This window comes from Natator depressus, chromosome 4 (assembly GCF_965152275.1).
Source record: "Natator depressus isolate rNatDep1 chromosome 4, rNatDep2.hap1, whole genome shotgun sequence".
In the NCBI taxonomy this organism is placed as follows: Eukaryota; Metazoa; Chordata; order Testudines; family Cheloniidae; genus Natator; species Natator depressus.
This window is the reverse complement of record NC_134237.1, coordinates 124,231,772-124,520,129: the sequence shown is the minus strand read 5'-3', so window position 1 is coordinate 124,520,129 and position 288,358 is coordinate 124,231,772. Positions and strand designations below refer to the sequence as shown.

General features: G+C 43.0%; 1 protein-coding gene and 1 long non-coding RNA gene across 6 annotated transcripts; both read right to left on the bottom strand.

Annotated features, from left to right (window-relative positions):
- Positions 1–90,180: 90,180 nt before the first annotated feature.
- Positions 90,181–149,967, bottom strand: LOC141985995 (uncharacterized). Its single transcript, XR_012639093.1, has 5 exons — positions 149,932–149,967; positions 137,037–137,183; positions 104,272–104,421; positions 91,735–91,880; positions 90,181–90,309 (listed from the first exon to the last, which is right to left on the bottom strand). It is a non-coding gene; the product is annotated as an uncharacterized LOC141985995 (long non-coding RNA).
- Positions 149,968–156,173: 6,206 nt separating this feature from the next.
- FAM53A (family with sequence similarity 53 member A) lies at positions 156,174–255,497 on the bottom strand. Of its 5 annotated transcripts, none has more exons than XM_074950161.1 (7): positions 255,363–255,456; positions 251,425–251,477; positions 221,938–222,186; positions 210,966–211,020; positions 207,273–208,075; positions 179,450–179,557; positions 156,174–157,335 (listed from the first exon to the last, which is right to left on the bottom strand). In XM_074950161.1, exons 3-7 carry the CDS (start codon positions 222,013–222,015, stop codon positions 156,997–156,999), a joined length of 1,383 nt encoding a protein of 460 aa, XP_074806262.1. In that variant the 5' UTR covers positions 222,016–222,186; positions 251,425–251,477; positions 255,363–255,456; the 3' UTR covers positions 156,174–156,996. The 5 variants fall into 5 exon arrangements, with proteins under 5 accessions (XP_074806262.1, XP_074806263.1, XP_074806261.1 ...); XM_074950162.1 differs by lacking the exon at positions 255,363–255,456 and adding an exon at positions 255,292–255,320; XM_074950160.1 differs by lacking the exon at positions 251,425–251,477 and having other exon boundaries at positions 255,363–255,497.
- Positions 255,498–288,358: the final 32,861 nt, after the last annotated feature.

The window sequence follows — 288,358 nt, the reverse complement described above, 5'->3', positions numbered from 1 at the left end:
TTCTTCCCTCTTTTTTTTAAATTTCAAACAGCTGTTTGAAACTGTTTGGAATTTCAGTTTAATAAAAGGGTGAGGGAGTTGCCAAATTTTTCACAAAAAATGTTTCACCAGCTATCCAGGCAGGTTTGTGGGCAGCTTGTATTTCACACTGGACATCACCAGCATGGTGACTGGAGTCTCTTTTCAAAGGGCAGAACATTTATCCATAGTAGGATTTAGATAAGACCATTTCAACTCTCCTCTGGGTAAAGCACTGGCTGCATGTTGACTCCAGTTGGGTGACAATCATTGCCCAGCTGAGAGCCTGATCCTAAGAGATGGTTAGCATTTGCAACTCCCATTTGGCTTCAGTGGAAGTTGCACATACTCCTTACCTTTCAGGATCAGGCCCTGCCTAACTAAAGCAAATGAAGACGTGATTCCTCTTTGTTTAGAGACCAAATCTTGCAGCTCTGACTCCATCTGTTGTCAGATAAAACTCTCTCAATGAAACCCATGGAAATGTTACCCGTATAGGGAATGTGAGGTGGAGCTCTGTGTTTGCCAGTGATTTGTGAAACTGCATCTGCGTTATTTTGCTAATGAATCATTCTAGCTATTGGGGTGGGGAGAGGGGGAAATCCCTTGGCTTCTCTATCGACCTATCTTCTTTTTAAGAGAGACATATTTGTCAATAAAATGTACTGTGCAGATCTGGCTCATGGCCTCTTGCTACTGCCAGCTGTCACTCTGATAATGTATGATCAATGAGAGCACATCAACAAGGCAAGTCTGGAAGGGAATGTTGTGTCATTGTATTGTGTTCTCAAAGTGACAACCAGAAGGAACAGGAGGCCTGCCTGTGGATTTGATTCATAAGTGTTATTTTAAAATATTTGTGTATAAATAGGGGCTTTAAAAAAATCCCAGATGAGCGAGGGAATTTTAGAGGAAGTGATGGGAGAAAAGGGACACTGTTATTCCTCCATTAGGATGATGAATGCAGTAAAAACAAACAAAATAATTAACCTTAATGGGCCAGATCTGGGTAAGCACCTGCAATTCCCCATAGGCCAGATCCTGAGGGGCCAGATTCTCAGTGGGTGTAAATTGGCATAGCTCCACTGATGTTGATTTGATGAATTTGGGTCTACAGCACCATGGATGCAGGGGGACGTACAAGGATGAACACCCTAAGGCTTTCTGCATGTCAGCTGTAATGAAGCGGCCTTTGGCAGGACACTACTGAGAGTATCAATTCAGGACAAATTGCTAAGAACAGGGCAGTCACAGCCCAAGGCTGGGGTTCCTTTACTACTAAGGTCCACCAAACCAGCCAAACAGAGAGGACTTTGGTTTTACCCCACTGGCTAACCAGAAGTCATATAAGCTATTCCCTCAGACACTCCAGTTTCCTAGTATCACCACCAGCACCACTCCTTATGGGGATGAATGGTAATGAAAACCAATACCCCAGTAAAAGAAAAAAGGTTCTCCCGATCCCAAAGGACTAAGCCCCAGACCCAGGTCAATATACAAGTCAGATCTTATGCACAAATTACGCTGTTGCCAGTCCTTTAGAATCTAAAATCTAAAGGTTTATTCATAAGAAGAAAGAAACACAGATGAGAGCTAAAATTGGTCAAAGTAATCAATTACATACAGCAATGGCAAAATTTAAGTTAATTATGTGGGTTACTCTATTTAAGGTGGCAAGTTGTTGTGGAAAACATAGTCCCAATTATACATACAAAATGATTGGATCTAAACTAGCTTTCCCACTCAAGAACGAGATCTTGGAGTCACTGTGGATAGTTCCCGGAAAACATCTGCTTAATGTGCAGTGGCAGTCAAAAAATATAACAATGTTCGGAACCATTAGGAAAGGGATAGATAATAAAACAGTAAAGATCATAATGCCACTATATAAATCCATGGTAGCTCATTCCTGGAATGCTGTGTGCAGTTCTGGTCATCCCAGCTCAAAAAAGATCATTAGAATCGGAAAAGGCACAGAGAAGGGCAACAAAAAAATGATTAAGGGTATGGAACAGTTTCCATATGAGGAGAGATTCAAAAGGCTGGGATTCTTAAGCTTGGAAAACAGATGACTAAGGGTGATATGAGAGAGGTCTATAAAATCATGAATGGTGTTGAGAAAGTGAATAAGGAAGTGTTGTTTACCCCTTCACATAACATGAGAACCAGGGGCACGCAATGAAATTAATAGGCAGCAGGTTTAAAACAAACAAAAGGAAGTACTACTTCACACAACAGACAGTTAACCTGTGGAACTCATTGCCAAGGGATGCTGTGAGGGGCAAAACTATAACTGGGTTTAAAAAGAGATAAATTCATGAATAGGTCCCTCAATGGCTATTAGTCTAAATGGTCAGGAATGCAACCCCATGCTGTGGGTATCCCTAGCCTCTGACTGCTAGAAGCTGGGAGTAGATGACAAGGGATGGATCATTTGAAATTGCCCTGTTCTGTTCATTCCCTCTGAAGTGCTCCGCTGTCAGAAGACAGGATACTAGGCTAGACTGACCAAAGGTCTGACCCATTATGGCCATTCTTATGTGTATATTATTCCCTTGAAGGAACAATGGACCAAATAGCTCTGGGCTTTCCAGAAGATGGCTGGACAGTACAGAACATACATTTGGAGGGGGGAGAAATCCAGGAGTGGGAGTGTGTTGGGGTCACTCTGCAGAAGTAATCAAAACTGGTAAAAGCCAGAGTGTGGCTGGCATGCTGCAGTTGCACACAGACACTCAAGGTGTGATTTGCATGCTGGAAGGCAGTTTGTGGGCTGCCCATCTGGGAGCTACTGAAGCAAGGCATCGTAAAGCACCCAAGGTTGCAGGGCAGGGCTAAGACAGCCCCTCATTGGTCTGCACTGCACCCTGGACTGCCAGAGGGGGGCCTGCATTCCCTTCTTCTCCCATGTCCAGTCCAATGTAATGGGGCCTTCCACTGGACATATATGGCCAGAATAGGAGGGCCTGGAGGCTGATGTATCTGGCAGACAGCCCAGCCTTCATGTGCATGTGTCAGTCACCGTGGACATGGAGAGGATGCTTCCTGTAGCTGCTGCTTCCTGCACTCGGCAACCAGAGGGAATCTCAGCTGCTTCTATGACCGTACAGTCATACATCCTAATGGAGGAGTGGAGGAAGGAAGGACCTATGGGTTTGGAGTTGGGGCAGAGGAAGAACCCTCAGGGCTTGGGCAAGAGGCGGAGAAGAAGAGGAAATGCACTCATGGGGAAATAGGCTCTGTTAAAAAAATAGAAACTAAGCTGAGGTAACACTTAAAATTAAAAACTAACCAATTAACTTTAGCTTGGCATTATCAGCAATTTCACTTCTGATCATTTTTAAGAGAAACAGCCAACGAATGTGCTTAGCCAGATTGCCTCCCACCCCTCTTCAGAGGCCAGATGCCCCAACAGCTCCCTATTCAGCTGCTAAAACCACCATCTTCCCCTCACCTACAATAACTTCTGCAATGTAGTTTTGCCTTATCAGTAAGGCTACTGTTTTGTCATGGAGGTTGCGGAAGTCACGGAATCCATGACTTCCAGAGACCTCCATGATTCCAGCCTGTGGCTTCTGGGAGCTGCAGGGTCCCCGCACTGTGGGCAGTGGCTGGGAGCTGCAGGGTACCCCTGGTGCCCAAGGCAGCGGGGAACCCCACAGGAGCTCCAAGCTGCTGCGGGCAGTGGGGGGCCCCATGGGCAGCGGGGGGACCCTGGAGCTCCAAGCTCCCATGGGCGGTGGGGAACCCTGCAGCTCCAAGCCTCCACTGGCAGAGGCTTATAAACTGGAGAAGGTTCCGAGATGAGCCATGAGAATGATTAAAGGCTTAGAAAATATGCCTTTGAGTCTATCTCTATAAGAGCTCAATCTCTTTAGCTCAACGGGTCTCAAACTTCATTGCTCCATGACCACCCCCCCCCCTACTGAAAATAAAATTTACTACACGACCACAGGAGCGGAGACCAAAGCCCCACCACCGCACACGGGGTAGCGAAAGCCCAAGCCCAAGCCCCACTACCCTGGAAGTGTGGGGTGGGGCAAAGCCAAAGCCCTAGGGCTTCAGCCCCGGGTTGGAGTGGGGAAGATACTGTAACCAGAGCCCCGCAGCCCAGGGCTGAAGCTCTTGTGTATCGGCTTCAGCCCCAGGCCCCAGGAAGTCTAACGCCAGCCCTGGTGACCCCCATTAAAATGGGGTCCCGACCCACAGTTTGAGAACCACTGAAAGAAGGTTAAGGGGTGACTTGATTACAGTCTGCAAGTACCTACATGGGGAACATATATGTAATAATGGGCACCTGAATCTAGCAGAGAAAGGTATAACGTGCACCAAGGGCTGGAAGTTGAAAGTAGTCAAATTCAGACTGGAAATAAGGTGTACATTTTTAACAATGAGGGCAATTAACCACTGGAACAATTTAATAAGGGTCATGGTGGATTCTCCATCACTGACCATTTTTAAATAAAGATGGGCTGTTTTTTCTAAAACATAGACTCTAGGCATTGTTTAGAGGAAGTTCTGTGGCCTGGGTTATGCAGAAGATCAGACTAGAATGATCATAATGGGCCCTTCTGGGCTTGGAATCTATGCATGCCATTGATCAACACGCACCTTGCACTTAGACGCCCGGATGCTGCATCCTCAATAGACACTATTGAATGAATGCTAATTACAGAATCGTAGGTCTGGAAGGGACCTCGAGAGGTTTTTTTCCATAGTCGACTCCCCTGCACTCAAAGCAGGACTAAGTATTATCTAGACCGTCCATGACAGGTGTTTACAAAGGCAGATATAGATTTATTGGGGCCCTGAGCACAAAGAACATTTGGGCCCCCCAACAGCCCTCCCACCATCGGGCCCCACCCCCTGCTTCTCCTCTTCCCCCAAGGCCCTGCCCACTGGCCTGATCGGAGCCAAGCCATGGTAAGAACTGCCCGCGTAGCCTGGGCTGCTGGGGGGAGTCCTGGACCCTCCACCTGCCCTGGGTGGCATGCCCTGTGGGGCAGGGACATGGGCTTCTCTCAGGCCCCCCAAGCCCACCGCTCAGGGCAGATGGAGGGTCCGGGGCACCCCACAGCTGCCCAGGCTCCCTGGGCGGCTCTTACCACAGCTTAGGGTGACCATATGTCCTGTTTTAGTACCAGACATCCTGATATTTTTTTTTTTTTTGGCAAAACTTGGCATTTGTCCCATTTGCTCTTGCCAACTGATGATCAGGTGGGACAAATGCCCTGTTTTGCTGAAAAAGTGGATTGGAGGCAAGAGGGGGTGAGCGACAGGGTTTGGGCCAGCCACACAAGGGATGGGGGGAGGGGCTTGGGGCAGCTCCATATGGGAGGGCGAGGGAATATGCTCCCCCTACCACAGCCAGGCTCCAACTTCCAGCCCCGGCAGGGTGGCGGAGCCTCAGGGGAAGAGGAGGAGCAGGGGGCAGGGCCAGAGTTCTGACGTTCCTGCGGTGGGCCCCCAAATTGGCCGGGGCCCCTGGGCATGGGCCCCAGCTTCAACCTTGCACTCTAACACAAATCCTTAACAGTGAGCTCATATGCTTTTATAGCAATAGATCAGCGCCAGCGACTGTCACCCATTCCATGGATTTGGGAAGTTAGTCTCCCTTAACACTACCGAGGGCACTATTAAGGTTTTGCTTTGGAGTACAAGTTTGACATTAGGGAATGCACCAAAGCGACTTGGCCAAAGGTTACACAGTGTGCTAGTAGAAGAACTGGGAATAGGACTCAGAGTTCTGACACCCTGTTCCATCATTAGGGCCCTACCAAATTCACGACCATGAAAAACGCATCACGGACCGTGCAATCTGGTCGCCACAGAGAAATCTGGCCTTTTAGGTACTTTTACAGATTTCACAGGGGAGACAGGCGTTTTTCAAACTGAGGGTCCCGACCCAGAAGGGGGTTGCTGAGGGGGTTGCAAGGTTATTGCAGGCGGGTTGTCGTATTGCCAGCCTTCGTGCAGCACTGCCTTCAGAGCTGGGTGGCCAGAGCGTGGTGGTTACTTGTCAAGGGCCCAGGTCTGAAGGCCGCAGCGCAGAAGTAAGGGTGGCCAGATCATACCAGGTCAGCCTTATTTCTGCGCTGCTGCTGGCGGTGGAGCTGCCTTCTGAGCTGCGCTCCCGGCCAGCAGCTGCTGCTCTCTGGCTGCCCAGCTCTGAAGGCAGCGCCACCGACAACAGCAGTGCAGAAGGGTGACAATCCCATGACCCCCCCTACAATAATCTTTCCAGCCCCTCCCACTACTCTCTTTTGGGTAGGACCCCTATAGTTACAACGCCATGAAATTTCAGATTTAAATACCTGAACTCGTGAAATGTATTATTCTTAAAATCCTATGACCGTGAAATTGACCGAAACGCACCGTGAATTTGGTAGGTCCCTACCCATTATTTAGTTGCCAGGCTCCAGTGTTCGCATACCATATCCACATGCACAAACAGGAGGGACGCTCCAGTGGCAGGAAATAACATGAAAGACGCCTGCTACCTACCTCGTTAACTGTCTCCCTCCTTCATTGCAATCCCAGGTTTGTGCAAAGGATGTCAGCTTCCCACCTACGTTCGTTCGGTAAGATCCATTATGAAATTATTATTACACTGGCGCTACTCTTAGCTGACGTCAAGGACACAGAGCACAGGCCAAATAACATTAAAATCCTGGGTTTCACCCAAGTCATCACTAAGCAGATTTTATCTGTATCAGGAAAGGCGCCCCTCCCAATGGTGGTATGGAGTTAAAAGCACTGATGATTAAGGCAGAGGACATTTCTTAGGGATTAATAACTGGGTAGAAGGAATGTATGTGGCCAGAGGCAAAGTCAAAGCCATTAGCCCCAGCAAGGCACTAAGGAAACATCCTGTGCTGAACTGGTTATCACTATATTATAATCTGACAAAAGGAAATAAATCTATAGGTGTATGGTAGTCGCTCTTTTTTTTTAAAATGAGCCATACCGGCTCAATTAGTATGTACAGGCTAGTTCAAGAGGATTAATGCCCTGTACATTAGCCAACCAGATTGCTTGAATTATCTCTCAAAATTCAATTTGTTTCATAATAATTTATCAATAATGAGGCATTATAATGCCGTAGCCAGACAACATCATAAATACCAAGGAGCACAGCTCAGAAACGCAAATGAATTTTAGGTCTGCTTTAGAAGTGTGCTCAACATGCCTAGGGAGGCCCTTAAACGTCAATAAACCCTGGCAATCTCCTCTGCTCGGGCACCGCTCGTGGCCTAATATTTTCTTTCTTGGCTTTATATATCAACCACATTAATCCTACACCAAAATGGGCAAACCTACAGTTAGGCAGCCAAATAGAAGCAGGACAATTTTCAGCGTGGCTGAGCATGTGCAGCTCCAGTTGACTTGATTGTGTGCTGGGGTTTGCTCAGCACTTTGGAAGAAGTTGCTGCCTTTATTTAGATGCCTAAATAAGTAGAGCTTTCTGGTAAAGCCCTAGGCTGCTAACTGGCTTGGGGGCTTTTCCAAAATTTAGCCGAGGCCAAGGCCTGGCTTCCCAAAGGTATTTAGGTATTTTGATGTTAATGGGGGTTAGGTGCCTATATATCGTTGAGGCTCTGGACCAAGATTGCCTAAGTTTACTCACCTGGTTTGAAAATCTTGGCCTTAGAGCTCATCTAGACTTACCAATTAGCTGCTTGTTTGACAAAAAGTCAACATTTCCCATGGAAAGCAGAGATTTCTTTTTCTTCAAAACCCAATGTTCCATCAAAAAAACAATTTCAGTGGCACGTTCACAAGCCCTACTCTTTAGTAAAAGGTAATAAACACTGAGAAACATGCACCCATATGCTCTACTCGTGGCTAGGTGCCCAAATTCACCTGCCTGGCTTCAGTTCCTTTTCTAGCTTAGCCTTTCATCGTTCATTTTCTTTGCTGCAGATTAACACCTCAGAATTGTTGGACAAATAAATAAAGGGTGCTTGCTTTTCTGTGGAGTACATTGATTTTGTGCCATAACCTCTTGATGGTCAGATGCAAACATCACAATTTTTCCTTTCTATTGTTTCATGAAGGTTAGGCGCTTTTCCTCATTCTTTGGTAGAGATGATGAATCATGAATAGTGGATAAGGTGAGAAGTGTTGAGGGTTGTTAGGCTTGGCTAAATTCCAAGGGCCAAGCTCAGCCCTCAGATACACAGTAACAGCTGTGAATGGGAGTGTACATGGCGCTCATTCTAAAAACGACACAGAAGTGAAGGGCTTGAAGCAGAAATTACTGGGTGCGGCTCTATGGCCTTTGTAATGCAGGAAGTCAAACTAGATGATCATTATGGCGGCCTTCTCGCTTTAAAATCTGTTCATCTGAAGGCACAAGCAGGCCTCAGGTTAGATAAGTACAGTCTTCGTGTGCACTTGGCACAGCTCAGGAAGGGGCTGGGGGGACAAAGAGGACTTTACACCACCTTTGCTCTCCCTCAGCCCTGGGGGCCACCGGTCCCAAGGCTGCTATAAACTACTAGCTGGTTCTGGCAACCAAAGATTACCACGGTACATGAACGAGGCCAGCCATACCACGTTTCCACAGCAACATCCTCTGCAATGGTGACGTAGGAGCCACTATTGCACCTCAGCTCCACCCGGGGAGCTCCCGACACCTGGAGAATCGTCAAATGGCTGAAGTGCCAGCTTTGGGGCAGTTTTGTGCTCTCGGATGCGGGGCTGCGGGGTAGGGACATTGCAAAGCTGCCCTAGTGCAGTGCCAGATGTGGCCCATTGTCTGTGAAGAGCCAGTAGTATGCTCAGTCTTGACCAAACACTAACCTTGGAGAGTCCCCGCCCACAAGGAGTTTACAGGAACGCTAGCCGTTCACTGCGGCTTGTGGTGACTAAGGCATTCTCCTCACCCTTTGTGTCTTGTTATGCAGTGGTGCAGTGCACTGTTTAAACATTAGTTATGGCCTGGAACCCACCTGCCTAAGTGACTGCCTCACTCCTTGTGAGCCACTGCCATTACTGGGGTCAGCAGCACCACCTGGACAGCCGCTCCATTAGGAAAAAAGAGAGGGCTGCCTGCAGGGTGTTTTCCATTAGGGCCTCGTGCTTTTTGAATGTCCTTCCCCTGTGAGTCCATAACCGCCTGTGTCTGCTAACCTGCAGGTCGCACGTCAAGCCCCGGTTTTCTCCCTGGCTCTTAGGGAGTTGGGGAATGGACAAGACTGGGGTGCGTGGTGGTTGGGGCTGATAAAACTTTTGTTATAGTTAGCTAGCCACTGGAGCCCGTTTATTTCCAGAGAAGTAATTGTGAGGAGTTTGTCGAGGGTGCCCAGCAGCAGGCCACGAAACATTCTTTCACTGAGCATGGTAAAAGTTTGAATAAATAACAATAAATAAAGGCTGTTAGCTTATACCCCAGGGTGGGCTGCCCTGCGCTAAGAGGTGGGGATCCCCAACCGCGCAGTTGCTGATAATTTTGTAAAGTCTGTCAGGCGCTTTGGGATCTTTGAGTGAAAGTTGCTGTTTAAAGTGTCCCTTTTTATTATTCTTTTTCAGGGTAATTGGAACTAGCACCAAGACCACATTTCCCTCTGTCACTAGAGGCCGCACTTCCAGTCCCTGGGATGCTCTTGCTTTTCGCTGGAATGCAGCAGCTGTGTATTTTCAGTGACGACCCCGTGCCTCTGGGAGCCAGTTCCACCAGCATTCCCTCCACTGCCCGAGCCGGGTGCACTGCAGGGCCCAGCACACAATTTACTGTCTCTGGTCTTTTATTGGGTCTTTGCTCACTGGGGAATTTCAGCAGCAGAGCAAAGGTGACTTTACAGACTCATTTAGAGAGTCATTTAGTAAATATTTAGATCGAGGTGGCCAACCTGTGGCTCCGGAGCTACATGCGGCTCTTCAGAAGTTAAGATGGGGCTCCTTGTATAGGCACCGACTCTGGGGCTGGAGCTACAGACGCCAACTTTCCAATGTGCCGGGGGGTGCTCACTGCTCAACCCCTGGCTCTGCCACAGGCCCTGCCCCCACTCCCCCCTCTCCCTGAGCCTGCCATGCCCTTGCTCCTCCCCCTTCTCCCCCCCTCCGAGCCTCCTGCACGCCACGAAACAGCTGATCAGGAGGTGCAGGGAGGGAGGGAGAGGCCCTGATAGGTGGGGCTGCCAGTGGACGGGAGGTGCTGGGAGCAGGGGCGGGGGGAGCTGATGGGAGGCTGCTGACATATTACTGTGGCTCTTTGGCAATGTACATTGGTAAATTCTGGCTCCTTCTCAGGCTCACGTTGACCACCCCTGATTTAGATGGTTTTAATTAGTGTAAGAGTCTCAGTGATAGGTACTGTACCTGTATAGCTACGAGGCTCCGATGCAGCAAAGCACTTAAGCACATGCTTAAATCCCATTGGCTTCACTTAAGCACATGTGCAAGTGTTTGCTCAATTGGGCCCTGAATAGATAGAGGCTGAACTTCTGGCCCTTTTGTGGTACAAATAAAACTCCCACGGCTTTCAATGGGAGCAGCATGCATGGAAGGACTCCATAAAGAGCCCCTGTAGCCACTCTCCTTTTCTTGCCAAGTCTGATTAGTGGTGATGGGCTGGGCCCCAAATCATTTTATGTGGCTGCTAGAACTTGCTTGGTTCTTGTATGCCTGGACCTACCCCTTCCACCTTCTCCTCTCGTGCATCTCCTCCTCCCACGCATACTCAAGCTATAACATGCTCAAAATGTTCTCCTCAGCTGCTCATGCAGCATCCGCGAGCCCCTGCTGATTCTAACATAAGCTAGCTAAGCCTGACCTAAAATTGACCTTATTTCTGGTGTAGATGCAGGGTAACGCTTTAAGCACCATTTTAGTTCATCATTTCTAGACTTGCAGGCGCCTACAACTTGACCAGTAAAATTGCACCCAGCTTTTACCCTTCATCTGCATGAGGGGAAGTCATGGTCAAGTTTAGATGTGGTTTAGCTAGCTCACATTAGTTAAGACCAACCTAACCTCAATCACTCTTCCTAGGCAAGACACAGCATGATGTGACCTTGGCCATGTCATTTAACAACTTTGTGCCTCAGTTTCCTCCCCATAAAATGTGGTTAATAATCCCTAGGCACTCAGATGCCAAGGTGAGGAGCACTGTATAAGATGCATTTCAGCTGGGATTTTTCATTCTTTGCCCCCAGCTCTAGCATCTGCCTCGGGCAGATTAAAACTTTGCCTTGCTTTAAAGGAGCGTTTCTGGTCTTGCAAAAACATAAGAGCAAGTGGTGCTAAATATTCATGCAATAAAGACAAGCCACGCACACAACACACTACGCTTGCCAAGAACTGAGGAATTCATGGAAACAGTCAATGCTTTTACAGTATTACTGGCGTGGAGTGAGGTACGGCTAAAAATTAAATGGAGAGAACAGTCGTAACTTCTAGGCAAACACGATGAATGAACAATGAGGGGCTAAACACGTATTAAAGGACATAAATCTTTCATTCTCAGGCAGTCGAAGGACTTTGTTACCACAGGATTAGCTTTATTGTTTTGGTTGGAATGGCATGCAGATGGGGAGGTTACCGATGCGGATCCAGCTGCTGCAGGTGGTGAAAAACAGAGTGAACAGGATCCTACGCAGTGCAGCCGTGAAGGCTTTCTGATAATTAGGGATGACAACAACACTGGATAATGGAGCTACTGGCATGATACCATGTGGGTGAAAATGAAAAGAGACACAAACATTACAGTTTTTACAAAAATGAAATAACAACAAATGTACATCTTCATCCATCTGTCTCTCTCGAGCCCTTCTCTCTCTGTATTCTTCACCCATCTTTTTCAACTGTGTGTGTGTGTGTGTGTGCTGATCAGTGTTTTTTCACTCACTTAAACCAGATCTGAACTTGGCCCACAAGGGCTAGATCCTCAGGTCCACCTGAGCTGTGAGCCACACAGGACACAAGGGGGTGAGGGAAGCCAATGTGGTTTACATTGACTTTTGGACGCCCAGGCTTCTGGGGGCCAGCCAGGGACTGGTGCAGCCTGAGTTACAGTCATCTGAGGGCTGCTCTGACTTACATTAGTAGTCATCTTCACAAGGTCAAAACTCAGACTTATTGTAGTGCAGATATTTCTGTCTACGGGAAATTAGGGGCAGTCATTGTCCCAACACTACTGTCCCTCAACACCACCCTCCACCCTTGCACTGGTGATGTATTCAGGATATTCCATTTATTCCACGTGTCTAGGAAGCATGAAAAGAAATGAGCTGCTCTGATCTTTCTGATGCTCACAGTCACGTAACTGGTTCCATTTTACAGTCTCACAAATCATACAGGAGCCAGAAATCTTTCTTCATGCCTTTTGGAACATTGAAAGATTGCAGGACTTGGATTTCCAGTACTCCCAAGCCTAGGTAAGCTATGTAGGTCTATCAGTTATTGGTAGGGACTCCAGATTCACCAAGTGAAGGCTGTAAAACTTCAAGACGACAAATTTTTAAAAAATAACCTTTCTGGTTGGCGATGGTTGGCTTTATACGCTCTGTCTCAGCATGGACTAGTAAGCTGACTAATAAAACAAATCTTTTGCCCTTTGTGCCTCTTTTATCAGTTCTGTCTACTGTTAGTTCCCCAACTAGTGTGAGAAGACTCAGCCAACGAGTGGCTGCCCTCAACTGGGCATGTGCAATCCCTGCATACGCATTCTGCACATTATCACAGTCAAGGTCTAAGCAAGACCATCATGACCATAGGCAGACGTTCTGGCGGGTGAATCAATAAAGCGCCTATTTTGGCCAAGGCAGTACGAAGAGTACTAAGCTAATTTTAGCTAGCAGTGACAATATTTACTTATCTTATGCATCCTTTTGAGTCTCTGAGTAGTTTGGGAGGGTGGGACGACCGATTTGTGATCTGACTCATGGATGTTTAGAGCTCTTTCTTTGAGGGAAACAAACACAATGTAGAAAGTGATCAGTTTACCTGAGCTGGAACATTGTTTTTTTCTTCAAATATCACAGCAACAGTTGGGTGCTTTTTCACTTTACCAATAGACTGAGAAGCAGTTAGAAAACATTTTCCCTCTGAGTTTATGGAGAGACAGGGCTGTTAGCTCTGCAAAAGCAGCACTGTTTACAATCATATCCTAGGGCTACGAGCTCTTCATATTACCCTAATCTTCCTGTCTGGTTCATCACCACCAAAGTCTTGGTACCACATCCCACAAGCAGCTCTCACAAGGCTTTGATGTGCGATATTTCAGTGTGCGCACCTAAAGAGAAATGACAGAATCGATTAATTCCCCAAACTCTCCTAATGCTGAAAATCCAGCGCATTATATTTGCCAGTTGCACACGAGGCAGTAGCACATATCGTAACTGGAGGTCTTTATTAACTGCATGGCTCTCAAACAAACAGCGGGGGAAACGAGCTGAATCCTGCCCTCCCTTCTGAGCAGCAATGGCATGACCTCCAGTACCAGGCTTTAGACCCTAGTTATTTTTACTGATGCTACTGAAGGGCCAGCAAGGGCCGTTTTATTCCCACATCTAGGAGCTGATGCAAAGGGTCTTTTCATTCTCCTCTGGGACTGAGATTTGACCCTGTTCTTTGTTTATTCTTCTTTTGGGTTTGGTCAAAGGCTGTAAGATAGTGTTGATTTAAACTGGAAACACATGGATCACTTGGGCCTGATATTCTGTTTCCCAGAGTTTGGCTGGCTTTTGAGCTCCATCCCTCCAAAAGGGGACAGTCAAACGTCAGGTTAGGAATTACCTAGACTCCCTGGAGCCACAGCTGCGCTGATTCAGCCTTTTATCCTTCTGACCTAACTACAGTGAATACCTCAGTGAAGGGCCTCAGCCTGCCATTCAGACAATGGCCTACACAGCCAGTGATGTTGTAACGTTAACAAAACATCAGTGTTGGCATTTACCCCCAGAGGTCCAGGTCCTAGAGGGTTTGTGTTTCCGGAGGCACACTCTCTCCCCCAGCACAGAGTGAGTGGGTTCCCAGTACCACCCCTTTATACACGCTCCCCTGGCTCTGTGGACTATCTCCTCCTCACCCCTCCCTTTGGGTGACTGTCTTCCAAGGGGAGCTAGACCAGATCAGTCGCCGTGCTCCCCCACAAGTGCAGGGACTTCTGTTGTGCCAAGTCCCTGAGGTGGGGGTGGAGTGGGGGTACCAGCTCAGGAAGAAGAGTAATTTCCTCTTCTCTTCCACTATCATGGTTCTTATACCATTCCCTACCACAGAAACCTTCTGTTAGGGCTAGGCAAAATCTGGCCATGGGGGAAGGATGGGTCTTTCAGCTAAGGCCTTAAAAAGAGATGTCGTGTTTGCTCTGCATGCACACTAAAGATGCACTGGGGCTTTCCCTGTGGTCTGTAACTAACATTGCCCTTCTCCTGTCTGTGGTTCGGCTTGCAAGGTGCTGTATTGCTTCTTCTCTTCCACCCCACATGGCTCTGTATTTCAGAGATCTGTCAGATATGTTGTCTGTGAAGCACTTTGCGAACCTCCCAACAGTCCCAACTTTTGCAGCTTGTCCTTCTTTGACCCCCTCTCCCAGCTCAAAGAGACTATTTCCTGCACCGAGGGCCAGCCAGAGGCGTCCGGGATGTGGGGGGCAAAAGGGCAGGTTGGACACTGCAGCGGGGGAGACCAGACAGCAAGCAGCCTGGTGGGCTGCTGCAGGGGGTGGGGCCCTGCAACCACCTTTAAATTATTCCAGCTTCCTTTGGCAAAATCCCTGTTCTCCAAAAGAACGTAGTATCTTCACTGGAGTTCATTCATTTCCTTTTACAAGAGGTACCTGACCAGAATATTCCTGACGACGTGCTCATGTAACATGCCAAATTTCTTCATATCTGATGCATTAAGTTCAGCTATATTTATCTGGCTTGCAAAAACTGTCATGTGATACAACCATCATATTTCCAACAGAAATGGCAGAGCAATTTTACTAGCGCTGTGTTAAGGTGTAGAGCTGTAAAATGAGATTAGTGCAATAGAAAGGTTTACTGTGGCCATGAGAAACCAGAGGGAAGCAGAGCTAGATTAAAAGGCTCTTATCCAAAGGCATTGTGCCAAGGGGGCGTTGGCAGAGTAGTGTGTACCAACACTCCTGAGCCATGTTTTACCAGATTTCTGATCCAATCCTCCCCTCTGCCCAGCCACCTCTCCCCTCACCTGGGTCTTCCCACACACCCCAATGCAGTGATCTGCCTCATTCCATTAGTGCCTGTAAATCCTGTATATAGCACCAGGAAAATCTCAAGCTCAGAAGGTTATGTCTTCCTCTCTTTAGGCACAGCTAATGCTGTATTTATGCACCAAGGTGGAACTAGAGAGATTACTGGTGGCAAACACCAGCTTTGTAGGCAGAGGAATCAGCCATAGGAGGTGCAAGAATGACACTGTCATCTTTGCCAGTACCAGGGTGTGAACCAGGGACCTCCAGAGCTAAAAGCATGACCCTCTACATCCAGGTTGTGTAGCTAAAGGTGTAACAAACTCCGACTCTGTGTGGATTAGTCACCTAGTGAGGGCTATAACACACATTGACTGGTGGCTTACATCTGGATGCTCTGAGATGTTACTATTTCACCAAGCTGGCATGCAGAGAATAAGTTATTCCAAGCAGAGACTTCCAGCTGAAACAGTGTGGCTCCTACTGGCTGATCCTGAGGATAACTGCTCATCAGCTCACTTGCTAGGTCTGCTTCCTATAGACCATGAGAGTCCCAGGTCCTATTTCAGTTGTGGCAATGAGCAGGGTGCATAGCTAGAAGTGTATCTAGCCACCAACTGAGGCACTCCGCTTATTGTCTTATAGTTAGAGGCAGCTGGGTAAGTGAACAGGGCTGTGAACTTTCCAGCTATCTGGAACATGGTTTGAAATCATTCCAGCCATTTCAGATGATCTTTCCATTCTTGGCGGTACATAAACACCTTCAGATAAGTAAATATAGTACAGCGCCTCACTGTGCAGCATACGGATAAAGTCATGCACTGATCATTTTATTGTTGTAATTCCAAGCGGAAGGTGCCTGTATTGAAAAAATTCCATCCAAGGAAGCAAAATGTTTCCTCAGGAGACACCCTCAGACACTATTTTTATTAAGTGGTATCCTGATGCTAAATCAGAATTCCATGACCCCGGGACCATCACTGCAGTCTGATGTGTCCTCTCTTTACTTCAACCACGAGGCCACCGATAAAAGCCAAGGATTTTCCTGCCCTAATGTCTGCAGAGCCCAACTGAGATTGGACGCTATTATACTAGCACTTACATACACATAATACGTTACTGACCCTGCCCCAAAGAGCTTGCAGGCTAAACTAAAGAAGGATTATTATCAGCCCCATTTTACAGATGGGGAACAAGGCACACGGAACTTGCCCAAGGTCATTGGGGAAAGCTATGGTAGAGCTAGGAGTTAAATGCCGATCTCCTGCCTCCCCATTCTCTTCCTTAACCGCAAGACCATCTTTCCTCCCATAGTAAATAGGCCCATTTTAAGGGCAGAAGGGACTATCACCCAGTTACCTCTGCGTTGAGCCCAATAACTTGTGTTTGACTAAAGCATGTACTCTAGAAAGTCTTGAGCTGATGACAGCAAGAGAAGTTCCCTTGGTAGCTTGTTCGAATGGCTAATCGCCCTAATCTGAATGTGTCTGGCATTAACACCCAGCCATTGTTTTTGCTATACCTTTCTCTGCTAAATTAAAGAGCCCTTTAGTACTCCACATTTTCTCCCCTTCCTCTTCAGAGCAACTTTGTTTCTTGTCTCTAGAAGGAGCAATCAAGTTGAAGCATCTATGCCTTACTTGGTGTTACTCTTCTTCCTCCTGAGTCATGGGGATGTTTTTCTTTCACCTGGTGCCAGGTTTGTCAATATTTTATGTTTCCTTTCCCCGGCTGCAGCAGTTAGGAGGCAAAAGAAAATGGGAAAAGAAAGAAGGAAGTTTGTAAGTGTAGCACTTTCTGTAGGCTTTTTCGAGGGGAATGGTAGCCATATGGCTAAAGCTTAAGAGCAGGAGTCAGAACTGCTGAGACTGGCTGGACATCTCTGGAGTGCTGAACAGTTCCTGGCTGCCTGCCCCACCGGGTGACTGCACTGGGAGCTGCACGTCATAGTCTAACTCCACCTCTTCATCAATGAGTTCGTCCTCTGGGTTAGGTCCTCTTTCCACCACCTCCAGCCAGCCGAAGTATCCACGGGGCTGTTGGCAGCAGAGGTGGGGTCACCACTGAGGACAGTGTCCAGCTCCTTATAGAGTGGGCAGGTCTTAGGTGCAGCACCAGAGCAACAGTTTGCCTCCCTCGCCTTATGATACGCCTGCCTCCACTCCTTTATCTTTGCTCTGCACTGCAGCGTGTCCCGATTGTAGCCCTTTTCGCACAAGCCTCAAGAAATGTGCGCAGCTCAAGCGCAGCTGTGACTGCACAGCCTCCTCTCCCCGTATACTGAGCAGATCCGGCAGCTCCGCAGTGGCCCAAGCGGCAGAGTGTTTGCTGCGATAACCTGCCATGGTCACCTGGGAAGATGTGATGAGACCTCTCCAGGCTGAGCAAACAGGAAATGGAATTTCAAAAATTCCCGGGGCTTCTATGGGGGAGGGGCAGATGGTTGTTTACCTGGATGCAGGGCAGTGGAGTTCCTACTGCTGACCAGAGCGGTCAGGATGGGCATTGTGGGACACCTCCTGGAGGTCAATTAAAGTGATAAAATCAAATGTGGTGTCTAAACTGCACTTAGTGGACAAACATTTTGAGGAAAAAGGCTTATGTATCTCATCGGGGTGGATGTATTTTGTCGCCAAAACAGGGCATTTTTTGCCGCCAAAAGTCACATTCCAGTGTGTACACGTTCACCATTTTGTCAACAAAAGCTGCCTTTTGTCAGCAAAACTTTGTGGTGTAGACAAGGCCTAAGAAGTGCGCCGGTATCCAGAGGACTGATAGGCATATTTTCAAATGTTGACATTATCCAGGCTGAGATGATTGTCTGTGGTTTGTGTCTACAGAGTCCAAGCCCCCAAAATTGGCTCTATTCAATTGATTGTATGAAGAAAAGCCTTTTCTGTAACAGCTCTTCAAATCTGTTCAGCTGAATGATTGGACAAGAGCAGGGCGGGTGATGCAGTTCACCAGCCACGCCTAACTTCCTCTTTGAGTCGCTCACAACATTTCCAATGGGTGTTCACTCACAGCCTGTATCAAGTCAGTGTCCACTCTCCGGGGCAAATAACTACACTGGAATGACAGCACCTGAACCTCAGCCAACTGCTGAAAGAAGGGCCGCCAAGGATGCTAAAAAATGGTGGAGGTGTCTTTGGCCAATGCACCTAAAAGTGCCCTACACTCTCTGTGAGAAAACTGTTTTGTTTAGCTAAATCTTTAAGAGATCCATTTCTCACAGTGATGGGTGCTCTCCATCTTGATTAAGGAGCAGAAACATTAGCTAAGGTCAGTCTTTGCTAATGACTAGGGATGTGTAAGCTATGCAGCTAGACATGGTTGGTGCTCCTGGACCAGTCAGCAGTAAGCAGCCATGGCTGGAAGTAGTCTCAGGCTTGGGCACCCGAACAACTGCCGTGGTGCTGTTGGCCGTAACTTCCTCCAGCAGGCAGGCTGAGGCTCATTGGCTTCAATGGAGTAACTCCTCATTTGTACTAGTGTGAGATCAGATTCTACAACACACACTTCAGAGGGAGCCGTAATTGTCTACAAATGTTGGAAGAGTGTAAACTCCACAAAAGAATAATTTAGTGTGGTACAAGGGATCTAACTAGGAATCAGGGACATATTCTTTACCGCGAGCTCTGGTATGTTTTTTCACTCTGTGAAAATCAGATCAGATTTCTCTGGATTTCATATCTCTACTGGGGATAGTAGTGCTTTGTTATCCTCACTATTAACAGTCATTACAATTCAAGGTGACACAAATGATGAACTTATAGGCTTATACAATGCATGGAAACAGCATGAACAGCTTTTTCTGTTTGTTTGTTTACTCAGCACTTTAACAGGTTCATTTATCATTCCGGAGATCTTTCTGAACTCTTTGCTACTTGTAAATTATGGCAAGAGCTGTGTTTCTGTTGCAGTTATGACACTGGGACAAAACTCAAAAGTCTTGGGGACCAATTTCTAAAGAGTCTCCTCCTTTTTGCCTCCATAAAATGGCAGGTGCAAACTGCAAGTCTTGGTTAAGGCAGTCCGAAAAGCAGTTCCTTAGACCTCAGTCCTGTTCCCATTGAAATCAAGAGCAAAAGTCTCAGTGGTGCGGGATCAGGCCTGCCAGACCAGTGATTCTGGTTCAAAAGTCACAGTTGTTTGTCTTCTCATACTAGTCAGCGTGCTTTGAAGAGTCCTTGGTCTGGGTAGCTAGTGAAGTGAAAGTTGGCGGTCTTTCCAGACCAACTGACTTTAAACCAGCTGTGCTCTCAAGCACCGAGAAGATCTGCCACAGCCATGTGTGATTGTTACAAAACATACCCGGATTCAGCCTTGGGTTTTTTTATGCCATATTTACCAGGACAATTATATATAATTAAAGATCATTTCAGTTTTTCCATTTATCCTCTCTGAACAAAACCAATACATGGTTTGGCTGTGTACTGTTGGTATTTAAAATTAGTATGTCATGATGCATGAAATGTGTTTAAAGAAACAAAACAGGAAATCCTCCCTAGCATGCATGTTGCTGGGAAACCCTTCCTTGCATTAAGAGGCATTATAGATGTGGCCTTTTTTTTTTTTTTTTTTTTTGCCCTTTCCTTTCCCAGAACCTTTTAATTCTAAATCAAACCAGAGATACAAGAGTAAGAGGGAAAAGGGCAGATAAGCCAAAGACCCTTGAAACCTGAATGGGAAAACAATGAAAATGTCCACAGATAAAGAATGTTCCCAAAGCCCTGAATATATTGTATTAGCTGGCAATACTATAACCTCTACAATCTTCACTGGATGAAAATAGGAAAGTAATGATTATAGGGTCACTAGGCTGAGTTCAGGAAGCACAATGGCAGCACTCAAAACAAAATTGAAAGGACACAGGAAGCAATTGCCCTAAAAGACGGATTTCGAATCTAATTTCTGCTTCTGTGGCTAGCTTGTTAACAGAATGATGAAAACCCTGTCTGCCGTGAAAATATATTTACTATATGAGGGGAAAGCAGTTCTCTCTTGATTTTTGCCTTAAACATCAAGGGGAAAATTATATCAGATGCATGGTGACTAGGATAGAAAACAGATGCAATTGATAAGGTGCTTTGTGTTTCCAGTATGAGCAGACATGAGGTGAAACCATGAAACACTAAAGGCAGCAACGGTAACATCTTAGCAATGAACAAAATCTCTCTCTCTGTATGTATATCTAAGATACCCACATGCTGTCCAGTGGGGGGGGAGGAGGGAGTGGCTGTAGAAGAACCTAAATAAATAGAATCTAAACAAACAGAAGTGAAAATCAAGACACATAGTGACCTATTACAGTCACAAAACTACGTGTACAATAGATGTCAGTACACAGTTACCTAGAGCGGGTATTTTTTATTTTTACCTCTGTACTGATAATTCTTAATGATAATATAATATACGGCTGGAACTATGACAAATGTTTTGAAAACTAATTTTAACAGTTTAGAACGAATTATTAGAAAGAGTTTTTCCTCCTGTGTACAACTTGCTAAGGACAAATTTTCTCAAAAGCAGCCACTGTTTTGGGGTGCCCAATTCAGGCCATCTATTCCAGTCCAATTAGTTCTCTCAAGTTTAGCACCCCAGAAGTGGAGTCACACAAAATTAGTGGTGACTCTCAGTGCATTATGGGAAGCTTTCAATCTGCTCTGAAGCAACAGATAGTAGCCACTGCTGGAGACAAGATACAGGATCTACTGGTCTCATGTTCTAACCCAAATCTATGGTCCCATGTACATCACAATGATTCCTTTAAAAGTCTAAATCCTTTGAAGATAGGTTCTGCTACTCCCTCTGAAGAGAGCCCAATGAAATGTTCATTAGCCACATGCTCACAAATTATAGGTAGATTTAATTGGTTTTGAAACAAACAATGGACCAAATTCAGAGCTGCTGTATAAGGTGGTGTAAATTCCCTCACACCAACAGACTCCCTTATAGTCAGCTAGCCTAATTTGCATCCACTCAACCAATATGTAATGCGGACTAACAGTGTAACATAACAATGCATAGATACAAATCATAAAAGAGGATGTTAGCTCAGGGGCCACTTTACATTACACCGTCTTTCACTTTCATCCATTGCCTCTGCATATAATTAAGACCAACTTGGGCTCCCTTGCATGTTACTAGGTCTAAGGGAATCTAAACAGATGTAAGGCCAAATTCTGCCCGACTTGTGTCCTCTGCAACTCCACTGAACTCAGTGGTGTTACACAGGGCAAAATGAGACCCTCCGTTAGTACGAGGCACCTAATTTACACCACATCTTATTTAATTCTCTGCATTGTCAGAACTACCAGATAGCAGCTCGTGTCGTACTAGATCACTAAATTGGGCATGCTCTCTTATTAATATGAATGTCTTACACATCTATTAAGGATCACCACCTGATTTTTTACAAAAGGCAATCAATAATTAAGCTTCACAGCACCATATAAGGTGGGAAAGCGCAGAAGGTTAAAAGAGGACACAGATAAACTAAATGACTCACCTGAGGTCACAAGTCAGTGTCAGGTTGAGGAACTCTCTACTACCATTCTCTTGCTCTAACCACTTGACTACACCTCTCTTAGCACATCATTCCCAAATTTATACATTCAGTGCATATTTTTAATTTAAGCAGAGTGCGGATTTTGACAGGCCTGACTATAAAAGTTGCTCTCAATTGCCAGAGATTCAAGCAAGCTGGTGAACATTCAGCCTGAACTTCACTTTACTTTCCCTTGCTATCAATAGGAATCTGATATGACATTTTATTAAAGGAGATGAGGATAATAAAAGGCACAGCATGTCAATAAATTTGCCCAGTATGTAATCAAATATGTACTTTAAACAGGTACAATCTAGTTTTATAGGTCCATGAGAGTTAACTTTCATTTAACAAGGACAAGTATTCAACAAACTGTTTCTTTTACATGCATATGGGAGCCTCTGTTCATCTGCATTCTATAAAGCCTTGTTATTCTCTCTTGGTTATCAGATCTGTGATATCTAACAGAAAAGAAAATGTGTGTGATATCCGCCAGCTGGAATCCATCTGTCTTTTCTCCATGGGGATGCAGTTTCACAGTCTACATCCTATCTCACTGGCACACCCTCCCTACATGAGAAGCTAAGTGTAAAGTTTGGCTATGTTGATGGAAAAACAATATCTCTTTAGTACATCACAACTATTTCCCTACTTACACAACAGTGGCATTCTTCTTGTTCTGGCATGCAAGATGTGTTGTTGCAACATATCACTAAACTTTCATTGAAAAAAGGAGCCTGGCAAAAGTTGTAAAGAGAGAGAGTGCACATTTCTGACCTGGACTTTGTGCATCTGTGGGGGGAAGGGAGGGCAGGGCAGGAGAGGGATGCACAAAAATATCAAAGGCCAGATCCTCAACTGGTGTAAATCACCCATGACTTCAATGGAACCCCACTGATTTATGCCAGCTGAGGATCTGGCCCCATACTCTTGGTGGAAGAAAAAGCCTAAGTCTGCTCCCATTGAAGTCATTCGGAGCTTTTACATTCACTTCAGTCCAAACTGTAAGGGTCTGAGGCATTTCAGAGACTCAGCATCTCAGAGGATGGGACCCAGAATATAGCAACATTATTGCAAATCAGCCTGCCCAGTTTAAGTTTTCTCTACTTGCCAAAGTATGTGTTTCAGGTCCAATAGTTACACCATTTCCATTAGAGAACAAACTGCGTCAGAGGAGAGCAGTAGACAATAGATTTTTGCAGCAGAGCTGGTGAATGGTGCCCATGCTATCCATTCCTTTCCCAGCAAGGCACACAGAAAATCCATAGTTATCTGCCTACATCACTGCACTCCTCAAGCTGTAAACAAGGACTTTTCTGGTTAAACAGGCTAAAGATTAGAGCTGATGCTGAAGACTGAGGCCTGATTCTCCTGGCATAAATCAAGAGTAAGATTACACTGGTGTGACAGACTAAAATGGGGCCTGAGATTTGGCCCTCCCTATGTGAAAGAACAAAGCTGATTACATTATAAGGACATTCAGCTACAGACTTTCCAAGTTTTGTTACAGTTCATAACACAAAGAACACTTGTATAATGTATTTCCTCTAAGGATCTCAGTGAATTTTACAAACATAAAGCTTCACAACACTCCCGTGACTTAGATATGTATTATTTTACATACTTTACAGATAAGGGTACTTGAGATATAGAGAAGATAAGTGAGAAATAGACAAAGTCACATCTCATATCAGTGGCACAGCCAGGGATGGAATCCCATCGTCTCCGTCACTAGTCACACTCAGATTTTCACAGTCCTGGTGCACATTTGTGCACATACATTTGTGCATGCTTAACTTATGCACACAAGCACTGGATTTGAACGTGAACCTGGTATTTGCCTGTGCACATTATCACTTAGGTATCTAGTGAGCCACATACAAGCATAAATATCTGATCTGTGCATAAATATTGAGTCTTTGTCTGTATAAATTAGCCAGGCACCAATGGGTTTCCTAACTTTAAAAAGTTGGTCCTTTGTTGCAAATATAGGAAGTCACACCCATCCAGAAGGCAGGAAGAGGTGTGATTGCTGTGACCAGATCACTTTTTCGCCCTCCACTACAAAGGCCAATGATATTATATATTCATATACATATACACATGCAAGGAGCATGGTGAATAAACAGAAAGAATTGGAAATCTTAGTACACAAGCTAAATTTAGACTTAATTGGCATCACTGTGACTTGGTGGAATAAATCTCATGAAGAAAATATTGGAAGAGAGGGATATAACTTGTTCAGGAAGGGCAGGCATTGAAAAAAGGGAGGAGGTGTTGTACTGTATATCTGGAATGTATACACTTCTTCTGAGGTCCCAAAGGAGGTATGAGCAGGCCAGCTGAAAGTCTCTGGGTGAAGATTAAAGGGAGGAAAAACAGGGAGTAGGGGGTCTACTACAGACCACCAAATCAGAAGGCCCTGGTGGATGAGGCATTTCGAAAACAAATAACAAATATCGAAAACACAAGTTCTGACAGTAATGGGAGACTTTAACTACCCAGATAGTTGTTGGAAAAGTAGTACGTCAAAATCAGGGCTAGATTACCCAATAGGCAGACTAAGCATGTGCTTAGGGCACCAGCAAAGCAGGGGGCACCAAAAAAAATGAAATTTTTTTTGAAAAACTTTGATAGTTGATATTTCAAAAAAAAGCATCAAATTAGTCATCATGGGAAAAATCAGAACTTTGTTAGACTTCCTTACACTACACTCCACACTCTTCCCCCATTTTTCTGTTCTCTTTTTATTACTTATCCCCACCTAAACCAGGGGGGCATCCTACTAATGTAGATCGAAATAATGCAAGGAAATCAGATCCTGTCATGTATTGCAATAAATTTATGTTTTATTATTGATATATTCTTCTGAGTCATACGTACTTGTATCATACTTATCCAAGACAATATGTGATGAACTCATTAGTCTAATGAGTGACAAAGTTCGTTCAGCTATTGTGGATGAAATAAGTACTGCTGGGTACTTCAGTTAATCTGTCGACGCTACACCTGAACTTTTACATATTGATCAATTGAGTATTGTACTAAGATATGCGTCTCCCACAGATGGAAAACCAGTTGAACGATTTATAACATTCCTCAATTTGAAAAGCCACACTGGTGAAGAAATGGCAAATCAAGTACTGCATTATCTGTGCCAAGTTTGCAAAATAGATTTCTCAAAGTGCAAGGTCAATCTTATGACAACGCTGCCAACATGTCAGGGTGTTATCAAGGAATGCAGAAGAAGCTTTTGGAACAGAACAAATATGCCATATTCATACCAGGTGCTGCACACTTTCTCAATCTTGTTGGCCACAGTGCTGTTGATTGTTGTCCGGTGGCAGTAAGTTTTTTCTCAACACTCCAGTTACTTTATACATTTTTCTCTGCCTCAACATACCGATGGGCAGTTCTTAAAACATATTTGGGCAATGATCATATGTTGAAATCTCTTTCTAATACTCGCTGGGAGGCACATGCAGTGGCAACAAGTGCAATTCTGGAGTCCTACTCAAAGATTGTGGATGCATTAGTAAGTATAGCTGAAGACCAATCACAAAAGGGAGAAACTATACGAGAGGCAGAAAACATTGCAAACAAGATGCAAGAACTAGAGTTTGTGTATATGTTGACCGTGTGGAATGAAATTTTACAACACTTTTACCACACAAGTCAAGCTCTTCAAGAAAAATAATTGGATTTGAAAACATGTGCAGATCTCTGTCAATCATTAGCAGACCACTTACACACTTTGAGGAATGATTTCGAAAGATTTGAAGACATATCAAAAGATATCTTGCCTGATACTAACTCCAAAGAATCCCAGTCCCACAAGCGAATCAGGAAAAAACAAGCAAATGATAGCAGTGCAACAGAAACAGCATTGAATCCTAGAGACAAATTTCACATATCTACTTACTATGCTATAATTGATACACTTGAAGCTCATATGAAGAGGAAAGGTGAAGTGTACAAAGAAGTATCAAGTAGATTTTCTTTTCTAAACAATATGGACTTTTCTGAAGAACAATATTTACAAGATTCCCAAAAGCTAGTTGAGCCATACCCTGTTGACTTGAACATGAATCTCTGTGGAGAAGTACGGCAGTTCCACTGTTATATGTGTGCAAAGTTTAATGAAACAGGAAAAATGAAATTCAGTCACATTGATCTTCATGACGCAATATTAAAAGACGGAATACAATGCGTATTTCCAAATGTAGAGATCGCACTACGTATTTTTTTAACATTGATAATTATTAACTGCTCCACAGAACGCTCTTTTTGTCAGCTGAAAAGAATAAAAAACCCTCAGAGAACAACAATGTGTCAGGACAGACTTGATTCACTTTCCTTATTGTATATGGAAGCAACCATACTTCGTTGAGTCAGCTTCGATGAATTTATCCAAAATTTTGCAATCAGAAAATCTAGAAAGAAGCTATTTTAATTTCAGCATACATGTAAGTTTTGTGTCATTTTGAAAAATAAAATTTTATTTTACGGTATAGTATTGTTTTTATTTTGAATTACATATGGGGGGCACCATAGTCTTTTCAGTGCTTAGGGCCTCTAAAGGTCTTAATCCGGCCCTGGTCAAAATATAAAATGTCCAATAAGTGCTTGGGAAATATTGCAGACAACTTCTTGCTACAGAAGGTGGAGGAAGTAACCAGTGGGAAAACCATTTTATACTTGATTCTGACCAACAGGAAGGAATTGGTTGTGAATCTGAATGTGGCAAGGAATCTGAGTGAAAATGATCATGAAATAATAGATTTCATGATTCTAAGGCAACAAGGAGTGAGAACAGCTGAATTAAGGACAATGGACTTCAAAAAATTAGATTTTATCAAACTCAGAAAACTAGTAGATAAGGTCCCATGGGAAGAAAATCTAAGGGGAAAAGATGTTCAGGAGAGCTGGTAGCTTCTCAAAGAGACAATATTAAAGGCACAACAGCAAGCTATCCCAAGATGAAGAAAAGATAGAAAGAACTGTAAGAGGCCAATATAGTTCCATCAGGAGCTTTTTAATGGCCTGAAAATCAAAAAGAAATCCTACAAAAAGTAGAAACATGGACAAATTGCTAAGGATGAATGTAAAGGAAAGCGCAATCATGTAGGGACAAAATCAGAAAGGCTAAGGCACAAAATGAGTTACACCTAGCAAGGGACATGAAGGGCAATTAGAGGAGGAAGAGAAAGATGAAGGAAAGTGCAGGTCCACTGCTCAGTGGGGAAGGAGAACTAACAACTGTTGACTTCAAGAAATCTGAAGTGTTTAGGGCCTATTTTGTTTCAGTCTTCATTTAAAAGGTTAATTGTGACCAAATGCTTAACACAATTAATATTAACAACAAGGGGGTAAGAAAGGTAAGCCAGAATAAAGAAAGAACAGATTAAAGAATATTTAGATTAGCTAGATGTATTCAAGTCAGCAGGGCCTGATGAAGTTCACCCTAAGGTATTTAAGGAACTAGCTGCAGCAATCTTGGAATCATTAGCAATTATCTTCTAGAGCTCATGGAAGAAGGACGCGGTCCCAGACGGACTGGAGAAGGCCAAATATAGTACCTATCATTTAAAAGGGGAACAAAGAGGTTCCAGGGAATTATAGACCAGTCAGACTAACTTTGATACCTGAAAGATACCGGAATAAATGATCAAACAATTTGTAATCACCTAGAGGATAATAGGGTGATAAGTAATAGCCAACATGGATGTGTCAAGAACAAATCTTGCCAAACCCAACCTACTTTCTTTCTTTGACAGGGTTCCTGGTCTAGGAGATAAGGGGAAGCAGTAGATGTGATATATCTTGATTTTAGTAAGGCTTCTGACAGTCCCACATGACATTCTCATAAGCAAAGTTGGGAAATGTGATCTAGATGAAATTACTATAAGGTGGGTGTATAACTGATTGAAAGATTGTTCGTGAAGAGTAGCTATAAATGTTATGCTGTCAGACTGGGAAGGTGTATTTAGTGGGGGGTCCTGTGAATGGTACCAGTCAACATTTTTAATTAATAACTTGCATAATGGAGTAGAGAGTATGCTTATGAAATTGGCAGATAACACCAAGCTGGGAGGGGTTGCAAGCACTTTGGAGCACAGGACTAGAATTCAAAATAATTTTGACAAATTGGAGAATTGATCTGAAATCAACAAGATGAAATTAAATAAAGACAAGTGCAAAGTACTACAATGAGGAAGGAAAAATCAAATGCACAAATACAAAATGGGGAATAACTGGCTAGGCAGCAGTACAGCAGAAATGGAACTGTGGGGCATAGTTAATCCCATATTGAATATGAGCTAACAGATGCGAAAAAGGCTAATATCATTCTGGGTTATATTAACAGGAGTATCATATGTATAACACGGGAGGTAATTGTCCCACTCTGCTCGGTGCTGACGAGGCCATAGCTGGACTGTCCAGATTTGGGCACCACAGTTTAAGAAAGATGTGGACAAATTGGAGAAAGTTCAGAGGAGAGCAAGAAAAATGATAACAGGTTTAGCACACATTACTTAAGCGGAAAAGTTAAAAAAAGTGGGTATACTTAGTCTTTAGAAATGAAGACTGGGTGGCAGGGGAACCTGATAACAGTCTTCAAATATGTCAAGGGCTGTTATAAAGAGAGTGGTGATCAATTGTTCTCCATGTCCACTGAAGTAATGGGTTTAATCTGCTGCAAGGGAGATTTAAATTAGATATTAGGGAAAATATTCTAACTACAAGGGTAGTTACGTTTTGGAATAAGCATCCAAAGGAGGTTGTAGAATTCCCTTCATTGGAGATTTTTAAGAACAGGTTAAAAAAAACCTGTCAGGGATGATCTCTATATACTTGGTCCTACCTCAATGCAGGGATCTGTACTAGATGACCCTGGCAGTCCCTTCCAACCCTATTTTTCTCTGAGTCTATATTTAAAATTAGGTCCATATTTTTTTAGAAATATATATAATATGTATAACTTCATATTTATTTATTTCAGTGGCATCAAAGTAAGTGAGTTTTTTTCTGCCTCTTGCTAATAAATTCTTATGCTTCTGGGGAAAGACGTTTCTAACTTACATTAGTGATACAGTGTGGGTTTGCTATCATTCCTATGGGGCAGAGGATGGAAAATAAGATGTTGTCTTTTGGATAAGAGTCTAGTCTGCTTTCATACTGTTTCACCTACCACACTAAATGTCTTCCTGAAAGTCTCAAAGGATAGTTTGCTTGGTTGTATCAGAAATTTCTATTACCTCTGATCTCTCTCTTTTAACTCTGCTATAATACAATAATATGGTATTTTGTGTGTCTATGGTTTTAACCAGGGAGCCGAGAAGAACCCTGTGACACCAAGATCCATTTCCCTGGAACACTGAGCGGACCTGAGTGATTAGACTTTGTAATTAGAATGAAATCACAACTTGCCCATGATTAATCATCCCTTGGTCACCGAGGGAGAGAGTGCAGCTATGCAGCCATACTACCTTGTACTGCGATCATTTTATATCCTGCAAGCAAAGCACTTTTAGCCTGGGTCAGCGCTTGGATGGGAGACCTTCAAGGTAAGAAAGGAACATTAAGAGGTGGTGCAGGATGTCTGCTAAGTGATGCCCCTTGAATCAGCCCTGAATAATACCCCAGCATGGTATTAGAGAACACTGTGCCATATTTTGCATGAGGCCTAAAGACAAACTCCAGATCACTTGTGGCAGTTAAAGCATCTACAGCATCTCTTCTATGAGTACAGGTGCTAAACACAGCATTGTGGCCAGGTAGTTACATTGGCCCAGATCCTCAAAGACATTTGGGCTCCTAACTTCCATTGATTTAATGGATGATAGGAGCCTATATATCCTTGAGGATCTGGAGCACTCTGCCTGCTTCAATCCCACACACACATTCAGCTGGGTAAAATATTTTTCACTTCCCACCTAAAAACTGTTACATGATGCTGATGTGAACTGTTAGAGAACTGGACCCGATCTTCATAAATGTTGAGCACCTTCCACTCCCACAGATTTCAGTTCAAGTCAGTGGTGGTCAGTATGTTGCAGGAAGCACTCAGCTGGCTTACTGCATACCACCTTACTGCATATCACTCCTGAGGGTATTGTACTTCAGTGGCGGAAGAAGTGATCCTTATGCGTCCTTTATAGTATAAGGATTAATTGGTTAATTCTTGTTAAGAGGTTTTTAAGTCTTCTAAAGAATAAAAGTGCAAAGTACATTTTATTAGTGTTCATTTTAATTGATGAATGTATTTATTGTAGACCCAGTCTTCATTCATCCCTGGAGAAACAATAGCCTTCTTTGAGAAAAACTGTGTATGTGCTGAAGGTGAGGGAGGTCAATGGATAGAGCTCAAAAATGATTCCCACGGGACCTCATTCTCAAATGGGTAAAAATGCATAAATTCCCCCTGAATAAAAGAGGGCTCAGACAAGGATGGAAATCAAACTGACAAGCAGCCCAGATCGCTCATGAGCAGTCTAATCACATGACAGACTGAGCGGCAACTCCAAAGTTGCCAGCAGTGGATTCTGCAATGGAGCCTTATATTCCAGATGGAGGAAACTCTAGCTTGGATTTGGATCCTGTCATGATTACTAGCCCAGGGAGGAAGGTCACACCATATCGAAGGTTATAAACAGCAACCAGCCTGCAGATGAATTTGTTTAACAGATATGTGCTGGCTTGTCGCCCTGGGGTCTGATTTCCAATCTTTATCTACAGAACAACCACAGTCTGGGCAGTGACAGCGCAAGTTTCCCCACATTGCCTCAGCCCTCGCTGTGGGGCAACCTCTTCTAGACTCAGAGAAATGTAGGGTTGGGAGGGACCTGGAGAAGTCATCAAATCCAGCCCCCTGCACTCAGGCAGGGCCAAGTAGACCTAGACCATCCATGACAGGTGTTTGTCTAACCTGTTCTTAGAAACCCCCAGAGACATGGTGGTGGATAAACAGCTAAACATGAGCTCCCAGTGTGAAGCTGTGACCAAAAGAACTGATGTGATCCTCAGATGCATAAACAGGGGGATATGGAGGAGGAGTTGAGAAATTATTTTACCTCTATTTGCCACTAGTTCAACCACTGCTGGAATACTATGTCTAATTCTGGTGCCCAGATTCAAGAGGCATGTTGATAAATTGGAGGTTCAGAGAAGAGCCACATGAATGATTAAAGAATTAGAAACATGCCTTTGAGCCTTTCACTATAAGAGCTCAATTTATTTAGCTTCAGAAAGAGAAAGTTAAGTGGTGACTTGATTGCAGTCTATAAGTATCTACCTGGGAAACAAATATTTAATAATATACTCTTCAGTTTAGCAGAGAAAAGTATAACGTGATCCAATGGCTGGAAGTTGAAAGAAAACAAATTCAGACTGGACAGAAGGTGTAAATGTTTAGCTGTGAAAAGAATTAGCTGTTGGAACAATTTACCAAGGGTCATGGCAGATTCTCCATCACTGATAATTTCTTCGTCAGTATTGGATGTTTTTCTAAAAGCTATGTTCTAGGAATTATTTTTGAGAAGTTCTATGGCTTGTGTTATGCGGGAGGTCAGAGTAGATGATCACAATGGTCCTTTCTGCACTTGAAATCTATGACTCTATGAAAGAGGGCACAAGTAGCCTTCCCCTCACCACCTACCTGGCCACAGAATTCCATCTTGCACTACCCACGCTGGCTTTGCAGAGGGGCGCACACCATACCACAGCAGCCGAAGTCCTCCTAAGATTCAATTGACCCTAACATTGCAACAATGATTTCAAGATCTCACAGTGTAGCAGTGTCCATCTGTACCAACTCCTTCTACCACCTGCATCTTTAAGTCAGTGTTCAGCCCCTCCCTGTTTACATTGGTTGCCTTTCTCTGAAAGGCAAAATCTAGAAACCCTTATTAAGTGCATTTGGTGAGAAATGAAATAACGGACGTTTTTGAAAAGATGTTTTGAGGATGTGGGGATTTATTTGAATTATTTTGTGCCGGGAGTTGGTGCAGCCTAGGGTTGGCTTGATGGCAGTGATGGAGTAGTCTAGAGTTGGCAGATGGGGTTACTCTTACAGAGTATATGATTTACATGGACAAAGGACATGATTTGAAACAGCCCAATGAAATCATTGTTAGAGCACATACTGTACACTAGTGAAAAGATTAAAAGTGCCTTCAACACTTTTGGCTGGGGTATATAAGATGCTCCAGTTGCTGGGATCATAGAGTTTGGCCTTGTTTAAAGTAATGCTTGAACTCTACATTGCTGTGGAAAGTTGCAAAGGCTAGACCAGCAATGACCATGTGGAAGAGGGAAAGTCTTCCAGATATTGCTCTGGTTTATTCCCCCCAAATAGAAAATGGTTGCTTGTCTTGAAAGCTACGTTTTTGTGGGCTCTATGATGGAGAAGGAGGATGGTCTTGGTTGGCCCTGGCTGCGGACTCAAGAGACACATGTTCAGTTCCTGACATTCTGTGTGACTTGGGCAAGCCAATTAGTCTCTCTGTGCCTCAGTTCCCCATCTGTTAAATGGGGATAATAACTCAGATTTTTTTTTAAGAAGGGATCATTAGATGATCTAGTCTGGTCTCCTGGGCCAAAACTAGGATGTTTTAGTTTAGAGATTCTCCAACCTTATCATGGTATGGAACAAATCTTAGTAATGTAGTCACATTACAGTAATATGTGAGCATCTCACAATTTTTGAATGTACTTATCCTCACAACACCCCTGTGAGCTAGGACAGCACCATGTTTTAAGATGGGGAACAGAGACACCCCATAGAGAGACTAAAGGACAGCTCTCAATGGGAGTTGGGTGAGTAGGCGCTTTTGAAAAATCCCACTATTTGCATCTTTAAGTGCATAAATACTTTCAAAAATCTAGCCCTAAGGAACTTGACCAAGGTCACTGAAGCCTGTGGCAGAGCAAGGAACAGAAGCCAGGTGTCCCAAGCTAGCATCCTACTAACTGGGTCATCCTTGCTCACCTACTACTTGTTTAGATTTTAAGCTTTTCAGGACAGGGACTGCTGCTTATGTGTTTCTACAGTGCCCAGTACAGTGGAGCTCCGATCTCACCTAAGGTCTTTGGGCATTACCTCAATACAGATAATAATGATTCCAGGTACCACGGTGCAGCCACTTAAAATGACAATTTCATAGGCCAAAAACCATGTGAAAGGGTGTTGTGTTCCCTATGACATCGTTTTTTTCCAACCTCTTTTTAAACAGTTATAAAACATGCAATAAATAATTAGCTTTAGATCCAAATTCAAACTTTGTATCTCAAGCCCAGCATTAATTAAAACACCCCAAAAACATAACCAGTTAATACTAAAGGTGCAATCCCCAAAACTCATGTTGATAAAAAGTTCATTTCTATTTCACTCAGGTAGCTCCTGATTCTTCAACCTTCACACATGTTGAAGACCATTTACTCACAAGAGTAGTTACTGGGACTGCCCATGTGAGTAAAACTACTCAATATGAGTGAGGGCTGCAGAACTGGGCCCATAGTAAGTGCATATGCAAAGCCAATAATGTTGACCATAACAAAACCACCAGCACACACAGCTCTAAGAGCAGTGAGTGAAATTCACCCCTGGATAGAGGTGAGATCTGCATGAGATCTATGCACCATGTAAGCTCCATTTCAAGGACTTACGTGTTGCATAAGCCTTGCACTCCACCTGTGCTGGGGTGAATTTCACCTAGTAATGCTACCATAGACTGCCCACTTTCAAAGCTGTTCACACTTGTTTAGTGTTTAATCCAGGCTATTACGCCATTACAGTCTTGTTCTTCTGAGCGCTTAAAAAAACCCAAAAAACTGTTCAAACAGGGTTTGAACTGGACTGTAATTCAGGCTCAAGATTCAGATGTTCGAGCGCTGGAGCCGAATGGCAAAACGCCAAGAACGCTTTCATAACTGGGTGGGTACTGAAATGCATGTGGGAAGCATGGCATGTTTAAAAAAGAATAGCAAGCAAATTGTATAGCCCACAAGACACTGTACAGCACAGTGTTCTATACCACTTGCCAGCAGCCCTGATTACATGTTCTCTCAGGTTCTCATACTGTACATAGACCAGTCAAAGGTTCATCCCGCAGGATTGCAGACGTGACAGATCCTGCTTGCAGGTACCAGCGGTATGTTCAGCTTTGGTCGATGCCCGTTCATGTTAGCTTTTTTCTAGGCTGGTTGCCCTTTGACTTGAAACCGTGCAAGCAGGTGGCAGTAATGTTACTACCCTCCTTTCCTTCCTTCCTTCCTTCCTTCCTTGTAATGTTCTCTGTGGCAACAGCCTTCTATGCTTGACAAATAGAAGCGAATTTGCTGAGGGGAGAGCAGGTGGGGAAAAGGTGTTTCGAGAAGAGCAGAGACGGTTGTGAGTCAGCTTTTTATGACTTGGATTATTATATAACCTAAACTTCAGCTGTGAATTATGCACGTGGAGGTGCAAAGAGCCAGGATGCAGAGGTGGGAGGATTTGAACAGCACAATAACAAGCAAATTCCACAGGAAAATATGTCTTTGCATGAGGCCAGTTGAACACAAGAGGCCTGTGGCACATGTCTGTGGTGGTGAATCCAGACTCGACAGAGTATAAGATGGTCCCTGCAGACTTCATTCTTTATTTAGGGTCACGGGGAATCTTCATTAGCAGCACCTACTAGGAATTTGTTGTTTCGGAATGAAAGCACCTGCATTTACAGCATCTTGAGCTCCAAAGAGTAACTAACCCCTCATCATAACAAGACATCACTTGTAAGTACAGATATATTTTAGAACAGGATTTTAAGGCACGTCTTCTTAAGGCCTAAATCTCTCCTAACCTACACTAGTGTAAACCAGGAGTAACACCAATGAAGGTAATGGAGTAATACTGATGTAAAACTGACATAAGGGAGGATGATTTACAGATTTTAAGGCAAGAAGAGACTATTGATCATCTAATTTGACCCCCTGCATAACTCAGGGTGTAGAATACCACCAACTAATTCCTCATCAAGCTCCTAATGGATTGGGCCCTGACTACCATAGAGCCTGCCTTACCGTCCAGGACAGCTATGCTTCCCAGTGACATTACAGCTGAGACACCCAGCTCTAGACCACTAATCACTGAGGGCAGAGTGTTGTCAGCAGCAGGACTGAGGTGCTGGAACACTTTGCTAATAGAGATTGGACTGCACCTAAGCCTGACAGTGTTTAGGACCAAGTGTGAGTCAGATACACCTTTTCCAGGAAGCTTTTCCCCCAGGAACAGTGCCCATAAAAACAAAAGCTCCTCACAACTCAAACAGCAGAATTTTACATGCCTACATCCTTGTTCATGAAGGAAATAGAAAGAAAGGACACAAGATTGCTATGTCCCCTAAGCCTAAAGGCTGCTCTAACTTGCACTGAAAAGTCAGAAATACCCCAAAAGGCCACCCAGGATCAGTGTAAGAACCTGTGTTGGTGAAAATGCCCCCTCATCATCTGCCCACACTCTCAAAAGCCTCTATGCTGAAAGGAGAAATAGTCAGTAGCACGGAGTGCACTAATCTGACTGCACCTCAACCCAAGACTGGTCTGAGTGCTGCTTTAGCCTGTCCATCAGTAAGCTTTTAAGCAAACTAGATGCTCACTTTCCACTATACAGGATGGAATATTCCACTGATCTATGGTGTGACCTTGGGGAAGTCACTTATCTTCTGTATGCCTCAGGACCCTCATTTGCACAATGAGGGAAACACTTCCTTATCACACAGAGATGATGTGAAAATATGTGCATGTTTGTGAGATGCTCAGACAACATCTGGCCATTTATTTGGGTTCTTATATGGCTCCCAACAATTTAGCAGCACAGTAACTTCAAGTATTTCTATCTTTACCCCCAAAACTCCTCTGTGAGGTAGAGGACTATCCCCATTTTACAGATGGGAACTGAGGCCCAGAGAGATTAAGGGACTGGCCCAAAGTTACTCAGGGAGTCTATGACAGAGTTGGGAATTAAACCCAAATCACCTGAGTCACAGTCCAGGGCAGTAAGCGCAAGACAGTCCTTCCACCTTCCATGCTAGTGATTGCTACAGAAAAGCCTGTACACCACTATACACGCCTGTGCAATCTGCTTTAGAGAGAACCTAGCTAACGCGGAGCTCAGTAAGGCAGCTCATCACCCTCCTGCAGGATTTAACTGGCTCCCTTCCTACAGAAACAGTATTTTAATGAGTATTGGGCCTTTGTAGTATTTATTTAAAGAGAAAGATGTCCTCTGTCTTTAATCTATTTAAACCTGATTTCTCATTTAGCCCTCTAATCTGAGAAAAAGGAGTACATCCACTTTAATGCCGTGCCAAATAACTTCACCTAAACCTAGGTATCGCTGAACGTGGGAGACAGGCAGTGTGAGGGCAAGAGAATCCAGCAGCCCTCGAGTTTACATAGCATATAAGAGTTTAACCCTCTCCTCACACTCCACAGACCTGGGGATGTGTCATGAAATGCGAGGCACTATTTGTATTTTGGTTTAAACAACATTGCACTGGTCTTTTGGCTTGATTTTCTAATACTCCCCTCTGTTTGCTTGAGTAAAATACTGTGTTGCTTTGCTTGCACTGATTGTGACTGAGTGGAAAGGGATCGATGTGAGATCCTTATTAATCAGGAGAGCTGGGCAAAAACGTCAAATTTTGAAACTTTTTCCACAAAAAGGACATGCTTTTTGTGAAAAAAATATCCCATTTTTCAATCAGCTGTATTAATGGGCCCGATTCTCCCACTGGGTTACGGCCCCTTTGTGCCTCTCGGGGGGAACGCCCTAATGTACAATCCAACTGCAAATGCCCAACAGAGAATTCCTCTGGTGCAGCACTGCTTCTGGCCCCTGCACCTTTGTTCACACTACTCCTCCCATAAGGACATGTCAAGGGAAAGAAGCAGCATGTTGGGAGGCTAGATTCAGGGATGGCATGGTGGAGCTCTACTCCAAATAGAAGTCCAGCAGTGGCAATAGGCTCCATTAAGGACCCTACATAATGGTGCAAGATAGAGACGCCTGGAAGCTGCTCTAAGTCATGTCAGGGTTGGGGCTGGGCCTGAGAATCTGAGAACCAGAACTAGTTCCTTAAGTCCCTCCCACTCTCTCCAGTGCTGGAGAATCAATCCAGGAATCAGAGTGATCTAGAATTGGAGGTAAAGAAATGCTCAGCTCGTACTAAATCAAGAGATGTGAACATCCAAGGACAGAGAAATAATACAAGGGAGCTGGTTGGAGGTTAAAAACAGAAGAAAATATAACATAGTATGATTCAGTTTGGACAAGTACAGAGTTAATACCCAGGGACACAAAGAGTGGAAGAGGGAACCTCAGAAAGGGATTAATCAGTCCAAAGCCTACCATGCATAGGGGCAGAAAAGAGAAGGCAGGTCAGTTTGGGGTTGGTTAATCAGGGGTCTTATGTCAAGGTGCAATCATAAAATGATATTGTAGCTACTTTCTATTCAGCGCCAGTGTGACCAAGCCTGGACTATCACCCAAAATAATTCCCAAATCAAGATAAAAAAGTATAACCAACTCCACTAATTTCAGCTGCACACATTTGTTCTGCAGTGAGTCCCACAGTTCAATGACACTTTCTATGAATAATATTTCCTTTTAGTGGTTTCAAATTTTCTACTTTTTACATTCAGTGAATGCCCCCTTATTCTTATGCTTCAAGAAGGGGAGAAATGAAGTCCTGGTTGACTTATCTTCTCTAGACCATTCCTTACTGTATATATTTTTTATCCAGTCCCCTCTTATTCATCAACTTTCTACTGGCAGGAATGTTTGTTGAAATAGCAACCAGAATACCCAGTGAAAAAGGGACCCTGGTGGCTCCAGTCAGCACCACTGACCAGGCCATTAGAAGTCCAGTCGGCAGTGCTGGAGGGCTAAGGCAGGCTAGTCCCTACCTGTCCTGGCACCGCACTGCACCCCGGAAGCGACCAGCAGATCCGGCTCCTAGGCAGAGGGGGCTACAGGGCTCTGGGCGCTGCCCCCACCCCAAGCACTGGCTCCACACTTCCACTGTCCGGGAACCAAGCCAATGGGGGCTGGAAGGTGCCTCAGGGCGAGAGCAGCGCATGGAGCCTCCTGGCCCCCCTGCCTAGGAGCCAGATCTCCTGGCCACTTCTGGGGTGCAGCGCAGTGCCAGGACAGGCAGGGAGCCTGCCTTAGCCCCACTGTGCGACTTACCAGGAGCCACCCGAGGTAAGCCCATGCCCCAACCCCAAGCCCCAACCCCCTGCCCCAGCCCTGAATCCCCCCCCAAACCTGCAGCCCCCTGTACCCCAAATGCCTCATCCCCGGCCCCAGCCCAGAGCCTGTAACCCCTCCTGCACCCCAACACCCTGCTTCAACCTGCAGCCCCCTCCTGCACTCCGAATCCCTCAGCCCCACTCCCCAGCCTGGAGCCCCCTCCTGTACCCCAAACGCCTCATCCCTGGCCCCACCCCAGAGCCTGCACCCCCAGCTGGAGCACTCACCCCCTCCCACACCCGAACTCCCTGCCCTAGCCTGGAGCCCCCTCCCACACCCTGAACCCCTCATTTCTGGCCCCACCCCAGAGCCCACACCCCCAGTTAGAGCCTTACACCCTTTCCTGCACCCCAGCCCTCTGCCCCAGTTCAGTGAAAGTGAGCGAGGGTGGAGGAGAGCGAGCCACAGTGGGAGGGCGAATGTAGTGAGCAGGGGCAGGGCCTTGGGGAAGGGGCATTCGGTTTTGTGTGATTAGACAGCTGGCAACCCTAAAAGTAAGTTGGGTGATACTTATAGTACAGGATTCAATTCTGATTGAAGATAAAAGGAGCTTACAATCAACAGGTGATTAGGAAATTACTCGCATTCCAGGTGCACCCATGTTCACAAGTGGAGTGGAGTCAAATAGTCTAACCATGCCTCAGCCAATTATCTGAATTATATAGATACAAGAGCTCATAGAACATATCTTAAGGTTCACAGAGTACTTGATCATAATGCTCATCATATAAACAAAGCTGGTTTCAGCCCGTCGGCAGGAGAGCAGGTAAAAGTAGCACTGTGATCACTAATACTACTAATGCAGGGAAAAATATTTGCCACGTAATGTGGATATTAGGGACTCTGTGGTTATGTGAGTTTACTTAAGCCACGGGGTGTCTTATCTTCTCTTGATAGAATCCAGGACAATACAACAAAGCAAAATGGTGAAGTAAGTTAATAAACCAGCAAGGTCAAACACTTAGCTCACAGGAGTAGGGGCACAGAACAAACCCATTTATCTATTGCTGCTTTTTATTCTGATTAAATTATAATTACAGTGAATGAGCAGAAGACCCCATCCTGATGTGATTACGGTACATGTCATAAATATAAAGGGAAGGGTAACCACCGTTCTGTATACAGTGCTATGAAATCCCTCCTGGCCAGAGGCAAAACCCTTTCACCTGTAAAGGGTTAAGAAGCTAAGGTAACCTCGCTGGCACCTGACTCAAAATGACTTATGAGGGGACAAGATACATTCAAAGCTGGAGGGCGGGGGGGAGAACAAAGGGTTCTGTCTGTGTGTGTGATGCTTTTGCTGGGAACAGATCAGGAATGCAGCCTTCCAACTCCTGTTAAATTAGTAAGTAATCTAGCTAAAAAAATGTGTGAGATTTTCTTTTGGTTAATGGCTGGTAAAATAAGCTGTGCTGGAGGGAATGTATATTCCTGTTTTTGTGTCTTTTTGTGACTTAAGGTTTTGCCTAGAGGGATTCTCTAGGTTTTGAATCTGATTACCCTGTAAGGTATTTACCATCCTGATTTTACAGAGGTGATTCTTTTACCTTTTCTTTAATTAAAATTCTTCTTTTAAGAACCTGATTGATCTTTCATTGTTCTTAAAATCCAAGGGTTTGGGTCTGTGTTCACCTGTACCAATTGGTGAGGATTATTATCAAGCCTTCCCCAGGAAAGGGGGTGTGGGACTTGGCGGAAGACATCTCCAAGTGGTCTCTTTCCCTGTTCTTTATTTAAAACACTTGGTGGTGGCAGTATACTGTTCAAGGACAAGGCAATGTTTGTACCTTGGGGAAGTTTTTAACCTAAGCTGGTAAGAATAAGCTTAGGGGGTCTTTCATGCAGGTCTCCACATCTGTACCCTGGAATTCAGAGTGGGGAAGGAACCTTGACAACTTGTATGAGGTGAATTGAAAAATACTATTTATTTTGTTTATCATTTTTACAGTGGGGGGATATTTTGGGGGAAGATGTCTCCAAGTGGTCTCTTTCCCTGTTCTTTGTTTAAAACGCTTGGTGGTGACAGCATACTGTTCAAGGACAAGGCAAAGTTTGTACCTTGGGGAAGTTTTTAACCTAAGCTGGTAAGAATAAGCTTAGGGGGTCTTTCATGCTGGTCCCCATATCTGTACCCTAGAGTTCAGAGTGGGGAAGGAACCTTGAGAGTACACGAGAAAGAAAAAGAAAGCAAAAAGAGAGACAGGAGGAAAAAAGCCATGAAGTCTATGTTCAAACATCCAGGATTCAGGTATGGTTGGATCTGTGTTTGGGTTCAACCCAAAGGTGAGAGCCATGAAGTTCATACTGGGACTGAATTCAGATTCTGAATGCTCCCCAGAGTTCAGTGGTGTTGTATTCTGGGTTCTGATTTGGGTACATTGCTGGAAATAAATATAAAAGTAAATGCAGAAAGTGTGCAGGTGAAAATAAACAGACCAAATATACGTCACATGAAGACCCAGGTTGAAAAGGAACACTGTCACCAGACTGGAGTGTCAGTTAGGGCAGCTTTTCACTTCTTGTGACTACAGACTGGCAGCCACCCATGGCTGGGATGTATTCAGTGTTTTCCTCTTCAGATAGAATTCTTTTCCTCTGGAAGACAATGGAAAGACTTCTGCTGGCTTCTCTGGGAGCAGAAGCAGGCCCTTACTGGGTGACTTAAATAGCCAAGCAACCTCCAGTTCTCAATCAGTTCCTGCCAAGTCATCCAAGGACAAAAGAACACTTCAGAAATTACAGTGTTTGACTGTATTTCCTGACAATATTCATGAAAGTGGGAAATTTGCTTGACTGAATCAATCAGCTAAAACAAAAACACACCTTTTGGGGTAAGAATGTTTAGGTCTTGTATGACAAAGGTGGCAACTAGACCAGCATGTTCCCCTTGGTGACTTTTCTTTACATTTCAAAGTCCATACAGTTTTAAAATGATTGTCACATAAACAGGCAGTGTGTGGAGGATAAAATCATTGGTACCATCATTTGTCATGCCTTATGTGAAATGCGAAAATGGACTTAACCATTTAGCAAAGTTGTACCAAGTTTAACCCAGGACCCTTTTGGTCCGCAGGCAGCATTATACTCAGGAAGTAGGAATGGGCACACTCCCCTGTGTGTACTGCCTTTTAAGCTGAACAAAAAATTCCCCCACCTACACCGAAATTCAACAGAACCGTGTTGTAACTGGATCCCCTGCCATGACTGTACTTCTAGCATTGACAGACTCACAGGAAACAGCAGAAGTGATACCCCTCCATCTGCCTTTTTGTTACTTGAGTTCATAACTCGGGCACTGTGTTGGCTTCCTCTGGATCTTCACAGAGCAGCAGTGGTTGAGTGCTCACTTTCAGCTGTGCCTGGTGAGGACATTGTGACCTTTCTCTCCTTACAGAGCCCTTACTCTTGTTACCTGTTACCTGCAGAGGGAATTATTACAATATGTCCTACTTGCTAGGGCTATAGCCAAAGGCTGCTCGAACTCCACCCGGTGCGGAATGTGGCAGCCCATCCCTTCCTTGCATGGAGCGTATTATGTCCACATTCCACAGACAGTGCTGGCTTCCAATTCACTTCTCGGTGCCTTTCAAACGGTGGGGTGTGATCCAATCCTTTTCAAATTTAAAGACCTGCCTTTCTCCATATGTTCTACCCCAGTAGCTGAAATCTGCTAACACCCAGGTGGCTTTAATTCTTTCATTTGATGCACCTGATACCTAATAATATGTAGGTAGGTAGCTGAACTTCATCCCCATAATTCCATTCTACAGTCACCCATAGCAGTAAAAACAGCAGTGAAAGTGTAGATGTTTCGGCTAAGACCAGATCCTCAGATGGTGTAAATCAGCATAGCTCCACTAAAGTTTCGTTACACCAGCTGAGGATCTGGCCATTTGTGTGTAGCTAATATCTTCTAAAATGCTTTTTTCTGAAGGAAGACCCAAGAACCATTACCATCCAACCCCACTGTGATGGTACCTAGGGTACTCAGGGTATCTAGCATGAAGGAGTCTTTCTTGTGGTAACTAAGTGTTAGCTCCCTAACACCACCAGCCTATTGGAGCCTGTTAGCCACTCGAGCATCCTCCTCTGGGCTATGCCAGCCCTGTCTTTGCCTTTCAGCGCAACAAAAGTTGCACGTTATGCCCTGAGTCCCTTTGAAGCATTCCCCTGCCCCTAGCTACTGTCAGAAATCCCAGATCCTCTGTCCCAAAAGGAGCAGTGTACCCCAGTTTACTAGTTTTACTTTAAATCACCACTCCTGTGTCACCACACAGACAGCACTTGGGAGCACTTGTAATGAAACAAAAGAAGGTTTGTTTAAGAAAGAACAGAGATTCAACTAAAAACAAGAGAAAGCAGCAGAAAAAAAATGGTTACAATACAAAACCATAAAACGTGAACTAGAGTCTACAGTTATCAATAGTTACCTTTCCTGACTAGTAAAGTAGGTTTACTCTATTGCAGAGCTGGCAGGCTTCACAGGAACTAGGATCCAAATTTCCATGAAAAATACCCCCTCACACACACACTTCATAAGATGTTTCCTTAGAGAATGGATCCAGAGTGCCTCTCCCTGCTCTGTGTTATACTGAAACAGTCTTTTGTCTTTATTCATAAGCAGGGTGAACCTCTGTCTGTTGCAATGTTCCTTTTTTGCCTCCAAGTGGTTTTGATTGTTTGCAGTGGTCTCTAATGGTTCTCCATGGATATTCTTCATAAGGGCTAGACAACTGAGTCTTGCATTGCATTACCAGCTAACCAGAAAGGGGCTACAACTCAATTCTGCCTAAATGGGCCATCACCAAGACTTACTATCTCCCTATGACTAACTTTTACATCCAGACCATAAAACATACTTTCAGCATAGTTACATTATTCCTTAAATATTACCTGTCCATACATCTCATAATGATTATGATTCTTGATAAGTTACGAGCTTTCTGTAGGTACCTTACATGTTACCCCTTATGGATAAATAACATGCAAGACATATGTTTGGTGTAGTGAGTTTGCCAAGGCTGATACAAAATTTATTTGCAAAGAACAGGGGACCCTTTCCCCAGACGTGTCTCTGTGTCATACGTGCCAAGTTGCTGCTTTGTTGAGGGATTTTGCAGGCGCTGACATTCCAATGTGCCAGGGGGGTTCTTGACCCCCCGGCTCTGCCCCAGGCCCCATCCCTGCCCCACCTCTTCCTGTCCTGTTCCACCTCCTCCCCTAGCTCGCCGCGTTCTTGCTCCTCTTCCCTCCCTCACAGAGCCTCCTGCACACCGTGAAACAACTGATCACGGCAGGTGGGAGGCGTGGGGAGGCAGGGCTCACCGGCAGTTGGGAGCTGCTGGGGGGGGAAGGGGAGGAGCTTATGGGGGGCTGCCAGTGGATGCTCAGCACCCACCAATTTTTCCCCGTGGGTGCTCCAGCCCCGGAGCACCCACGGAGTCGGCACCTATGAGGGAATGGCAAGGGGTTTTTCCAGTATTAAAAGTATTAAACACCCAACCTAATAATACACCCATTGAAATCAATAGCAAAACTTCTATTACTTTTAATGGAAGCAAGGTCAGACCCATAAATGGCAGCACTCAGAGTTTCTATGGTACTGGCACAGCTGAACAAGACTCTCCCTTGTTTCCTCCCCCAGGAATTGTTAAACCCAGACAAGATTTTAATAGGTTGAACTCCGAGTGTCCATTCCTGGTTCCCACCCTAGCCTGTTACTCCACTCCCTCCAGCCTGATGCAGATAACTTAAGGCGCTCAAGGGGAGAAGTGCTGCCCAGCGATGCAAGCAGACAGAAGAACTGTCTCACATTAAAATGTTACCAGCTGAGAGGGAACAGGTAACTATCTCCATCCAGAACAGGGGCCAAACTCATCCCTGGCACATGCAGGCCATTGGAACTGTACCTGTCTACAGCAATTTGGGCAGAGATGCCTGAGATTAAATGTGTATAAAAATGCATTTCAAATTGATTGTGCACACATTTTTAAGCTTCTTTTATTTCTATTGCTGCTGAGAGCACAGGAGAGCAGTAACTCTAATTGGATCTGACAGCGCTAAGTGTTTGGCTGAACAGACAGATCATGGCCAGGACAGAGAGCAGGTTTGTTCCTCTGTGTGTGTCACCTTGTAACTATAAGGAACAGGGCTGACCTTATGATTGGCGGGGCCTTAAGTCCCCCAGCCTTGCTCCATACTCAAAGCCAGTGACTGTAAACAACTGTTCCACACTGTAGTCATGGGCCCATTACAGCGGCCAGCATCTCTCTCCCCCCACAGTACATTCAGTTGACTTTTTGGGACAGGGATGCCCTCTTTCCAAATCCTCTACTCTCGGTAACCACTTATGCGACCCACCTCTAACTGCACCCACCCTCTCTCTCTTCTAGGGTGACCAGCAGCAAGTGTGAAAAATCAGGACAGGGGGTAGGGGGGTAGTAGAAGCCTATATAAGAAAAAGGCCCAAAAATCGGGACTGTCCCTATAAAATCGGGACATCTGGTCACCCTACTCTCTCCACTCAGAACAGCAACATTCTGAACCAAACTCATTTACTCATGTTTAAGTTACAGCAATAGGAAGCAAAAGTCACTGTGACACAGGTGGATAAGTAGGAGAGAAGTGACACTCTCTCTCTCCTTCCTCTCCCTTCCCTTTATCTATCTGTCCATTCTCTGATAATAGATGTAGAGCTGTATTATCCATTATCCATTGCCCCAATTAGCACCCCACTGCAAGTTCATAGACTTCATTCTAGCCCATTTAAGTCAAAGTCAGGGCAGCAAATAGCCCTTATATCCGCAGCAAACAGAATGCAGCATGTGTTTAGAGTTGTTGGGTCAGAAGGCTAAAATAAAGCACCCCACTCAACCCTTGAGTTTATAGTCTGAGTGATACTAAGAATAGGTCTGTGAACAACTGACTGGACTTAATTGCCTTGAGAAATACCAACAACTGCCCTTACACCATTACCATATCCAGATGGCCCTTGCAACTTCTCTGCATCAGCAGAAAAGTATCTACCACCTAAAGTGATTAAATGCTCCTCATAAATGTCAAATCCTTTCCTGTGCAAGCCTTCAAATTCCTGCATGAACTAGAGTTTAAAATCAGCCCCCACCCATGTTTTTGTATTCAGCGTGTCCCACATGAAGCCCCTTCCTGACGTACTAAGATTTCATTTGCTGCTTGTGTTATTTGCTAATTGATTCCTGGCACATCTAGTGGTTCCTCTACTCTATTCGCAGTAACTATTCTGACGAAGATGTCCTTTGGTCTCTGCATGCATGGAAAATTCACCTTACATTCAGAGTCTATTGAAAATTGCATGCGGAAATCCTTATCTGAGCTAATCTTAGGTTCGCATTTTCCAGCTTGGTAATAGCTGGTTAGGAAAATATTTCTATTCTCCATTGGACCATTCATGTATATGTACAAAAATATAATTATTTTATAGGAACAACTGTATTCAGTAAATCATTTTGGGGTGAGATCTATGGCCCCAATCTTGAAAACATTCATGTGACCAGTCCCTCACACTTCAGTGTGACTACTCATAGGACTAAAAATAAGCACACATGTACGTACTTACTGGATCAGGGCCTGTCCATGCAAACTATATTAAATCTTTTCAGCCGGTTATTGAGGCAATGGTAAATTAAGAAACAATAAGAAGTCAAACTATTTTCTAAACCTAGTGGGCCAAATTCTGTCTTAACACTCAGTTTATGTAACTGCTCCTGAAGTCAACAAAGTTGAGCCGGCTGTAAACAGGGGAGAATTTTATTCATTATTTATTTTGTGGTATACGTTGTGCATCGCCTCAGGTGCTAGGCACATGCACAATTTAATCACTGAACACTTATCTCCCAACATAATTCACACTGGCTCCATGTCTACACCAGATCACTCCCTGAACTACAAAAACTGATTCTGCCACTCAGCCCACTCACACCCAATTCAACCCTCCACTCAGGAAAAAAACTGGGTAAATAGGTAGGGTTTGTAACGTGCCATGAAGATCAATACACTTGGGCTGTGTCAGACCAATGGCAGAGTAAGTTCCAGTCACAGGCCAGTCCCTGAGGACACCCCCCCCCGCCCTCCCCAGTGCCTGATGTACAAATTTGGGACAGTCAGCTCAAACATCTTAGCAGATTTCAGCTACTGGGGTAGAACATATGGAGAAAGGCAGGTCTTTAAATTTGAAAAAGATTGGATCAAACCCCACCGTTTGAAAGGCACCGAGAAGTGAATTGGAAGCCAGCACTGTCTGTGGAATGTGGACATAATACGCTCCATGCAAGGAAGGGATGGGCTGCCACATTCCGCACCGGGTGGAGTTCGAGCAGCCTTTGGCTATAGCCCTAGCAAGTAGGACATATTGTAATAATTCCCTCTGCAGGTAACAGGTAACAAGAGTAAGGGCTCTGTAAGGAAAGAAAGGTCACAATGTCCTCGCCAGGCAGAGGTGAAAGTGAGCACTCAACCACTGGTGCTCTGTAAAGATCCAGAAGAAGCCAGGAAGCCAACACAGTGCCCGAGTTGTGAACTCAAGTTAACAAAAAGGCAGGCATAACCCCTCAGGGTTATGGAGGGGTATCACTTCCGCCGTTTCCTGCAGGGGTTTCCCATAGCAAGCCAAAGCAGTTCATTCAGTTTAAAAAGTACACACATTTCAGAGCTATCCCCAGTATTTAAAATAGGGAACAGCACTCGAATCAGTCATCTCCCCAGAACCAGAACTCATTTTTAAGGGCGTTCGCAGCATATATGTGTGTGTGGAGACATGCCACTGTCAGATGGACAGTTGTGGCCCTACCTTAGGTATGGGGCAGCTAAAAGCATGAAGAGTATTGAAATACGTCTTTTATAATCAGCAACTTTGTATGTAGTTCTCTCTTTCTCTCTCAGTTTCTATCTGTCTATCTACATAAATAATCAGAAATTTGAAGTGTGTGTCTGACAGACCCCTCAGGCTATAATTTTACATCCAGCCGTTATTCTCATAAGAGTCTCAGTAAATCCAAGGTTAGAGACAGTGAAGGCTGGAATAGACCCAGTGAAGAATGTGCCCATATGGTATACTACTAAGTGATACATAATTGTATTGATTAGACAAGTTGTCTACAGGATATCTTTATTCTGGATAGAAATATAAAGGCAGACAAGGAAACAAAAGAAGAAATGATGTAAAATCAACATGCAGATAACAGAGCCCCTGAATTGGATATTCATTTCCATCTAAGTATATTATTGTCCAAAGCATCACATTGATCACTCGAGAAAACTGGTTAATTCAGTTTAAAACTGTAGCTTGAATGCACTTCCTAAATAAACCTTGAACAAGATAATCATATGTTATCGCTATGACAACCAGAATAGAACATTTACAAACCCAAACAATACTATTCTTCCTATTAGAATATTAACACTAGCAAAAACCTGTTCTGATTTCTGGCATTTTCAATGTAAATTGGAGAAGAAACGATATGACCAAATGTTATAACTCATTACGAAGCAAACCGGCACAAGCTTTTGCAATTTTTCTTTAACTGACTTAAACAATTGTAGAGTGGGATTGGGTATTGTGGTTTACACCCTGTACAAGAGACAGAAACTTCAGCATTCTAATACTGTCTCTGCCACTCCCTCGTTGCATGATCCTGGGCAAATTGCTTAATTTCACTGCACCTCAGTTTCCCCATCTATTAAGATAATACTTATCTTAATTAATTCATTAAAGTTTTTAAAGTGCTCTGGAGAAGAAAGTACTCTGAGGTTCAACATATTTTTGTTAGCAATGCAATATGCTGACCTAATATTCAGCAGTCTAAGTACAATATCTAGCTAGGCATTTAAACTGCATTCATCACTGTGGATCTGAGCCCTAAAGGGATTCGCTGTGAAACACAAGCCGTCAACTGATTCCGAGTTCTCGAAGTGGACTCCTTTAACAGATATACTAAATGGCAGCACATTACTATTAACCTGCAAGCCTTACTTTAGCTTTCTGTAAGGTCTGACATTACTTTTAAAGTTCTTTTACTGACTTCTAAGACCGTCAGCAGGCTTTCCATGTCATCCTCGCCTAATCTAACTCCATTTTATACCCTCACCTGTTCATTACACTGGCTGGCCAGTTCATTTGTCCTGTTTATGAGTTTACAACAACAGAAGCTAGAGCTTTCTCTAAAGATGCCAACTGCAGAATACACTTTCTGTTATTACCAAGATGTGACAGTTTCAGTATTACAGGAGGAGCTGATAGCAACCGCTATATTAAGGATTCTTGCTACCTTTTCTTTAAGAAGCTCTCACACCTCCACTGTTTGCAGCAGACCTTTGATATTCAGCAGAGAGAACATCCGCAAGCTAGGAAAGTGCCTGTTCTTTGTCCCTTGAAATTCTAGTCAGCTTCTGATGGGTGTAAACTGTTAAACATCACCATTTTCCTTCCCTTGTTTGTGTTCCTCAGGAAAATTTTGGCAGCATGCCCCAATAATAACAGGACACACAAACATGCCAAAGCGCCAGGCACACACCATCACCCCAACAGCAGCAACCTGTGGCAACTCTGAACTGGGAACAACTGGGAGTTGCCAGGACAGCTGTGGTGAGGGGAGAGGGAGAGCCAGTTTCTAGTAAAATAAAATAAAATAAGTGCAAAAAGTTGCACTACTATCCTATTTCTCCTTCCCAGAATTAGGCAGAGCAGTCACACAAATATAAAATATTTCAGGGAATCCCCCTCCTTCCCATTGTTCTCTCCCCTTTGGGCTGTCTGGGTAAGGTATCAAGGATGTTTAGAGTGACCATATGTCCCGTTTTGGACAGGACAGTCCCTTTTTTAAGCCCTGGCCATCCCGATCTTTTTGGCAAAACTGGGCATTGGTGCCTTTTGCTTTTGTCAACTGACCATCAGTTGGCAAGAGCAAAGTGGACAAAAGCTGTTTTGCCAAAAAAGTGGGGTGTAACCCCTGGTAGGGTGCAGAGGAACATGTGGGGGAGGGACGGGGGGGAAGCGGAAATGCAAGCCCTGCGCAGGAGGGAGGGCTCGGGAGAGTGGCTTGGGCCAGCCTCATGCGGGCAGGCAGCAAGGAGTCTTGGGCCAGCCCCACATGTGGGGGGGAGGGCTCGGGCTGGTCTCAAGCAGGCAGAGGGTAGAGGGGGACCTCAGGCCAGCCTGAAGCAGGCGAGTGGCAAGGGGGACTCGAGCCAGCCCTGTGCACGGGGGGAGAGGGGGGAAAGGGGAGCCTTGGGCCAGCCCCATGGAGGTGGGAGGCAGAAAGGGCTGGGGTGGCTCCTGGGGGGTGGGCTTGGGCTTTGAGCAGTGTCCCATGTTCGCATTGGGAAAATATGGTCACCCTAGCCAGTTGCTGAATATATACGTTCATTTGTTTATGAGCAGACTAGGCATTTCTTCCTAGAAGCAAAGATATCCTCTCTGTAGGATTATAGCCACACGTCTGAATTCATTAGCATCACAGACAAAATTCTGGAGTAAACTGTCAGCCTGGTGCCCAGGGATTTATTTGCACAACTCCCATTGATGCAAATAGGGTAAACCTCCCTGCATTTTCAATGGGCCTAGATTTTCATTCATGGAGTTTTGGGCTTTCAGCTCTACCACTCCCAGGCAGCAAGCTTCTCAGGGTCAGGTCTAGTCAGTTCTTAACTGGGAGATATCCAAGGAAAACCCCAGGGTATTGCAGAATATGGTATTAGAGATTCAGTAAGGATCTTCCTTCTTAGTCGTTACAGAACCAATGCCCCAGCATGACACGAAAGGGCACGGTAGAGGAAGTGGGACACCAAACTGAGTTTTCAACTGCTTATGGTGCTTATTAAGGATCCTAACTGCACTTTTCACAAAGCAAGGCTGTTAACCTTAGTGTCCTGGCCATCTTCGAATTTGTTTGATTACTGAAGTTGTGTAAAGCGATAAACATCCTGCAGTTTTTCTCTTAGTCCGGAAACATACTGCAACTGTGTCTCATAGCTTTCTCCAACCTCTGATACCCCAAAGCACAGGTCTATGGGTAATCTTGGATTTCGCCCCAAAAATGTAACCCTTCTGCCAGGTGGAGCCGGCAGCAACCAGGCCCAAGTTCAATATCTGGGTGTTCCTTTTCAACAGTACGACACAGAACCAGTTCGAGCCCCCACCCAGTAGCCTGGGAAAATTACACACCACCTCTGGTTTCAGAGTAGCAACCGTGTTAGTCTGTATTCGCAAAAAGAAAAGGAGTCCTTGTGGCACCTTAGAGACTAACCAATTTATTGCATAAGCTTTCGTGAGCTACAGTTCACTTCATCGGATGCATTCAGTGGAAAATACAGCGGGTCCCTCTGAGAGGCAATACTTCCCCACTCGCATGCACAGAGTCTGAGCGTAGAAAAGAAACCTTTAATAAAAGGAGAGAAGTAACTCGGCGTTAATTTGGAAAACACAATTGACTCAATTGTGTGTCCTAGGCCCTACACTGCTAACAATTAATGCATATTCTCCTTAAGTGGAGGCAGTGTGATCATACAAGTAGAATATAGATTGTCAGGAGACCTAGAGTCTATGCCCAACTCTGCTGCTAACTTGCTTTGTGACCTTGGGCCAAGTCACTTTACCTCTCTGTGACTCTCTCTCCTCCCATCCTTTGTCTTTGTCTATTTAGATTGTAAGCTTTTGGGGGCACGGACTGTCTCTCACTGTGTGTTTATACAGCTCCTAGAACAACAGGGTGCCAGTCCCTGCTGGGGCCTCTAGATGCTATCGTAGTAATAATATTTCATGTAGTAGGAGCCCGGACTTTCAGAGAAAGGGGATATGACTTCATTCCCTGGAGTTGTTGTGAAATTCCTTATGTGGCCACATATTACTTACATGTGAGAAATGGTTTGCTGTTATTGGGCACTGTGACAGCTCAAAGTAGGCTGGCACAACTAATACCTCGATGGTGCTATACCTATGGGTGCTGGGGGTGCTGCTGCACCCCCTCGCATGAAGCAGTAATAACAAACCCAAATACATGGTTTTCATCATCGGCACTCCCATCATTAAAATAGTTCCAGCACCCCTGCCCGCACTGCCATTTCCCATGTGTTTTCAGGTACCAGCATTTCTCCTAGGTGATTCGGTTCATTTTTGGTTTATATATTCTCTTTTACACACACTTGTACTCAAGAGCAGAGATGGGTCAAAAACGAACACAGCACGTATTGGTGCCCCTCTCTGAACTCCAGAGTGCCTGCTGCTCTGGGCATTAACATTCAGATAGTTTGCTTATCCAATCTATTTTTGAACAGCTTGACACTCCAGTCTGAACACCAAGATCCTTAGAACCCTTACTCCAGGAAGAGCATCCTAGCCATTGTCCATCACTAATAAGCAGATGGCAGGCTTCATCCCACAAGGGCTCGTTACTATCGTGACATGAAAGCATGGCAGTCATTAGGACACCTGCGTGGAGACTGGATATTTGGAAGACACCTGTGAGCACCTATCAGAATCAGATATTTCCATTCCCAACTCATCACTTCTCGAGGAAGGTCATTACACATTATACTTCAAGCTCAGGTATTTGCTAATGCAGAAAATACCCAGGAAGTTAAACGCTTTGATCTCAAAATACTTGTAAGTGAGGTGTTATGAAAGGATGAAGGAAATGTTTAAAATGGATCTAGGGAAACAGCTGTTTGGCTTCTTCCCTCAGCTATCATTAAATCAGTCACTAGCCTAACTTAGCAGTTAGTACAGGTGATGTTCCAGAAGGCTAATCCTGTTTTTGCATTATTTTTCCTACATAAATTTATTTCGCTTGCACAGCTTTTAGACATTGGTACAAACTTTATATTCTTTACCACTGCATCATGGCCCTCTGTGCAGTATAAGGGGTTCTGCATATCAGTTAACAAGGAATCAGACAGGCTGCTGCCATCCTGGAGAGTTTGTGTCATTAGCGGATTAGAAACTTGAATTTGGGGGACATTTATTCCTGCCCTTTTACAAAAAATTAAAAACCTTTTCTTCATTCATCAGTACTTGATGGAACATTAGCCATGGTTAAAATATAAATTTCTTTTCAAGGACTTTTTTCAATTGTTCAATTTTTATTTTAGTTGTCTTCATACCATTTTCTGATTGTAATACTCGGGCTGTTGTCAGCCAAATCCATTCAGCATACACTGCTGAATGTTGCAAAACGTTACACGCCCAAGCTACTAACCCAATAGCCTGGAGCCAGCTTTCACCTTACATAACAGGGGGAGTAGCCATACCAAAATGACAGGTTTCAGAGTAACAGCCGTGTTAGTCTGTATTCGTAAAAAGAAAAAAGAAAAGGAGTACTTGTGGCACCTTAGAGACTAACCAGTTTATTTGAGCATGAGCTTTTGTGAGCTACAGCTCACTTCATCGGATGCATAGCATATCGTGGAAACTGCAGAAGACATTATATACACACAGAGACCATGAAACAAAACTTCCTCCCACCCCACTGTCCTGCTGCTAACAGCTTATCTAAAGTGATCATCAAGGAAGGCCATTTCCAGCACAAATCCAGGTTTTCTCACCCTTCCCCCCCCCACACACACACACACAGACACACATACAAACTCACTCTCCTGCTGGTAATAGCCCATCCCTCTTTGAAACCTCTCTTTATAATGCGCATGATAATCAAGGTGGGTCATTTCCAGCACTAATCCAGGTTTTCTCACCCCCCCCACCCCCACCCCCCCACACACACCCCTCCAAAAACCACACACACAAACTCACTCTCCTGCTGGCAATAGCTCATCTTACAATGTGCACAGCAATAATCCAAGTTTAACCAGAACGTCTTGGGGGGGGGGGGTTTGTAGGAAAAAAACAAGGGGAGATAGGCTACCTTGCATAATGACTTAGCCACTCCCAGTCTCTATTCAAGCCCAAATTAATAGTATCTAATTTGCAAATGAATTCCAATTCAGCAGTTTCTCGCTGGAGTCTGGATTTGAAGTTTTTTTGCTTTAAGATAGCGACCATCATGTCTGTGATTGCGTGACCAGAGAGATTGAAGTGTTCTCCGACTGGTTTATGAATGTTATAATTCTTAACATCTGATTTGTGTCCATTTATTCTTTTACGTAGAGACTGTCCAGTTTGACCAATGTACATGGCAGAGGGGCATTGCTGGCACATGATGGCATATATCACATTGGTGGATGTGCAGGTGAACGAGCCTCTGATAGTGTGGCTGATGTTGTTAGGCCCTGTGATGGTGTTCCCTGAATAGATATGTGGGCACAGTTGGCAACGGGCTTTGTTGCAAGGATAGGTTCCTGGGTTAGTGGTTCTGTTGTGTGGTATGTGGTTGTTGGTGAGTATTCGCTTCAGATTGGGGGGCTGTCTGTAGGCAAGGACTGGCCTTTCTCCCAAGATTTGTGAGAGTGTTGGGTCATCCTTCAGGATAGGTTGTAGATCCTTAATAATGCGTTGGAGGGGTTTTAGTTGGGGGCTGAAGGTGACGGCTAGTGGCGTTCTGTTATTTTCTTTGTTAGGCCTGTCCTGTAGTAGGTGACTTCTGGGAACTCTTCTGGCTCTATCAATCTGTTTCTTCACTTCCGCAGGTGGGTATTGTAGTTGTAAGAATGCTTGATAGAGATCTTGTAGGTGTTTGTCTCTGTCTGAGGGGTTGGAGCAAATGCGGTTGTATCGCAGAGCTTGGCTGTAGACGATGGATCGTGTGGTGTGGTCAGGGTGAAAGCTGGAGGCATGTAGGTAGGAATAGCGGTCAGTAGGTTTCCGGTATAGGGTGGTGTTGATGTGACCATCGTTTATTAGCACTGTAGTGTCCAGGAAGTGGATCTCATGTGTGGACTGGACCAGGCTGAGGTTGATGGTGGGATGGAAATTGTTGAAATCATGGTGGAATTCCTCAAGGGCTTCTTTTCCATGGGTCCAGATGATGAAGATGTCATCAATATAGCGCAAGTAAAGTAGGGGCGTTAGGGGACGAGAGCTGAGGAAGCGTTGTTCTAAATCAGCCATAAAAATGTTGGCATACTGTGGGGCCATGCGGGTACCCATAGCAGTGCCGCTGATCTGAAGGTATACATTGTCCCCAAATGTAAAATAGTTATGGGTAAGGACAAAGTCACAAAGTTCAGCCACCAGGTTAGCCGTGACATTATCGGGGATAGTGTTCTTGATGGCTTGTAGTCCATCTTTGTGTGGAATGTTGGTGTAGAGGGCTTCTACATCCATAGTGGCCAGGATGGTGTTATCAGGAAGATCACCAATGGATTGTAGTTTCCTCAGGAAGTCAGTGGTGTCTCGAAGGTAGCTGGGAGTGCTGGTAGCGTAGGGCCTGAGGAGTGAGTCTACATAGCCGGACAATCCTGCTGTCAGGGTGCCAATGCCTGAGATGATGGGGCGTCCAGGATTTCCAGGTTTATGGATCTTGGGTAGTAGATAGAATATCCCAGGTCGGGGTTCCAGGGGTGTGTCTGTGTGGATTTGATCTTGTGCTTTTTCAGGAAGTTTCTTGAGCAAATGCTGTAGATGCTTTTGGTAACTCTCAGTGGGATCAGAGGGTAATGGCTTGTAGAAAGTGGTGTTGGAGAGCTGCCGAGCAGCCTCTTGTTCATATTCCGACCTATTCATGATGACAACAGCACCTCCTTTGTCAGCCTTTTTGATTATGATGTCAGAGTTGTTTCTGAGGCTGTGGATGGCATTGTGTTCTGCATGGCTGAGGTTATGGGGCAAGTGATGCTGCTTTTCCACAATTTCAGCCCGTGCACGTCGGCGGAAGCACTCTATGTAGAAGTCCAGTCTGCTGTTTCGACCTTCAGAAGGAGTCCACCTAGAATCCTTCTTTTTGTAATGTTGGTAGGCAGGCCTCTGTGGATCATTATGTTGTTCAGAGGTATTTTGGAAATATTCCTTGAGTCGGAGACGTCGAAAATAGGATTCTAGGTCACCACAGAACTGTATCATGTTCGAGGGGGTGGAGGGGCAGAAGGAGAGACCCCGAGATAGGACAGCTGCTTCTGCTGGGCTGAGAGTATAGTTGGATAGGTTAACAATATTGCTGGGTGGGTTGAGGGGACCATTGCTGTGGCCCCTTGTAGCCTGTAGTAGTTTAGAAAGTTTAGTGTCCTTTTTCTTTTGTAGAGAAGTAAAGTGTGCGTTGTAAATGGCTTGTCTAGTTTTAGTAAAATCCAGCCACGAGGAAGTTTGTGTGGAAGGTTGGTTTTTTATGAGAGTATCCATTTTTGAGAGCTCATTCTTAATCTTTCCCTGTTTGCTGTAGAGGATGTTGATCAGGTGATTCCGCAGTTTCTTTGAGAGCGTGTGGCACAAGCTGTCAGCATAGTCTGTGTGGTATGTAGATTGTAATGGATTTTTTACCTTCAGTCCTTTTGGTACGATGTCCATCTGTTTGCATTTGGAAAGGAAGATGATGTCTGTCTGTATCTGTACAAGTTTTTTCATGCAGTTGATAGATTTCCACTCCATGCGGCTAAATGCAGTGCCTTGCATAATGACAGGTTTCAGAGTAACAGCCGTGTTAGTCTGACCGCTATTCCTACCTACATGCCTCCAGCTTTCACCCTGACCACACCACACGATCCATCGTCTACAGCCAAGCTCTGCGATACAACCGCATTTGCTCCAACCCCTCAGACAGAGACAAACACCTACAAGATCTCTATCAAGCATTCTTACAACTACAATACCCACCTGCGGAAGTGAAGAAACAGATTGATAGAGCCAGAAGAGTTCCCAGAAGTCACCTACTACAGGACAGGCCTAACAAAGAAAATAACAGAACGCCACTAGCCGTCACCTTCAGCCCCCAACTAAAACCCCTCCAACGCATTATTAAGGATCTACAACCTATCCTGAAGGATGACCCAACACTCTCACAAATCTTGGGAGAAAGGCCAGTCCTTGCCTACAGACAGCCCCCCAACCTGAAGCGAATACTCACCAACAACCACATACCACACAACAGAACCACTAACCCAGGAACCTATCCTTGCAACAAAGCCCGTTGCCAACTGTGCCCACATATCTATTCAGGGAACACCATCACAGGGCCTAACAACATCAGCCACACTATCAGAGGCTCGTTCACCTGCACATCCACCAATGTGATATATGCCATCATGTGCCAGCAATGCCCCTCTGCCATGTACATTGGTCAAACTGGACAGTCTCTATGTAAAAGAATAAATGGACACAAATCAGATGTTAAGAATTATAACATTCATAAACCAGTCGGAGAACACTTCAATCTCTCTGGTCACGCAATCACAGACATGAGGGTCGCTATCTTAAAGCAAAAAAACTTCAAATCCAGACTCCAGCGAGAAACTGCTGAATTGGAATTCATTTGCAAATTGGATACTATTAATTTGGGCTTGAATAGAGACTGGGAGTGGCTAAGTCATTATGCAAGGTAGCCTATCTCCCCTTGTTTTTTTCCTACAAACCCCCCCCCCCCCAAGACGTTCTGGTTAAACTTGGATTATTGCTGTGCACATTGTAAGATGAGCTATTGCCAGCAGGAGAGTGAGTTTGTGTGTGTGGTTTTTGGAGGGGGTGTGTGTGTGTGTGGGGGGGGGGTGAGAAAACCTGGATTAGTGCTGGAAATGACCCACCTTGATTATCATGCGCATTATAAAGAGAGGTTTCAAAGAGGGATGGGCTATTACCAGCAGGAGAGTGAGTTTGTATGTGTGTCTGTGTGTGTGGGGGGGGGAAGGGTGAGAAAACCTGGATTTGTGCTGGAAATGGCCTTCCTTGATGATCACTTTAGATAAGCTGTTAGCAGCAGGACAGTGGGGTGGGAGGAAGTTTTGTTTCATGGTCTCTGTGTGTATATAATGTCTTCTGCAGTTTCCACGATATGCTATGCATCCGATGAAGTGAGCTGTAGCTCACGAAAGCTCATGCTCAAATAAACTGGTTAGTCTCTAAGGTGCCACAAGTACTCCTTTTCTTTTTTCTTCATACCAAAATGGCTCGTTATGGCTAATTGACGACAGTTAAAGCAGGATTAGACCAGCTCTGGTTTAAGGGATAATTCAGAATTGGGGCTTGAACAACAATCCAAAATGCAGCTTTTGGAATAATAAAACAACCTAATTTAGGATCTGAAGTCACTGAGACATTCCTTTGTCTTTACATTATGAGCCCCAACATTCATTTGTTCCAGCAAACCCCTACTGCAAGACACCTAATTAGCCAGCCCTCTCTCTCCTAGCTATTACTTCCTACCAAGTAGCAGAAGCAGATGCTTTAAGGGGCCTGTTCACAGGCACAAATGACTGCTTGGAGCCCTGTGCACAGAATAAATTGGAGCTATCCTGATTTCTATCTTATATTGTCATTATCGCGATCATAACTGATCAGCTCACAATCACGAGTGGATTTTACTTTCACAACACCTGTGAGATATGAACGTACCTGCTGCAATATAATTAAGCATACCAACCTCAACATCTGGTTTTACATAACATTCTTGCAAATGAAAGTCAGATGTGAGTCAGTGCCATGTACTTCTGATCATAAAAATGCTTTTGTCATGAGGGCTGAGAATAGAAAGTCTACACACATGAAAAGTAACTTAGCTGTTTAATAACCCTGTGACTCCAAGAGAAGGCAAAACATTTATGCTGCCATGGATCTAATTTGAGGATATTTAGCTTTTGCTACACATTTTGCAGACAAATTGACATTTTACCCAGCACAAACGAGTTGCTAACCTTCAATGTAGGACCTTTGTATTGTACAGTCAACTGATGAATCAAAAGTTTTGCTAAAAGGTAATCGCCGTCTACCTTCATAGCTTGGCTTATATATGTACATAATATTGTGGAAATAGCGCTCTATAATACTTTTGTCAATCTTGTATTCCTACACTAAGCTGCTTGCTATAAAGGTACAGGATAACCTGAGTCATGTAAGTTATATTTCCTATAAAATATTGTGCATAGCATATTAATTAGTTTGTCATTACTTGCACACTATAGCATATAAACCAGATGGGTTAAACCCTCCAAACTGACCCCTTGATCCCTCTAATTTAGGGGTCAGATTTGGGAATCTGGAGCAATTTCTGTTGTGTTAGGATTGCTGCAGAATCTAAACAGCAGGGAGCTAATTTTCATTACAGATTTGTGGGAGGGAAATACTGCAAGGACACTGTGCTCATTACTTGTCCTGCCTACCCAACACAAGGGTAGCAGACTGTGCCACATTATCTTTTTTATCTGTACCATGCACAAAATCCACTATTTCAATCATTGCACATTAGGCAACAGATCTGATTATCTTGTCCAGAATATTTGGTGACATTACATTTGATAGAAGCAAAATTAATTTGAGCCACCATGTAAGTACAGGTTTCCGAGTAGCAGCCGTGTTAGTCTGTATTTGCAAAAAGAAAAGGAGTACTTGTGGCACCTTAGAGACTAACCAATTTATTTGAGCATAAGCTTTCGTGAGCTACAGCTCACTTTGTGCATGGTACAGATAAAAATCCTTAATAAAGTACACACATGCCTCACATATCATTAGTTAACTCGAATTATCGATCTGTCACACTGTCTCAGTACTTTGGTTTCCAGTTTGTATGTTCCACACAGACAACTTCATGGAACTGGGAAAAGTATTGGATATTTATATGAATATCAAGCACATCCAGAGTTATAATTGGGAGGATGAAAAAGAAAACTAGAATTTTGCATGGGATATAAATCCGCAAGATGCAAGGCATAATCCAACCTCTAGCCAGGGGGTATTAGGAAGACTCTTTCCTTGCAAACATGTTGTTTCTTAACTGCCTACTGCAGGGTTACTTACACCTTCTTCTGGCACATCTGTGCTGGCCACTGTCAGAGATAGAATTCTGGACTAGATGGACTTGGGTCTGGTCCAGCCTGGCAACTCCTATGTTCCTACAAGTGTTTCTGTTTAGAGAACAATTTCCCTTTCCTTCTCCCTACCCCCCAAGAAAAAAAATGGAGGGAATCAGAATAAACTTCTTTCAGGGCATGGCTGCCTTGTCGTGCCCCTTCTGGTCAAATGTGGTGTGGCTGGCACTTCCTGCTTCAGTTTCCCTCCCACAGACACTAGTCTGTGGAGAAGAAGGGGCTTAAGCCCTCTGGCCAACTCACAAACAACCCTAACCCCTTCCAGAGTAGCGAAAGTCCAAACTAAAAAGTCCCAAACAAACTAAAGGTGCTTCTGTGCTTGGGGGCTTCTCTTCAGACCGCTCTCTGGGACCTGCTTCCTGCACCTGTCTGGGCTACTTTTGAGATACTTTCTCAATTCTAAGCTAGAGTGCTAGCTAGGGTTGCCACTTTTGAAATGTGTGTAAAAAAAAAAAAAAGCCCATCCCCCCACCACAAGGCAAGCCTGCAGCAACCCCAACCCCCAACCGCAAGGCAACTCTGCCACTCCCCACTCCAATAGCCACTTCTAGTACCTAGAGAGATAACATATACAGCTAACACTGATAACATCGCAGGTCTCCTCACTCTCATGCAGGGGTGAAAGTAAGTTAGAGGACTTACCGGTATGCCGGAGTCCTGAGCAGGGGGCATGGCCTCAACTGGAAGAAGCAGGGCCTTAAATCCCCCGGCCCTTTAAATCTTGATTTAAAGGGCCAGGGCTCCAGCTGCAGTAGTGGCGGTTGGGAGCCCGGGGCCCTTTAAATCACCCCCGAGATACCAGCTGCAGAGGCGGCTGGGAGCCCCGGGGCTCGGGGGCGATTTTAAGGGCTCAGGGCTCCAGCTGCCGCTACTGCAGCGGAGCCCCAGGCCCTTTAAATCACTGAGGAGCCCTGGGGGCTCCCGGCTGCCACCGCTACCCCGGGGCTCTGGGCTCTGGCAGAGATTTAAAGGGCCTTGGGCTCTGCTGTGATAGCAGCTACCGGAGCCCCGAGCCCTTTAAATCCCTGCCTGAGCCCTGCTGCCCAAGCCCTGGGGTAGCGGTGGCCAGGCTCCATCGGGGATTTAAAGGGCCCCGGGGCTCCAGCCACCGCTACCGCCCCGACCCTTTAAATGCCCGCCGGAGCCCCACTGCTGCTACCCCAGGGCTTTGGCAGCAGGGCTCTGGTGGGGATTTAAAGGGCCGGGGCAGTAGGGATGGCTGGAGCTCCAGGGCTCTTTAAATCCCCGCCAGAGCCCCCCCACCCCTACCCCAGGGCTCGGGCAGCAGGGCTCAGGTGGGGATTTAAAGGGCTTGGGGCTCCAGCCGCCGCTACTGCCCTGGCCCTTTAAATCCCCTCCAGAGCCCTGCCACTGCTCCCACCCCAACCCCAGGGCTTCGGCAGCAGGGCTCAGGCCGGGATTTAAAGGGTCCCGGGGCAGTAGCAGCGGTTGGAGCTCTGGGGCCCTTTAAATCCCCGCTGCAGCCCCACCGCCTCTACCCCAGGGCTTTAAATTGCCCTCTCTGAAAGCCGGTCCTGGTTCGGCGCACCGGCTCTTACCGGTACGCCGTACCGGGGCATACCGGCTTACTTTCACCTCTGCCCTCATGTGACTCAAACCCTCTCTCACACATACGGTGCATTTGCATGTTGGTGGACAGACAGTTGCTGTATTTTCAACAGTTTTGATCTGTTATTGCTTCAACTGTGGAACTGGAACCACTGCAGCATCTTTAGCTGGACACAGAAATTTTAACATTAGCTATCCCAGTGTATTGTGATAATAATGCTAATCTTTAGACCCATGTAAAAAAACCCGCAGATTAAATTATTTTTCTGGCAACTGGCAAATCCATAAAAAAAAACAGGCCAGGCAAGTCAAATACCGGTCAGATGGTAACCATAGTGTTAGCCCCAGATTGGTTCCCCTGCCATAGTCTTTCCCCTGTAGACCCTGGCTAAGGCCCTCCACAGGAAAGAGGGAAGGAGCAAGCCAGCTCCCTGTAGCTCCAACTCAACTTATCTCACTCTCAGTCCTTTTATAAGGCCCTGGTGTCCATTAAGCTATCACCTGACCCTCCTTAGTTCTGCCCCATCAGGTCTGGAAAGCATTTAATTAACGGTGGCACAAGTGTGGCTGGCCCCCTTTCCCCTTAAAGGAGCCAGTCACCCTGTGACAATGCTCCTCATACAAGAGCAAAGCAATATGCAAAAGGCCTCTGGGCTTTAACCAGCCTTCAGGAGCAGATGGTGTAAACTACGATCATGATACCATTCCCCAAACTCAAAGGCATTACATCCTGTAATGAGAGGCATTTCAGACCTCATCTTAATATCTAGGCTCTGAATCCCCACCCAAATTTCCCAGGGGTGTCGTCACTGAGTAGCAGGAGCTGAGTCATTGCCTCGTCTATGGAAACCCCCACACCCACTTACTTGTTTATCTCCCCCGAAAACAGGACTTGTGTGAGTAAACAGTCCAACAGGGATACAAATACAAACTTCAGTCCAAAAGCTGAAGTCTGCTCCTCCTTAGTACATGGGCACAGGCACTGGCCATATGACAGGGTTGTCAATCCTCCAGGATTGCCCTGGAGTCTCCAGGAATTAAAGATTATTCTTTAATTAAATATTATGTAATGTGAAGAAACCTCCAGGAATACATCCAACCAAAATTGGCAACCCTAATTGCCCTTGCCACTTCCCACTGTCTCCCTTAGTAGTCAGGAGCCTGATCAGAGGCACCTTCAAAGCATAGTGCAAGACCCAACTCTTTACACAGGCTTTGCCCCATTAATAAGACTATACGAACCATCTAGGTAGCCTCAACTCAGGAAACAGCCCAGAATAAGGAATGTAGAAATTGCCTTAACAAAATCAGACCAGTGCTTCATCTAGTCTCTACAATGGCCAGTACCAGTTGCTTTAGAGGAAGGTACAAGCACCCCCCGATGAGTAGTTATAGAATAGCCCGCCCATAGGGGAACATTCTCCCTAATCCCATCAATAAGAGGTTGGTTTATGCCCTGAAGCAATAGGATTTTATCCCTGCCAAATTATTTGTTTAATAATCCTGTCCAATGTAATTGTGGATGTTCCATATAAATGTCTAATCCTTAACTTAATCCTACTAAGCCTTTAGCCTCAGTGATATCTTGTAGCAACAAGTTCCACAGGGTCATGATGATGCAGTGAGTAAAAATTTCCTTTCATTTGTTTTAATTATGCTTCCTTTCAATTTCACCAAATACCCCCTTGCCCATTGTTTATGAGAAATGGAGAAGGAGCAGCGCTGCAAGTAAGAAGAACCTGGCAGTGGAACAGACTGACAAGCCTAGCAGCTGAAGCACCCTCAAAGCAGACAGACAGTAGGCTAGAAGAAGCATTAAAGGCAGGGCCGGATTAACTCATAGGCTAATAAGGGTATAGCCTTAGGCCCTCCTATTTTTAGGCCCTACTGTAGGCCCTCCATTCCATATTGAAGTAACAGCTGAGTGACAGTAGCGAGGTCATCAGGAAAATTTTTTGTCTCATTGGATATTGCTTTGTACAAATTAATCCATCAAGATTGTGAATTCAATTTATGATGGTTGTGATTTTGTCTTTGTGGGCTAAGTAAGTGTTTGTGGGCCCAAGCAATACTGAACTTTGTACACAGTAAGCCTACACTGGACAATAGAAACCATGTCGAAGAAAGGAAGATGGCAGAAATTGAAAGAGGCCAAAGAAAGATGGCAAAGACAAGATGTAGTGCTGAAAGGTGCTCCTTCTCTCCTAGCTTTTTTTTCTCCTACTAAGTCTGGGGGCGAGGAAGTCCAGGTGAATACCAGCCCAAGTGAACCTGCTGCGTCTGCACCTGATCAAAAGGAGCAGCCTCCTGTGACTTCTCTAACTGCAGTCTCACCCCACTCCTCTGGAGACTTTCCCAGTGGTAGTAATTCAAAAATATCCTTCTCCAGTGATCCAGGCAAGCGGGGCATGACTTCTCAAGATCTCATTGCACACTGGACTGAGAAGGACCCACAGAAATGCCAGAATCTAGATGCTGACTTTTCATTGACAAAGCGAGAGTGCACCACTCAGAATCGTTATCTGACCAAATCAATGTTTGAATATGTGAAGCCTAACAAACAGATTGGCAAGCGAGAATGGCTCATCTATTCACCTTCTAAGAAGAAAGTGCACTGGTTTTATTGCCGCCTGTTTTCTGATACCAAAAGGTGGGGAATGTTCTGCGAAGGCTTAAATAATTGGAAGAATACTGCATATGTTACCAATCATGCAATGAGTGAGCAGAATACATTGTCAGTTAGCAGCTACCATGCCCAAAAGAAAGTTAGCAGCAGAACTGATACGCAAATGGAAAACCAGTTTTTGGAAGCTCGTGCTTATTGGAAAAACGTTCTCAGATGTGTCGTTGAAACCATAGTTTTTCTTGCTAAGCATGGTCTGCCATTCCATGGCTCAGATGAGACTGTTGGATTGAAACACAATGGCAATTACCTTGGCGTTCTAAAGCTAATCGCTAAGTTCAACCCTTTCTTAGCTCAGCACATCAATGAACACACAAATCATGGAAAAGGCCATACAACATATCTATCAAAGACTATTTGTGATTAATTCATTGCACAGCTGGCAAAGAAGACGCTATCAGCCATTGTAGATGAGATCAAAGATGTGGAATATTTTTCAGTGTCCGTTGACTCAGCACCGGATGTGTCATATGCAGATTAGCTGACTGTCATCTTGTGTTATATGGTACCCAGAGGACCAGTTGAGCATTTCATGACCTTCATAAACATCACCAAAAACAAAGGGAAGAAACTTGCCTTGTACCTACTTGATTTCTTCACCGAAAATGGGATTGACATCAGACTTTTCATGGCCAAAGCTATGATTATGCAAGTAATATGAATGGCAAATATTCAGGGACACAGACAAAGATAAAAGAGCACAATGCTTTATTTGATTACATACCATGTGCTGCACACTCACTCAACCACAGTCTGCTGTGGATTGTTGTGTTGAAACAGTTTCTTTTTTTGGATTTGTCCAACAATTGTACAATTTTTTCTCTGCATCAATCAGTTGTTGGATGATTCTTAGAGATTCGCTACCAAAGAGATGTCCAGTGCCCATACCACTATCAGGGACATGGTGGAGTGCCAACACTGAAGCTGTGAATGCAGTTGTTCTGGGATACCCCAACATCCTTGAAGTGCTAGAGAGCATCAAGGATGATGAATCTCAAAAATTAGCAACAAGAAAAGATGCGAAGATCCTGAGTGATGCAATGCTCACTTTGGAAACTGGTATTTTGTATGAAGTCTGAAATGATATACTTCAGCCATTCAGCAGGTGCAGTCTAAGCTTGCAAAGTGCTCAAATTGACCTTTCCACCGGTCTATACCTAATGAGGAGTCTTGGAACTGTTCTTCAATGAATATGGGATAGTTTTGATGAGTATGAAATTCAGGGGGTTGCAAGGACAGCTAACCATGAGTATAAGTCAGCCAAATGCTGCAAAAGTCAGAAGACATGCAACAATGCAACTGCCCACACATTCAGTAACAAGGAGGCCTTCAGCATTAATACCTTCATCACAATCATCAGCAAACTGAAAAGTTCATTAGAACATCGGATCGAGACTTATGAAAATACTGACAAACCCTTTTGTGTACTAACAAATTTTTTGCCTAACATTTCAAATTCTGAAGTCAGCAAAGGTATCAAATGTCTGTTTCAGAAGTACCCAGATGATCTCCCAGTAGATTTTACTAAAGAATTTCTTCAGTTTGTTGAATTCACATCACTCTCAGATGCAAAGAGAAAAGATGACAAAAGCAAATCTATTTGGATGTACCGAGTTATCACTGAATTCAATGTGATAGAATGTTTCCCGAATGTTGAAACTGCATTATGGCTGTATTATGATCACTAACTGTAGTGGAGAAGGTTCCTTCTCTCTTCTAATAAGGATCAAAAATGTCCTCTGATCCACCATGACTCAGAGCATCTCAGTGCTTTGTTCCTCTTGAGCACTGAGAATGAAATTGTCAGGTCTTTGGATTATGATGACATCATTCATGACTTTACCACAGCTAAAGCTCGGGGGCAGGAAATTGTTTGAAGAACTGAGTTTAGTGAGACTAGAATACATGTGTTAATTTTATATAAATAATATGTAAATATGTATGTAGATAAATATTTGACGACTTCATAATTTTTGCAATATGTAATTCATACTTAGGCCCTTCCCTCCCATTAGCCTAGGCCCCCCATAACTGTAATCCGGCCCTGATTAAAAGGAATAGAAAAATAAGTCATCCTGCAGTATGCTGGGGTTTCGGCTGGGTGATCTAAATAATTGTTTTGACCCTACTATCTATGACTAAATCCTGAATGAGCAGAACAAATGCAACTCGTGATGGAAGTCTCTCAGCACCTCTCAAGATCTGGATTGGTAAATCCTGTCCCTCCCCACAAAGAGAACGACAAAATTCCCATTGACTTTGGTTAAGGCAGGATTTCACTTCTGACCAACATGTATGAAAATTCAGAGACTGAGATTCTGGAAAACAACTCTGCCTTGAAAAACATACGAGCCCTCTGATGTTCAATTTGAGTATTCTTTTTGGTCAGTTTAACCAAGAAGAAATTTACTTTCAGTGATCACCAGTAAAAACCAACTGAGTGTTCATTACTCACAGTTCTGCAAGAGTTACCCTCGTTAGGCTGTGAGTACTGTGTTTCCTCATTCAAATCTATCTGCCTTCCAAGCACTGACATATTTACTTATGGACCAAGACCGAGGGTAATATTAGACAAGGAGTAAAGGGATACATGGAAGATGTATTGCTTCCGGTTTTGATTTGATCTCACTCCGTTGTGTGTTTTGTTATGGCCCACTGGATGGCTCTCTAATCTCTGGGAACAAAATAGAGAGGGTGGGGCAATTACTTTCTTTCCTGCCACTAACTAAACCAACACATTTAGTAGAGTTTAGTCCGAGCCATGATTTTAGATCTGGATCTAAACTTCCCCAAAGTCTGAATGTGTTTGGATCTTGGGTTTTCAGGTGCAGCCCTTTGCTACTTTTAGAGTTGGCTGAGGGCAACAAAGGGTTGCAACATCATGGATTTTTATAACCAAAATGGCTGGAGCTGTTAAAAAAAAAAATCTATGGGAAATGATATTGTGTCATTACAAAAAAAATTGTTTTTCCATCCCTTTCTGTTCAACAGATACAATTGTTCAAAATAATAATGAGCTATAAGATTGCATGACAGTATGAGCTTCCTCTTTATTAACAGACAAAATGTTCTTTTTCCAGAGGAAGAAAACAGTTGTGCCCCAAGTGAGATATCACTGCCCCCCACAGGAGGATGTACTCTACTCTGGTGCCACGGAAAGACCTGACAGTGATTTAAATACACACAGAACACTTGCAGGGTGTTTTTGGCTGGTTTGGGTTTTGTCTTTTTTAAAGGAAAAGCAATAATTAGTGACATGAAAGGCAAGTGAGGGCGTGAAATAGAAAATCAAGGGCTGCTGTGGATCTTGAAAGTCACTCGTAGCCCACTGGTCAGTGTATGTTATACATCCTCCTCTGTGCCTGATCCTCAAAGGATGTGATTCTCTCATGGCACCAAGTTACCGAGGCTGGCTCTTTATCTCAGGCTGTAGCATCTCATGTTTAGGCCAGGGAGGGACTTGGTTTGATGCCTTGTGCTCAGGGCCGGCTCTAGGGTTTTTTGCCGCCCCAAGCAAAAAATTTGCTTCCCCAAGCTCCGAGAGCACAACTGCCCAAGCAGCAGTGTGGTGGCAGCAGCTCAGGCTAGCTGCCTGAATATGTGCCCAGGGTTAGGAAGGATTGTACTCACAGATGGCTAGTGTGCCAGCTCATGTAGATCTAACAGCGCGAGGAATCACATCTCCCAGCTGCCATGTAGACATGCCCTCAGAGGCCATGCAAGGACACCCAGGGCCAGACTTTGCCCTCACTTACACTGGTGTCTCTCCATTGACTTTAATGGAGTTACCCCCGCATAAATGAAAGAAGACTTAGAGTACAGCCTCTCTTCCCCCCTGATGTTAGAAAGCATGTTGTGGGACACACTGACCTGAGGAGGGTTCACAGTAAGATCTGTAAAGAACAACAGCTCCTGGAAGCATTTTATTCAAGTAGAGGTTTCACCTGGTGTGTTGCTAACATATGGACCTGAAAGATGCTGTATGGAGTCTCAGCTGCAGTAATGTGCTCCAGAAACACACAGCATGCACACCCTCACACAAGTCCAGATGCCTAACGGGGAAGTCCATTATTAATTATTGTTTGTATTCTTTACATATACAATGCCATAGGTGTGTATGACAGTCAGATACAAAACATGGCCCCTGCCCTAAGTCACCTAGGGCCAGATTTTCAAAGATATTTGGGCACCTTAAGATGCAGATAGATGCTAGTGGGTGAGTTAGGTGCCAAACTCCCATTAACTTTCAATGGGAGTTAGGCACCTAACCTAGGTACGTCTCCAAAGCCCATTTAAGTCTATGAGAGTCTTATCGTGGACTTCAATGAGCTTTAGAGCCAAACTCTGCCCTGGTAAATTTATTGCGACTCCTCTTTTGACTTCAGTGGGCATCACTCCTATATACACTGGGACTGAATCTGGCTCACAGTTAATTTACAATGCAGGGAGAATTGTCTCCACAATTTGAGAGCAGATTTTTCCCCTTTCCTCTGTGGAAGAAGGAGGTCACTCCATAGCACTTGAGAGCTCTCCCTCCTGTCACAATCTACTTTAAGCACTGATTCTTTCCCTCACGTTTGTTCTTTCTTTTAAAGAGATCCATTATTAGAGATCTTCTCCAACTCCTGATACGATTTTTAAGAGCAGGTTAGACAAACACCTTTCAGGGATGGTCAAGATAATACTTAGTCCTGCCATGAGTGAAGAGGACTGGACTAGATGATCTCTCAAGGTCCCTTCCAGTTCTATGATTCTATGAGTCTTGTTATGCTCTGCCTACCAGACCCATAAAAACTCCCTTTGTATAAATAATGTATATTAACAATCCTAACAATAATAACTTAATTACATTCATGTGTGTGTGTATTGTCTTTCAACGGAAGGAACCCAAAGCACTTTACAGACCCATCACTGAAATGCAGCAATTTGTGAAACACAACAGCTAACCGTGCAGAGCAACAATAGTCTAGGATACAAAGTGAAAGTTATCAAAGCCATTTGGCAGGGGAGATTTTAAGTGAGCTAAATTGTGAAAGGTGCTGTGGGTTCTTTAATGACCAAAAGTGCCACAGACTTTTATTTTTAATTTCATCTGAAAAGGTAACTCAACCAGTGAGGTGTCCCGTAGCACCATGCTGGAGGTCATGACTACAGGGGGGGAAAGCACCTAGTGAAGCATCAATACCACTTGCTACAGCCAGTTGGGTTTTCCTGCTAGGTCTCCTGTCCAAGTGTGACCAAGCCTAGCCACCACACTTCCCTTAACTCATGAGATCTGACTGTGCCACATAACCCAAGCTGTATCTGTATCTCTTACAGTGCATGTTATCGAGAACGGTGGACATTTCACTGTCATATACATTGTTTTGGGTTTTTGCCTTTTGCTTCAGTATTCCTGGCTCAAATTTTCAAAGCAGCCTTGAGGATTTAGACACAGACACGCTCAAATTGGAAGATGTGTCTAAATCCTTCCATACCAGATGTACAGTGGTTAATTTGTAATGGCAAGAAGCCCACAATGGCAAGTTCCCGTGTCCTGTCCAAGAGGCGATGGCAATCTCTGATTGCAAACATGAACCTATGAACCTCAAATAACATTTGAGTCTCAGACTAAACTGTATGTTTGGTTTCATAATGATAATATCTTCCTCTGTGTTTTTTCCATTGCTCAATTAACTATTGTTTAGCCCAGCATGACTTTATTCATAAGTAAGTTCATTAATAGATCCAAGCTTTGGACTAATTTGAGACCATATGATACAATGGCATTAATCTTTCTGACGAACATCATTAATATCATTTACCCTTTAAATGCTCCCATTACGTCCCCCAGGCTAGTATAAAACTTTGTAGCATGGTAATGAATGGATTCATCCAGCTAAAGCAACTACAATTCATGTCTGCATAATTTTGCTGTTATTTGCATCTTGTTTATTTACATCACTTGTTGGCCATTACCAGGATTTTTTCTGTGAGCATACATGTCCTCTTTTACAGTAAAATGAGCAGCACAGGCTAAATCCTGCAGTTCTTACCCAGGCTAACCTCCCTCTGAAGTCAAAGGGAGCTTGGCCAGAGCAAGGACCATAGGAACGGGCCCCACAGTAGTAAAATATTAAGTTGTATGCTCTCTACTTAGTTTAAGGATGCTGCATTAATTAACACTTTTTTCTTTTTCTTTTCTTTTTTTAACCAAACAAGAGCTGGATCCAAAGCTCATTGAAGTCAATGGAACTACTCCCAGTGAATTCAGTGGGCTTTGGATCAGGCCCCAATTGAACCCAATTGGAGTATCTTTTGATTGCCTAACACTGATCCTGCCAACCTTATGAAGACAAAATTTCTATCTTCCTCCCATTGAAGATTCTGAACTTTCCAGGGTTGGGGAAATGGTGTTGCTGAGCCTTTAACATTATAAACTGAAAAGAATCGGAAACAGGGCTTTCCAGCCCTGGCATGCTCTCCTTTCTCCATTGACTAATGTGATGGGGCAAGGCCAGATGGCTATGGAAAAGTAATGGGAGATAGATATATTAGCTCCAGGCTAAACAAATCCCTGGTACTAGGATAAGTGAAATGGCAGCTGCTCCAGGTCAATTAAGACACCTGGGGCCAATTAAGAACTTTCCAGAAGGCAGGGAGAAGGCTAGATTGGGACACCTGAAGCCAATCAGGGGCTGGCTGAAACTAGTTAAAAGCCTCCCAGTTAGTCAGGTGGGTGTGCATGTCAGGAGCTGTGGGAGGAAGTTGCGCTGTTGGAGAGACTGAGCAGTACACACCATGTCAGGCACAAGGAAAGAGGCCCTGAGGTAAGGGTGAAGTGGAGCTTGAGGAAGTGAGGGCTGCTGTGGGGAAAGTACCTCAGGGAATTGTACGTTATGTTTCTAAAAGGTCAGCTACCATAGCTGATACTATTAGGGTCCCTGGACTGGAGCCTGGGGTAGAGGGTGGGCCTGGGCTCCCCCTCCTCCCCCCCCCCCCCGACCTTTGCCCTCTGATTAATCACTGAGACTGGGAGACAACAGAGACTGTGCAAGGAAGGATAACTTCTCCTCACCTCCCTTGCTGGCTTATGATGAAAATGGCTCAGTAGACTGTGACCCTTGTCTCTAGAGAGAGAAGGGTTATGTGGAGGGTCACAGTGAGCCTCTGAGGCTAGTGAAATCTGCCGGGAAATGCGGGACCCATGGAGGCAAGGACAGAGCTTTGTCACACTAAGTACACCTGTGGCATTCTAGTGGGGATTATAGACTATTTTGTATTCCCTTAGTGTGGCCCAGTGGAATAGGCATTGGGCTTGGACCCTGAAAACCTGGATTCTGTTCCTTGATTATGTTATGTGATGAGGGGCAAGTCACTCCATCTCACTTTGTGCCCCAGTTTCTCCATCTGTAAGATGGTAACTCAATGACACTTACCTCTGTTGTAAAACACGTTGAAATCTATAGCGAAAAATGCTATGTAGAAGCAAGGTATTTTAAACAAAGATCCCACATACAGTGAAAAATTAGTATGTGCATGGAGCAGAGTAGTAGGGCATTTGGGTTTGATTTCTAACTTGCTCCTGTTTTGTTCATGGAGGTGAGCAGGCACCAGAGTTATGAAGAAGTTAGATAACAACACTGGATTTGGATGAAATTTGGCAAAATATTTCATTTTAGTGCACGAGCACCCACACTGCTCGGACTTTTCAAACCACTGAGACGGCCTTGGTCCTTGTCCAGAAGCCCATAGACTGTATAAGTGTGTCCATTCACAACATAGGGTCAGGTTTTCAAAAGCACGCGGGCAGATTTTCAAATGTTTGGGACCCACAATTGGGCCAGATTTTTGAAAGAGCTCAGCTCCAAATTCTGGCATGGAAATTAGAGCTGTATTTCTGATATTGCTTTGCACTCAGACACTCCCATTGTGACACTTCTGGCCAGATTTTCCAAGGACCCCAACCTGGGCATAATTCTCATATAGTTTACATTAAAAAAAAAATCTCCAAATACCACCTTTTTCTGCATTCTCAGTCCTGGCTATGTAAGTATTTTGGGGCCACATTGTTTTAGTTTTGCTTTAAATGGTTGGTGCATTTTTTTGTGTGGCCCAGAGACCTTTGGGAATGTGAGTTCCCATATTACTAGAGAAAGAGAGAGAGATTATTTCACCTATAGGGATCTTTGCTGACTCTCTTGCAGTGAAAATAATGGGTCAGATTCACTCCTGCAGCCTAAGGAGGGTGCTAATTGCACCCCTTCTGCACCTCCTGAAGCAGCTGTGTCTGATGGAGGATTCATCCCCGTGGAGCTGTTCTGCCAGGAAAGTGCAGCTTTAACATTCAGCTAGGGTATCATAGAAGCCCTCTCTGCAAATGCAACTCAGGAGAGGCACTGAATCAGGGCGTCACCCTTTCTGCTCCTGATTCAGGCCAACCTATGAACCAGCTGGCTCATGGTCCCATGGCAGCGCAGGAGTTGCAGGAAGCTCACGCGCTGTACTCTTATTCCTAGGTGGCTTCTCTCCCAGGACAATCTCACCAGAGAACAGGCCCCCATGCATAGTGGACCCTACCAGGTGAGAACCAGATGACCCAGTGTAAATGTACAACTGTGCTGTATGGGGCATAATTATGTGGGTGAAGGGGCATAGCCTCTTAACCATCTCATCATTAGGGGCAACCCCAGTACCCAAACCCTTTGCTCAGGGTAAGGGAGAGTCTTCTGGTTAAGGCACAAGAATGAACATAAACAAACCTGGTTTCTATTCCCAGCTCTCTCACAAACTTCCTCTGGGACCTTGGGGAAGTCACTTGGGCCCAGCTTCTCAAAGGTATTCATGCTCCTAACTTCTACTGACTTAATCTCTCTGTGCCTCGGTTCCCATCTATACAATGGTGATAACAGTACTTTCTTTCTCCCACCCCTGACTGTCCTGTGTATTTAATCCCTATCCCATAGAATTATCTTTGGCTATGTGTTTGTACAGAACCTAGCCCAGCAGAGACTCTGATTTTGGTTGGGGCCTGTAGGCACAAATGCAGTGCACATAAATAATAACAATACTGAATTGTGCAGGACGTGAATTCTGCATAGTTCATGTGTTCTAGCTCCGGGCACATCAGGACTTCTACCTAGTGATATTTACGTAGCATTCAGTGTTGTGGATGATACTGGCACATCAAAGTGAGAGGAGGACTTGGCAGGTTTTAAGCATGCCGATGAGTACCAGTTAGGAATATTACAAAATTCTTTCCCATTAAAGTTCAGCCACACCTCAGCCCTAGGCCACACTGAACCTCCCACATACTGAAAACACACACTGCCTAGGAAGACGCCCCACAGCTCTCAAACAATGTGACTGGTTTAAATATTCCTTTCCCCAGCTCCTTTCCCCAAATTTTCCTCTAAAGTTTCAAGTCTCTCTGTGTCTCTGACTCCTCTGCCCATCTGTCTCTCTCTCTCTCCCCATCTTCCTTCCCACAGTCGTGGGAACAGACCTCATCACTTGAGAAAAATGCCCTTTTCATACCCCCTGCTGTTGCTTGAAGCAGACAAAAAAAAAAAAACAACAAAAAACGAAGCCTTTGAGCAGAGAATCCTTGTCAGGACAAGAAATAATACTGACCTCAGTGAAGTCTGCAAGTACAGCCAGAGAGGTGCTGCAGGCTCTGTGTGCTTTTTCCAGATACCTGCATGATTACAATACAGTACATGGAATATCATTTCCCCTCCATTTACATTTACAACAATGGCTTTGGACCACACATTATAAAAAATGAAGTTCTGGCACTTGGCTTTCATTACATGGCTCATTACTGCTCTAACGCTATCCACTCAAGACAGAAGAAAGAGCAATTTGTCTCCCTTCTAAATAGCTCCCCAGCCTTCTCCCGCCCCATTACAAATTTACCCTTTTTTAAAAAAACATACCACCACCACTGTATGACATTCAGAACCCTCCACTCATGGGTGGTCTGTGATAATGAAGGTGGAATATCTGGGAACGACATTCGAACATGCTTTGCTCCTGATTGAGTTTTTCCAGCTTTTGGGATAATTGTTGCTACCAATTAGCCCCCTTTATTGTTAGCGGGAGGGAAATGATGCTTCTTCAGTCCTCTGACAGAGGTATACTGTATGCACTACTAGGTGTACTCAAATGTTGTGAGAGAAAAACTACCCCCCGCTTCAAAAATGATGGGCTGGAACCCCATTGTGAGACAAATATTTCCCAAGGAAATGCACTGCAAAGCCTCAAAGGGGTCTACATTTCAAATACAAAGGAAGTAGACAGATTTAAAAAAAATAAAAAATATCAGAAAAGTACCGAGGACAGTGCAGACACGTGGAGGAGTCAGCAAGATTCAAAGAGGGGGTGGTCATTTATCTGGATAACAAGAATACCCATTTATCACAATTAATTATATCAGATTCTGGAAGGGATATTGAACTTCACTTTTTAGGCCGCAAGCCAATCTCCAGCTGTTAGAGAACAGGATAAGACCTAATGTGGGAGGCAGAATATCCCACATCAGCCTATTGTAGGAACTTTACACTGGTCTCTGAAGCAACAGACACGCCCTGGAACAGTGAGTGGGGGAGAAACTCAGCTAGCGGATCCTCAACGATTTTCTTTCCCCATTCCACCTCCAGCATGTTTTTCCCCAGGGAAGGGGGCCATCTAGCCAGGCCATATGTCTAGTTTTAAACCGGACAGTCCTGCTTTTCTAAGGTATGCTCCTCCCCACCCCACCCCTCCACACACACCCCATCCAGGACTGAGACAAAACCAGATGTGGTTTTGTCTGGTATTGGATGGGGGATGCCACTGTGATGAGTGCGCTGCCCTGCCCCCAATGGCATGACCTCACTCGCTCTTCAAAATGGAGTCCCTGTATGGCGCGACGTCATGCACACGTGCTGGCGGGCGCACTCCCACGCCGTTCCCAGAAGTACCGGAATGCCCAGTATTCTGGGAATGCATGCGTGACCACCGTAGGGCCGTCTGGCCCGTGGCATGAAAGGCCCCTTGCAAAGGATAAATCAGTCAGAAACCAGGCCAGATAAGGCAATCTGGGGCCGTAGGCACATCATGAAACAGATCCACCTGCACAGTTCTGTCCCTGGCCTTGCTCTTTACTTAGAGTGGCACTGGTATTGGGACCCCTTCTCCCCACCAGGAGCAGCAGCAAGAGCCCTCTCTTTCCTGCTGGAGAGGCAAAGTGGCAGCGGGGCCAGGGGGAGCAGCATGTACTCTAGCCGCTGGGGCATATCACTTGGGTGGGTAGCCTGGGCCTCTTCTCATGTCACGCACAGAGCACCCTGATGGGATGGTATCTGGGAGCCTCCCAGACCAGAGGTTCTCGGAGTTAACACCGTGTTGAGATATGTGGTGCACTTATATCTACTCAGAGCTGTTGTTTCAGGCTCTCTGCAGACTCAGACATCTCTGCATCAGTTACACGCAGATCATGTTTTCAATCTATTCTTTGCAACCATGATGGCTGAAAACTTACGCTTTTTTTAAATGAAAGCTGAGAATCTGATGTAATCACGTAACACCAGGCACTGAGGTACTAGGCACTGGCCTATATTGCCTTTGCCTTTAATTCAGTCCTGCTACAAAGTTTCTTTCAGTGGTGTGCAAAAAGTTATTACTGCATTAGAGCAAGGGCTAACATGAGTATAGCTCGGAGAGTCTTGCAGCAAAAACATATAATAGACCAAGACTAACGAGAGAGCCGTCCTGTGTAGGGAATTGGGAGCAATCACTCAGGACATTAGGGACATACAGAACTAAGCCCCAAGGGAACAAACACACTAAGCAAAATTAAATTATGTACATTAGGTGAGAAATTCTCTGGACCAGCCTAAATCTGAGACAGAGATGAATTAGGCCCTTGCAAATAATCCACAATACAAAGTGACCTGGTGACACTGAATATATATACAAATTCCTACATGCTTTTGGAGAAGGGCAGCTCCCTCCCACCATGGGTAATGCCTCCATCGTCTGGCTAAAGAAAGCAGACGTAGAACCTCTCATATGCGAGAAAGCTACAGACCAATATCATCAGTAACCCTATGACAAAAAACAGTGGCTGTAAGGTGCTGGCAGAGTTAGTTACCAGTGGGATCCAGGTTAAGTTATCTAGAACATCCACACTAAGGAGACTGTGAAAGGGAAACACCAGAAAAATGCTACAGGCCACATCCTCATCTGGTGAGAGATGCACTGAAGCATATGAAGCTACGTCACTTTTACACCAGCTGAGGATCTGGCCTTAATATTACACGGCAAATAAAGCTGTGTTCAGTTGCTATGGCAAATTCTATGGCTGATGTGGGAAAAGCACTGGATAAAATGAAGCAGGGCCCCCTGGCATAGGAAAGACTTTTCTAAAACGGGCAAAAGTGTTCTTTAATACACTTACAACTGGAACAGAGATAATGATGGTGAGCAGGACACTTCAAAGAGAAACATAACAAAGGTGTCCCTCGGCCACAGTAACTCACAGACCACCCAAGCACAGAGGGGACTCATTTGGGGGAGACAGAGGCCAAAGAAAGGTCAGAGGCTGACGATCAACTGTTAACAACATTAAAAATTCCCAAACAACCCATTTGGCATGCAGTAGAATGTGGGCATGTCAGCACTGATGCCCTTACACTATAAATATGGTAAAATAAAACTGAAAGGGTTAAGATTTATTTGGAGAAATTCACACTTTCGGATAGCTGAGGGTCAGGTTACACCCACCTGTTAATAAAATATATAGCCCTAGTGCAGGCCCCTACGGACCCAGCTCAGAAGGATTGGAAGAGACGTGTCTCTCCTTCCACTGTCAATATGGGGACGAGCAGTGGATTCTCACCTATGGCACATCAATGATCTGCAGAGCAGTCCCTGGTGATACACATTGTGTTGGCTAGTCACATGGTGCTGGCTCATGCTGTTTCCAGATAAAACATAACTGAAAGGGGGAGGAGATCAAGTGAAGACCAAAAGAAGGCAGTGTGATTCACTTGTATTCAATCACACTAAACGGAGCTAAAAATTGGTGATATAACAACCTGCCACTAGCAGTCGCAAGACGGTAGGTGCTGCACATAAATACACTCCCTGTCTCCAAAAGCTTACAAGGTAAGTACTAATATCCTCATTTTATAGCGTGGGAGCAGAGGCAGAGAGAGTTAAAGTGACTTTTGCAGGACCACACAGGCAATCTGTGGTAGCACGGGGAAGGGAACTGAGGTCATCCAAGTTGCAGTCCAGTGTCTTAACCACAAGACCATCTTTCCTTTCAGATATGTAAACACTTTAAAAGATATTTTCCCACTAATGCTTTTCCACATAAGCAATGATCATAGGATATTTTGGGAGGCGAGGTGGCCTATGTAACTGCAGATGGACAGTGATCTGCATGATTGCAAATCAGAGAGGAAGTGTCCACAGGACAATCTCTCCACTGAGATGTGGTCCACACTGTGGAAACTATTGATTACTTCAAGGCAATAAGGGGCATGTTTCCTATAGTGTGGCCAAAAGACGGCAATGAACTCTTGATGCATTTCATCTGACTGTGTAAGAGATCTAGGTTTAGAATTTAAAAGGTGTAGCTAGATACAGACAGGGTTTCCTAAGATGGAACCTTCTTACTTGGCCTTTCACATTCATTACCAGCTACAATGGGTCTTCAAAAAGGATAACCAAAATCCGTTATGGTTCCAGGTAGAAAAAAGGTCTTTTTCAGAGACCACAGTATTGTAAATGGACCAGCATCTGTTACAACAAAGATTTAGTGACCTTAACAAATAAACAGGCTATAAAATCTTGAAGGAAACCTGTAAAAAGTGGGGAGAGAGTGACTCAAATTATCTAAAGACCCTATTATGATTTTCCATAAAGTTCTGGAAAGGAATTGGTAATATGGTCAATCAGACATATTGGATCAGACCAATGGTCCATCTAGTCCAGGGGTTCTCCAACTGGGGGTCAGGACCCCTCAGGGGGTCATGAGGTTATTATATGGGGGGTCGCGAGTGGTCAGCCTCCACCCCAAACCCCGCTTTGCCTCCAGCATTTATAATGGTGTTAAATATATTTAAAAGTGCTTTTAATTTATAAGGGGGGGGTCGCACTCAGAAGCTTGCTATGTGAAAGGGGTCACCAGTACAAAAGTTTGAGAACCACTGGTCTAGTCCATTATTCTGTTTTTAAGAGCAGCCAGCACCAGGCGCTTCGGAGGAAGGGGAAAGTAACCTCACAGTAGGCAGACATAGGATAATATGCCCACCATAACGCTCTCTTTCTAACCACTAATCGTTAGAGACTGTTTTAGCCCCAGGTGAAGGAGGTTTTATATTCCTTCCAAAACTCTCATTTTGATAGCATTAATACAATACCTCTGCATATACTTATCTATATAAAACGTCCAGTCCCAATTTGAATCTGACTAATGTCTTAGCCTCCATCTAACTAAAAGTCATGTGTAAAATATAAGGAGAAATCAGAAATATTTCCAATACCTTCAAAGCAGAACCAGATCCAGGAAAATAGGATCCTCTATGGATATAACTGGGGAGATGACGAGGTGATGCTTCCAAGAAATAAGAGGCAAAAAGCTCTAAATAGCCTATGTAGAGGTAATAATCGCCTGCAGAACATTAAATTCTCCGGGATGAGGAACTGGGGGACAATTTTGAACAGAATATTGGTCTCATATATGCAAAAGCAGCCTTTTTGTTCTCAAATAGCTTAAACTGAAGATCATTAACATAATTTTTCTCTGATTCCAGGGATGTTGGCCAAATTTGCAGAAGAGAGCTCCAGGAAATGTTGGAGATGTAGAAAAGGCCCTGAATTATTAGTATACATATGGTGGAAACACTCTAAAAACCAGGGGGGGGGGATTAGACCAGATTATCAGCTGATGTAAATTGGTATCACTTTATTGTAGTCAATGGAGCTAGGCAAGTTTACACCAGTTGAAGATCTGACCTACTCATTACAGATTTCTGAACTGTTGGAGACGGAGATAGATACGGGCTCAGAGTTAGGATTACTGGTTGTAAAAAATGAGGAGATGGTGGCAAAATGGAGGAAAATGGATAAGAAACCTTTAGACCTGATGCTAACATCCATACAGTATATTTTATAAAGGAATTATCAGCCAAATACAGTTCCTTCACAGCAGAAATAGCTCACATTTCTGCTGGACGTGCTGGAAAAGGGACCTTGGTTTTACACTTCTCCTTATGAGGTAGTATAGGGCACTCATGATGAAGTATGGGAAAATGTATATGAATAAAAAAGTGAACTCAATCCCAGATGTCAAGTTAAAGTAGAAGCTGGTTCGTGATGCTTAAAGCTAAATACCAGGTCATTGGATACTGTTGGATTTGAAATGTATGTAATGAGTCACAAAAAAGTCACTGTATATAATGCAAACAATGTGTAAGTGTTCTCTCTCCTCTCAATAGAAACATATATTAAATACCAAACCATGCTGTGGAATTAAAGCTGCATTTAAAAATCCCATGAAATATTGGGGTTTTTTAATTGAACTTTCTTACTTACACTTTTAATGCCAGAGAGCCAGTATTGCAGTACCATACATTTGGAATTCAGGTCGATATGCTTGGTTCTTTTTCCAATGAACTCAAACACAAAACTCTCATTAGCTTCAATGGGAGCAAGGTTGGACCCTCTTGTTTTTAATTTCATTTGTTGTAACAGTAGAGCCAAATCCTGCTTGCCTTACTTATCCCAGGAGTCCCAAAGAACAATGACCTTAGTAAGGTTATAGGTATGAGTAACACAGCTGGGGCTTAGCCAATAGTTCTCCTAATTTACCTTCTTTAAAAAGATGCAAAATGCTTTGTGATTTGCTGGAAACATAGATGGGCCCCAAACAAAACTCCAGATCCAAACTTCCTCATGTTTTGGAGAAGTTCAGGTACAAAGTTCAGGCTGAACCAAAACCTCAGCTCTGAGCAGCCTTAAACTTTGTGGAAGTTTGGATCCACCCATTTTTGTTAGAAAGCATGCTCCTTCTCACAAAGTGCTAATATCACCAGCAAACCAAGATGAGCTGCAAATAGCCCCACCAAAGATCCCTCCTGCACTACCTGAGCAAATGAATCACCCCTTAACTCATCTGCCTTTAAGATGGAACAAGATATTTATCTTAAAATGAAAAAAGGCCTAACTTGGGAAAATTAAACATTAAAATTAAATTTAACCTTAAAAAATAGCTTGCCCACGGTTTGCCGATTAGTGCGATTGTTGTCAGAGTGAACATTGTAGAGGCTCACTGAGCCATAGCTTCTTCCAGTGTAAACATATCTGCTGGCCAGACATGTCCCACTCTGGGTTCTGTAGCAGGTGACAGGCAGCTCATTACAACATGAGCGTGAGCATGAGCTCCTAGGAAGTCAGCTTCCTGGGTGTAATTGTTGGAAATGGATTAGCCGAGAAAGATACCATGCAGAGGCATAGATTTAACAGTATTTATTCACCACAACAGAAGACTACGGTGGCCCCTGCACCGAGTTCAGTTCATTCTAAACTCGCTTCATTCCCTACTGCATTGTATCTTCGGGTTCCCCTGTGCAGAGTCCTGCTCAATCAGGTGCACCCACACTCACTCTCAGTCATGGAACCCCATCCTGCAAACCCTTACTCATAGGACTACCCCCACTGAAGTCAATGGGATTATTCTGACTAATGTTATTGATTATTTGTATTGCAATAGTGTTTAGGAGCCCCAGGCATAGAGCAGGACCCCCACTGTGCTAGGAGCTGTACACACACAGAACCAGATGACAGCCCCTGACCCAAAGAGCTTGCAGTCTAATTAAGGATTATTCACAAGACTAAGGATTTGCAGGACTGGGGCCATCAGTGCAGTAGACCAAGTTTCTATTGTCCTAGCTCCTTTGGTGGGCCCAATCATTGGAGACTCCGAGTTCCTGGAAGGTATTGAGCACCTTCCTCTCCCAGAGACTTCAGTGGTAGTTGAGGGCACATAGCGTCACCCAGAATATGTTCAAGAACAAGATCTGCAAGGGGCCATATGGTGCCAGGCAGAGGAACCATTCCTTCAGGAGAATCTGCATTCTGAGTAATCACATCAATAATGATAACTAACAATACGTAGAGCTTTTCATGTTCAAAGCACTTTACTAGCATTGGCCACCTGCTCCTGCTCCCTTTGAAGTCAAAGGCTGACTGTGATTGGTGCAGGGTCAGGCCTGTTAACTAATGGATCCCCAGAACAGCCCTATGAAGTGGGTAGGTATAACTGTCCCCAGTTTGCACACAGGGAAAGCTCAGGCACTGAGGTTAAGTGGCTTGCCCAAGACCACAGAGAGAGGGAGGAATGGTCAGAACTGGGATCAGAATGTCTTCCTTATTTATGATTATTATTTCATAATGGACTGTGGACTCCCAACAAGGGGCCTGATCCAAAGCTCAGTAAAGTCAATGGAAACGCCCTCATTGGGCTTTGGATGAGGCCCAAGCTACACAAAACTGGCCTGCCTGATAATGGCTCTTCTTGGTCATGTCAGGTGGCAGCCAGTATCCTTACTCACATGTCTCACTGCCAGATTATTCTCAAGAACTGACACAGGGTGATGGGACTCAAGATTGCCTGTAATTACAGCACATGAATGTGCTACGTAATATCGTTCTTTCTAATACCCAGAGCTCTTGGGACCCCCAATCCCTTTTTTTAGAGGAATCTAACCTTTTGGAAAACAACAGAGCGGTATAATGCATTACGTGAGGTTCATAGGGACAAGAAACAAGTGTGAGTTAATGACCAGTCAATCCACTTAACTCTGTTAAAGCAGTAAACCATGAGAGGAGGTATAAATTGTCAAGCTGAGTTTGCAGTACTAAAATATCATCCAAAAATCAATTACTACCCCAATTAGATCATTAGGTGCCAACAGCTTTGTTAAACAACAGACCAGCAGTTAGCTTCTGATAGGGAACATTGGGGATACCACCTTAATTATTTCCCCGGCTATTTGCATGGAGCAGAATTTTGCATCTGTTACAATTAATATGAGTGCAGGTAGGAAAGAGAAAACTTCATTGGGAATGAAACCAAGGCCACCCTAAAGCACATAAATCCTCCACGTTAACTCTGCCACATGATTGACTTCAATGGGAGTTAGGGATGCACTGAAGGGTCAAGTCCCATGTATCATTGACCTTTCTAAGTGATATTGTGGCCTCCACAGACTGTGCTGGCCAATGTACCTCTGATCATGTTAATATCTATCTATGCGCACTGCCCATGACCTTTGCAGACCCACTCACTTCATCTCTGTGGAGCAGTCAGAGGGGGAGCCATGCTGCTGAAAAAGGCATGAAACCAGGCTCCTGCCCTTAGCCTGTAAGTTCTCCAGCCACTTGGGATTGTTATGGAGAGCTCTCCTACCTGATGGCCCGCTCCTTTCTTTCTTTTAATGGTGTGATATAGATGCATCCCAGGAAAGGAGGGGAGGGGAGAGCATCCTTGAGGGAGGCCAGGGACAGTGAGACATGAATTGAAGATGGGGAGAGGGCAGGAGGAAGATGGAATTTTTAAAATACAACCAGACAAAACAAGAACCACCAGAGGAGGAAGAGGGTGGGAGCTTTCTCATCTCACAGAACAGTAACATGGGCTGGAGCCTCAGCTGATGTAAGCTGGCATCACAATAGACAAATCAATGGGCCAGACCTTCGGCTGGTCTAAATCAGCAGAGCTTTATTGACTTCACTGGAGTCGCTCCTGATCGGCACCAGCAGGAGTCAGAGGAGAATCAGGATCTAACACTTCTGCTTTTATACTGCACCTTTTGCCCCCAACTCTTGTTCATTCTTCAAGGCAGAGATCGGGGGCCTGATTCTCTTCTGCTTTGTGCCTGTATAGCTACGCATAGCTGTTCACAGGATGACCCCAGGTGCTAGGCAGTGGAGAATCCCTTTGCTTTCAGAGATGAGTGCAAAGCACCTAACCCACTTTTCCCAGTATTGAAATAGCAATGATACACAGAGCCCTGCGCAGATACAAAAATGTGTATCCACCTCTGAGCCGCAAAAATTGTCTGCAGCTATCAGTGTATTTGCAGGGCTCTAAACAGCTACACAGGTCACCACGCAGCAGTGATGTAGGCCTGTGCCAAGCCCCGGACCCCCAACCGCCCTCCACTTCTCCCCAGAGACCACCTGCCCCACTGCCTGCTCCACCCCCGCCGTACCTCCTTCCCCACTCTGGGTAGGAAGGCTACAACCCTGGGCACTCGTGTGCAGTGAGGTGGGGGGGCTCGGACACCTCTATGCAGCTGTGGGGGCTGTAATGCAGGCAGACCCGGCCTTGACAGAAAGCAGTGATAACTACTCCCTGTTCATAGCATGGGCTCTTTCCACATGCTAGTGTAAATTACACCACCACACCTCTTTCAAAATGGCACTTGGCTCACTCCCTTCTGGGAGTTGTAGTTTACCTCCTCTGTCCGAGCCAGCTGGGGACTACAACTCCCAGAATGCCCAGAATGCCCAGAGGGCTACCCCCCACCACTGCTGTGTGATTCAGGGAGCTGAGCTGGACCCTGCAGGCTGGGTGACAGCTGCTCTGTTCTGGTGAGTCTGTGCTGCAGAGCCCTGCATGGATACAAAATCTGTATCCACATCCGAGCTGCTAGCTACAAAAATGTTCCACGGATATAAAGCAGATACCCGCAGATTTGCAAGGCTCTAATGGTACAACAATAAAGGCGTGCATGGCATTTTGCAGACATACAAGACAGCGAAAAGGAAGGCCCTGTGTTTAGGGAATAGCATAGGACTTGGGAGATCCACACTTGGGCTGCTGCTTCACCACAGAATTCCTGTGTGATGCTGACCAAATCACTTTGGCCCAGATTTTCAAAAGTATTTAGGCATCCAAAGATGCAGATAGGCAGTAGGATTTCCCCATTGAAAGTCAGTGGGAGTAAGGCACCTACCACACTTAGGGACTTCTGAGAATCCCAACAGGCATCTTGCATGTTTAGGCACCTAAATATTTTTGAAAATCTTCCCCTTATCCTCTCTGTGCCTCAATCCCCTATCTGTAAAATGGGGAGAATAGCACACCCTTACCTCACAGAGGTGTTGTAAGGATGAATACATTAAAGTTTGTCAGGTACTCAGATACTACAGTGACAAGGGGGTGTAAGTACCTTAGAGAGAGAGAACACAAATAAATACCAACACCTAATGCCCCTGCTCTACTTGCGCTACATTGATTACATCTTCATCGTCTGGACCCATGGAAAAGAAGCCCTTGAGGAATTCCACCATGATTTCAACAATTTCCATCCCACCATCAATCTCAGCTTAGACCAATCCACACAAGAAGTCCATTTCCTGGACACTACTGTGCTAATAAGTTATGGTCACATAAACACCACCCTATCCCAGAAACCTACTGACCGCTATACTTACCTACATGCCTGCAGCTTCCATCCAGGACACACCACACGATCCATTATCTACAGCCAAGCTCTACGATACAACCGCATTTGCTCCAATCCCTCAGACAGAGACAAACACCTACAAGATCTCTATCAAGCATTCTTAAAACTACAATACCCACCTGCTGAAGTGAAAAAACAGATTGACAGAGCCAGAAGAGTACCCAGAAGTCACCTACTACAGGACAGGCCCAACAAAGAAAATAACAGAACGCCACTAGCTGTCACCTTCAACCCCCAACTAAAACCTCTCCAGCACATCATCAAAGATCTACAACCTATCCTGAAAAATGATCCCTCACTTTCACAGATCGTGGGAGACAGACCAGTCCTCGCTTACAGACAGCCCCCCAACCTGAAGCAAATACTCTTCAGCAACCACACATCACACAACAAAAACACTAACCCAGAAACCTATCCTTGCAACAAAGCCCAATGCCAACTCTGTCCACATATTTATTCAAGTGACACCATCATAGGACCTAATCACATTAGCCACGCTATCAGGGGCTCGTTCACCTGCACATCTACCAATGTGATATATGCCATCATGTGCCAGCAAAGCACCTCTGCCATGTACATTGGTCAAACCGGACAGTCGCTACGCAAAAGAATAAATGGACACAAATCTGACATCAAGAATGGTAACATTCAAAACCGACAGGAGAACACTGCAACCTCTCTGGCCACTCAGTAACAGATTTAAAGGTGACAATTTTGCAACAGAAAAGCTTCAAAACAGACTCCAGTGAGAAACTGCTGAGCTTGAATTAATATGCAAACTAGATGCCATTGACTTGGGTTTGAATAGAGACTGGGAGTGGCTGGGTCATTACACATATTGAATCTATTTCCTTAAGTTAAGTATCCTCACACCTTCTTGTCAACTGTCTAAATGGGCCATCTTGATTATCACTACAAAAGTTTTTTTCTCCTGCTGATAATAGCTCATCTTAATTAATTAGCCTCTTACTCCACCTTTTCATGTTCTCTGTATGTATCTATCTTCTTACTCTATATTCCATTCTATGCTTTCCATGAAGTGGGCTGTAGCCCATGAAAGCTTATGCTCTAATAAATTTGTTAGTCTCTAAGGTGCCACACGTCCTCCTGTTCTTTTTGAGGATACAGACTAACACAGCTGCTACTCTGAAACACAAATATTGTCACACCTGTTTTTCTAGATGGGTAAATCATAGAATATCAGGGTTGGAAGGGACCTCAGGAGGTCATCTAGTCCAATCCCGTGCTCAAAGCAGGACCAATCCCCACAGTTGCTCCAGATCCCTAAATGGCCCCCTCAAGGATTGAACTCACAACCCTGGGTTTAGCAGGCCAATGCTCAAGCCACTAGCTACCGCTCCCTCCCTCCCTCAAACTGAGGCTTGGAAGGGTAGAGTGACTTGTCCAAGGGTACCCAGACACTCAGTAGCAGGAATATATCCCAGGAATTCTGACTCCTACTTTCTCGTCCTAGCCACCAGGCTATCTGTGTCTGAAAAAGAAAAGTGGATATTCAAAGTGCAGCCAAAAATCCTGTGCTGCTCTGCTTCCTGGGAAGCATTTGCTGTCCTCCTGTTTGTGGTTATTTATATCTGCAGCTCTGTCATTCACTGCAGGTGGTTCTGTTTAACACCTCCATGTAAGGAGAGGGCTAAGGTCCCAGCAGGACCTTTCTGTAGTAATGATCCTCTTAACCTACTAATATAATCTCCATAATTTAGTGCCCCTGTATCCCTACCCCAGCATTAAACATTAATCCCGATCCCGCCACCCACCACTGGAGACATCTGCTGCAATCACATGTGATACGTTTGGTGTTATTTGGCATTTAGGGAGCTCAGTCTATGCAGTGGTCCATGCTATGTTGTTTTGGGAACAGGGAATGGCACAAAAGGTCTGTGCACAGATCAGTTACGAAATCACTTTAAATTTGCCTTTTAGAATGTCTATTATCACAACATAGTTCAATGAAGCACTAAGATTTTTCCATCGCCCGAGGATGCAACTGGCACAGCACTTTCCTTGATGATCAACCTTGTTAGCTCCGACGACCTATTATTTTGGCACCCTCACTGGATGGCGAGAAGAAAGGCAAAGGGAGTTCTTGGAAGTAAAGACCCTGCCGCTGTTCAGGTTTGAATAAAGAGGGTCACAGCTCCCCAAGGCTCCTCTCCCTCTCTTTTCCCTTTCTTAGGCCACATAAATAGAAGAGTAACATCACCCAGAAAGCTGTCTAAATCAAGCAGCAATCAAAACACCAAAGCTTCTGCAACACATGCAGAGACAGACACATTAGTAAATGTACGCTGCTCTATGTACCTTTCTTTAATCCTACTCAACAAGCTATTTCCTTGTCTTCACCAGGCCTGTATCCTCTATTGCATAATACCTGAAACAATAATTTTCCTTTGGAATGAGAAGCTGGGGGATGATTTTTTATCCACACAATAGATCCCCAATGGGAAAATACTTAGAGGCACCAATGAGGGAATGCTTTGGGTTCCATCGGGCCAAGTTCTGAGCTGGTGTAAGGTGATCCAACTCCACTAAAATCAACGGGGCTTCACTTGCTTAGATGAGCTCTGAATTTGGCCCAGTATTCTTAGGGCCTGATTCTGATAGGTTCTACTTGATTTGCAAAAGAGTTTCCCCTCAAGTGGTCACATGGAAATCAGCCATGAGTAGGGGGATCCGAGTCTGGCCCTTCATCTGCAAACAGTCCTAGATTTGTGATGGGAATTCTAAATTCCACCTTCTCATCCTCACTTTCCAAAGCCTTCACAGCTCTGCCTCTCCCTACCTATCTGTGCTTGTTTCTTTTCACATCTCTTGCTCCCCAACTCCACCAACGCTGACAGTCTTGACAAGCCACCAGCCAAGCCCACGCCAGTCTTCACACATTCTCCCACGTTGCATGGAACATCTCCAAGGGCCAAACTGATCCAAAATGGCAACTGCCCACTTAGCCTCCACGTCCCGTCTCTTCCTTTATGCCTACAAGAAAGGAAAGGTTGAAGGGCGACGCCAGGCATATTTGAGGTGTTTGATTCATTGTTTAAAAATGTACAAAATGTGTAGAATTTATTAAAATGTTACATAGTTGATTGTGTTCCACTGTCCCCAGTTCCATAGGCTGCATGTGTTAGTAGATTGTAAATTCTTCAGAGCAAGCAACTTCTCATGAGTTCAGACAGCACACAGAACATTGGGGCTGTAGCTCACGAAAGCTCATGCTCAAATAAATGTGTTAGTCTCTAAGGTGCCACAAGTCCTCCTTTTCTTTTTGCGAATACAGACTAACACGGCTGCTACTCTGAAATTTGTATTACAGTAGCTCCTAGAGACTCCAGCCAAGATTAGGAGCCTCTTATGCTAGGTTCTGTACCTATATATAGTAACGGGCAATCTCTGACCCAATAGCATGCAATCAAAATAGACAAAAGGTGGGAGAAATGATCATCTCCATTTTACACCTGAGACATAGACAGATTGAGTGAGTTGCCCAACGTCACACAGGAGCCCTGTGGTATATCTAGGAATCAAACCCATATCCCCTCATTTCCAGGCCAATCCCTTAACCACAGGGATTTCCCCGTGCTTCACCTGGAGCAAAGGAAGTCAATAGAAAGCACGTTTGTTGCATTGGTGAGCCCCATTTGCAAATTCATTAGTGTCTGTGATTTGCAACCACAAAAAGCCAGAGCCCGGAGTCCTGGGTGATAGTCTGACCATATCCCAGGCCCAGCCATTTTTTCCATTATATTTTTTAACCCAAATATTGTCCAGAAGATTGTTCCCTTCAGTTTGCCCCAAGTAAAGGGCAGTCGGTCACTGCAATGTCCCAGGAGCAGAGCAGGAATTCTAATCCTGCTCACCCTTTGTTCTGGGAAGCAGTACATTGCTTCACACTATGTCATGGAGCGGCATACTCCCCCTGTGCACCCAGTCAACTGCGATGGCCAGAAAAGGGAGAGGGTTGAAGTCAAGGCTCCCTGCTCCTCTCAGACCCCTCCCCACCCACTTGCTCTCAATGAAAAGAGGCGAGTGAGCATCAACAGCTTTCTTCTCGCCTGCCGAAGTCATAACTGAGCAGGGCAGTAAAGGAGGCCTTATTCCCCCGCATAGGCAAGTAAGAACCAGGACGTCCTGACCCCTAACATTTAGCACACCGTGGGGAGCAAAAGTACCTGCTTTTCTTGTCTCCGTCCACAACAGCAACTTGTTGCATTGTCAACCTACTTCAAAAGAAAACGTTGGACCTCATCTTCAAGATTATTTCACATGAAGCGGCTGCTCCCAAACCACAGAAAGGCAATCTCTTTTTTATGTTGGGTCTTTAAATCCTTTTCCTCTGCAGCACACAAGAACAAAAGTATCTCAGATTCACCATTGGGAAGACCAGAACTCATGTGATGTTAGCAAAATAAAACTTGTAAAAATGGGTTTACTGCACACACACACACACACAATTTTTCAGCACGGAAAGTCAGTGACAGCAACCCCAGGGCAGAAACAATTTCTGTGCCAATAAGTTATGTGGGTTTTACCCACCTTTTTGAGTCCGTTCTGCTAATGCCTAAGGACTCCGATTCTGCAACTTTCACTCAGATTGAATAGCATTTTCCTGAGCAAGCAGTGCCATTTACCACTCTGGGAAAATTCACATGAGTAAGTGCTACTCAGCATGAATGAGACTTGCAGGGATCAGATCCTTTAAAAAGTATGTAGTTCCCATGGTAGCAATGTGCAGGGTCTGGGTAATTCATGGTGCTTGTGTTCCATCAGCATTATAGACACACACACACCTAATGATACTCACTGAAATTTATACAGAGCCTTTCTTGCTATAGATCCCAAAGCATTCAGAAAACTTTGCAAACTGATTGCAAATTATATGTACAGGATTCACTTCATCCTCTGCTGAAGTACAGCTGCCATTCACTGGCGTGGAAGAGGGCAACCTTTAAATAGCACATAGCAACACTACCCAACAGTTGAGAATAGAGAGTAAATGATACCTTAGCCAATGGACACCAGAAGAGGGGCTTTTGATAGAATGTAATTATCCTATTTTTATTTAGCAAGGCCATCATAGGATAATATCCTCTAATTTTATTAAAAGACTCCAAGGACGTAAAGTGACCATGAGTGGTCAGGATCTCGCTTTTAGGTCTCATCGAACAGCACCTCACGCAGCGCAGCGGCCCCTAGCACCATGCGGGCGAATTGTTTAATGATGCTAAGGGAAGAATGCTGCCCATTGACTTACCAGTACCACTTCCTGCAACGTTCTGAGTTTTCACCAATGTGTCATGAGTTTAGGGAAATGCCTCACTGCTTCTGAAACCTTGAGGTGGTGGGGGAAAAGATCAGCAAAGAAAATTGTTCTCCTCTTTATATATGTCTCTGAGAACCACACAATGGATGCTGATAGTCTGCTTTCCCATCTTGGACCCTAGATGCAGTACTGCCAACTCCCAAAGTTCACAAATCACGAGTCAGGCTCCACAAGTCATGGGATTCACCCAGAAATTGAGAGGGTTTTTTTAAAGATCAAATTGTGGGGTTTGGTTTGTCTCTTGATTTTTGACTTCTGCTGCCCGCCCCTGAGCCCAGTGTATGAGAGACAGTAAGTGCTGCCCACCCTCCCAGATTTACAGAGCAAGGTGATTTTGGCCCCTGGCTACAAGTGTTTTCGCTGGCTATCCAAGAGTGCAGAGCTTCCAGCTTCTCCCCAAACTTCTGATTGAATCAAATCTGTGTCCTCCCACCCCTCCGCATCTACCACTCCCCCAACCCAGTGATGAATTATGCAGCTATCCCAGCCCCTAGCTCTGTTGCTCCTGCAGCTCCAGGGGTTATGTATCCCCTTCTCTCGTCCAGGGCCTGGTGTTGCAGGGATGAGGATGGGGTTGGGAAGGGGAAGGGGAGAGGAGGAGACAGCAGACTTATCCATTGCGCACAGAAAGGGAGGGGAGAGGAGGAAGCAGAGAAGCTGAGAGCTGCTGGGATCTTTCAATTCTCTCTTCCCCCCTCCAGTGAAAGTGGTTATCCACTGCTCCTTCTCCCTCTTTCCTGCTCAAAAACTACTCTCAGCTGCTGAGGGAAGGGGGGAGAGCTGGGCCAGTCCTGACTGGCTACTCTTCCCCAGGAGGTGGGCAAGTGGGGCTGCCGCACTTCATTTCATCCGGAGGCTAGTCTCCAGCCCTGACCCAAAATCGCAACCCTACTAGCGTGGAAACTGAGAGTGTTGGCAAGGCTGTGAACGCTGCTTTTAACCTGGGATCTCCAAGCTCTGTATACACATAAATGCATTAGGTATTACCATTACGCCAATCACGACTAAAGCTCGATAGAGAGATTGATGACATAATGTCAAAACACATGTGACTCCACCGCCATCTGGATTTGGTTCACCAGGCCACAAAGTCCTTTGCACTGATATCACCCGACTCAAATCAATGTGCAAAATATTTTTCTTCTAATCTATAATTGTTGCCATACAATTTTCAAGCAGTTATTGATCTGGGGTGCTTCAGAGCTGAGCAGGCGGTCTCTCAGAATCAGTCCCCGTTGAGATGTCAGAAACCGGGTACTCATTAACTAAGGAAATGAAAATCAACAGTTACTTTCACAACTTCAGGCCACTGTGTATTAATCCATTTCACAGAGGGGCAGACAGGTCCGAGGAGACGGAGTGATTTCCCAGGTGTGACACAGGAAGTCTGTGACAGAGTTGGGCACAGAATCCAGGAGTCTCACCGCCCCCTACTCTAATGAGTAGATACTACTTCCTAGATGAAAACCTGGTTTTTATAACACTCTCTCACACCTATACGTGTGGATGTGGGTGTGGGTGAGAGACAGGGTAAATTATAAAATTACAAATGTATTTTCATAATGACATATGTGTCTCTGATCGATCTTTCTTAAACTCTTCTTTTTTCTATTTTACAGAGGCCTAGCTTTTTTTTTCAACCTTAACTGTTTGAATTAGTGTAAACTCAGAAGCATTCCCTGAAGTTAGCCTCCTGCCACATGCAATTAGATTGGGTATTGAGATCAGCTGGATTGATTGATTGGTTCAGTCTGTGGCTGATAAAAGCCCTCTTTGCTTGCCCCGTTGCCCTATGTGACCTTGGTTGAACTAGCATGGCCCCAGTGGCTACCGTATCAGGTTGTGTGAATGCAATCTAAATTCAGTAAGCATGCCTAATGAATGCTCCTTGTGTTTATTTGACTCACAGGAGATGCATGTTGACCTAAGTAGTAAATCTCCTCACTACATAGGAATTATGCAGGCCGGTTCTTTACCAAATGGATAAAGCCCAAGATACCTCATACTCCAGGGGAAACATGTCTTGGTGTCAAATTAAAGCAACGACAGCTCTGAAACAAAAGCAAACTTCCTTCTGGAAGAGTCAAGCGCTACTGTTACCTCTGCAGCTTTTAAAAGTACCTTCAGGTTATTGATAGAACTGATTAGTTTAAAATAGCTTGCCCATTCCTTTTCCTGCTTCCGCTCATGCTCAAATGCTAAACAGATGACCACTGTTGCTGCTGTTTCCCTCCCTGACAAACCACAGCCACAAGCAGCTTTCCTTAGGATATTTTTCTATTAGCTTTTTAGTAGTAAAACAATGCAGCCTACTTGCTAACTGCCTTCCAGGTCCTACTGAATTCCCAGTTTTACAGGGGCTTGATTAGAAATACATTTTATTTGTTTAATCCTGTGGCCGTGGGACGTTCCTTGACATCTGAATACCACAGGGATTGGTGCAACATAAACGAGCAGATCCACAGATTAGATACAAACTCCTAAGACTTCAATGAAAGTTTTGCCAACGTTTAAACTACAGACCTGGGTACCCTTTTATCACATAGATGAGTTGTACATTTAAATGATTGCTTTAATATGCTGGCATGTATAGCAATAGTAAGGCTGAAGCTAGATTCCCACTTTAAGCCTCATTTTTAAACAGCCACACGTGAAGGCCCCAGTTCTCCAACAACCTGCATTTTGCTTACCTTCATGAGCCTGAATAGTGTCATTGCCATCAGTGGGACTACTCAGGTGCATAAAATAAAGCAAGGGCTTAAGTCTTTGCAGAATCAAGGCCTAATTCCTCCAAAATTACAGAGCTCTTCTTCACGTCTGGGAAAGGTACTCAGAGCTAAATATAAGATGGAACAGATTGTTTAGCATAAGTAGTTAACATATATTTCAAGGGACCATTCAAGGTGAAGTAGCCTATTTCCCCAACCGGAGAAGAGCTTGAAAGCTGCTCTCTCTTACCAACAGAAGTTGGACCAACAAAAGATATTATCTCATCTACCTTCTCTCTCATATATCCTGGGACAAACATGGCTACAACACTGCATTTAACAGAAACTGACTTCCTCTTCACTTTTTTGGCTTTGCTGCAGTAACTGCTGAGTGGAGCTGGAGGTAGCAGGCCAGGAGTAGAGTGTAGCGAACTGGGGGGAGGGGGGCAAATGAGAAAGGGGTGCTGGGAGGGCATGGGAATAATGAAAGGAGGCATGGACAAGATATTGAGGAGATCAGAGTGGGGCATGGATAGGATCATGGGCCAGAGAGACAGATAGGGGCATGGAAAGGGGTTCAAAGTATTAGGGAGGTCAGAGAGATGCAGGGTTCATGAAGGTATAGGGAGAAGCCAGGAGGTGCAAAGGACGGGAGGAGGAGGAACTCAAGTGTTCGTTTGCAGACTTTGCAACATTTGGTGTTTATTAATTTGTAGAATTTTTGTTTAGAAAGTGTAATATTTGGGTGGGATGCAAATTGGATTCCATTGTAAAACCTACTTTCAGCCTTTAACTCTTCTTAAACTAAGGTTTCTTTTTAAGACTATTAACATTAGATGCATATGTGCGCTTGTAGTCACACACATACTGCAAAGCTTTTTCTACAACAAAGAATCAAATGCACAGAATGTTATCAGAGTCAGACCGACTTTTGGGGAATAAAAGCACCCCAAAATGGATGGGCATTAGAATAGAAACAAAAGGAGAAATTGTACACTGACCCTGAACTTATTTTAGGGGGGGGAGGGAGAGAGAGGGGAAAATGAAAAGAATAAATCCCTCATTTTTCCAGCATAAAAACCTGTGTTGTTTTCTGTAGGCAAAGAGGTCTTAGATCTTTGTCTTTCCCACTGATAGTGAGGCATTCAGCTTTAACAAAACCATAGGAATATGTTTTCCCAGGGTATCCCAGACCTTTTACTATTCAACAGCAGAAAAAAATGAATTAATATTGTTCTGTTAAACTGCTGGTTTCACAAACAGAGAGGACTTAAGGATTTTCTTCTTTTAAAAATGTTTTACTTTGCATGTCTTAACTGTATCAATCCCAGCCCCAAGTCCTGGAAAATAATCGCTGCGGGGGTTCCATGTGCATTTGAAATATACAGACACACCAACTGAAAAACCTCAGTATGAAATTATTTCACTGAGTGAGATAAATCGAGAGAGACTCTTGTATGATCCTTTCTGGCTAGTCGCTGGGACATGCTGTAATGTGTGCATTCTCTCTATTATACATGCCCTTGGTTTCTCAGGCTGCTCTGAAAGACAAAAAGAAAGTTGGTAATCATACACTGACAGATGGCTCGTTGGTGACTTACTCTTTATTTATAGGGAGGCAACTGCAATTCATCAGCATTTTTTTTTTTAGCTACATCATGGTGAACCTCCAAGTCCAAATCTATTTCTAAGAAATATTGTGCAGTAAAGATCTATTAATAGTGAGCCGTGGGATAGCTGGAAACTTATTTTTTCATCAAGCATACTCCACAGTTTGATACACTTTCCTCCAATTTCTTTTCACTCTTACATGGCATATCTTCCTAGAATTTGTCCTCATGGATTTTATATTATAATGTTACATAGGCACTGCTCTACTTAATGCTTTTTCTAATTCCTCCCTCTTTCAGTGGGTTATTTTAACTCCACTTGTTTAATGTAATTTACTTTACAAGTTATCAGCAAGTGACAATTTTCTTTACTATAAATGTAAATATTGCTTTATTTGTTTACACTGGGGCAAATTCTCCTTAGTTATGATTGCATAACCCTACTCAAGCATGTGTTTAAAGGTAAAGTCATATGTAATCATACTGAATGGAACTGAACATCAAACAGGATTGCATACATACTTAAAGTCAAGCATGTGCTTAAGGCCCAGATTTTTAAAGGCATGTGGGCATTGCTGCGCTCAGCATCACAACACCTAACTGATTTAGGAGTCCAAATCTCATTTTCAAAAGGGATCTAGGCACTTAGGAGTCTAAATCCCTTTGGAAAATGAGATTAAGGCTCCTAAATCAGTTAGGCATTGGACGCTGGGTGCAGCAATGCCTAAATACCTTTAAAAAGCTGGGCCTAATTGCTTTACTGGACAGAGGCTTGTATTTCAGCTGCAAGAGTGGTCCTCTACAACAAAAAGAAAAGGAGTACAAGTGGCACCTTAGAGACTAACCAATTTATAACAAAGTAAGTGTGTGCCACAGTCAAGCTTATTCTTAGTGCTCCAGTTCCTTTCACCCCGTCGTATTTATCTGGAGCTCGGGAACAGTAATTTCTCCCAGATTCCCTAATAACATGAAAGGCTGTTATTCACAGTGATGGAAATTCTTTGTTTCTCCTTCATGAGACAGCATTTTACCAAGCTAAGAGCCTTAAAGTGGGTGGCCTAAAACAAAACTGAGGAGCACTAAATCTAAGGACATAGAGTGCGAGCCCTATTCTTCTTTCAGAAACATGGGGGGAGGCATCCATTGACGTTTTTCCTTTAGCACTTGTTCTGCATATCTATCACTAATTTCCTTTTCCTTCTCTCTTTTCTTTGCCAGCACAAGAAGCCCCGAGGTTCTACAGTTACTAGAGTTGGTTGGAGGGGGGAAAGAGGGCAATTTTCATGGGGTTTTTTAAAAAAATGTTCTACTTTTTTTTTTTAAGTTTTCAAAATTTGAAACATTTTTGACCATCTCTCCAGTTGATCAAAAATGGGGAATTTTTTCAAACGTTTAAAATTTCATACCTAACCCCGCTCTTATAGTTACTAAGTTTTAATGCTCTTTAATCTCTCTCTCTCTCTCACACACACACGCACGTGCACACACACACACAAAAATCTGGATCCAAACTCCCGCAAAGTTTTGAGCAGTTTGGGCCTGGGATTTTGGTTTGGTCCATTATGGGTCTGTGAAGTTCAGGTCCAGATCAAAGCTTATCTGAAATTTGAGAGGAAGTGTAAATCTGGGGGCTTGGTTCAGGCCCGTCTCCAGCTCACCCAATATTAAGTGCAGTATGTGACTGTCACTTGTAAACTAATGCGTCTTTCACCAGATTAGCATTACCACAATATCTGTCTTGGAGATCAAGTTACACAGGGGAAAGCTGGAGGAAGAACATCCTCTTCTTACAGATGTTTTGGATGTATTGTATTGTTGTCCTTCTCTCCAGGAGGATTATATTGACTTCCTCAGATGCACACTAGATTTTAGCAAAGAGGATCACTGCTGTCAACAACTGCCTTGCAAAAAGGCCTCTTTCTGACAGCTGAGTCAACGTAGTAGATAAGTTAGTCAGTTCTTGTGAAAGACACTGGATTGACACCAGTGGAAACAAAAGCCCCTCTATTTATTACATTATCATCCAGAGAATGAGCACTGCACAAGGAGAGGCAGAACAAGCTCCCCCACCCAGTCCCATCAAGGTGCTCCAGTAATGCTATTCCAAGCCTTGGCCACCTATGAGGGTGCATGTGAGGTGGACACTGTCAGGGTTCCTTCTCCACTCTGAACTCTGCGGTACTGATGTGGGGACCCGCATGAAAGACCCCATAAGCTTATTCTTACCAGCTTAGGTTAAAACTTTCCCAAAGCACAGATTCCTTTCTTGCCTTGGGATCACTGCCACCGCCAAGTGATTTAACAAACAATCAGGGAAAGGGCCACTTAGAGTCCTATTCCCCCAAAATATTTCCCCAAGCCTACACCCCCTTTCCTGGGGAAGGCTTGAGCATATATCCTCACCAATTGGTTACAAAGGGACTACAGACTCAAACCCCTAGGTCTTAGAACAATGGAAAAATTAGTCAGGTTCTTAAAAGAAGGATTTTTTTAAAGAGAAAAAGGTAAAAGAGTCACCTCTGTAAACTTAGGCTGGTAGTTAACCTTACAGAGTAGCAGAAAATTCAAAGAGCACAGAGGAACCCCCTCTAGCCTTAGTTTCAAAGTTACAACAAAACAGGGATAAACCTCCCTCTAGCAAAGGGAAAATTCACAAGTTGAGAAAACAAAGGTAAACTAATACGCCTTGCCTGGCTGTTACTTACAAGTTTGAAATATGAGGGACTTGTTTTAGAAAGATTTGGAGAACATGGATTGATGTCCGGTCCCTCTTAGTCCCAAGAGCGAATGGCCACAGAAACAAAGAACCCAAAACAAAACCTCTCCCCACCCACCAGATTTGAAAGTATCTTTTGTCCCCATTGGTTCCTTTGGTCAGGTGCCAGCCAGGTTACTTGAGCTTCTTAACCCCTTACAGGTAAGGAGGAATTTAGGCTACCCCTATGGTTATGACAGACACTTATTAGGAACTTATCAGACCACCTACTCATGTCACAGTGGCCTCTGGATAGCCATTAGATGGTAAGAATGTGTAGCTATAGTCAGAAGCATGACTCTGTAAAGATGGCACCTTCTTATTCAACCTAAGGGGCCAGAACTTCACCTACCACCATTGGCATTGGTGCTACCAATTTACTCCAGTTGAGGAGCTGGCCCAATGCATCTGTCCAGTGTGTGGCTTCAAGTCATAACTGTGTCAAACAAGTTATTATTGCTGATAGCACTGTTAAGCAAGAGGGGGGGCACTCTTAGCAGTGCAAACAGACAGCGGATAGGATTGGATTCTGCCTAACACTTGGTCAGCAAAGTTATTAATGATGTTATAGGCTGAGATTGTCAAAGACACTTAAAGGATTTGGACATTTAATTCCCATTAAAATGAATGGAAATTGGGTGTCCAAATCTTTTCAGTGGCTTTGGAAATTTCAGCCCTGATGACAATTCTTTATTAGCGTATGATGGTGTGAGAGGCAGAGAGAACACAGGGCCCAGGCAGAAGCTCCAGTGTGGTGGTGAAAGAAGAAGCAGCACAAGAATCTGAGATCATAATTTTAACTAAGTCTCTTTTCTGACTATGATAGTCTGAATTTTCATTTAGATTAAGGCCCCTTTACACAGCTCTGGCCCTGTAAAGGAGCTTTCTTTACACTGCCAGAGTGGCGTAAATTGACTTTAATATAAATGAGGATCAGGCTGAATCACTCTAAAGCCAGCTGCTCCTTTAGCATAGTATCTGTCTCCATATTAATTGATAGGCAGTCTGTGCCCTGTGATTTATAATAAAAGGGAATGAGGGGCTCTGAACAAATCCAAAGAAGAGCTATTGATTTGCAAATAGTTTAAAAGAACATTCTGGGGTCACAGGATGACCCCTTTTCAGCTCTGACATTTTATATCAGGAAGAATCCTATTGAGTGGGGAGTTTTCACGCTAAACAGTGTTTTGTCTTGTTTCATAAATAAGTTGAATAGCTTAATTGACTGACACTCACCACACTTTCTCAGCTTCCTCAGACTCAGAAGTACACTGCTGTTTCCTGCCATAAATAATCTGAACTTTTAATCAGCTGCCAGGGACAAAAAGGAACTGAAAATTCTTCATACAAGTGCTGCAATCTGGCTGATAAGTAACTGTGGCTTGTTAAAAAATAGCAGGTATTTGATATAACCAGGTATTAATTTTCTTCCTGTGGTAGCAATAGCCATTTCAGATCAGATGATCTCAAAACAACACATACCCAGGGGAGCTCACAGGGATGAAGAGACCAGTTTGGTCCAGCAGATGGTACTCAGATGGATGGTGTTAAAGATGCAGGGTGTGAAGCATGCAAGTAAAATGAATGTTCTGCTGAGCCATCTCACTAACTAACTAGGGAATGACACCACTATAAAGGAGAAGATTTGGGAGTACCACTTCAAGAAGGATTCTGATAAAATCTAATGTAAATTCAGGGTCACTCCATTGGCTTTGTTGGAATCGCTTACAGATGAGCACCAGGGGAGTTGAGCAAGGGTGCTGGAACAATTTGTACAGTGGGGCTGCTGAGAGCCATTGAACCAAACTGTAAACCCTGTAGATGATGGAAATCACTTCAAGCCAGGGAGTGCAGCACCCTTAGTTCCAGGACCTATGGAACTGAGATCAGAATTTAGCTTGTATTTGTAAGCAACGTCCATGGCTAGAGAAAGTGAGCATGTGTGCACTGGCTCCTGAACTTCTTTTTTAATCAGTGAGTAAGAGGAATGATTTTTCTGAGAGAAGAGCAGCTGAGAAACCTCTGTTAACCCCTCAAGTACTACTCTCATGGCATGGCCAAGGTCATGCTTTATGTAGACAATGCCCATGGCAGCTGAAAAGTTAATGAGGTTAAGCACAACTTTCACTTATTCTTGTTCCAGTTTCTGCTTCCCGCTCGCTCAGCAGGAAGAGGTTTGAAGAGACAAACAGATCTCCCATTCATTTATAAATCGAAGCCACAGCTCAGCAGAGTGGTCTAGTGGTTAGAACAGGTGAATGTAAGTCAAAACACCTGGATTATCTTCTCAGCCTTCCACTGACTTGCTATGAGATCTTTTATATATCTATAGTAGAATATGGTTGTTTTCCTTCCACAGCAAGAGAAAGCAGTTAAATTTGGTTTTTGGCTTTGATTCAGTCTCCCTCAAAAGAAATCTCTCCAAAGATGACCACCATATGCATACTCATCTGTAATTAATAAACATTTGGAAGGACACTTTCCCATTCACTATATAACATTATAGATGATCCCTTATTCCCGAGACATTTGCAAGCCTTGTCTTGTCAGAATTGAATTTACTACAGCTGATTACCCTGAGAATGCACTGACCTTCTTAGCTCCTGCTGTGGGATTTTTTTTTCCTCATGGCAGATAATATGGGGAGCAGAAATTGGGGACTCAGTGGTGGGATTATGTGATGCTAATGAGACAAAGCTTATTGTTGATGTTAGCAGTTATTACAAAAAAAAGTACATTATTCGGGACCGACAGACATCAGTTCATTATGCCAGGAAAGAAAGAATACATTTTGACAGCAGTAGCATCTATTTAAAATCTGGATCACATCTGGGGTCTCTCTGATGTAGAGCATATCTGATCAATCAGCATTATGTCTGTTCAGTTCCCAGACAAGTTAGAAGAAATTCATTATACTTTTGAAGTCTGCTCCTCTTACATCTGTTGCAAAATGAATAAGATTTTGTCACTGGATCTATTTTACTAGTGAAAAAAAGTATGATAATTAAAATAACTAGCTGGCTTCATATCTGAAGATATGAATAACTCTGAAATACTGGACATTTGCATACTGCGTTCACGTTATATGCCTCAGCCATTAATTGTTTTCTAGTTGATAAAATACTAAAGCTCCAATCCAGCAAACACCCTAAGCCTGCTTAAAGTCAATGGCAACACATTGCTTAACATTTAATGTGTGCATAAATGCTTGTAGGACTGGGGCCTAAGTAATCTCCTGCAAGATCTGCTCCCAAGTTTATAGCTGAAGCTAAGTTTATAATTTGCCATCAAGATGTAGAAAGAGCTCTTGTAGTTTGAACAAAAATGGTTCCAGTACCTTGGGTGCCAAGACAAGACAGCAAACATGCCCATACATTTGCAATGCTGTTTATTTTCAGCATCTCAACCCCCATTCGTACATCCATGTGGCCTGACTATGCCACCAATAATCAGCCTTACATAAAAATGAGTAAAGGAAATTTAGACTGCAGACCAGGAATTGTTTCCTAATATGGTGAAAGCCACCACAACCTATGGTAAGTTCTTCCAAAGGTTACCCTCACTGTTAAAAATTTGCACCTTATTTCTAGTTCGAAGTTGTCTAGCTTCCACTTCCAGCCATTGGACCTCAGCAGTAGAGCTGGGCAGAGAACGGAAATCCTCTGTGAAACCGAATTACAACTTTTCAAAATCTGGTTTCGTTCTGATTCAGAATGAAAACCAAACATTTCAAGGGTGGTTGTGGAATCCCCATCATTGTAGGTTTTTTAAGAACAGGTTAGACAAACACACATTGGGGTTGATAATTAAATTAATAGGCAGCAGGTTTAAAACAAACCTAAGCAAGTACTTCTTCACACAATGCACAGTCAGCCTGTGGAACTCATTGGCAGGGAATGTTGGGAAAGTCAAAAGTATAGCTGGGTTCAAAAGAGAAGTAGATAAGTTCATGGCTATTAGCCAAGATGATCAGGGATGCAACCCCATGCTCTGGGTGAATCTAAGCCTCTGACTGTCCGAAGCTGGGAATGGACAACAGGGGATGGATCACTCGATAATTGCCCTGTTCTGTTCATTCCCTCTGAGTCACCTGGCATTGGCCACTGTCAGAAGACAGGGTACTTGGCTAGATGTCTTGGTCTGACCCAGTATGGCTATTCTTATGTTCTTACAGCCCTACATTTCTATGATTCTATAAAGAAGAGATTTAAGTAGGCAATATGGGAGGAAAAGAACCAAGAGAAGTCCCCAGAAACAGATAAGTACTTTATATGAATCGGGGAGGGGGGTATAGGCATTGTAGTGGGAACAGGAGAACAAGTTCAGGGACATCCCTAGATCAGTCTTTACCATAACTGCCTCTGGCTTCCCAGGCTTCCTCCTGGCTCAGGACCCATTGGCTCCAGGGCTCTCAGGCTTCTCTTAGCCTTTAGCCCAGGAGAGGAAATACCCAGCTACCTCTCATCTGGGTCTCTACCCTGGCTCTCCTTCTCACTGCCCTGTGCTCCTTCCTTTATGAAGACCCAGCTCCGTCCAATCTGGGAGTGATCACCATTTCTGGCTAATAGCCACCCTCCACCAGTGCCACCCAGTGGCCTAATTGGGCTCAAGCTCCTGTTAACCCGTGGTTGACCATTATGGGGTTCATACGACCCATCACGCTCCCTCACAAGGGTATCAGATGGTGCCCTGGGGAGAGTGCAATCAGTAACTATGAGCTGTATTGAATTCCCTCACCCTGTGCTCTCATCACACACACTAGAGGTTGCAAATCAGACTAGTGTGAAAGAGCTGAGTTCAGTGGGGTAAAACCCCTTCCCCCAAGCTCAGGAGGATAACACATGGAGGCTTCTCACTGGGACTAGTTGCTGCATTGAATCTGGACCGCAGGGTTCACCCTCTGGCAACCGTCCAATGTGTACCTACAGGTTGCGTGTAAGGGGGGGAAGAGGGCATAACTCTTATGCAGGATAGACAGCAGTGCCCAGTCACTCCGTGCAAGCAGCAGGGGAGCAGTCACACTGTGCACTACAAAGGACTTAGTCTTGTGTTGGTCACAACAGTGAGGCAGAACCTTGTGTTTCCAATGGCACCTTGGCTTCAAGTACTCAGGTGGAAAGGAATGAAGGGGGAGAATCCCAGAGATATTTCACCCATGAGAGGGAAATCCATGTGCAAATTCATAAATATCTCCATGCTCCGTCATCCCCCTGGGTTTGTGCCCAGCAACTTTGTGGGAAGGGAACATAGATCTCCTTGATCTTGCAGACCATCCTGGCTTAACCCCCACCTCTGGGAAGGCTGAGGTGGGAAATGCTGAAGCTCTTCAGAATGTCACACATGGGGGCGCTGCCGATTTATCCCATTGCTGAATGCAGTTGCATGGAATAGAAAATGCACTGTCTGAAACATTGCCAGCTCCATGGGTTCGAGCACCAGGCATCAGATCCCCTCCCAATCATGTGTCTGGTGTAGAAATCAACAGATTACAAATCTGTACAAATCAGATTGTTGTTCTTCTACCTTTCAGCTTTTCAGGAGACCAATCAGGGAATTACAGGTTTCTGCCTACACCACGGCTGGGCAGGTGGTGAATTCCCAGGCAGGTTCTATGCCGGCTGAGTTCCCAGATGGCTGGACATGAAAAGTTTCAAAGTCCCAGCAAGCACATTGGAAATCCATGTTGACCTACTGGTCCCCTGTCTTACCCTGTACAGGCAGATTATGAGGGGAAGTGGAGGAAGGGCTCCCCAGGTGACTAGGGACCATTATATTTTCAGGGTGATCTGGCGCAGGTGGAAGCTGGGGCCAGAATCTGCTAGTAATGGAGGGATGGTATGCAAAAGGCAAGACTACTCTGGTTATCCAGAGGTCATTACACCTCCAGGGCACCATGGAGCATATGAAGAACTGGTGTCCACTGGTCCCAGGCAGCTGGTGCGTGAAAGGAAGCACCACTCTGAGCATCTTGTGGCCCTTAACCAATTTCAAAATCTCCAGGGGGGCTATTTGAAGTTCCACACTTATCTAAGGGTCCCCTGGGCAGGCCTGAATAGATAGTTGGAATCTGGTAACACTTCAAAGTGTCCATTCATCTGCGGTACCCCATTTGCTGTCATTTGGGGGTTCCAGAGGCTGCAGGTATCTGAGAAAGTTCCCTAAACCCCCCCAGAAAGAAGTAAAAGTCCTAATGTTTCCATAGAGGAACTGATTCTACAGATGTTTTCAGAGATTATTTGAATGAGGAATGTGGGAAGGGAGATAGGACCACGCAGAGCGTAGAAAAGGGGCCCAGGAGGGGGAACGACTATAGACTGGGGTAAAAGGGGAGACACACATTGGATGAGCCTCGAGGAGGGGGGAACTGGGACTTACTGGGCAAGGAGACTGGGACTAGGATAAGAAGTCTGAGAAGTGGAGATTATGGCTGACTAGGTGAGACATAGCCATGCTCAGACATGCCCTGGCTAGCATATTACCCCTCTGTCCAACCATCGTCTCAATATCTCACCAAAGAGGGGCATGTGCGATCTTTGCCAAAAGCTAAGAACTATCTGATTGCAATAGCTATTGCAAGAGATAAATTTAGAGTTACGTAATGTGGGATATTGTGTTCCAAACCAGACTGGAAGTGAAATTGGTCACCTGAAGTGGGGGAGTTTCAGAGCCAACTCAATGAACACTGAGAACAATCGAAATCCATGGACCCAGCCTAAGCCCCATGTTTACTGTCTGGACCAGTTGTAGGCTTGAGTGCTTACAAAGACAAAAGAGCCCCAAGAGAAGTCTCTGACCAGGGCACTTCTCTCCACCCCAGAGGCTAAGAGACAATAGTTTATAACTGTATAAAAGAAGAACAGGTACAAGACATTATCCATTACGGTGGAAACATTCTGCCAACGGGAGTGTCCCATGAAAGGTGGATCCCAGCTTTCTGGGCTGGACAAGTGCTGTAAGGACTGACCGTTGGTTGAGAAATACCTTCTTAGACACAAAAGTAACTTGTTAATAAGTATAGGTTGTAGATTGCATTGTATGTTTTCCTTTTGCCTGCAACCTTATGTTTCCAAACCCTTATACTTGCTTTCATTTGAATCTCTGCCTCAAGCTCTGTTAAATAAACATCAGTTTAGTTTTGCTACAGACACTTCTAAGTGAGTTGTGCTAAGGAGAGTGCTGAACTGAGGAGAAACTGGTGCAGTGGGGTGCACTGTTTCCATGGAGGCAGTGGACCAGTGTGCACTGGGGTTGTCCAGAAGATAATGGACTGGGCACGTGCGTGTAACAAAGTGGGGTGTATAAATTGCTAGCCTGCAGAGGGAAGACTTGTGGCGCCCAGAGCAGAGCGCTTGTGTTGCCAGCAACTGGTAGTTAGGGAGGGTTCCCTGGTGGCATAGGCAAGTCTCCCTCCTGCTATGAGCAGGTGGTAGCGGTTCACGCCGGACACTTCGGTAAACCCCCAAAAGGGTCACCAGAGGCAAGGAGAAGAAGACTGAGGCAAGGAGCCCAGGGTGGGAAAGAGAAAAGGACGGGGACAGCTTGGAAGGGATAGCGCTAAAGATGTCAAGCTTGGAACGAAGGGTCTCTGACCGCAGGAGAACACTTCCCTCCGGAGTCCGGAATGGAACCCAAGATTCCGGAGTCTCTCCATTGCTCAGCTTTCCACAAATAGCTGTGCGACCAGCTGAGCAGGATTGGAACAGTGGTCAGTAAATAAGACTTTGGGCCTCACACTGAACAACGAGGACAAAATAAAATATTGCATTTCTGCTCATTCAGTGAGGGGCATGGAATGAGGAAAAAGTAGTATGCAAATGTGATTAAAGACTATCATAATGCATACACACCAGGGGAACAAATTAAGGTTGCACAGACAGCCTTAAGTCTGGTTTTCCTAACTTTTCAGAGATCGAAATCAAAAGTATCCACTAATTTTGGGTGCCCAATTTGAGACACCTACGGACGGATTTTTCAAAGTACTTAGCATTGTCTAGCACATTATAAGATCAAAGCACAGCTCCCATTGATTTCAGTTGCAGCTGTGAGCATTCAGCACTTCTGCAAATCAAATCCCAGGATTTAAAGTCAGGCTCCCAGAAAATGGGAAACACAAATTAGTGATCACCTATGAAAAGTTTGATTTAAGTGACTTACCCAGCACCACATAGGAACTTTGTGGCAGAGGCAGGATTAGAATCCAATTCTCCAGGGTATCATTCAACAGCCTTGACCATGAGACCATCCTTTCTCTTCCTGAAATCCCCCTGTATACCTTCCTTCATCTTCAACAAATGAGGCAGGGGTCTTGTGGAAAAAAATGATATGTGATCATCTAATTAAAGACTTTGTCATAATGCATACACACAAGGGGTGGGTGGGTTAAAGTTGCACAGACAGCCTTAATTCTGGCATTTCCTAACTGCTGAGTGCTTCACCTTAATGTTCTTTTAATATAGTTTTTGTGTCTATTCTTATATACATTCTTTTACAGTCTCACCACCGTAGCATCTGGGCATATTCTGGTAGCGTTTTAAATAATGTAATTAACATCTGTCACATGTGATTCATTTTCTTTCTCTCATTTTCTCCCTAAGGGAGAAGTGTGTGTGCAGTGTAGTGTTTTGTTTTTGTAGCATTTGGGGTTTGGGGGTGGGGAGCTGGATATTTTAAATGTATACATTGTGTTCAGATGAGTCCAACAGAGTTCAGCTGGGAGTGGTAGGATAAAAGTGAGTAAAAGAATATGGTCCTTAGCATGCTGGGGAAAAGTGACAAATGGTGATATCTGTCTGACAATTTCTTTAGTCTTCCAAGAGAAGGAACAGAAGCCCTATCATACCTAAAATGCAAACAATTGAACAATAAGTTATTGGGTATGATTAGGGCCCTACCAAATTCACGGCCGTGAAAAACACGTCACGGACCATGAAATCTGATCTCCCCCATTAAATCTGGCTATTTTCAGAGAGGGGTAGGTCTGGAGGCACCCCAGCTGGAGGCTCCTACCATGTGCTGGGCTCCAGCTGCTAGTCCTGGCCCGGCCTGGGGAGGGATAGGACTTCCTCTTCCACTGCAGGGGCTGCTCCTGAAGCCAGGTCAGACCCACCTCTGGAAATCTCCCCCTGCTGCAGGAAGCTCCAGAGCTGCTGGCTGCAAGCCCAGCTCTGAAGGTAGGGCAGAAGGGAGGGTGGCTCTCAGCCCCTGACCCAAGTGGAGAGGCTGCAGCGCCAGCTGTCAGCCCCTGACCTGGGCGGAGAAGCTGCCGGGAAAACATGGACATATAGGAACCCACCCTCCATATCCTGAGACCCTCACTTCTGCGCTGCTGTTGGCGGCGGCACTGGCTTTAGAGCTGGGCACCCGGCCAGCAGCTGCTGCTCTCTGGCTACCAAGCTCTGAAGGCAGTGCCCCTGCCAGCAGCAGCGCAGAAGTAAGGGGGGCAATCCCACAATCCCCCCACAATAGCCTTGCGACTCTCCCATGACTGCCTTTTGGGTCAGGACCCCCACGGTTACAACACTGTGAAATTTCAGATATAAATATCTGAAACCCTGAAATGGACTATTTTTTAAATCCTATGACCGTGAAATTGACCAAAATGGACCGTGAATTTCGTAGGGCCCTAGGTATGATAGTGTTCAATTACAGAGCAAGGAAGAATAATTCCCTCCACTTCAGGCATCATCTGGTGAAATTCTATGGACACATGCAGGAGGACAGACTAGATTATCATAATTGTCCCTTCAGGCTTTAAAATCTATTAATCTATCTTGCAATGTCAGGAAGATGGACTAATGTGTCTTTTAAGTCTCTGATTTTATGGTTCTGTGATGTACTGGTGTCTGGTACTTTCAAGCAGACATTTTCAGAGATAATTTGGCAGTAAATAGGTCATTTGAAGTAAAAAAAACCAACTAAATAAATTTAATAATACTTCTTTGGGAGTATTTAATAATACTTCTCTTTAATAATACTTCTCTAATTCTGAAATTTCTTCTGACCTTCCCCTTCCACTGGCCTTCAGAGGCCAGGTGCAAAATTCTGATCTCAGTTATACCAGTGTAAATCTAGACCAACTCCACTGAACATCAGAGGCAGCAAAGGGAAAGGAAGGAGAATCAATGAGGAGGTGATTCCTTTAGATTTGGAAAGGAACTGATGGTCAAGAATGGCTTTTCCAAGGACAGTCACAGTAGGGTGAAAGGGTCAGTGTCAGTAGAGTTTCTCCAGCTTTATACCAGAGCAACTGAGATATGAGTTATGTCAGCAGAGAATGTGGCCCATTATCTCACAGTTAAATTGCAGCAAATATCCCTGTAACTCTAAGAGCCCCTCAATGCCAACTGGCAGAGAGCCCACCATACTGTAACTCATATCAGGCCTGACTCACTCATTGCCCCCACCCCCAGCACCCTGTTGTCATAATCTGTACCTGAAAGGTGTCGTGTAAGGTATCATATATAAACTGGTGACATACTGGTCCCAAAAATCGTTGCATGAGGTATGTGTAGGTTGTGTACAGAGTTATATGTGTGTGCAGAAAATATGTTCTTAAAATGTATTTGGGAGGCAGCGCTTATACCCAACTTGCTCGATAATGATCTAAAGCAGTGCGAATTGACACAGGTTCATTTTCATCATGTGAGTCAGATGCCACCAGCAGAAGGTTGATTTTCTTTTTTGGTGGTTCGGGTTCTGTAGTTTCTGCATCAAAATGTTGCTCTTTTAAGACTTCTGAAAGCATGCTCCACACCTCGTCCCACTCAGATTTTGAAAGGCACTTCAGATTCTTAAACCTTGGGTTGAGTGCTGTAGCTATTTTTAGAAATCTCACATTGGTACTTTCTGTGCTTTTTGTCAAATCTGCAGTGACGGTGTTCGGAAATCAAACAACATGTGCTGGGTCATCATCCGAGACTGCTATAATATGAAATATATGGCAGAATGCGGGTAAAACAGAACAGGAGACATTACAATTCTCCCCAAAGGAGTTCAGTCACAAACGAACTATTTTTTTAAAGATCATCAGCATAGAAGCATGTCCCCCAGAATGGTGGCGATGCACGAAGGGGCATACGAATGTTTAGCATATCTGGCATGTAAATACCTTGCAACGCCGGCTACAAAAGTGCCATAGGAATGCCTGTTCTCACTTTCAGGTGACATTGTAAATAAGAAGCAGGCAGCATTATCTCCCGTAAATGTAAACAAACTTGTTTGTCTTATAGATTGACTGAACAAGACGTAGGACTGACTGGACTTGTAGGCCCTGAAGTTTTACATTGTTTTGTTTTTGAGTGCAGTTATGTAACAAAAAAAAATTACATTTGTAAGTTACACTTTCACGATAGAGATTGTACTACAGTACTTGTGTCATAAATATAAAGGGAAGGGAAACCACCTTTCTGTATACAGTGCTATAAAATCCCTCCTGGTCAGAGACAAAACCTTTCACCTGTAAAGGGTTAAGAAGCTAAGGTAACCTCGCTGGCACCTGACCCAAAATGACCAATGAGGGGACAAGATACTTTCAAATCTGGAGGTGGTGGGGGGGAACAAAGGGTCTGTCTGTCTATTTGTTGCTTTTGCTGGGAACAGATCAGGAATGCAGCCTTCCAATTCCTGTTAAGTTAGTAAGTAATCTAGCTAGAAAATGCATTAGATTTCCTTTTGTTTAATGGCTGGTAAAATAAGCTGTGCTGGAGGGAATGTATATTCCTGTTTTTGTGTCTTTTTGTAACTTAAGGTTTTGCCTAGAGGGATTCTCTATGTTTTGAATCTGATTACACAGTAAGGTATTTACCATCCTGATTTTACAGAGGTGATTCTTTTACCTTTTCTTTAATTAAAATTCTTCTTTTAAGAACCTGATTGATTTTTCATTGTTCTTAAGATCCGGGTTTGGGTCTGTGTTCACCTCTACCAATTGGTGAGGATTATTATCAAACCTTCCCCAGGAAAGGGGGTGTAGGACTTGGCGGAAGACATCTCCGAATGGTGTCTTTCCCTGTTCTTTATTTAAAACACTTGGTGGTGGCAGTATACTGTTCAAGGACAAGGCAATGTTTGTACCTTGGGGAAGTTTTTAACCTAAGCTGGTAAGAATAAGCTTAGGGGGTCTTTCACCCTAGAGTTCAGAGTGGGGAAGGAACCTTGACAACTTGTATGAGGTGAATTGAAAAATACTATTTCTTTTGTTCATCATTTTTAGAGTGCAAATATTTGTAATAAAAACTAATATAAAGTGAGCACTGTATACTTTGTATTCTGTGTTGTAATAGAAATCAATATATTTGAAAATGCAGAAAAACATCCAAAACTATTTAACAAATTTCAATTGGTATTCTATTGTTTAACAAGGCGATTAATCGCGATTTGAATTAATCTCATGAGTTAACTGTGATTAATCGACAACCCTAGTTTGTGCCCATTACTAGGACAGAGAAAAGCCATTCAGGGGGAGTAGCCCCAAAACAAGATTGACTTGCGGTCTACTAGAAATGATGCATCTCCTGTAATAATGTATGTCACTAAAGTTGAAGGACGTTGATTTCTTAACTCCCTTAAGAAGAGCTACTCGGATCACTTTTAAGGAAGATGCTGGGCTAGCTCCTTGTCTGGTGTAAATCAGTACAGTTCCACTGACTGCACTGTAGTTATGTTGCTTTACATCAGCTGAGGATCTGGTCCACTCTTTCCTCTCCCCATTGTGCAGTGCTCCATGTGCCAAAGCCAGCCAGGCTCATTTGCAAACTGTTTCCAGACACTATTATGTCTGTCTGGTCCATGTTTTTTCCCTGTCTGACAGCCCTTGCATCCCATCACTCCTTCCCCGCCCTCCACGCCCACCCCCCTTGCATATTACAGCAGATTCTGCACATACAAGAATTGCAGTACAAACATCCCTTCAAACACACAACACCTGTTCTAAGGGCAACAGGCAGTGACAAGTATAACTACAATACCTGCTGAAGTTTCAGCATGCCAGTCATCCAGTTATGCTATTATTTGAAAGAGACTTCATTTCACCGCCACCCCTTTACTTTGAAAAGACAGTCACACTTTCTTGTTATGTTAACTTTTGATTAGGGAAAGGGAAACCAAGATAAGGGATATGAAGGCCTTCTTGGCAGCCTCCCTACTGCCACCTGCTCCTCTTTCCTCCATGGAAGGGCATAGATGAATACACAATGAGCTTATTTGTAACTTCTGTGTTTTCAGTTGCAAGCTGAGGATGTTTCTCTGTAGGAGAACATCAGTACTCCAAAACCCAGGAAGTGGCACTGAAATACCCCAGAAACCACAGCCAAGCAAGTATGATCATAAACAAGCAGTGCATGAGGGGACTTCCCTGTATCATATAGCGACATATAACCCAAGCTTCAGTTCATTTTCAATTTCAGTTTCTTTTTTGACATAACAGGGATTCAATGGTCACCAAAGTTGGCACAGTAAAACGAGTCTCCATGGTTTGGTTTCACAGACGTAACGTGGTTTTTCTGCTCTGCGGGGATTTTGTGTCATTGACCATTTTTAATTTGTGGGTGGTTTTCACTTATTGTAAGCAGAGCTGTTAGAATCCTGAGAAACAATATTTGCTGAACGATGTATTTAATGAACGTTGCCAGTCAAATTGCCAATGTGTTTCCAGAAGACTCCAAATCTAGAACAGCACATCAGCTAGCAATTATTTGTAGGGTTCATGGCTGAAAGAGGAATTCCCCCCAGCCAAAAAAAGGCCATAGCTTATATCCAGATCAGCTCTGATAAATTTCCCCAAGTCTTAAAGCCAAAATGATATCATTAGTTTGGAGACTTTATTAATGAAAATTCAAACAGAGCTGGTGGGGAAAAAGACCAATTGCTTTTTGCTGGATTTTTTAAAATTTTATTTTTCCCCTAAGTTGCCTGAGAAAATTAGTTCAGTTTTTCTTTTTAATGAAAAAGTGATTTTCTTTGTTTTTTGGTTAGAATGTTCCATTGTCAATTACAGAAAATGTTTGGTTTTCAGTTTCCAGTTGTGTTAACTAAGAACAGGATAATGCAAAAAAAATTCTGCAAAAAATGTGTGTTTTGATTGAAAAGCCACATTTCACTGAAAAATCTTGCCATGAAACATTTTTGACCCGCTCCAGATTCACATGAGCCTACAGAAGTGGTGTGTAAAATAGCTTGTACACTGCCTAGCACAATGGGTTCCTGGTTCATGACTTGGATTCCTAGATGCTACTACAATACAAATAATAATAAATAATAATAATAGTAATAATAATAAATAACTTGCTGCTTTTGCTGGCTGAACATTGGAATCTAGACTGAAAACTGTGGGCACTCCCATTTGACCCAAACAGCTACAGTGAGACATGGCCCTGCAGTTACGGCAGATCAGAAGAGAAAGCCGGCCCTTAGGAAGAAGAGCCTTGCTAAGCACCTGCGGTGGATCTCATTGGCCCAGCTTCTTGCACAGGTTATGGATCCAGAGGACATCCGATGATGGCCACTGAATTCACTCATTTTTAAAATAGTGGGCCAGAAATTCAGCTGGTATAAATCAATGTAGCTGCCCTGAACTCAAACAACACTGATTTCCACCAGTTGAGGACTCAACGTAGTGTCTTTTACATAACTTTTTTCATGCGGCACATATTTTCCAAGAAAACCAAAGCTGTGTGTCACTCTAGATGCTGCATAATACAGTATGTGCTACAACTTCAGAAACACACTGACATGTACAACAGCCTCTTGAATAACAAGACAGAAGGACTCACGGCCCAACCTTGTTCCCACTGAATACTTTTGTTAAAGTGCCAGTACTCTTCTTGCTAGCTCACCCTCTGCCCCTTTGAGGACTTGCATTGGGGAAAATTTTGTGATTTGCATCAAAAAGTAGGATGAGAGGAAAGGGGTATTTCTTTGTCCTTTCGGTTGCGGGTTTTGTTTCCTTAATTCCTAAAAGGATGGATTTTTTAAAATCTGCTAACGTGTGAAATTTATTTGTGTTTAAATGCAAGAAGTATTTTGAACTACGGAGGCAAAAGTGTTCAGAAAAGTTTATGAGACCTATATTTAGCCTTTTTGTCTAAGATCATAGTAGGTTATATCTGAGTCATGCATTGCCAGAGTGAACATATCAGCTATTTCAAGCAGCTCCAGAAGGTTAATGAACAATAGCCTCCCTGCAGTATAATTTGGGATAAGGTTCAGACTTCTGAGTCAGCAGCTGCTTGTGCTCTAGTCTAGAGGGGATGTGATTTCTGTGAGATAGCCCCAGTGCTTGCACTTACAGTAACATGTCAGCAGTACAGCAGGGAAAGGTGATCATACCAGCCTTGATAGTGCTCTACAACTCTGCTAATCAGAGGTCCCTGTGCAGACAAAAATAGATGGACTTCTGGGCTGTTGCTCAAGCCTACACGCTGCCTTCAGCACCGTGCACGTGTAAGGTGCTGTATAAATAAGGCTGCACATGTTGGGCCCCAGGGAAAATTGTGGAAGGGAGGCAAAACTTAAAACCTCAGAGGGTGTTGGTGTAAAAGCCAGGATTAGAAAGCAGCAGCACCTTGCTTCTCCCACTCTTCTCAGGCCCTGAGAGCATGCCACTCTCTGTGCACTGTATATGGCTGTGAACATTCATGCTGTTAACTCCCACGTGCCATGCAAGATTCCCTGCAGTAGCTATAGAGATCAATTAGAAAGTGCCAGTGTGAGAAGAGATGCCACCAAAGATAAGCCTGCAAGGGGAACTCCCAGGAAAATTCCATCCCACTATAAACTACTGTATCTGCTCAGTGGTGCAGCTTCTGTCCCCACTTAAATGTAACTGAGTGAAGAATCTGTTTCACTCCTAACTCCCCCACTCCACAGATTTCAATACTCTTACAGTAAATAGCACCTTACTCCACCGCCTGCAGGGGGACTACATGTGGAGAAAGATGCTACCAGTCTGAACAACGTGATCAGAACTGGACTCTAATTTTTTTTCTGTGACTAGCGTTTATTGTTATTAGTGTTACAGTAGCACCTAGAAACCCCAACCACGTTTGGGACTCCATTGCACGAGGCTCTGTGCAAACATAGAGAGAGAGGCAGTCCCTGCCCTGAAAAGCTCACAATTTAAATAGAGAAAACAGGTGCGAGGGAACTGGGGCCCAGATTTTACTACCCTTATACACTCTAAATAGTACCTTACTCCTTGAATTCAATGGAACAACTGAAGGAGTAAGGTGCTACCCAGTGAGATAAAGAGTAGTAGAAACTGCCCCTGTATTAAGGCTTACCATTTACCTTAGTCCTCAGCCTTGACCCCTTTTTGCAGTTGGATGTTCTAGGACTGTCACAAGAAATGGCACATAATACCCATCATGCATTCACCACTCAATATATTTTTAAATAATTCCATTCCTTCAGCAATATGCAGCATTTAGCCAATTAGATCGCTCTGCCTGTCTTAAAGAGGATGAAGTCAGCATTTAAGTAGATCCTTGATAAAAACAGAAAATCATAAAATCCCAAGAGCTATTTTGGTCAAACCTCTGACTTTAAATGGAGTGGGTGCTAGAAGAGATCACTGACTCCATTACAAGTAAAAGCCCCATTTAGAGCAGATAGATGAGCTGACTCAAAGAGCTTAGTTTCCGTTTTAACATGGAGCTTTATTAATCTTCTTTTACAGTAAATACTCTCAACAAGGTATAAAACGCCTCATCGTGTGTGAATATCCCAAAGCTGCTTACAAGATAATCAATTAACCCCTGACCTTCTCTGTCTTCTCCCTGTTCTGAGAATATAACCATTAACTGTGTCTATATTTGTGTGCGTCAATCAGAATACAAACACCTGTGTATGAAAACGCAGCCACAGAACACATTTTGTATCACGAAGCTGGTGTCCATTTAGTGGACGTGTGTTAACAGTGAGTTGGGTTACAGAATCGTGCCCCTGAAACCTGTCTGTATCAGTGTGTAGTGTAGCCCCTCCCCCCAGAGTATCTGAGCCACGGGAACGATTTCTTTTTCCTCACAACGCCCTGGGGGAGGTAGGGAAGTATTATCATCCCCCCTTTACAGTCAAGGCATTACACGATCTAGTCAAGGCATTACACGATCTAGTGGCTGGAAGCTGCAAGTAGACAAGTTCAGACTGGAAGTAAGAGGCACATTTTTAAGAGTGAGGCCTAAGTAACATTACGCACCTAGGGATGTGCTAGAGTCTCCAACCCTTGAAGTCTTTAACTCAAGACTGGGTGTCATCCTTAAAGATAAGCTGTAACTTAACCAGACATTACAAGCTTGATTTAGAGTGAAATTCTATGGCCTGTGTTATGCAGAGGTCAAACTAGATGATCATAGTGATTTCTTCTGGCCTTAAAATCTATGCATTTATGACAAATAATTGGCGATCCCCAGAACTTTATATAGATAGTTTGTGCTCTAAGCAGTTTGACTTGTGTCAGCATATAAGTCCTTTTACTTCTGTTGTGGGTCCTGGTAGGCGTCACTGTTCCATACACACCGCCTTGCAGTCTTTTATCTTCAAGAGAATGTCCTGCTTGGTAAGATACTGGCCGGAGCCTCTTTCTCCAATCACCTTCTTACCAGACCACAGCAAGTATTGGATCCATAGTTGGATTGGCAGCCAGTTGGGTATCAGCTGCAAAATCCTTCTTGACAGAGCACCTCCCAAATTACCTACAGGATGCATACAAGGTCACCGCTCTTGGGAGAAATGTTAAAAAAAGAATTTCCTAATGCTGCTGTGCTCATGTCATCCTGACAAGCCAAGTGCACTCAGGTCAGGTCAGTACTTGCACCACACAGTTCCTAGCAGCACCTGGGATGCTGGTCTGGTGATTAAGGCTACGTTTGTGTCACAGAGGTCATGGAAGTCACGGAATTCCTGACTTCCAGAGACCTCCATGACATCCTTTGCTTCAGACCCAGGGGCTGCAGGACCCTGGAGCTGACAGCCAGTGGGGCCCTGGCAGGTTCCAGCAACAGGCAACAGCAGTGACAAGCGACAGGGGGCCCCCTCCAAAGTTCCAGCGACAGGTGACAGATGCCTAAGGGGGCCCTCCTCAGAGTTCCAGTGATGGGCGACAGCTTCGCCTGGGGCCCTGGGGGGAGAGGGACGCCTCGGGTGAGCGGCTCGGGGTGCCCCATTTTCTCATTTTGGGAAATATTGTCACCCTGCAGCTCCCAACCACCGTGGGCGGAGGGGGAACCTCACAGCTCCCAGTTACCCCAGTGGTGGGGAAAACCCTGGAGCCCCAGCAGCAAAAGTTACAGACAGGTCACGGCTTCCATGAATTTTTGTTTATTGCCCGTGACCTGTCCATGACTTTTACTAAAAATAACCATGACAAAAAGCTTAGCCTTACTAGTGATTTAGTTGACGATGCCCTTCTCTGAGAGTCACTAGTCTCACCAATGTCCCATGAGATTAAACCTAAAATTGCAGTCCATGACTTGTAACGGGGTTAACCCAGCTGTCTTGATCGGATTCCTATTCTGCCTACCTCACCTACATTCTCTCTGCCATCTCAGTTAGAATATTACCTTCTTTGCCTATACTGTTGTATGTGATTTAAAACAGTCACTATGTTTCCCCTCCGAAAGGGGTATACTGCAGTGGAAGGGTTAGTGATGCCTGTTTATAATCTGAAAAGCCTCTGGGATCTTTTGAGATACAAGGTACAATATAAGTACCAGAAATGGCCCAGAAGGCACCTTTCAGAGCTAGTACAGAAAAGAGTTTGGGGATGACACCGAGTCAGAGCCAGGGTTTGGATTCAGGCTCAGATTCGACACAGCAGCAGTCTCACGCCCAGTCCTTATGAAATTTCAGCTGTTGAGATGAGATCGCTGTTATTTTGGGCTGAAGTCTCTCTGTTCTCGAGAGAATGTGGCCACGTGTGGACTGAAGCCAGGAAAGAGTTTGGGCTCTGACCCATTTGGACACTTTCATTCGAATTCGTAACTCCCCCTCCAGGAAATTCAGTGGGAGTCACCAGCCCTGGGTCTGCCAAATGGCTGTGAAATTGCCCTCCTGACAGGCTGGAAGTTCTACCTGTCCGATTTCCATGTTTTTGAATGTATGAGTGAATTTTAAAATGCAGTAAAGTGAGGGACTGATTGGTTTAAGCTACACATAGGATGAAGTTCCATTCCCCTGCCTTGTCCATAGCCAGGCCTGGCCTAACGCTCAGTGGGGAATGCTACCACCCCGTGGTGTGGGATGAGAGGCTGTGCACCGTGCAGCATACTCTACTTAGGCTCTAGCTGTGGGCATGTGTTTGGGGGCCTTTGTGGGTGGGAACAGTGGGGGCATGGGCCAGTGGGTCTGTCGACCACATGAATCCACCCAGGTCCCATGTTGGAGTGATGGGAGCCACTTCTGTAGCTGGAATACATCATGGTCTAGATGTGCAGGTGCACCACACCCTTCTTCCAGGTTGGAAGGGGAGATCCCACCTCCCCCAGCCCGAGCATGCAGCCTTTGTACAGGGTGCACAAACGTCACCCACAATGTGAGCAGAGGCCAGTGCACCTCCGGCCCGACCTGCAGCATTTTGTGCTATTCCATTTCTGGTCTAAGATGGCCAAAACACTGTGAAGGTGAGTGCTTTAACCAATGCTAGAAGCACCTAGCCCTCACCCCCTGGTATGCTACAGAGCTAGCAGAGAGCGAGTGCTCTGATTCACAGGCACTGGAGTGCTGGAAGAGTACATGAGAAATTGTTCTGTACAAGCTGTGGCTTCCGCATCAGCGGACCACATAACGGGACTGTAACAAACGAGTGCTCTTTGAGCAGCGTCGGGAACTGCGGGGATCCCAAGTTAATGTAGTTACCATTCAGTTATAAATAGCGTCCGTGGGTGGAAGCTCCTGGTTTAATTTTTGTTCAAGAACAAAACATTCTGAAAATCTGTCGCCTTTATTCCGTGCAATTCTTTCTATTGCTCCCTGAAAAGCCATGCACGTGGGCGGTGCCTGGTTGCCAGCCCTGGAGGATGACGTCCTCTCTTCATCCCGGGGGTGAAGTGGGTTGCACATCCCACTCTGTGGCTGATCTACAGAGCATATTCGGCTGCTACTGCTCTCAAGTTCTGGCTAACGGGTTTAGTCCTGTTGCTCAAGCAATAGGGGGCTCTCTTTTGGAGCTAACGGTCCTGGTTCTGTCCTCACTTGCAGGGCCAGCCTTAGGGAAAATGGCACCCTGGGCACACTTGTATTTTGGCGCCCCTGGCCCCTGTTGCCTCCCCAGGCTCCCCATCATCCCCCCAGGCTCCTGCTGCCTCCCCATCCATCCCCACTCCTGGTCCCCACTGCCTCCTCAGGCTCCCCACGCCTCCCCCTTCATCCCCAGGTCCCACTGCTTCCCTCCCCCATTACCCCAAGCTCCCTTCCATAGTCTCACACCCCAGGCCTGCCCCACTCCTTGCCTCTTGACCACAGCGCCCGCCCGCCCCCCCCGCCCATGACGCCCACCTGCAAGGCAGCCCTGCTCACTTGTAACCACCCAACCAGGAGCCTGTGATAAGTGATAGCTCATCTGGTGATTTGAACTGCTGGGGAGCTCAGATGCTTGGGGCAAGCTTCCCTGGGCACAGAGACCATGGTCTGCAGAAGACATCCTCTCTACTGAGACTGCCAAAAAAGGTGCTAAGTGTGGAGGAGGTTTTGTGATGTGGGCATATGCCCATTGGGATTCAAAACTAGTGAAGTAACTAGTCATCATTTATCGTAGGCCCCAGGATGTGCTAGATTCCAGACATTCAAGAAATGATAGTCCCTGAGCAAGGGGCTCATAGTATGAGTTTCATCTAAGCTGATTTGGACTCCCCTTCCTCACATTTCCAGTGTAATCTCAGAATGATACAATTTGACATGAGTGTCTCAACTCGGATTTTGGTGTTTTCCTGGCTTACAAAGCACTGCTGACTAAACTACATTGCTAGGACCCATAAAACATGCTAACACTGAAGTAATGCTAAAACGCACTGGGTTTATTTTGAGCTTTGACTGTGTGGGATGGGTTTCAGAAGAAATCAAAACTTAACAGAGCAAAACCGTGCAAACTGAAAGCGATGAGAAAAACTTCCCCAAAGCCACATCCACCATTACTGTTGAGCTTTGCACAGCTGTTACTGAAAACACCCACATGGTTCACCCAGGCCACTGAGCCGTTGTTACAGCTTTGAGTATGTAACCACCTAATCCCCATTTGAACAAATGGCCTAGCAATGGTGATCTAAAATATTCATACAGCTGCCATTAGCTGAACGCCTCACAGTCTTTTAATGTATTTAAACTATGTCTGTTCACACCATCCCTGAGAGGTTCCCTGTTATCCTCACTTTACAGATAGGAAGCTGAGGCACAAAGAGACTAAGTGACTTGCTCAAGGTCGCATAAGTTGTCTGTGGCAGATCAGGGAACTGAACTCAGTCTTTCATGTCCCAGACTAGCACCCTAACTACTAGACCATTCTTTCTCTTTAGATGACAATCTCTATATCTCATTACTTATTCCCTGATCCAATTCTTGTTTCTCAGTAGCCTTTTCGATCAATGGAACATACGAAAACATTTAAATCCAAGGAAAGAGCCTTCTGAAGATGGCCAGTCCCTACCCCTTCCACCTAGGAGGGGTGAAATCTCAGCCCCACACGTGGCTCTTAGGGGCATAGTCTGGCCATTCCAGTGCAGTTTGCCATCAGGTCACATGAAGTATTTTTCATGGGGATGCTAATATAAGGGGTTTGAGAACATGGTGGAGAAGACTGCTGGACAGTGCAAATGCAGTAGGCATGGTTCCTCTAAGTGCTGCAGAGACAAGCAGGAGGGAGCATTTGATGAACTGAAAATTCATTCCTCGTCACATCAATTGTCTTTGGCAAGAAAATAAATATTCTAATAAGTAGCAAATAGATGGCAAAGCTACATCCATTAGCTAGTCCCTCCTTCAGTGGGTTCTCAATTCTTCCAAGCAGCAAGGTCCAAGAAAGCAGTCACTGGTGTATGTTTCAGCCATTGTAACGTTGTGGGATCTTTATCCATGCAAGCCAAGGGAGACGGTGATCCATACTAAGCTTGCTGGAGCACAGCGATCCTCTTCATTCCAAATGGGGACTAGAAAGGAACTTTATGACTTTATTCACACAGTTTCCAAACAATCAGTTGTGTTTGTACAGGCTTTTTTAATTTTATTTTAAATGTTGACACATATTTCAGCTGCAATTACAGAGTGTGCCCAGAAGGTGGCATTTATTCAGTTGTTAAGATCTGGAAATCTACATACAGTAAAAAGAGAGATTAGGTGCATCTGGACTGTGTGTCATGAGAACTTACTAAACAAGGCAGCACTTTGTTACAATAACTCTAAGGAGTCTGAATTCCACGTGGAGCTCTTAAGTGCAGCAAAGAAAACAAAAAGTGTTTTAAGACAAAAGGAAAAGAAGAAAAGGGCTGAGCAGAGATTATCTTTACTTTTTAGTCCTACCATGGATCTTTTGTGCTTGTGAAAAAATTTTCTTAGGGCCATAGATAAGCCGAAACCAGAACCCCAGAGCCAGGCAGCCCTGAACTTTGGGAAAGCGTGTCTAGATCTAAACTTTGCACCTGGACTCATTTTTGCCACTGTGTTGCTCCAGCAACACGGCACTTTGAGAACAAAAAGTAAAACCTCTAATCACAACCACCCCCCAAAAAATGCACTGTTAATGTATAGGGCCCAAATTGCCATTGCACTGAAGCTGAAGGAAGCTGTTTGCCTAAAGCCTGGCTCCCAAAGAAAAGGGGCCTGATCCCTCAGAGTGCAAGACACCCATAATTCTACTGAGTCAGTGGAATTGTGGTTTCACAGCACCTGGGATGTGAACCTTTTTCTCACAACAGTGAGCAGTTACTCACATGAGAAGGTCCACCAAAGTCAACTGGGGTGAGTATTATTCCCCAATGTGAGTAAAGGGCTCGCAATTCTGGCCTTATGAATTTTCTTTAAGAACCACAGTTTGAAAAATTCTGGCCCATGACACTCAGACGTGCTGACTCAACAGGGCAGTATTTATGGATGGTTTGTTATGTGAAAGACTGTATGTTTCTCATGTGCAAAGTACAACCATGCCCTTTCAGTCTGAATCACTTGGATGTTAGAACTCTTTTAGAGTCAGGACATTTACATCAATGTAGTTCACCGGGGGGGGAAAAAAATCACACAGCTGCACATCCCTTCTTATACTGGAATGAATGCATCTCTACTGGCGGTTGCACTTGTGTAGCTACAGTGCTAAAAACCCCAGAATAAACAGGGCCATAGATTAAAGACATCAGTAACTACCAAGCCATTCAATTATAATTTGCAATTTTTACCAATCTGTGCCGGATTAAGAACAGAACACTAGCAGTGAGGAAGCTCATTTGAAAATAAGAATGGCCATACTGGGTCACAGCAATGGTCTATCTAGCCCCGTGTCCTGTCTTCTGACAAAGACCAGTGCTAAAATGTTTCAGAGAGAATAGGACAATTATCAAGTGATCCATCACTTGTCATCCAGTCCCAACTTCTGGCAGTCATAGGTTTAGGGACACCCAGAGCATGGGGTTGGCATCTATGACCATCATGCCTAATAGCCATTGCTGTCCTATCCTCCAGGAACTTATTTTTCTTCAACCTAGTTATATTTAATTGGCCTTCACAATATCCCCTGGCAATGAGTTCCACAAGTTGACTGTGTGCTGTCTGAAGAAGTACTTCCTTGAGTTTGTTTTAAACCTGCCACCTATTAATTTCATTGGGTGACCCCTCGTTCTTGTATTATATGAAGGGGTAAATAATACTTCCTTATTTACTTTCTCCACACCATTCATGATTGTATAGACTTCTGTCCTATCCCCCCCTTAGTAATCTCTTTTCTAAAATGAACAGTCCCAGTCTTTCTAATCTCTCCTCATGTGGAAGCTGTTCCATACCCCTGATCATTTTTGTTGCCCTTCTCTGTATTTCTTCCAATGCTAATATATCTTTTTTGAGATGAGCCGACCAGAACTGCATGCAGTATTCCAGGTATGGGCATATCATGAATTTATATATTGCTTTATAATATTATCTGTCTTATTATCTCATTAAATGACACTGAATGAAATTCTGTCTAGCCCCTGTACTGCTGAAGCCCTCACAGCTTGCTTTGGGGTCTGGCACACTAGTTGTCTGTGACATGCCCAACCAAGGTTTTACTGACCCAGCCCCTAACTAAGGTATATTTGTATGGTCTTGTTCATAGGTCTCTTTCAATATTTCCTAAAATATTTGTAAATATGTCTCTTTACATATACAAAAGCTCACACATTTGCATTCAAAGCAGACAATAACACATGCAGTTACCTGGCATAAGGGCTCATCTGCAGACTTGAGAGCAAGGATATGGATACTGCAGCACAGTAAAGAGAGCCACTGAAAATGTGGCCCTCAGTGACATGCATCCATTTTTCAATAGATCTCAGCCTTTAAATTTGCACCTGCCAGTCTTGAGTGCAGAGATTTGCCCCCTCAAATCTGCACATGCAAGCAGCACTCATACACCCAAACCAAGCTGCCTAACACAAGAACATCTGAATTTGCACATGCCAGTGCCATGCAAAACTGGGGGTTGCACATGCAAATGACTGCAGCCTGAAAATTTCAGCGGCACACCTGGAAATGTAGCCCTTGCAGAGTTAGTCAAGGTAGAGAAACAAGAGGTTAAAAGTTGGCATTCCAAACTACCAGAGCATCTTAAGCTCCTTACGCCACATTCTACACCTGGCACCATATTTCATTTTTAATGGCCACCCAGTTCTCTCCACCCAAATCTCATGGGCCAAAGAAGCCTTGAGGACACACTAGCACTTATAAACCCTTGTGAGATTGGGGAGGTACAGAAACAAATCCTGTTGCTTTCTCGGTTATTTCAAAAGGGTTCCTCAAGTTCCAATTGTCACACCACGCTGAAGTAGCCAGGCTTGGTGCAAGGTAAGTTCCATGGGAGAATCTATTCCCCAGGTGCTATGTCAATATTGATACTGCCAGCAGGCCTTGCTCCTGACTTCTGCAAACCTGCTCTGTGAGGAGCAATGGCCTGTGGATCTGCATTAAAATAAATGTATCAGCTGCTCTGTCCCCTGCCCCTCAGGATTGTGGAGTCACCCCTCCTGGAAAGGCTCTTCCAGATCCTTCCCTTCCCCATACAGTAGAATCACACTGGCAGGGCCCTCTGCAGCTAGAGAGAAAGGGACAGACTTTGGCCCAATGTGTTGCAATATCAGGTAGAGGATATCCACCATTGCCCTCCAAGCACCCTCGCCTGCCAGCAGCGTCTTGGTAATTTTAAAGATGTCATTCAACTTTAGAAAAAAATAGACAAAATCGATGCTGTCCAGACAAAACACACACAAGAGATGAGCTCTGGTACTGGATTGGCATGCATTCTATCCGACTACCCAGCCTGCTGCCGGAACAGCTGTGATGAATGATGACACCAGAGGAAGCGCAGCAGCTGGACCCAGAACTGCTACTTATCATGCCAATCACAGAGACAGGCAGCCCCCACCAGGCTTGCAAAACAACGGTAGTCGCTCCAGGAGCCAAGCTTTGTGAAGCTCACCTTGCCCAAAAATCTTTTTATTTAAAGATGATTGATTTAAAAGTGCCAATCTCACCTCTGGGCACACAAGCAAGGATGTTTTTGTGCAATTCCGATTAGGGCAAGTGACTGTAAAAAATGGCACTGGGGACTCCACCGTGTTTATTGTCCCTCTGTGACTTCCAGGTCAAATGTGCTCAGTCAACAGGTAAAACCATCTTCTTCCTCACTGCCAGCCCTGCAAACTCATCCTGGGATCTGAAGTCAGCTACATTCTGTCTGGTTTGTGCATCACCACCTGTAACCCTGGCCCCACTGAGACCTAATTACAGCTGTAATTAAGATGCAAATCAGGGTGTAGTCCTCTAATTGCGTTTACAGATGTGCACACACTTACACCTACTGGTGTAATTACACCCCAGCTAAGTCAGGATTACTCTTGACAAAAATGCATGAACCAGAAAGAACCCAGCTTGACTTTCAGATCCCAAGATGAGTTTGCAAGAAAAGCAAACAACAAGGTCTCTTTTTACTTATAAACTTGGCGTATTTGATCTAGATTCAATGATAGACAGGGAAACCCTGCAATGCCACTTTCAGAGAGTCACATTTCAGTGCATATCCCCAAATTACAAATCTACAACTTGACAAAGTCACCCCAAATTATTTTAAGTAACTGAACCAGGAAGAACCCAGCCTCACTCAGCAATCCAAAGAGAATGAGTACCATGTGCAATTGGCACATGTTTTTCATCCACTGTCAACAATGACCTAACCCAGTAACTTTCTAGCTAATTTCCAACTATATCCAACAGTGTCTATTACAACCCATGGCTACATATAGAAACACACCATCAGCTAACCCCATGCATGTGGCATGGAAAATAAATTCCCAGGCTTTGTGTAATGCTCCTATGCTACCCAGTTATCTCCTCTGGCATCACTCTTCTTGCGGAGTTGATGAACAGGTCTGGGTTCAGCCTTGGCTAAGTGATTTCTTTCTTCTTTTGTATGGCTTGGGAAGGTAGCAATGACTACAAATTTATATCTAAGTTTGATAGCCAGCACATTGCCACAGCAGTGAGCTGGTGAATGTCCTTCAGGCCCCTGACAAAAAAAACGAAGGGCACCCTCAGATACGATGTGTTCCATTGTTTGTGCCTGGTGACCACAGTCATATACAGGTATTTGCCTCATTTTCCATTTCAAGAGGGTTTGTCCACATCTTCCATGAGATGTCCTGATGCAATTCAATCTGCATCAGTCTCTCCAACATAAATCAAAACCCGGTGGTTACTCAGCAGGGTCAGTGATGAGCTGTGTGTTTTGAGTGGTTGAAATGCTCCATGTGACTCTCCATAGAGCCTCAGCATCGAAGTTGGGTGTAAGGGTCTTGATACGGTTCTATAGAGGTTCTTGGGATTTTAATCTCATCTTTAGCAGGTTGTGCAGGTCATCATGCAGCAAGATCCTCACGTTTGCACTGACATGGTTAAGAAAGCGAGATGTCTGAGCAGTTCTTCTCATCTGTGAAGGCTGGATGTGCGATAGGACTGGGAGCCAGTCAACTGGAGTCAATTTGAGTATCCCTGACACTATGCGCATAGCATTCTTGAGTTGAGTGTCAAGAAGTTGAGTGTGACTGCTCTGAGACAACACTGGCGCACAGTATTCAGCTGCAGAATATGCCAAGGCAATTGTTGCAGTATGTAAGGTCCGTGGACTGGAGCCCCATGATGTTCCAGCCAATTTTCTGATAAGCACGACATGAGACCTGACCTTATCAATGTGTCTTCTCAAGGTGTTGTTGAAAGGTCAAACTCCAGTCCAGTGTAACGCTAAAATACCTTTGATTAGCCTCGTGGCTGACGCTCTCACCACAGAACTGCACATCGAGTTTGGTGTTAGCCATTTTATTGTTCTGATGGAAAGCGGTTACCATGGATTTTTGGGGGGTTAGGCCTAAGTTTCCAGCGTTGGAAATAATCAGTAATTGTGCTAAGATTGCAGGTTAGGCTGCAGCTGATGGTATGAAGGCTTGTATGCTGAACAGTTAGGGAAATGTCATCCGCATCCATGAATTTCCTTGATTCTGTCACTGGTATATCCGCGGTGCATAGATTAAAAAGTATCAGGGCCAGGACTGAGCCCTGAGGGATGCCCGACTTAAGAGGTCTTGGTTTACTGCTCTGGCCATTCAGGTGTACCTTAAAGCAGCAGTCCCCACTCATTGCCACCAAAAGGCAGATCATTCGCCAGCAGTGAATGACATGGGAGATCTTGAGGAAGAGGCCCAGTGTTATATGCCGAGGACAGATCAACAAGGGTGATCCCTGTCTTCAATTCACGTTGGAATCCTGCCTCAATGTGGCCGGTAAGTGAAGTTACTTGGTCACAGCAGTTCCTCTTCAGGAGAAATCCCGCCTGCTCTGCTGGGAGCATGTCTTCGATGGTATCAGTAGCGCTCGTTCCATGAGCTTGCTGGTGGTTGAAAGGAGAGGAGCAAGACAACAACCTTCACATAGTGCTTCTCTTAAATGTTGGTGTTTTTCGTGCTCTGTGTTTTGTGCAAATTCACCAACATACCAATGTCATCAATTGGCCACTGGGCGTCATATTACCAACCTCCCAGTGAATGTAGCAGTGATTCTACTTCCTCACACTGCCCTTTTCAGTGATTTCTTTCACTTGTCCTGATACACAATCACTTGGTGGTGCCTCCTCCTGCATGCCTTCCTGCAAAAGTGCCAGGGTGCTGCTTAGAAGGGAAAAAATTCTAACCACTGTCCAATCCTGATCCGGCCATCTCATATATGGAGACTCACAAGGAATAACAGAGACACACAGTATATTAGAGTGAGTAATTGTATTAAACAAAAGGTAAACATTAATTAACAATGCAAACGAATACTCTTAGGGTCACAAGTGCCCAACCCCGTGACTTAGAGCAGAGAAGAATAATGTCCTGTCGGTATACATACTGTGCTGGGGACCTGGCTGGCTGGTGAGGTTGGTGTATTTGGTAGTAGTGGAGAGCAAAGTATCCCACCACTTTAGGACACAGTCAGTGGATAGGTATCTTCCAGACAATGGCCCTGACTACCTATCTAACGGTTGATGCACTCAAACGCCATGACTTGGATGATCCTCCGGTTCAGATCATGGCCTGGTTCCCTCAGCAGCTGTAGGAGGGGGCTGATGTTCTTGGTCGAGGTCCACACTACCCCATGCTGGGCTTATAGATTTTTGCATTACAAAAAGTGGAAAAGAGCTTCTGCCTCTGAGGTACCTCTCCCTACAGAGGTACTCAGGGAACAGGCACAGACCCAATCCAAAATAACTCTAAATGTCCTAAATCCTTATTTCTTATTCTATAAAAGCCTAACTGTAGGTCAAAACAGGCAGGAGATCCTGATCTAGCAGCAAGAAGCATTTCTTCCCATGTGGTAACTGCTTTAGCTAGAGAGCTAAGGAACTAATCTAGTCCTTAACTAGTTGGGAGCTTTCCCAGCTGAAACCTATAGACTGAGAGCTACCATCAACAGGAACTAGAACAAGTTTAGGAACATTGTTGCCAGCGACCCAGAGGCCAGTTTTCAGGGTGACCCTGCATGCAGTCATGGGACTCCCTAGCTCACCAAAAAAAACCATTTTCCCTTCTGTAGCTAGCTCCTCTCTATGTTACGTGGCTTCTCTCTCCTCACAACATGGCTTCTCAGGGGCTGCCCTGTCATGAGACCCTTCCTCATGAGTTAGGCTTATTCAGTTCCCCAGGCTTAACCCATCAATCATCCTTGCTTTAATCCTCCTCTCTCTCTCTCCGCTTCCTCCTTTAAGCAAGCGGTCTGGTGGCCATCCAGGCATAGGCGGCAATAACTCCCTCAAAGCCGGCAGAACTAGCATCTCCCCTCTCTCCCACTTGATTGCCTCGCAGCTGGGACTCGGAGTCTGCCCAAGGCCCCGCTGTGTCCCAGGGACAGCGTGTCTCTCCCTCAGTTACTAGCAGGCACCTAGGAACCAAGGAAAGCTCCACGGGGGTTCCATTTGCAAACAACATTGTGTGGCGAGGGCGGAGGCAGGGTGCTCACTCACTGTATAAACCGATGGCTCTTTCTATCAAAATTTATCAAAGAAGTCACAGATCCACGTGTTAAGCTACAGCTGGAACAGCCAGACTTCTTTATATGGTCATGAACAGGCAAGTGGAGGGGTGTCAAATGACCAGCCCACTTTACTGTCTGGGGCTCATGACAGAGTCAAGATGTTGCAGAATGCCATTTTCATTTTTTTCAAGTAAGTTTCTGGCCCTTCTCGTAGCAAAGATAACTTTCCAAGTGTGAACAGAATTAAGGCTGTCCAATGGGGAGAAGCAATGGCTCAGAGCTACGAGCTCCCCCATTCATCTCAAAGCGGGGCTGACTCTGAAACCCAATAGTGACACTTAAGGGTCAGATTTTCGAAAAGACAGCTGGGTAAACGAGCATGCAAAATACACACTCATGCTTCATTTTCACATATAATTACACAAGCATACTGCCAAACAGACAAGGGGCAGAAACGGTGGGAATCACACAAAAGCCCGCAACAGTTTTCCCCTCTGAGTGATGCTAAATGCAATAACTTTACTAAACCTTGAGTTACTCCATAAGTCTACCCTGGATCTTGGTACAAATCTCTCACATTATCAGTAAAAGACCAAGAGTGAAATGGATTCACTGGGAGTTTAAAATCAATCTATCTGTAATATGTAGACAGGAGGAAGGACTAAGAGAATGCGCCAGTATTTGTGTTGTATTCCAAAGATATAAATTCCAGATTTATCTGCATGCACTCCAGCTGCATTCACTGTGTTAGGTGTAGCTGCATTGAATGGAAGCAGGATTAGGTGGAATAGCTTGGCAGAGCTGTGACTATGATGTGAAGAAAAGTGCTCAAGTAACTTGGGAGATCAAATTTGCTTTATTTTAGTGCCGAGTTTTGTGGGTTGTGACGGCAGATGTGCACAGGAGTGTCTTCCTGCCATGGGGACTATCAGCAGTCTGGCAGCGTACATGACAGTGGTCTCTAGGGCTCAGGGGAAGAATGGTAACATTTTGCATGTCTGGGGTGGTTTGAGTGGAGTATGCTCCGTGGTTGAATGCAGGCCAGGTGTAGGCAGCTGCTGTTTGCCATGCCTGACCTAAACCCAAATTTTGCCTCAGCAAAGAGAAGGTGTTAGACGTTATCCTACTATGCTCATGTGCTCTGTTCTCGAAGTGTTCCAAAAGCATCTGTAAGGGTAGAGCGGTAGTGTGTGTGTTCCTGGTAGGTTGGGGCATCGTTCAAAGAGGACAGAGTTAAGGCTGCATTACAGGGGTGGCATGTACCTTAACTTTGTACCTGCTGGCTTCCAGAGGTTTAAGTTAGCCATTCTCCACATTCGGGAGGGGCATAGGGCACCACTGGGCAACCTTAACTCTGGGTTAATGACGTTTTTGAGGCATTTAACAATACGCATAGACAGCAGATTCCCTGCTGCAGATCTCTAGTCTTCCCACATCGTTTGGCATAACAAGTGCCTCGACTTCACCCGCAATTCTGTTCACTGTAACGGCCCCCTTGCCACTCAGATTTGCACAATGGCTCTCAGGCTCACAGACAAATGGAGCGTCTGAACATTTTGGAAGCGACAGAAGGGGGCTCCTCTTTCTGTCTGCATGTTTTGTGCTGACTCAGCCCAGCCAACAGCAGGAGTCTCACATCCTACACTGAACGAGCTATGCCCTACACTGACCATCTCACTATACTTTCCGCCACAGATGTGCATCAGCTCGTTGTGGCAGGCCCTGTAGCCCCCTATGCACCAGAGGGTGAGACAGCTTCAGAAAGATACACTTGAGGAAGAATGACATGTTCTAGCCAATAAAGGCAGCAGTAGGCGCCCACAACAGCTCATTACAGCAACTGCATTCTGTCCTGAAATTGGAGCCCTTACAAGTAGTTAGATAACTGATATGGTCCATTAGATTGGCAGGCCGGAGTGCCAGGAAAACCATCTATGCTCAAAAGGAACACTGTTAGCAGTACTGAAGAGGGATGCAACAGAAGAAAATAAACAATAGTGGAGTCAGTTGGTGTAATTGGCCAGCAGACTAAGATAAATTCATTCCAGCTTGTGAATACGGCTGCTGAGCATGATTCACTGAGTAAATCATGTGGCCCTGAATACTGGGCAGGAATGAAATGAAGTACGAGACAAAGGCCAGTCTGCCTTTTAAAGTGCCTGAGTGAAAAACCACCTCCCTGCTCGGCCCTTCGGGTTTCAGTTGCCTGGTTTCTCTGCTGTCACAAGCTTACCAGTTTCCCAGCCAGCCATTAAGTCTTCCAGGGGAGACCCAAACCTGAGTTAATGTAAACAACAAATCAAATTTTAAAAAATGTTCTTAAAACCCCACAACTCGTTCAAGTCCTCTTTATAAATCAGAAAGCCGGGGGGGGGGGGGGGGGAGGGAAGGTGCAAGTTCATTTTTTGTTTCCTTTAAGATTAGCCCATGACTTGCTTTTAGAACGGTTTCTTGCTTGAATGTTAATGACAATGGTTCCATTGTCATTAACATTCAAGCAAGAAAGCGGGTTACATCTGTAACTGATAGCAGAATTTGTCCCAACAGGTTATTTTCACCCTTATATTGTTACTCTGTATAATAAACATTTACCTTCAATGTGGGCCTAATAAAATGGGGCCAAAGTCATCCTACATGCAATGCCGTATTATGGCACTGGAGCTGAAAGGTTGGAAGATGGGTCTCTGCGGGGGAAGGAGAATCTGGAAGGAGGAGGAGTGAGGCTGTAGGAGCGATGAACTACCCCCATAGAGAGAGTCAGGATGCTTTCCCCAGTAGCCCAGATTAGATTCTAGTCAAATGAATGTTTGGTTATTTGTGATGCAAATACGGCAGCTGGACCTTGCAGGGACTAGAGGGAAAGCTATTCCCCCTTTTCCCGTCATGCCTTGGGAGTTTTCAGAATAGATAATGCAGCTTTAAGGCAGATCAGTGTTCTGTGCCAGCAGCGGACCATCATGGTCTCACTAAAAATCTCAATTAAACTGAGGCCGATTTTTGACCACAGCCAAGCCCACGTGTTTCTCACAAAGGCAGATTCAGAAAGTGGGAGGCACGATGGTAACTCAGTTCTCTCTCAAAGGGGCAGGCATGTCTCTGCACAAGCTCATTCTTTACAAAGTTCACAACCCCCCCCCCCCCCGCATCTACCATTGCAACAGAAGTCTCTCGGGGTTCTGCAATAGATGAGGCATGATTTTCTCTCACTATCCTGAACCCTTTGGGATCCTAATAAGAAATATTTTTCTATGGCGTTGCTCAAAACTAATTCATTGACATCGCACGGCTAATGGATGAGGCCAATGTTAGAAAAATAGAGTAGAAAAATTGTAATCATAACCCAACATTTCCTTCTTTCTGCCATTACACTATCTTGCCTTTATTGAGAACTAAGGAAATATACTTCCACTGTGTGTCTGCAAAATACAGGTTAGAGAACTCTCCAAGAACTTGCCTTAAATGATAAAGATACTAGAATTTCTTTCAGACCTTGGGAGGCAGGCCAGTCCTCGCTTACAGACAGCCCCCCAACCTGAAGCAAATACTCACCAGCAACTACACACCACGCCACAGAATCACTAACCCAGGAACGAATCCCTGTAACAAACCTCGTTGCCTACTCTGTCCCCCATCTAGTCTAGCGACACCATCAGAGGACCCAGCCACATGAGCCACACCATCAGGGACTCATTCACCTGCACATCTACTAAATGTGCTATATGCCATCATGTGCCAGCAATGCCCCTCTGCCACGTACATTGGCCAAACTGGACATTCTCTACGTAAAAGAATAAATGGACACAAATCAGACGTCAGGAATGGTAACATACAAAGCCAGTAGGAGAGCACTTCAATCTCCCTGGATGTTCCATAACAGATTTAAAAGTAGCCATACTTGAACAAAAAAACTTCAAAACCAGACTTCAAAGAGAAACTGCAGAACTAAAATTCATTTGCAAATTTAACACCATTAATTTGGGCTTGAATAGGGACTGGGAGTGGCTGGCTCAGTACAAAAGCAACTTTCCCTCTCTTGGTATTGACACCTCCTCGTCAATTATTGGGAGTGGACCACATCCACCCTGACTGAATTGGCCCTGTCAATACTGGTTCACCACTTGTAAGGTAACTCCCTTCTCTTCATGTATAATAATGCCTGCATCTGTAATTTTCACTCCATGCATCTGAAGAAGTGAATTTTTTACCCAAGTGAGCTGTAGCTCACGAAAGCTTATGCTCAGATAAATTTGTTAGTCTCTAAGGTGCCACAAGTCCTCCTTTTCTTTTTGCAGATACAGACTAACACGGCTGCTACTCTGAAACTTACCCACAAAAGCTTATGCCCAAATAAATCCGTTAGTCTTTAAGGTGCCACTGGACTCCTCGTTGTTTTTGTGGATACAGACTAACACGGCTACCCCCGATACTATAATTTCTTTATGTCAGTTATAATAGTTATATTATTTTTTCCTTATTAGTTATAAAAGGAATTTTTCAGCTAAATTTTCAAAGAGGAATTTAACTTCCATTTAGGCACGAAAATAAGTGGCCTGATTTTTGGAAGAGCTCAGAAAGCTGGGTACAGAGATCTTTGGAAAAATCAGGTCAGAAGAGTCACTATGGGAGTTGCTGGGTGCTAAGCACTTTTGAAAAATCTTGCTACTATTTGGGGTACTTGGAAATCCCACTTGTGTATAAATAATAAATCTCCTAAAGAGCAGCTGTACAGAGCTTGAAAAATACATTGGATAAATCAGATAGTTATTGATGGTGGTGATCAGCAAAACTAACCTTGGTTGGTCCTAGTTTTATAAGAAGGCAAACACAAATGTGGAGTATCATGACAGACTGCACAGATGTATAGATCCTAAGGTCAAAAGGGACCGTTAGTCTGATTGGTGAAGGTCAGTATGCAGCTCATTGCATTCTTGTGGTACAAAATATGCATTAGTTTGTAAGATCACCACCAACTATCCAAGACCTCGATGCTGGGTGTGAATTCAGGATCAGATGACAGCATTAACAAATTAAACAGATTTTTTTCCTTTAAGTTTGCCCCTTTAAAATGATTTTTTTTCGGTTAAAGGTAACTGCTTGTGTTTAATATATCTCATGAATGACACTGATGGACTGAATCACGTTGTGTTTGATGACGACAGGGCGTGCTAATGAGCACTCACTGCACCTACAAAGTGACTTTCATCTAAAGATCGCCGAGTGCTGGGCTAACATGAATTAAGACCCACAAACACCCTGGGAGGTATGAAAATATAAGTTGCCCTATTTCACAGATGGGTTAACTGTTGCATAGAGCTAGTTTATGGTGGATCTAAAACTAGAACTGAGAAGTCATAAGGTATGTTTATCCTGAAGGAAAAAAAAAAAAAAAGTGTGTTCTTAACTTAGGTGAGCTAACTCCTGTTAGCGAACTTGGGTTAAAACAGAAGTGAAGAGATGGCAACTTGGCTTTTCATTTGGGTTAACAGCTCGAGTTCAAGCATATACAGCAGCCTAAGGTTGAACTCAAGCTGCTAATCAGGGTTAAGAGCAGAGTTGCTGGATCTTTACTGTTATTTTAACTTAAGTTGGGTTATGTAAGAACAGAAAAACGGCCATATTGGGTCAGACCAATGATCCATGTAGCCTAGTATCCTCTCTCTGACAGTGGCTAGTGCCAGGTGCTTCGGAGGGAATGAACAGAACAGGGCAATTTTGGGTGACCCATCCCTAGTTATCCAGTCTCGGCTTCTGGCAGTTAGCTATCCTGAGTTAGGAGCACACCTTTGTTTTGCCGTGTAGATATATCCACGAAGTCATTTGCCTTCTTAAGCTCTAGACCCCACTCCCTCATCGTGAGACATTATTTAATGCAATGCAATGGAATCATTTTAGTTTGATGTGTGAGGCGTGTCATCCCAAGCTTTAGCAGCCTTATTAAATGCATATTTGGAGTCTGCAGGCATCCTTTTATTGACGTATCACTTAAATCAGCCTCTGGACTAGATGACTAATGTACCACCAACATTTTTAAAAGGCTCCAGAGGTGATTCTGGCAAGTACAGGCCAGTAAGCCTATCTTCAGCCCTGGGAAAATTGGATGAAACTATAGCAAAGAACAGAATTATCAGACACAGAGATTAAACACAGTAAGTTGGGAAAGAGTCAACACAGCTTTTGTAAAGGGAAATCATGTCTCATCCATCTATGAGAATTCTTTGAGGGGGTCAACAAGCATGTAGACAAGGACAATCCAGTAGATACGGTGTACTTGGACTTTGAGAAAGCCTTTGACAAGGTCCCACACTAAAAGCTCGTAAGCAGTCATGGGATAAGAAGAAGTTCCTCTCATGGATCAGTAACTGGTTAAAAGAGGAAACAAAGGATAGGAATAAATGGTCAGTTTTCACAATGGACAGAAGTAAATAATGGGTTCCCCCTAAAATCTGGGACCTGTACTGCTTAACATATTCATAAGTAACCTGGAAAAAAGGGTAAACAGTGAGCTGGCAAAGTTTGTGGACAATACAAAATTACTCAAAATAGTTCAGTCCAAAGCTGAGTGTGAAGAGTTACAAAGGGATCTCATAAAATTGGGTGACGGGGTGACAAAATGGCAGATGAAATTCAATGTAGATAAGTGCAAAGTAACACACCCTGAAAAAAATTATCTCAACTATACATACAGACTGATGGGGTCTAAATTAGCCATTACCAATCTGGAAAGCAAGCTCGGAGTCTTTGCAGTTAGTTCTCTGAAAACATCCACTCAACGTGCCGGGGCAGTCACAAAAGCGAAAAGAACGTTAGGAACCATTAGGAAAGAAGACAGAAAATAGCATAATGCCACTATATAAATCCACAATAAACCTACAGCTTGAATACAGTGTGCTGTTCTGGTTGCCCCATCTCAAAAAAATATATATTAGAATTGGAAGAGGTGCAGAGAAGGGCTCTGAAAACGATTAGGGGTACGGAACAATTTCCCCACAAGGAGAGATTAGAAAGATTGGGACTGCTCAGCGTACAAAAGGAAAACTTAGGGGAGGTATGATAAAGGTCTATAAAATCATGAACGGTGTGGAGAAAGTCAATGTAATGGTGTGGATGAAAGTCAATTGCAAAATGAAATGATTCATTTAAGGGTGATCAGTCCCTAAATGAGAATGGTTATAATCCATTCTCTAACAGTACCTTAACGGTAGATGGAGCTTAATCTAAAATTAGCATGCTGCTGTTTTTATAATCAATTATAACAACTCCCCTGAATTAACATTAAAGCCACCTTTTAGCATAATTAAATATTTTCTACTTTCTCATTAGCTATTTACCATTAAACATCACCTCATTTAGCATCTGTGGAAATGTCATACCAATAACTATCAATATAGATAGCATTTTCCAAAACATTAACAATTTATCGAAAACACTTGTAAAAACCAGTAAGGACCAAAACACGTTTACAACATAACCTGGGGTTATGTATGTCCTAATTTATCTTCGACTTGCCTCTGAATTGTGTCACTTCACTTTACTCATATTTTACCAAGCCTCCCTTGACAATTGTCAAAGAAATAGATTTTGGGGCCTACTTACATGTCAACAATTCTATATAAACATAAGCAAGTATCCTCTCTGTAGGCTACAGATAATGAGAGCCATATAAGCACCTAGACAAAGATAGAGTGAGATAGCGGTTTAAAGGTAAGTGTCATACAGAAGATACCACAACCCCAGGCCTCCACTAATAGCCTCCGATAATTACATGCATTGAACAGCTGAGCAACAGAGCATATTCTACAGAGGTGCCGAAGAAAATTAGGAGAATGTGCAAAAAATCAATGTAAACAAACAATCACTCTTTTAAAGTTCCCAAATGCGTGCTAGGCATTTAGCAGAGAAATATAAATAATATTTAGGTTTTATGTATTGGCATCTTTTTGATGCGCTGACTTGTTTTTTTTTTTTTTATTGATTTGCGATTCTTCACGCCACAAGCTGGATAAATAAATATGGCTCTTATCTTTTTAAAAAACTGGATTTCAGGAAATGTGACCCTTTGGCAAACCATACATATACAAACCATGATCGGAGCAATATTGCCTGTGAATTGTACAGACAGAGAGCCTTTGATGAAATAGCCACAAGATGTGAAAGTTCCTTTACTGTTCTGCTTTTTATGCCCCTTCAATGCAATGTGGCAGTGGCCTCTTGCCAGCAGAGCTTTATATGTCTATGCAAAGTTCCCTTTCCCTCCTCCCCCACTCGATCGTGAAGAAAAAAATACAATGAGATTAGCTTTCTGCTCATCCAGCAACTAAGTGTGCAGCCCACAAAATGGCGCACTGATGAGCTGAGCATAAAATTGGTCCGAGCCACAAAATTCAGATCCAGCCGCAAAGTCTGGGGAATGTTTGGATCCAGGGTTTTGGCTTGGCGCCAGCTGCAGTATATTTCTATAGTGCCTTCCATCCCCAGGAGCCCACCAAAGTGCTTAAAAAATGAACACGATAGTCATACTCTAAATAAGGATCCTATTTATTTAAATGGGAACTGCTGGAGGCTCAGAACCCTTTTAAAAGCCAGCTGACAGAGGCACGAATTCAGTATAGCGCTTAAACACATACTTAAGTCAACCCTTTAATTTTAAGCATGTGCCTAACCCCCCTTGATTTCATGTGTCTGTATAACTGACTGCAGTGGGACTTGCTGAATTAGAGCTTTGTTCAATAGCCTATATCAGGATTTAGGAATCTGACTTTAAGTTCCTATCTGTGAAAATCTTGACCTTCAATTATTGGAGATCTCCCTTAGGTTGTACTATAGTAGTCGTAGATCCTTTATCCTCTTTAATATAATGTCTCCTAGTGCAAAGTAGCTCCGCACAGGGCCCAGTGTCTATACAGCACAGTCAAGCCCTAAATAATCACCACTAAGTACAAGAAATGACTTACCATTTGTTTTTGAAGCGCTGAAATTTAATATTCTCATTTGAGGGTTTAGCGATAATCCATTGATAAGGGGAACACCACACCAGAGCTCCCAAGGGTGACTCAGCCACCAGTGGATCATATTCCAGCTGGATGGCAACTTTTGTCTCTCTCTGTTGCTGTTCCATTATTAAAACTCTTGAAGCAAAACAGGGATGTTCTATGAATCTGCCTCTTAGGGAACTCTCTAAATAAATTTACTGAAGAGGCTTTTGTGCCAGATTTATTTCCAAGTTTTATCTCCCAGAGAGAGTCCAAGTTCTTCGTTCCACTTTTTCCTCAATAAGGGTCAGGAAGAGTGGCAGAGAGCTGGTATCAATTAGCAACATTGGCCACCAAAGTGTAGGCAGATAAATTCCTCCAGAGGAGTGGTGGTGTGCTCAGACGTGGTTCTAACAGAATGTATCATTTTCAAACAGAATGAGAGACTGAACTCTTGTTTTGTTTTTTGTTTGTGTTTGGTGGAAGGCGAATGAAGTGATGGCGCCTGTCTTGGTTAAGTCTAGAATGTACCTGATAAGTAGCTCCTAGAGGCTGTTACTTGAAGCTTTTTCTCCCCCTTCTGCAGTGTGGATTGTCCCACAAAGGGAGTTGGAGGAAAGATAAATTAGGTTTGTCATGTTTATCACTCTTTGTAGGACAACCACAAGGAAATGAAGACGGGACAGATTCTGATGGGAACTAGCCAGATTACAGGGCAGGAACATCAGAGAGAAGAGAACCTCCTGGAGATACAACCAATTCACAGGCCCCACAAGCACACATCCTTTACTCCTTCCACATGCTAACCCTCCTGTGGACAGTCATCTGCAATTATATCTCACAAGCACTGGACAACCCCTTTTACTCCTTCTGTTAGGCTCTGCCTGCTCAGCCTTGATAAGGATGGAGGGGGACCACCCAGTCTTAAAGAATGTATCCTCACAGCTCTTAGTTATACATTAGGAAGGTACGGCTCCACATCTTCCCCCAGTCTGAGAGTCGAAATCAAATTTAATATCTACCTTCAAAACTGAAAAAATCACCCTCTCTAGAATAAGCAGGGTACATTTGTTCTCCCAGTCCCAGAAGATGCTGCAAGGCATTTTCACCAAAGCCCCTACATGATCCCTTTTTACTGCATGTTCTCACCTCACAGCCTCATCGGTCTTCACTTGGAAGCAGGCTGAGAGAGAAAGGGAGTTCCTTCTCCTTTTCTCTCACTTCCTTTCTTTTCTGTCTCACTGTTCCTGCCTTTCGCTCTTCCTCCTCCTCCACAGTTTCCAATCCAGACAACTCATTGAGATGTTAGTTGAATAGGGTTAACTTGCACCCCAGCACAATTATACACTCACTTATAGAAACTGTATTGACTTCCCAGATAATAAAAACTTTAGGTCAAACTGAGACTCTAAAATGTTTCCTTTGAAACTCCCCTGCCTATTGCTGCTGGCTTATATCAACTGGTGTCTTTCTAGAGATTTTGTCCAATATGCTCGTCCCATATGCGTCAACAGAGTGCCCTTGTTGCCAAGAAGGCTAACGGCATATTGGGCTGCATTAGTAGGAGCATTGCCAGCAGATCGAGGGAAGTGATTATTCCCCTCTATTCGGCACTGGTGAGGCCACATCTGGAGTTGCATCCAGTTTTGGGGCCCCCACTACAGAAAGAATGTGGACAAATTAGAGAGAGTCCAGCAGAGGGCAACAAAAATGATCAGGGGGCTGGGGCACATGACTTATGAGGAGAGGCTGAGGGAATTGAGCTTATTTAGTCTGCAGAAGAGAAAAGCGAGGGGCAATTTGATAGCAGCCTTCAACTACCTGAAGGGGGGCTCCAAAGAGGATGGAGTTCAGCTGTCCTCAGTGGTGGCAGATGACAGAACAAGGAGCAATGGTCTCAAGTTGCAGTGGGGGAGGTCCAGGTTGTATATTAGGAAACACTATTTCACTAGGAGGGTGGTGAAGTACTGAAATGGGTTACCTAGGGAGGTGGTGGAGGAATCTCCATCCTTAGAGGTTTTTAAGGCCTTGCTGGGATGATTTAGTTGGGTTTGGTCCTGCTTTGAGCAGGGGGTTGGACTAGATGGCCTCCTGAGGTCTTTTCCAACCCTAATCTTCTATGATTCTATTATATCATTTGGGGGAGAGGGGGACGGGGGGAAACACCACCAAAATCTCCCCCTACAACAAAACTGTCTCGTAATAAACACACTAGTAAATACACTTTACCTGAGTACAGAAAATGGAGTTCCTCCGAATGTTGATGACCATGGACATTTTCAGATTATGGTGCATACATTACAGCTCTCAGCCTCCGTAAGCAATCCAGCCATCACTGACTCCATCAGTCAAAAGAAACTGCTGCCCAGTAGCACTCTAAAAACAAAACACAGGCATTTCAAGTTAGGGCAAATACGAAACTCCAAGGCAACTGATGGATTCTAATATCTGATATATCTTCTAATATTCTTTCCCGATAGGGAAATTAACTTCATAATCAAATTTAATCCCCATCTCTCAGGAATAATGGTGTTGCACAGATATAACTGAAGGCACCATTTGGGCAGCAAAATCTTTATTGCTGGGGATGATACACAAGCCAGGAAGAACCCAGCTTGACTTTCAGTCCTAAAGGTGAGTTTTGAGAGTTTTAGAAAAAACAGCATTTAATTCGTGAACTGGTCATATTTAATGTGGAATCAGTGAGACACAATAAACTTTGGACCCCACAATGGCACAGTTCAGAATAGAACTGCATTTTAAGGTCAAATAGAGAGAAGGATGGTTTCATGGTTAAGACACTGGCCTAAGGCTCAGGACAGAGATCCAAGTTCAGTGCTTGACTCTGCCACAGATTCTTTGTGTGACCTTGGGCAAGTCAGTTAGCCTCTCTGTGCCCTGCTTCCCCAGCTGTACACGGGATGCAATCACATTGCTAAATCACCCAGCTCTTGTGAGGAGAAAGTTAGTTTGTTAAGATACTAAAGTGACGGAGGGCACTTCTGAGCCAAATCTGTGCTACGCTGAGATAGCAGGAGAGGCATGTGCTTTGTGAATGATTTTTGAGCCAACCCTACCATTCCTCCTCATGGTAGCCAAGCCCCGTGATAGGAGCTCGGTCCAGAAAAACCACTGTCCAGGAGAGGAAAGTTGCCTTGAGCTTCAGAACAACTCCACTTCCTTCTGCCGAATGTGCTGAGTTGCCCGAAGTCTCTATCTTGCCCAACCAGTGACATGGGCAGATCACAGACTCTACCTGGGAATGGCCCACACCTCTGTTGGCATGACTTAGAAAGACAAGTAGTATCCACATAGCTTATCACCACTCTTCCATAGGAGTGGAAGGTGTCCAGCACTTAGCAAGAGTAGGTCTCAACAAGGACCATATTTATTTTTACACTGGTTTTTTACAACTCTTTGTATTTTTAATTTTTGCAAGGAGGAGGGTAAGCACCAGCAGTACTGATGGAGAACTTTGTTCCACAGAGGAAGCACCAGCACCATGGAAGAGGAACATACGCTAGAGAAGGATTAATGTGCAAATGAATCCCCTATTGTGAGTTAACAGGTTTCAGAGTAGCAGCCGTGTTAGTCTGTATGCGCAAAAAGAAAAGGAGTACTTGTGGCACCTTAGAGACTAACAAATTTATTTGAGCATAAGCTTTCGTGAGCTACAGCTCACTTCATCGTGAGTTAAGTTGTGAGTTAAGTTTTTCTTTTAGCGATGAATCAGCATAATAATCCATCTGTAACGTTAGATGTGTCTGCTTGTATTACAGCAAAGGGCCATCTGCCCGTTGGAATAAACGTTCAAAATGCTGCTGGGACCACAGCGATGGTCTCTTAATGAAAGGCGGTCAGCAATTAGCCCTTCAAGGAATCATACCCATGGGGTTCTGTACCAGGGATGGTCTCCAAACCTGCACTCAACAAGTGTTGGATTTTTTTTTTTAACTGTCTGTGGCAGGCTTTCTGTGTGGGGGGTTGTTTTTTTTGGGGGGGGGGGAAGAGATAAATATGTTCCAATTCCTGCAACAGCAGGAGCCAAGTCAAGTTGTAATCAACATATGGCCATTGTAAGCTGGGTAGCCATGAATTAGAAGGGCAAACTGCTCATCGTTTCCAGAATGCCCCTCTGAATCACAGCCACCTGCTTAGGAGGCCAGGCTGCAGCAAAGCAACTGGCCACGTGATTCCATCTGTTTAATCAGTGTGCTATAGATTTGGGGAAGCTGACTAACTTTGCCTCTATCTATTTTCTTTTCTCTTTTTTTTCCCCTCTAATTGGAGTTTGCTTTATGCCGAGATCCTCAGCCGAAAGGGCGGACACCACAGAGACAATGGAGCACAACTAGGCCAGAGCTGGAATTCGTTAAACTGAAAGCAGCTTTCTTCCCTTGCTAAGGCTGAACTGCTTAAAGGGAACAGATGAAGCAAGTATCCAGTTGCATCATGGAAGTGGGGGAAAGCCTCAGCCTGTGCTGTTAACTGGGCTCTCCTGAAAGCAGCGTTTTGCAGCCCTGAAAGGAAGATCAAACGTACATAGCACATTCCCTCGAGTAAGAAACTGTCATACGGCTTCCTTCTTTCAGGGGAAAAAATACCCATACCAACCATCAACCCTCTGTGCTAGTCTGCGTCAAGATATATTGAACTGAGTTAGCAGCCCAAATGAAATCGAAAATAAAAGGGGACCATGAACACGTGCATAAAATCCATTTCAGTGACGTTCTGGTTCTTGTTTCACAAAGCAACAGTAACCAGAATATTCAAAGCTGAGGCTGACATATGGTTTCCTGATTCAAGTCACACAACCTTATTATGCAGAAATTTAGTTTCTTTTCTAATTAATTCCTGTTTTACTTTTTCTTTAAAAAATAGTGGCTCTAAAACAAATATTTACTTGAGAGACCTGAATAGCTTTTACCAGCCAGTTAAGGTGTACTAGGAAACACATGATGTTGCCAATAGACTAAAATGTCTCCAGAGGAGTTAGGTAAATATTTAGATAGGTGCTTACAACATGCATGAAAAACCACTGGTAAAATTCTTTAACAAGAAGGGTTAACGAAAGCCTTAAGAGTTTTCCTATTCATTTGCTGAAGAAATAGATGGGGATGGGTGGAGAGAGAAAATAGGTATCAAAATAAATGACAAGTTAAAAAGCATTCGCTCTGAATCAGGCAAAACAGGGACTTGAAGGGGAATAAGCTATACTGGTATAAGGCCCCTTTATCCTGGTATAATTGTGTGTAGACCAGCCCTAAACTTCTATCATTAACCACCTTACAGGTCATTAATATTGAGCTGTAAAGCAACATCAAACCGGATCACAAACGTATGTATACTGATGAGCTGTATCTGAGTTCTGTGACAGTTGTTAGTAATAGTTTTTCAGGACCTCAAACTTAATCTCCTCCGTTAGTTTACCAAAAAAAAAAAAAAAAAAAAATTGGATATTCATGGCCACAATTAGGACTTTTCCAGAGGCAAAAATATTCAGAATGTTGTATAACTAATTCACACACTGTCTTCTAGTTTCAGGGAATACCCAGGCTTATCTCTTGTTGTAAAGATGGAATTCTTCTTGTTCCTTAACCAGTCTTTATTTCTTATTAATTATTATAATTATTATTATTATGATTAACTCCCTATTCTTGCAACTTGTTGGATCAGGACCTACATTTCTGCTTTTCGTCTGGAATGTGGCAGAATTAGACTTTAACAAGGGCTAATTATCGTTACCAAAAATCTATTATTATGCATACTCAGAAAGCTTTTTGGCAAGTTTACTATCAGGAATATTACATTTTTGATAGATATTTATTTTAATTTCCCAAATGTGCCGACCCCAAGCTCTGGGTGCATAGGCAAACATCAGTGTAAATCACCATTCTAAACCCTAAAAACAATTGTAGAAAACCCCTCTCCCAATACCCCTGGTACAACGCATATGCACTATAGACAGAGAGCGTCACATAATTCCATACTTAAAATTTTAAAACACACGTCGGGTGGTTTAAAAATGCGTTTAATTTACATTCAGACCAGATGTGAAAATGTGTTGAGCACCGACAGTTTCCCTTCGCTACAGTGGGGACTGCAGGTTCTCCTGACCTCTCGGGAGTTGGCTCTGGGACAATTTAGAAGCGCACATTGTACCAAAGCAAACTGGACTTGAGAAGATATGCTTTCAGGCTGACAATTAACTTTTATAGCTTCAGCACAGGCAGATTGTTCAGCTGAATTGCACCCTTTACAGAATTGAAAATATGGCAGTGCATGCACTGTACAACTGCTGGTTATGCTTCAGATCTGCCCAGCTCACAGGTCTCCAAACCGTGGGGCGTGCCCCGTACATGGACGCTGAGGAACGTTCGTAGGGGCGTGGCAACTCCGGGCCAGCCCCCACGGGGTAGGAGGGAGTGCCACCCAGCCCTGTTCCGCTCCCAGCTCCGGCCCCAGCTCCCGACCCCGCTCCTGGCCCTATCCCCAGCCTCAGCTCTGCATCGAGCAGAGGGCCTGCTCCCACCCGAAGCCTCGGCCCCTAACTGCGGCTCCATCCCCGGCCCCACTCCCAGACCCAGGGCCATGCTTAGGCATACGCAGCATACACAGCTGCAAAAGGCACCCGAAAATTGGGGGCACGCCAGGGCTGCGGGGCCCCGGCCAGTTCCGCTTGTGCTGTGCTCTGACTCCGCTGTCCTACCCAGAGGCAGGCTGGCCGGGGCTGTGTGCGGTTTGCACCCGGAGTCTTCCTCGCTGCACATGTGCAGAGTGAATCAGGACAACAATCAGCAGCAGGGGTGGGAAATTAAAAAAAAAAAAAGGGGGGGACACACATGAAAGAAGCCCCCTGGCCCTTCCCCCTCGCACACTGCTCACTCCCTTCAGCCCACCCACTGGCCGGAGGGCTTCTCTTTGGGAGATCAACAAGGTAGGAGCTGGCGTGGGGCTGTGGGTGCCCAGAGGGAGCCGTGCGTGCTGGAGACAGGAATCTCCTCTCAAAGCTGGGTGTGTGGCAGGGGCCCCTGGCCAGAGCTTCCATCACCCCCCCATGCAGATTAATACACAGGCCAACGGGGCACGTGCCCAGAGCCGCCCTCCCCTCCCCCGTGGCCAATATGGGAGCCCCCAGAAAAATGGGCACCCAAGCAGACCGCCCAAGCCACGGGGTGGAAGAATCCCCGAGCTCGCCTGAGTGCCCCGGCAGAAGCCGCACCGGGAAGGATGGCGCCAGGAGGGTTCTGAGGGTCCGCAGGTGGTGGGGGTGGTGGCTGTGTCCCCTCAACACACTGGGGTCAGCAGCACTGGCTGGGGACCACCTTCACCTTCCCCTCCCCCGTCCCTCAATATCCCTCCTCAGGGCATATTGCATAGGGCCCAATAAATCCTAAGGATGGCCCTGCCCAGACCCAGACCCACCCCCAGCTGCGGCCCCAGCCTCAGCCCCCTTACCTTGTCCGCGTCCCCTGCCCCAGCCATGGCCCTGTTCTCGGCCCCGGGATGGGAGGGGGGGAATAGAGGCACATGGATAAAGGTAAGGTGGGGATGTCCCTCAAAAGTTTGGGGACTACTGGTCTAGGTATCTATATGATTCCCATCACCACAATCTCAGAGCCTCAACTACATGTAGGCATTACTCTCCCCATTGTGCTGATGGAGCTCTAGCGCAGAGAGATTAACTGACTTGTTTAAAGGTTGCAAAGGGAATCAGCAGCAGACATGTGAATTGAACCCAGGCCACCCAAACTCCACTCCAGCACCTTAACCCCAAGGCCAGCTTTCCCCTTACCCCGTATAAAAATAGCGGTCTTATTCCTTCAGCCTTGCAAACGAGTTCAAGAGTTTCCCCATTCATTACATTTTCCTTCCTCCAAACTTCAAGCCATTGTAAATAATGCTTAGCATTTGGCCTCCTACATTACTGAATGCATTCTCTCTCTTCTTTCCTGCACAATACAATTTAGCATTTAAGAAAGTGACAGTTCCATGACTAATTGCAGTTCAGTGTTTGCCTGCATGGGCGGATTTCAACACAGCCAAAAGTCACAACCCTTGAAATAACTTTCAGGTTTCAGCCAAGTGAATTATCATTCATATTAATAGATTCTTTTGCCAGCCCACACTCCACCTTCAGCCTAAAAAGGAAAATGTAACCATTCCAATGAATCCTCAGCAGCATAATCTTCACTGCTGCAAGCATGTTGTGTCATTGTCCTGTTCTACTGAAGTCCATTACACAGATCCCAGCTGCTTGCGGCATGAATTTTAAGTGTCACAAAGTCCTTGGTTGTCAAGATCTGCTATATGGTAATGATGGGCTGTGCATTTCACAAACATGCAGATGTTATAATAAGGAGAGACAAGCATGCATCGCTACCCCTCCTCTCCCAGAAGTCAAAGGGAATTTTGCCATTGGCTTCCAGAGGAGCAGGATTAAGTCCATAGAGCAGTTACCACTATTTCTGGCCACAACTGTGGTAAGGAAATGAATACATGAATAAACTTTCATTCATTAAAGTCAAAGTAAAGGTGGGCTGGAAGACAGTAAACCCAGACCAATGGTTCTGGATGGTCCAACACCGTATAGATAAATTAAATGGAAGTTATCTTGAAAAAAATTTAAGTGCATCAGAAACAGGAAGGCTGCCAAACAATCAGTGGGGCCACTAGAAGATGATGGTGCTGAAGGAGCACTCAGGGAAGACAAGGCCAAATGAATTCTTTGCACCAGTTTTCACTGCAGAGAATGTGATGGAGATACTCACACCTAGGGTGACCAGATGTCCCGACATTATCAGGATCATGCCAATATTCGGGGCTTTGTCTTATATAGGCAACTATTACCTCCCCCCCGCTCCACACACACACCTTGAAAATAAGTGTCCCGATTTTTCACACTTGCTATCTGATCACCCTACCCATACCTGAGCCATTCTTTTTAGATGACAGATCTGAGGAAGTGTCCCCAGACTAAGGTGTCAATTGAGGTGGTTTTGGAACAAATTGATAATTTAGATAGTAATAAGCAACCAGGACCAGACAGTATTCACCCAAGAGTTCTGAAGGAACTCAAATATGAAATTGTAGAATGACTAACTGTGGTACAGAACCGATCACTTAAATCAGCCTTGTACCAGATGACTGGGCGATAATTACTGTAACACTGATTTTTTTTAAAAAAGGTTCCAGAGGTGATCTGGTAATTACAGGCTGGTAAACCTAACTTCACTATCAGGCAAATGGGCTGAAACTATAGTAAAGAACAGAATTATCAGACACATAGATGAACACGATATGTTGGGGAAGAGTCAACACGGCTTTTGTAAAGGGAAATCATGCCTCACCCATCTATGAGAATTCTTTGAGGGTGTCAACAAGTATGTGAACAAGGGGGATACAGTGTACTTAGACTTTAGGAAAGCCTTTGACAAGGTCCCACCCCAAAGGCTTTTAAGCAAAGTAAGCAGTCATGAGATAAGAGGGAAGTTCCTCTCAGAGATCAGTAATTAGCTAAAGGATAGGAAACAAAGAGTAAGAATTAATAAAAAAAAGAAAAGGAGTACTTGTGGCACCTTAGAGACTAACCAATTTATTTGAGCATAAGCTTTCGTGAGCTACAGCTCACTGCATCCGATGAAGTGAGCTGTAGCTCACGAAAGCTTATGCTCAAATAAATTGGTTAGTCTCTAAGGTGCCACAAGTACTCCTTTTCTTTTTGCGAATACAGATTAACACAGCTGCTACTCTGAAACTTAAGAATTAATGGTGAATTTTCACAATGGAGAGAGGTAAATAGTGGGATCCCTCAAGGATCTGTACTGGGACCTGTCCTATTCAACATATTCATAAATGATCTGGAAAAGGCGGTGAACAGTGAGGTCGCAAAATTTGCAGACAATACAAAATTACTCAAAGTCCAAAGCTGATTGTGAGGAGCTACAAAGGGATCTCACAAAACTGGGTGACTGAGCAACAAAATGGCAGATGAAATTCAATGTTGATCAATGCAAAGTAATGCACACTGGAAAACATAATCCCAACTATACATACAACATGATGGGGTCTAAATTAGCTGTTACCACTCATGAAAGATCTTGGAGTCACTGTGGATAGTTCTCTGAAAACTCAATATGCAGCCGCAGTCACAAAAGCTAACAATGTTAGGAACCATTAGGAAAGGGACAGATAATAAGATAGAAAGCATCATAAAGCCACTTTATAATTCCATGGTACACCCACACCTAGTTCTGGTTGCCCCATCTCAAAAAAAGATATGTTGGAGTTGGGAAACGAACTGAGAATGGCAACAAAATGTCTAAGGGTATGGAACAGCTTCCATATGAGGAGAGATTAAAAAGACTGGGACTGTTCATCTTAGAAAAGAGAGGACTAAGGGGGGAATATGATAGAGGTCTATAAAATCATGAGTGGTGTGGGAAAAAAGAGTTATTTACCCCTTCACATGACACAACCACCAGGGGTCACTCAATGAAATTAATAGGCAGCAGTTTTAAAACTAACATAAGGAAGTACTTCTTCATACAACGCATGGTGAACCTGTGGAACTCCTTGCCAGGACATGTTGTGAAGGCCAAGACTATAACAGGATTCAAAAAAGAACTAGATAAGTTCATGGAGGATAGGTCCATCAATGGCTATTAATCAGGATGGACAGGGACACAAGCCCATGCTCTGGGCATCCCTAAACCTCTGACTGCCAGAAGCTAGGACTGGATGACAGGGAATGGATTACTTGATAATTGCCCTGTTCTGTTCATTCCCTCTGAAGCATCTGACCACTGTCAGAAGACAGGATACCAGGCTAGATGGACCATTGATCTGACCCAGTGTGGCCATTCTTTTGTTCTGTTGATAGCACAGGGATAGGGGACACCAAACTGCAAAGTTCCCACATAGCTTTGCTCCAATCTACAACCCTGACCTCATTCCTTATTGCATCACCCTGTGCCCCTTTTGTTCCTCCAGTGATACCCACCTTGAAGCACCTGGCTTCTCCTATAACCCATCTCCCTGTGACTATATTTAGTGTCGCATACAGCACCTAAAAGGCTGTGGACATCTATCAGATATTAAAAATGGGGAGCGTGGAGGAAGGAGATGAACAAATTTAATGGAGGGCAAGCAAAAGAGGCCTATAGCACATCCATGACCAACCATATTTATTTGAAATGGTTTTAGAAAGTGATCACTTAGGGGCCTCAGGAGTATTGAAAAACCTCTTCCATAGAAACTTAAAACGTACGAAGTGCCCAGGATCTGTATTGCTGGACAGGAGAGCAGGGTCCTCATTCTCGTATGGGGCAAGATTGCAGAGCTTGCATTCTTAACACCAGGTAGTCAAGAAGGAAATGCCTTGCAGCTCCATGCCTGAGCACTGACATCCTTCTCCAGAGAATTCTGGAGCCACACTCATGGGCTCTTAAAGGTGATTGGCAAAGAATTTTTTTCAACACTAGACTTGTACCTCCTTTAGTTTCTTTCTCATGTTGACAAAAGGCCTGAAAGGAAGGTGTGCGTGTGTGTTAATACAGTTTCTTTCTGTCTTTTTCTGACAAAGGGGACTGACAAAGGGCGCTATTCGCAGACGCAGCATACCCTCTTCCTGAATTTGCCACCCAATTGTCTTGCCCAAACTTAAAACAACATCTACACTTTTATATTTCAACCAGGCAGCACCCAAATCCAGAACATAAATCAAAAATCGGGGGACAGAGACACACACAGCATAGTGAAAGTAGCTTAAACTGGCAGAGGATGAAACAATGGTGCAATGTGCGTCCATTAATTGTGCGCTCAACTTGCATTCTGACCGTTTGTACCAACACCATGATTCTTTTGGTTGTGGATTATTTTTCTCGACACAGTGAAAGGATTTTCTGACAACAAACATTTTTGAGGAGCGTGGAGGTGATACAACATTTTCGCTTTAAACAGTTTACAAACTTGGTGTTTACAGCATTGGGTGGGCTGATGGTAAGTTAAGGCAAATGGCAAGCCCCATCCAGAGACATCTATCATACAGTTTGCAGCTCTACAAGTAGCACTGCTAATAAGGAGTCTGAAGTTACAAAGCACAGCTTAATATTTCAGTTGGTAGCCCAGCTGGCTTCCTGTCTCACCACACATTTGCATAATTATCATTGGGGGAAAGAGAAGAGTGGGGAACTGAGCAGCCTCCTAATGGAACAGCTGGCCATTCTGAAAATGGATTATATAATTCTATTGTCCTGATGTCTGGCTTGCTTAGTTTGCATATTAAAGATTTCCCCACCCAGGCTTATAGTTTGCTATAGAGCAGCAGTGCCACTCGCATCTCTCACATTTAAGGCTGTCTTAAGCCATTCAGTTTGCTCTTGACACTCGCTATACAAACTCCTGGGTTGTGAAAAACAACAACAAATCAATCAGGGTAGAGACCTTAACCTTATGGAGATTAAAAGGAATGTGTGAAAGTTCAGCTTGATATTATCATTTGCAAATGAATTTAAGAACAGGCATCATGATGAATATTGAAACGTGTCACAATCTGGCATCATACAAAATCAGAGTGAAAAGACCCATTCCTTTCCCCTCTGGCTGTGTGTGTTGTTACAGCCTAGACTACAGGTTTTTATAGTTAATGTGTGAAATAAATACAAGCCTGGAGGAGTTTAAGGTCTAGATAACTGCAAACGATTTTGTGTATGTGTACAAATCAGATCACGCCCACAAATCTTTCCCCATAAAGTTAAAATCACGTTCCTTCCCCCAAGAGTAACAATTCATTTTTTAAGAAAAGAGTTTTTTTTTATTTTGCTGAGTATTAAGGATAGAACCTCATGATCACCCCAGACAGAGCCAGATTTGCACAAGTGTGAACCTTATCGATAGTTATTTTTCATGTGTGCAAGAACTTCAAGGTGTCACCTTATGTTTGCAGTCGCTCCCACAATGTACTAGGTGCTTTCCATTCTAACAAAAGAGAGCATACAGGGGATTTACTCCCATTAGAATTTCTCTCTCTCTCTGTTGCTTTCTTCATAGGCTGTCTGTATTCACTTCTGCCTCCCCTCCTCGTTTGCCCTAAACAGACTGCAAATTCAATGACATTTGAACTCATGGATTTGTTATTAGACTTAGCAAGTTTGTCAATTCCATTACCCATCATACTAGGCAATGAAGGTAGTGCTACCTATAGGTAAGGTTACCCACCACTTTCCATTATAAGACCTTCTTTTCAGTTGCTTATAACTTTGCCAGACAAATCATTCAGGCTGTAATTTTCTAATGCCGATTGTTTGCTTCTGGCTGATTCCCCCCTGCCTCCCACCCACCTGTTGTAAAGGAAATTTTTGGCTCAAACAATTCAATCATCTCTCAAAATGCGGTTCAGGAAAAAATACATTGTTTTATCCATGTTAAACAAAAAACCTCTTACAACCATTTTAGCTGAGAAGTTTTAGCATCTGCATGCTTTACAGCAGGTACTTGCCCTGGGGTCAGATATGTGCCTTTTGTTGTCCCTGTGAAATCACATCTAAATTTGCCCATTTTTTAAGACTCTGAAAAAATCTCAGTTTACACTTGCTCAGCAGAGACTTTTGAGAGTTTGGCAAGCTAAATTCTCTGAAGACTCCATCTGCACTGGGCAGGCTACAGGCCCCCGTCACAGCTTCAAGGTGCCAACCAGATTACAAATACACCATGCCCACAGAGCCACTAAGCATGTTCCCAAACGGGGCAGGATTTTCTCTTCAATTGCTGGATGCTCTTAGGGAGCATTGTGGCCTGGAAGAGGAGGGAGCAGCCTGCCTGGAATTTAGAGGAGTGAGGAACATGTGGGGGTGGGAGAGGCAGGGGAGATAGACAGAGGGGAGCAGAAAATTCGGGTGGGGGAGAATGGGAATTAGCAGCCAGAGGGGATAGCAGCAAGGGAGGGTACAGAGGCAGAGGGGCCTGTAACTACTATCGGGCATGCCCTTACAGGACCTGCCGCTGAACCCATTATTCCTGAGTCTAAACATTCCATATTGTCTACCAAACAGTTGTGAATGCCACTGTCAAAGTCTCTTGTTCCCTTTCTCGTAGAAGATAACAGCCTACAACTGCTACTAGTTACTTCATTAGCTGAAGTGATAGAGGACTGTACTGTGGATCTAAAGGCCCCGACCCTGCTGCTTCTGCTGAGTGTGTGTGTGGGGGGGGGGGTTTCAATTTGTTCCATATAACAAAAATTGAAAAAACAAAAATGTTTTAATGTAGAAAATTACATTAAAAATTGCACTAAAAGAACATTAAGGTTGCAAAGTCATGTACTTAGAAGTTAAGAAATGCCAGATGTATGTGCAATCTAAATTGAGCCCCCTTGTGCATATGCATTATGATATAGTAATTACAAGATCACATTTTAATCACATACTGTATTTTTCAATGAGACCCCCTGCCACACACGGTGCCTGGGATAGACCTGCTCTGGGGATGAATTAGGGCTGTGCAATTAATAAGGTTGTTGTCTGCAGTATCTCTGCCTCGTTTCAAGCAAAAGCTGGAAGGTGGATGGTGAATGAAGCAGGGACCTGGGGAACTGCAGAAAGAGAAAGGATGCTTGTCATTAAGGCTGCTGAACGACATCCTGGAAAACTGGATTCTACCCCTGCCTCTGCCACAGAGTTCCTTTGTCAGACTGGGCATGTCACTTACACCATCTCCACAGGTAATCAGTGTATGCCTTATCTCCTGATTTGCAGAAGTACTGAGCACTTGCAACTGTGGTCATTGGGAGCTGTGATCTGAACATATAAAGTGCTGTAAAATGTTAAGTACTCTGAAAAAAATCAAGCCCCAGGCTTCTTAAATTGGGCACCTAAAATAGCAGATGCTGTTGACAATTTTGTCTCGATTCCCCATGGGTAAAATGGTAATAATACCCCCTCTCGTCTCAAGGGTGGTGTGAAGATGAATTCATTTATGCTTGTAAAGAACTAAGATACTATGATGGGGCACCATAGATTAATTTCCTCATGGGCTTTTCTATCTGCATTCATTTGAATCGTCTGCTGTAAGTAATGTATGGGGCCCCATGCTGAAAGAAGATAAAAAAGAAATATTGCATAGTTACCCATTCAGTGAGCACGCTCCATCCTTTGCACTGAATGAGGCAGGGGTCCTGGGGAAAAAATAGTATAAGATTATGTAACTAAAGACTGTGTCCAAATGAATTTGCCCAACAGGAACAACTCTTGCATGGTTAATCTTAAATCTGGCATTTCTTAACTTTTGAATGCTTCACTTTGCAACTTTACAGTTCCTTTAACATAATTTGAGAGGTTATATATACTGCTACAAACACGCACACATACATGTCACACCACATTTGTATTTGTATGGATTATCCTTATTAAATGAAATATTCTAAAAAAAATATAATAAAAGAATCACTCGTTTGGGAAATGTTAAACTTGACTGTAAGAGTATATAGGTCTATGCCAATTGTTTAAAGTAGCTTGACAGAATTTTTTTTTTTTAAATAATTTCAGTCGATACTATCCATGTTTATTTTGATCAATTTAAATTTTCACAAGTGCACAAAATTATGGGCTTTAAGCAGGTTTTGTTAGATTATTTTACCCATTTGAATTTCGCAGTTGTGTGAATTATGAGCAGGAAGGTCGTAATATTTATTTAACAGCAGCAGACATTGAGACTCAAAGTTAAAACTTTGTAAGCGTTAAAACACAAATGATCAAAATCCCATCATCAATTGAAATGCACTTTTTCATCAATGTGCGTTTATGGGGAAATCGAAGTTTACCAATGTTTTCTGAAAAAAAATTAATTCTTCCAAGCCTATTTATAACCCGTAAACACTACATTATGTTTTACCATTTCCTACACAATTTTAGCACTTTCAGAGAGACCACGCTAACCAGATGAACCTAGCAAGTAAAGACAGTAAGAGATGCACTTAGGGGCTAAAATGACTTGTGTCAAAACCCACTTGAAAAATGTGTCAGAACAGGCTATTGGACTATCGTATAAATGCTCCTTTGACAGTTCATTTTCAGTTTGCACTGTTGCAGCATTGTTGGTCCCAGGATATTAGGGAGAGGTGGTGGATGAGATAATATCTTTTATTGGACCAACTTCTGTTGGTGAAAGAGAAACTTTCGAGCTACAAAGCTCTTCTTCAGGTCATTTTCAGTGCATTTTTGGTCCATCAGCTACACACCTGCTATTCAACTAAAATATGTTGAAAGCTCACTGATGCTACCAAGCAGACGACCTAGAGGCAGATTTTCAACTGGTGTAAGTTGTCATAGGTCCATTCAATGGAGCTGTGACAATTTACACCAGCTGAGAATCTGACCCTGGAAAATAGAGAGGCCTTTGGGTTCTCACTCTTCAGTCAGTGCAGCTTTGGTACATCACGGTGGTAACTTAAGGGTCTGATGGGGGTTGAGTGACTGTTGCATGGGGCAGTTTAGGAAGTTATAATCACCAGAGGATGAAAAGGCTTTCGACTAGCAAAGTGCAGTTCTCTCCTGGGTCTCCTCTTACCTTACTGGGTGCTCCCTCAAGGTCTCATTCAGGAGCTGCTCCTCTTCTGCATTTTCCTGCTTCTCTTTTTCTTTCTCTCACTCACGCTCACACACTCCCTCTCCCTCCTGTGGCAATCTTAGCTGCCATGAGTAGAGAAACCAAAAAAATCACATGAAGAGATTGTAAGGTTGGGATTGTTTACCTTAGAAAGGAGACTAACATTGGTATATAAAATATAAATGGTCTAAAGAAGGTAGATCAAAAGCTTCTGTTCCCTGGGTCTCAAAACACAAGAGCAAGGAGACATTCGAGGGAACTAAAAAATGGACAACTCAAAACTCAAGGAAGCACTTGTTCACACAAAGCGTACCTCACTGACACGTGATGTTGCCGAGGCCAAGAACTCAGCAAGATTCAAAGAGGGATCAGGTAGAGACCCATTTCCTGGCTATGCCCTTAGAGAACACAGTTGCTGTCGGTATCTGGCTTTGATATCTAATGGCATAGATAGCAAATGTTTGCTGCTGTTAACCAAAGAGTTCGTATTCAGTGCCAGAAATGCGTATCCACCGACCATTTAACTGCAGTATTGCCAACCCCAAAGGTTCAAAAATAGTGTCAGACCCTTAAAAATCATGACATTGGCTCCCAAATCTTGAGGTTTTTCCTGATTAAATATATATATAGTGTTTGTCTGGATTTTTGAACTCCCCCTGCCACACCACACCTCAGCGTCAGAGACAATTAGTGCTGCTGAATCCCTCAAATTTATTAAGGTGATTTTGGCCACCACTGCAGGAGCTCTCACCACCACATCTGCCCATCTCCTTGCTCAGCAATTAATTCCGCATGCCTCTGCCCCCCCACCATCTGCCACCTCTCAATCCCCCATCAGTTGTGTCTCCCCAGCTCCCACTGGACCAGGTCCAAAGGCATAAGAAATATAGAAGTCCAAACTATCCTCCACTCTAGACTGCAAAGGGGGAGACTGTACAATCTCTAGATTGGAAAGGCTATGGTCCCAAAGTGCACTCCTGGGAACCTGCTACCCATGCCCCTGACTTGATTTCATTAAGACAAACCAGGCCTGGTGCCAAACCAGAGGAAAGGTGCCCCTGACAGGGGTGTAATTTAAGAAGCTGCAGGACTAGAACCCAGGTCTGTGCAGCTTGGGGCAGTGAATGCTCCCAACATTGCCAGTGGAAGGCCACATGTAGCCACATCAAAGGAGCCCTGTGGAGATTGGGTGTTACTTCCCGCAATGCCTAAAGTGGCCAGAGTGACAGCACCCCACAGCCTCAGATGGGCCCACCGCTTACTATTTAACCCTGGAAGATGCTGCAGAAAATCATCTGGGCAACCACATAAGACTTCTGGCTTGCTGTGGCTCCAGACCTCAGCTTGTTTTGCTCTGATCCCAGACTGACTTCAACCCTGACTCCCAACTCCAGCCCGGTGACTACTGAAATTCGATCTCTGACCCTGACCCTGACCCTTGGCTACTGATTTTGGCTCCTGCAACTACCCAAATTCCTGCTCACCAGCCACTGCCTAGGGGCTGCCCCTTATCTCCGCGACACCAGCCCGGCAGTAACCACGCTGTCTTGACTAAACCTACTTTTATAATAAGTGCTCACAAGTTCAATGTGGTTTACAGCAGTGGTGGTTTAAGATAAAAATGGGGTACACTCTACCTTTGGGGGGCAAAGGATTGGGAATTAGCCCAACTCAGGGGCTGGCTATCAAAGAGGAATGATTCAAAAGGACTCAGGGATTGGGGGGCATTGTTAACCTACAAAGCAACGTAAGGGCTGGTATGTCCCAGAGGAGAGCGCTTTGTGGTTGAAAGGCTGGTGGTGTTAGAGAGCGGACACCCAGCCAGGCACAGGCAAGACTCCCACACCTTGGAGACAGGAGGCAACTCACAGGCCTGGGTGCCCTGGTGCCTGGGTTTCCACTACCACCTCTCTAGCGATTACTACCCAGAAGTCTGGACCCTCCTTTTACTCTGCCCTCAAGTTGCAGGCAACATTATTCCCTAAACCTAAGGCTGCCCTTCTCAATGGTTTCCCAGAGCCATTTCTGTGGTGGCTATTGCTCTTGAGGCTCTCTTCTCTGGCTCCCCAGAGTACTTCTCTAACTTAGCTCCTGGCCTCCTCTGGCCCTTTCCTAGCTTCTTCCATCCAGGGTTCTTTCACTGATTCTCTGGCAGAAAGGAACCACAGCCAGTCTTTCATCTTATTCTGTTCCTACCAGCTCTTCCCCCTATAGAAGACAGGTGACTTCATATCTCCCCCAAAAGACCTGGGTCTCAGCCTGGGACTAAGCACAGCTGAGAGCTGAAATCTGAACCCTCTAAACGGCATAGCTCAACCTGTGACAGACTGCAGGTAGTTGGCATACAATGCTGTAGGACTTCCTTTTTGAAAACTCTCTACTACACTTGTCCATTGTGGGTTATTAGGGACATTTCCCTGTTCACCTGGAAAACTTGAATGTAATACATAAATGTGGCAAGTTCATTGTCTAATAAGCTCTTTTGGGGCAGGTACTACAATTTTGTGCATTATACAACGGCAGAATCACTGTGTGAAGCGACCATAAAATTGCAGTAATTCCTTTAATTCCTAGCTCTCACATGGGATTATATTAGTAGGTAGACCTAAAGTATACATGTTCCTCTTTCAACAGATTTCATTTCCCCAGGATTTTGCAATTTTTCTAGCACAGCTGTTCAACTCATTATTTTCTTGGTCACCCTCTAATAAAAACCCAAGCTGAAAAGTAGGTGGCTACTACGTTTATTTTTCCATGAAATTTGTTCTTTATCCAAGAGTGGCCCTAACTTCTTCCGTATTCTCCTAAATAAAGACTGTTTCGCACTTCGACAGCACTTCCTGCCCCCAGAGCTCTACATGTTGCCTAGTCCCAGCACACCTGTGAGAGGGGAATTAAGGCTTGCTTGGGGGAAACTAAGGTACAGAGCATTGACTTGCTCAGACCATGGATTTGAGATTAGAAATCTGGAGTTCCTGGTGTACGGTCCTCTGCTTGGAGGAAGTCTTTCAAACTTTGTTTCTCTAATAAATGTAAGGTGTTTTTTTTTTTTTTTTTTACATCGATAATTTCCCTGCTGAGCCTCTCCCCTGAACTCCCTCTGTACCCATGCCTCAAAAGACATTTCTCCTTTTATTTTCACTTCTTTTAGGCTCTCCTCTTATGGGTTAAAGAGCCCCTGCTGTCACCACACCAATCTCCTTAAAACTATAAAACTTCAGGGAATGAAAAGTGTGTGTTAAAATGGAAACATTAGATTTTAACTATTTCCCCATGTTTATCCACCCCCCCCCCCCCCACTCGTTCCTCAGACGTTCTTGTCAACTGCTGGAAATGGCCCACCTTATCACTACAAAAGTCTATCACCCCCGCTCTCCTGCTGGTAATAGCTCACCTTAAGTGATCACTCTCGTTACAGTGTGTATGGTAACACCCATTGTTTCATGTTCTCTGTGTATATAAATCTCCCCACTGTATTTTCCACTGAATGCATCCGATGAAGTGAGCTGTAGCTCACGAAAGCTTATGCTCAAATAAATTTGTTAGTCTCTAAGGTGCCACAAGTCCTCCCTTTCTTTTTATTAGATTTTAAGTGATTCCAGCCATCCTACTGCCCATGGCTATCACTCTGCATCAATAAGTTCATTCAAATTTACTTGCCTTTATTGCTCCATTTAAAAAAAAATGGAGAACATGGTCGTACTGCAACCACTAGTACCCGATTTTCAACCAAGGCACTTCTGGGACCCTGACTGTGGCTTACTATTCCACTGGCGCATCCTCTACATTTCCAGGGAGATTGGATGCACTTAAGGCACTGTATCCTGGCACTTCAAAAAGAACAATTATTTTGGAGTAGCTGCGGTTCTTTGAAATGGGGTGTGTGTGTGTGTGGATTCCTCCATCGTGTGCAGCACGCTTCATGGGCGCAAGATTTCACTGTCTTTGTACAACGATGTGCAAAAACAGGTCTTTCCTGTATACATTACAGCTTTCTAAACCTGTATTTGTTTTAAATTTTTAACACTCCCACATTCGCTGGAGCAGCAAGGTTGTCATTTGGCATGCATTGTGTATACAAAAGTGACTTTCACTTCTTGATTACCCAGGCTTCTTTCATTTTGTATAGACACCCTAGACATCTCAGTGGGTTAGCTATTTGGAACCCAATCCTGTGGAGTGCTGTGGCACTCAATGACACACGGGATTAGGCTCTGTGTCAGTGTTCTTTCCCCCACCACATTCACTCATGTACTCATTTTCCCGTATACCACTAAGGCTGTTTAAAACGAGCTCTAGCAGAAGGGACTGAAATCTTCATTGAAATGCATTGGCACTGCTGCAGAAACCGCAGTGGATTCAGCTTTATTTAATCAGTCCTACACCATCCAGTCCCTGAACTATTCCACAACTAATTTCTACCTTCCCCAACTCCATCTAATTTAAGTGTCCCCAAACTAATTCTCCTTGTTTGTGGAAAATTCCTTCACTTTAACCACATTATTAATTGTGCTGTTGTAATGGTCAGCAACGATATAGTATTACATTTTAAAGAGTGGTGAAAAGACACTTCATTACCCTATGAAACCCCGCAAAAATATTCTGGATAGATAAGAATCTAAAACTACTTCCCCCATGTCAAAGAGATGCCATGCTACAGTATCTGCCAAAGACTTCATAGATCAACCAATAAAATTCATAAACACATGCAAATCCAAAGCAAAATGTCATTTTATTTAATTCAAGGACTAGTTTCCTTCTAGTATTGCTGAAGGGATCACCTCCTGGGGAATTGATCATTACAAAGTCCCTGTTTAAAAGTTCAAGTGCTCTTGTACATTCTTCTGAACCACAGAAAACATAATAATGACCAAGAAGGTGGGCAGCTACTTGCACTTTTAACCCACCTAAATTAGCATTGCTTCTGGCTGGAAAACAATTCAAGTAGTAAAATCATGGAAAAATGTTAACCTTTAAGGTCACTACTACATTTTGATCAAAAAGTCTTGAATGTATGAAAAACCATTTGTACATGTTATGAAGTTTTATAACCACTCACTGTATAAGGAGACAGTTAAGTATTTTGGACCAGTTGTCAACCAGATACTTAAGTGTTCAGATCTCCAGATATCCAATCGTTTATTACCAGTTTAATTATGCAACTCACTTTTCACATTAAGCTCTTTAACAAATGGAACATATACCCACACCAGAATCACTGTAGACAGATTTAGTTTTATAGAATGCCCTTCTGAAAATTCATTTCAAAATAGAGATGCTTTCTCCCGAACTGTAAAAGCCATAAAAATGCAAAATATCTGTTAGGAAATTTGTAATCAAAGTTACTCCTTAATGTTCAAAATAACATTTAACCTCCAGCTGTCTTTTGCTGTTGTTCATATACTGATCAATAGACTATAAACAGGTAACAATGGTTCTTTTTTTTCCCCCACCTGAAACATTTCTTCTAACACAGGCCCAAGATAGGCAATACAGAGATTCAGGGACATGGATTATGCATTGCAAAGGTAATCCACTAATCATTTTAATTTAGAACAACTTTGATTCTAGTACACAACTTTGAGCCTCAGTTGTTTTCAATCTGCTCTAGATCCAAGTCCCCGCAGTCTAGCGGAAAGATGCCCTCTTCAGTGCTTTCACAATCACTTGTGTCCTCATCACTTTCACATACTGCAGCTGCCTTCTTATAATCCCTTACACTGAAGCCAACTTGGCATGGCCCATGATGCCTTACTTCATCCAGTTGCTCTTTCACTGGACTGGAACCAGGGGTGGTGATGTTCATAAAGTCATGTGAATCACATGGGGATGACACAATTGTCTTCATTTGTGTGTCGTCGTCATCGTCATCATCATCATCTTCTTCATAATCAAGGGAGCAAAGACTCTTTGAATTTTTTAAAGTCTGTAATTAAAAAAATATATATTAACCGAAAGCAATAGAAAAGACATACATCCTGCCCACCCCTTCAAATGTTTAGGGAAAGTGGTTAAGGAGAGAATTTACAGCAACTCTGCAAATGGGATCCATTTGGGAAATAAAGAAGTTATTTATTGTGCAGTAACTGCAGTTCTCAGATGTTTTGTTCACATGGATCTCACTTACGACTAGCTAGCAATTTCCAGCTTAACATGAGAGTCTGACGTCCTAGCTACAGCTAGCCAAATAAGGATTTCTGAACCACTGTTCCCAATTTGGCATCTGATCTAGTCACCAAATCCAGGACATGATGTTTGGTAAAGGTATGAGCTGAACTCCAAGTGCAAATGACCCATACAGAAACATTTCTTAGACATGCTGAAGAGGTTGCCTGGCCTCTAGCTGAGTGGGCCCTGATGACTGAGGGAAGGCCATATCTACTAGTTACTAGAAGACTAACACACTGAGTGATCCATTTGAATCTCTGGGAAGGATGATCTGATCTTTTACAGCCTTCCTTAATGTCACAAACAGGTTGATTTCCTGAATGGCTTTACCTAAATAATAAAGGCAGGCTCTGGAAGTATCTAAACTAAAGAACTTGGTTTATCCCAGGCTTAAGTGGTGCTTGGGGAAAGAGAATAAGAGGTTAATGATTTGGTTTAAGTAAAAATCAGCAGCACACTGCTCTCTCCCACAGAGAGTAGACACTGATTGTGTCCCTCAGTTAAAAGAGGGACTCCATCACATGAAAGGTCTGGCTTGAACCTGGAGGGGTTTAGTCTTGGCCTTAAGATGGAAAGGCACCTCAGTACCAAGTAGAAGAAAAAATACATTTTAAAGAAGGAGCAAAGAAAGTTGTCAGTCAGCTAAGCAAAGTAACTGAATGATTCTAAATTGACTTGATGAAGGGTACTTCAGGGGATTGCACACAGGCTGCTGAGCTCGAGTGAAGCGAAAGGTGGTAGAAGCTGCTCTGCCCCATACACCCTCACATAGGGGGAGCGATGCAGAACAGGCGAGGTGAGAAATGCGCACAGATATGCAGGGCACTGGTATGGCCCCAAAGGGCACTGGTGTCAAAAGGTTCTGATCTCCCATGCATGAGGCGCGCGCGCGCACACACCATAAGCTGGATCCACATGGACAAAGACTAAGGACCCCTCTAAATTTTCAGTGTTTTTAGTTTAGCTTTCATTCTTTGTTAAAAACCCGGTTTTTAAAACACATCAATCTATTCACTGATGAGTAATTATCAATATTATACAGTATATTATGCTAATTCCTCGTTGAGAATTTTATACAATTTCTTTCTCACTGTACACATAATCATTATGTTACCAGTGTCTGGCACAGGATGCCTTTTAGAAAGAACTTTACATATTTAAAGAGCTTTACAGACATTTACTAACTAGCCCTCCCACCACCACTGAGGAAGGAAGGTAGATATTCTTCCCCATTTTACAAGAAGGGAAAGAGGCACAGAGGGGAAGCGACTTGCCCAAGACCATATAAATCACTGAACTTGGGTGCTCCCCTCACATTCAACCCCCTGCTCACTACTCTAATTCATGTCACTTCCTAGATATGCATAACTTGAATCCAGCACATTCAGGGATTAAAGCACACTGGACCCTCGCTAGAAAGCGGGATTTGGGATCATGCACAGTACAGTGTTAACACGGGGACCGTGTTAAAATGAACCGCAATTAAAGTAATTAAATTTGGGATCCATGGCCGCGACCACGTTATATGCGAATTCGCGCTATACAGATGCACGTTCTAGCGAGGGTCCAGTGTATTCAATTGGGGGAGGAGGGGGGAGAGAAGAATCAGATAATGTGTGAGATGTTAGAATGATTTTACAGCACAACTCGGATGAAAGTCAGTGGATTATAGTACTACTAAGATGAACATGCTTCACTGACTTTGTACTCTTATACAGGACCTCAATGAGATTTTGCTGCACAGTAGAGACCACTGAAGTTCTATTACTGTATCTCATGGCAACCTGCACCAAATCATATTGCTACCATGGAACAAATCTTCAAGAGTAGGCTTCTGATTGCTACCATTATTTGTACAGTGGGCTTGATTCATTTTTCTCTGGCTGGAGTAAGTCTGGCATAACTCTGCAGCAGTCAACAGCATTACACTGGTTGAACAGCAATGTTATTAGAATTTGGAGGTGGAGTGCTCTCCGATACAAAAAGATTCTCTCGCCACATTGTTATACAGATTCACGGGTTTTAAAGCCAGAAGGGACCATTGTGATCTTTTAGGCTAACCTCTTGCATAAGACAGCTCATAGGAATTCCATGAATTAATTCCTGCTTCAAGTCCAATAGCTGTGGCTGAACTAGAGCATCTCTTGGAAAAACATCCAATTTTTATTTAAAGATTTCCAGTGATGATGATGACGACGACGACGACTAGGCTCTTATCTAGGGCTTTTCATCGGTAGATTGAGAATAACTCTTGGTAAATTGCTCCAGTGGTTAATTACCATCACTGTTGCAAAGTTCTGCCTCTTATTTCTAGTATGAATTGGTCTAGCTTCAACTTCCAGCCCTCAGATCTTATCTTTGTCTGCGAGGCTGAAGAGCTCTCATCACATTTCTGTTCCTTATGTTGATACTTATAAGCAGATCATGTGTATTTTTACGTATCTGTATGAAATTTCTATGATCCACCTTCAGGTCCTTAATTGATCCATAGCAATCTATATACATACAGTTACTGAAAACAAACATTTTTATATCCTGTATATGAAGAGGGAATATGGGGGTTCATTCATATTGACACCTGATTTTAAAACAGCAAATTTCAATAATGCAATACAGCCGGGGTTCTCAATCTTTTCCTTTCTGAGGCCCCCCCAAACATGCTATAAAAACTCCACAGCCCACCCTGTGCCACAATAACTGGTTTTCTGCCTATAAAAGCCAGGGCCAGCGTTAGCTGGTAGCAAGCTAGGCAATTGCCTGAGGCCCCATGCTACAGGGGCCCCTGCGAAGCTACATTGCTATGGCTTCAGCCCCAGGTGGCGGGACTCAGGGCCCTGGATTCAGCTTTCTACCATGGGCCCCAGCAAATCTAATGCTGGCCCTGCTTGGCGGCTCCCCTGAAACCTGCTCGCAGCCCCCACAGGGGGCCCCGGGCTGAGAACTACTGCAATACAGCAAGGAAATGGGTGTTAAGGATACTTGAATCCTACGTGTAGCCTACTGCTTTGAAATGGTGAAAACATTTACTGCTATCTGTCTCCAGACAGAGGGAAAAAAGTATTTTTTAGGTAGCCCTTTAAGTCTTATGGTAGATACTGGTTACTGCTCCTCTTCAAACAAAGAAACAAACTTATTTATGCTTTTGGAAAGGGATTCTTGAACCCCTGAATTGTCCTCCAGTCAGCTTTATTCAAGTTCTACTACAGATAAATCAAAACTAAGCACAGTTGTCTTTCTAGGTTTGTGTACATAAAACAGAAAATTGCCGGTTAGCTATACTGCACTGAAACCACTTGAATGGGAACTTTTGGTTGGTTTCAACACAATAGCAAGTGCATTCAGCTAGTTCTTTGTTCACCCACTTGTCACAAACTTATACACCAAACTAAAAATAGGTGGATTTATTATCTCAAGCACAATCTCACTACTTTTCACAAAGCAAAAAAGGTAGACCCTGAAATGCATTCAAACCCTCTAACTAAAGCTTTACATGTTACACCAGTACAGTACCACACCTTTCAAGCACAATCATGCTCAGTGGGGAGTCAGTGAGTACTTGCTCAATGGTCCTCATTTTATAAAGGATGCTGGACTAACAAAACAAAAGAACCCACAGTTGGCAATGGATGGAACTCAATCAGCCAAAAGTATTCTTTTGTGTAAAGAAAGAAAAGAAGCTCAAAGAGAGTTTTAGAAGGAGTAGGGTTATAAAATGTCTGAATATTAAAACTCTGTGTAGGAAACAATGGAGGGGGAAGGAAATAAAAGAAAACATCCCTAGACCCTTGCTTTCAAACCAAATAAGCAAGTTAGGGCCACAGGAATTTGAAAGCAGGCTGATGTGTGCATGCACTTCTGAATCTCTGGTTCAGAAATTTCACAGGAAGTCACTATACACTTCTGAAGTTTTTTGTTTTAATAAGTGATTTCACTGGCACGTTTTGCTACATGACTTTACACAACACATTCAATTTAGCCATGTCCTTAGCGGTGTTTAAAAACCCACAGTGTATTACAGAAATGTGTTTGTTACAGTCCATTCTCCCTGAAAGGCTAAATATAGTTTTTCATAAATCCCACATGTACTTAGTGTTGCCCCAGTTCTCACCACTATCTTGCAAGATGTTGTGCTTTTCTTAAAGCCCCTGCTCCTGGAGCACTTATTACATGAAAATCTCAACTTTCATTCTAAAAAAAAAAGTAGCCGGTTTCTAGCTCTCACTGGAATGGAGGGAAGCTTGAAAACAAACTCTAAAGGCTCAAAAACTAGGAGGCAAATTAAAAGACTCCCCCTTACTTTCCCCCAATTATTTTTTAATCTCATGGTATTTTGTGGCCTGATTTATGATCTTGAATGCTTGGAATAGGCAATGCTGCTTTTTCCAAGCTATCCTCTCCTCTCTATGAAAGGCACCATTTTAACAAAATATTACAGAAATTACTGATACAGCACTTAGACAATATCATTGTGGCCCCAGGAAGCTCACAATTTAAGTTTAGCCATAAAGCCTACATAACACCCACCAGGCTTGTTGTGCTCAACTGCACAGATCTTGTCTTGCGAGGACTGCGGAAAAAGGTGGTGTTTGATTGTCAGCCTTTCCTTAAGAACAAACTTCCACAGGGAAGCAAACTGAATCCCACCTTTACATCAATATTTCCATCAAGCCACCACAGAAAGAATCCAGCATCTCTCTAAAAGTCAAGCTTGTGTCGGGAAAGTGTTCCACTTTCATGAAGTAGTTTATGCACCTAATTACAATGATGGTAATTACTAATGAATGCAACTGAGATGCCTATAAATTATCGTAAGCCACTTTTATCATACATTTCACATTACTACAAAACTTGTTCTTTAAAAAGTTTCCATTTAAAAATCAAGATCAGAGATATGCAAGTATTAGTAATTTATGTTGTGGTAGCACCCAGAGACCTCCACCATGCTGGAGCTCTGTACCAGTTTGTCTATTATGACAGACAAAACATAGTAGGCTGCAGTTCGTGCCCCAAAGCGTTTACAAAGATCTCTGAATTTTCCAATGATTTCAAACATTTCAAGAAATATTTGATCCCATATCATCCCATCACTGCAGCTTTTACTTTATACACAGTAGAAGCAATTTTAGCTCACACCAAATAAAAGCAGATATACTAATTTAACTGCTACGCCACATCGAACAGAATGATCGTGCAAAACCCATATGCACACAGGTGGCCTGATTCTCCACTCTTACACCTGCATACTTATTGAAGCATAGGAGGTTGCACTAACAGTGGAGAATAAAGACTTCGATGTTTGACTCAAACAATGTCATTATCATCAGTGATGCACTCACAAAATGGTTGGCACTGTGCAAAACAAATACAAGAGGCATTCTTGACCCTACAGTCTGGCAGAAAGGTGGAACCATCCACAAAAAGTGCAGAAAACAAGGAGAGGAAAAAATACAAACAAGGTTATCCATTGCAGTGTTGAATGTTTGGAACCTACTAACATTTCTGTTAATTTAAAATCCCAAGAAAGTGATTTATAGCATCTGAAGATTCACTCCAGGCTCAAAACTTAAAATTAAAGACTCAGATGGAAATGCATTTTCTCAAGTTTAAAACTTATAAAAAACTGTTTGGGCATAAAACTGCCACTTTGATTTGTAAGAGAAATTACCATATATACTCGTTCATTAGCCCGTTCATTTATAAGCCGACCCCCCAAGATGGATAGGTAAAAATAGTAAAAAACTGTATGACCCTTTCATAAGCCGACCCTATATTTCAGGGGTTGGCAAACTTTGGCTCCCGGCCCATCAGGGTAAGCTGCTGGCGGGTCGGGACGTTTTGTTTACCTGGAGCGTTCACAGGAACGGAGCCCCTCAGCTCCCTGTGGCCGCGGTTCGTGCCACTTCGCCGTTCCCAGGCAACGGGAGCTGCGGGAACCGCGGACACAGGGAGCCGAGGGGCTCCATTCCTGCAGACGCTTCAGGTAAACAAAATGACAAAGTATTAGATATTCAATTCAATGATTTTATAGAGTTTAAAATCAAATTTTAGTGTAGACCCATTTATAAGCTGACCCCCGCTCTTTGATGCGTCACATTTTTACCAAAAATATTCAGCTTATGAATGCGTATATACGGTAGTTACTTATTAGTAACTTGAGGTTCTTCGAGATGTGCGGTCCCTATCTGTATTCCACTGCGGTGACACATGCGCTCTATCAGGAGATAGAAGGCAGGATAGACCAACCGCCTTTCCAGTTCCTTCACCACAAGTCAGAGAAGATCTGAAGCAGACGAGAAGGTGGGCAGGTATGGACCACACATCTCAAAGATCCTCCAGTTATTACCAGGTAAGTAACTCTCTCTTTTGCTTCAAGTACTGGTCCCTATCTGCATTTCACTGTGGATGACTGGACAAGCAGTACTCAAATAGGAGGAGGGTGCAAGGTCGTAGATGGCAGAGCAGAACAAAGGACTGCTGTTCCAAAAGATGCACTGGTAGAGGAGTACTGTACCATGGCATAGTGTCTAGCAAACGTGTGGACTGAGTGCCACATAGCTGCCTTACAAATATCAAGTAGAGGCACCTCTTGAAGCAACACCATAGATGTTGCTTGAGCTCTTGTGGAAAGAGCTCTTATCCAATGAATATGGGAAGGTTAGACAGCTGATAGAGAAAAACAGAACCTGAGATCAATTTCGAGATTCTTTGAGAAGATACAGGCTGACCTCTGACCCTTTCCATTATGGCAACAAATAATCTAGGGGATTTCCTGATTGTTTGTGTTCTCTGCAGGTAAAAGGCTAAAGGTTCACCAAATATTGAGAGAATGGAACCCTTTTTTTTTTCTGAGCATGTGTGAGGTTTTGGGAAGAACACAGGTAAATGAATAGACTGGTTCAGGTAAAAATCAGACTACTTTGGGGGTGAATTTAGGGTGTCAATGTAACAAAACTTTATGCTTATGGAATATAGTGTAAGGAGGATCTGCCATCAACGCTTCAAGCTCACCAACCCTGCTGGCTGAGATGATGGCTATCAGGAATGCGATCCTCTTGTATAGGAGAGACGTGGAACAAGAAGCTAAATGTTCAAAAGGACGCTTAGTTAGGATGCAGAGAACAAAGTTCAAGTCTCACTGAGGAGCACTCCCACTAACAATCAACTGCAAAGCGCCTGATGAGACAGTCTGCTAGCACATTTTGCTTTCCTGGGAAGTAGACAGCTGACAGTGTAATCTGGTTGCCAATGCACCAGTTCCACAGACTGACCTTTCTGCACACAGGGGGACAGATCTCACTCCTGCCTGTTTGTTAATGTAGAAAACAGGTCACGATGTTGTCGTCTGACATTTTTAGGGCATAGTGACCTTGAATGAACAGGAGAAAGGTTTCACAAGCCCTTCAAACTGCTTGTAGTTTGAGAACATTGATTGCATCCTCTACTCTTAAGGTGTCCAGGTGCCTTACGCTGTATGGTTGTCCAGGTCAGCTCCAAAACCCAACAGGCATGCGTTAATAATTATTGTTCTTTCTTGTGTGGAGGCGATGAAGGGAATGCTGACGCAAGCCTGATGGGGATTCTTCCACCATGACAGGGATATCGCACTACTTTGGTGGGAACAGTCACTATGGGGTTCGTGGACTGTTGGTTTGGCAAGTACACAGTTTGAAGCCACAATCATAAGCAATGAAGGTGGAGTCTTGCAAAAGGTGTGACCTAACGGCATGAGGCCACATGGCCTAGGAGAGAAAGAGGCTTTGAAAGGCACTCTGGGGTTGGTTATGATCTGGTCCAGGGTAACATTCATAGACTGAAACCTGTCTCTCAGCAAGTAAGCCCTTGCCACAAAAGGTGTTGCTGGACATTTACAGTAGTGCTTGGGGGACAAACAGAAAAAGGATTAATAGATTCTGGATGCTCCTACAGCCTGGTCCGTGAGACTCTACTGGATCTGGAAGAGTTGCAAGATGACCCAATGCATGTGTCCCCACTCATACCTACCCTATGGCCTGGGTGCATTTGAATATAGGGAACCAGACTGGAACTCTTCGAACTGGAGTAATCCCCAACTTGCCATGGGAAATAATCTAAAGGGACTGACAAAATTTCTCCTTGCTACTATTCTGTCACCCAGAGAACCCGGGTACTGTTCCAGTCTGATTGTCTGACATCTTTCCAACTGCCATGTGAGACCTTTGTGATGGCCCACTGCAACGCAAGACGACTTGGAAACAGCAACAAGGAGCCAGGAAGGCCTGGCAATGAACAGACTTAGCAGCTGGCAAGTCAACAGAACCACCTTGAGACAACACTTCTTGACAGTGAATCAATGGTACCACCAACTAGGACCTTTGATTTGGTTTAGGAACGAGATGACGCTATTAGAAAGACACACAATTGGCACGTGGTGATTAATAGAATCATTGCACAGGAGAGTCAGAACTCCCAATTTCCCCACTTTGAACTACAAAATTATTTATTTTGCGAAGTGGAGAAGAATTTCCAGACAGGTGAGATACATCACCAGTTTGGGATACTGGAAACCACCATCTCTGGTATCTCATATGAAATGGCTGGGTTCAACCCCTACAGGACAAGGCAAAGGCCCTGAGAAAGACCCAGTTACCACCAAGAAGCAGGTGTGGGCTTTCCTGGGTCTAGCCACGTAGTGCCAAAGGTTCATGCCCCATTTCATGACACTTGCTGCATCACGGACAGACTTCAGGAAAGCCAATGCATCTCAAGCAGTCCAGGTTACATTGAGTTGTCCCAAGGCCTCTACCAAGATAAGGATAACCTCAGTCAACAGCCTGTGTGACAGTATTTGGACTTCTCACTCATGTTTATGTTACAAATGGATACTTCCACAGTTGGACCGGGAGCAATACTGTCAAAAAACATTCAGGGGGTGGAATATCTTATACTGTGTATAACCCTGAAGCTGCAGCCACAGGAGAGCAGATACTCCACCACCAAGAGCATGCTGGGCCATCAAATGGATTGTAGGGGCCTTTCGATATTATCTTTTAGGGCTTCCTTTGATTTAGTAACAGACCATGCAGCTCTTAAATGGTTGCAAGTGAGGAAGGACACTAATACATTACTCAGTAGTATCTATCATTACAACCATATGTCTTTTGTGTATGGCACCGGCCAAGTTCACAGCTCTAGAATGTGGACTTCTTTTCCTGGGACTGATGTTCTTGCAGAAGGGAAGAGATCAGAGTCCTGGGCCTGTTCTGCAGGGGAGGTGTGTGACTGAGTACATCAGGCCTTCTCTGCCTCTCAGTTCCCCACCCAAGGAAAATTCACTCATACTGGACCACCACCAAAAAACAGTCCTCGAGAGGCCTGGAAGGGCCAAGAAAAAAAATAAATAAATACTGACCAATCAAGAACCAGCAGGCCAGTTAAGAAGGCATGCCTGCTGTTGCTCAGGGACAGAGCTGGGTGAGACTGGAACAGAGCTCCTCAGGGCTAACCCAGACCCACACCAGGGCCTTGCCCTAAGCATGGTAATTAATTGCTTGCCTTTTGCTACCTTGCGCCCCCCCACCCCGTCTAAATGGGCACACGGCCAAGTCTTGAGTTGCCATTTTGTCATTTGATTGTTTTGAGACTGACACCAAGCTTATGACACAGAATACTCTACTCCAAACCTTGCAGACGAAGGTGGGGAGTGTCCACAGAACCATGTATGGCCCAGAAGAGGGCAATGCAGAGCAGCCCCACTTCCCACAGTGGCCCATGAGAGCCACTGCTACTTTTTACTGCTCCCCACCTGACCAAAGAGTCCACCTTCTGCAGAGCTCCTAAAACGATGGACAAGCCAAAAAACTGGAATGTTATTAAACTATTTATATTTGGGACTGGGGCCTAACTATGCCGAGTGCTGTGCAAACTTAGAAATGAGACAACCCCTACCCTGACGGGCTCTGACAGAAGAAAAAAAGGCCTTTTCTTTTTTGAAAGGTTTCTGCTGCAAACAAATTTATGCATCTTTGCATAAAGAAAAATTATGCAGTCATTTGCTCAGTCACAAAAATCACATAAGAAAAACTGTTCAAATCCCCCCCCTGCCCCTTCCCTTCTAAGTTTATAGGGAAGTTTCCCCCTCTCCCATCTGATTTAGTAATTCACATCTTTCACTTCAAGCATAAGAGTTTTCACATTTATCATTTAAGACACTAACTCATGAAGATCATATTTCCAGTTTCACAGATACAAAGAAAGTGTTTGTAGTGCTTACTATTGTTAGCATTACACTTAAAACATGTATCTTTAAAACTCATAAATTGACCTCTCTCCAGTCTATCTGCGTTTCGGTTTTTGTTTTTTTGAATGGGTATCTTGACACAAAGGGGTATATTCACATTGTTTTGCATAAGGGAATTATGCTGACAAGTCCCTCTACACAGAGATGAGAATCACTCTACGATTGCTCAGGTTGACATTTCTGAACAATATATGGATATTGATCAACAAGAGAATGACTGCTTGCAGCAGTAGCAGGTAACAGTATTGGTCTTTAGGATCCAAAACCAACACTGCCATAATTTTTCACTGGAGTTGTATTATGTATGTTTTTGGCTACCTATTCAGAAAGATAAAAACTTACAAAGAACATACAACACATTCCCTCCCACTTCCCCCACCCTCAGAGTGCAGTACATTTTAGTGAATATAACTTAACTCATAATATAACAATAGCTAACTCGCTAAGAGGAAACTTGCAATGAAGTAGTATTTTACTGGACACTAATGAATCATCCTTAACTGAAACTATTTCTAAATAAAAAGGACAAAAAAATTATAAACTTACAAATAATTTGTCAAAACTGTTTTTCATGTTCACACTGAACATTGTGCCAGATTTGGACCGTATTTAGCACTGGTGTAAATCCATTGCCTTTGTCCTCTGACATGAGGACAGAATTTGATCCCTTAGGTCTATGAAGATTGCCAAATGGTATTATTTCTTACCACTTACATTTGTCATCTTGACTTTTATGCAGGACTATGCATCTTCTACTATACCTGACACATTTAGCAACACTAATAGTCTCATGCATTCATAGCTGCAACCATCCCATTCATGCTCAGAAGTCCATAGACTCAAATCCCTATGCGTTATTAAAACTATTATTTTGTACTTTTTTGCAGAGTTTACTGAAGGGTGAGGTATATAACAGACCAGTAAAGCTAGCTGTGAATATTAAATTGACATGTATCTGTTGGAAAGATTTATACCAGATTACAAAAGTAAACTTTGAATTTAAACTTCAAACTGCACTCATTAGTTACTGACAGATGTCAGCCTCACTTACATTATTAGGTTGTGTTGGCATTCTATTATAACCAGCATTTTAAAGGGTTTTATAATTAGGCCATAAAATTCACTCCCAGCTGGAAAAAAAAGGTCACAGCCTGGAAGCAATTTCATCCTTTACCTTTTTTTTTGGGTACAAAAAGAAAATCAGATTTATATATTCTTGATATATAAGCATTAAAAAGCAAAGATGCTAGGAATGTTTTGCTCACCTTAAGTTAAAAAAGGACATTTCAAAATGAATTCTTATTGGCTGTTAATCCAAACTACAGGTGCACCAGGGCCACTGATTATTTCCAGAGGAAAGTTAAACTGAGCAAGTTACATTTGTCTGCGTAAAGGGAAAAATGCCCAATGGACATGTCCAGTATGTTCACTATATCTAGCACCTATAAACTAAAATACAATAGCTGTTATATCTAATATTAACGCTTTCTGACAAGGGCTGTTTTGAGATAACTTAGTTAACATGAAGCCACAAAGACACTGGCATTTCAGTATCAGGTCAATCTGTGCTTTTTAAAGATGTTTAGAACAATGTTGTTTTGAGATATCCTTTCTTGGTTCAGAAATCACAGGGTGCTGAGGGCGCTTGGCACCTGACAGAGTAGGATGTTTGGATATAGATTCCCTTGCCAAGGTTCACAAATCAAGGCAAGTGGTCATTTATCCTTTGTGCTAGCCAAATGGATACCATACTTGTTCATGGTGGGCTGGGGAAAAGGAGGAAGGCAGGCAGGCTCTTTTAGGTAAGACTTTACAATAAAGATCCTGCCTGTTTTGAGTGAACATTAGAATTCCTATGGCATTTCTCTTAATGGCAAGAGTTTGTCTCAATCACCTACTGAAGTGCAGTGTGCTGTGCACCAGCTGTCCAACTCCATGATTCCTCCCTTTGGTTTGTAAAGCACTTTTGGAGCCTTTGGATGAAAGGTTGTACATAAAATGTTAAATATCACATAATTCATGTTTTTAAAAGGCTGTAAATAGTCCACACTACCAAATTTCATGCATTAATACTGGAAATTTCTTTACTTTCTTTTATTGTGGAAAACAATGAAACATGAAAGAACATTAGTGATTTCATTATCCTAACTCAAACAAAAGGAAACAAATTTTATTAGTAAAAGCAAACTTATTTAAAAGTAGGAAGTCACTTATTTGAATGCCAGCTTTTCACCACACCAGTTTGCAACATATGACTGCAAACAGAATTATCTATCAAGCACTCTCAGAAATACAAATAGCTCATTCTGTTTATTCTCAAACACTTTGATATATCTAATTAAGGCCAATGCCAATGCTTAGAGTTATTTTTTTTGAAATAGCTAGGTTACTTTCAAATAGTAATATCCGACTATATCAATGGGTTACAAATATTTACAAGGAGTAGCTTTTACTGGTGTAAAAAAGTGTCTTTCAGGTTTGTACATTTTGAAGAAAAGGAATGTATAATCATGAATAAACTAGTATTTCCCATTCTAAAAATCCAGTGGATGAAATCAAAGTCTAATAAAGGAGGCTGGCATAGGCTAAATTAAGCTGAGTATCTTCCGGTACATTTGAGACATCTGTTTACCTAAGTGCCAGTATCTGTGTACAACAGAAAACGGTCTGTGCAATGCAAGTCTAACAGAAAGACAGACGACGTGACAGTTAAACTGATTCAGTGAGGTATTTCCCTACAGGATGTATTTTTATAATCGCTCTAGGCTTTGCAACGCTTGTGTTTTGTTTTTTTGCACTTTCTGAAGAAATTGCTCAGACAGTGACTTCAGTCAAAAGCAAGTACAGTACACCTCCTACAGTACAGTTTTACACTGAATACCTTCTAATATATATAAAAAAGAAAAAAGACAGCCTGTTTTCAAAATGAATGAAGCTCTTTCATTCTGGAACTAAACAACTGCATTACCACACCACACCCAATACTTCATTCATAACTTAAAGAATTCCACTGAATTATTAACTCAGTAAGTGGTACAATTAACTCATTTCTCTTGAGTTTCTAAGGATCTTAATAATTGACCTTCATTCTGGCCAAATTACTTTTAGAAATCAGAAAGTGGTTTTCCATATTAATTATGGAAACTTGCTGAATAACTTCTTTAATCCCAGACCCGGGGGGGGGGGGCGGGGGGAGGGGAATCAATATTTCTCTCTGCCACCTCCTCAGCCCCAGACGGACAGAACCAGGACCATCAACATAGCCCTTTGGGTACAAGCTTGGAAACATCAACTGAAAATATCTCATAGCTGGCATATTGTACCATGATTCTTAACTTGATACATGGATACATTGTTAGAATAAGGTTCATTGACAATGTTCTGAATCTTATTCATCCTTCCATGAATCAAGTTAAGAAATGATACATGCCAAACAGGCTTGGCATGAACTTGTTTATCACTGACTAATTTAAAAAGCCCACACAGCTGCCTGCAAGCTTACATGGGAGTTTATGGATAGCGCCTTTTCACATAAGGTCAAATGCAGCTGGTCTGGTACTCATTAGCTATTTCAACAATGAATTCTTACTTGTACTTATAGCAACTTGCCAAAGAGGAACAGTAAATCTGCATCGGATATTAAGCTTCATCCTCTTATGAGCACACTTCCAGAACAAAGTACTGTAAGTTTAATTACTGCTTTTTAGGGCTGACGGAGGGCTACATGGTGTTGAACACTTACGAGAAGGCCAGCTATCTGTAAGACATTTGTTATACAAGTGACATTTGTAAAAGGAAAAACAGTATCCTTAATGAGATTTCCTTTCCTCGCTGTCCCCAGATCATACACTATTGGGCTGTCCTTTGCAGTCAGAGCACAGGGAGGCCTGCAACACAGAGGCTTCACTTCATTAAATGCCATTTTGGGCCTAATTTCAACATTGTGATCCACTCTGCTGATGCAAAGAAAGCAAAGCGCCAGATGCTCTCTGTGCCTGCCACCTCAGTAGTGCTTCATTCATGATTGCAAAAAACTTCAAGCCCCCATTCAAAACTAAGTACCCCCAGCCTGGTCTCTCCTGTCAGAGGACAAAGTGCTGGCTTGTCTTCAGCTCACTTTTGATGCTTGATTATCATCTCCTAGCCTGGCCTACTGCTATCTCCTTTCCTTCTTCCCAAGCCTGCTGGAATTTGAACTTTAAATGGATGTCCTCCCTGGTAACAATAGATAAAAAGGGGGCCTTTGATTGTTCATGCATTGCTGAAAAGAAAGACCCGAGATTCATCCTGGCTGCAACCTAGCAGGATCTCATCAAGCACAGCTCCCATTCCATTCCAATGTGACGCTTTAGCCTGTAGCTACTCATTCAAGCTCACCGTGTCTATGTTTCCATTCAAAAAGGATGAATTCTTCAGGTTTCCCGTTAAGAAATTAAATGTCGATCCTGTGAATGAAGGGCAACACCAAGCTTGGAAAGCAGCCAAAAGGCTCTAACACCACTCAGTAGTTTGGAGTTAATTCAGTATTTACTGCTTTCCAGCAGGATTTATAGTTGCATTATTTTTAAAGAAAAAGTTACATAACCATGTTTAGGGCTTGGTAATAAACTATTTTTGGCGCCATCTGTTTTTCTAGTTGCTTGTGCCCCAGTTAGTAGAATTTACTTTTATATGGCTCCTTATGACTGATCCACTTAAATTGCTCCAGTTACCAGACCCGATAGCAAGACGCAGGTTAGCTATACACAGAATATGTGATGCAATCAAATCTTTCCCAAATCACCTTTTAGAAAATACCACTTAAAAGAAAGCAGACTGAAGATAATCCTGAGTTGGTGCAAACCAGACTGTCTTCAATTAAAAAAATCTGCACAAGTTTGTAAGTAACAACAGGCAATACATTTCATACAAAGAATGTTACGATCTGGAAAGTAAAAAATGCTCATTAACTGCGTTAAACCATCTGAAAAATGTTTACTCCTGGCAGTGTTTTTCTGAGAGATAGTTGCCAAGTTTCAACCTCATTAAACCCATAGATATTCTGTAACAAGTACATTCTGTCAGGCCACACTACCGTTATAGAGAGGGAAATGGAAAGTGGAAGCAGCTGCTGCAGGCAACTTGCCCCAGCAGAGAGGAGATGGTTCAAACAGCAGCTGCCACCCAGGCAAGAGCCCCCCCCCCAAACCCACCAAATTAACTCTTCAAACTCACATTTATATTCTGCTCTTAGCGTGGGACACAACACTGGTGGCCTCCTCAGCATGACAAGAGGGATAAGAGTGAAGGGGTTGCTGATTTCTCAAATTCTGATTCAAGTAATGCTTTGGATACTTGCATACTGATTAAGTTCTCAGAAACACATTGAGTAGGAGCAGCAGTACATTCATCTTGACCCATATGACACATCCAAGTTTCCTTTCTAACCAAAATAGCAGCAAAAATATTTAAAGGCTTTGCTCTTAATTATGTCAGATTTAAAAAATTCTACTTAAAGCAAGGGAGAAAAAAGTTGTTAGTATTGAACAAATGTTCTTCTTACCCTTTGTGTGGGGCAGCAGTGTTAAAGGTTATTGGTTTACCGGACTTTGCAGCATAGCTATGGGTGATGTTCCTAGAAAACAGGGGTTATGCTGAAAAAGCGAAGAAATGATCGGTATTATGCAATATTAACTCACTTATGTACTTGGAACACGCGATATAATCACATGTATAGGCGCATGTGCATGCGCACACTCTCTTTAGTGAACTCTAGACCTAGAAATAAAATTCTAAGGATTTCAAATCAACTCTTCAAGCAATCCATATTATTGAAATCAAGTTCACTTGTCCCTGACAGTTGGGTTTTAATCACTTTCTGGAAGAGAGTGCAACTAGCATACACTGAGTGAACGGTGGGGGTGGGGGTGGAGGGGGGGAGTTTAAACACTCCAACCGGAATAAGTTTTGTATGTCACAACAGTCAATTAAAGGTATACCTTGCAACCACCATTTTTATATTTTATTTTATTTTTTAATAAAACTCAGCAATTGGCAACATGAATTATAACTCCCAAAGGCTGCTGCACGACCTGCATGTGCATTTACAGAATGTGAATTACTGAAGAATGTGATGGCTGAGGAAGGCTCGTGCCTGCAACCAGAGGGTTTGAGACTCACTGCTTTTATTAGCAAACTGTTATAGTTTCCAAACTTCAAGTGGCTGAGGAAACTATCTCCAGCTTTCTGCCCAACACACCTAACCCCCTAACCTGGTGCAACCACAAATTTATGGATTTTTAGGGACACTCACTGATTACTACAAGAACATGACCTATCAGGAAAAGTTGGAGGAAACAAGCTAACAAATACAGCAGAACCCCAGAGTTATGAACACCTCAGGAATGGAGGTTGTTTGTGACTTTGAAATGTTCGTAACTCTGAACGAAACGTTATGGTTGGGCTTGACACTTATATCCAGACTTTAGTGAGGCTGGAACCCTGGTATAAAGGAAGTCAGGAATTTGGAGAAAAAAGTCTGCAAATAGCACTCAAGTGTGATTTTGGTTTGGTTTTTTGTGGGGGCAAAAGGAAGGGAGTGGAGAAGAGACAGTACTCTATGGAAACAATCTGATCTACACCTCAAGCACTGAACCATTTTCAGCCAGTACCCATGAAATAGTAACACCTACTATGTCAAAACCGCCCAAGTTCTGCTACAGCTACACAATCCTGAACATTGCCTTTCATCCCAAAAGATAATGAAGTGCTTCACAAAAGCTACATACAGCTATCTTCCCCCGCCCTGCAGTGGAGTGTAGTGCAGCACCCATACGGGGGTGCGAAGGAACATTCAAGGGGGCACAGCGGGACCGGAGCCAGCCCCCATGGCAGGGTGGAGAGGGAGTGCCACCCAGTCCCACTCCGCTTCTCGCTCTGCTCTGGCCCTGCCCCCAGCCACGGTCCCAGCCCGCCCCTTGACCACAGCTCCACACCCAGTCCCAGCCCCGCTTCTAGCCTTGGCCCCACTCCTGGCCTCAACCCTAGCCTCAATCCTCTTACCCCTGTCCACATCTCCCCACCTTCCCGGACCTGGAGTGGGGGAGGGGATGCAGATAGAGGTAAGGGGAGGTGCAACCCTGAAAAATTTGGGGACCACTGAATTTGAGGGAGGGGGGAATTTGCAAACCTTACACAGAGTCATGAGGTCAGTGTCCACAGAACAGGCAGAAGCTCTCTTTCTAAGGTCAAAAGACCCACTCAGTAGGAGTGCATGAAACAATCTTATTCTGCCAGTGTTCATCCTGTTGGAAGGTGAATCTTTGTAACAAGCAACTATGGAGTGGTGAGTGGGGGGTAGAAAAAAGTTATTATAGACTAGTTACTAGGATACTTTAAAAGTCTGAACTCTCACTAGCTACCTGACCAGGATAAATAACCCACCAGATTTATAAATTGCACCTTGTTTTTTAGGTTAAAAAAAATTCTAGAAAGGACCAAATCACATGCATATTTGTAACTATTGCAACTATTTATCTTAGAAATCCTTTTAGCCCAAAACAGGACATTTTATAATGCTCGTTATCATGAACAATTGTTAATGCACGGTGAATCTATTTTCCCCTTACTAAACACTAACAATATGCTGTTGGCACAAACTATTTTGGGGGGGGTGGGGAAGGGAGAGGGGGAACAGACATGGGTCAGAAAAACGTGTAATTTAATTTTTTTTTAAACACATTCGTACCATCCTGTTTCATGGGATTAATTGTTAGACTGAGCATACCAGACTTAGCCCCCTGCATCGAACTGGAGTTTAAAGTGAGGTCACCTATTTTGATTTGTTCTGTGTTTAATAACTTCTAATTTGGATGTGTGTTAGCATTTATTAAAGCAGCAACTAATATTAGACACTGGGAAATTGATAGTCATGATGTATGAACAGCCCCACAGTTAAGTGTGTATCTTAAGGCCTCCTCTACACTTTATTACTGTATTCTGAACTTGACATGTTCTTGACGTCTTACATTAGAGAGGTTTTAGCAACTTCATAGTTAAATTTGCATTTAGTTTCAGTCAAAGCAGGGTTAAAATCCCTTAGATGAAAATAAGATGTGCACATCAGTTATACCACTTACTTTTAAAGGTTTTACCTTAAATATGGCTTTATTGTCAAACTTGAAAACTTAAGTCTCAAATACGACAATTTTATTTGAACTTAGTATTACTAATAACTATTTTATACCAGAGAACCAAATCAAAATTTAAATCATCAAGCCAGCCTACGTGAGATCTCATTACCCTGCAGAGTTCTTGATTCCAGCCTCCACAGATTTAGGAACTCTTGCAAGGCAGTATGCATTTTGCAGGGACAGAGTGGTAGCAGCCCAGGCACTCTGGGGAGATTAGTATCTCTTCAGGGCACTGGAATCTATTGAGCTCCTTACAGTCTTCTTGCTAAGCCACTTAAGCAAGAAGAGACAGTTTGTTTGTAGAAGCAGGAAACCTTAAGCAGCTCAATAGTAACAGACAACTTGGGTTCAACAAAACCAGTGAAGATGCTGCTACTTTCTCTGTGGAGTTTCCCAGCTGTATAGGAGGTATGTCTGGTGTTTATCAGAGGGAATGTGAGAAAAGGGCTTTCAATTCTGCTTTAAATCAAGGCACTTTCAGTGGGCTGGGAGATTCAAGGATTGAAAAACTAAAAATTCCACACTCCAGCAGAGCACAGGTATCTTGAGCTCATTATAGATTTGTTAAATCCTGCTCCACCCCCCGCAAACCCTCCGAACCATGCCCATATGCAGTACCTTCCATCACTCTAACTCCAGACTTCTCTCACCCTTTGACTCAAGAATCTGGCATCACACAAAGTTGTCAGGTACACAGTTTTCTGCACAAACTATTATAAATTTAGCACTGTACAACAAACTTTATGCACGCAGTGCATAAGGTATGGGGTTCTAGTTTTAGGAGACATGCACACAGGAAATTCCTACTTTAGCTCCATCAAGTCAGCTCCTATCATGAATGTAACATTACAGTTAAACCTAAGGTTTAAAAAATTTGGAAGTTAAGTTTTAAACCATGAGCTATATAAAAGTTCTTAACTGGTGTTCTGGTTCAGACTTTGGGGTGTTTGTGTAATGAGTAGGGGGGGAATTTTGACATTCTAATAATATTAAACAATACTAATAATTGCAAAGATAATGGAATATAGCTTTTATACACAAAGGCTACTGTGGCTAATTATTTCCATAATTCTTGATGTTTAGGGTTGGAGTTCTCTTTTTAAATTATAACCTTGATACACTACATTTAAAGTATAACATCATCCACTTGTGCAATCTTAAGTTTGTGTGATAATAAATAAGAATTTTTAATTTCTATTTAGACATGCTGTACACTTGGATCAACACCAACAAGCACATCCGGATTTCAAAAAGGAACGGGGAAACTAGTTTATACATAGACCTATAAAACACAAGAGAACAACTTTCAAAGTCTGAAGTAGCACAAGACGGTTAAGCCACAAGACACCTGTGACACGAATATTGTGCTACTTTCCAAATATGTACCGAAGACCCCAATTTTCAGATTATGCTAGTTAGACCCTAGAATAAGAGAGCTAAAAAGCCTGAAAAAAAATTCACTTCCTACCTCTAGCCCAAACCCACCTAATCTAAAAAAAGTCTTTAAAGGAGTCTGACCTTTTATAATGTAATTGGCACTAAAGAAAAACTATTTGTTTTTAAAAGGTTAAAACCTATGTTTTTAATGAAACAAAAAGTTATGTCACAAGTACTACTAGACACTAAGTTAAATAAAAATATTTCTTATCAATATCATGCCATAGTTCTCTTGTCCTCTCACTGTAAAGATCTTCCACCTTCACCATCAGTAAGTGTCAAAGAAGGGTGGCAGGGTGCATAGTGATCAATGGAAAACAAGAAATTAACTTTGATACTAGTTTAATGAGAAATAGTTAAGGAAAAATAAAGCCATGTACTAGATCAGTGAAATAGAATAGAAAGTAACTAGCTCTAAACACTTTCCCAAAACATGGCTCTCTATGGATAAGTCTACACTACAGAGACCATACTGGTTTAGCAATCCAGCATAGCCCAGTAGCATAGCTGCAGCCTACACCACCTCCCTGAACGAAGTTAGCTATGGCAATAGAAGTTGGCTTCCATTGATAGCGGCATTTACACTGGAGGTTGTGCCAGCACAGCTATGTCAGTCAGGGGTATGTTTTTCAATCTCCTCCCGCTCCCCTCCCACACGTACCTCAACATAGCTATGCTGATATAATTTTTCCAGTGTAGACCAGGCCTAAGTCTTCTTTAGAGGAAAGAGAATGAACAAGTTATAGACAATTCTCAACTTCATTAAATTCTGTCCAAGTAAGGGCAGCATGATCAGGTCCCACAGCATAATCGCCTCTGAATTTCTTTAGCCTACAGAGCTTAACACTTTTACGTCTTTTAGGAAAGAAAATTCACATGTGAGAGAAGAGGAATTAGGTCAATTTTTACAGCTGTACTAAGTCAACAAGTAAGATGGGCTGAATCCTAGGAAATAAACATTTAGCACAAACGGCAGACAGTATTCCAGTGCTGTACAAATACTTTAAACAGTACACTACTTGTATTCCTTAAACAGACCAAGAGGGTTTTATTTCTTAAAGCATTATAATTTACATATAACACCAAACAGGAACACAGTCATTTGGATACTGGAAGCAAGGCAGATCCCCAATAGTGGAAAAAAGGGTTTAAAACCCTTCCAAAACCTCAGAGAATACTTTCAAGTGTGCTTGCAATTCAAGAAATACACATTTCTGATTACTGTTTCTACTGGACCAGCATCATAGTCGCCATTTGTCATTATCAAAGCTTGCAGAAGTTAATGAGTTTTGGAAACTAAGAATTCCAAAGCTCCTGAAATGCTCTTCCACTTCTTAGATTCCAAAAGGTATAAGAGTTATTCAGCTATGCTGATACTGTACAGGTGGAATGAAAGTTTGATTAAGTGCTTCCCAGGACTCTTGCACACTCCAACATTAGTATGTGAGACTCTCTCCTACACAACACCACTAACATTCTTAAGGGATCAGGATTGCAACACCTGAACACAACTGGCAGTAATAAGAAACACAAAGAGCACCCAGTATACCCAATACTGGAAAAGCCTTAACTGAATTTATTTGCTTCCATGATTTTCTGTAAGACTCTTGGATACTGGAGACCAGAGAAAGGAGTGTTCAACATTCCCACTCTTTCATTCTTTTATTCCACTCCCTATCCATCACCACATCTACCAGGGGTATATTGAACAGATCGATCCTTCTAGCCAATGACACTTCCTCCTTAATTTGTAGAATTTTAATCAAAGTGGTCCAACAAGCTCTGCAGAAGCATTTAAGAGGGAAGCTCCCCCCGTTTTTCTTCTATCGGGGAGAACAGAGATAACTAAGAGTTTGTTTACATGGTCAAGCTGACCAGAATAGTTATTCCGGAATAGGCGCCCAGGTGGAGTCTCTTATTCTAGAAGAAGAAAGTCCACACTGGGAACTGCTCCAGAATAGCTACCGTGCTTTAAATTCACACCCTACCTTTTTATGGAATAACTTCTCCATGTAGGCAAGCTTGAACTCATTCTTCCAAATTATATGTGGAGCCCCGTTAAGACTTGTCTGCTTAAAACAGGAGGTTGTCAAAGTCTGAATGTGAATAAGGGAAAAGAAAAAAGGTTCTAAGTCTTATTTAACCATTTTGAAAAATCTTCCATGAGAAAGAATGCTGATGCTGTTTTTAACAATCACAACTGAGGGAGTTTCCCTTTGAGTGAGAGAAGCTTGGCAGGTCTGAAGATACCTTTTGTTGGTTTGCTCTGTGTACCTTGCATTAATTAAGCAGAATCTAATTAAATGTAAGTCTGGTTCAGAGGAGTTCAACAGCATTCCCCAGGTGGAATCAAGGATGCTTCAAGTCCAAGAGAGAGAGGGAGATAGGGACACAAGGTTGCAAAAGAGCAACATGAGTGCTTTTGCTTCTCTAGGGTAAGAACTAGTATTAGCTTGATACATTTATTTTACAAAAAGGAATGGTCTGGTATGTTTAGGTTTCTAGAACAAAATTCATGTGCACTGACAAAGGGATATAGCAATTTAAGTCAAGGCAATTTCCATCAGGAATTTAAATTAGTTTTACAAAGCCCCAACCTAATGAAAATTTGTACTATTGAAATGTAGATTAAAATTTAAATTGAACTAAATTAAAATTAAAAACAGACTATAATTCAGTTCAACGGTCTCATTTCAGTTTCATTACTAGTAAGGTATCTTATTTAACTTCTGCAAAATTGTTGTCAGCAAAGAACAAAAAAATATTAAAAATGAAGGCATCGGTCCTTTTTTTTTTAAATATAGCTGAATTGCTGTAGGTAGAACCCAGTTCCATCTCCCACAAGCTTTAAAAAAAAAAAAATCTGTGCTCCATCTTCTTTCGATGCCAAAAAAGGAGACTTTTTAAAAAAAACCCTGTTAATGAATCTGAGATTCAAGGTACTATTGAGGGGAAGCTTAGAGAAAGAGGCAAGTTTTACATTTTGCTCTGAACGTGGCAAGTGTAGCGGCCATGCTTTTTTCTTCTCGTAGCAAGTTCCAAATTCTTGGTCCACTCTAACAAAACCTTTTTGTAAGTAAGTGTCAGAATATTAGCACAGCAACTTTTAAAAAATGTTTAACAGGACTTTATAGTGGAAAGTCTGACTTAACTGTAATAGCTTTTGAGATTGAAAATCCATATGTTTGAGGCAATGTCAAAATCTTAGCTGTGAATAAAAAAGCTGCTTTCTGTATCATTCAGTTTTAAAATTAAAAAGCAAATGCCAGGTCAGTCAGTAATATCAGGATGCAACCACAAGCACACTTCCAAACAAACCAAGACAACGGACACAGAACAATGACACTGAATAATATACTTTCTATGTAAAATCATCTATTCAGCTTCAATAACTAGACATTAAATTTCAGCTCAGACTGCCTTGTATCACACTACAGATAGTTAAGAGTTGTGCCACTCAGGAGCTGTGTTTTGGTTTCAACTACACTGTTATGGTTACAGACTTAATGTCCAAGGTCCCTGGTGTCTGATTATAGTAACAGACATCTTTTTTCATCTGTGTTGGCTAACGCAAATATTTACTAGAGCTATTTTGTTTTGATACATTAAAGATAGGCTTCACCTGTCTACCAGCCTGAGTAGTAACTTTCAGACTTCTACCTGAAAGTTAGGTAAACTACATAACAGTTGTTTGCATGGCACAGCAAACCTAAAAAAATTAAGGGTGTAGTCTCCAACTCTTGGAACACTGCAAAGCAGCAACAAGATGGACAAAGGACAATGGGAAACCAAGGCACAGAAGTTAACAGATTTACTCAAGGTCAATGGCTGAGCTGGAAAGAAAACTCAAGTTTTCTGACTTCCTAATCCATTATCCTAAAAGCAATATTTAGACAGACACATCTGGGTCATATTATTTTAATTAACTGTATTACACTGATGGCTATAAGCCCTGGCCAGGATCACGGCCCCTATGTGCTAGGCACTGTACAAACACTTGACCTGTAAGGCCGATTCCTCATAGCCCTATTTTAGGTATCTTCTGCCTGCTGCTCCATGATTCACTGACCTCTCAAAAGAATTGTTCCTATGACAGAAAACGTTTCCTGTAAGCTAACCAACAATGCTCTTAATTTAAATTACCTAAGCCCCGATCAGTAAGGAAGTTAGCTGAAGGCCTCATATTGCTTTAGCTTCTGTCTTATCTCTACGGGCTGTGTTACATGCCTTGAAAAATCCTGTTTAAGACAATACAAGTTCTAGAGAACAGAGAAAGACAAGGACCCAAAGACCTGAAGAAAAGCTGTATTTCAGGCTAACTTTGGGTCCCTGCTCTCATATCAAGAGAGCTGAGCCCCACCATCTAGCTACAGATGTATCTATGTTAAAATGTTGTAATTTATTTCATTTACTCCTCTTGACTTCTTTTATGAGCTTCAGACTATGTCCGCTGTGAAAAAAGTTCCCTATAAGTCCATTGCTGTATGCAGTGTTGTTGTAGACATGTTGGTCCCAGTATATTAGAGAGACAAGGTGGGAAAGATAATATCTTTCATTGGACCCAACTTCTGTTGGTGACAGAGACTAGCTTTTGAGCTTACTCAGACCTGAAGAAGAGCTCTGTGTAAGCTCAAAAACTTGTCTCTCTCACCAACAGAAATTGGTCCAATAAAAGATATTACCTCACCCACCATGTCCCTGTAAGTCCAGCATTTTGTCCAGGTATTTGAAGAAAAGAGCTTATAAGAACCCTATTCATTTGCTACATGTTTAGTTAATGAAAAAAGCCATGCTTCCAGAATAACTTAGTAAATACAATAAATAAATAAATAAATAAAATAATGATGATGATGATGAATTGGTTAAGCACCAACTTTGTGCTCAGTGCTGTTAACACCCACACTCTGTCCATGCTCTGATGAACTTCAAATCTAAACAGACAAAAGATCAAAGAGGGATGGACTCTAAACACTCTTGCTTATAAAATACAATTGGGCCTTAGGAAAAAACTCATTGGTGGAGCCATCCAGAAAGACAGAAATATTAACAAAGTTGTAAACTAGGACCAGACTTCAAGAAATAAAGCAATATTTGAACTCATTGTTCCAAGTCCTAAAACAAAACCACAAACCATTGTAGTATTTATTTTTTTTTTTAACCTTGAGATGTACAATGAGCAGCATATATAACTACAGCTACTACAGTTCCCTCTTGCCTTTCCATTTCTATGCCTGTAACAGAATATGGGACAATGCGAGTGACCTAAAAACAACCACAACAACAACAAAAAAAGACAGCTTTACTCCAAGCAACCTTGTTCTTTCTATAGTTCTCTCAAGAACTCACTTCAGCTATCCTTTCACCACTTTTGCTGTCATATCTAGCCTCAATCCCAGAGCATAGATAATTTGTATTAATAATCATAACATGGTGATGGTCCAGAAGTCCCAGTTAGGACTGGGGCCCAACTGTACTAGGCTCTGCACAAAAACATGTAGAAAGACATCTGCCTGGAGGAACATTCAGCACACACAATGTTTAAAAATAGCTCCAAGAAAACCAGATGCATGCCCAACAAGTTACTGAAAACGGGATGCATATATTTTTGTGAAACATGAATGCTCCCTCCCCATACAGGAACAATTGGCTGGTACATCAATCTTAACGGGACACCATCTAAACTCTGTAAAAGGCAAGCACGAGAAGAACTGTGTTGATAGCTTGAAGCTTTCTTCCCTTCCTTCAAGCGGGGAAAAATTTGAATCTTGCAAACAAAACAATATTAAACAAGTTAGCCACACATTTAGACAGCCCCAGTCTCGCTTCTTAGTTCCAGGACAGATCACAATCAATGACATTTGTAGCAGAAGTTCTCAAACCAACACTGGAGAATATCATCTTGGGAATGTCTGTACAAAGGGTAACCTCTCCCCTGTTACAGAGCTGTGGGAATTAAGAGGTGGTTCAGAGCTGCCAGGCATGGGGAGTGGGCTGCAGGGACTGAGCAAAAGCAGTCAGGCACCTAGTCTCAGCAGCTAGTTCTAGACTATTTAAGAAAATAAGGGACATCCTTTCCCTCACTTCTTATGAAGCCAGCTTGGGAGAGACCAAAGGGATGGGATGGTTGGATGATGACTCCTTCCTCCGAAATTAAAATGATGCATTTTGGTGGGGGAAGAGATGAGAGATATCAGTGCTCAGACAGCACTGTATTTTTGGAGCAGGGAAGGCACATTCCTCTGAATGGCTCTAACTCACTGTCTCCTCCCACTACCAAAAGGAGCTGCAACAGATTTCCCCTCGCTGCTCCATGAGGCTTGACAAGGAAGGTCAGCGCTTCTACAGCTAAGGAACATGACGCAGCAGTGGGGAAACAGAGTGCTGCTGGGGGAGCCAGCAAATTGACATTCGCAAAGATTAATCCCACTCGTTATGATCCATTCATATTGAAACTCTTGGATTGGGATTGGAGTTCCTCCATCAACCATTTGGTATTTCCATCTTAAGTAGTATATCCAAAGAGCCACCGCATTAGGGAATGGGTGGCCTAATGAGGTTCAGAGTTATATACACTAATCCACAGCTACCTTCACCTTTAATACAGAATGACAGACCATTAGGATCTGTAGCATTCATGGTTCAAATTTCTCAAAATTTAAGATTAGGGCAGCTACAGCAAACTGCTCCATTTAGGTGCATCCCTCAGGTTCCTGGTAAATTACCAACATGGCCCTCCGTTACGTAGAGTTTGGAGCCGCTCCCAGTTTGCCTTACAAGTCTCAAATGTGGATTTAGAGTATAAACTTATTTCTGCTGTTATTTATGGGTAATACTGCTATTTATTTATTTATTTACATACTGCAGATTCTTATTTCAAAATTGGACTTAAACACAGTTCTGAATACAGTTGTACAATGAGATTTGAAAGAATAGAGAATCTCAGTGCAATGCATAATCTTCCTGTATTACAAAATACACAAATCCTTCCGCAATGTATCTACTGCAAATGTGGGGGGGGGACCCCATTGTGTAGAGTAGTAGCCGAAACCAAAGAGTCCATGTTCAGGAACATTAAGACAATATTTCCTGCAAGATATACCGAAGTGAAAAAGGACTTTCATTATAATAAACAGTCCAAATTCAAAGCACCCCAAATTGGTCACTCCTTTTGCCTGACAGACAGAATACAAGTTTGAAGCTTTTTTCCTGATTAGGTCACACTTTCTTCTGCTCTCAGACAAATTACTGTGATGTTCCATCATTACAGGAAAAGGGGAACTTTTCATTCACCATTAGTCTAGTTGGAGTACAGACACGTCAATCAGACAAGAAAGCAGAATTTAGTAACCTGACAGCTGCTTTCATTACTACCAAGGACCTTTAACAAAATCTAAAGTGGCTGGTGCTATTTCATGGATCTGTAATTAACTCCCACACTCCTCGCCCCACCACTGTAGAAGAATAAGATCCAGGATAACAAGAAAGGTCATGAGACTGCAGTTAAATAAATGATTATGCCGTAAATGGAAGCCATTTAAAACCCAGAGATGTCTTAATCATGTCAGTTGCACACTACTGTTGCTTGTAGAAATTATGAACAGCAGCAAAGGCGGGCACTGGAGTTACTCATGACAGTAACACAAAACAATTTAAGACAAAGACTGGGGAGGGCAAAATAGCAGAGAGACTTCTCCATTCCCCAATCCTCAACCTTCCATGCAGCAGCTAGCAGTCTCTGGATGGTGTAGAAGGGATATAGTACTCCTGTCTCCCTTCTAGCTGCTTGAAAGTGGTGGAGCTTCCAGTCTGGCAGGAGAATACTATTAAGAGGCTGGTAAGAAAAATGGAGTCCCCCCTTCAAGCCCCTGTACCCTCTTGCTACCCATCAACAGGTCTCCACACCTTGCTGGTCAGATTCCTCCCCCATTGGGGCTTTCATATTACTTTGACTAGCAGACATACCCCTCCAGGTGGAGGATTTATTTTGCAAACCCTGACTAAAGTGTATCAAGGATATCACTGTCCCAATTTGATTAAAAAAATCCTACAGAACCTGGAATGAGGAGAGAGGTGAACCTAATCTTTCTGGAAACTATTTGCCTACTGGAAGAGATTACAGGCATAATCCACAACCAGGACTTCGCTTCAATGCATGGCCAAAGATTGCATTTTGAACAATTTAAATTAAAATCCACCATACTGGTAGCTAATTAATGAAGAAAGTTCTCCCTGTCACAGTGGAGAGGAGACTAAGATTTAAAGCGACTCCTAAAAAGGTAAAGAAAACCAAAAAAAAGTGAGTAATACACTTAGGACCAAATTCTCACTTATGCTAGAGCCATTTTACACCACTGTTGCGTCAAAGTGGCTGGATTCAGGACTTAACTGGCCAGGCGAAGTTTCCCTATGTACTGTATAGGGGAAACTTCTCCTGTAAAGTAAAGCTAGCAGAGCAATCTCCTGAAACAGCAGTCCCCTCCCAAGCACCACAACATAGGGCCAGTTCAGGGAAAGAAGGGACAAAGGTACCACACAACTCTGCTCTGCCTGATCCTCCACTGGTGTAAGGTCTAACTTCCAACGGGGCTAACCAGCTCAGTATCAGGGAATCCACAAACAGCTGCCTGCACCATCACTCCCCGGCTTCTCTAAGTAGCTTGGGCACTACACAGAAATGAGCCCTTCAACTTTCACTGCAGTCAAACAAAAAATCTGCAAGACAATACAATACAGTAAGGATCAACGTACATTTAAAGAAAAAGAAAAACAGGTGGTAATGCTCTGAATCTTATTTTGTCTAAGAAGCAGAACTTCTGATGGAAGGAGGAGCGGCATCTCATTTTAAATGAGTTAATGCAACAACCGCCCCGATCTCAGTTGACGATACCACTGAGTGGGAATTACTTTGTGTTTTAAATCCAGATCCATTCTCTCCCTCTGAGTAGGGAAAACTTTCAGCAGTAAAAACGCCACTACAAAAATTATGCATGTGCATTTTGCGTGCGCGCACACACGGTGTGGAATTAAAGAATGACTGGAAGGAAAAAGGAATTGAATAACTATTTTTAGAATAAATGTATCGATTTAACAACGCATGCATTTCTGCACAGGTTAGTTTACCACTTTTTAAGCAACACAATACATTCCTAGCTAAGCAGTACACAAAAGTGTCTGCCAGTCTAAGCCCAACGGTCAGCATTACACAAATGTGTTGATTCACAGGAGGGTCTACCTCTTAGTTTAAATATTTAAACGATATGAGACTAACACTAGAAAAGAAGTGAAGTGCCTATATTCTTTGGGATTCTTTGGTCAAAAATAAAAAGCAAAACCTACTACGTTAATTAATTCTTTGAACATTCAAGAGCTAAATTTTTCTTCGAAAGAAGTCTTCCAATGCTTTTCACTTTAAACAGAGTTAAGACAGGAGAAAAAGTCGGTCCAAATTCAGCCATGAACATGAAGGCACAAAACTCTCCAAGTGCTCTCTATGCATACCATCAACAGACCAGCTCCCAGGCAACATGATGTGCAAAAAGGTATGAAAAATCTGTCGTTTGAAAATAACTAGGTTACAGGCTACAGGCCAATTCATAGCTAACTTTGATCTGCTCAGTCGAGTAGGCTATGGAATGCAATTTTAAGGGCTTGTCTACACATAGAGAGCTTCTCCCATCAGCATAGGTACTCCACCTGCCTGAGAGGCAGTAGCTATGTTGACAGGAGAAACCCCTCCTGTTCACATAGCACTGTCTACACTGAATGTTAGGTCACTATAACTGGTTGTTCAGGGGTGTGCATTTTCCACACCCCTGAGCTACGTAGTTATACCAACGTAAGTCTGACCAAGATGAGACGACATTTCATATTGAAACATATTATTGACAGCAAGACCAGTAAGGTATGAAATTCAGCAGGATTACAGAGGGATGAACATCTGTATCAACCTTCACAAGGAGGACTATTACACTACTAAACTGAATACAGAACACAGTTCACTTCTACATTGGGGATTGACCCTGCTTTGAGCAGGGGGTTGGACTAGATGATCTTCTGAGGTCCCTTCCAACTCTGATATTCTATGATTCTATGATCAGTACCATGAAAGCTATGACTACAGAGACCAGCCTTTTGAGGTAGAAGGAAAAAACAATTGTGTGTTCTACACAGAAGACTCAGCTTACCCAAGCACCAGTGCACCGCAGATTTTACTCGGTGGGACGTGGGAAAAGACTGATTTTTTGGTGGGGGTGGGAGTGCACTACGAGCTAATCCCATTATTTGTAATTTTTTTTTTTTTAACCTTGTCCTTGAGCCTGGGGAGATGGAGCTGCTGAAAGAACTGAAAAAATTCCAGCAGTGAATCTACACAGAATTTAAATACACTAAAATTGTGCGGCGCTTCCAAATTGGATTTTGTTTGACCTCATGGCAAAATAATTTTTAACAACCCTGACAAGTGGGAATAATTGACAAACTTTCAATAAATCAGGGTGCGAAATGTTTACTGACAAGCACAACACTGTAGTTGAGGGTCAACTCCCTAGCATGACAAGTTGCCATCAGTCACGCTGGTAGTTCTGAGCAGTAACAGTGAAATGGACTAGAGTCTTACTAGTTTTATATTATTTCTGCTTGGCAAAGCCATTGTATGAGCAGCAGAGATACTGAAGCTGTGTACGGACTCAGGAAGACAGCATTTAGTGATTGTGCTGAACGTAAACCAATTATGGGGCTGAAGCTTTTTTCTCCTAAATGAAATAGTACATTCTGTGAGGACTTAAGATTCTGGTGGCTGGTATGGAGGAGTTTAGTATTCACTACTGGCAAGTGGAATTTTCAAGACTTGCTGAACTCACCAGTATTATTACTAAAGTTTTGAAAATGGTTTAAAACAGGATTAAATCCAAGTAATCAGACTAGTTAAATTAGAGTTACATTCTCTGGCTCATCATGACAGGTTTACAGCAATATTCAACTACAGTGCGCTATATGTATGCTAGTGCACTATACACAACTGGCCTCCCAAACTGAGGTAATAAATATTAGATCTTCTGCAGATTAGTTCATCTTGAATCCTTGCTGACTGAGAACATAAGCCATTAATAAAAATTTAGGAGACTAAACAGGATATCCTGTGAAAGAAATTCAAGTTGCCTGTAAAGTGGAACAATTTGTCATTTTAGACTTTAAGTAATTCTGATTTATAATTTCATCTAACAATTTTCCTAAGCCAGCCCAAAAAAACCATACCATGCAGTTAATAAAGCTGAGTGGGTAGTGAAAGTAGTAATGAAAAATTATCTCCCCTCTCAGTCTTCTCTTCTCCAAACTAAACAAACCCATTTTTTTCAATCTTTCCTCAAAGGTCATGTTTTCCAGACCTTTAATAATTTTTGTTGATCTCCTCTAGACCTTCAATTTGTCCACATCCTTCCTGAAATGTGGCGCCCAGAACTGGACACAATACTCCAGTTGAGGCCTAATTACTGCAGAGTAGAGCAGAAGAATTACTCTTGTGTTTGTTTACAACACTCCTGCTAATACATCCCAGAATGATGTCTGCTTTTTTGCAACACTGTTGACTCATATTTAGCTTGTGATCCACTATGACCTCCAGATCCCTTTCCGTAGTATTCCATCCTAGGCAGTCATTTCTTATTTTGTATGTGTTCAATTGATTGTTCCTTCCTATGTGGCGTCCTCTGCATTTGACCGTACTGCATTTCATCCTGTGACATTGTACCTGAAAATAGCACCCTGTAACCCCCACATGCACCACGTGTATAAGGCTATGATATTTTGTATAAAGAATGCCTTGTAAGTTATCCTATGAAATGTCATGATTTATTGAAACTCATTGTTTCGTCAAAATATGTATATCATTATTGTATATGGAGTTTGAGATTTTGCTACATGCTTGTTACTGAAATATGTTGAGAGTCTGGGTGATGCTCACAGCTAGCCCTAAACTGGCAACAAAGTGAGTGACCCACACCCAGACAGGTGTTAAGCGACAATCACCAGCCATTGACCAGCAGAGGAATCGTAAACAAGAGATTTAAGATTCAGTAAGAGAGTTGCTCAAGCCCTACGCAATGGGGATTGCTTAACTCTGTGATTCAGCAAGGTATCAGTACATGTAATGCTTGACTCCATGTTTGAGTCAATATTTTTCCGGGCACTGGAACAGAGTATAAAATAAGGGACAGTGGAATCCTGAGTCCACCTCTCTCTACCCCCACCCACTCCAAAGGCAACAAGAACGTTTGGAAGAAAAGACTTGGAGCTGGGGAGACTGGTCCCAGGCTGAGCAGGGAATTCAGCCAGTGTATTAGAACTGTGAACTGCTTACATCTAGTGGGATGAGGAAAAACTGCTCAATTCAAATCTTGCTTAGTCAGATAAAGCTTAGGATTTAGACTGTGATTTTACCTTTTATTTCTTATGTAACCAATTCTGACCTCTATGCCTAACACTCATATAATTACTTAAAATCTATTTTATTTTAATGTTTTATCTTTACCAGTGAAGTTGTCTAAAAGTGTTTGGGGAATCTGCTCCGATCATAAAGGCTGGTGGCATGTCCACTATCCTTTGATGAAGTGGCGAACTAATTAATGAGCTTGCGCTGTTCAAGAGAAGGTCTTGAGCAGTGTCAGAAGGTACATTTCTGGGCTGCAAGGCTGGGGGATTTGCAGATGTCTCCCTGTGTATAGTTCATAAAAGACTGAGAGCCTGCTTATATCTTTGGGTGTGGCTTCACATGCTAATGGCTGTGTGAGAGTGAAGCCTGAAGGGGCTGCTTGTCTCTAGTACAGAATTGTGAAAGGTACCCTGATCCCGAGAGTTAAAGGAGACACAGAGGTCCCACAGTCCAGACTGTACCCCACCGGGGTGTCACACATCTTGTCTACAAAAAGTGTAATGCCTGCTTTGTACAGGGTTTGTGTTCTGATTTTTTCTTTATTCTGCTAGTCTTCATTAGAGCTGTGCCAGTCTAGAGAACTTGTCATTTTCCATTATAAAACCTTACTTTCAGGGGTGCAAAACCACCAAAAATATTATCTATCCCCAATTTCTGGGGTATTAGATTTCAGAAAGAGCTATGGAAGACAAAAATATTTACACTTTTTTTTTTAAAAAAAGGCGTAAGCAGTTCCCTCCCCACTACCCCAATCATAAAACTCAATGGTTTTTCCCCCCCAAGTCAAATGTTTTCAGCACTGGGTTCAAAAGAACAAACTGAGGCAGACTAGATGACTCACTGATGTACATGGCCAAGCCACAAGCCTGCCACAAACAAAAACACAACATTGGGATGGTGGAGGACAGACAGACTCTGATTGTTTGGGACAGAGGAAAGTATACCCCTCTCTTGCAACTCCAAATGATTTGATACAGAATGGTATTACCACTTCAAAACAGATGACACACCATGAAACAGCGGAGGTGTATTGGGGTGATATTCCAAAATTTTAAATCTTAACTCTGAATTATGGGAGTAAAAACAAGCACTTTTGGACATGATATAAATAATAAATTAAAGGATCTTGGACCAGCAATGAGATCTGAAGTGTCTACACTGAAAATATAAGGGCCCTTTTAACATGCACTTTGAGGGTGGAGGAGGCATGGGGGAAAGGAAAGAATTACAACTCTCAGTTAAACTCAATATGCATGGTAACCCATAAACTACTGTACTTTTAGACAACACAAACAGCAAGCACTACATTATACTTCTAAAATGCCCAAGAATTTTCAGTTATGTCTAGCATGATTTTCACATAAAACTCTTAAGTTTTGGTCCTCTACTAAAGAGAGTAAGGACAGACAAAACCAAACCAAAATGCTTAGTAGTTCTCATTACATCTCTGTCTTCAATGAAGTAAGTAAATAGCATCAGGATGTTTAATAAAAACAAGTTAGAGGAAAAGGTGTGGACAGAAGTTAGGAACACAGTAAAGACCTCTTGGGTAATATGAACACATTCAAATGAGGAGGAATAAACCTACATCCTCTAAAGTCCAGAAGGGTTCCAACAGAAAAGCCTCATGGCATTCAAAGCTGAATTACAGCCACGGTTAGAGCAAGGAGATTCTTGAGGGGGGAAGGAGTATGACTTACAAAAAAAAATGAAAATCCAGCAGTACAGTTCAAAGATTTCTAGCACACCTCTAGACAAGGCTAGCAAAGAAACTGAACAAAACAAAGTATACCTTTGTAGCAGTTACAAGTTATTCACAAGTACAGAAGCTTGCAGAAAAGGCCATTTATACTTTTCAACTCTGGGGTCTCTCTGGCTTGTTCCTCTTGGCTCATCAGTTGAAAGCAACAGAGGAGGAGAGATACTTAGCTGTGTGGGTCGATCACAGGAGGATTATGAACCACCAATGTGATGTGGCTGTGAAAAAGGCTAATGCAATTTTAGGATGTATTGGGCGAGGCATTTCCAGTAGAGATAGAGAAAAAAGTGTTAAAATGCCATTGTAAGATCTCGTTAGCAATACCGTGTAGAGTTCTGGTCAATCATGTTCAAGAAAGATGAATTTAAACCGCAACAGGTGTGGAGAAGAGCTACTAGGATGATCAAGGGAATGGAGGGCCTATATTATGAGAGGAGACTTGGAAAACAAACAAAAAAGAAGGCTGAGAGAGGATATCACTGTTCTCTATAAATACCACTAGGGGATAAATACCAGGGAGAAGGAAATGCTATTTAAGCTAAAGAACCATGTTGGCCTAACAACAAATGGAATAAACTGGGGCTCACTCCCAGTTTCTCTTATGTTCCCAAAAATTCATTCTTCAGTGTTTCAACCAGTCACCCAAAAGGGATTTTGCCCCTCCCACTAGTTTTTTTTTTAAATCTCTTTCCTCTGAAGCATCAGGGGTGGCCATGGCTAGAGATGGAACATTGGAAGAGGAGGGCCAGATGGCACCCAGCGCGCACACACACGGCTGGCTGTTCTTGCTCAGATGCTTAGGGTTTAACCAGATTGTCATTTGTGGGGTTGGGAAGGAATTTTCGCCATGTCAGATTAGGGGAGAGGCGGGAGAGGTCATCTTCCTCTGCAGTACATGGATGCAGGTAACTTTCCAGGATTATCTGGCTATATATCACTTAATCATTTCCTTGCCACTGGTGCCCTTCGGTCCCTCCTATTCTCTTCCTGTGGCACATAAGTCTAATTTCCTGTAATACTTTGGTCTCATTTTGGTTGCTGGATTTACTGTTTGGGTGCTGGGTGGTGTTGGTGGCCCATGATATTCAGGAGATCAGACAAGATGATCTGGTGGTCCCTTCTGGCCACCACTGATTTGGAGACTTCTAAAAATTTTCTCTTGATATCTCAAGTTACCAGTTTTTCATTTCAGATTAAACTGTATATTGAAATGCCATTTCCATATTCTAACATATGAGAATGTTTATATGGTATTTACATGTAACTATTCCCCCTGAGGAAATGATCTGTGGTTATTTTAATAAACTGGACTCCTTTCCTCCTCCCTAAGGATTTTCCACAACACACTCCCAGCCCCAGAGCTCAGCATCAAGCTCAACACTTGAGCTTAGATGCTCTGCATCGTTAAACAAAATAGCACTCCTGTGGTAGTTGCGGTGTTTGATTAACTTTAGGCATCCAGAGAGGCAAGGCAAGGCATGGCATGAAAAGTTTCAAGCTACCAAACACTTCTACAAATACTGGGGCCCTTAACACTAATATGAGAGGGACTGTTTTTGTACATCTTGTACAGTGCTTAACACCTTTATCAGCAAATTTTTAGTAAGTGTAGCAATATGATGTTGCTATTAAGATTACCACACGGTATTCTCAGCTAGAACTTTAGCACTTCATATGCAAGACGTCTTCAGAAAACCTGCCTATAAAAATTAAAACATACCTGTTTTCAGCAATCGCAACACTATTCTCAAGTAACAAGAGCTACACACATTATGGATAAGCCATTCATTTGATATTATGTTAATAGAATTACTCTTTAGATACCATTATATGTTCATTAAAGCTGTATTCTATAGTACATTTCCACCTTTCACATCACATATATGCATTCAACTTGTTCAGATTTGCCAGGGTAGGAAAAAAAAAAATGCAAAAAACTAAAAAAATCCAAGCTTATGGAACTGAACTAGTACTGCTAGATAATAGCCCAAAGCCCAATGGGAAATACAGATTTCCAACAAGGTCAAACAGCTGCTCTGAAAATTATCTGAACTATTCGTTAGAAAGTACAAAAGCCTACTTCTCAAAAATAGTCTAGCGCCTGTACTAGAACATTTTCAGCACTTATTTTCTTCTCCTCCTCTAAAGGACACTGCTCTAGCTAAGGTACACAGCAGGATAGAAGTACTAGAAGATAGAAATCTTTGCTGAAGAAAGTTTAAAAGAGCAGTGTGGTTAGAGGTAGATATGTTTTAGTTCACACCAGTGTTTGCAATTCAAATCATTTAAAGTTAAGTTGCTTCATAAGTAACACAGCCAAACTGGAAGTGCACAAGCTCATACAAAGAAAGATAGGGTTTCCTTCCCCAAATCAGTAATCAACGTTCGCTTTTATAAGTCACGTTCCTGCTCGGAGTTTAAAAACAGCCTGAAGCGTGACAGGAAAACTCACCACACAACTGAACATATGATATTTTTTAAGAAACTAATACTAAGCACATGAATATTTTAGTTCATTAAAAGTGAAGTCAGCTTGATCAAGACAAGTCAAGGAACAGATCAGTTTCTTAATTTTGTATTTCTTCACAGCAGATAAGACCAATTTAGTTTTAAATGAAAACTTTTTACTGCTACAAGCACCTTTTACAGTGACCTGAAAAACAAAAACATTGTGTTTGCATGTGATTTTCATTATTTTGTTTTATACATTAGAAAGGTCTGTCTTGCCTGCCTATTTTACTGGTGGACTAGGACCAAAGAACTAGTGACATGACACCATAAGTGGCAAGAGATGAGAACAAGCAGTTGAGAGGGCATGGGCAGTCTAAACTGCCTAACTCTAAAATTCCTGACAGAGGCTATATCTACACAGCAACTAGACATGCACGGCTGGCCAGCCGACTCGAGCTTTGGGGCTGTTTCATTGCTGTGTACACTTCTGGGGTCAGGCTGGCTCCCAGGCTGTAGGACCTGTAAGGTTTCTAATAAGACACATGCAAATAGCCACCCACATGCACTCCACATTAGTGATCAAGTTAACATACAGTACAGCTAACTTTTTTTAAAATAAAGTGAACACAGGAGCCAAAGCTAGTCATAATACACTGACTAGATATCAGCAAACTGAACAGGGTCATAGTATCCCACAAGTTAACTGGATTACATTCTGCCCTTCAGAAGAATTTGGTCTCATCTTCCAACCCTATTCAGTTTATAATCACTGATATAGCACTTTCCATGCTAATCATTTGAAAAATGCATTATAAAAAGGTAGGTTAGCATTACTTCCCCCTCCCATTATTCAGATGGGGAGCCGAGAGAGAGGTTAAGGATTTGGACCAGAAGCCATATTTTCCAAATCCCAGCCCTGTATCCAAATCAATCCCCTTGTTCACAGCAGTTTTCTTCCATCCGCTCCCCTACTTTATTTGCAAGTGGGTTCTATATAGTTACAGCAGTTTCTCTCATTTTCTTGATCAGGATTCTAGCCTGAACCAAAAAAATACCAAAAATCATCTAGATATCATACAGCTATATACTGTAAATATGGCAAATCTTATTTTTAAATTTACAAGTTTGGCAGAGATCAAAGCAATTGTTCTTACAGACCTGCTGCACTCAGTCTTTGTAAATATAAATCCCACGTGAAGAGACAAGAAACACAGAGGTCTTCTGCAAATAAATTTATATATTCATATTTTGGATGGAGGCTGAAGACAAGTTGGAATGAAAGTGGTAGAATTTATTAACCATTCAAAGCACTGCAAAATTTCACTTACAAATTTTTTGGCTCTAAATGAGCTTTGAGCACCAAGTTGTAGGCCACTACCACAGCTGATCTTTGACCTTGCAAGAGTTGTCTCAGAACATCTCTTCAGCATGCTTGATATCTGGGCAGATCACCGTCCTTGTATTAGCCAAAAGGGGAAGCGGACTAGCCCCACATGACATGACAGCCGAAGTCCCATCTCATAGTTACGCTCCCTATGTTTGAGTTTGGAGATATAATTGCAGCACAGAATATTTTTTAAAGCTGCAATAGCGTACAGATTCCTGTGAAGCAGAATATATATTTTTGAGACCAGGGGAGATAACTTATCCATGAAATTCAATGCAATTATGCATGTATGACAGACGCGTACCACCAATATTGGCAACTTTTTGCCATTATGGATATACCTTGTGACAAGAGTTAAAAATTAAAAGATTCAGGGACATTGTTTGAGATCTTCATTTTTGCTAAAGTAAGTAATTTAGGCCACAGTACTGCTAATAATTCAATCATACATAACCCAAAGATCACAGAAAAGGACCAACATGACCTCATTTTAAGAGCCACAATGCATACCAGGAGTGGAAAGTAACGTTCAGCTAGCTAATTACTAAATACTACACTGTTGAGCAGAGTAAGCATTCCTCGTTCACTCTAACAAGACAGTTCAGAAGCCAAAATGAAAAAAATTATTCATATCCCAGCATAGCGTGAGCCAAAGGATGTGGCAAGATATATTTTAGATTAATGTATCTTCTAAATAGAGATGAAGTCTCACTGGAAACAAAATGGGAAGTTATTGGGGAAAACTTAATTTACAGAAAAAAAATACCATTTTTCTTACACAAACACATCTACAAGCATAGGTATGCTTGGAAGAATTAGATTTTTATCACCAGTAAATGTCAATTTCACCATATGCACCCGAACCAGCAAAAAAAAATTTCCACCAATAATAAAAGTTTACAGGATGCGAAGAAAGAAAAAAATGCTGATTAAGAACTTAGTTTGATTTAAGGATATTTACTTTGTATATTGTGACATTTGATGTTGACAATTTTCATTTTAACAGTTATAAAGCTTTAACTTTTTAAATCTGAATGTCTGTCATGGATTGTCTGACCCTTGCTGTCTGAACTCTCCCCCCCCCCATAAATATGACAACTGTGAAAATTAAAAAATTAAAATTTAAAAAGTGCTTTAAAGCAAACATCGATATCAGTCACAAAAAAAATAAAAATTGAATTCTGCCACACCTAAATATAGGTTTGCACTACAAATACTATGACTATACCTCCCTCATAAGACCACCTGCTACAGTAAGGGGGCTCCTTTCCCCATCTTCCAGTCTGCTCCCTAGACAAAGACCATTTGCTCACTGTGGTTGGTCTATGAGCAGGTTTAATAAGGTCCAGTTAAAAATCACAATTGATATTATTGCATCCCTCCTGCGAACTCTGTTCTGCTAATGATGGCAGACTTGATGTTCCATTCATTCCTTTCTCCCACAAGTATTTGACTTTTTCCTGCCATCCCTCTGTGCTTGGAAGGCCCTTCTTCCCATTTCAGTCCACCAAGACATTACCCCTTTCTCATACAGGCCTCAGTAGCAAAGCACTTAGACTTACAGTAAGCCTATTCTTATGCTAAAGTCAAACGGACTTCATAAGGACTCAAACACATTCTTAGTGCTTTGCTGACTTGGAGCCTTAAATCCCCTCTGAAAACTCACTTACTCCACAACAGTGTTAATATTCACTGCTATCTTTATTTTCAGTTTTTACTTCATCGGGACTTTGTATGGACACAGGGGGTACATACTAGTAATTCCAAGTGCAGTATGGAGACCATAGTTTCTTTCTTGCTTAAAAGGCTCTTATAAAACTTTGGCAAGGGAGCAGAAAGCTCTTTTAAAAAAAAAGTGTTTTTTTTGTTTTGGTTTTTAATTTCAAGACCTATTTGAAAGACATCCAGTTTCTGATCATTTTTTCAAAATTAGTCATTTCCACAAATTCTAGTTACACATCTCTTTTAGAGAGTTAAAAGGTTTAAAAACAAGAACAACCCCCCCCCCACATAGTACTTACTGATTGAACACTATATTCAGTATCAATTCTTAAAAGACATCCATCCACCCCATACCAAAAAACCATGCAGTATCTTAGTTGGAACGTATCCCAAGAAGCATACCAGCATTCCACACATACTAAAATTTAAAGCTATGGAGACTGATACAAATAGTCTTTGTATTCTTATCTATCTCAAAATGCCTGTTGTACTGTATATGAATAAGGAGTGGCAAAAATGTTTTCAGGAATAAGTTTCACCCTTAATAAAAGATGACCAAACAAAAATCTTTACCTTGGAGTTAAAGCTTAGTTGTGTTTTAAAAATGGTAAAGGTGTTATTTATTTTGCACAAGAGTATATTGCACTTGTAACTGTCATTTACTTCAACCAATTTAACATCAAGTTTTTAAAAAATTCTCAACAAAATCTTCATTATTGTTTGAGTCCTAAAATGTTCAAGACTGAAAGAGAATTCCTAAGCTTCTCTGGAAGATATAAGAAGCTGAAAAGAAGAGCACATGCCAGTTTGAATGTGTTATGTATGTTTATGTTGTGGGTCAACATTTCCTTATTAAAAGATTGTAATTTCATCAGGTACTATGGTGACTGACACCATGTAAGAACCTAGACAGATTTCTAAATACTATTCCCCATTTCAAATTGAAATGGGATCTTGAATATTTCAATGAGTTAATGCTGCAGAAAATTTTTGGACAGTAAGAAAAATTCTGTAGCCACTTAGTATTTTACAGACATATTTTTATTTAAATCTATTTTATTTTCTATTCTATTCCTTATTGGAAATAAGGCTGTTGGGCCTGTTATGTGGAGGTGCGTGTATGATGGGAATGGACCTAAAAATATCTATAACTAGGGTTCCGAGAAATGTTTTATTTTTCAGGATTTTTTCCTCTTTTATCTATTACAAATGTGTTTTATTTCTTTTTACTATACTTATATATGGTCATTGAGATATATTAATGTAAGTATCTAAATCCAACATTTTCTTATACTACATCATTTCATTAACCATTATTACTCTTAAGACACGCACCAACCCACGCCTCCGTTAACCCACCCCCTCACCCCAAAATGCCCCAGACAGCTCCTTAGGGTTCCCCCCTTGAAATTTACCTAGTACTGCAGTCCACAGATAACTTCCACTTCCCATCCCCACTTAGTGACACAAACCCCACAGGAAATCAGAGATCTTCCCAAACACTACTGCTTCCTACTCCAGTCATAGAATATCAGGGTTGGAAGGGACCTCAGGAGATCATCTAGTCCAACCCCCTGCTCAAAGCAGGACCAATCCCCAACTAAATCATCCCTGCATCACATCCTCAGGGACCTCATCCACCCTTTTTTAAAGGTATATAAATATATTCCTCCTCCCACAATGAACCTCATCCCCCAGTCCCTTTAGCCCCATAAACTGCACCCTACCCCCCCCCCCATTAAGCCCCCATTATTCCCAGGAATCCCTCCCCCTTTACATAGTCTCCCTCTCCAATTCAATCCCCAGAAATCCCAACACTACTGTCCTTAAATATTCCTCTTACTACACTGAGGGTATGTCTATACTACCCGCCTGATCAGCGGGCAGCGATCGATTCAGCGGGGGTTGATTTATCGTGTCTAGACTAGACGCACTAAATCAACCCGCGAGCACTCTGTCAACTCTTGTACTCCAGCACTGCGAGAAGCGCAGGCGGAGTCAACAGGGGAGCGGCAGCAGTCGACTCACCGTAATGAAGACACCGCTGTGAGTAGGTCTAAGTACATCGACTTCAGCTACGTTATTCACGTAGCTGAAGGTGCATAACTTAGATTCTCCCCCCCCCCCCCCCGAGCGTAGACCAGGCCTGAGCCTCAGCCCCTCATTAGCCTTCAGGACCTCTCCCCATCCCCCTTTTATGTATTCCCCTTCCCCACTGAATCCCACCCCCCCCCCACTAGCCTCCTCTAGGGGGTAGTAGGGCCTGGGGAGGGACTTTCAGAGTGAGCCTACCTGGCACTCCCCACATGCCAGGTCACACCACCAGGAGTGGGAGGCCAGGCCTAACTCTATGGGACAGGAGTTGCAGAAGTGACTGCTGGGGGAGCAGGGTTTGTTTTTGTTTTTTTTTTAATTCCTTTTCGTTTTGTGTTATTTCACATTTGTGAAATACATGGGGTTCCATCTAAGACGTGAATGTTTAAGTACACCATGTAGGTATTTTTCAGTGAATCAATAGGCTGTGTTTTTCAGCTGAATCAGGCATTCAGTCTCTGGGAAAGTTCCATCAGTCAATTTTTTCTTCTTTAAATGACTAGTGTTGGAAATTTTTTAGGACTTTGTCTAGCATTTTTCAGATCATGCTAACTCACCTATCAGGGCTTTAACACTGGGACCTTTAAATAGATTTAGATCTGACTACGCATAAGATTTTATTTTTAATTCTACTTTTGCCAAAGAGGCTACCTTACTAATCAATTGACCGTAGGTTCTGTTCTACATGAAATGCAGCATCTAAAAAAAAAAAAAAATCTGACAACCCCCCATCTGGGGGTGGGGAAACTTGGCAAGCCAGTGGAGAACAGCATCCATTATAGGTATAGGCATCATCAATACTTATTTACTACTAGCCTCTGTCACACAGGGAAATGAATGCAGGGAACCTGTGGAGATTAGAAGGTCTGCAGGATAGCAACAGCCCAAAGGAGAGACAGAAATAGACACAGACACATCAAATGAGCAGGATGACTTTTTTCTTGCAGCAGCTAACGGGACCAGGAATCCTCACCACAATGCAGAAATGCAGTTTAACTCATGATAGTGCCACTATCCTAACATGGCAACTTGAATCAATTCAAGTACCAGTATTTATTTTTGCCAGTATTTTAAGTATTGCCCCCTTCTTTGTCCAGGAGGTCTGGGCTGTCCATCATTGTGCATAATTGTTCAGACAGTGTGCCCTTCTTCAGTGCCCACCACAGATATCAAAACTTGACTGGTGGTGCATATGCAGTATAACACATCATGTTATACTGAAGTCACTAAGCAATCCCCTTGCAGCTCAACAAAGATTCCCACCTCGAGTAAAAACAGGCAAAAATGCAGTTATGTGTATATAGCTTTTATTCACAATACACACAATCCCAGCAGTGGATCTTCTGTGGAGAGAAGTGGCTGTATAGTTTGGAAGGCCTCCATTGGAGTAGAAGGAAAACCAATCTCCTTGGGGACAAGCTAGCTAGAGTAGTCAGGAGGGTGTTACTCTAACAAAGAGGACGGTAAAAAGGAAGAAAGATACGAGATCTCAACTAACAAAACTGGAATTCTGAGAACCCAATTAATCAAGGAACCAAAGGACGTAAAAACAATTGAATATACACCAGTGCTAGACACCTGCATAACAGACCACAGAAACTGGATTGCTCATTTAGCAGCATAAATGTGGTCTAGTTAGTATTACTGAAACCTGGTCTGATGATTCGCATGACTGGAACCTTGACATCAATGGTTATAATCTATTTATGAAGGATCAGGTGGCAAAAGGGGAGTGACACTGTCAAAAATAGCATTACCTGTTTCCAAGTCACTGATAACTCGGAAGAAAATTATCTTGAATGCTTATGGATAAACATCTTAATCAATAAAGCGCAATATGGGGTACTGGTGTCTGCTAAAGAGCACCAAATCACACTGTGGAACAAGATGACTAGCTCCTTATGCACCTATTTATAACATGTAGAAAGGAAAAAAAAAAGCTGTGTGATCTTGGGGAATTGTAATTAGAGTGATATGCTCAAGGTCTCAGGTTGCCAATACTAAAATATCCTTGGATTTCCTAAATATTATAGATGACAATTTCCTAACCCAAAAAGTGCTGCAATCAACATGGGGGGATTTTATATTAGACCTTGTATTGACAGATAAAGAGGAAATAATTGCAGAACTAAAAATTAATGATACTGTAGGTACAAGTAATCATGACATGATCGCGTTTATAATGTGGAAACAGAATAAAGTCCAGACCAGTACGTACACACACACAGTTCTTTGAAAGGGGCAATTTCAAAAGGTGAAAACAATTATGAGCCAAATTAGCCGGGAGAAAATTTAAAATCAGGAAAAAGTATGAATGACAACTAAGAATAGTTTAAGAACACTATTAATCTATCAAAAGCCACAGTCTTCCAATGGAGAAAGAAGGCCATATTGGTTAAAAAAATGACCTCGTTTAGAGACAAAGTGAAGGAAGATATAAAAATAAAAAATATATTAACAAATGGAAGAAAGGAGAAGTTGATGGTAGGAATTGTAGAAAACTGACAATGGAATCAAAGGAGCACAAAGAGAAATATATGGCCAGCAGAACTGAGGACAAGAAGATATTAGGAACAAAAAAAACACCCTTAACAGTGGTATTGGTCCATTACTAGATGGAAATGGTAGAATTATCAATAGAAATAATGCAGAAAAGGCAGAAGTGTTCAATAAATGTTTGTTCTGTATTTGGAAAAAACAAATGTAACGATATAACACTTTTTCCTATTCCACTAGTATCTCAGGAGGATGTTAACCAACAGCCACTAAAGTCAGACATTTTCTAAAAATCAGGAGATCAAAAAATCTTGGCTGAAAGATCTTGGAAGAGCTGGCTGAAGAGCTCACTAGATCATTCATGTTAATTTTCATTAAGTCTTGGAACACTGGAGAAGTTTCAGAAGACTGGAAGAAAGCTAATATTTTGACAATATTTAAAAAGGCTAAACAGGATGACCCAGGTAATTATAGGCCTGGCAGCCTGACATTAATCCCAAGCAAGATAAGGATTCAATTAATAAAGAATTAACAGAGGGCAATACAATTAACAAAAATCAACATGGGTTTACAGAAAGTAGATCCTCTCATCTAACTTGATCTTTTAAAAAATGAGATTACAAGATTGGCTGAGAAATAGTGCTGACGTAATATACTTAAGACTTCTGTAAGGTGTTTGACTTGGTACTGCATGACATTTTGATTATAAAGCTAGAGCAATATAAAATTAACATGATCCGCGTTAAATGGATTAAAAATTGGCCAACTGATAAGTCTCAAAATGTAGTTGTAAATGGGGAATTGTCATTGAGTGGGTTTGTTTTAATTTGGGCCCTGCAGGGATCGGTTCTTGGCCGTACACTATTTAACATTTTGTTAATGACCTGGAAGAAAACAAAACCACTGAGAAAGTTTGCAGATGACACAAAAATTGGGGAAGTGGTAAATAATGAAAAAGGACAGATCACAGATACAAAGCAATCTGAATCACTGGGTAAGATGGGTACAAGCAAATAATGTGTGTTTTAATACAACTAGATATAAACATACATCTAGGAACAAAGAATGCAGGCCATACTTATAAGACTTTTTCCAAGGAAGCAGTGACAAAAAAAAATATGGGGAAGGTGGTGGATTCATTTGCATATGAGCTCCCAGTGTGATGCTGTGGCCGAAAGGACTAATGTAATTCTTGGATGCATAAAACAAGGGAATCTTATGTAGCAGTAGAGAGGTTACTTTACCTTTGTATTCAGCACTGTGACAGGGTGCTGAGTAAGGAGGGCTTAATCAGCCCCAAATCAAGGCGGATGGATTGGGGCTGGTTGAAGAGCCCTGGGCTTGCCTGGCAACAAGAAACAGCTGCCAACCTAATTAGCCAGGGGCTATAAAGGCTGGCAGGAAGGAAGCCAGAGGAGGGAGAAGTGGGGAAGAGAAAGGCCAGGCACAGAGAGGGTGGGGCCCTCAAGTCTGCTGCTGGCCAGGCCTGCTGCTGGCAAAGTTTGGCTGTGAAAAACCTATACATAGATAATAAGGTGGTGGTGGGAAACAGCTGTAAATAAAGAGCACGGTGTTTGCAACAACCTGAGAAGTCCCTGACTGATTTGAAAGGGAAGCAGGGGCAGAAACCAGAGGAGCCCAGCTTATGCCTCGCTACAAGCACCAGCACAACTGCTGCAAGAATACTGTGTCCCGTTCTGGTTCTCATAATTCAAAAGAGATGTTGATAAATTGGAGAAAGTTCAGAGACGAGACAAGAATGACTAAAGGGTTAAAAGACATGCCTTATTGTGATAAATAGATTGAGCTCCTTGAATCCAACTTGAAGAGACAAGTAAGGGAGACTTCATTACATGGGGAAACAAATATTTGATAATGGGCTCTTCAATCTAGCAGAGAAAGGTATAACATAATCCAATGGCTGGAAGGTGAAGCTAGACAAATTCAGACTGGAAATAATGCATATTTTTAATATTTTAATTAACCATTAGAACTATTTACCAATGATCATGGTAGCTTCTCCATCACTGGAAGGTTTCATATCAAGATTGGACGTTTTTCTAAAAGATGCTCTACAAACTATTTTGGGGAAGTTGTGGCCTTTGTTATACAAAGGAGGACAGACTAGATGATCACAAAGGTGCCTTTTGGCCTTGGAATCTAACTCAACTACAGCTGTTCCAATTTAAACATCCTGCAAAGATTGCGTCATTTCACCTGAAGTCTACTAAATCTTTGCTGTGCATGCCCTCAGGGTGTGGAACTCATTCCCACATTGAGCTTGCTATTACTCTCAAACTTTAAGCACATCTGAAAACATGCCTTTTTTGAAAGGTTATGGGGATTATTTAGGTTTCAGAGTAACAGCCGTGTTAGTCTGTATTCGCAAAAAGAAAAGGAGTACTTGTGGCACCTTAGAGACTAACCAATTTATTTGAGCATAAGCTTTGCTCAAATCTCAAATAAATTGGTTAGTCTCTAAGGTGCCACAAGTACTCCTTTTCTTTTTGTAGAGGCTTGGAGGCTAGATTATGTAGGTCTTTGCTCAAATTTTTATGCTTAAAATGCAGTGGTGGAGCAGTCCTGGCTTTTGTACAATTATAGATTCTTGTGTATTTACAGCAAACAAACAAGTGGTTTAATTTGCAGGGATAGTGCAATAGTGTTAACCCTATGTAAGGGTGCAGAGACTGTACTAGCAGAAAATAGACCTTCATATGCTATACCATAAAACGTTTCAATAAATTAAAGCACACATTTCTCAGGGTTTCTTCCCGAAAAAAGACTGTTATACCACATATGTATGTGAATATTATATGCTAAAAAATAGTCATTCAAAAATTAGAAATAAAATCAATAGTGGACAAAGTTAACCGAACCACTAATAGTAAAAATGCAAATTGGCTTCAGTTTCTGAAATATTCTTATTTTAGACAATTTAAGCAGGTGCTTAGCTTTTAGTTTGACAGACTTTATTATAGACTAGTATGAGAAACTGGGCAACCTTTGACTAAAACCAAGATTGCCCCTTCTGGCAAATCAAAAACTACCCAAAATGAAGCTTTTTGCAAATAATTTCCCCCAAATCCCACAGCCTATTAGAGGAATGAAATAAATTGTATTTTAATGAGTTTAAATTAATTTACAGTGAGCTTTTTTGGTAAATAAAGCTAATTCCATAATCTGTTTTAGACTTCTGCCAATTGTTAGCACAGGAAGATCTTAGAGGACTGATTAATCAAGACTCACTTGCAATAAGCCTAACTGCATATTTTAGATGAAGTTAAAATTAATAAAAACACTGCTGATCTCACAATCTATTGATATTTTGTGAATAAGGAGCCCTTAAAAGCCAGAAAAAGACTTGTAATCATTGAGAGTTCAACAAAGAACATTTCTTGGCTCCAATCCTGCATCAAGCCTTGCATAGATCCTGCAGCACGTGCCAGGCAGTATCAAGGCCCATGATCTCATTTCAAATTCATGTTCTGTATAGATTTTAACTAAAATTTTTCAAAACTACTTCACATGACAGAGAACCAATAAAATCAATATCAAAAGAAGAGCACTGACTCACATAATACAAAAATATATTAGTCAAGGTCTTATCAAAGAGAATCTTCAATTTATCTGGGGGGATAAATAAAAGGGCTAGCTTAAGATGTTGACATTATAGTTAACAAAGGTTTGCTGAAAAAATTCACTTGGTAAACGAGAAATTTAATGATGACCCTTGGAATTTTTTTTTTTTTTAAATAGTGTTTACTTTCATTAAAGGTTCACACACTACATACCTTTAAAATGGGCTACGATCACATAACTGCAACTCTCCTTCCCCACCCATATAAAATTCATATTATGATTTTATGATTCTTATGAACAAAACAGTAGTAAAACTAAAGCTACCCATCCGACCAATGGTCAGATCATCCCAGGAAACACCAGTTTCAGAAGACTATAAGACTTATTGTCTGCTAAAGGAAGAGGTGGAGTCAATTTTATTCACATCTTGGTATCCTACTCCTGCTACAGTTCCTAAAGTTACCTAATTGTTCTTTTATTTCTCACTGATCATAGAGGTTAATCTGGGCTCAGACACTCTGGGAACAAATACTACCTTTCTGAAACCAAGAAAGTTTGCCTATTTCATATTTGATCTCCCAAATTAATTTTGCTTACCATAATACAATAAAGGTAAGAATCAGTCCAGTTGAAAGACATCCAACAGTTAAAAGTTCATCCCACAGCACTTTACCAGAACTTCCCTATGTCCTCATCTAAAATTCACCAATAACCACAGATTTCCAGGGTCCCACTCCATTCAACTTGTTCCTTTAAAAGATTAGGTAGTTCTTACACTAACATCAAACACAATATTCCTCATCTTATCTTTCATTATCCTTTTAGACTGTCTCCCTCACCAGGCTATCATTAGGATAGCCTTCTTTTGAAGAGGAAGGCAGGTTACATGAATCTCTCCAATGCTGGTGCCAATGAAGTTATGGAAGATGTGTTAAAGGGTGTGGATGATGCTGACCTATGATGACACCATAATGCCAGATTTCTCTCTATGGCCCAAGTGATAGTACTTGATATTGCTCCCATGGACACCAAACAATGGGATTCTATTTTTAACTGCAGCACATGCTTAAATCTACATCAGCACTGCCTAGTTATGGAAATTTTAACCCATGTACAAAGTCTACACTTCCCCCAGCTCACGATTATGCAGATAATGAAAAAAATGGTTACTCAAAGAAAATTCTCACGCCCAGTTGAGTAGGGAAACAGAATTTTGCACAGCTGGTTTAAGGAATGCATTTTTCTAGTACTGTGGGACAATGTTTGGAGAAGCCCTATGAGGATACATCTGTTTCCACTGTTGTCTCTTTATTAGCAGTTTCTTTAACTGCATTCAACTACAGGTTTTGTTGATGCACATTTATCTATGCTGTTGTAATCGGCCAATATATGTTCTGACTCATTTTTTCTTTGACTTACAGAGGTATTAGAGCCTTAAGGGATAACTTAAAGCAGAACATATTTGCATCAAAACAGAATGTTTTATTACTGTATCTAATCCCATCTCATGGGAACAGACTTACTTAACTGACTACTTTTCCCTCCACTTCCTCCCTGAAGTTGCTGTGGCATTTCAGAAGCAAGCCCAAAGTTTTTTTTCTGCTCCAACCCTGTAAAAGTGTTTTTATGCAGCCCTTTGTACAGTATGTAGAAACAGGCTGCAGTGCACAAGCTGGGTCCTAGTAGTAGAGAGTTATAGGTAGCTACAAGGCATGAAGTTAGCGAGTGGCAGAAGCCTAGTTGTATTGCTGGAATTACAAAAGCCAATATTAGCACGCCAATTTATTGGACTTTTACACCCACAGAAGAGTTTGATTTAGCCAACTATTTTCTAGGAATAGCCTGCATGCAACAATTCATTTCTACACTCTACTGAAGAAAGTAAAATCTCACCCGTGTCATTTTAAAAAAGTCTAAAGATGGACGATTCCACCGTACATCCTCCTCCCGTCTGCGCTTTAGCCGGCTTTTCTTTTCATTCAGGACACAAGGCTGTGAGCGGCATCTCAGCAAGCCCTGACGCCGGCTGAGCTCTGGTGTGGAGGTGGGAGTGCTGTTGGCTGAAGGCAAGAGGTTTCCAGTCTCGGTGATGTGCTCCTGTGAGAGGGAGAGGCGACGCCTAGGGTTAAAGTCACAAGGTCCTCCAGAATTCCAACGGATACTTGAACTTGTGCTTCCCTCACTACTGTCCACAAAGCCGCTGCTCGCAGAGGAAGGTCGGGGTACTGGAGACGTATTGAAGCTGGTGATAGTGAAGACATTATTTAAGGACAGAACATTTTGTGGCAAGCTGATACTTGTGCTTCTCTGTAAGTTTGCACTCCCATGACTGTTGCAGCGCTGCAAGGTGGCACTGCCACCGCTGTTGCATCGTCTCTTTGATACAGGAGTCCAGACTTTTGAACTGCCGGGTTTCCATGGTGACCGACAGCGAGCCAATTCATCTGGCTCAGAGAGCGACCTGCAGTGTCGTTTGGTAGGCGGAGCCAATGGCTGCCCCGAGTTTTCATTAAGGTTTAGTTCACTTATCCATCCTGACACCATAGATGTGCTGGAAGATTCCTGCTGCCATTGCAGACTCACGTTGTTAGCTGTGCCTCTACTGAATGGGCACACTGGGAAAGGGTAAGCTGAATTTTTGGTCGCGTCAGCTTGGACTGGACAACCCCCATTTAAAGCTTTCCAAGGGCTCTCTTCTAAAGAAGAAAAATGTAAGGGAACAGAAAAAAAATAGGACACAGTTAGCCTACATTAATAGAGATATTATTTGGGTAAAAACGAATAAGTTGGAAGTCCTAATTCTCTTAGCTGTGAAGGTGACACTTAACTCTGCATCTTCACCAAAACCCAACCCTCTAACATGAGCTAGTTTTGAAGGGGAAGATTACTATGGGAGAATTCTGGGATTTCAGAGTAAAACAAACAAAAAAAACAAAAAAACAGTATGCACAAATTCTCTTGAAGTCTTCCTGAAGTAACATTACAACTCTATATCCTAATACCCAACCTTTGTACTTCAGTATAGCTACTGTGAAAATGTGAATTACTTTTGCACATTAAGAGCTATTGATAGATTAGCTCTAAATCATTTACAAAGGACAGCACTCTCAGCACACCATTTTGTACGTAAAAAAACTTGCACAATAGAATGTTGATATTAATAAGCACTAGTGGCAAATTTACCTGCTGCTCCACAGTCTACAAAAAATATATTGCCATTGAGACCAGTAGCACTGAACCACCATAAATAGGGTTGAGCTGGTTCAACAAATCTTGTGAAAAATCCAGCAGGTTGGAGGGCTTTTTTGCTTAACACCAATTAAAATCTAGCAGATAAGTATGACCATTTTAAGCCTATAGGGACCACAGATAATTTTGTTTTTCTCCATAATGGAGATATACTGCATACGTAAAGCCAAATAGTTATAGGTTTGGAGTGTTTTTTCTTTCAAGACACCACATTATGGAAATCCAAGGCTTATGTGATGTGTGTTCATTCTTTATAATGTGACTAAAAGCTTTAAAAATAAAGTATTGAGAAATCTTATTTTAGGAACTGTTAGTTAAGATTGTTTTTTGGATAGTGGAACATTTGTCCCTCCCACTCATATCATGACACAAAGCCTCTGAAAGCCCTAAGTTAAAGGCCACCATTCCCCTTATTTTACACTTTTTTAAAACCTTAATTTTACTGTGAATACAGACAGCCCACAGTGTACAACTTATGATCTGAAGTGGCAATGCTGGGTTGGAGGGAAAAAAAAAGTCTGCCAGCCAAGCCTCACTCTTTTGTGAAGCTTTTCTTTGAGAACATTTTGCACATTTTACAGCTGTTCCCCTACATTATAGAGTGAAGCACAAGAGGAACTACAACAGAGGCCTAGGATTTGCAAATTGAAAGGCATATCATTGTCCTGCTGGCCAGTTAACAGCTCTTCATGCTTGGCTAGAAAATTTGCTAATTTAAACCAATTAGCCAAGTAAATTTCACTCATCCTGGGGGTGTGGTAATAGAGGATGAATTAAAAGTTTTGGGACACCCAAAGGTCTTTCCCAAGTAAGTTTTTAAAGCCTGTAATAAGAAGTAATGAAGATAAAAACTTCATCACACTAAAGTATATTAGAGCACAGTAGTACTTTTAAAGCTGGAGGTAAAAATTCTTCTAGGTTCACTGATTAATAATATTTTATATATGGATCTTGAAGATGGTCAGGAAAGCAAACCCATGTTCACAGGTGACTCTAAACCTCGGACTGCCAGAAGACTGGAAGGGAAGATGGGATGGATCACTCCCACTGCCCTATTCTATATGCTCCCCCTGAAGCTGATATAGTGGCCCCTGTTGGGAGACAGGATACTGGGCTAGATAGACCATTGGTTTTACCCAGTATGAAAGGTTTTATATTTCCACTGCAGCTTTTTTTTTTTTTTTTTTAAATAAAGTACCAACAGGCGAAAGTTGATTTGTTAAATGCTTTGAGGGTTGCAAACCCAAGTAGCTACAAGTCCAGACAGCTGGCCTATGCAAATATATATTAGAATTCCTTTGTCCTCCTTCCTCCAGTCTTTCAGATGGGTACAGTCATATGTGTTTTGCCTTAATTAAACTGTAAGCTCTTCTGGGCAGGAACCATCCTTAATTCAGTGTGAATAAAGCACCTAATACAGTGAGGCCCTGATCCTGCCTGGGACTTCGAGACACTACTGTAATGCAAATTTTGTTAGCATCTAGTTTTAAGATCTCTTAAAAAGTCTGGTTCATGTTAAACAACAAGCAAAAAAAACCCCAGAAAACTGCTCAAAGTCACTGATGATTTTACAGTAAGTGTGCTGAGACTAGTGTTGTTTGTATGATGCTGTTGTAAGATTGTGTGACTGCTGTCCCCTCGAGAACCTCAAAGAAACAAAGATCAGGGTCTCAGGAGACAATCCTACTGAGTAAATGAAATGTACCACCCCTTATAAAGAAATTAAGCGGATGTAAAATTTCAACTTTTCCCATCAATAAGTCAAAGATGTTAAAAAAAAAAAACCCACCCACAACATGGCAGTAAGAATGAAGAAACATAGAACAGTAACCAGATATCCCAGGACAAAAACACCACACACACACAAAACATGCAAGTTTTCCTACATCAAATGACACTGGACATGAACTTTGTTTGCATCACGTTAACAGGTATTTGAGAGCGAATTTATGGTTTATTCTATATTGCAAAGCCCTATTTTTATATGAAGACGTGTAAAGAAGTTAAAGGTGTGGTTTTCTGCTATGAAGAAAGCCTGAAGAGAAAGCCTTGACAGGACAAAACGGTAGTTTCTCTGCATTTGTACATCACAACAGATATTGAACAACAAACATGTAACAAGGGGTGTTACTATGCAAAGCAGATCACAAGTACAAAAATTAACAACCAGTGATTCCCAGTATTGTTCCAAGACCCACATAAGCCAGGAGGCTGTATAAGAGCATGCTCCAATCCCCTCCACCTTATTTCAGTAGAAAGGCTGCTTACTATACCAATTACCTCAGTAAAAATACGGCTACGATTTCAGGGGGAAAAACAAAAAACAAAAAAACTTACCATTGATTTCGAAAGGGAACAAGCTGCCACTTTTGTTCAGCTTCTCAGATGAGTACTGAAATTAATCAGAAAAAAAATTTCAACACCATACAACTACACATGGTGTGAAAGGTAGCGAGCATAAGCCTTAAGGAAAATTTAAAATATTTAAAAATAATATAGATCTATAGCGAAACTGGGAATAATTAATGGAATGACCATGTTTCTGGTTGGGAGTCTTAAAAAACTCTAGTCTAAGTTACTGGTAATTAAAAAAAAACTAAGTTTTCAATTTTTGGTACAGTGCTATATCAGAATCCAAAATATCTTTCAAAAAGCTTTCAAGTATTTTCTGGGTTGAAATATGAACCAAATAAAGTAATTCCAAAGTTGAATGAATCTATTCCTAACTCCCAAAAAAAGAATAGAGAGCTTTGGATCCACACCTAAAAATTATTGAACAAAACAGCAGGAAATTGAAATTTAAGAAGCTGTTGTCTGAATTTTCATGCTCCTATGGTATTGAAAATTCAGCATACCTGAACAGCTTTACTAAAGCCATTCTAGTCTTTTAGGTGAACACAAATTTAGACTCTAATACATAACTAAGGACTGGATAAACATATGACATTTATAGGGAAAAATATTTGTTGCCCTTTAAGAGTGTGTTTTGCTATGTTTTACTGATCTTTTAGCAAATCTTCTGTGGATTTTGCCCTTTAAAAAGTAGACTTTTGACAATAAAATTGAATGGTTGCCAAAGAATAGCTTCAGTTTTTCATACAAATCATTGCAAAAATTGATCAGATACATCATGTTAATGTAACTTCTAGGTATGGTTACTATATGTGCATTCTATAAAGTCCTTAGAAACAAGTCTACTGCGTAGTAAGGAGAATTTGTATACTCAGCTTGTCTTCACTACCGGGGAGATTGATGCTGTTGCTATCTATGCAAAGTGAAGACTCGCTAAATCGATGGCAGAATGCTCTCCGGTCGACTCCGGTACTCCAGCTCTGCGAGAGGAGTAATGTAAGTTGACTGGAGAGCGTCTCCCATCAATGCAGCGCAATGAAGACACTGCGGTAAGTCGACCTAAGCTACATCAACTCTGATTACGTTATTCACGTAGCTAGAGTATCGTAACTTAGGTTGACTTACCCCAATAGTGTAAACAAGGCCTCAATGTTTTTCCTCCCAGTTATCATAAATTTAGATGGAAAAGTGACTAGATTTGTCTCAGATATGTAGTGTAGCTTGATATCGAGCCTCCTAATAACTAAAAGGCAAATTAATAACACTCAGATTGTTGTAGAGTTTTTCTGGGGATGGGGAGGAAGGACTGATCAATTTAAAAACATGCCCTCTTTAAAAAAGCTTTTTTTGGACCTCGCTCTCAGTATTAAGCCAAAAAAAGATAGTATTGTTCAGAGACTTCCTTCCAGATACAAGTTCAGTTTTAAGTAAACATCCTTGGGCAATGGAGCATTTTTGCTGTTTGCCACAAAGTGCAGCTGGCAGCTTTAAAACCTTGAACTTCAAATTCACAACTAAGATACTGAGTAGTGAAAGGACAGCTTGCTTTCTTTAAAAAAATCCTACCCCACTACCTACCACCCAAAAATGTCTCCATGTCTTATAGACTTTTGTCTATGCTTTTTATCCTATATTTTCTATATCTGCAGATGCATTTTCAACTAGCTACTTAATAAAGCACAATCTTTTTCCAGAAACAGCAAGAGTCTTAGGATACCAGGACTAATTTAGGTTTCAAAGTTTTAATCTTGAGACTGGTAAGGAACATTTATTCATTCGTGTTCATCTTGTAAAACTGAATTTTCCCAGTTACATAGTCTATAACTTTATTAATATGTAATATAATCATTTGTGCTAAACTAGGAGTGAGGCACTCTTCTGTTCTATCTACTAATTTGAGATAGGTTTCAGAGTAACAGCCGTGTTAGTCTGTATTTGCAAAAAGAAAAAAGGAGTACTTGTGGCACCTTAGAGACTAACCAATTTGAGCATAAGCTTTCGTGAGCTACAGCTCACTTCATCGGATGCATCCGATGAAGTGAGCTGTAGCTCACGAAAGCTTATGCTCAAATAAATTGGTTAGTCTCTAAGGTACCACAAGTACTCCTTTAATTTGAGATAGAAACTCACACTATTATTGTTTTGAGGAGCAAGTGTGGACAGAGTGACAATGTGACAAATTTAAAAAGACTTTTAACTAGGTTATTTAAAGATCTCCCCTCCCCTCCAAATTCAGATTATCATAGGCATTTCAAGTATACTTATAACTGACAACTGTGTGCTAGAGAAAATTACAGAACCAAGTTTTGGGGAAAACCATAGCTCTAGGGAGGAGGGTGTACATACACACAGTTTATGTCATATTATATAATGAAAACCAAGGTATACTTCATGAGTTTCCATCAGCTTCAATTATACCTTGTCTTTTGCTTTAAACTGGAAACAGTATTATCTGTATGCCTTGCACTGGGATTGACTAGAATCCTACTGGAAAACTAGAAACAATTTAAGGTCCCATTTGGAGAAATGGCAAAACCTGTGTCTCAAACCATCCCTTGAAAAATGACAAGTCAGTAGAACGTTCCTTCGATTTATATAAGTACAGTATTTGCATTTTAGGGCAGATTACAAAATTATATTTTGTGAAGCACAATGCTATGGAAATTCAAACTATTAAAACATGGAAACAAGAATACTTAAATCTTAGAAAACTGTACATCTTCAACCACAAAAAAAGTAAAGGACTGAGAGGTAAGTAAATCTTTAAATAGCCTTTTTAAAAAAAGGACTCATTAAGAAACCCAAAAAACCTGGATCAGTTGGACTAAGGGCTCAAATTTGGACCACATATTTAGAAGGGCCAAAAAAACCAATAGCAAATCACAGAATTGATCCCAAATTTCTTGGGTGGGCCATCATTAACTGAATGCCCAGATGCTTCCAGAGAGATCTGGAAAGAATACATTTATTTTTTAAAATATTTGCAGTTAGAGCGACCAGACAGCAAGTATGAAAAATCGGGACAGGCTGGGGAGGTTTATAGGAGCCTATATAAGAAAAAGACCCAAAAATCAGGACTGTTCCTATAAAATCAGGACATCTGGTGACCCTATTTGTAGTCCAGTTATTTGATCAGCTTCATGTTCTAACTAATTGTAAACCAAGCAATCTTACAGTCTGTTAGATCTTTAGCAGTTAAAACATAATTAAGAGTTGGAAAAAAACATCTAATACAAATGTCTGGAGAACATGGTAATCATTCTTACACAGTACAGTACAGGTCAGAGGCCCTGTCTAATAGTCATAGCTACCTCCATCAGTCCTTTCTTTCTCTCCGCTGCAAACAACTCTTCATAGATGGGGGAAAAATGGTTAGACTGATTCTTTACAAGCATTCACTTCAGACAACACAAATCACAGGTAAAATTACCTTTTTACATAAATTATCTGCATTAGTAATTACTGTAACAGATACTCATTCTTTGCAGACCAGGGTTCAATAATTCTCTCTCTCAAAAAAAGTCAACATACCATCTAGGAAAGGGAGAAGAAATCATTGGGTCCTTCGTGCATGCACGAAGATACCACCATGATAAGATCTTTACTGTATGAGCCTTCAAGTGCCCACGCACTGTCAATGTATCAAGGGATGTTTAATTAAGCCTTCTCCCAAATCTAGCCTTCAAATCTTTCCACTGGTGGTTGGGTCCAGGAGACTCTTCCATTGCAAATTTTTCTATACAAACTAGCCTAAGTAGTACTGGCTTATTTAAAAGCCTTCTACCTTGGTTATATGTCAATATCCTAAAACTTGAAGTCATAGGTATTACTATTCAGCATTTCCTTCCTTCCTTCGCATACCAAAGCTCACTTCCATGAAAAAAGTCATTACAAAAAAAAAAAAAGGCAGCCCCAACATGAGAACCATCAGACCAAAAGCAGCAGTACCAGCAGATAAAACCTCTGACTATTCTTACCAGCTTGGATAAACTTATTCTGTATGTCAGCCACATCTGCTCAAGGAAAAAGAGTTTACAAAGCTCACTAGCCATACCCTCAACCTAAGGGGATTGTAGTATATTTTCAGCACGTTCTGTAGATATACTTTCATAACAGCCAGAAATCATCTAGTCCAATTTATAGCTCCAGATATAAAGATCGCAGAGCCCGCCTTTCTGACTCTCTAGCATGGTCCCTGGTTTTATGGCTTCCTCTTCCTAAAGGACAAAAGGGCGAGACAATAAGACATCAATAATACTAGCTCTGCTTTTGGCCCTTAAATCCATAGTCTCCCCAGCTACTGGAAGAGCTATCTAGTCTTCTCTTGAGTATTCCACTCACCAGTAATCTCCTACCTCAGGATCTAATTCTTCATACCCAGCAGGCCCAAAGTCCTCTTGAAACATGTGACCTTATTTTTAGAAGTGTTGGGCATTGAAAACTATTTCTGTATGCATATCAGTCGGTGTCTCTGAACCAGAATATTTCAGAATTAGTTCCAAAAATTAAGTGGCCAGAATGTCATGACTAATGAAATATCTATCACCTTTTCCAGAAGAGCATCAATTTTGCAAGTCAAATGCACTACTTGTTTTACATGCCCCCTCCCCCAAAAAAGAAATACTTAAAGCAACTATTGGACTATTAACACTACTACACAATGGTCTTGGTGGCGGCACAGGAAGAGCATAACTTCTCATGGTGACCTCCACAAGACTGCTACATGGGCTTCTTTCTTCATCTGCAAGTAACACTAGACAGATGTTGCTTCATCTGTCTATGCTATTTTCAGAAGTCAGCTCTGGCAGCTCTCTCAATCCCATCTGCCTCTTATTTTTCTTTTCCCCTCCCCCCCCTTTCCTTTCTTCTGTTCCTACTGCTTGCTTTGTCCTATCAGTCTTCTACTCTCCAGATAAGCGGATATGCTGAGCATGACAACAGAACTTTCTTTCCCATCTGTAAATTGGTACTGTATGTAGTACATAATCAGGAGGAGCAACTCTTGTCTGTTATGTTAGTGCCCTAGAGCCACCTACTGAAAACGATCAGTCTTCAGAAATAGTCTCTTGGTACCCACAGCACTCAAACTATCTTTCTAGGTTCTTCATCATCAAGAAAGCCTTTACAGAGTTCCTTCTCTCAGAGGAGAAGCCATCCTGATCTGAGATTACCAGAGTATGAGAAAGAAAAAATTTCTCAGTAATGACAGATAAGCAGTCATAAACAACACACACTAATTATGGGTTTTGGTGTCCCAGAAACAGGTTCTTGTAGCACCCAGATAGGATAAACGAAGATTCATGATGGAAGTCCAAGCCATAGCACTTACTAAAACTACATCAGTGGTCTCCAAAGTGGGGTGCGCGTACCCCATGGGGTGCGCAAGACAATCGGATTGGGGGCGCAGCAGGAGGAGCACCGCCAGAGCAAAGGGGCAGCACGGCAGGAGGAGCACAGCCGAAGGGGTGGGGAAGGGGAGCACGGCCCTGAGTCCTCCGGCCCGTGGAGGAGCAGGGGCAGCTGTGCAGCCAGCGGCCGCAAAGAACCGGCACTTTCCCCTTCAAAGCCAGCCGGAGAGAAGCGGCGCTTTGAAGGGGAAAGCGCCGCTTCTCTCCGGCCACTGGCTGCACGGCTGCCCCTATTCCTCCTGAGTCCTCCGGCTCGTGCACGCAGGGCTGCATTCCAAAAGGGGCTTTAGAGCTGCAGGCCAGGGCCCCGGTGCCCCCTGAGCCCAGGGCCCTGAAGCCCCTGCGTTCCGGGTGGCCCTGCCTGCTGTTGGGGGAGGGGGCAGCTCCCAGAATCATGGCCATGGGGGTGGTGCTGCGCAGAGCAACCTGCACCAAACAGGAGCTACCCCAGGTAAGTGCTCTGCACCTCCTGCCTGCCCCAGCCCTGAGCCTCCTCCCACACCCTAACTCCCTCCCAGACCCCACCCTGAGTGCCCGCTGTATCACAAAGTGTTAAACCAAGATTTTCAAAAATAATAAAGCATATTCAATCACATTGCTCTCACTAATATTTGTTTTTAGTGAGAGCAAAAAGGTTTTGTACCATTAATATATAAAATAAAATTTTTTTAAAATATTATTTTATCTTTATCTCAGTTTAATTTCTATGTTTTGTGTATGTTTTATAATTTACATAATATATTACAGTAGTACATGTATATAATTTATACATAAATATACATATATTGGGGTGCGTGCTCAAAATTTTTTTTTTTTACACTGATAGGGGTGCGCGATCAAAAAAGTTTGGAGACCACCGAACTATATAGACAAGTCATGTCGTTGTCCTCCAAGACCCCTTGAAGGGAACTCCTCTAGCCAAATGTGCCTTAACATGACCCAGAAGAGTGAGGTCCACTGAAGAAACAAAGAAATTTAGACAGAATGATTTACCTTGTTCTCTTGTACACAGCCTGAATTATATATATTTGTGTATATATATATATTTATATATATTTGTGTCAGTGTCATACTGAAATTCAAAAAGGCTCTAGTCTACTTCAGAGAAAAAAAGCCCTTTCCATTTCTAATTTAAGACCTCAATGAAAAAGGACACTGGCAGAAAGAGGCAAGATCGTGGTAGAATGTCACAGGTGATTCAAATCACAGATTTTAAATCTTGTTTTAAATTGGCAAGCAGGAAACCTTGATTTAAATCAATTTAACTGTTTTACATTTGCACTTTTTTGCTATTTGTCTAAAGAAAGGTTGATTTTTACTGGTTGGTAACCATTAAAACATGTTGATTTAGAACAAATTATAACATTTTACTCTAAATTTGGTGATTTTTTTGGTAACCAAGAGGATACATTTTGTATCGCTATGGTTTATTTAAGCAATTTATTCTGATGTTTAGCTTACTTTTTTTTTTTTAAATACGATGTTTGAAAATGGTGAATGATACGTTAGGACTGTATAGGGAGCCTCGGCACCTATTATATGATGATTCATTTTTTACTTGTGATTTGTGTCAAACCCTTTTGGATGGAAATTCAATTAACATGCACAAGAGCAGCATTATAATATTTTTAGCTAAATGAAGCATCTTAAATAGCTGGATACATAAGAAAGTTTATTAAATGTGTTTTTCATTTAAAGCTAGCTGATTTATTAAAGGACGTATTACCTGTAGTTCATGAACTGATTATTTCTCGCCACTATGTTCAAGATTTTTGAACTAGTAGATCTCATCTTTTCACACCTAGTTTTTTTTGCAGATTGAAAAGGGAAAAAACAAAGTTTTCCCGCTTTTTCAATTCCCAGTTGGTTTCTTAATTTGGGATGAACTAGTCTTTGACCTGAACTAGTTGAATGAACTGAAATGAAGAAAATATTCTTCTGCACCTGCAGAACAGGTAACTGCTGTCAAACTAGGTTAGCACTTCAATTTCTGGTGATAGATGCTTAAGCCAGTGACTTCCACCAGTTCAATGGTTTGACTTTCTTTCAAACTTGGTAGCAAATACATACTACTAAATACTTTTTTTTATTTAATTAGGGATGTGAATTAATTGCAGTTAACGCAAGCGATTAACGCAAAACAAATTAATTAGATATAAAGTTAGTTGTGATTAATCATATCTTTAATTGCACTGTTAAAGAGTAATAGAATACCAAGTTAAATTTATTATAAATAATTTTTGGATCTTTTTCTACATTTTCAAATATATGTATTTCAATTACAACACATACACAAAGGTACAGTGCTCACATTATTACAAATATTTGCACTGTAAAAAAAGTATTTTTCAATTCACTTCAATTACTGTAGTGCAATCTCTATCATGAAAGTGCAATTTAAAAATGTAGATTTTTTTAACTTAACTGCACTCAGAAATAAAATGTAAAATTTTAGAGCCTACAAGTCAATTAAGTCCTATTCTTGTTCAGCCAATTGCTAAGACAAACAAGTTTCTTTACATTTACAGGAGCTAATGCTGCCTGCTTCTTATTTACAATGTCACATTACAGAAAAAAAATTCAAACAGAGCACCTTAAAAAAAAAAGGTCATCTGAACATTTCTAAAGGATAAAGTTGCTTCAAGGAAACGGACAACTACCAATCTCCATGGAGTAGAGAAGTTTCAGGTGGAAGGGAGACCTGCGAAGGTGGAAATGGGTCAAACCTTTAATATTTTCAATGTACATCTTGGCCAATGTTGTTCACTGGAGGTTCTAGATATACTGGCAGAGGGTCAAGATACCACCTGCAGATTAGTCTCTCTTGTCTATTAAAATCTAGCAGGGATACATTGGGCCCATAATGGGTGAAGCTGATCAGCACCTTTTTCAGATACAGTAAAACATACTAAGTGAACAAAAGTGGTTGCTTATAAGTAGGGCGACCATATTTCCTTATGCTGAATATGGGACACCTGGTAAAATTACTCATATTCAAGCGAGTTCAACTGCGATCAATCAGAACTATACAGTACAAACATTCAAACTAACATCAAGTGACTGAGCCCCTGTTAAAAAGAAATACTGCATAGTTGGATTCTTTTTATTTACCTTATCTTTAAGGTTCACACAGGTGAACCACCCCCCCCCCCACACACACACACGGGAAAAAGTAACACACACACTCCTGTACACTGCTCTTACTTGGGGGTGACCAACCGACCCAACCCTCCCTGCCCGGTGCTCTCCACCCTACATGCCTAGCTGGGCCCCTGGGACAGACCCGCCTCTCCTGGTACCTGCACCACATCTTCCAGAGGCTACAAGTCCCAAGGCTACCCAGGGTCACATGTCCTCTCCACTGATTTCTGCCAGGGTTCACACCTGAACATGGCCAGCAGCAGCCTTGTGGGAGGGAAGGGACGGGAGGTGCTTATAGGAGAGGGGGCAGGGATAACTTGGCCCCTGTCTTTGCAGAGCTCATCTCTTCCCCCTCACCCTCCCTGGTGTGGCTGGAAGCAGCTTGTTTCTGTTTCATCACCTGCAAGGAATAAGCTGATTTACAAAACCAAGTTTTGCTTAAGGGAACCATCAAGATGTCTAAGTGCCAAAACTGAATAGCCATGATTACTATAACCCTAGTTCATCCTCCCCATTTCCCCTAGTTCAAACTTGTTAAATGATCCCTCTACAAAGAGCTCCACCATTACCTAATATACAAGGCTTGTGAACGGTGCTAGATTCACAGCACTGTTATCCACAGACCAGATACAGCCCTTGAAACAGAGTATGTTTCTCTACTCAACCCCACAAGTATATCCGTACCCTTAAATCTCCAGTGAGTACACTAGTAACAATTTTCAGAGTAGCAGCCGTGTTAGTCTGTATCCGCAAAAAGAAAAGGAGTACTTGTGGCACCTTAGAGAGTAACAAATTTATGCTTATGCTCAAATAAATTTGTTAATCTCTAAGGTGCCACTAGTAAAAAGAAAAGGAGTACTTGTGGCACCTTAGAGAGTAACAAATTTATGCTTATGCTCAAATAAATTTGTTAATCTCTAAGGTGCCACAAGTACTCCTTTTCTTTTTACTAGTAACAGTGTAAAGCTAGCTCAGACTCCTAACTCATGCAACCCTTAGTGTTTCTGATGAAATTGTCCGTGGCAATCACCCTCTAGAATTTATTTCTCACAGAGCAAAGCATCATCAAATGATAGCTACTAGCCAAGGAGTCAAACCAATGTGCTAAAAGTGAAAGGGTGTAGCAGATTGCCCCCACTCAAAGGACATACCATTATTCAACACAAAGCTGTGTGTTCTGCACTTTTTTTTTTTTTTTTTTTTAAAGTTTGCTGCTTTATAATTCCTGCAGTAGAACTAGGTGAATAAATGAAGGCCGCAATCTGCTGTCAGAAAAGCATCTACTATCTTTGCAGACAAAACATTCTAGCATTTCATCATATCTTCTCAAGGCCCATCATAAGCACATATCCGTGCCTTCTAACTAGTATTCATATTACTTGAGAATGCCTCATTTATTCAGAGAGCTAGCAAAATTTAAGTGGCAAACTTTTACAGAAATTCAAAAAATAAGATTCTCCTGATCTACAATGCAATACTTACCCATCCTTGGTTCCCTCTAACCTCAAGCAAATTACACACAAAAAACACATATATTAAGAGAACCTTAAGGTGATAAAGTCAAGCATTCAAATGTTAGGAAACGACAGAATTACGGCTGCCCGTGAAACCGTGTACGACAAAGGAATTCTCCCTTTTTCACCACAAAAAAAGCAGTAATTACGTATTTTAATACATAGCTAGATGATCAAGCAATAGCACCCATGCCATTCAAATTAAATGGTAGAAAAGCTACTTATACTCTACTCTTTCCCATTCCCTGGTCTACTTAAGCATGAAAGGTATAGTGATCTGAACATTAGAATAGGAGTCATTAACCCAAAGTTCCTCTCCATCTGTAACCTTGGACCAGGTAATGTGTCTGTTTCTCCCTTGTACACAGTAGATACAGTTATGAATACACAGGGGTCACCATTTAAAAAAAAAAAACCAAAACACTTGCTCACTGTAAGTGGACGACAGTATCAAATACCAGTTCCCCTCTTCCCCCCTGTGTAAAATAAAGATCTCATAACAGTAACTGCTAGCAAATGTTTTCAACATGGTAATCACTGTGACTCCACAGCACTGGGAGTATGTTAGTTAATGCCTGTAAAACGCTTACCTGACAAATAGTATCAATCACCACAGAAGAAAGCCTTTTCTCTTTTTATAAATACATTGATTTTGGCTGAAAGAATTTCACTTTTATATGACTGAAGTTCAAACATTACTATCTGAGCACCTGAACCCCAAACACTTAAGTTTCACTCCCCTCCTACATTTAGGAACTCTCACCCGTTGTCCCAACATAAATCCATAATTTAATTTAATTTTCCATTCTTGGTTTTGGTGTGTATTTTATGAAAGTTGCTTCTTTGCTACCTGCTACTTCAACAAGCTTATACAGTAGTTTGGCATATCCTTACCAGGTGAATATTGTATGTTTTACACGTCAGATCATCCAAGCTCTGGTTCTGCAGCTTTTCCGTTATTAGTGTTACCATGGTAGTTGTCCCTTTGCCACTGCTCACACTGGGAAGTGTTGGAGGCTCCTCTGTGTCCTGTTTCAGTATTCGTGAGCCATTTCTGGTTCCGTTCTAAATCTCAAGATTTATGCTTCCATCTTACTGCCAGAGTTTATATCCAAAGGCCTTCAGGGTATCATGTCTGCTTTTCTGTAAAGTTAGAGAAGGGGGGGGGAGGGGGGAGTCAGCTTTGTACCCATTAAATTCTTTACAATAACTGGATTTATACGTAAGGACCTTTCACATATAGCCAAAGACGTTAGTGCCCCCAAATTTATCTTGCATTTTTTCCCTTTGCCTCACAGATTACAGGTCTCATTTCACAAAGTATGGCTCCTACTGGAGTTATACTGATCGCTGACCATTACCACCACAAAGGCGGAAGTCACATCTCAGTAATTTTGCTCGTCAGCCCTTTTTTCCTCTCTTCCCACAAGACATCCTATACATCAAAAAATACATTTAAAAAAATCACTAAAGCAAAATTAGTGACAGGTGTGTAGAAAAGCAAGTTTATATAAGAGGAAGGACAAACAAATGTAGAATCTTGTTTCATAAAACAGGAAAGATCTTCAGGCTATTCAACATAATGGATATTATGTTTCCCAAATAGGCAAATCTAGCTGAAAGATTTTTATGTAAACAGAACAGCGGTTGAGGGGATTTTTTTTTAAAATATATTTTCTGCTTTCCTATATTTCTAGGTAGATGTGTATATTGACCAATAATGCTTATAAAAATGTATATTTAATTATTATAATTACTGATCTTTAGCTAAAATTGGATCTTAGCATTATAAAACATAAAGCTGACTGGAAAGGTAAACATGCATTATAAAAACAAATTTTAAATTGAAGAGAACATTTCCTTGGTGAGCAATAAAGAGAAACCAACAGTAAGCTCACTGCTGTGCATGCTGTGCCCTGGTCATCCCTTACCTACCTTTAGTTTTGCTATCTCTACTATCACCATTGCCCAGAAAGTAACCTCTCTTTCATCACTTTTTCAAAGATCATTAGCTACCTACTTACATCAACAGTCTTACCATCAAAGCCACCCCCATCATCTTTGCTCATTTTCTCTAACCCTCTCCTCTTGTTCCTTGTACTTCTCAATGCAAGGATCTAAATCTCTCCTTTTTTGGTTTTCCACCTTCTACCTTGGACCCCTCTGACTTCCAAACTCACTTCTACCTTGGTCTCAGCAATAATTTCTCTATGCCCAACCCTCAGTGAGCTATTGTCCCATATTTTAGCTTACTTATTTCAGACTGTCAGCTTTTAAGTGTAGGGACACATCACACTGCCTTTGTAAACACATCATGTAAATTGATATCATTTTTATTTGGTACTAAGTCAGACTGATTCACTTTAAACCATGCGCTTTGTGAAGCATCAGGAAGAGATGCTACACTTGCATTTATGCAAAACTGGAACAGAGAGCTATTTATACCCAAGCACATATTCAGAGATGCAAGTCAAATGTAAAGTAACCAAAGACTGTTTACTGTTCAGAAACGTTTTGCAATGTTGGGAATGGCCAAACAGGAAAAGACCCAACAAATTAAGAGAGGCACCAAACCAACAAGTTTTGTTTACATTCAATAGGATACGTTTTTTTAAAAAAAATTTATATTTGAATTTGTGATAAAGAGACAAGGTGGGTGAGGTAATGTCTTTTATTGGACCAACTTCTATTGGTGAGAGAAACAAGCTTACACAGAGCTCTTCTTCAGGTCTGGGAAATGTACTCAGAGCATCACAGCTAAATACAAAATGGAACAGATTGTTTACCATACATGGTTAACACAATCTGTTCCATCTTGTATTTAGCTGTGACGCTCTGAGTATGTTTCCCAGACCTGAAGAAGAACTCTGTGTAAGCTCGAAAACTTGTCTCTCTCACCAACAGAAGTTGATCCAATAAAAGACGATACCGCACCTACCTTGTCTCTAATATCCTGGGACCGACACAGCAACAACACTGCATACAATTTGTGATAAAAACAGATTAATCTAAGGAATATTGGAAAATTTTGGAAAATTATTATTTTGTAAATTTATATTACAAACATACCTCAAGATTTTGTATATGTATTTTAAATATGTCCAGTATTTTCTGCCTATACTAATCAGTTTCTTAAGTAACTGCTAATAGTAAGCCAGAGGTTATTTGGGTACATGATTCAAGTTAAAACCATCTAAAACCTAGGTATTACCCATACAATACTGCCTGATTATCTTTAAAACTGTAACCTAGAAGTACATCCTGAGAATATAATTTCATATTCTAGCCCTACATATCAGCAGATTTCTTTGGAAACAGAGTAAAATTGATGGGATAATATGCTGCTGTCACCTTCCTGCCCCTCATTCTACTCTCATTTTACTTTCCATGAAGTAGGTATTGTTTGTCTTATCCTAAGCACCTGAATGCTTCCTAGGAGCACTGCAGCTTCATTGATCTGTTTCTACAGAAATGCAAGCTAAAAGCGCAATGCTGTCTTCTTTTATAGGCACCCAAGACTCAAAATATTTGCCAATGCCTCTACTGAAATCCAATCAAATCTCTGAATCAGAAATTGATTCTACAGAGCACTGATGCACTCATCACTAAGAAGGGTGTGATGTTTTTTAAACCAAAGTAAAGTATCTGCCATACCATACAACACAACATAAGGCTGCTTTCATGTTCTGGTGTTCTTATATCTATAGATGCATGCACATAGCCAAATTCTGCTGTTCTGCACAGGCAACCTAACTGATTTCCTTGGAAGTAAGTGGGCATAACCAAGAAAAGGAGTCTGACTCAAAGTCTAGAAAGCTGTAGCATTTTATCTGAAGTTGGGCTTTGCCATTTACTATGCTTCCATCAATTCAGACAGAGGCGTATATTTCATTTTGACATATTAATGCAAAGGCTTTCAGATTAAGAAACCATCACAGGACAATTACTACAGAAGGGCAGCCACCAACTCCTGCTATGAGCTTTTCAGCTGTAGAGTCATTCACCTTTCCCTTTTTTTCTGTAAGTAGAATCATGCAAAAAACTTACAAAATCTTCTGCTTAGAAAGGACATGTAAGCAAATCCAATCAAACTAGCAGAGAAAAAAAAGTGACTGATGATACACAAATGAACATTTACAAAATGGATATAAAAAGTACCAGCTAGAACAAGACTATGTACTAAAGGCTTTTCTTTGCATCATATTGTAGAAACTTAAACCTTAGTTCAATTAATGCATCATATTATGCAAAGTAAGTGGAGGGGATAAGGCTACTGGATACTAATTTTTAATCAATTGGACATTCCAGACCACGACTTAAATCCAGGAAAAGAATTCTTGAACCAGCAGGGCAAACTATTTCAAACTCAGATTAAGAAACCAGCCATCAGGAGCTGTCACCTTTATTAGTTCCAGACAATCACAAAGATGGATAAGTTACTGGGTTTTTTCAGTGGAGACTCATTAAGGCAATTTTCTGTTACTATGCAACTTACACTGCTTATATTTTCCTCTATAGGAACTGTCATTACTAAGACTGAACCACATGCATAGATATAGATCTATTTTGCATCTTCCCTCCTTGTCTACCCCACCCACCACACACTCCTTCACCCAAAGCTGATCATAGAACCATAGAATATCAGAGTTGGAAGGGACCTCAGGAGGTCATCTAGTCCAACCCCCTGCTCAAAGCAGGACCAAACCCCAACTAAATCATCCCAGCCAGGGCTTTCTCAAGCCTGACCTTAAAAACTTCTAAGGAAGGAGATTCCACCACCTCCTTAGGTAACGCATTCCAGTGTTTCACCACCCTCCTAGTGAAAAAGTTTTTCCTAATATCCAACCTAAACCTCCCCCACTGCAACTTGAGACCATTACTCCTTATTCTGTCATCTGCTACCACTGAGAACAGTCTAGAGCCATCCTCTTTGGAACCCCCTTTCAGGTAGTTGAAAGCAGCTATCAAATCCCCCTCATTCTTCTCTTCCGTAGAGTAAACATCCCCAGTTCCCTCAGCCTCTCCTCATAAGTCATGTGTTCCAGTCCCCTAATCATTTTTGTTGCCCTCCCCTGGACTCTTTCCAATTTTTCCACATCCTTCTTGTAGTGTGGGGCCCAAAACTGGACACAGTACTCCACATGAGGCCTCACCAATGTCGAATAGAGGGGAACGATCACGTCCCTCGATCTGCTGGCAATGCCCCTGCTTACACATCCCAATATGTCATTGGCCTTCTTGGTAACAAGGGCACACTGTTGACTCATATCCAGCTTCTTGTCCACTGTAACCCCAGGTCCTTTTCTGCAGATCCTACTGGGAAATTCAAAGTGAGACTTTAAGAGACACCTATGCTCAATACAGTTATGTGTGAGGAGTTACTAAGTTTACCAAAGCTGTGGAAGATAGAGTATGTACTACAAAGATGATAAATTACATTAGTCGGACTAATTCGTTTAACTCTCTACTAGATTTCAGCTCCTGCCACTCCTGTTGGGAAATCCCAGCTTTCAGCACAAGGTAATCACAGAGTGAGAGACTGAAGAAGACAGCTCAGTGTGGCTACAACAGCACTCGGACCACTGCTAAAGATTAAAGTTTTCTTATAAAGGTAACTATTTTGAGGTAACCTGCATGCTACCTGACCTGTTCTCACACATAAGCATCCACAGTTCTTTATACTGTTCATAGATTAGAGCGGTTCATTCCACCAAACCGAGTCGTCAACAATTTTTCCTTCCCCCTTTCAATTCAGACCCCCCCGCCCGCACCCCTGCTGGGCAAACTACTGCAGCACAGCACTCTGATCCCAGTCTGCTCTGCCACTTCTGATACTGGCCACTCTGAGTCAGGATGCTAATGCCTCAGAAAAAACTAATTGTCCAAGCTACCGATGGAGTAGTTTCTTCTTAACCTTGCCAGCTAGTAGCTAGTTTATGCCATTAAGTAGGAGTGTTTCTCTTCTAAAAGAAAAAAAAATCCTCCTAAAACATTACTGTAGATGGTCTCAATTTATACTGATAGACCATCTACCTAAATTAATAAGTTTTTTAATCCTACTAAAATCAGCCTCAATATCTTGTGGCAGCAAGCTCCACTCATTATTATGAGTTACACTTTAAAAGCACAAAATTTGAAACAGATGTGAGGAAATGGGTGGGTTTTTTTAAGTCTCTAGATGTGCCCCCCAACCTACTGTTAAGCCATCAGTAACTACAGTCCTGGTTGGTGGAGGATAAGAAAAGGGTACACCCTTCCATATATCGTTCTGATCTGCCCACCACTCTAGGGACTCCAGGGCTGCTGAAGGTACTCAGATCAGGCTGTTCAAAGATTGATGATTTGGGAGACATATCAATTTCAGCCATCCTTGCAGAGTACGGAGGCGCAATCTCACATGTTGAACCACATAAGTACATGAAGCCATGTGGGCTAGCAATATCAAGCATATCCAAATGGTGGTTGAGAGGTGAAGATCTGAGACACAACATAGGCAGCAAATTGTCTGAAACGACTTGAGAGAAAGGCCCTCGAACTCAGTCTAGTAGGGCCCCAATGAACTCCATTTTGTGTTTTGGAATTAATTTGGACTTTCCTTTGTTCAAAATCAGCCCCAGACAATCCAAGAGACATAGTATGAACTGGACTTGATGGTGAACTTGGTCTTTGGACTTGCCCCTCGCTAGCCAATCATCCAGATAAGACAAGATGTGAATCCCTGTTCTCCTGACAGACTGCTGTTACAGTCGGGAATTTGGTAGATACACACGAGGTTGAGGGCACGCCAAAAGGGAGTACTGTGTATAGATAACGTAGTGGTGGGTCAACAAATCTCAGAAACTTCCTGGGGCTTCACATAACTGCTACACGAAAGTAGGGTTCTTGAAGATCGAGGGCAGCAAGCAAGTCATTGTGGTCCAATGCAGGAAGAATCAGAGCTAGGGTTTCCATGTGGAATTTCATATTTGATACAATGTTGAGACTTCAAAGGTCGAGAATAGGTCTCTCCTCCCCTGAACTTGCGAATCAGGAAGCAATGTGAGCAGAATCCTGTTCCCCAAATGATGAAGGGAAACATTTTCTATGGTTCCCAAACTTCAGTCTTAAATCTGCTGAAGAAGTAGTAACCTATGAGAAGTGTCCCTCAAAAGGGATGATGCAAAGGAGGAGATGGTTTAGGAACTGGATGGCATATCCTGATCCCACAGTTCTCAGAAGGCATTTGTCTGTGGTTATTGTTTCCCAAGCCTTGTAGTTGTGGGATAGCTTGTCCCCAAACAGGAAGATACGGTCAGGGAAGTTGTTGACAAGTAGCATACTGACCTCAAGAGAAGATTTAAATTGACTACTAGCTCAAAGCTAACGAAGGATAGTATGGTTGGTTCCCCAAGGGCCTTCTCCTCTGTGACTTGGTTTCCTTTTGGAGACATCTTGTTGCCTAACAAGAGAAGCTGTCTGTCTGAAATACTCCTGGGAGTATTGATGGTACTGTTACCATTGTTGCTGTCCACTCTTAATAGCTGGGGTATAAACTCCCAATGTGCACTAAGTGGTTCAACTGTCCTTAAAAGAATGCAGTGTTCCACTATCTTTCTTTTTGGAAAACAAGAACAAGCCATCAAAAGGCCTGTATATTTTGTTGGACTATGAGAGCTACCCCAGAGTTTGGTAACCAAGAAGCTTTTCTCATTGTTACAGCTGAGGCCATAATCCTGAAGGAAGCATCTGCTACATTAAGTGCTGATTGCGGTGACATCTTACCTGCCAACCTGGACATCCTGTTCCAATTTACAAAATCATATTTAGATAACACCTGCTGATTAGCAGCATGCATCTGTAACAATGAGGTAAAATAAATCTCTCACCATTAAATCTAATCTCAGACTTTGTCTTTAGGTGTTGCCTCGTACCTTCCTTGTCAAACTCATTTGCAGCCATTACAACAAGAGTTAGGGTCTCAATGGAAGTAGAAATGCTGAAATCATTGCATAGGTACATAGTACCACTTATCCACATGCCCTGCGTGGGAAATAAGGAAGCGGAGGTATGCCACAAGGACTTTACAATCTCCAAAAGAGCATCATTTATAGGGAGAGCTACCCTCTCCAGGGATGAAGAATATCTACCAATTCATGGGTATTCTCCGGGACAAACTCAGCTTGGATACCCAAGGCATCTCAAGGGTCCCAGGGAGGCCTCTGCTGAAATGAAAATGGTATAGGACACTGGGCCAAGAACAGCTCTTCCTGTTGAAACTGTGCCAGTCCTGGTACCCACAGTGGATACCCCAGAGACCTAGAAGACTTCCAGCATTGGTTTTTGGAAGGAGGCAGAGACAGATGACAACTCTGAGCCTGAGGAACCATTCAAATAATTTGCAAACAAGGCAGGTGCTACCTTGCAGGAGCCAGAAAGCATTCAGACTGCCTTAGGTACAGTAAGAATCCCACAGTGCTCAGAACAGTACAGTAGCCAAACCTGTGAGTACCAGTTGCAATGCTGATGTGGGACTAATGCTCAGGACCAGAATGGCCATCAGTGCTGAGTAGATCTGTACCGAATCTGAAGAACTGGTCTGTACCAAAAGTGTAGAAGCTGGGATTGTCATCAGAGCTGAACAGGAGATTAGTTCCGACAAAAGATCTCAGTGCTGATAATCAGACTGGATTCAATTCTGTAGCATGATTCTTAATTGGTGCTGAGGAAGACACCACAAACAGCCTGCAGTCTGAAGTAGCCAACCCAGATAGATGGCCCTGGGGTCACAGAAGGCACCGCCACACCTGAGGACTTCTGTATCAAAAGGAGTGTATACAGAGAGACAGAGTAAATCCACTGCTTCGTGGGGTTGATATTGTCAGTGCCAAGACTGAGGTCATCAGAACCGGATGCAACAGACATCCCACATTTCAAGAAAAAAGAAAAGGAGGACTTGTGGCACCTTAGAGACTAACCAATTTATTTGAGCATGAGCTTTCGTGAGCTACAGCTCACTTCATCGGATGCATACTGTGGAAATTGCAGAAGACATTATATACACAGACACCATGAAACAAGTATTGTTTCATGGTGTCTGTGTATATAATGTCTTCTGCAATTTCCACAGTATGCATCCGATGAAGTGAGCTGTAGCTCACGAAAGCTCATGCTCAAATAAATTGGTTAGTCTCTAAGGTGCCACAAATCCTCCTTTTCTTTTTGCGAATACAGACTAACACGGCTGTTACTCTGAAACCCACATTTCAAGGTTTCCTGTCTTTCCTCTATACCAGGAATTTTATATACAGAATAAAAAAATTCCGAGTATACAGCAGGAGCCATAATCAACCTGAAGAAAATGCCTCTGAAGGTTATCTGTCAAGTCTATACATATAGACAGATTCTGTCCTCTGACTTATAAAGGAAAGCAAGCTTCAGAATATACTCTTTTCTATGACTGTCAGGAAAAAAAAGCTCCTTTCAATCTTTTTATGCACCACAGATCTCAAGAATCCAGATATGATTCACATCAGATCTGGTCATCACTGATTACGTCTCCTACAGCTAAGGGAGAAACATTTGTCATGACATAACTTCTCCCACAGTTTTGTGCTTGCTAGTGTGATCTTCATAACCAAAACTGAAGAAAGAGTATTTAAAGTCACCTTTGCAATGTAGACAACTTGTTGAGAATGAACTTCAAAGAAGCTCCTCTATATCCCAGTAACTTTGCCTGCAGTGACTGATAAACAAAAACAGAAAGATGAAAAAGACAAATCCTTTCTTTGCATCACCTCTGAGTCTTACCCAGCCAAGCTATAGTTAGTCCTTATTTACACCATTTTCCACAATATTTTTTACCAGCAGTCTCAGCAAGACTCAGTTAGTTCACCCAGGAAGTAGCCTCTAGGTTTCTTCAGATACTTCAGGAAATGCTTATCTTTTGATAGTCTGAGGAAGAAGAGAATTAACTGAAGATTCAGACTTTGGATTAGGATAACAAGGATCTCTAACTCTTATCTCCACTTCAGCAAATCAAAGCAGCCAGTCACCCCATTAGTCTGGATTCCAGATCTAGACTTTATGAGCAGACTCCAACTAAAAGATCCTTGATTGTGCATTCCTCGGCTGCCTTGAGAGGCTGCCTGGACACATCAACAAGTAATGCACCAATTACTACAGTGCTTTCACCTACCCAGTCTTGCTTTACTCCTACAGCCATGCAAGAAGCCCATCTTTTATTAATTGCTAAAGTTATAAATTTATATTTTATGCCATCGGAAAAGAGGTATTCCAAACCAGTTATCAGAGAAGACATTATGTGCTAGCTCCTTCTCTTCAAAAGAGAGCAGCTTCCAAATTCATATCACAATTTCAGTGAAAGAGATATCAAGATGGTAACCAAAATATGTTTTTATAAGCTCAAAAAGCTCATGGCCTGCCAAGGTTAAAATTCCCAAGTACTTTAAGTTTAGCCCTGGGGTATTCATGACAACAAAAAACAAAAAAAGTTATTTCCTTGGACCAGTACAGCTTCTTGGTTCAAGTTTAAGACTGACTACAGAAGTTCCAGACCTATGTAGTTTTCAATCCCTAATTGTCATTTTCTAATGAAGCCTTTACTATTACTATAATATTACTAGATTAGTACATTTCCAGTATTTAGTCCTGAGGCCAAAGTGCTAGAGAAGTACTACTGCTACCCCAGGGGCATAATTCTCATGAATTATGAGACCACCAGGTCTAGAAAGTACTACTGGGATCCTTATTCAATATGGGAAAGTCTTTTTTTAAAAAATATGTTATTCTCCTTTTATGAGCCAGAAGTTCATTTCAGAAAGCAGTGGGACAGAACTGATGTCCTATCCATAGTTAAAAATAAGGTTTGTAGGCTCTATTTGTGCAGACCAGATATACTGTTTAACACCTAGCTAACAAATCCTACTTAAGCAGTAGTTACTGTTTCCCTGGCATGCACAAACATTGTACAAAAAAATTACACAAAGATAGTATTACACAAACCTTAATATCAAAAACTAGGAACTGAACCAAAAAAATACTCGGAATCTAACAAAACATTTACATTCCAAGTGTCTTCAGCTAAGAGAATCAGTGACCTTTGCTACAAAAAGCTTCACCAGTTCTCCACACAATGCTTTCTAAAAACATGCCACAGAATTCTAAGTTTCTATGCAGTATTCAGCGAGGTATGCTTTTCACTAGAAGGGGATGGGGAGAAAAGAGATTTATAAATATTCAAAAAGACATTTTGTTTGTATGAAGTGAGAAATAACGGAGTTTAATTTTCAGACAATATAAAGACTGGAGAAGCACAAAGCATGTGAATGACTTCAGAAGTAGGTCTGCAACAGTAGAAGATATATCAATTGCTCTACAAAATACCCTGTTATCCAGTGGGTCAGCTACACTAGATTTGAAGAACTAAGACTCAGGGGGTCATTGGCTCAGAAAAAAAGGGATGAAGAGAATACATTAAGTGCACCTTTGAGAGCTAAACTCAGCCAAGTTGCCATGGAATCCAGAACCTAGAAAGACTACTAGGCCAAGACCCATTTCCTGTAGCAGGGGAAAGTCTGATCCTAGATCTTCACCAAGCAATAGCAACAGATTGTCCACTCCAGCAACTGGAGAAAAGCAGCACAAAAAATACACCCAAATTAGAGATTACATCCTACACAGATTGGCAACTGATTACCTACCTCCCACAGTCCGGATGGGCAAGTCTTCCTGCAAGAGAACAAAGCCTGTACCACCAAACACAGGTTCACGATACTGCTGTACTCAACAGGAGCTGTTTTTTTCTGACCTGGCCTTTGTACTCAAAGGGAGAGAAGTGCATAAGCTCAGAAGACAGTGCCTGAGAACCATGCCACTAAGCCTCACCCAAAGCCTTCTGTGTTAGATAGGTAAAACCTACAAGTGGATGGTGGGTGGGGGAGAGAAAATTATAAATTTTAAACCGAACCAAAGAGCATCCAGAAAGCCAGCTTCCTGGCAGTGGAGGCAGCTAACAAACCCCACACGTAAGAGAGGTGCCACAAGAGAAGGTTGGTCTGTTTTTTAACCCATCTCCCCCTTCTGTAAAGGAGGCATAAAATCCACTGCCTGTACTGGCACAGGAGTCTGAGCAAAAACACAGAGTTCTTACATGGAAATTGAAATATTTCAATACAGTCGGAAGATTTTTAAAGTGTTCCTCAATATATTACTTCTTACTGAAAGTCCTATTCTTTATTTCTTCAGGTCACTGTCACAAATACATCAATTCTTCCTAGGAGGATCACTCCCCTCAAGTTACCTTATAAGGCGGGACACAATCCTTCCTTCAATAGCACTAAACGGGCAAATTCAAAACCAATAAATGTAAAGAGTTTTTCCACATGTGTAAATTAGACTGTGGAACTAATTGCTATAGAAAGTCATTAGCATGATTCAAAAGAGGTTGGACATTTATATGGATATCAATACTATCCAAAGGTATAATTAGTGATAATTTTGGAAGAGATATTAAGCTTCATTCTGCAATTACACCTAGCTATTACAGACCAGGATGAGACATACCACCAAGATCAGATGCGACTATCCCACATCTTCATATTGCTGGGTTCTTGCATCTTTGTCTGAAACAGTGGTTCTCAACCTTTTGGGGCTCAGGACCCTTTTGTAAACCTTTATGACCTGTCATGACCCAATAAATAGCTTTAGTATAAAAACCATCTGGTTTACTAAGTATTTTTTACCCACAATATACACATTAACCTAGTAAGTACACCATGTAACCTAGGGGTTCTCAAACTGGGGGTCGGGACTTGGGGGTCACGAGGTTATTACATGGGGGGTCATGAGCTGTCAGCCTTCACCCCAAACCCTGCTTTGCCTCCTGCATTTATAATGGTGTTAAAATATATAAAAAAGTGGTTTTAATTTATATGGGTGGGGGTCGCACTCGGAGGCTTGCTATGTGAAAGGGGTCACCAGTACAGAAGTTTGAGAACCACGGATGTAACCCAATAAGTACATTTAGGTGACCACTCATTGAGAAAATCTGACCTGAAACATATGGTACTGGCCACTGTCAGAGAGAACACTGAATCAGATGAACCTCAGATCCAATATGTAAATTCCTATATTACCGCTGTTCTCTTCCTTAAAAAAAATCTATGAACACACTAGTGACTTTTTAAGTCTACTTACAGCATCTAGACACTACTACACTTGAAGAGGATAAATCCAGCTCCATATGTGCCTGCTATTGACATTAGCCACAGAAAACCTGGAGAAATAGCTTTTGAGGTTATTTCTCCGCCACATCTGAATAAAGGTTTCTCCCACCTAGTATTACTGAACTAAACTGGTGCATAACTACACCATATCCTTTAATATTGTGCTAAAGTCTGGTCTAATAAGGCTTTCATACATTGCTTTTACCATTATTAGAATTAGCTTTACCAGTTTGGAACTCAAGGAGTTTGGGCAGCAACTACTGATCCATTCTGTTAAGTCTCTGCATACACACATTTCAAGAAAAATAAGAGAGTCATAGGCAGTTTACTGAAATATTTTAGTTGCCTGCTATGTTTTGGGGTTTTTAAAAAGTACTTGGCTAGACAGCCACTAGCTAATTTTAACTATTAAAAACTCTTCTTCAAAATTACATGAATCAGATAACAGCTAATTAAGTTTAGGAACAAGCCATCATAGGAGCAATTTATTTAATTTCATCTCAACGCACCCTCTTTTTATGAGCATTTGCCATTTAAACAGAATGAAGTAACTGTTCAAACAATTTAAGTCTCTCTAATAAGACACAAAACAAAGATTCCTGGGGGAAAACTGACATGAAACTCAATTCATTAGGAATAAGAATTTCTACACATTAAACACTGACAGAATAATAGTGCCCCAAGCCCCTGAAGATTTTACTGTACTCTTCAGAGAGAGTAGTGCTTGGGGACCTGAAGGAGAGTACAAAGATGTAGGCCAGGTGGCTATGCCACTCTGATGACCCTTCACTGCACTCAAGTGGTGGGAGGTGGGGGGTAAAAGAAAATCTTGAGAACAGACTAAGGCCAGCTGCACCACACTGCTGGTCCCATCCCTCAAAGAGTTTTCTAGATGTTCTTTCTTCAGAAAAGTTTGTTTTAATTGACATTTAGAATAGAAAGTGCAAAGTACAAGATAAAACAGTGCATAGTGAAACCAGAGGGCAAGCTAGCTGAGCCTTATAAATGGTAATCCACATCTCTAACCTGTTAGAATTCTTTTTTAGAAGTTAAAGGGGTGCATGTGTGTGTGTGTATGTACGTACGTATATAAGGAAGAAGCGGGGAGGGGAAAGGGAGAAACAAGTGGATAAAAATTATCTAGCCCTTCAAAAGGCTTCTAAATACAGTCCCACGAAAGAGGCTAAAAAGGAATCTTATTAACTACAGAGTGACAAGTCCTCTTATAATTTAAAACTGGTTAAAAGACAAGAAGCAACAGAGTAGGAATAAATAGCCAAATTCTCACCATGGAAGAGGTTAATAAAGGGTTACCCCATGATAGTATTAAGGTTGGTGTTTTCTGTATTGATTAATAACCTGAAAAGGGATGAATAATGAAGAGGCTAACTTTGCCTAACAGGTTGTTTGTTTTATTTGGTTTATTTCTTTTGTTTTTAAGTGTTTAAAAAAAAAAACCTGTAAAAAGCCCACCAAGATCAGGTGTTCTTCCAGAAGATATGCTCTAGGAATTATTTTTGGGAAGTTCTATGGCCTGTGTTATATAGGAGGTCATGCTAGATAATCACAATGGTCCTTTCTACCATTGGAATCTATGAATCTAGTAAGGCTTGTAAGGATCTTCACAAAGTCCCAGCAAAAACACTTTGTGAAGTTTGGGGTCCACAAGGCCAAACTAGTAAAAACTTGAAGGAATCATTTCAGCTACTTGTACACCGTTATTGGTTTTGAGTTTAAGAAAGGGAGCTATTTATGTAGACAACTCAGTAGGCAGTAATGGTTACAGCAAATAAAGAGATAGAAAATATATATGCATAGACTCCGAAGCCGACTGTGAAGATTACAAAGCGATCTCACAGAACTGTGAGACGGGGCAACAAAATGGAGGATGAAATTCAATGTTGATAAATGCAAAGTAATGCACCCTGGAAAACATAATCCCAAATATACATACAAAATTAGTGTGTCTAAATTAGCTGTTACCACTCAAGAAAGAGAGTGATTATGGATAGTCCTTTGAAAAAAGTCTACTCAATATGCAGCAGCAGTCAAAAAAGCTAACAATGTTAGGAACCATTAGGAAAGGGATAGATCAGACAAAGTATCATAATGCCACTAAATAAATCCATGGTATGCCCACACCTGGAATAATTCATGCAGTTCTTGTTATCCCATCTCAAAAAAAGGATATATTAGATTTGGAAAAAGTACAGAGAAGGGCAACAAAAATTATTGGTGGCATTGAACAGTCTTCATATGAGGAGAAATTAAAAAGACGGGGACTGTTCATCTTAGAAAAGAGATGACTACGAGTAGGTATGACAGAGGCCTACAAAATCATGAATGGTATTGCGAAAAAGTGAATAAGGAAGTATTATTTACCCCTTCCCATAACACAAGAACCAGGGGTCACTCAATGAAATTAATAGGTACAGTAAAAGCTGTGTTATCCAGCCCTGTACCAACCAAAAAGCTCTATAAACTGGCATTTCTTATCTTTGCAGAAAGTCCAATTTACAGTCCGGACAACAGGAGCTGCGGAGGCAGCTCTCAGGGTGGGGCAGGCGCAGAGCCGCCTAGCTGTGCCTTTGTCTAGGAACAGCAGGGAGAGGTCACCGCTTGCAGGAAGCCATCTGAGGTGAGTGCCCCCCAGATCTAGCACCCCAAAACCCCTCCTGCTCCCCAACTCCCTGCCCCGAGTCCCCTCCCACACCCAAACTCCCTCCAAGAGCCTGTGTCACGCACACCCTCCCATGCCCCAACCCTGCACTCAAACTCCCTCCCTCTTAGTTAACTGGAATTTTTCACTTACAGAAAACTTAAGGAAGTACTTCATACATCACAGTCAAGCTGTAGAACTTGTTGTCAGGGGATGCTATGAAGGCCAAAAGTATAATTGGGTTAAGAATTAGATAAGTTCATGGGGGATAGGTCCACCAATGACTATTAGCACAAAGTGCTCTGGTTATCCCTAAACCTCTCACTGCCAGAAGCTGGAATTGGATGACAGGGGGTGGACAACTTGACAAATGCCTAGTTTTGTTCATTTCCTCTGAAACATCTGGCCCTGACCTGTCAGAAGACAGGATACTCTGCTAGATGGACCATTGGTCTGACCTTCTTATGTAACATATAATAAAATGCATTTACCAAGCACCTCTGACCACCTCACCTACTCTGTCCACTGACCCGTCTCCCAAGGATGATTCTAACATTCCACACTTCTCAAAAGCTTCAAACAGCTGTTCTGGTTGTATAAATAAGCCTTCCTGAGAAGTTGTTTTCTTCTTACTCTCCCTAAAAGTGAAATTTGCCTGCTTAAGGCCTCAGGACAGGTGGAAAACGTTCAACTTAAGGTCTGAAACTTCATGACCTTGTGTGGCTCTAAAAAGGAGCTTTTCTAAGCCTGGAAGCACCCATAATATTTGACTGTGTGTCAAAGAAAGCTATTCAGTGATTTTGTAAGTTTTAAAAATCTGTTATTTCCCCTTTAGTCCTGTACAGTCGGACCTCTGCATTTAAGGCACTTGGCTTTATGGATAGAGAGATTAAAATTTCACTGAAAGCATTTCAAGACTAGTTTATTTCTACAGTAGTTAAATATTGTACATTGGTGGTTTTGTCAGCCTCATTCTTCAGGGAAAATCTGAAATTTTCCCTCCCATGGTATAGTACTATTCAATTTAATGCATGAAAGAAAGTTTACACATCCTCCTCTGAAGAATCCAGATTTAGCTTCTACTTCTAGAAAGAGGATCATAGCCTGGTATCTTCACAGTCAATAATGGTAGTCCTTATGTTTAATGTATCACTTTGTCACCAGAGGGTTTTTTTGTTTATTTTAAACATACACATGTTAAATATATTGCAGAAGTTTGGGAGACACTAACAGAAAAGCCAACAAGAGAAAAATTATGGGAGAACAAATGGATATAGGATTAGTTATGCAAGTGAACTCTACAGGCTTACGTGTGTTATTTAAAAAGGCTTTCTGCTGTATCACCTATCTTGAAAGTGCACAAAACTGATACAAGATATAGCGCAAAATAGACAAGACAGTTCCCTTCTGCGGCCCAAACTTACTCTCAATCAAGACTAAACATATGTAGTTTACTACTAACAGTAAACTTTCAAAAATAAAATGTTAACTCAGGAAATACCTAGAAAGCGTTTTCCCTATTTAAAAAGGGACCCTGCAAGGCCCAAAATTTAGGCTATTAAGTTTAAACACCTAACAGAACTATGGTTTTTACTATTGTATGCATGTGAATTTTGTTTAGATTTAAACATTTGTCTGTAGCATTTGTAATCCCAAACATCACAGCATAATGCTAGAGCATGGGAACCAAAAAGTGAAATGACTCCCCCTTTTCATTCCCTTTGGGAAATGCAATGTACAGGGTAGAAGCAGTATAAGTATTGGAGTGTGCACTTTGTTTTAATCCCAGATGTTATTTGTAATATAGTTAAGGACAGAACTCTCCAAGTTTATTTTAACTACTCTCCTGTAAATAAAAACAAATTCAGTTGAGCAAAGTGGTCTATATTTCCAGTTAAATGAAGTTATGGTTTAATTGATGTTTAGCACATGTAATAGGTTAAATGGTTGAACATGCAGCCACAACTCTGCCCTCCCTCCTCCACACTCTCTGCTTTGTGACTGATGTCTTAAACGTAATACTTATGTACACGGTACTTTCTGGATGCAAAAACTAAAAATTTCTTATTCTTCCATAAGTACACTAATTTCATTGGTACAATGGTCATACATCTTTCCTTACAGATTTTATTTAAATTATAAAATTCTCTTCTCTGTAACATTCATTTTGCCATCAGTTTTCCTTTGCAGACATACTTAATAAAAGTTACTGTTTGAGGCTGTCTTGAGAAAAATGTGTGCAGTTGTGGTCTTTTACCATTTCATATGTAGCCCGCTTGCATTTTTCATGCAATTTATCCCCCACTTGACTAAAGCTTAAAATACTACTTCCACCAAAAATATATATATTTTTTAAAATATATGCAATAAACTGAGTGAGAATGTACAGAGAATTAAAACAGTTACCAATCCTGCAAGTTGATCTTAAGTGGTGGACCCATATACCCAAGTAGAGCCAAAACAGTAAAGAGGACTCGGCACAGATAAGCTGACCCATATGGGCAGACCTCGCCTATGCGATCAGGTCTTTACACCGCAAGTTCTTTTGGGCACAAATCCCATCCTCCTGTGTGTAGTATCTAGCACAAAAGGTAATGCACGTATTGTCTGGGACCTCTGAACACTATTGCAGTGTATGAACAAGTTAATAAGGACTAGCCAGGTTTTTACTAAGGACCTAGATGAAAGGTCCTGTTTTTATGGAGAGGACTACTTTTTTGGGGAGGGGGGAGGGAGAAGAGGGAGGCAAAAAGCTATTATTTTTCTAGTCCTCACTGATCTGCCGACAATCTGGTATCTTTAAAGGCAGAGTGACAGATAAGCCCCTTCCAGTCGATGGACAAGAAACCTGTGCTGGGGAGGGAAGAGCGAGAGAAGATAGCCAGTATTAATGATTAGAAGGAAAGCTTTACGATGTCCTCCCATTTTGCTTAACATCCAGAAAAATCACATTTGTAGATGAGGTGTTCAAGATGCCCCTTAGAACAAGTGGCGAGGGAAGAAGAAAAAACAACCCACATTCAGCCAGGATGTGGGCTTGTTAGTTATGAACTGCTACATATGTGCACGTGCATGGAAGGATAGATGATCAGCAAAAGCAGATAAACAGGTGAAAGATGCAAGATGAAGCAGCCCAACTCACCCCAGACCTACACTTCCTATCATACATCCTTCAGCAAGTGACTTCTCTTTCTAGAGTCCCCACCATATTGCCGCTTGGCATGTCAACTGTACCAATTTCATGTGCAGCTTACTCCACTGACCCAAGGAAATTGGAGCATCTGCTGTGAGGAATGGGAGGACAGTCAACCCCCACGTATGTTCGTACACACACACACACACACACACACAGCACTATCCCTTGGGTCCAGCTGCCATTTGTTAGAGAGATTTTCAGACCCAAAAACATCTGCCTAGGAACAGCAGGGAGAGGTCACCGCTTGCAGGAAGCCACCCGAGGTGAGTGCCCCTCAGATCCAGCACCCGAAAACTCCTCTTCCAGTTTAGAAACCTAGTATCCCGCCAAATCAAGTATCCATTCAACTGTATTTACTGAAGCTGATTGACTAAACTTACATAAGTATTTTGCCAGCCAAAGAAATCAGATTTCCACTCCACTCTTGTTTTTAGAAAAACATGCCCTGTAAAGGAAACTTGACCATGATGGTTATACAAAGGATTCCAGAAGTCTGAGTTGTGGCTGAAAATAGTTTCTACTTTTCTATTTCAACACACTTTTACAATAATCCACTTGCTCTGTAAAAAGCCATATGCTTAAGCTGCATCCCTTTTCATTCTTACATCTGGGTGGTGGGGGTAACAGAAGCTGTTGCATAGGCAAGCGATTGGTGGACTTACATGGATGAGGTGAAAAAGATAGCATGGATCAATGAAATGTGGAGAAGTAAAGGAGGTTGGGGACAGTAGGTGGATATGGGATGTACTCCAGGAAAGGAACAACAATGAAAACATTGGTAAAGGCTGGCGCATACGTTGCCCCCCTTCCCGAGGGCCCCCAGGTAGTGGGGCTCAGGCGTTGGCTTCAGCCTCAGCCCTAGGCCCCAGAAAGTTTACCACCAGTCTTGGTGACCCCATTAAAATGGGGTCGTGACCCACAGTTTGAGAACCCCTGAAATAGAGGGATTTTATCCTTGCTGTAAATGAGGAGCTCAAGGCAACCTTAACTAGAGTCACTACCATAAATCCAAATATTTCAGTACCTCAATACACTCTCCTAACTTAGTCTCCCATGAGCCTGTAGCAAAACATCCATTAATTTCAATGGGAAAATTAGGGCCACAGTTATCGGTTTAGTTCCAGAAACCAGGTTCAGAAATGCAGCCTGAGTTGGCTGTAATTCCATCAAACCACCATTACCATTATTTCCGGTTCCCCAAATGGCTAGTAATGTTTATTAAAATAAAAGTAAGTCACCCTCTTGCCTTTCAAATGAAAACTTAAGTCATAAAATACCTAGCCTGACATTTTCATATGAGGACATACTTTATTGCATTACTGAAATCACAGGTGGCACACTTAATTTTACATCTGTACGTGAGAAAGTATCAGTTTAACATCTTCCATGGCATTAAGGAATTTGATACCAACACACTGAGATTTTTGCTTCAATACAATAAAAGCCGTACGTATTCCCCAAGATAAATCTATATAGATTCATCTTTCTGATACATCTAGTAGTTCTGGAACCAGCACTTCAATCAGTGATGTAATATCTTACTCTCTGGCATAAGTTTGGGAAAAAGTCTCCTCACAATAAAATAAAAATACATACATTACAGCCAAGAGGTTGGGTATGTGACTTCCAACTCTGGAAGTTAGCTGAACTAGATATTACAGAATGCTAGTGATGTAGCCCCATTTTACAGACTGAGACTTGGAGGAGCTTAAATTAAGCTTAAATTAAGTTCAAGGGCTAAAAAAAGGTCCGTGGTTTCTGTTTCCAACTCTGGCACATCTTTAGAGTCCCCCCTTTTCTTTAAGTGCAAGAAAATAATTCCTCAGTTTCATCATCTTTTGTCTTGCAGTAAGAATTTCCACACAACAATGGCGATATTTAATAAAAACACAAGTGCTATGCACTTCTTGAATGATGTATTTTAGGGGAAGTCTAGTATTTTTAAGGTGTAGGAATTATTAATTTTTCAGTTAGTGCCTTATTTTTCAAAGCTCTTATCTGACTTGTCCTAAGTGCCAAGTTTCTGAATAGATTTGCGTCACAAGGGACTAAAAAGGTAGAGCACCCATCAGTGGTTAAATCTTACCACTTAGGAGTTCAGGGAGACATGGTGGGGGAGGCAATATCTTTTATTAGAAGTTCAGCAGTGTCCTGTCCAAATATTAAACGGGACTATTGAAAGCACAGTACTGGTGGGGGAAGAGGGAGAAGGCGGCACACATACGTAGGCGTCCAGATGTGCTCCACCACAAGTACTGAGCAATACAGCAGGCCAATATTTTCAAATGTGTTTCTGAGCAGTAGTTCTACCATTATACCTCTCAAATGCTCTTCATTCTAAGGAATAGTGAGTCTCTAAGTTATATACTTATATGCCACACAAGTCTGGTCTCTCCTCCCTTTTGTTGTTGGAGGTTTACATCAGAAACAAGGCATTGTGAAACTAAGTTTACAGAAAGTTTTAGAAAAGGAGTACTTGTGGCACCTTAGAGACTAACCAATTTATTTGAGGTATTTGACACTAAAAGAAATTAATCCAACATCATTTGAACCAATGTATGCAAGTAGCCATGTAAACTTTTTATTCCTCTTCTCTCTTCCTTCACCCCACCTTTTTAACTTGCCTCACTCAAGTCTTGCCTCAAATTGGACTGAATGCACTGCAGCACAGGAACGGTCTTTTCCTAGGTATAGCACCTACTACAGTGGTGATCTGATCTTAGTTGGGGCTTCAGGCACTAATATAAATACAAATATAGGATTAAAATAGCTACCGGCAATAGTGTTAGACTTGGGCTAAGTCTCTAACAAACTTTGGCAGATGAACCATGCAGTTCTTATGAATCTAGACTCAAATCACACTCCCTAAATATATTTTTTTTCCACAAACAGCAGGAAGCAGCGTACAAAGGCGTGTAATAGAACTTATAAGAACTTGCAGTAACTTTAGAGGAAAAGTGTGCCACCCCCCGTAAAATATGTTATGAAGGTAGATCTATGTTTTGGAAGTGTTATATCACAACACACATTATATGAAGGCAAACAATTCACTAAAATGGTGTAAGAAGAGCCTGTGGCTGAATTGGGCCATCCACATCTTTCATACGGAGTTATGGCCTACAGAGGCTACAGGACCCAGCTCCATGTAGCCTCAAGCAGACTTGCTGCTCAAACTAAGACAGAGCTGTACATGTTGTATCCCACAGTTTTCACTTGAACTCCCTATTTACGATCAGGATGGATACAAACTGCTCCATTTTATGCAGATTAGGGATAGCTCTTGAGCTCTGAAGTTGCTAATGTAGCAGACCTTGGCTGAACAAAAGGAGACCCATGATGTGATACATTATGGTTCCACCTATCCAAAATTTAAAAAGTTCAAAGTTAACAGAAAACTTGAAGGCAGAAAGCCATTATACACTTCACAATCAAACTGGGAAATAAAAGGTTTAAAAAGCATGACCTTTAAGAGAAAAGCCCCATCGTCTTGAGGGATTGTGGAGAGGTGGAGAAAATGGGAGGGGGGGAGGAGAGAGTGGGAGGAAAAAAAAGCAGTCACACTAGTGATGGACATTAAGAAAAACAAGTTATGACTAGCAGCATCATTTCACAGTTGTTGAATAGAATATTTAATACGAATACTAAATGAATGCAAAATTAAAGCTATGGTTTTACAAACCCAAAGTCGGGCACAGTTCAAAAGTATGGCCTCCCACAGTAACTTTGCTTCATTGCATTTTGTATTAATGTGCATGACTACATACATGTATTAAATAAATAAAAATAAATACAAAATACACAAATATAATGCAACAAATTTAAAGTTTCTGTGAGAACCATAATGTTAAACTGGCTGATTTTCTGTGTGATTAAAATAATAATCTGACCACCGCATTAAGAGTTCTTGAAGCTCATTTCTTTGTACAAAAGAAGAAATTTAGGGCAGATCTATTTCTGTATCAGGTTTCTTCAAAAACTCCTCAGACAGTAGGCTAAATAAGAACAAATAAAGCTGTCTGAGATGCAGACTTCTAATTCCAGGATACAAATTAGAAGTCTTACTAGTGAAATCATGTACAGAGTCCATTTTTCCACACCCATGCTTGGATAAATAATTCCAATCAAATGGAATTTTACCAAAGCTTTGGTTTTGAGAAGTACAATATCAGGTGTGTTCAAGGAGTGGAGCCACAAGACTGCCAGTTAGCATCCACAGGACAGATCAATCTTTTAAATTATACAGATCAACTGCTGAAGTTCCAGTTGTGATAAGAGTTAATAAATCAGTGAGACTATCAACATATTAACAAAATAGAATCATAGAAGTGTAGGCCTGGAAGAGACCTCAATAGGTCATCTAGTCCAGACCCCTGCATCAAGGCAGGACAAAGTAATAACTAGACCAGCAGTTCTCAGAACTGTGGGTCGGGACCCCAAAATATGTAACAACCTCATTTTAATGGGGTCACTACGGCTGGCATTAGCCTTGCTGGAGTCCAGGGCCAAAGCCTAACCTTGAGCCCCACCACCTGGGGCAGAAGCCGAAGCCAGAGGGCTTCAGCCCTGGGTGGTGGGGCACAGGTTACAGGTCCCCCTGCTCAGGCTTTGGCCTCCCTTCCTGGGGCGGTGGGGCTCAGGTGGGCTCATGCTTCAGCCCCCCCTCCTGGGGTCATGTAATAATTTTTGTTGTCAGAAGAGGGTGGAGGTGCAATGAAGTTTGAGAATCCCTGAAGTAGGCCATTCCTGACCAGTGTGTGTCTAACCCAGGGGTTAGAAACTCAAATGACCACAAGGGCCACATGAGGATTAATGCATTGGCCCGAGAGCCGCATCACTGATACCCCCACCCTCACTGCCCCCAGCCCCATTCCAATCCTTCCATGAGGCCCCGCCCTTCCCCCATTCCAACCACTTCCCCAAAGTGCTGCTCTTGCCGCTCCTCCAGATATCTCCCCTGAAGCTCCCATTGGCTGCGGTTCCCTGTTCCCGGCCAATGGGAGCTGCAGGGGGCGGTGCCTGGAAGCAAGAGCAATGCACAGAGCCTCTACCCTCCACCCCCCACCCCAGGGGCCACAGGGACATGGTTCCAGCCGCTTCAGGGAGCGGCGCGGGGCTCGCAGACTGTAGTTTGCCCACCTCTGGCCTGGAGGTAGGCAGAGGGGTGTGGGGAACTTGGTGGGCCACACAAAAGAACCCCGCTGCATGTTTGAGACCCCCGGTCTAACCGGTTCTTAAAAACCTCTGACAGAGATTCCACCATCTCTCCAGCAATTTTTTCCAATGCTTAACTACCCTCACAGTTAGGAATTTTTTCCTAATGTTCAACCTATACCTCCTTTGCTGCAATTTAAATCCATTGCTTCTTGTCCTATCCTCAGAGGTTAACAAGAAAAATCTTTTATGCACTTGTAAACTTATGTTCCCCCCCTCAAGTCTTCTTGTCTCCAGACTAACAAATTTTTTTTTTTTTAAATCTTCCCTGATCAGTCATGTATTCTAGACCCTGAATCATTTTTGTTGTTCTCCTCTGGACCTTCTCCAATTTGTTCACATCTTTCCTGAAATGTGGCACCCAGAACTGGACATACTACTCCATCTGAACCCTTATCAGCACAAAGTAGAATGAAAGAACTACTTTTCATGGCTTGCTTACAACACTCCTGCTAATACATCCCAGAATGTTTGCCCCCTTTTTTGGGGGGGGGGCAAAAGTGTTACACCAGGGGTCCCCCCCAAACATTCTGTCACACCCCTTTACCCATAATGGAACCGGTGCCCCCTCCCTCCCCTAGAACCGTGGTCAGAAGCAGGGCTACGACCAGGGCAGAGCAAGGCTGGGTGGTGCCCCCAAATCATTGAACATCTCCTGGTTAAGACATGGTGGTCTCTTGCCCTACTTCCTATCTTTCCTACGCTGTGGGATAGTTTCCTTTTGTGATCTTCATACCCTCTGAAAAACTGCCACCTCTCTCAAACTGCTTTTCACCTTAGACTTGCGTCCCATGGGATCTTACCTACCAACTACCTTAGCTTGCTAAGGTCTGCCTTTTTGAAATCCATTATCTTTATTTTGCAGTTTTCCCTATTGTTCCTTAGAATCATGGATCACTTTTGCCCAAACTGCCCAGCACTTGCGACTTCTCAACCAGTTCCTCCCTATTTGTCAAAATCAAATCTAAAACAGCCTCTCCCCTAGTTGCTTTCTCCACCTTCTGAAATAAAAAATTGTATCCAATGCATTCCAGGGACTTGTTGGATAATCTGTGCCCTGCTGTGTTATTTTCCCAACAGATGTCTGGGTAGTTGAAGCCCCCATCACCACTAAGTCCTGCGCTTGTCGTCTAAACTGGTATTTTTAAGAGCAAGGTAAATGTTTTCAAAAAAGCCAGACATTCTTCAGAGAAAAGCTATTCTATATTATATCCTGCCTTCCCACTACATAAACTTTGAGAAACAATGCATGTCCTTCAAAAAAATGCTGTAGTCGATTTCTCCATCAACCCTCCCCTGCTCAGTTTGGCTCCAACATGTAAAACTCAATCAGTTCAGAAACAGCCTGATAACTCTTTGTGCTATGCTACGTAACTCTTCCATTGGTATGAATAGTGGCAATGATGTTTTATGATTTTCGTGAAAACTTTTTTGCAAAACTAGCATCTAGTATTTGTTTGCAGTTGCCAGTTAAGTAATACAGTATGATTACTTTCCGTACTCTTAGGCCCTGATCCTACAACTGGATCTGCACAAGCAGAACCCTCTGCTCATATGAAGCCCAACTGAAATCAACAGGATTGGGTCTGCTTCCACACATCTAGCTGCAGAATCAGAGCCTGAGACAACTTGTTTAAATTATATGCCCAATATAAGGCAGTTTAGATCGAGAGTTTAGCAGGTTTAACAAGAAAGGCTTTATGAAACTTAAAGCAAGTGTTCTTGACATATAAAGCAGTTATTTCAATATAAGTATCCCCTTTCAATGGTTACAACTGTAGGGTCTTATCAGTAGGGTAGCAGTTCCCAGAGTGGGGTCACTCCATCAGCAGATGGGGTTGCAGCAATCCCATGTGTGAGGTCATACAGTACAGATGACGCCATTTTGTAAAGCAAAATGGCATCCTCCATGTTGCGTGACCTTTCATGTCTGGTGTCTGTGGGGGAGGTCATGCTACGTGGAGGACACCATTTTTAAATGGCGTCCTCCATGCTGTCTGGGATCACAGGAATCAATACATCTGAACATGGTGTCATGCAGGGAAAGTGTTTGGGAACTGCTGCATTAGAGCATAACAACCATACGGTAAAACTGATAAGCCTATTTCATTGTTTGAAGTGAGATATGAACAAAGTTCAAATGGTGAAAAATAAATTTGGTAAATTCAGTTTTAGTTGTCCAACAAAAAGGTCTTAAAAAAAGGAATTAAGAGTATAATTTAATCTATTATATCCTTTAATATCACAGCTGAAAATGCTATTGATAATGTAAATCAATACATTCAGCCTGCCTGAGCCACATAACTCCCTCTTTTACAAATGAAAGTCAGGACAACTATGCTTTCATACATCAGTCTTTCCCAATGTAAAATAAACGTATAAACAGTTAAATTAAGAACTGAAGAATGACTGGAAGATCTTTTTAATGTATACATTAAAATCTATTTTTTCCAATATTTGAGCTGTTTTAGTATTTCATGCAACTTGTTTTCATTGTCCAGAATAGTCCATTTCACTTGATTCAGTTATTTTCCATCTTTTGGGTTTTCTTGCATTAGCATAATGCCACAATATTTGATTTGAACACTGTAGATCTTCTTTTAAAAAATTCCAGTGGATAGCCTAAAAAAGTACACACACACTTCTTACTGGGCTTATGCTCAGTAAATTTGCCTTTTTTTTTTAAGCCCACTCCCCAAAATTCTTTTTCCTGCTAAATCTGACTTTCAGAGTCCCTCTAACAAAGTTTTAGAATTAAGAAAGAAAACAACCTCATTGGCTTTAAGACTAATAGAATTTTATATATTTTTAAAAAATATGGATTGCATCAATGATCTGGAAAAAGGGGTAAACACTGAGATGGCAAAATTTGCAGATGATACAAAATTACTCAAGGTAATTAAGTCCAAAGCAGAATGAGGAATTACAAAAGAATCGCACAGAACTGGGTGACCAGGCAACAAAATGGCACATGAAATTCAATGTTAATAAATGCAAAGTAATGCACACTGGAAAACTTAATTCCAACTATACATACAAAATAATGGGCTCTAAATTAGCTGTTAAAACACAAGAAAGATTTGGAGTCATTGTAGATAGTTCTCTGAAACATCCACTCAATGTGCAGCACTGGTATGCCCACACCTGGAATATTGTGAGCAGTTCTGTTAGCACCATATCAAAAAAGATATATTAGAATGGGAAAAGGTTCAAAGAAGGGCAACAAAGGTAATTAAAGCTTCCATATGAGGAGAGATTAAAAACATTGGGACTGTTCATCTTTGAAAAGAGAGGACTAAGGAGAGATATGATACAGGTCTACAGAATTATGAATGGTGCGGAAAGTGAAGAAAGTGTTATTTAACCCTTCATATAACACAAGAACTAGGGGTCACATGATGAAATTAATAGGCAGCAGGTTTAAAACAAACTAATGGAAGTACTTCTTCACACAAGGAACAGTCAAGCTGTGGAATGCCTTGTGAAGGCCTAAAATATAACTGGGTTCAAAGAAGAACTAGGTAAGTTCATGGAGGATAGATCCATCAATGGCTACTAGCCAAGATGGTCAGGGATACAACCCTGGGTGCTCCTAACCTCTAACTGCCAGAAGCGGGGAGTGGATGACAGGGCATGGATCACTTGAAATTGCCCTGTTCTGTTCATCCCCTCTGAAGTGGTTGGTATTGACTGCTGTCAGAAGACAGGACACTGGGCTAGATCAATCATTGATCTGACCCAGTATGGCCACTCTTCTATTCTTATGCAATATTTTGTTTCTTTTATAATATAAAATGTATGAAAGAATACTTAATAAACATTGACAGCCAAGATGTTAACTACATAAGCCTCAAGACATGTCCAAAGAAAGTTGTCAGTACAAATCACTGCTTCTCAGGTATGTATCCACTTTACTAATACAGTCCACTTATAGCAACCACTACAGATGTGCAGTATTAGGAGCTACATATTCAGCTAGCACAAGATAACTTTTGCTCTGTTTCCTCCTATAAATAACTTTGATTTTTCTCCCCATAATTAGCACAGACTGTATCTTGTATCAAATGACTCCCCAATAACAGATGCACCCCTTTTTTGTTTTACAATATAATATACATACTGTCATTTACTGCCTCTTCAGATGCTATAATGTTAAACTGTTTCCTTCAGCTGGATAAACAGCAATGCTCTTGGCCACACTGTAAAGATGATACAGGTGTGCCTGTGAAAATGTAGAAGCTAGATATTAAATAGGAGGGAGACAAGAGGCAGGAGCCATTTACATAGTCTTCCATGTTAGATTTCTGATATTTTTGGATTATCCCATTGTATCTCTGCATAAAATGGATTGGAGGCATTGTGAAAATATTTACATTGAAGTAGTAAATATATCTTCCAGCAAACACTGGACAAAGTGTATTGCCATAAAAAGAGTACATGATAAATTACATCTTTATAACCAAAGACTTCTAAAGAGAATATTTTAGATACTAAAAAAACTGTTCATAGAAACATAGGAAAATTCAGGTTAAACTTTTAAAAACTATGAAATACTATCAGATTCCTTAATGGAGAAAATCTGAACTTACTATAAAATAAAGCCCAAACAGAAGAATTCGTCTATGTTTTAAGTGTTCTCATCAGCTCCCTCAAACATGCAAAGAATGCAAAGAACAACTGTGTGTGTTAAAGTCTTAAAGAAAATGAAAATATAAACCCACCATTACCTACCTTTAACATGGTCTGACAGGAGACTTATCTTACTATTCAAAAAAAATCAAAGCAAAAACAAAAAACAGATTCCTAAAATACAACTAAGTGGCATCGTAAAATTTATTGCAGGAACAAAAATCAGGGTTGGAAAGTTTTAAGTACATGTTTCTAAAGGGAATAATCTATCAAACCACAGGAGGTGACCAGAACTGCCATCATCATTGCTGTTAACACAAAGAAATGTGTTTTGGGGGTTGCCGGGCGGGGGGGGGGGGGAACAAACACCCAACAATGGCTACCAGACTCCAGAGGAATTCTTGGGGATGGGGCGGGGGGGGTTATCCCACACAAGACACAATTTTGGTTTAAAAAATTAAGTAGTAATGTTACTACGACATAACTAACTACTACATTAAGCTTTCCAATCACATCAGCTAAAGTTCCCATAAGTTCTAACATACAAACTGGATTTCTAAAAAACGTAATATAGAAAAAATGAAAGCACTATTCATAATACTTCTCTATTCCCATCCAAATCATAATACTTTGCACAAAACTTGCATTCAAAGAGAAGAAAAGTAGAATACTGGAATTCAATATAGTTTTTGCAACTTGTAGTAAGTGAGCTATATATTATATTAAATATTTAAGATATGGGGTGTTACAGATTGGGCTAGATACAAACTGCTGGTTTTCTGCAATTGAGGCCTACAGAATACAGTCTGGTTACTCCAACATAAAATTTTCTAAAAGTTTACTACCATATGGCTTACCCAGCCATCACTGAGCAAAGTATTAACAAAATAATTATAGCCAGATATTTTATGTTTATGTCTCATACACAGAATGCACTTATATATTCTAATGAAAACTCTAGTTGAGTAGAAGTTTGTATTTCACAACACAGAACAGAAAAAAAAAACAGTTTAGACAAAAAACATGGATGAATGTTTCCTAGGGATGTGATATAAAGCAGCAGCAATCATATTTTAAAAGTCATTAGAGCAACATATAATAGTCATTTTAAACAGACTAGTTTTTATTTAAAAAAAAATCAGATTTAGGGTACTGTAAATTTCTGTTATATGCCTACACTTTGCCCCATGCATATGTCCTCCCCATAAGCAAATCTCTAAGTTACATTCCAATTCAAAAATGGGATAGTTGTACAGGGATAAACAAAAAGTCCTCGTTGGCTTGATCATGCACTCATCCCTGAAAAGCTTCAATAATCATTTAAACTTTTAATACGATCCTAAATTAAATCCCATGCTTCATTAAGGAGACTTTTGGAATTTTGTGCTCTGAACACTGAGAATCCAATTCACAGCACACATACATGAAGTATAATTAAGACATCTTCAAAACATTTTACTTACCAAACACTCTCAAAGACTTGCGCTATTTGTATAAGATTAATCCCATTTTAAAGCTGCAAAACACAAAAATTCAGGGCAATGTAACAGTGAAGCCTGCAATAACAGCTCACACGAGCTAATTTTAATGAAAGCACAGTGGACCAGAAAATAGATTTGACCAGCTGGCTAAACTCATCCTGAGGCCTGCAACTCAGCATGCACATTTAAAAAAAACAAAACAAAACTGTTCTGATTTCCCATGAACAGTACAGGCTCCTCTCCATCAGAGGACCTAAAGAACTGTTACTACTATAAAACATTCTATTTTTCAAAGAGCTATTTATTAGAACAGTTAGGAAAGATATGATATGACGTAAATAAAAAGAGGGTTTATTTTTAGAACTCAGCCAAGATTTAGAAAAAAAGATATACGTGATACTAAAATACAGGCCATCTCCAGAAAAGCTCCCCCTAATCTTAAAGTTACCCCTTTAAAGTGTGCAAGGTTTCCAGTACAATTTTATTTGACCTTTAAAGATCTCCTCTCCTTGGCAACTGATTTTTGCTGGTCACTTGGGTGATTGCAGAGAACGAACTTCACTGCACTTAAAAAACCTCACGGTTTAGAAAAAAAGATACAGCCAATGTGAGTTTGTCATAATAATCTTACATCACATCTTTTACCCCAGCGGATCTTGAAATGCTTTAAGCTATACATACATGAGAACTAGTTCACCAACCACAAAGGCATTTGTTATAAAAAAACCAACATTTTGGAATGAACTGCAAGAAGTCTAATACCGACATCGTTGAAGATGTGTAGCTATATTAACATAACTTGGTTCCTTTGCATATGCCTCAACTGCTGAAGGAGTAATTATTTAGCTCTTAAAATATTTCAGGATGTACATTTTATGACATAATACAAAATCATGTGCTAAGAGCTAGTGTTTACATGAACATCAAAGAAATTTCTCTTTGCAAAATTCATATACAAATGCATATATGCATTTACATATGGGCCAGAGAATTCTTGGCCTAGAGGAGCAGCTTTATCTTCTAACCTGTAACAGTGCAATACATAAAACCTAATTTTAATCTAAGCAGCAATTATTGATGTTACTACATTTTTATTCTGCCAAAAACAAGTTTGTTTCCACTCCAACTAGAAAACAAATGTAAACAGCTGAAAGGGTGGTGGGGAGCGAACATTTATTATGAGCCTGCATTACCTGTCACCAAATATAAATATTAAAAATTACTATGACTAAAACTTGTTAATAGAGACAAGAGGTTATTATGTTAAATACAACTCCCTTATAAATATTGTCACCAATTTACAGCCATGAGTGAGGAATCACACCTCCTCAAGCAAGTAATGCTCAGTATATACAGTAACAGAAAACCATTAACACAGGTAATAGATGATCTCCCCCACTTCCACACAAGCACTAAGCCACCCTTCAGAGTACATACACACATTCCCACCCCCTATCCTATATAATCAGCACTACACAAGTCCCTCCTTCCCCTCTCACACTTGGGATCGCATGGGTACAGAGCACCCCTCCTTCCAAACAACAGAATAGGCCCCTCTGGCCAGTCCTTTCGCACAGCACTTTGTATGCTCTCCGCAAGAGAGATCCACTAAGGCAGAGGGACCAAGTAGGTGCCTTGCTACCCTGACCTCGGTGCCCATCAGCCAATACCCAAGCCATTGTGCCCACAAAGCCATGCCCAGCCTCTCCATTACCCCTTGTGAAAGATATCTGAGTGGCCACTCCCTCAGCTGATCACCCAAACAGCCAGTACCTGTGCCCAGCCCCGCTGCCTGCCTGTTCCCCATGCTCATAGTTGTGCTAGACCCTTCCCCCTCCAGCTGCACCGATGCCCGGCCCCACTGCCTGTGCCCCTGTCAGCACCACACACACAGGGCCAGCTGGTACCTGTGCAGGCCTGGCTAACAACCCCCCACCCCGCACCAGTACATGTGCCCAACCCCGCAAGTTACTCCGCATACAGCCAGTACCTGGGCCCCGCTAGCTGCCCGCCCAAACACACACACGGCAGGTACATGTGCCCTACCACCCCCACGGCCAAGGGACCTGTGCCTGGCCCCGCAGCTCGCCCCTGCCCCCCCCCACACTCCCCACCCAGGGATCCGTGCCTGGCCCCGCAGCTTGCCCCCCGCCCCCCCCCCACACACCGCCCAGGGATCCGTGTCTGGCCCCGCAGCTCATCCCCCCCCCCCCACCCACCGCCCAGGGACCTGTGCCCGGCCCCGCACCTCACCCCCCCCCCCCCACCCACCGCCCAGGGACCTGTGCCCGGCCCCGCACCTCACCCCCCCCCCCCCACCCACCGCCCAGGGACCTGTGCCCGGCCCCGCACCTCACCCCCCCCCCCCCCCACCGCCCAGGGACCTGTGCCCGGCCCCGCACCTCACCCCCCCCCCCCACCCACCGCCCAGGGACCTGTGCCCGGCCCCGCACCTCACCCCCCCCCCCACCGCCCAGGGACCTGTGCCCGGCCCCGCACCTCACCCCCCCCCACCGCCCAGGGACCTGTGCCCGGCCCCGCACCTCACCCCCCCCCACCGCCCAGGGACCTGTGCCCGGCCCCGCACCTCACCCCCCCCCCCCACCGCCCAGGGACCTGTGCCCGGCCCCGCACCTCACCCCCCCCACCGCCCAGGGACCTGTGCCCGGGCCCGCACCTCACCCCCCCCCAACGCACACCGCCCAGGGACCTGTGCCCGGCCCCGCACCTCACCCCCCCCCAACGCACACCGCCCAGGGACCTGTGCCCGGCCCCGCACCTCACCCCCCCCCAACGCACACCGCCCAGGGACCTGTGCCCGGCCCCGCAGGTCGCCCCCCCCCAACGCACACCGCCCAGGGACCTGTGCCCGGCCCCGCAGGTCGCCCCCCCCCCCAACGCACACCGCCCAGGGACCTGTGCCCGGCCCCGCAGGTCGCCCCCCCCCAACGCACACCGCCCAGGGACCTGTGCCCGGCCCCGCAGGTCGCCCCTGCCCCCCCAACACACACCACCCAGGGACCTGTGCCCGGCCCCAAAGCTCGCCCCCCACCCCATGCACACACACCACCCAGGGACCTGTGCCCGGCCCCAAAGCTCGCCCCCCACCCCATGCACACACACCCCGCCCAGGGACCTGTGCCCGGCCCCGCAGCTCACCCCCCCACACACACACACACCGCCCAGGAACCTGTGCCCGGCCCCGCAGCTCCCCCCCCCCCCCCGCATGCACACACACACACCCCGCCCAGGGACCTGTGCCCGGCCCCGCAGCTCACCCCCCACACACACACACACCCCCCACCCAGGGACCCGTGCCCGGCCCCGAAGCTCGCCCCCCACACACACACACACCCCACCCAGGGACCTGTGCCCTGCCCCGAAGCTCAACCCCCCCCCCAAACACACACACACCCCCCACCCAGAGACCTGTGCCCGGCCCTGCAGCTCACCCCCCACAACACACACGCCGCCCAGGGACCCGTGCCCGGCCCCGCAGCTCACCCCCCCCCACACACACACACCCCACCCAAGGACCCGTGCCCGGCCCCGCAGCTCACCCCCCCACACACACACACCCCCCACCCAGGGACCTGTGCCCGGCCCCGAAGCTCGCCCCCCACACACACACACCCCACCCAGGGACCTGTGCCCGGCCCTACAGCTCACCCCCCCCCCCCCCAAACACACACACACGCCGCCCAGGGACCTGTGCCCGGCCCCGCAGCTACCTGCGCCCAGTACCTCCCCCCACCACAGCTGGTACCTGACACCCCCCACCCGGCATCTGTACTTGGCCCCCCTTGTCCTTCGCCCCATTCCCTCCCCGGCTAGTACCGACACCGATACCTGTCCCGCCGCTCTGCCTCCCGTGCCCACGCTCATTCCCCGTGCGCGGCCCCGCTGCCCCCACCAGGTACCTGCCCTCCAAGGCCAGCGCGGGCCGCCTCCCTCCGCATATGTGAACAACGCTCCTCAATGGCAATTGAACAAAACACAGCGAGCTCCGCCCCCTCCAGACACGATCCTCCCATTGGCCGGCTCTGCAAGCCTCTGACCTCTCACCCATGCCGCCATAGGGCCACACTGCACACTCACCCCGCCCACAGGGGACGGACTAGCCCGGCAACGCTTCCACAGCAGCGACGGCCAATTCAATGGGCCTTTCCGGACTACAACTCCCAGAAGGCATAGCGGCCTCCCCCACACCCTGTGTAGTACCCGTGCGCATGCGCTCACGCAAGGCGGGGGCGGAGAAAGGCGTCTGTTAAGGAAGTAATGCGCATGCTCTAGCCGAGATAAATATCCCCGGATGAAACTGCAAAGGAGCGGCCTCCCCCGAGCCTTTGCTCCTCTCGCATGTGTATTATAATTAATTAGTTTGAGATTAGACGTAGACGCGTTACGTCGGTATGCGCATGCGCAGTGGTAATAGGGGGGGGGGTCAGTGATATGATCCTTGCTGGGAAGTGGGCATGCGCGCTTTAGGGAGCGTGGGGTGAGGCCGGGAACCCGTCCTGCCACCGCCCTCCGTACTTCGAGGGGTTGGAGTGGCCACCGCAGTGCTTGCCCCCCAGAGATGGGGAGGGGCTGAGAGACACCCACCCCAGAGCCTAGGGGCTCAGACAGGCTGGGGAAGGGCACTTAAGACACACGCAGCCCCGGGGCCCGTGGCCCCGGAGAGGCCGGCGGTGCCGGGTGAGGCGCGGGCATACCCTGGGCCCGTGGCCCCGGAGAGGCCGGCGGTGCAGATCCAGGCCCATTCTAGATGGTGAAAGGGACCTTGGCCCTTTGCTGGCACTGCCTTCATAGAGAGCAGCCTTCTGTCCCTTCTAAAGTACAGCAAAGGCCCAGCCCAGCCCCAGGAAACCTTTACAGCTCCTCTGGTGTCAGAGCTCCCATTTTTGAGTGATTAGCTAAGAACTGTTTCAGAGTGTCCGATGAAGTGAGCTGTAGCTCACGAAAGCTCATGCTCAAATAAATTGGTTAGTCTCTAAGGTGCCACAAGTCCTCCTTTTCTTTTAGCTAAGAACTGCTTCCATTACAGCTGGACCTCACCCACTTGCTCTTCAGGCAAGGTCACATGCTTGATAGGAGATCTGCTACCCACAAAACCAGGACTATCTGTGGATAGCAGAAGGATTTCATCCTCCAGGGTCCATCTGTAGCAGTTGATACAGCTGCCAGTGGTCTGTAACTTTACTTTTCACCTCAGAGATGTAGCAGAGGTTGACAGGAAAGACTGAAAAGTCTCCATTCTTTTCTTTAAGGATGCTCACACAGATGGATGAAGAACACTAGTCTCCATGAGAACCATTGTGGGAAATTGTGAGTCACTGTGACCTCAAATAGCAGCAATATGCAGACTGGATGACATTGACATTCTCCCCTCATTACAAGATTTTTTTTTTAACTTTTAACATTCCTGATATATTCTCCATAACTGGAATTTCATTTGACTTCTTGCATAGATGTGCACACTTACTTTGTGCTGTACTCCACTGTTACAGTTCCACTGCTCTCTCTGGTTGTCTTATTCCCACAGTTTCCAGCCCTCTGGCTTCCAGGAAGACCTTAGGGAAGTCCATGGGAATTGTGAGAGAAGGCATCAAATGCTTCTGGAAAACTCCCATCATTCCACATCCCCATTTTCTAGTCTTTCTCCAACTGGAGGACAGGATGGACTGTTTGTTTCTTATTATACAAGAAAGGTTTCTATTGGAGTGTTTGAAAAGCAGTTCCAAAGCAGCTACAATAGGAAATGGAGGGTGTTTGGACAGCACTAAGACTGTGAGCCCAACAGGGCAGAGACTGTCTCTTATGTGTCTGCATTTATACCTACCATTACCACAATAATGAATTACAACTACCATGAATAGAATCATAAATTAAAATCCTTTTAATAGATTTTTTGCTATTTCCACCTTCCACTCTTCAGTGCTTGTAGATATTTATAGTAATATAATGTTACAACACTACCCTCCTCCCAATCTTGCCTACGTATTGATTGTATCCGACTACATTGTAAATTTGTGATGCATCATGAGACTGCAGTGGCACAAGGGCCAAACGTAAGATTCCGATGCAGAATCAGAGCCCAAAATCATCACTGTATTTGTCCATAGGAAACCTGTTTCATACTGCTTATTTTTCACGCTTTTAATTCTAGCACTAGCATATGGCCACATCAGAATTCATTTACCCCCTAACACTATTTCAGTATTTCCTTTGTCAGGTTTTGCTTTTCTTCTTTGCAAGCCCTATGACACCCAGTTTGTTGAATTTATCCTCTGTATTTTTAATGTCTCTTCATGTTGGCATTAAAGCCTTCCCAAACAATTGTGGCAGGGCACCCTTCCCATACCATCGCAGTATAATAAATTATCTTTGAAACAAATGACCTCTTTGTACACTACCTCTTCAGGCACTAGTTTACTTCCAAGATTTTCTGAAAAGATTACCTACAGTTCACAGGTCTCTCCTTCAGCTCCTAATGCTGGTCCTTGAAATACTCTTTGGTTGTATTCATTTTGCTTCTGGCCTTATCCATTCTAAACACATGAGAAATTGTATTCCATCTGTTTTCATGATCCTGTCCGTGACCTTGTTTGGCAGTAATAAAGCCATATCCTGCAAGCACTTTTGTACATAGAACTCCCTGTTGAAGACAACTGATCCCTGGGGCAGTTCACTACTAACCCTTTTCCACACTCAGAATTGGCCATTTAGTCATACATGTAATCAGTTTTTAACACTTTATAATTTTACCTTTCATGCCATAGTTACCAAGTTTCCTTAATAGATTCTTGTGAGGGACTTTGTGAAAAGGCTTTTGACAAAGTCTCTAATCAAATTATATCATTGGGGTTTCATTTACCTATTAGTTTAACTCTTTCAAAGCATCCTAACAAACTTGAGACACATTATGTATCCTTAGTGCTGCCATGCTGCTTTGTTCCTATCATGTTACAGGGAACAAAGGTCTTTGCAGTAATGATTTTTTTCAATTCTTTTTCCCCAGGTACTGCAGTAAGGTTCACCGTCTATACCTCTTAGATCTTCTGTCTCCGTCCCTCCTGTAACTTTCACAAGTCCTTACCCTTATTTGCTCCCACTCCCTCCGCTGACATCTTTCTGCAGCTCTCCCTGTCTCTTTCCCCTGTCACAGGTAGGAAATGCTGCCAGTCTATTTTTCATTACCTCTGATGGGCCCACTCGTCTCTATCTAGCACATGAGCAGGTGGGGATCTGAGCCACAAGCAGGTAATTGTACCAGGTGGCATACTCCTCCAGTCACCTAATGGCTTCCTATTCTGTTTGATGTGAGGCACCAACAAGTGGACAAGCTGTGTGGAAGCTGCCTAAGTAGCATAGGCACCAACTTTTCCTTTTCTCCAGGGGTGCTCAACCCCCACTTTGCCCAAGGCCCTGCCCCCACTCCACCCCCTTCCCCAAGGCCCCATGCTTGCTCTACCTCTTCTTGCCCCCGCTCTACCTCTTCTTGCCCCCGCTCCACCCCTCCCTGAGGCTCCCGCCCACCTGCTGCTCTCTGCATTTCACTTTGGCGGCAGCACTGCCCCCTGTCAGCTGTTTGGCAGCAACACAGCCCCCCCCCCCAGCTGTTGGGCCACAGCAGCGGCACCCCCACACACACACATCAGGTGAACAGCGGGTGTAGGGAACAGTGGGTGCTGAGCACCCACTATTTTTTTTCCCCGTGGGTCCTCCAGGCCTGGAGCACCCACGGAGTCAGTGCCTATGCTAAGTAGCACTCCCAAGCTAGTCTCTAGTTTTTGGGACCCCTGCTAATGTGGAAGTGGGGAATTGAGAATCATATCCCCAGTCTAAAACAGGGCAAGTGGCAACTTCAAGAAATGGCATCAAGTGTTCAGCTATGGTCTCTCCCCAGCTTCTATACCAACAAGAGTAAAGGCCCAGCAAAGATCTGGATTATAGTTGAGATCTAAGAAAGTGTGGACTCAAAGTTCCTCTGCAACAAGGTTCAATAGTAATCCTCTAGCACTATACAGAGCTACTGTATGAGATGACTATTCTAAAATACCATTTTCTGGATTTTATTGCATCCCGCCATATACTCCAAGTACCGGATTAAATGAGAGTGTATTTTGTTTATACAGATAGATACCAGCTTAACAAACATCAGCTGGGATGATGTAGGTATACTTCATCCTGCCTTAGTGCAGGGGGCTGGACTAGATGAATTCTTGAAGTCCCTTCCAGCCCTACATTTTGAATATTCTAATATATATTAAAAATATCAGTCTATACATTTTGGGCTCAATCATCCCTTGACCTGTATGCCCATGCAGGAGCATTAGATGGAGTTTAAAATTCCCATAATATCCCTGTGCAAGCCACCTGGTTCTTGGGTCCAGTTGTATGCAGGTGCTTCTCCCTCCTTTGAAAGAGGGGAGTGAGAGCCTGGGCTTTGCCTCCTGCCGACTGGTGTGCTGGAGGAGAGCTGAGTTAGGGTTAGAATGTGAGAGCAATTTGCTGCCAGTATAGGCCAGCAGAAAATTACCACCACACTAACCCTCCTTCCCCACCCCTGAGCAAGGAGGGAAGCACCCAGGACATTGTGCCAATCTAACCCATAGATTTTTACATATCCTCTGGGTTCATGATTGACTCTAATCTTTAAAAAAAAAAACCAAGCAGTGGCGCTTGAACAGTTTTTCGAGTGGGGTGCTGAGCTGTGCCCCCCCGTGCCCATGCCCCTCACTGCCCCGTAGAGCTGGTGCCAGGAGCAGGGCCATGGCTTCAGGGTGGGGCAGGTGCGGACAAGGGTAAGGGGGCTGAGGCTGGGGCCACAGCTGGGGGCAGGGGTGGAGCCCCAGGCACGGGGCTGGCAGCTGGGACCCTGGGCCTGTGGCCAAAAGCGGAACCCCAGACACAGGGCCAGCAGCCAGGACCCTGCATGCGGACCAGAAGCTGAAGCCCTGGGCCTGGGGCAGGCAGCTGAGACCCATGCAAAACCAGGGGGGTGCTATCACACATCTACTTCCCACAAACAAGAGAGAAGCAGTAAAGTGAATGAGATGCCATATTTATCCATAGTGCAGAGTTGTTAAATTTCAGATATGCATTTTGCATTAACTAAAAAATATTTTGCACCATATAATGATGCAGTAATCACATTTTAAAGTGTTTAGTCATTAACTTTACTAATCCAAAAGCAGCTGGGCATATGCATAACTGCTCCACACTGTTTCTTCTGTATCTTAAGATCTGAGAGATTAATACAGGTAAGCAGTCTAGAATTTTGCTAGCAAATTTCAGTTAAGTTACATAATATTCCTCTTCCTGCCAGAATCATTATTAGCCATTCATCTGTTCCCCTATAAAATATTTATGATACAAGTGGGGCCTCTGTTTTCAGAGACCGGTGAAATTTATGAAGCCCTGTCAGAAAGATTCCAGATCCAATAAAACCCTAGCTAATCCTCTTGTATCAGGGACAGTTTGCAACCCCCCTTAGCAGGCAAGCAATCAACCTGGATGCCATCTCTTAGCCCATGGAGTCCAGGGCCAGATTTAGGGGCAGGCGACCTAGGCGATTGCCTGGGGTGCCAGGTTTGGGGGGCACCAGACTCAGGGTGCTCTTTTTGTTGTTAGCAACAAAAGGGAAAATAAAATGTTTGAGGTAAAATCTTTCAGGTACTGATGTTAGTACATTTCAGTTATCCTTAAAATTAAAAGGTCTGTAAGCTTAGAGGAAACAGTTTTTTTATTTGCTTATATATAGCATGAATAAATACAGATTTACAGATCCTAGCGTGCAAATGTATCATCTTATATGACAGGTGTAAATGCATGCATGCAAATCATGCATCTAAGTTGTGAAATGGGCTACAAGTTCAATAAAAAATTAAGTATTCAAAAGTTTAATAAATGAGGGGGGAGATGAAAACGCTCTTTGTGTGGGGCACCATTTGGTTTAGGGCCAGATCTGATGGGAGTCTTCTTGGTGATGGGTGAAGAAAGAAACCAAACTGGCTCTGTAGTCCTACTTAGAGCAGGATCTGCAATATCCCTCATATTCTAGTGGGATATGGGAGGTAGAGGGGGGAATTTTTAGCGTGGCCTAATTTATCAAACTGGCTTTTCACACTTCCCCACCCAAGTCTGTTTGTTTGTCAATCCTACAGCTAAATGTCTGGATTCTGATGGTATGGGGAAGTCCTGACCCAACTGTGTTTGCCTTTTGGTGGGTGCTAATGCTAGTTTAGCTCTGACTGTTCTAACAGACTAAGGTTTGCTTGTTTGTAAACTGCTTTCCCTTACTGACTGTTCTTTGGGGGAGTTGTCGTGAGTAAGATGAAGCAATAAGAATGCTAAATAAAAGAATCTGAAACTGAGAAACAAGGCAGTTTGCAAAGGTCATCTAAATATAAAGAAGAAACATAGGCCAAAATTTTGCCCGAAAAGATAACGTCAGGTGCAGATGCCTTGTGTGTTCAGGCAGAATTTGGCTAGAATAATTTTGATCCCAGAGGATCAATCGCTGTCTTGGTAGAAAGATTAATTTGTTGCAAGCAACTCAGTTTTTGGAGACTCCTTTGGCAATTTCTGAGGGGGGAGGGGGGAAGAATGTGTGACATGAGCCATAGGTAAATAAACTTAGGTACAACTACCCACGGCATGCTTTCCCAAAACATCACTTTGACATTTTTCACCACTATCCAAGATTGAATTATGTCAAACCACCAACAGCCATTTCTCCTCTTGATGATTTTTATTAGCTAAAATATTTTAAAAAAATGAAACAGTATTTTCCAACTTTCTGGTCTCTTGTTCTATAACTTGGTTCCCATAGATCTATTGAGCACAAAAGAAATGTACTAAATTATATTAGCATCCCTATGCAGCATCATTTTGGATGGGTGGGGTACTCTCATAGGATGGGAATGGTCTTGAATCACACAACTATGCCTTTTCTTTTGTTCTGTCTGGGAATCTGAGAACTGTGGCGAGCATGGCGTGCTGTGGCAAGGAGCTTTACGTCAGGCCTCAGTAACTTATACCTGTTCCCAGGAACCAAAGTCCCTTCAAACTTGAAACTTTACTGGAAATAAAGACATTTTATTAACAAACATTGTAGGCCAGTAATCTGTTTATTTCACTTTATCTGATGCAAAATATTCATAGCATTACTATCATCTGATAAAGGGAGAAACCATTATATTTTATGATGATATTCAAAATGATGATTACAGGCCAAGTTTTCACACAATCCTCAACTCAGTTGTCTAATTGTGGGTATAATAATGCATGCCCTAAATACTAGGCATATAGTCCTTCACCTAGTTTTGCATGCAAAACCTCTTTTCTATGCTCACACTGCATCTTCTCCCTTCACACCTTATCCCCGAGTAATCTCATCCACAAACACACATTCAGCTACCATCTCTATGCTGAGGACTCACAGATCTCTCTCCCTCTGTCTCCAGACCTGTCTCCCTCTGTCCAAACTAGCAGCTCAGCCAGTTTCTCTGACATCTCCTTTTGTATGTCTAGCTGTCAGAACTCAAGCTCTCCCCGCTACCTCCTTTCTCAATCACTGTGGAGAACATCACCATCCTGTCTGTCACTCAGGTCTATAATCGGGAAGTCATCTTCAACTCCCTTTCAGGCTATGTATAAATCCTGCCAATTCTTTCTGCGTAATAGCTTCAAGATCAGACCTTTCCTATACATCCATACAGCTAAAATCCTCATCCAGATGCTCATCAACTCAGCTACTGCAATAGCCTTCTCTCTGACAAATTCCATCTTGCCCTGCTCAGATCCTTTCAGAATGCTGCTACAAAGATCATTTTCCTGGCCTGCTGCTTTGACCATGTCCTCTTTTTGCATCCTTTCACTGGCTCCCTCGTCTCAGTCACAACAAATGTAAGTTACTGGTCTTTGTTTTCAAGGGCCTTCACAGCCAATCCCACACTAACTTTTATCTTTCATTCCCTGCCTAGACATAAACTCCCCTCTCTACTAGGCCAGTGATGTCAGTCCCATCACCCACTAGTTAAATTTTCAAACAAGCTTTGTGCTTTCCTGTACACTGCGCTTCATGTTTGGGAGAAGTTTCCTGTAAACATCTGCAAAGCTTCTCATTATCCCCCTTCAGAACTTCCTCAGAACTCTTTCACCATGATGACAATGGTTAGACCACTGGTCCAGTGATACCACTACCTATCATGCTGACCAGTAGTGTTTCATTGTTTGTGCTCCCCATGTATGTCTGTATCCATCGGTTTCTTGTCTTACACTTAGTTTGTTCTTTGGTCACCTTTTTGTTGTGTGTATGTATGCACCCAGCACAATGGAATCCCAGTCCATGAGTAAGAATCCTAGGCATTACAAGAATAATCTGTGCATGCAAAAAAGTAATTACATGTCTAAGTATTCGGCTTACTGCAAATATGCAAATCAGAGGTTACATGCAAAAGAACTGGGTGCAGAAAAATATTGCACATGCAAAATTGCATATGTAACCCACACACCTCCTGGGTGTGGTGTTCTGTCCCATCTAGTGGCACCAAGACCACTTAGAGAGAGATTAATGAGTTTGATCTATAGCCTTAGCTAAGAACTATATAGCATTTAGTTCACGTGGTAGAAGCTCATGCACTAAGCTCCAGAAATCCCAGGTTTGATCCTGTCTGGGGTTGGTTGGTGTTACATGCACACAATTTTAGAGGCCACTACAAAAATAAATAGTGCTTGGATGTTTAAAGTGAATCATCATAGATGTTCTTTGTCTGAGGAGTGAGTAGCAATTTCTGAATGTATATTTTCTGCTCCAGTTAATTTTGAACTTTTAAACAAAAATGTTGATTTATAACAAGAAAAAAAAGTATTTCAACACCAAATTGAGAATGTGGCAGTCTGATGTTTGCTGTATAAGTAGAGTATTTTTTAGTCCTATATGTATGCAGAATATATTAAGAATAAAAAGCAAATCTCAAAACAGCATAAAGCTCTGCCTTGGGTTTTTTCCCCCCACAGTTACTAGTCTTGTACAAATTAAAAGCACATTAGCCTTTCTGAAAATAAATCAGACTGCAGTTCAACCTTTTCTCTTTGGAGCCTTAGTTTGCAGATAGCCATGGCATTCCACTGGCTAAGCCACTTGAGTGAATTTCCTGATTTTGCTTGGTTGCTTAATTTCCTGTTGGGCTCACATTTTGCCTAATTCAAGACAAAAAGACCCCTCTTAATGGGATGAATGATTGAAACTGCAGAGCTGGACATAGTAATTTGATTTCAGTTCAGACTTCAGTATGTGCCTCTCTGAATAGAGCTAGAGTTTCAGAGAAGTACATATAAGTGACTCCAAACATTGCCTTAATTCAGCATTTTCCCCTTATTAAACTACAGACCTGTTTATCCAGATATCTGCAATTTGAACACATTTTCACTTTTCTAGAATCAGATTTTAATTTGTGCCAAAGACCAATGTCTTCCATTCCATAGCAATCAGCCATAAGTCTTTAAAAACTGGTTGTCATGGATCAGGCCCAGTCACTCTTGCACACCCCCAGGCTCAGGGCTGCACAGCCTAGTGGCCAGAGTCAATCACTGTCAGGATGGGCCACCACCTGAGGGTGGGCAGCAGGCAGGATGGGGGACCCAGGCCCTCCCTCTCTAAAGGGTCCCAACCAAGGGCCCTGACAGTGGGAGGGTTGCCTGCCACTAGCTTGGCAGGATCCAGCCAAAACACACCAAATTAGCCTCTAATTGTCCAACCAACTCCCCACAAAGACTCCCTGGGTTACTTCCTACCTACTTCTCAGCATCTCATGGCTTCCTACTTCCCCCAGTTCCTTCTCCCTCAGACACATCCAGAGCCTGAGGGTTGCTGTCAGCTAGCTGGCTGGCTGGCTTCAACATCATGACATGCCCACAGCCCTTCAGCAGGGACCAGGAACACACCTCCTTCCCCTACAACAATTAACCCAGACCAAGCCAGGCTGCTCCCTCTTATACTGGTGTTGCACTTCAAGCATGCCCAGTAGGACCAGGGGGGCGTGGCTTCCTAAGCCCACAGTGAGGAGTTAACTCCCGCAGTCCCAGTGCAGGGCATGCATGCCCCGTCACACTGGCAAATAAGAAAATAAGGAACTGGAAGCTTTTAGTGAGTAATATATGTGGACTATTAACACATACTGCTAGAATGCCTTTGGACTAAAGCAGCATTATTTGCATCATTATTGCAGTCTTTAGCCTCTCATTCAACTGTTCAACACATGGAAGTATGACTATGGTAAAGTATTACTTTGTCTAAAACAAATATAGAGGGAAAAGTTATGGGCATATACAATTCACATAACATCTATTCTGATTGTTCTACATCTCTTAGGTTTCTGTATTGCGCCTATCACCATGATATTTATGTGCTGCACAAATGTATTAAACTATAAAAGCCTGGAACAAAACTGTGTTTTTCTCTGCGTTCCTCCCCAGCAGAAGAGCATGACTTTGTCTGCATCGGGCTTTTTGCAGATCAGTTCAGGGAAGACTACCAAAAAAGATGTATTTTACACCTTGATCTGAATACCATCAACATGGGGCTCGGTCTGATCTTTTCTGGCAAGCAGTTCCACAGCTGGAGGCCTGCTGCTGAGAATGCTCTGTTCCCAGAGCCCAAGTGTCAGAACCTGGATCTATCCAGCTGCATCATCTTTATGGAGCACAGTTGTTCGGGGGGATCATGGAGGCTAAGGTGGTCTTTTAGGACCAGTACTTTGAACTCTGCATTGATGCTGCATATGGAGGCCAGGGTTAAGGCCACTCTGAAAACTAAGCATACTCAGACTGAGCTTAATGCTTGTGCAAGTTAATGAAAATGCTGTGTCTTCTTCCTGACAAAGCTGAACGTGCTTATTAAGCATTATGCTTGTGTCATGCCTTTTCTTTGTCTGTCTCCGAGCTCTTGTAAGCTCCTTGGAGCAGGTACTGTCTTTAGAGGTATGTCCCAGTCATGGTTGAGAATATTGTTAGTGCTTAAATAAAGTTAGTTTTTAAAGGAACTAAGATCAAGGACTAAGTCCTTGGAGTCAATGAAAGAAGGCTCAGACCCAAGTATATCACTTGGGAAGTGAATAGAAGGCTCTCTATTTGGGAGGACTATATTCTACCCTTGAAGAAGGATGGACTCTACCAAATAAGTCGTTTCCATCTCAAACTGCTGTAACCCACACACTTCGCTCCTCTAGTGGCACTGAGACCACTTAGAGATTAATGAGTCTGCTCTACAGCCTTAGCTAAGGCCCAGTTAGCTTTTAGCTCATGCAGTAGAGGCTCATGCACTAAGCTCCAGAGGCCCCAGGTTTGATCCTGCCCACTGACAACCAGAGTCTGCAGGGTTGCACTACTATAGGACAGACCCTGTGAACTTTATGTTGACAAACGTAACATTTAAAATTAACTATATAGGACCAAATGAATATCTGGTGTAACTCCATGTGGCCTATATTGGTTTTGAACTCATATGCCCTTCTAAGGCCATGTCTACACTAGCAAGCTTACAGTGGCACAGCTGTACTGATGCAGCTGCGCTGATGTAAGATCGCTTGTGTAGCCACGCTATGCCGACGGGAGAAAGGTCTCCCGTCGACGTAATAAAACCACCTAAATGAGCGGTAGTAGCTATGTTGGTGGGAGAAGCTCTCCCACCGACATAGCGCTGTATACACTACCATTTTTTTCTGGCGAAACTTATGTCATTCAGGGGTGTGTGTTTTTCACGCCCCTGAGCGACATAAGTTTTGCTGACATAAATGGTAATGTAGACATGGCTAAGTCTTGAAAAATCTGCTTCCCACAACAAGGGCTATCACATTGATTTTAGTACTCTGCTAGGCAGCCCTACAGTAATAATCCCAAGGCACTGGCTTCCTTCATGAGCAAGGACACTCATGTGTATGTGAATGTTATACTATCCTGTCTGGTCTTGTAAGCAGGAAGAGGGCAGAGCAGTATAGAGAACAGGATTCTCATTTAGTTCAAAACCCCAGCTTGCTCAGAAAAGTGAAGCACGCAGAGGGAGTATCAATCAGGCACAAAAGCCCCATAAAACTATAATGAACTGGGTACATCTGAATTTTGGCCTTGAATTTCATTCTGTACAACTGTATATTTTTAAAGGTATTTATTGTAAATAGGACAAATAATATGTAACTAATTTGGGCCATTTATATAGACATTTTAAACTAGTTAATAGCAGATCTTCATTCGCAGGTGGCTTAAATTAAACCTTTTGCATTCAACATAACTGTAGGGGGATTACAGAAGATGTGGACACTGTTAACGCCAAACGTTGCACATACACAGAATGAGACCTGCAAATGATAGTTACTTTGTGATCCCACATGGAGCACTACAGAGGCAGCAATGGATCAAACTCTTTCCCCTTATCACTTTGTGTAGATTTGCTTCTTTGTGTTTTGTTTTAATGATAAGGGAACTTGGATCCTCTGAAAGGCCTTAGATTTCTTTTGTATGCGTTTGTCAGGGCCAGCGAGAAGCTGACCTGCTGTGCCAATGGTCCCCTGCTTGTCTACACCACCACTTACGTTGGTATGACTTATGTCGCTCAGGGATGTGAATAAGCCACCCCTAAGCGATGTAAGTGACACCAACCTAAGCATCGGTGTGGACAGTGCTATGCTGGCTAGAGAGCTTGTCCTGCTGACATAGCTACTGCCTCTCGTGGAGGTGGATTTATGATACCAATGGTAGAGCTCACTCCCGTCGGCATAGAACGTCTTCACCACATGCGCTATAGTGACGCAGCTGCCTCAGTGCAGCTGCGCCATTGTAGCGCTTCTCGTGTAGACTAACCCTAAAACGACAGAGGTTCAGACAGCTGTTGAGAGGTTTACTCAGGACAAGAGCTGTGACCACTGTTGCTTGCCACCAGTATTCTGAGGGAGCGCTCGACCCCTGCTCGGCCTCCACTGCACCTCTTCCCCACGGCCCTACCCCCATCCCACCTCTTCCCACCCCATTGCATCCCCTTCCCTGAGCGCACCCCACCCTCACTCACTCCCCTCCCCGTCCCAGCGCCTCCTGCCCGCCACTGAATAGCTGATCTGTGGGAGGTGCTGGGAGGGAGGGGAAGGAGCTGATTGGTGGGGCCCGCTAGCAGGCAGGAGGCGTTGGGTGGGAGGGGGAGGAGCTGACTGGCGGGGCCCACCAGTGGTGCACCCACGGATTTGGCACCTGTGCTTTGCAGATTAGCAGTAGTGTTCTGGCTGATCTGGTCTCTGGTTACAGCTAACAGCACATTCTCAACCCGCCTTGTGAGCTTCTACTGACTGGCCCGAGGAAAGTGGAATATCATTTTCCCATCCCCTTATCGTCATCATGATAAAGGGTGGCCAAGTCGTTTTTGTGCCTGAGCTGGTAAGTTTTCAAGGCCGCTCTCACACCCCGTGTCAGGTAGTTAAAACTATGTGGGCAACAAACAACTTAATCCACTGTTCTCCTCCACTCCAACGTCCACGGGGACTTGTCCTAATAAAACCATGCACTGAGTATCTGATTGTACACATGTGGGGGCTGTGCTCATCGCCAGCCTGCAGCGACTGTCACGAATAATTAAGGGAAGGCTCAGAAACCACCCACATCTGTCCCAATTTTTTGTTGTTTGGTATGCAAACAAAAGGTCAGCTGTTGTGCAATGCTTTAAGCCCAGACGTCCCACTCAGAAGATCATGCTGTGACGCTCCATGGTTGCACAGACACCATGGTACTCACCTAACCGTGTGGCACAGGGAACAGAACTCGACTGTCTGCTGTAGTAAACACAGGCCCCAACTGGATGGGCAGCTTCAGTAGTTAATCTTGTAGAGGGAACATGAAAAGACAGGTGAGCAGGTCTGTCATTTCATGTAGTAGGGAGCGGTGGTTCCCAGCCACCCCGCCCAGGACAGTATACTATGGGCCAAAATGTTTAAATATGGCTACCTAAAATTAGGCACGTACCTCCCTATTTATGCCCCTAAATTAAAGTGGTCTGGTCTTCAAAGGTGCTGAGCTCGCACAATGCCAAATATGAGACGTGGGTGCTGAGCACCTTTGAAAATCAGAGCCTTTGTGTTTAGGTGCCTAGAACCTTGCTCCTGTCATTGGACCCACATGAATGGACTTCTTGCCTTCACATGCAGCCCCATTAACCACTGGTCTTCCTGGGTGGATCTGATTACAGATCAGAGCCTACATATGGCCATGGACATTAACTCCAGGTGCTCCCCAAGTTTGGAAATGTTGGTCATAGTTCTCTGCCAGGTTCATTTGCACGAAGGTGCAGTACTTTGGCATGGGCATTTGACTGCTGGATTGCTTATCTGGCACTGACGTGTGGAAAGTTTGAAGAATGCTATAATCCACTGCTTCTTTTTTCAGGAGCTAGCCAGAAGGCCTTTAGTTTCTTCTAGCCTTCCATTTTTTAGGCACCGTGCGATACCATTACCACCAGGGCGTTTCATGGGAAAGTTTGCTTTTTATTGGTTACATGTTGCAACCTGCACATGTTTGTCTGCATCTAGAACAACCGTCCTTTCAAAATGACAGATGTGAAAAGTAGCATGCTGTGAAAACATGCAGCTCTAGAAGTTATAATGAAAATCTCTCAGGAGCCAGTCAAACAAACTTAGGGCCAAACGTCCGCACCCCCCACCACTTGGCTTGCCAAGCCCCCTCCCTACCTTAATTCAAACCCCTGCCAATGACTCACCTTTTCCACCTCCATCCTTGTGGGCATTGTGGTAACATTTTAAAAGCCAAAACACCTGTTTTCTCTCTCCTGGTGGTTCCTGAGCATCTATGATTTGTCTTTTAAGACTGTAAGCTCTTGGGGCAGGAACTCGTTTCGTGTTTTGTACAGGGCCAAGCATGTTTTGTACAGGGCCAAGTGCATAGTGATAAAATAGAATCATAACTCCTGGTCCCACTGGAGCCAGTACTGAACTCCTGTCCATTTCAGTAAGGCCAACATTTGGTCCTTAGCAAATAATAGCAATGGCACTAATTACTGGCTCATTGTGGGTGTTCCTTTGATTTGAATCTGCTGGTTTCATTGTCATTCCTGTATCCTCAGGTCTTCCACCCAAAGGGAAAAGGAGCTAAGGTTTTAAGAGAAAGTTTTGAAACTCTCTGTTTATTCTGTGATGGCACCCGCTGACTAACAGATATTAAAAGTTAATATATCCAAAGGACGTTCACAGGGCAGTACAGTCAGCTTTACTGATATTTATATTAGTATAATTATTAAACATATTTCACTCGGATTCTAATTTAGAGTCTCCGGGTTTGTCACATAAATTAGATATGTCCGAAGTGAGCACTGCATGACTATAAGAGGTGTAGCATGCATTAATTCCGTGAACATAGTGTCATAACTATAAAATGAAAATATGATGAGGAAGTTCATAGAACCGTAGGGCTGAAAGGGACCTCAAGAGTCAAGTCCTGCTCCCTGCAGTGAGACAGGATCAAGTAAGCCTAGACCATCCCTGACAGATATTTGTTCAACCTGTTCTGAAAACGGGGATTTACACAACCTCCCTTGGGAGTCTATTCCAGAGCTTAGCTACTCTTAGAGTTAGAAAGTTTTTCCTAATATCTAACCTAAATCTCCGTATGTGCAGATTAAGCCCATTACTTCTTGTCCTGCCTGCAGTGGACATGGAGAACAATTGATCACCATCCTCTTTATAACAACCCTTAACATATTTGAAGACTGTTATCAGGGCCCTCCTCAGTTTTCTTTTCTCACAACTAAACATGTCCAGTTTAGGTCACATTTTCTAAACCTTTTATCATTTTTCTTGCTTTCCTCTAGACTCTCTCCAATTTATCCACATCTTTCCTAAAGTGTGGCACCCAGAACTGGACACAGTACTCTAGCTGGAGGCTTCCCCGGTGCAGAGTGGGACAATTACCTCCTGTGTCTTACATACGACATTCATGTTAATACAGCTCAGTATATTAGCCTTTTGCGCAACTGCATCACATGGTTGACTGATGTTCCATTTGTGATCCACTATAACCTCCAGGGCCTTTTCAGCAGTATTGCCATCTAGCTAGATATTCCCCATTTTGCAGTTGTGCATTTGACTTTCCCTTCTTAATGAAGCACTTTGCCTTGTTTTTATTGAATTTAATTTAGCTGATTTCAAACCAATTCTCTAATTTGTCTAGGTCATTTTGAATTTCTAATCTGTCTTCTGAAGTGATTGCCACCCCTCTCAGTTTGGTGTCCTCCTCAAATTTTATACGCCTAAAGTTATTTAAAAGGTCTTGGCGTTTAAAATATTAAAATGTATAGTCTGCAAAGTGTTGTGTCCCCTTGAACAAAGTGTAGGCTGTTTTAAATGTTTTTTAAATGTTCATATACAAGTACTGTGCTGCCCATTAATTTAGAAGAAAATCTTAAGAAATGGTTTAACTTGCACACTGAAGCCCTGATTTTGTGCCCATTGACTTCAAAGGTGAAGTATCAGGCCCTGAATTAGAGGGCGCATATAGTAAGATTAAGCCCAGACCAGAACACTGGCTCCAAATCTTTCACCTCACAAAGTCTGGGAAAGTTTAGACTTAGATCTGGTCAGGAACATTGTGCCTCTGACCTGATCCTGTAATGTGGCATATATGGTACATGAGATAAATTGCCCTGAACACCTGCTCCAATCTTTGCCACTTAAGATCAGTTGAAGCATGCAGGGACATAGATCAGCACCTCCATGAATAAGTGGTCAATCAGGTCTTTATCAACACCTGGAGTGAATTGTGATGGCGGTGATAGGAATTCCAGATTGGAATTGGACATTCAGGGCTAAGTTTTCAAAGGGCCTCTACCTTTGCACAGGCAGTCTGACACACATCAGCACTTATGTACGTTCTTGAACTGTGTGCAGATAGCTAGAATAAGGCCTATGTACCACTTAAAACTCATTGGCACCTTAAATGGTGCCCACTTCTTGCACCAACTCTCTTGAAATATACACATCTAAGCAGGATTTGTGTGTACAGCTTGGTTAGATATCCCTCTGTCCACTTTGTGTACACAGATCATCACTATTCATGCAAATTCTCAGTTGCATGCTCAGGGTTGTTGGTAGTGGTTTTTTGTTTGTTTGTTTTGGGGGGGCTGGAAAGGACCACTAGTCCTCCAGTCCCTTGAAATTTCCCCCATTTTCCATGATTGGTTAAAAAAAATAACATTGGCATTCACAGTGCACCTGAGCTAGTTCCCTTAAGACTCATTAGGTATAAATTATCCAGAGCTGTTGATTTGAAAATGTCTAGTTTTAGCAGAAGCTACCCTACATCCTCCTTTGTTATAGATGATAATCCTTCTGCTGCATCCACATCATCATATGGGATGAATACATCCCCCTACTTCATTCCAAATATAGAACAGAAACATCTATTGAACATTTCTGCCTTTTCTACATCACTATTTATAGTTTTACCCTCTGCAGCTAACAATGAACCTATATCTGACCTAGGTCTCTGTTGGTTTGTTCCTAATATATATATTTTTAAATGCCTTGATGTCTTTCAGACTATAGGCCATTGATATTTCATAGCTTTCTTTATTTTCCCTTATCAGTCACCTATATTTTTTAACTTGTAACTTATATTCATTGCCATTTACTTCCCCTCTACCCATTTATATTCATTTTAAATTTTTGATCACTGCTTCCACATCTCATTTTAACCTGGATGGTCCAGCATACCCTTTCTTTGTGCCTGCGGAATTGTGGCTGTTGGGGCATCCCATAGGATAATCTATGTAGAATTAAAGATATAGCACTAAGCCATTGTCATTTAGGCTTTAAGGACATGCCTTGCCTTGTTTTTCTTCTTCCTTTGCAAAACATACTAAGCAAGTAATTTCTTAGGGCCAGATTTTCAGAAGAGCTGAGCAGCCCCAATTCCAGGTTAAGTCCCTGGGAGCTGGAGGTGCTCAGCACCTCTGAAAAACAAGCCCGCGTCTTTTATTTTATTTTATTTTATTTTTTTGGTAATAAACTGACTACAGGAAAAATATTGTGGAAACTTTAGAGCACCTGAGTCACAGGAATTTTCCTGTATGTTTGGATCATAATCATGTTGCATTAAGAAACAAGAACATTGCACAGGACGAACACAGCCTAAAGCCATGATGTTTTGGATCAGTGTGTTGTTTTAACAGTCTACGTTACAAACATGAGGAACGGTAAAGAGTCTGCATGAGAGAAGCGAAGAACTAAAAGTACTTTCTGTCTGGCGAAAAGTGTGCATTCAAAATAATATGTCTGTTTACCGACAAGCACACTGCAGAGTCTGTTACAATACCAATCCAGAAGGAAAACCAGAGACATTTGAGTGGGAAATGAGTTTTATTCTTATTTTTGCCATTGACTTCACTGGAGGCAGGATTTCACATCAAGGGCTTAAGTGGGACTTAAATGGTGCATAGACGTGACCTAGGGCCCTCTTGTTGCCAACTGGCAGAGGACCCAGGATGCATATGGATTACAGGGATCCTCTGGGTCTGGTATCTATATTCTAGTTTACCAAAGCACATCATTTAACGTCTCTACTGAAAGCCAGTGTCACAGTGGTCATCATAATCATTGCGCTATGTATGTATGGATAATATATAATGTGACAGGGTCGGGCCAGATGGCTACAGGAGAGTAATAGAAGGCAGATATATTAGCCCTAGGCTAAGTAGGTCCCTTTTCCCTGGGTAAGGTAACAGGGAAGGTTCCAGAACAATCATGAACCTTCTGGAGACAATTAAGACAGGCTGATTAGAACACCTGCAGCCAATCAAGAAGCTGCTAGAATCAATTAAGGCAGGCTAATCAGGGACCTGGATTTTAAAAAGGAGCTCACTTCAGTTTGTGGTGTGCGTGTGAGGAGCTGGGAGCAAGAGGCACTAGGAGCTGAGAGTGAGAACGCAGACTGTTGGAAGACTGAGGTGTACAAGCATTATCAGACACCAGGAGGAAGGTCCTATGGTGAGGATAAAGAAGGTGTTGGGAGGAGGCCATGGGGAAGTAGCCCAGGGAGTTGTAGCTGTCGCACAGCTGTTCCAGGAACCACTCTAGACAGCTGCATTCCACAGGGCCCTGGGCTGGAACCCAGAGTACAGGGCGGGCCCGGGTTCCCCCCAAATCCTCCCAACTCCTGGTCAGACACAGGAGGAGTTGACCTGGACTGTGAATTCAGAAAAACGGCCAAGCTGAGGGCTGCCGTGAAGCTCCAAGATGAGCAAATCCACCACAATTGCAAGACCCACCAAGGTAGAGCAGGAACTTTGTCACAATAAGGAATTATGTATATATAGTAAAAATGATGTTCTTAATGTCTGTGACTTGGGGCTGGTCACCAAAAGGTGAGAAACAGGTTTCTTTCAGGCAAGAGATGTTTATCAGTCTGTCTCCATGTACACAGAGAATTGTATACTTCACAATGAACTCCTATTTAGTCTGAGCAAAATGCTACCCAAGTGATTGCAAAGTCTCCAGGGAAGGCTATTGACAGGAAAACCAAGCAGCGGGGCTGAAAGCGAAGACAATGGATTTTGGGGGACTATAATTGTGGATACTGAGATTCAATCTGCAGCTTTCATCTAGGAAGTAAGCTGAGTGTGGGCTTGCTTCATGAATGGACGATATCACAGCCAGGCCTGGCTGTAATATGCTGGAAAGATTTTGGGGGAGCTTTTGCTTTGTATGACATGACAATATCTTGGTGGTTAAGTTTAGGCTCTACTATGCGTGTTATGATTTTGTTTTATATGTTACCCTTTGTTTCCAATATTTCTGCTTGCTATCACTTGAATCTCTGTTCTTTGTTAAATAAACTTATACTTGGTGTAACTGTGCCTTTGGGACCAGAGGATCTGGGAATCTCAGAGTCTCCAGTGATCAGGGACTGGGCATGCTAGGGAGACATTCGGAGGACTGGGAGGATGGGCTGCACCTCTGGCTGACCTGCACAGAGAGAGCAAGACCTGAAGAGGCCTAGAGGATAATGCTTGTGTTGCCAGAGGTTGGTGGAGTTGGGGACCTGATCCATAGCAGGCACAACCATGGCTCCCTCACACTCAGGGCAGGTGGTAGCAAAGTGCCTCACAATCCTGGGCCCATCCTGAGAAGGCTTGGACAGATCCTGTGCCCAGGGGTGAGTAGAAGTACCTGAAATGATGGGGAACCCACTGGAAGAGACAGAGCCTTGTTCATTCAGGCAATGAGAGCATCTGGATTAGAACATGAAAATAAACAAAGAGACTAAAGTAAATAACTTGTACTGGAAAAATCATCCAGAATGAAATTAACATATTAGTCACACATAAAAATCCACTTATTGCACCTCTCTTGTAACGAAATGGCAGAAAATGGCATTGGTACATTTCATCACGGCAGCCATGTGAGGATGGGTATTAATCTACATCCTGCTAATGACTCATGCTCAACATTATTCTATACTTCAGTGGGAGTTGTGCACACAGAGCTGATGGTGTGATTTTACCTTTCAGATTTAATGAAGTAAAGAAACTTTAAAGAAAGTTAAGCTGTAAAATGTGAGAAGGAATAAAGCTTCAGATGCCCTCTGAAGGGAGCGACAGCTCAGGCTGAGAGCACAGCAGCAATAGAAGCTACAAGGATCCCTCAAAAGCTATCGACACTCAGATTCTGATGAGTAATTTCTGATGGGCTATTAGACTGACGACAAAGTTGACTACTGGCACGCATGGATGGTGGAAACCTTGAAGACCTCACAGCTGATTCTCCAGTGAGTTAGTAATGATTCGAGACAAATGTGAAATGAAGGGGATGACACATTATGAAGTACTCAGAAGCTTTGAAAATCCAGATCCTCTATCCTCAGGTTTTATAAGGAAAAAAGATTAATGAAATTGTACTGAAGTTCTGTTGCATTAAATAAGGAGAATTCATTGAAGGGAAATAGACCATTGATAAATGAGTTGCTTGAGTGTTATCAGGCTGTTTTTTCATTTGGAATATTTAGCTCATGAGTAGGGCTGGTACAGAAAGATAAAAGAACTATCCATTGTACCTGGCCAATTCCCTCAGTGGGAAATTGAATCACTATGTAAGTTTGATGAGGGCTTAATTTAAGCACAAAAATATGGGGAGAAGGGGGTGGGAGTGTTGTGAGGACCTACTGAAAGGCAATCAAGCGAAAAAGAAAAGCTATCCTACTAGAAAAGAGTTCTTGGGTTTTAGCATGGAGATTGTTACTAGAATGGAGAGAATGTAAGAATGGCATACTGGGTCAGATCAATGGTCCATCTAGCCCAGTGTCCTGTCTTTTGACAGTGGCTGGTACCAGATGCTTCAGAGGGAATGAACAGAACAGAGCAATTATCAAGTGATCCATTCTGAGTTGTCTTGTCCCAGCTTCTGGCAGTCAGAGATTTAGGGACATCCAGAGCATGGGGTTGCATCCTTGACCATCTTAGCTATTAGCCATTGATGGGCCTATCCTCCATGAACTTATCTAATTCTTTTTTAATCCAGTTACACTTTTGGCCTTCACAACATCGTCTGGCAACAAGTTCCACAAGTTGACTGCGTGTTGTATGAAGTACTTCCTTATGTTTGTTTTAAACTTGCTGCCTATTAATTTCATTGGGTGACTCCTGGTTCTTGCGTTATATGAAGGCGTAAATAACACTTCCTTATTCACTTTCTTCACACCAGTCATGATTTTATAGATCTCTCTACCATATCACCTTCTTAGTAGCCGCTTTTCTAAACTGAACAGCCCCAGTCTATTTAATCTCTTCTCATACAGAAACTATTCCATATCCCTGATCATTTTTGTTGCCCTTCTCTGTACTTTTTTCAATTCTTATATATCTTTTTTTGAGATGCAGGAACAAGAACTGCACATAGCATTCAATATGTGGATGTACCATAGATTTATATAGTGGCATTATGGTATTTACTATTTTATCTATCCCTTTCCTAATGATTCCTAACATTGTTAGCTTTTTTGATTACCACTTCCCATTGAGCAGCTGTTTTCAGAGAACAATCCACAATGACCCAAAGATCTCTTTCCTGAGTGGTAACAGCTAATTTATACCTCATCATTTTGTATTTATAATTGGGATTATGTTTTCCAACATGTGTTACTTTGCATTTATCAACACTAAAATTCATCGGCCATCTTGTCACCAAGTCCTGTGGGATCCCTTTGTAACTCTTCACAGTCAGCTTTGGACTTAACTATCTTGAAAAATTTTGTATTGTCTGCAAACTTTGCCACCTCACTGTTTACCCCTTTTCCCGGATCATTTATGAATACATTGAATACCACTGGTACCAGTACAGATCCTATTTACCTTTCTCCACTGTGGAAACTGATGTTTTATTCCTACTCTTTGTTTTCTATCTTTTAAACAGTTACCGATCCATGAAAGGACCTTCCCTCTTACCCCATGACTGCTCACTTTGCTTAAGAACTTTTGGTGAGAGACCTTGTCAAAGGCTTTCTCAAAGTCCAAGTACATTATATCCACTCAATCTCCTTCTCCACGTTTGTTGACCCCCTCAAAGAATTCTAATAGATTGATGAGGTAACATTTCCCTTTACAAAAGCCATGTTGACTTTTCCCCAACATAACATGTACATTTATATGTCAGATAATTCTGTTCTTTACTATAGTTTTAACCAATTTGCCTGGAACGGAAAGTAGGCCTATCAGTCTGGAATTGCCAGGATCACCTCTGGAGCCTTTTAAAAAAATTGGTGTTACATGAGCTGCCCTCCAGTCACCTGGTACAGAGTCTGTCTTCAGAGATAGGTTACATACCACAATTAGTAGTTCTGCAACTTCATATTTGAGTTCCTTCCAAACTCTTGGATGAATACTGTCTGGTCCTGGTGATTTATTATTGTCTAATTTATCAATGTGTTGCAAAACCTGCTCTATTGACACCTCAATCTGGGACAGTCCCTCAGATCTGTTACCCAAAAAGAATGACTCAAGTGTGGGAATCTCCCTCACATCCTCTGCAATGAAGACCAATGCAAAGAATGCATTTAGCTTCTCCACAATGGCCTTGTCTTCCCTGGGTGCTCCTTTAGCACCTCAATCATCCAGTGGCCCCACTGATAGTTTGGCAAGCTTCCTGCTTCTCATGTACTTTTTAAAAAAAAAACTTTTGATGTTAGTTTGGGTATCTCTTAGTAGTTGCACTTCAAATTCTTTTCTGACCTGCCTAATTATACTTGTGCATGTGACTTGCCAGAATTTATGTTCCTTTCTGTTTTCCTCAGTGCGATCTGACTTTCAATTTTTTAAAGATGTCTTTTTGTCTCTAACCACCCCTTTTATTCTGTTTTTTCACCAGAGAGGCATTTGTTTGGTCCTCTTACTTTTTTTTTATTTAGGGTATACATATAGTTTGAGCCGCTATTATGGTGTTTTTAAAAAGTTTCCATGCAGTTTGTACACATTTAATCTTGTATCTGTTCCTTTTACTTTCTGTTTAACTAGCCTCCTCATTTTTGTGTGGTTTCCATTTCTGAAGTTAAATGCTACTGTGGTGGGTCTCTTTGGTATTTTCCTCCACTACAAGGATGTTAAATTTCATTATATTATGGTCACTATTACCGAGTGATTCAGCCACATTCACCTCTTGGACCAGATCCTGTGCTCCACTCAATCAAGAATTGCCTTTCCCCTTATGTATTCCAGGACAAGCTGCTCCAAGAAACAGTCATTTATGATGTCAAGAAACTTTATCTCTGTACCCCATCCTGAGGTGACATGTATCCAGCCAATATGGGGATAGTTGAAATCCCCCATTATTATTGGGTTTTCTGTTTTTGTAGCCTCTCTAATCTCCCTGAGTATTTCATAGTCACCATCACCATCCTGGTCACATGGGCGGTAGTACATTCCTGCTGCTATACTCTTATTATTCAAGCGTGGGGTTTCTATCCATAGAGATTCTATGGTACTGTTTCATTCATTTAAGAGTTTTACTATATTTGATTCTATGCTTTCTTTCACATATAGTGCCACTCTCCCACCAGCACAACCTACTCTGCCATTCCTATATATTTTGTAATCTGGTATTACTGTGTTTCATTGCTTATCATCATTCCACCAAGTTTCTGTGATGCCTATGGTATGAATATCCTCATTTAATACCAGGCAGTCAAGTTCACCCATTTTAGTATTTAAACTTCTTGCATTTATATATGAGCACTTATAAAATTTGTTAATATTTAGTTGTCTGCCTCCATGTGATGTAATTGAATGGGACTCTTTTTCATTTGACTGTTTCTCTTCAGCTCCTCTCTGCACTTTATCAACTTCTATCCTCTCCTCTTTACTAAGATATCAAGTATCCCCTTTAATAAATCCTCCCCTAAGGGATGTGTGTGTCTGAACCATGTGCTCTTCCCTACCTGTCGACTTTCCCCCAGCCCTTAGTTTAAAATCTTCTCTATGACCTTTTTAATTTTACATGCCAACAAACTGGTTCTGTTTTGGGCTAGGTGGAGCCCATCCTTCCAGATTAGGCTGCTCCTTTCCCAAAAGGTTCCCCAGTTCCTAATAAACCTAAATCCCTCCTCCCTACATAACTGTCTCATCCATGTGTTGAGACCCTGCAGTTCTGCCTGTCTAACTGCCCCTGCACGTAGAACTGGGAGCATTTCAGAGAATGTTACCATGGACTTCCTGGACTTCAATCTCTTACCTAGCAGCCCACATTTGGCCTCCAGGGCATCTCTCCTACTTTTCCCTATGTCACTGGTACCAGCGGCTCCTGCCCAGCACAGCACAGCACATAAGTCAGTCTAGATGTCTCAAGAGGTCCACAACTTTCACACCTGGCAGGCAATTTACCATGCGGTTCTCCCAGCCATCACAAACCCAGCTATCTATATTTCTAATAATGGAATCCCCCTGTCTCTTTCTAATAACAAGGGTCCCCTCTTGCGGACCTCAGTGCAAGAGAATACCATGACATCATGTGGGTCCCAACTGTGGGATCGTTTCCCTCCACTCCAGTTTGATGTTCTCCTTCCCCTAGACTTTCATCCTCCTCAACAGCACAGAGGCTGTCAGAAAAGGGGTGGGATCAGAAAAGTCTCATCTATGTACCTCTCCCTCTCCCTTAGCTCCTCCAGTTCAGCCATTCTGGTCTCCAAAGCCCGTACTCTGGCTGTGAGGGCCACGTGCTGCTTGCAATGAATGCACATGTATACCACCTGCCCAGAAGACAGGAAATCACACATGTTTCATACAGTGAAATAAACAGGATAGCCCTCACTCTGCTGCTGAACTTCTGCCTGCATTATTTTTACGTTTGCAGGGTTTTTTGTATTTTTGTTGTTTATGTGTATGTGTGTGGGGGGTGGGGGGTGTTTGGGAGGTGTGGGGGGAAGGGAAGGTTACTGGCCTCAGTTTAGAGAATGTTTATTAGGTGTATCTAGCTCCCAAGCCCTCTCTAAACTCCCTGGCAAAACTCCATTGTTTGCTGCTCCTGTTTGCTAGATCCCAGTTGCTTACGAGCTGGCTTTTGAAACCCCTGTTCTACCTGAGCCCCACCCTACCTGAGGAATGAAAGGATGGCTGTCTTAGGATAGAGCCTCATTAGAAAGCTCTTGGCCTTTCCTAGCAGGCTGGTAGGCTCAGCACAGTCTCCCCAACAGACCACACTATAAACTTCAATCAAGAAACTTTTGTTCTACAGGGCTCGATTTTCAGCAGTGCCAAGGCATAGGCAAAGGTGGCGCTTCATCTCCCCATCTTGGGCTTTGCCGAGCCCAGAACAGCCTCTGGGGTAAATTATAATAGTCCTGCGCTACTCTAACATATGCTGCCTGAAACTATCCCACTGGCGAGGTGGCGTCCTCTCCTCTCCAGCACACTCCCCTGAATCCCCACATATCTGGGGGTTGGAAGGAGAGTGAGTAGCATAAAGCCAGCTTTACACCACTGTGGGATTGCCCTATGAAGGGACTCCCCAGCTGTCCCTTTATGCTAACTCTGAGCTGTTATGCACCATTGGACTTGGGCCTAGATCCACAGCCTAGGATGAGGAGCTGATCTTGCAAGGTGCTGCCTTCAGCACCGAACTCCTCCTAGGCTCATTGCCCAATAGGCAGATGTAGCCAGGACTCTACAGGAGGGAGCTGAGGTTGCTTAAACTGGAGCAATTAGTGAATGGGGAGGAAAAAGTGGTAAGTGACTTGCCATAGTTCTATTTACCGTTCAAAGCCTGACTGTAGGAGCAGCTGAATTTTTGGAGACAGCATGAAAAAAAAGGGTGGGGGGAGTGGTGCATAGTTTGAGCAGAAGCTTCCTCGAAGCAACAAATGGGAAAAGACAGGAAGCGGCACATGCCCCTAAGCAAACGTTCCTAGTGGAGGGTCAATATTTTAACAAGGGAGTCCTCCAGGATTGCTCCTTTGCAGACTGCTATGCATGCAGTGGGCCAGGGGGTGCATGAGTCCATAGAGTAGGAGGGGGATGACTGGGGAAGCTACTCATTTGTTTTCCAGTTTTTAAAAAATACGCTCTCTCATAGCCAGCAAGGGAGCCAGCACCACTTGGCCCTCCCAGGTACATACATGCCCCCTTTTTCTGGTGTAAGGAGGGCAGGTGTGCAAGAACGTATGTGTGCCTGGGTGCAGGTGCTTTGTGTGGGAGGCTGCATGGGTGGCCCTTGTACGAGGGTACAGTGGTATCCTCCCCTGGGCATGTCTTTCTTTTTAAAACACCTGATATTGGTGCAATCTGGGACATTCCAAAGAGGGTGCTATCCTGAGTCTCACTTCGGCTGTTTTGCACCATCCCACGAGTGCCAAGCAGGCCTGAACTTGCTGGATCCAGCCCTGAGGGGATCTCCCCTGCATAAAGGAATCCTTTGGTGGCATTTACACTACACCAGTGAGGCTCAGACTGAGGCTCATGAGCCGCAAGTGGCTCTTTAATGTGTCTCCTGCAGCTCTTTGCAGCATGTGATATTAAATCACTGTGTGGTTTAATTATTAACCAGTCTAATGGCTTTTACTATGTAATTAACCAACTGTAGTTGATAAAATCATAATACTTGGTCAAAATAACCAAGACAATAATAAATAGATATATAGGAGAACCTCAGAGTTAAAAACATCTCCGGAATGAAGGTTGTTCGCAAGTCTGAAATGTACGTAACTCTGAATAAAACGTTATGGTCGTTCTTCCAAAGGTTTACAATTGAACATTGATTTAATACAGCTTTGATACTTTATGAAGAAAAAGCTGCTTTTAACCATCTTAATTTAAATGAAACAAGCACAGAAATAGTTTCCTTTGTCAAATCATTTTTTTAAACTTTTTTTTAATCGTTTACGTTCAGCACAGTACTGTACTGTATTTTTGTTTCTTTTCTTTTGTCTCTGCTGCTTCCTGATTGCGTACTTCTGGTTCCAAATGACGTGTGTGGTTGGCCAGTCAGTTCATAACTCTGGTGTTCATAACTCTGAGGTTCTCCTCTGTGTGTGTGTGTGTGTGTGTGTGTGTGTGTGTGTGTGTGTGTGTACACATACAGAGAGAGAGAGAGAGTAAAGGAAACAATGAATTCACACTACTGTGCCTCTTTTGGGTAATGTTGATTGCTAATTTGGCTCCTGAACCATTGAGGTCTGAGTATCAGTGCACTATACCCTCCCAGCAGCCGGCATAAAGGGTGAATCCAGGGGAGGGAGGCAATGGTCAGGGCACCCCTAGCGATTCCCTGCTGCCATAGTGGCCCTTTGGGGCTCTTGGCAGATAGAGCAGTCTGTAGGCTGCTCTGACCTCCTGAGTGGGACCAATCCCACAATCAAAGCAGCATAATTAAAGGACACCTTTGAGTCCTCCTCCGCACCCACCATATGCACAGAATACATCTCAGCCTCAAATGAGGATCTAGCCCTTGATTCGAAGATATATTTTTATGAATCCCAGTTCACTCTGCAGGAAAGATTAAGCATTATCCAAAACAAGGGAAAATCCACCACAACCTGCCCTTCAATCCAGTAGCAGAACTTTCATAAGAGGCTCCCACGAGTCTCATCCAGCATCTCTCTGATTCACCAGATGTATCCACTTGCATTTTTTCAGGTGAATGTCATCTTGTTATTCCCTGACCCCCATGGCTAGAAACTCCTTTGTCTTACTTTTCTGCTCTCTCCAATGTCTGCACCGCCTCTCCATTTAAAGTCACTTGTGAATTTCATTAGCAGGCTGTTTCTCCTCTCTCCCACATCATTAATAAAAGATGCTAAATAAAACCAGGCCTAATGCTGATGCCTGCAGCATCCCCACTGCATACCTCCCGCACAACTGCTTCAAAAAAAGGGAGAGCAAAATGCCTGCCCCGACTCGCCATTTGGAAAGCTTTAGAAACAACTGTATCTCAATAGCATCCTTCTGTAAATTAAAACCAACCACCGTCCCACCCATCCCCTCACAACAACAACAGCTGCACGCACAGTTGGAAGATTTGAAACTTAGAAGTCCAGGTGCCTGTTTAGCCAGAGAACAGGTACAACACAGGTAACAGGCATGCAAGTTTCCCACGCTGCTCCACCTTAGTTATTGCCTAGACAGACTCTGTAGCAAGAAGAGACTAATTCAGGTTTCCATGCCCACTGAGTTCTTGGTCTCTTTTCCAAGGCAACCAGCAAGAGAACTATTTAGTGTAAATTTTGGTTGTGGTTTGCCATGTAGAGACTTGCACACATGCACATACACACACACACACGAACTGGACTGAGACCACCAAGCTTAATTTAACTAGGTCACAAAACAGATATCAGATGGTAACTCTGTCTTCTGTGCTACAAAAGAGGTCCATTTTGCATGTAACTAAATGCAAACTGCGGTTAAACGCTCTTTTCTTTTTCTTATTGCAAGCTAAAAGGGAGTTTGAAAGGTCACACGCACCTCTGTGTAGGTGGGTAGTGTTAGAGTTACAAACCCATGCAATGCTCATGATAAAAGAATGCTTGGCTTAGCGGTCACACTCTTACCACTAGACCAGCAGGTTGCAGGTTTAATCCTGAATCAGTACTAATTGCATCATCACAGTCTAATATTAGAAAGGCAGGAGGCGATTTGACAAAACTTTTTAGTTTTCAAAGTTCTTGGTGGCCATGCAGAAAATGTCAAGACCTCAAGACACTGTTTGAAAAGGGAACATAAATTTTTGTAGTTCTTCTCAGTGCATCACTCTGCCCTCACCAAAAAAAAATAATAAAAAATTCAGGTTAATGGGTTGTTGGGTTTGGGTTCTTTTAATTTCAGTTCCCGAGAAAATATGCACCTCAAAGATAAAAATGCATCCGATACACAATAGTGATAGTTAAGTATCTGGAACAGAATGTGTGTAACACCATATAGGGTATTTCTCAGAGAAAATGGGTGGTACTATTGCACATGAAGTATTCAAAGGCAGGCTGCTTACTTCTCTGCAATTAATCCATGCTTGCTTAAGAGCAACAGAGCTTAAGAGCTCTGGCAACCTCTCAGGCCTGATTCCAGATGGTAGGTGTAGGGAAAAAAGACTATGTGGAAGAAAGTGCAGCAAGTAAATATCTTCTGAACAAGTGAATTACAGGCCAGATTTTAATCTCGGATACATGCCAAACTGGGCCAGACATCTAAAATTAGTCCAGAATCTATAAACCTATACAGATCCAGGCACATATTATTCATTAAGGGTCAAATTCTGGTTGGCTCTTCCAAGTATGGATGCATGGGAGGAGAGGTAGGCAAGCAGGGCACAGCTGAGGCACCCAGCTCTCCACTGCCTCATAACCCATGGAGTATACATGCTGCAGGTCAATCATGGTTAGAGCTATGGAGGGGACCATTCCAGGATGCTGTGGCCAGCCTTGTTTTAGTCTAAGAGTCCTAGATTTTTAAATGTTGCAAGTCACTCAGCTTCCACCACAAGGAACACATTCTATCACTGGTTAGAAGACTATACCTCATCCCTTCCAACAATGGCCTGGGCTTCCATCACACACGCCTTCATTTCCTCTACTATTGCAATGCACTATACCTGGGCATCAGCCTTGAAAAAGCAGCCATTGGTGAAGAATGTGGCAGCTGAATAGGGGCTGCTGAGAACACACATCACAAATATTTGCCTCACTCCAGTGTCTCCCTCCCCAACAACAGCTCTAGTTTAGGATCTCAGAGTGTATTTGCAAAGCTCTTCATGGACTGGACCCAAGCACCAGAGAGATCACCTTGCCCTTCAGAACCTGTGTCTGCCTGGACAACTCTGCTCCTCAGGAACAATGGAACTGCCTACCTCAAAGGTGCACGGAATACAGGGCTTTCTCAACATCTGGCCCAAGACTGTGGAATTCGCTCCCATCGACACTTCCAGGTCCACATGAAAAACGCCCTCACCACTCTTGCTTTCCCATATGGCCATACATTAGTATTTGCACGCATGGAGGTGTGAAGAGGGAGATAATTACATAGCTATTTCCCAAGGGGGTGGGGAGTTCAGATGGGTTGGACAGGAAATTGCACTTTAATGTATCTCTGTAGACTTTAAAAAACCAGAAGGGGCCATTATGATCACCTAATCACGCCTCCTGCATATCACAGCCTATATAACGGGGGTGGCCAAACCACGACTCTTTTCCTGTTAAAGTGTGGCTCGAGAAGCCTCACACGCCCTCCCCTTTTCTTCACCTACCAGACGGGGGGAGAGCTCGTGGCTTCTGCCCTGCAGCAGGGTGGTGTGGGTAGAGGCTTCTGACCAGCGGGGAAGGGGTTCTCGGGGCTTCATCCCCACAGGATGTGCCTGCCAGGGCTCGGGGCTTCAGCAGGAGCGAGGCTGAAGCCCCAAGCCCCAGCAGCACATCCCATGCAGCTGAAGCCCCAAGCCCCGGCAGGCACGCCCTGTCTCTCAAACTCATATGCAGCTCCGAGGGTCAGTAAGTTTCGCCACTCTTGCCATATAATTTCTTCCAGTGCTTTCTCCACGTAACCCAACAACTTGTAGTTGTATTAGAACAACTCTTTTGGAAAGAGGCCCAGTTTTCATTTAAAGACTCTAAGTGACAGAGAATTTAGCACACCCCTTTGTTTCAGCCCATCAGCTCTCAGGGAAAAGGCCAATGGGAGGTCAATACTGCCCTTGAGAAGAATAGCTAGCCCATCCAAGGCAAATTATGTTCATTGGTTGATTGGGAAGATCTGAGACTAAACCCATCCGTCAAGAGCCTAGTCTCTCTGTAGCGCCCCCTCAGGATGCATCAGGGTCATGTACTCACTCAGGCTCCAGTTGTCCAGGAAGAAACAGTTAGTGCCGCCTGCCCAAGGATGGAAACCCAGCCCTCTAGCCAAATTCCTCTGGAGTTTGCCCCTTCTGGGGTTCAGAGGAAACAAAATGGGAGGAAAAACCCAAAGAAACAACCAGTCCCAAATGAGCCACCTGCCTCTCTTACTTCAGGGGCCTTGGGTGAACCACAGTCCAGCTCAGTATCCTCCAGTCAATCTCCAGAGAGGACCTTGTCACAGCTGTTTATAGTCTAGTCCACCCTGCTCTCAGGATGCTTGAACAATCATAGAATCATAGAATCATAGAATATCAGGGTTGGAAGGGACCCCAGAAGGTCATCTAGTCCAACCCCCTGCTCGAAGCAGGACCAATTCCCAGTTAAATCATCCCAGCCAGGGCTTTGTCAAGCCTGACCTTAAAAACCTCTAAGGAAGGAGATTCTACCACCTCCCTAGGTAACGCATTCCAGTGTTTCACCACCCTCTTAGTGAAAAAGTTTTTCCTAATATCCAATCTAAACCTCCCCCATTGCAACTTGAGACCATTACTCCTCGTTCTGTCATCTGCTACCATTGAGAACAGTCTAGAGCCATCCTCTTTGGAACCCCCTTTCAGGTAGTTGAAAGCAGCTATCAAATCCCCCCTCATTCTTCTCTTCTGCAGACTAAACAATCCCAGCTCCCTCAGCCTCTCCTCATAAGTCATGTGCTCTAGACCCCTAATCATTTTTGTTGCCCTTCGCTGGACTCTCTCCAATTTATCCACATCCTTCTTGTAGTGTGGGGCCCAAAACTGGACACAGTACTCCAGATGAGGCCTCACCAGTGTCGAATAGAGGGGAACGATCACATCCCTCGATCTGCTGGCTATGCCCCTACTTATACATCCCAAAATGCCATTGGCCTTCTTGGCAACAAGGGCACACTGTTGACTCATATCCAGCTTCTCGTCCACTGTCACCCCTAGGTCCTTTTCCGCAGAACTGCTGCCTAGCCATTCGGTCCCTAGTCTGTAGCGGTGCATTGGATTCTTCCATCCTAAGTGCAGGACCCTGCACTTATCCTTATTGAACCTCATCAGATTTCTTTTGGCCCAATCCTCCAATTTGTCTAGGTCCTTCTGTATCCTATCCCTCCCCTCCAGCGTATCTACCACTCCTCCCAGTTTAGTATCATCTGCAAATTTGCTGAGAGTGCAATCCACACCATCCTCCAGATCATTTATGAAGATATTGAACAAAACCGGCCCCAGGACCGACCCCTGGGGCACTCCACTTGACACCGGCTGCCAACTAGACATGGAGCCATTTATCACTACCCGTTGAGCCCGACAATCTAGCCAGCTTTCTACCCACCTTATAGTGCATTCATCCAGCCCATACTTCTTTAACTTGCTGACAAGAATACTGTGGGAGACCGTGTCAAAAGCTTTGCTAAAGTCAAGAAACAATACATCCACTGCTTTCCCTTCATCCACAGAACCAGTAATCTCATCATAAAAGGCGATTAGATTAGTCAGGCATGACCTTCCCTTGGTGAATCCATGCTGACTGTTCCTGATCACTTTCC

Bases quoted from the DNA above. Each gene is read 5' to 3' on its own strand.
- FAM53A (XM_074950160.1), bottom strand. From the start codon at position 222,015: ATGGTAACACTAATAACGGAAAAGCTGCAGAACCAGAGCTTGGATGAT. The intron at 211,021-221,937 runs GTAAGGATATGC...GATTAATTTCAG, and splicing joins AAACATACAATATTCACCTG to TACTCATCTGAGAAGCTGAA. The intron at 208,076-210,965 runs GTAAGTTTTTTT...TTTCTTCTTTAG, and splicing joins GTTCCCTTTCGAAATCAATG to AAGAGAGCCCTTGGAAAGCT.